The sequence below is a fragment of the Staurois parvus genome, unplaced genomic scaffold (assembly GCF_062004578.1).
Source record: "Staurois parvus isolate SC_StPar_1 unplaced genomic scaffold, SC_StPar_1.0 ptg000147l, whole genome shotgun sequence".
Classification (NCBI taxonomy): domain Eukaryota; kingdom Metazoa; phylum Chordata; class Amphibia; order Anura; family Ranidae; genus Staurois; species Staurois parvus.
This window is the reverse complement of record NW_028317943.1, coordinates 24,111,019-24,399,376: the sequence shown is the minus strand read 5'-3', so window position 1 is coordinate 24,399,376 and position 288,358 is coordinate 24,111,019. Positions and strand designations below refer to the sequence as shown.

Sequence of the window (288,358 nt, the reverse complement as noted above, 5' to 3'; positions counted from 1 at the left end):
TGTGTTTAGCTTTGTGTTAAAATGTATTCTGTTGTTTGTAGGTGGTCAATCATTTTTCAGCAGAAAAGATTCAATCAGGACAAATTACACCTCGCTGTACAATGAACTGAAAAAAGTGGTGTCAACAGGAAAACATGCTATTGGTGGGACAGCACCTCACTTGGAAGAACTGCTCTCCCATCTGTCAGAGCAGTTGTGCTTTTTTATTCAGGCTCGCATGGAAATTGCAGATTTCTATGAAAAAATGTACTCTCTGAGCAATCAGAAATTCATTAATGCTGAGGAGTTGGTCAATATTTTGGAAGTCATTTTAAAGAAGTACAGTTCCAGGTAAGGTCCATAGTTATCCTACTTGTCCACCCAAAAAAACATTGGGGGGGATTTTCTAAGATTATGGCAGCCAGAATCTGGAGCAGCTTTGAATATAAACCAATCACCTTGTAACTCTAGCTTATTCAGTTAAGTTTTGAAAATGAAAGGTAGAAGCTGATTGGTTGCCATGCACAGCTGCTCCAGATTCTCTCTGCTTCAGTCTTCGTAAAGTCTCATTGGCTTTCTGATAAATGTTAAAGTGCAAATGTGTGAACCAGTTCAAAAGACAGCTCCTATTTTATCGTACACAAGAAAATCCCCCATTTGCCAAAAAGGACAAAACCAGGAAGATAGAACTTCATATGTGCCACAGCAAAATCACCCATTGTATAAAATCATTTTTTTATTTCCACAAAATATAATAACACTTTTTTATAAAACCATAGGCGTCGGTGTATAATCAATGTGCGGAGTCAGGCTTCTGGTCCCAATGGGTTTTAATTTTTGATGTATATCTGTAATATATGGAGATATGGTTCCTACTGAGAAATAATTGTGTAGGCAGAGTTACTCCATATAACTTCGCTTATTTTGGAAAATGTTTATACAGCAAGCTCCTGGGAATGAAGAGGAAGTTCTTTATAAGCTACAGGTCACAACCTGCAAGCTTTCACAGGGCTAAGAACTTGCTCCCCACCCCAATGCAACAGTGCTGGGTGCCTGAGGGGCCAATAGCCAACATTGCCAAGTAGGAGAAAAAATACTTTTACATCTGGAAGTATCGCAAATTTGTCTTGCATCTTGGTGGCTAAATTGAGGACTGAGTTACGTGTTGCATAATATCTGTGCAACTCTACTATATTTTCAGTAAATAATCTAAAATTTAAGTGCACGTAAGCACAAAAAAACCCTCTTACCCCCCCCCCCCCCCCCCCAAAAAAAAAAAAAGTATAAAAGATTGTGTGAAATTAGCAACTGTCAAGACCTAAACTAAGATACCTAAAACTATAAAATTGCATGTGGGGACCATTTAACCACCTCCTGCCCAGCACTGTGATCCCACATCATGTCCTCCCATTTGCTCACTTCATGCGCACCCTAGGAGGGACGTAGTTGCGCAATCTATGACCCAGCAGAACACAGATCATTGTACGGGGCTGCTGTGCGCTGCCCTGGTACCTTTGTGATTGCTGTAACCAATGGCTTTCATTCATAGCCATTGTGTGTAATATTGTCATCTCTGTGATTGGTCACAGTGACCACATGGTACAGGAGCCAATCACCGTAGTAAGAAACGGTTTCATGAATGAACGGTGTTAGAGATTATTATAGTGATCATCACTGTACATCATAGTATTAAAAAAACAAAAGAAAAAAAAAAAAAAACCTGATCACCTCCCCAGAGTAGTACAGTGTCACTATGGTGACACTGTGCTGCTGTGGTCACAGTATTTAAAAAAGTTAACAGTAAAAGTTTAAAAAATAACCTTTTTTGCATACTGTCAACATTCAGTGTCCCTGATCACCATACCATTCATTTGGTGATGCTGTATTGCACTAGTGACAGTTTGTTTTGAAAAAAAAAAAGAATAATTGTGAAACAAAAACTAATTTTATTTAATTTCTTCATTTTCCAAACAATTACAACTTTGAAAAACTCACCATGCCTCTTATTAAATACCTTGGACTGTCTCCTTTTCAAAAAGGGGGGTCATTTGGGGGATATTTGTACTGTCTTGGCAATTTAAGGGCCTCAAGAAATGAGATTTGAGACACTGATTTGGGTTATTTTTACCAAAGAAATGTAGCAGGATACATTTTGGCCTAAATGTATGTGGAAAGATTATTTATTTGCCAGATTTGATAACAAAAACTAAGGAAAACTTTTTTTTCCTCATTTTTATATAGCAAAAAAAAAAAAAAACCCCCACTGATGAATAAATTCCACCAAAAGAAAGCTCTGTCTGTCTCACAGAATTATAAAAAAAAAAAGTAAAGGGGTAAACGTGTCTGGTAATGAAATGGTTCAAAACCCGCTCAATTTACAGCTTACTGTAAGCCTGGAATTATTCCTCTTGTTCTGGAATGAGTGGCGTAACAAAATGTCTTTCAAAATCAGTGTTTATGTACACACACGCATTCTAGGTACATGTTCATTTATGTTAGTGTGAGGGGGCAGGGTCGTTTAATTTGTAAATTTTTTAATCATTTGTGATGGCAATAAACTGAAGAAACTGCAAGTTTGTATTAACCCTTTGACTGTGATGTACAAGACATGTCCTTGGTGGTCAAAAGGGTTAAAAGAGAAGTCTAGCCAAAGATGTTTGGGCTGTACTTCTATTGATCACAGGCAGGGGCATATCTCCTGGAAGCAAATAATGCATTCGCTTTGCATAGCATTTTACAGGGGGGTGGCGCTGCCCCCCAGGCAGAAGGGACACGTGGGTTTGAGCAGCAGGGTCGCCATCCGGGAGGGGGGGGGGGGCAGTGCACGTTGCAGTGGTGCCCTGAGTTGAGCCAGCAAAAGCCGAGGGTGTAGAGAGGCACGACCCTGGAGATGATGAGGAACAAGCCCAGCCACATGCTCTTGTCTTCGGCCTCTGAGTATTCATAAACCACCCGGATCTTGGCCATGGCGCCTGGACTGTGCAGAGCGGACTTCACAGCAGCATGGCAGGTGGCACAGGGCTGACACAACGCTGAAGGAGAGGAGCCGGGGGGGGGGGGTAAGTCAGCCATGGACTTTGTCATCGCTTGCACACTGTGAGGAAATTGGTGTGTGCTACACAACACTGCCCCCATACAGCGCGAGGGTGGGACTGTCCTCCCACCAATGGGAGCGCACACCGCTCACCCTCCATGAATAGTGTACTCCCAGCAACCATAGACAGGTGAACGCTGAGACCAACTTGTTGCTGATAGCGAGAGAACACTTCTATTTCTAGAGAGCCCCTGTCACCAATACAGAGTGGAGTTTAGTATCTTATATGGGGAGATGGAGCACCAAACATATGTGTGGAATGCTGGGTATTCCGCTATGTGTCTCCCTAGCAGTGCCTCACTCTCAGCCACTTAATACCACCCTGAGAAGCTCTCAGCCGCTGGTACTGAGAAAAGTTGTACTACTCAGCCACCCACTTCTGCCTTCTCCACCAATCACAGAACTGGTATTACTACAATTGCACAATGCATTACGGTCAGTGAATGATCCCTGGAATGCTCTCATTCCATGGCTGCACCTCCATTCACAGCAAGGAATGTACTATAGCTTAGTGGACAAGAAGGAACTGCATGTTCTCCTCCTGTTTCACTGACATCCACCCCCCCCCCCCCCCAGTCACACTGTCTATCTTAATTTGGGGGAGGGCACCTGATTGTAGTCTTGCCTAGGGCAGAACAAATCCAAAATACACTAGTTGCGATTCTGTTTGTCAGCTGGATTCAACCATTTCAGGCTTGGGGAAGATCCTGACTTGGGATCCACCTAAATTCCTGGAATAGCAGATAGCAGCTGGCTCAGCCTCTTGGTGAACAGCTGAAAGCCAGAGCCAGCATCTTCTGTCCCCCTCCACAGCCCAGTGCTCCAGTGACAGCTGGAGGGGCAGAACAGAGAGCTGGTGATTGACAGTCACACTCTCTGCTCAGAGCAGAGGGGCAGAACTGAGCAATCAGCAGTGTTTGATTGCTCAGTTCTCAGGGTAAAGCCGCCAGGGAACAGCCATAGCTGGGACTGGCGCTGCAGCGACCTAGGTGAGTATGATTGTTTGTGTCTTTTTCTATATTTCTACACTTCTCTTTTACAGCTTTAGAAGAAAAATATGCAACTGTTCATTAACATTTGTACATAAGTATTTTTAACACCTTGTTTCCTGCAGTAGTTGCTTACTACTTTTTACTTATATAATTACCTTTTAATATGACATTTTAGCCAGGAGTGCCCAAACTGTAGCATGCAACTGTATTTAAGAGTAGTGATGAGCTAAGGTTCAGCCTGAACCCACTTCAGCCCAGGTCTGTGGTAAACTGACATGTGATAGCAAGCTGCTGGCTCTGCAGCTGCACATAACAAGGGGGGCGGGGATGCTGGTGACATCATTGACCTAATATGGCCCATGTGACCATATTGGGCCACAAATGTCCCCAGCATCCCCACTCCTTTTGTTATGTCTGCCTGCAGGGAAGGGGATTAACCAGCCACCACTGAATGGGCCAGTGATCTGCTATCATGTTATAGGATATCCTGGGTTTGGGCTGAACTGGGTTCAACCCCAACCTTAGGTCATCACTCATCTGCAATGCTAGCTGACCTCTTTCTTACAGAAGCAGTTTCCTTTAAAGACTCCATAAATAATTTCTCTGAGCAGACTTTGTAATAGTGGTAGTAATTGTAGTTGGGAATTTTTGTGGTGGGGTGTTGCCAAGAAAATTACAAATCTGCATGTGATTCAGTTTAGCAGTGACCATTCAGAAACCCTGAATTATCAATCTGAGCTGGAATTCATTTTTTTTTTTGCTACATTTTGTTTTGGGGTGGCGGTCTGTCAATTCAAGGTCAGTAATTGGATTCTCAGACTGTGAAATGATGTTCCATATTAGTCCTTTCTTTAGTGGTCTACGTACAGCAATTGGGTTGTCAGGTTTTTTTTTTTTTTTTTTTTGTTTTTGCTTCTGTTCCTTATTAACTATAGTTTTTACCATATGGTACCATTTTGGATTCCTTTTTTTTTTCCTCTGTACTAGGTACACATTCTCACAGTATGTTATTACTAGCCTTTTTGTTTTTTCTTTTTCCAGCTCTATAGTCTCATATTTTTTTTCCCTATATTCTGTAGAGTGATTGCTTTGTGTTTTTCTGGCTGATTGTATGTATATTCTAATAGGAGTATTCATGCAGCCTCCTAAGCCAAAGGGCTTTTTCTCCAAGTTAAATATAGAGGTAAAAAATTAAAGCCTAAGTGGTTTTTTTTTTTTTTATTTTTAGTTAGATTTTTTTTTAACCACTTTTTTAACCAGAGGATTTACCCCTCTTCCTGACCAAGCCATTTTTTGCATTACGGCGCTGCTTTACTTTTACTGACAATTGCACAGTCATGAAACTCTGCACCTAAATGAAATTTATGTCCTTTTTCTTTCCCCATGAATAGCTTTCTTTCAATGGTATTTGATCGCCTTTGCATTTTTTAATTTTTTTGCACTATAAACAAAAAAAACCCAACAATTTTGAGAAAAAAAAATATTTTTGATTTTTTGCTATTAACCACTTGCCTACTGGGCACTTATACCCCCTTCCTGCCCAGTCCAATTTTCAGCTTTCAACACTGTTGCAATTTGAATGACAATTGCGTGGTCATGCAACACTGTACCCATATGAAATTATAATTTTATTTCACATAAATAGAGCTTTCTTTTGGAAAGCTCTATTTGGTGGATTTGCTGTGCAGAACCATACAAAGCAGTGTGCTGGAGCTGACTGGAGAACTGTATTGTTTACAAACGGTTCTCTGCCCCCTGTCGGTATAACTCAGCGATCACTGGGTGCCAGCAAGTAATCACTGGCTGGGACCTGGTGATTGACAGCCGAGGCCACGAATGGCAGCGTAGGTAGGGCACTCCCCTACCTGGAAATGCAAAAACACACGTGTGTGTGTGTGTGTGTGTGAGAGATTTTGCACAGCCCTATAGCAGTATTTCTGCTATGGGGCAGTGGTAAAGCGGTTACATGATGCAAGGGACAGTGCTTACATTCAATGAAATGTCTCTCTTGCAGGAGGTTGCTGTCTTAATCTAAATATTTTGTTTCCCCAAACCTTCCCCCATATCCCCACAGCAGTAATCTTCCAGTACCATGGGGATTTTTACAGCTGCTGGGCTTGTCAAAAATACCTGCTAAAATTGTGGACTGTTCCCACCCCTTCTGCCACCTTTCTCCATTTACAGAAGCTGTAATATAGCTTCCATCAATAAAAGTGTTGTATGAATGGGGGATGGGCAGATTAATTCCATTCATGGTGCACTTTTCATTGATAGAAACTTTAATACTTAAATAATGCTTTGAATATTGGAAGAGGAGGAGTAGTGCTGAAAGGCCAAGCACAGCTGAAACTCTGGAGGAGCACTACTAACAGATCAAGTGGCTGTATTATCCCCTGCAGTACTGGAAGATTTTTTTTTTGGGGGGGGGGGCGGGGAGTCAGAAGAATAAGCAGCCACCAGCACAAGGGACACTTCTCATTCACTGTGAGTACTGTCCCTCGTGCTGGAAATAAATTAATAGACTTGGGCTCTGAGGTAAAAAAATATGAGCACATTTTTTTACATGATACTGTACATTTTAATGATGTTGCTGTATTGTGTGAAAAATAAACATGGCCTGAAAGATGAGTTCCCTTTTCATAACGTGTTACACCCATATTCAGGGTCTAACATGGTATGTTATGAATAGACCGGTCTCCCGCTTTGATAGCTAGTGGGGGGGATCTTCTCCTCACGCTAGCTGTCAAAATTTTAAAAAAAATGCAGTCGTGCGGTGCTCTGCCTGCCCATCCTCGTCACTCATTCACAGTCCTCTGTGAATGAGAAACTACAAGTCCCGACAGCCTTAATGGCTGTTGGCTTGTAGTTCTTAATGAAGTACGACGAAGCTGTGGAGCACCATGGTAGTTCATTGATTCTTTATGTCAATATATCTGCTTGCCTGTACCAGCAGATATACTGTCATGTCTGCAGGAGACCTGCATAACTCCAGCGATCTACTGATCACTGGTGCAATGGTTTACAAGCTCCTGCAACATGAAATAAGGCACTTTTTTTTTTCTTTTTTTCTTTTTTTTTTCTACCTGCAAAAAACATGTGCATTTGTTATTTTTTAGCAAAAGGTGATCTTATCCTTGAAGCTCAATCTGGTAATTATCGATTTGATGTTTATACCTTTATAGTAATATGTCTTTGTGTCTGATCTGCGTGGGGCTGTATTTACATATTGCTATGCTCTGTTTTGTAGGTTTCATCATCCTCTCCTGTCTCCTCTGGAAAGTGGATTCCAGCTTGAAGTTGATGTTCTTGCACACCTTTTAAAAGCACAAAGCTTGATATTTGAGTGGAAGTTTCTTTTGTCTCTTGTAAACTTGCACAATGCCCATACTAAGCTACAGACATGGGGTCAAATATTTGAAAAGCAAAAAGAAACCAAGAAACATTTATTTGGAGGACAGTCGCAAAAAGCAGTGCAACCTCCACATCTTTTCCTGTGGCTCATGAAGTTTAAAAATAATCTACTCGCCAAGTTTACGCTTTACTTCCATGAAGCTTTAAGCCGACAGACCTCAGAAATGAAAACCTTGACTGCTAAAACTAATCCAGACTACTTTGGAAAAATCTCCAGCTTCATAAGAAAATATGATGCGGTCAATGTGTCCTTAATTTTTGACAATAGGGGTTCAGAAAGCTTTCAAGGTCATGGCTACCACCATCCAGATTCTTATAGAGAAGCCCCCAAAGGTGTGGACCAATATCCTGCAGTGGTATCATTGCCCTCTGACAGACCTGTTATGCACTGGCCCAATGTTATTATGATAATGACTGACAAAAGTGCAGATCTTAACACTTTAGAGAAAGTTGTATACTTTTACGATGACAAAGTTCAAAGTACCTATTTTCTGACACGCCCTGAGCCACAATTTACCCTTGTTGTGATTTTTGAATCCAAAAAGTCAGAGAGAGACTCCCACTTTATTTCTTTTCTCAATGAACTTTCCCATTCCCTCAAAAGTTCCAGAGTATTTGCGAGTTTAAAGCCAGGCTCAAAAGGTTAAATGGATAGGTAAAATGATGTGGCATAGCTAGATAAATAATATAAATGAATAAGTGCTGCACAGCATAGCTAGATAAATGATTTGTTGTCTTTCAGACATCTTTATAGCTTTAAAGGGCAAAACCAATCCTAACTGAAATTTAACCCTTCCAAATGTCCTATCCTGAAAAACTCTGAAGTTAATATCTCCCAGGAGGCGTTCCTGCCTAATTTCTCCCAGCCAAACCCACTACATCATCTCTGCTGAGTTGACTATGACATACAATACATTGAGAATCTAATAGCAGCAGTGTGACATCTTGGAATCCTGCTCATGTTTGCTCAAGATGGAAATATCGATTGTCGGTGGAATTATTCTTAACCACAGAGTTACTCTGCCATTTGCCAAAATGTTATCTAGTTTAGTGTAGGTATTAAAAGAAATCCGTAATGAAAGAAAAATGGGTTTACTTATTGATTTTTTTTTTTTAATTCTGAAAATACTATTTGCCTGACTTTCTCTCTGGTTTCTGTACTTTCAAAGTCACAAGCCCAGAACAAACATGCAGTCACTAAAGTGAAAACTCCAAAAATGCATGTGTGTTGTAAGCAAGTGACTTTGTATGGAAACCAGCATTTTCAGAAGGATATTGGAAATGGCAGCCCTCTATTTTCCTCATGACATGATCCCTCTGAAAGACTTTCTAAATGGCAGCGTACACCTTTTAGTAATGCGAGATTTGTGTCCCTTGGTACCGTTCCTTCCACCAAGATAAAAGTACACTGTACTGCAAGTGGCTTCATTAAAGCCTAGGTGTAGTCCAAAATAAACACAAATCGGCACAAAGGACATGACTTACTGTTAAAGTGCTGCTGACTCCTGGTTTGCTTGAAATCTAAATAGAGACCCCCCCAATAATCTTCTGGTGCAGCAGGGGTTAATAGAGCTTAGGGAGCTCATAAATCTGACTTCCTGACTATGCCTGCCCTTTCCTACCCAGCTCCTCCATTTATAGAAGCCTATACTACAGTTTCTATGAATGAAACATGATCTATGAATAGAGGGCGCGCCCTCCATTCCATAACAAATCAACCACTATAATGACATCGTAACATTTTAGGCCTAATTGCCTTGCTTTTGGGACAAAAACACCCTGTTCAGTGTTCTGTTGTGTGTTGAATGGTTGTAGATCTGGTTTGATGACCACACTGGTGTATGGTCATTGTGTTTATTCCTTCTTTTGCTGCATATATGGTCTTTAAAATATCTTGTTTGAAGAACTTATTAATGATATTGCTAAATCAGACTTATGGGAAAGACATACTTTTTGTTTTTATAGCCAGCTTTACTAGACTGCTATAAGGATGGCAGTTACCTACAGGCATTATTTCTCTCCAGCTGCCAATGTCTGATGTAAACATTGGACACGTAGCTGCACCACCCTAGAGTAAGGCATAAGCCCATAAAGAATGCCTTCAGCATTCCTAAAATATTAATCCTCCGTATTGGGGCAAAGAAGCTTAAACCGTACTGCTGCTGTTACATCAGCTTGGCCATGGGTAAATCGTTTTAGCATCTAACTTGCCTTTCCAAAGTTCTTTTGTCTAATTTTGTCTATATAGTTTCCATCAGATGCTTTTCAGTATATTCTTGAAAAGTTAAAAACATGTTTACAATGCTTAGTTGTAAGATGAATTGTTTTATGGTTGATTGCACCTTATCAGGCAACGTTAGCACATGGATGAGGGAGGTTAAGGCTCCATGCTCATTGGGTGTTTTAATAATGCTGGTAGTGTTAGCTGTGTAAAGTCATGTTAAAAACGTGTGTGTTTTTTTTGTAGCGGTTTTGCATTAGCGACTATCCACACTTTTCCGCATTTGGGTTTTGTAGCATTTTTACAGACAAAAAAATAATTTTGCTCAAATGCCCCAAAATGCCGTTTTGCCACGTTTACCAGCGTTAGAGCGTTTTTACAGCTAAAAAACTCCTCTAGAAACCCACTAGTTCTGGGGGGGGGGGGGGGGGGGTTTCCAGCCAAAATACGCCCCTACCAAAAATTGCTGATTAAAGCCTATATCTGCATGGACACATAGGATAACATGCTGGGGAACTTACTGGCTGTAGGAGCCAAAACCAGCAACTGTAAAAATGTCCAGTGTGCATAAGGACTTGTCAATTTGTTTTAGTCACAAGTGAAACAACATCTTTCAATGTTGTTGGGAAGTCACAATTACTTGTTGCAGTGATTAACCAAAATTGTATGACATCCTGCCTAAAGCAACTTGTCACAGATACAGGATTTCATGATCCATATCATTCTGTATGTCAGCATCATTGCTCATTGGGGTACTGTAATTTAACATGGCCACTCTTGGGGTAATAATGTCTTGTAATATAATTGACACCGCAGTTTATATACTTTGTGATACCAGTGATGGAATATGCTATTTTTATGTTCCTCTTATTAAAGATTCTTAAACCCTTTGGGATTCCACAGTACTAAACGTAATGCAATAATGTTGTAGCTGCTATTCCAGTTTTTGGAAAACTCTTGGAGACCATAAATTAGTGCAGTTGTTTTCCATGATTGGAACACCTCAGTACAGATTGGGTTGTGGCCTTATTTGTTTTTTTTTTTTTTTTAAATATGGGAGTTTTTCAACAGATACGCATATATTTTTACATGGTAGATTATGACTGCAGTTATATCAATGCAATTCAGACACTGAAAAGAACTGTGTTTTTTTTTTTTTTCTATTTTATAAGTAGAGTTTGAAAGTTCCTGCTGAAAAAGGATTGTTGCAATATGTTGGACGTATTTGTTATGGTAGGACGGGTCCGTTTCACTGCACTAATGACTGGGTGTTTAAGTTATGCTGCTGAATTAAAATCAAATTGCAACTGTGTTCTCATTGCCTTATTTTACATATAATACTCTTCTTATTATTGGTAGTAATGAATTTTACCTTCTCTATCTGGAATCTGTTAGTGTTCCCTGTTATAGAAAAATGCCATATTTTACAATCTGCATGTGCAAAGTGGATTTCCTTTTTTAAATAGTAGAGTAGATGTGATATACAAAAGGTATAACTTTGAAAGGTTCTATATAAACAGATTTATTGGATATAACAAAACTGGAAAATGTGAGAATAAAAAAGCAAATCCAAAAATGCTACTTTATTAAACATTGTTGACTCTACTTAAGGGAAACTGCTAAATAGATGTAATACATTTTTCAACTGCTTAACCTGCTGAAAGATTTGTATTTCTATCCATCCAGTTCAGAGCTTTACACTGCTCTGCCACACAGTACAGCCCTGTCTGGCAGGAAAGAGACTTGATTTGTGGCTGTCACAGTTAAGTTATACTTACTGGGCTTTTCTGTGAGCCTGAGCTCTGTATACAGGGATTGTAAGAGGCTGATGCCAAGTGCAATTTAGGTATTTACACTTCTTGCATTAAAACACACATTTATTGGTATATTAATGAGTACAGAGCTGCTGCAATTTTGTGTTATATCTGACAGGAATTCACCTTTTAAGGAACAGAAACTATTCTGTATGTTGTCTTAAAGAGATGTTATTTATGGTATAGAAGGCAAAAGAATAAATAAATCATTGGATGCTTTATAGCATGAATACATCATAAACAAGTCTTTCACTACAACTTCAATAGCGATCTGATCCTAAACTAACTAACTGGCTGACCTGATTGGGTACCCCCCCCCCTCCAGTTTCCAAGAATCATGCATTCTTACACTTTGCGATGAGGTGGCCTAAATAGCCTTAACAGCTATATGCTTGTTAAAATTACCGGTACTCTAAATTGAGGTTTGCACTTCAATTTTTTTAACATTAAAATGTATCTGTATCAAACACATTTTCTGGAAGTGTATCATAATTTTTCAAATGTAAATTTTTGGGGGGCTTCATGAAAACAGTATGTTAAGTGTTTTTAAAGGATTTTTTTCCCCTAAAGAAGGTTTATTAATCATTCTGAAATGTTCCTTTTATCCTGCTAGTGATGTTAAAATAAATACTTTCAAACCAAGGAGCAAAGATTGGGTTAAAATGATAGGTCGTGTTTTATGTTGTGCACAGAAGAACCGTTCAGACCTGAATATCTGTGTTTCATCCGTTCACTGGCTGACTGCAGTTCAGCAGAGGATCTTTCTCCAATGTCTGGATATACACTGCTCAAAAAAAATTAAAGGAACACTTTTTAATCAGAGTATAGCATCAAGTCCAGTAAACTAGGGATATTGATCTGATCAGTTAGGTAGCAGAGGGGGTTGTAAATCAGTTTCGGCTGCTTTGGTGTTCATGAAATAAACAGCAGGTGCACTAGATGGGCAACAATGAGCTGACCTCCAAAACAGGAATGGTTTTACAGGTGGAGGCTACTGACGCTTTTTTTTCCCTACTCAACTTTTCTGACTGTTTTTCACTAGTTTTGCATTGGCTAGGGCAGGGGTGTCAAATTGGCGGCCCTTCAGCTGTTGTGAAACTACAAGTCCCCTAATGCCTCTACCTTTGGGAGTCATGCTTGTAACTGTTAATCTTGCAATGCCTCAGGGGACCTGTATTTTGACAACAGCTGGAGGGCTGCCAGTTTGACACCCGTGGGCTAGGGTCAGTGTCACTACTGGTAGCATGAGGCAATACCTGGACCCTACAGAGGTTGCACAGGTAGTCCAACTCCAGGATGGCACTTCAATATGTGCCATTGCCAGAAGGGGTTTGCTGGTTTTCCCAGCACAGTCTTGAGAGCATGGAGGAGATTCCAGGAGCCAGGCAGTTACTCTAGGAGAACTGGACAGGGCCATATAAGGTCCTTAACCCATCAGCAGGACCGGTATCTGCTCCTTTGTGCAGAAAGGAACAGGATGAGCACTGCCAGTGCCCTACAAAATGACCTCCAGCAGGCCACTGATGTGAATGTTTTTGACTAAACAATCAGAAACAGACTTCCTGAGGGCCTGACATCCTCTAGTGGGCCCTGTGCTCACTGCCTGGCAGCATAGAGCTCGATTGGCATTGCCATTGCCATTGAACACCAGAATTGATAGGTCCCCCACTGGTGCCCTGTGCTTTTCACAGATGCGAGCAGGTTCACCCTGAGCATGTCACAGAGGTGAAAGGGTCTGGAGAAGCCGTGGAGAATGTTATGCTGCCTGTAACATCATTCAGCATGACCATTTTGGTGGTGGGTCAGTGATGGTCTGGGGAGACATATCCATGAAGGAATGAAGAGAGCTCTACAGGCTAGACAATGACACCCTGACTGCAATTAGGTATCGGGATGAATCCTTGGACCCATTGTCAGACCCTACGCTGGTGCATTGGGTCCTGGGTTCCTCCTGGTGTGCGATAATGCCCAGCCTCGTGGTGAGAGTATGCAGGCAGCTCCTGGAGGAGGAAGGAATTGATACCAGTGAATGGCCCTCAGGCTCGCCTGACCTAAAACCTATAGAACACCTCTGGGATATCATGTTTTGGATCATCCGAAGCTGCCAGGTTGCACCTCAGACTGTCCAGGAGCTCAGTAATGCCCTGGTTCAGATCTGGGAGGAAATACCCCAGGACAGCATTGTCTCAGTAGGAGCATTCCCTGATGTTGTAAGGCATGCATACAAGCACGTGGAGGCCATACAAACTGCTAAGTACCATTTTCAGTTGCTGCAATGAAATTTCAGTAAAATGGACTAGCCTGCTGCATCATTTTTTCACTTTGATTAACCTACAAGAGGACTGAATTCAGCCATCCTGAAAATCATTTTCATTTCCATCAAACAATGGTGGCATTCTTGTGTTCCTAACACATTACCCAGTCCATATCAGTATAGATATCCGGCATGATATTTTCTCCATTGAGATCTGATGTGTTTTTAAAGTGTTCCTTTAATTTTTTTGAGCAGTGTAGTTTGTGCTGTGAAAGCTTGCCTTGCAGCCATTGCTTCTTTCAGAAAGCCTGGCTCTGTCATTCCAGATACTCCCTGTAAAGGTGACCTAGTGAGCCAGCTTCTATTGTGAATAAAATATAGGCTTGAAGGGTTTAGCAAATCATTGCAGTTTGTTTTTATGTAGATTTTACATTTTGTCAATGTTGCTGAACAAATCTTGTAAGACTTGTATACATTGTTAGAATTACAAAGACGATCTCAGCCCGACTTTCCTTAGCCAGACGCTTCCAGGACACGGCACCACATATGTAGCTGATGATACTACAGTCTATTACGAAACACACAGCAGCTGCATTAATATGTAGCGTAATTAGTTCATTTGGGCCTGCTTAGTCCAAACAAACTAGAGTGATGTGAAACCAAGATTTATACTTTAGGGACCAGTTTTTGCCAAAGAATCCAGGCCATTTGAACAAGGGCTAGGAAACCGCATTTCCAATGCTTACCCCAAACCAATGTGGCAATGCAAGTAAAGGAGGGTGACTACATTCAGACTTATGGTGGGACTATGTAGAACTAACCAGTACTTGGATGACAACAGCAAAGATTTACAAAAAAAAAAAAAGAATTTGGAGGAGGCTAAGAGCAATAGAAGGTACTTTTTTTAATTAAGAAAACATACTTGAATATATTTTTTTTTTAAATAAAACTAGTTTAGCCTAGGTTTACACATACTGTATGCGGGTGTGGGAACGCTTAAATTACACACATTCCCGCAGCCAAAACGATTAGTAGACACACGGGGTGGCATTGATTCTTAATGGCACTCTCACCCATCAGATAATGCAGTGCATTTTCAGGCGCATGAAACTGCACGGCTGCCCTGTGGGTGCGTTTTGGGAAAAGGGTCGGAGACTTTTTCACAGCATTTATTGCAGGTACAGCAGGCCATTCCAATGAATGGTTTGCTGTGTTTCACAAATGCACCCACATAAAACTCAGAGATGTGAACCTAGCCTACATCTCATCCTCCCATGAGCTGACAGGGAGGAGAACTGTATTGTTTGCATACAGTTACTGTCCCCATTGGAGATCTTTGGCCATCACTGGGATCCTGTGGTTGACAGCCGCGAATGGCGGCACGGGTAGGGCGTGCACACGCCTCGCATGCGCCCCCTACCCGGAAATGCGAAATCGTGTGTGTGTGTGTGTATATATATATATATATATATATGTATATATGTGTGTGTGTGTGTGTGATTTTAAGCAGCCGTGCTGCCCTGTAGCAGTATATCTGCTATAGGGCGGTCAGGAGGCAGTTAATTTACCTGCAAGGAAACACGTGCAGTCATCATTGCTTTGTACAAAAATGGATTCACAGGCAAGGATATTGCTGCTACTAAGATTGCACGTATATCAACCATTTATCAGGTCATCAAGAACTTCAAGGAGAGTGGTTTAATTGTTGTGAAAAAGGCTTCAGGGCACCCAAGAAAGTCCAGCAAGCACCAGGACGGTCTCCTAAAATTGATTCAGCTGCAGGATTAGGCACCACCAGTGCAGAGCTTGTTCAGGAATGGCCGCAGGCAGGTGTGAGTGTATCTGCACGCACAGTGAGGTGAAGACTTTTGGGGAATGGCCTGGTGTCAAGAAGTGCAGCAAAAAGCCACTTTTCTCTGGGAAAAACATCAGGGACAGAGTGATATTCTGCAAAAAGTACAGGGATTGGACTGCTGAGGACTGAGGTAAAGTAATTTTCTCTGATAAATCCCCTTTCCAGTTGTTTATGGCATCCTGAAAAAACCTTGTCTGAAGAAGAAAAGGTGAGTCCCACCATCAGTCCTGTGTCATGCCAACAGTAAAGCATCTTAAGACCATTCATGTGTGGGGGTGCTTCTCAGTGGGGAGTGGGCTCACTCACAATTCTGCCTAAGAACACAGCTATGAATAAAGAATGGTACAAAAACATCCTCCAAGAGCAACTTCTCCCAACTATCTAAGAACATTTTGGTGACGAGCAATGCCTTTTCCAGCATGATGGAGCATCTTGCCATAAGGCAAAGGTGACAACTAAGTGGCTTGGGGAACAAAACATCAAAATTTTGAGTCCATGGCCAGGAAACTCCCCAGACCTTAATCCCATTGAGAACTAATGGTCAGTGCTCAAAAGGTGGGTGAACAAAATAAACCCCAAGTTCTAACAAACTCCAAGCATTGATTATGCAAGAATAGGCTGCCATCAGTCAAGATGTGGCCCAGAAGTTGATGGACAGAATGCCAGGGAGAATTGCAGAGGTCTTGAAAAAGAAGGGTCAGCACTGCAAATATTGACTATTGCATAAACCTAATCTGATTGTTAATAAAAGCCTTTGAAACTTTTGAAATGTTTATAATTATACTTCAGTATACCATAGTAACATCTGACAAAAACATCTAAAAACACTGAAGCAGCAGACTTTGTGAAAATGAATGCGTCGTTCTCAAAACTTTCGGCCATGACTGTAGTTATTTCGTGCTGCATGATTTTCAAAATTGATGGGCTGCCCTTCCTGCAGAACGCAGCCTGCACAAGTGTGAATTGGGCCTTAATACAGGTGAGATTGTCACTTAAATACATTTCTACAAGGCTGTTTCTGTAACTCTTGGTTTTGCTTTAGACCTCATGTACACTGGATGTTTTTCTATCTTTCCTAGACGCCTTTCCTCCTGGGAAGGGTGTTCTCGCAGAAAAACCATGATGCCTGTAAATGCGTTTAGACGCGTCAAGAGCTGGGGCATTATTTCACTTAATCGGCCAGAAAAATAATTTATCATTTATTTATGCATCAAGCATTTTTTCCTGCCAAAATGCCACTGCTCTTAGATGTGCTGTAATGTTTTTTTTTTTTTCTACTACTAAGTGCCCCTGCCTCAACTCTTTTCGCTGCCTATGTGTGCATAGACACATAGGCTAACATGCAGGGATGTTTAGCTGCAGAAAAAAAAATGCCTGACACAGCTTTAAAAATGTCCAGTGTGCACTAGGCCTTACAGCTGTTGTGCCCTGGCTATTATTGTGGGGGTTTTTTTAAATAGAAAATCATGAATATCATTTTTAGCTACCATGTGGAAGTATTTTTAGGCAAAGAAAAACAACAGTGTCCAGATTTGTGGTGTATCTGTGCCCCAATTCAGACCTCTAGATCATTGGCTGACCTGGTTGTAAATGAGCTGAAGAGCCTTTAAATATACATACATTTTTCAATTCTCTAGGGTGTGTAGTGTCAAAAAGTCATGTGTCTGGAATCCAACACGATGATTTTCAGTTTGCACCTGTTTGTTTTTTTTTGGAATCCCTTACGCCATTGTAACGTCCATGTAACCACTGTGAATGCTCCTGTTCACCTATGGAGCTTGATGTATTCTTTAGAGTTCAGACTTTTTAAACACACTTTGCTTATCTACAGGTTAAATATATAATCAAAATATAATTTAATAGCAGTTGTGTTGTACTTTAAAGTGACACTGAACTCTTTAAAAAAAATCCCCCAAATTCCATTTTTTTTGCTGCTGATCTGATTTTCTGTTAGAGGGAGTCTATGTGCGTTCTCCATGGTTCCACTGTATGTAGGAACATAGCCACCCTCTATTGCTTGGAGATGGACTATGGACTAGGAGATTTGTAGTGTGTTGTACTGCTCGCTCCAAACAAATGAAAGTGAGGGGTGCAAAGGAGAGCTCATGAAGGATGTTACAAAGATACAAGAAAAACACTGTAAGAAACAATATCTTGAAAAATAGATTACAGGGCCATTAAGCAGTGAACATGTATGGTCTTTTTGGAGAATAAGGATATCATTTAAGCTAGGTTCAAACATGTGCAGTTTGCATTTGATCCATTTCTGCAGTGCACTTTGCATTGCAGTTTTGCACATAATTTTTTTTTTTAATTTTCTTGTTGCTAGACAGATTTAAAATGCAAAACACATAAAAAATGTGGCAAAAACACAAAAAAAACCCCGCACTACATGCTTTTCTACAGTGTTTCCATTGAAGTCTATAAAACCAAAAACGCAACTTTTTGCGTTCAAAGAAGTCCCTGACCCTTTCCAAAAAATGTATCGGGTGAAAAAGCGGAGATGTGAACGTATCCCATTGGAAATCATGTTAAATGGACTGTAGTGCGTTTCTGCAAAACGCTGTGGAAAACACTTAGGTGTGAACCTAGGGTGTCACTTGAAGCTGTGCTTTGAACAGTCAGCAGGTGGCAGTAGAGTAGTACAATGAATTTGACAAGTACACCTTTATACAATTAATGTTTCTCTGTAAGTTATAGGGATGAAAGCTTCTATTTCTGTCTGTGATTTTACAGCTCCCTTCTTGAGTATATTTTGGTATTTCATTTTAGTTCCACTGTTTATCTTTGAAACGGTTATATGATCATTGCAATGTTCCAGATGCGTTGTGTTAAAATATATTTTATCCCTTGTTAATATTTACCATCCAGGACACTGCAACATGGCATGTTCAGTGTAGCATAATACTATAGACCTGACATACAACAGAAATCTGTGGAGCTTTTTTCTTAGATACCTCAGCACTCTTTCTGCTCACATTTTCATGTAGAATATTTTTAACGCAAAAATTCCTTCTGTGACTTTTACTTTTATTTTGTTTCCAGGAAAATGTAAATTAAAAATAGATTTATGAGTAGTCACTACTGTGAGAGGAGTGAAAAGTGCTTTATGTATATGAAAATGGAGCAAGTTGAGGAAGTACTTCAAAAATACCAACAGCTGAGAAGACATTTGGATGGAGCCAGGGACAGCATATTCCTGGAAATTAGGGCCTAGTTCATGCAGGCTTTAATGAACACCAACCTGAATATAGTTATGTATTGCAAGCTCCCAGCACCTTTTATGATCAGAAACTAGGGTTTGCCACAGATAACCATCTACCTGGTAGGGGCCCCAGTGTTTTACTTTGCCCAGAAGCCCATAATGCTATTAAGGTGGCAATGTCCTGGCACCTTTATTGAGTTGCTAGCTTTCTTCTGCCACTCTATGTCGCCGAGCTCTGTGCCACGCAGGCCTGTCGCATTAATTTTATAAAGATGGCAGCCATGTTTACACCTGCGGACCCCAGGAGTTGTCACTCTGCCTCTGGTAGAAGCCTTTCTTGTAAGAAACATAGGAACTACCACTGTGGACCTCCTTGTAGTTTTCCCATTATATTGACCATCTATATAGCATCAGTGCCTTCTTATAGACACCCGGTGGTCCCATATACCAATGGACTGCCCCCAAATTTTTACCATGGTCCCAAGGATGTAGTGTAAATGCGTCTAGATGGGTTTAGATGCATCAAGCATTTGGGGGGGGGTTGGGTTCTGTCTCTAAATGCTTTGGTGTGCATGGGGCCTTTAAAGGATAAATTCACCTTTGGAAAAAATAATAATAAATGCACATTTTTGTGCAGTTAAAAAATTGTGCATTTATAATTTTTTTTTGTTAGGAGCCTCTAAAGCAGGGGTGTCAAACTGGTGGCCCTCCAGCTGTTGCAAAACTACAAGTCCTATCATGCCTCTGCCTTTGGGAGTCATGCTTGTAACTGTCAGTCTTGCAATGCCTCATGGGACTTGTAGTTTTGCAACAGCTGGAGGGCTATCATTTTGACACCCGTGGGCTAGGGTCATTGTCACTGCTGGTAGCATGAGGCAATACCTGGACCCTACAGAGGTTGCACAGGCAGAAAAAAAATGCTCCGCTCTCGACGATGGCTCCCGCTGTCTGACAGCTATGCCACGGTGACAGTTCTTAAATACTATAATGACATCACAAGGGTCGGGGGTTAGCCCCGCCTCGCCCCCTGTGATGTCATCACATGCTCTGATTGGCCAAAGCATTGCACCTGTGGTCAGATGCATTGCTTTGGCCAATCACAATGCGATGTCAAGGCGCATTGCACTGTGAGCACAGCAGGCTAAAAGCCCGCCAAATGCCCTTAACGTTCATGTGTTCACCGGCCAACATAAAGCCCAACACTAGTGGACAGTTAGGCCAGAGAGTCAGCAGGACAGACAGGCAACTACCATTGTAGAACAGTATGCTATGACAATCTTAGACCATTGGCACTGGAAAAAGTGTGTTAATTTGAAAATTTCCCCTTAATTTCTTTTCCAGTGACAAATCGAAATGTTGGATTTTCCCTGCCTTGCAGTCCCAGGACACACAGATAGGGTGATTCTCCTCAGTGAGGACAGAGACAGCAATAAAAACTTCACAGAGGGTCCCATCCTTTCTGTATGTATCCAAAAGGAAAACTGTCTTTAGATACACTTTAAAATGTACAGTTATGATTACCTGTCTAAAATTCATTCACAACTTGTTTGATATCATAAAACAGTTCCAACATACATACAAACTGACTGCTATTGGCAAAACAAATCTCTCTCTCCTTCATGTGTTTTTTTTTATAATTACCCTGCAGCTGTTTCTGGTGATGGAGCACAAGTGCTTCCTCTTAGTGATGTCATGTATTGAAAGTCATTGCTCAACATATCAAGTACATCCTGTGCTCTGCTAGCTGGATAAGTAGGGATAATCCTATATATTATACATCTATATGTAAGACTTATTATTTATCTGAACTTTGGCAAAATTCTCCGAAGCTCAGTAATACTACACATAGCAGTAAACACCACCAGAGATAATAACCAATGCTAAGTAGTACAAGAGAGCAGCTGGGTAGTGATTTCCGAGGATACTTATTAATATTGACAAATATTTTATACTCGGGACCATTTAAACCCCATACATACTGTATCCAAGCCATCCAAATTTGTCTGAATCTATGCTTGCCTTTGCACCTACAGTATTTTGCCAGAACACCTAGTGGTTTATGCAGTGTGGAAGTACTGCATAAGTGATATGTACAACACAGACATGCTGAAGGTAGAGATCTGCAAGAAATGTGGGGCAATGTAATTAATAATGGTTGTCATTTGTCATCTTAAGTATAGGTGTCTCCCAAGCAGGGACAATAAGCCACTTGATCCAGTTCCAGAAAAGAAAATGAAAAGAAATGAGGGATTTAGGAACAACACTCGGCGAGTTGAATTAACTTGGAGGACTTGAGTAAAGCCTGGTCAAGCATAGCAAAATGCTTGTTTAATAAACTGTAAGTAGTTTAGAATTCACTTATAAGATTCTGGGTCTTGGCCATATAGCTCATACAAACCCAACTTACAGTGAGAGATGTTTCAGAGTTTGTGGGCAGTGTGGCGGTGTCCTCCACATATGCTGATCCAGCCCAAAACGTACAGTGTTCTGGTCTACAACCTTTGGTTTATGGCATGCCTTTTTTCATTTGATCACTCCTAGGAAGCCACTATAGCCCTCCTTCATGCCAAACTCAAGGCATCTTCTCATTCCAACGGAAATTGGCCATGTATGTTCTTTTGGCCACCAAGCAAATGATAGCCAAGGCCTGGAGGAAATCTTCTGTCCACTTCCAAGCCATCAAGGACTGCATAAATCTGATGCTGGTTAATGAAAAATTGGCTAGCGTACTTAATGACTCTCTACCACAATTTTTTTAAATCTGGGAGCTGTGGATTACCTATGCTCTACCTCTTTTAAATACCTCTAGCTTGACTTTTCTTTAGCCTGTTGTACCAACCTGGACACTTGTCTGTGGGGATCATACCTGGTATTCCACCTTCCTTCCCCCCCTTCCCTCATTTTATTTTTGAGGTGTGTCCAGAATATAATGAGAATGAAGTTCCAGAAGGGCTCTGTAAATGGAGAAGCTGGCCAAGGTCACTTGGGGTGGGCTGCCAGGTATATGTTAGAACACTGATCAGTTGCATTCCAGCCCTGGCAAGACATTCTTTTTGTGACACCCTGTTCAAGTGCCACGTATTAAGAACAATGCAAACGAGTTTGGAACAGCGGTACATGTTAACATTTTGTGTGAAATTGGGTAAAAGTACATCAGAATCTTTGGAAATGGTGAGGAAAGCTTATGAGAAGCTATGCTAACATCTGCACATGTGTACTAATGGCAAAAGGAAGAATGGGAAGGTGTTGAAGATGAACAATAGTCAGGACTCTCCTGTTTGTCAAAAACGGAACAGAATTTGGATGCAGTAAGGTCTGTTCTCAACTGTGACCAATGGCTCACTATCAGAATGGGAGAAAATGGGATATACCAAGGTACTTGCTCATGAAATTGTGACTGAAGATCTGAACATAAGAAAAATGTGTGCAAAACTTGTTCTAAGGAACTTGTCACTTGATCAGAAGGAACACCGTCAACTTGTTTGCCAAGACCTTTTGGCTCGTTTGGGAAGAGAGCTTGATATTTTGAGTTGGGTGATTACGGGGGATGAATCCTGGGTGTTTGAGTACGGTCCTGAGATGAAGAAACAAAGTTCAGAATGGCACACACCCATGTCACCTAGCCACAAGAAAGCTTGAATGAGCAAATCAAAAGTCAGATCAATGGTCATTGTTTTTGTTTTTTTTATTCAAGTGGAATTATCCATAAGGAATTTGTACTTACTTGTCAAACTGTGAATCAAAGATAATACCTGGAAGTTCTTGGTCGCTTAAGGCAAAGTCTTTCGTGTGTGTCCTAAGATACTCTCAACTTGGATCTTTCATCATGACAATGCACCAAGTCACAGTGCTTTGGCTGTCAGAGAGTTTTTGGCTGAAAAACACATCACGGTGCTTCCCCATCCACCTTACAGCCTCGACTTGGCTTCTTGCAACTTTTTCATATTGCCAAAGATGGAAGAAGGGTTTGAAAGGACACCATTTGGGTAGTGTGAATAATGTCTAAAGAGCCACTATTTGAAGATTTCGAGGGATGCTATGAAGAATAGGAAAATTACAGGGAGAGTTGTGTACACTCACAAGGTGCATACTTTGAAGAAGACAATGTTCAGTTGCAATATTTTTCAATAAAATAATTTTTAAAATAACGTTCTCATTACTTCCTGGACACACCTTGTACACATTGGGCACTTCACATTTTATTATTGGGTCCACACTGTTTGTGCCTAGCAGCTTGTTACATCATTTATTGAAAAGGTTTAATTTTCAGGAGTGAGATCCATACTACTGAAAGATTTTTCTGGTTTAAAGCATATTGATCTGATTAATACAATTTCAGTGTATTGAGGAATATAGCATCAAGTCAATTAAACTTCTGGGATATTGATCTGGTCAGTTAAGTAGCAGAGGGGGTTGTTAACCAGATTCAGCTGATTTGGTGTTCTTAAAAATAACAACAGGTGAACTATATGGGCAACAGTGAGACAATCCCCAAAACAGGAATGGTTTTACAGGTGGAGGCCACTGACATTTTGTTTCCCTGCTCATCTTTTCTGACTGTTTTTCACTAATTTTTTATTTGGCTAGGGTCAGTGTCACTACTGGTAGCATGAGGCAATACCTGGACCCTACAGAGGTTACACAGGCAGTCCAACTCCTCCAGGATGACACAGCAATACGTGCCATTGCCAGAAGGCTTGCTGTGTCTCTCAGCACAGTCTCAAGAGCATGGAGGAGATTTTAGGACATAGGCAGTTACTCTAGGAGAGCTGGACAGGGCTGTAGAAGGTCGTTAACCCATCAGCAGGACTGGTATATGCTCCTTTGTGCAAGAAGAAACAGGATGAGCACTGCCAGAGCCCTACAAAATGACCTCCAGCTGGCCACTGGTGTAAATGTCACTGACCAAACAATCAGAAACAGACTTCATGAGGATGGCCTGAGGTCCCGACGTCCTCTAGTGGGCCCTGTTCTCACTGTCCAGCACCATAGAGCTCGATTGGCATTTGCCATTAAACACCAGCGTTGGCAGGTCCGCCACTGGCGCCCTGTGCTTTTCACAGGTGACAGCAAGTTCACCCTAAGCACATGTCACAGATATGAAAAGGGTCTGGAGAAGCCGTGGAGAATGTTATGCTGCCTGTAACATCGTCCAGCATGACTGTTTTGGTGGTGGGTCAGTGATGGTCTAGAGAGGCATATCCATGGAGGGATGCACAGACCTCTACAGGCTAGACAATTGCACCCTTACTGCCAATAGGTATCGGGATGAAATCCTTGGACCCATTGTCAGACCCTATGCTGGTGCAGTGGGTCCTGGGTTCCTCCTGGTGCACAACAATGCCTGGCCTCAAGTGGTGAGAGTATGCAGGCAGTTCCTGGAGGATGAAGGAATTGATACTATTGAATGGCCCCCACGCTCGCCTGACCTAAATCCAATAGAACACCGCTGGGATATTATGTTTCAGTCCATCCAAGCCGCCAGGTTGCACCTCAGACTGTCCAGGAGCTCAGTGATGTCATGATCCAGATCTGGGAGGAAATACCCCAGGACACCATCCATCTTTTCATTAGGAGCATGCCCTAGTTGTCAAACATGCATATAAGCATATGGGGGCCATACAAACTACTGAGTACCATTTTGTTCCTAACACATAACCCAGCCCATATCAGTATAGATATTCAGCATAAGATTTTTCCCCATTGAGATCTGATGTGTTTTCAAAGTGTTCCTTTCATTTTTTGAGCACTGTACTTATGGACCATTTACACTGTTCAGTTTTTTGCACTGTCCAGTTTGAACGTACACCAGCATGCTAAAATGCATGGTTCTCCATAATCTATTCCCATATCAGCATTGCTGTGTAGTGCATTTTAAAACTGCATTTTCCTTTTTTGCCTTGGAGGCCCATAAAATTCAATGGTAGCACATGAAAAAGCATCTCCTAGATTGTAAGCTCTAACGAGCAGGGCCCCCTGTTTCCTCTTGTACCAAATTTTATTGTAATTGTAATGTCTACCTTCATTTTGTAGAGCGCATCGCAACTGTTGGCGCTATAAAATCCTGTATAATAATAATATATCGTGTTGGAAACAGGTCTTAAAAAGCCTTGATCAATGGCTGTTAATCTTATATACTCAAAATTCCTAAATCAAAAATGCATTGACAAAAAAATCAGTGCAAAAATAAACACACATAACAGCGTACCTACTTAATGCTACAAAGAAACGCACCTCTACTTGCATTCATAGATCTAAATGAACCTAAATGCCCAAGTACTTACAGTTGTGTTCAAAATAATAGCAGTATGTTGAAAAAAGTGAATAAAGCTCAAAATCCTTCTAATAGCTTTTATCTCCATACACACAAATGCATTGGGAACACTACACATTCTATTCCAAATCAAAACATGAAGAAAAATATATCAAATGTGTGATGTTCCTCTAAAAAAATTGAAGAAAAGTGAATATTAGACTGTTTAAAAAAATAGCAGTGTTTGTATTCTTCTTTACAAACTTAAATATTCACTATATAAACTGAAAAATATTTGAAAATTTTGCTTTCCTTTGAATCACTTAATTAATATTTAGTTGTATAAGCACTGTTTCTGAGAACTGCTGTACATCTGTGTTGCATGGAGTCAACCAACTTCTGGCACCTGTGAACAGGTATTCCAGCCCAGGATGATTGGACTACATTCCACAGTTCTTCTCTATTTCTTGGTTTTGCCTCAGAAACTGCATTTTTGATGTCACCCCACAAGTTTACTATTGGATTAAGTTCCGGGGATTGGGCTGGCCACTCCATAACGTCAATCTTGTTGGTCTGGAACAAAGATGTTGCATGTTTACTGGTGTGTTTGGGGTCGTTGTCTTGTTGGAACACCCATTTCAAGGGCATTTCCTCTTCAGCATAAGGCAGCATGACCTCTTCAAGTATTCTGATGTATTCAAACTGATCCATGATCCCTGGTATGTGATAAATAGGCCCAGCACCGTAGTATGAGAAACATCCCCATATCATGATGCTTGCGCAACCATGCTTCACTGTCTTCACAGTGTACTGTGGCTTGAATTCAGTGTTTGGGGGTTGTCTGACAAACTGGCTTCAGCCACTTTTTTTTTGCATTACCCATCTAGTACGTAGCTTTGATGCTATATGTTTGAGCACTACATTTTGTTTATTTTATATAATGTTTTAAAAACATATTACCCTTTTTAATATATCAAGAGATAGCAAGCAGCTTTGCATATATAACTTTATACCACTGTTTTTTTCTTTCTTATTTTAAAAGCTGCGATCACAGGCCTAAGCCAGGCTACACATTTCTCTTTTTAAATTCAGCATATAAGACAAGCAGTGTGGACAACAAAGGCATCTGCTCCACATACCCATTGGATTGTTTGTCTTCAGCGCTAGGCGTCATAGTTGATTTTATACTGCAACACACTTATGTCATTCCTGGAGTTTACAAACTGTGTGAAGAAAGACATCTCTGTGTATATTTTGCTAAAATCTCCCATCCCCATCCCTTGTAATTCCAGAAAGCCACTTGTGGAAAACAGAATACAAATCAACAGAGTTCTTGATGCCTTCTTTGTTCTCAGTCCTGATCTTATGATTAAAGTAGAACAATGGCCTCCCATTAGAAAACAATGTGCTGCAGCTCTTATTTATTTCAGGTACTTGAATAGCACCATCAATTTACACAGTGCTTTACATATATAGTGTACATTCACATCATTCCCTAACCCTCAAGGGGCGTACAATCTAAGGTCCCTAAATTACATTCATACATACACATACTAGGGCCAATTTAGACAGGATCCAATTAACCTACCAGCATGTCTTCGGAGTGTGGGAGAAAACCGAAGTACCCGGAGGAAACCCACGCAGACACAGGGAGAACATGCAAACTCCAGACAGGTGGTGCCGTGGTTGGGATTCAAACCGACAACCCTAGTTCTGCCAGGCAGAAGTGCTAACCATTTAGCCACTGTGCTGCCCACATCTTAATTATAAGTTCTTTTTTTTTTTTGCATTATCCTGCAAATTCTCACAAATATCTACTGATCCTGCAAGTGAAATCCACCTAACGCAGCTTCCAGTCATGACAATGATGCTGCCCTGCTCCTAAATTCAGAGCACAGTTGCCAATCGTATGTAGACTCTGCCTGCTTGCCCTACTGTCAGTCACCACTCTGCTCCTCCAGTGCTCACTGAAGTGCTGGGCTGTGGAGGGAGCGGGAGCGGCTGGTTCAGGTTCTCAGCAGCATGCTAAGAGGTTGAGCCATCTGCCGTTAAGGCATCTGGGCAGATCCCAACATTACTACCTACTCCTGTGCCAACAATAAAGAAGTTTATACAGATGTTGAAAGTTTTTTGTTTCATTGAATTTCAGAGGATTGGGGACACTCGGAGAGCAAGATCACCCATTTTTTGGATTCCTTGCCTGCTTCATGCATCTGTTACCTGTAGTGAGCGCTGCACCTGTTCTCATTATTGTCGGGATCCCTGCAGAGCCTGCAGTGGCCTCTAGCCTGCTGTCAGCTAAATCTGGGTCACAGGAGTGCAGAACTAAGTGTGCTCCTGTGATCCACAGGAGAAGTATGCCCACAAGAGTTTTGGCCATACTTCTCCTTTAAAAAAAGAACTATCATTATTTTTTAATAACTTATCTTTCCAGGGGACCAAGTGAACATAGCACTTGGTCCTGTACTGATCTGTGGCCCCATTGTCTCCTAAACACAGAGCCATACTCCCCCTCTAAGCTGAGTAACCTGTCACAATTATGAATGATTGATCCATGCTGCTTGTTTATTCCTAATAGTAAAAGATCAATCAGAGCTGAAGCTCTGTGTAAAGTATCTGCCGTGTGTATAAGCAGCTGCAGCTACATTACACAGAGCCGCAGGGTGGGCTTTCACTATTCTGAATAAACAAGCATAGGCTTTCTGTGTCTATCAGGACTGCTTTTACACATACACAGCCCACCTGATGGATCACAGAGTGCTGCAATGCTGTATAGTCTCACTTTTTAGTGATGTCGGAGCGGTTACAAGTATAAACAGCCTGACCACTCACAAAATTGAAATGTCTCACAATGTTGTGTCATCCAACAGCTGGGCTGTGGATGTGTAAAGGCAGCCGACAGCCACACAGAGCCACAGGTGGTGTGATTTTTTTTTTTTTTTTTTTAATGGTCATCAGAGAGCCACCTACTGTTAGAGGCCAGAGCTGTCAATTACAAATCGGTCTCATTTCTAGCAGCGTTGTGAGACAGAGGGGAAAAAAACCTGTCCAACCACCTTGTTTGGAAACTCAAGGATGGAACAGAACAACAAAAACAATAAAATAAAATAAAAAGTGTAATGATAGATCTTCTTTAAGTCACCTATCCCTTATGGGAGGGATCCGACCACTTTCTACAGGTGAAACTCACAATTATGACAAATCACGGCTTGAACTATCTTGCTTTGCATGTAATGAGTCTATCTCATATATTAGTTTCACCTTTTAAGTTGCATTACTGAAATAAATGAACTTTTGCACGATATTATAATTTTTCGAGTTTCACCTGTATATCAAGGGAAAGAAGAGGTAAGCTAAGCGATGTCTGTGTGAGAGGAGTGAACGAGACAGGACAGTAACTACATATACGTGTTCTTCATTGGGGGTATGAGCATAGCATCAGGGGTCACAATTGTGACCCTGTGTTTAGCACCAGGGGGCTCGTGGCTCCCTGTTGTCATCTTATATGCTGCATTTTTCTCCCACAAATCCCAGAGACAGAATATATGTCCGACCTGCCTTGTGTCTTCCAGGGCCCCAGCCGAACTCTGTCTCCCCAGACACCAGTCCGCACCCCTCTCCAACTTGTTGGCTGAGTCATGTGTGATGAATTTCCTGAAAGGAGTAGACTCCTAGTGGAAGGTGGTGAGCAGTCTGGGACAGGGAAGTGTGGTGGCAGTGTGCTTGCAATGACCAATGACGAGGGGGGGGGGACAGTGAACTGCTTCTCTGTCACACAAAACAGAGGGAGCCAGGAGCAGCACGCCTCCTGAGAGTCATAACACGACTGCTGAAACTTAGGTAAAAGACATTGCTCTGCTCAGGTCACTCACCTAATGTGGATTTTCTGTATCTCTCCACTTTTGGTTGTTCGCTCATGTGGGAATTACATTACATTATTACATTACATTGAGTTTATATAGCGCCAAAGGGTTTGCTCAGCGCTGTACAATAGAGGGGGGGACAATACATGAAACATTACAGCAGCTACGAACAGCACACGAGGGGTAAGAGGGCCCTACTCTTTCGAGCTTACAATCTGGGAGGGAGGGGGTAGTGGTACGGGAGGAAGTGGCTGTGGGGGATGGAGTGGTAGGAGGAATGAAGGAGAGCAGCAGTTAGGTGAGGGTGGGGTAGGCTTCCCTGAAGAGGTGGGTTTTCAGGGAGCGCCTGAAGGTGAGGAGGGAAGGTGACAGTCTGATGGATTGGGGTAGTGAGTTCCAGAGGATGGGGGAGGACCTGGAGAAGTCTTGCAGACGTGCGTGTGAGGAGGAGACCAGGGAGCAAGATAGAAGGAGGTCCTGTGAAGAGCGAAGGGTACGGGTAGGGTGGTACTTGGGAATCAGGTCGGTGAGGTAGTTAGCGGCAGTGTTGTGAATGGCTTTGTAGGTCAGAGTGAGTAGTTTGAATTTGATGCGTTGGGCGATAGGGAGCCAGTGGAGGGAGAGGCAGAGGGGGGTGGCAGAGGTGGAGCGGCTGGTGAGGTGGATGAGTCTGGCAGCTGAGTTCAGGATGGTCTGAAGCGGGGAGAGTTTGCACTGGGGTAGGCCGGTGAGGAGGGAGTTGCAGTAGTCAAGGCGTGAGATAATCAGGGAGTGCACAAGTAGTTTAGCGGTGTCTGGGGTAAGGAAGGTGCGTATTTTGGCGATATTGCGGAGGTGGAGCCTGCATGTGTTTGTCAGTGATTTGACATGAGGTTGGAAGGAGAGGTTAGAGTCCAGAATGACCCCAAGGACTTTGGCTTGCGGGGCGGGATTGATGGTGGTGATGTTAGTAGTGATGGATAGGATGGGGGGGGGGCGCGGGCAGGAGGGAAGACGAGAAGCTCGGTTTTGGAGAGGTTGAGTTTGAGGAAATGGAGCGACATCCAGTCAGAGATGTCGTTTAGGAGGTGAGTGATGCGGGCGGAGAAAGTGGAGGTGAGGTGAGGGGTGGAGAGGTAAATTTGAGTGTCATCAGCATAGAGATGGTAGTTGAAGCCGTGGGAGTGTATGAGTTTGCCAAGGGAGGAGGTGTAGATGGAGAAGAGAAGGGGTCCAAGGACAGAGCCCTGGGGGACCCCAACAGAGAGGGGGAGGGAAGGGGAGGTGGCACCATTGTAGGAAACGCTGAAGGAGCGTCGGGATAGGTAAGAGGAGAACCAGGAGAGAGCGGTGTCTCTGACGCCAAGGGAGAATAGTTTATTAAGGAGGAGGGGGTGGTCAACTGTGTTGAAGGCCGCGGAGAGGTCCAGGAGGAGGAGGACAGAGTAGTCGCCTTTGGCTTTGGCGGTAAGTAGGTCGTTGGTGATTTTGAGGAGGGCGGTTTCGGTGGAGTGTAGGGGACGGAAGCCGGACTGTAGTGGATCAAGGAGGTTGTTGTCAGTTAGGTGGGCGCTTAGGCGGTTGTAGACTAAGCGCTCCAGGAGTTTGGAAGTGAGTGGCAGCAGGGAGATGGGTCTGAGGTTGTTTGGGTCAGAGGGGTCCAGGGAGGGCTTTTTGAGCATGGGGGTGATGTGCGCATGCTTTAGGGGGGAGGGGAATACGCCGGTAGAGAGGGAGAGATTGAAGATGTGGGTGAGGGAGCAGATGAGGGAAGAGGGGGGTGACTGGAGGAGTCGAGAGGGGATAGGGTCTAGGGGGCAGGTAGTGAGGCGGGCTTCAGAGAAGACCCTGGTGACTTCATCAGTGGTAGTGGGAATACTGAGTGACAGCTTGGAACAGACACACTGGCCCCCACAGCACCTAGGGAGGCCTGCCAATACTTAACCATAACACCTCAAGGGCTCCAGGGGTCCCAGATTTTATTTTGTCAATTTGAGCAACATGGGGGGTCATGTTATTACCAGGATTGTGGGGTCGGGAACATGTCATTACCAGGATGGTGGGAGGAGGATTGAGCATGTCATTACCAGGATGGGGGGGGGTGGCATGTCATTACCAGGATGATGGGGGGAGGGGGGCATGTCATTAATAGGATGGTGGGAGGAGGATTGAACATGTCATTACCAGGATGGGGGGGGGGGGCATGTCATTACCAGGATGGTAAAAGAAAATTTTAATTACCCTCTCAATATGTCAATAAAACTCTGAAAGAACTCATTCGCTACTTTGAGTATCCTGGCATGTGGTAGGATTATCTTGGCGTGCGGTGGAAGTGGCAGGTGGTAGTGGGGGGCCCTAATTCAACTTTTGCATCGGAGCCCACAAGTTTCAGCTACGCCTCTGATTGCGGAAAGCAGATAGACCTTAGGCCTGTTATCTGGTAAAGGAGACCGCATGTAGTTGGGGTAATGACCTTTCTACAGCATTGTGAGCACCATAGCACCTGCCCTACGGCACCCGACAAATGGGAACAAGTTGTGTAAGACTAAAAGCCATGTTTTAATCAATTCTGCCATATACCAATTAGGTCTAATTTGCTGTTGAACCTGTAAAACATCTAAATGTTCACTTAAAGATATAAAAAAGGAAATGTCTTGTTGATGTGATCAGTAAAGACAAACAACATATGAAGTGTAGCTCGACTGGATAACAACCCTTCAGCACCCAGGTCTAGTGTATGATGCTGCAGTTAGAAATTCTGGGCTAGTTGTAAGGTCTCTATGACACTTAAAGGCATTGAGAACTGGCTAAACAAGCTGGATGTCAAGGGGCCCACCTACAGCCTTGAGATTATAGTGGCGTATATTTCACATGCATAAGAACCTCTGTACTGGCCAATACACCATGCTGATGCTTTCACTTATGGAACAAAGGAAAAATAATCTGGATCAAGCTGAATCCGCAGTGCCTAGAGCAGCAGTGTAAGGGGGCAGAATCAAGCCTCATTATGTACAAGTTGTGATCAGAGTTTATTGTTAGGGTTTACATACACTACGCTTTACTCAAATAATAGCACTACACAAAGGATGAACCTTATAATCATTACAACGTGCCAAAGACTGCATGATGTCTAATGCAACCATGAGCATTATTATGCTCTCACATACAGTGTATTATCCCTATCTGGTTGTTCATGGAAGGTGTCTAGTTAGAAATTGATTAGGATCAGCAATTTCTTAAAATGATTTATATTTATGACATTTGCATCAAGTAGATGGGTTGCTGATGTATGGAAAGAGCCCATTAAATCTGACAAGTCCTTGGGCAGAATTCCATGCTATGATAGATATTGCAAGTACAGCCTATCTTAGATGTAACTACAAAAATAAATGTAGCACTGCCCCCTTAGGGATTGCTGATGAATTTGGGTCCCCCTATAGTCCTGCACAGCCAGTCAGTTAGCATTTTCCACACAAGCTTTCATTCTTAGACAGAAATCAGGCCTTGAGCATTAGTTTTGTTATTTTATTGAGGGGGTTAAACTTGGATGGGTTAAGGAGTGTATAGGATGCCCAAGGGAACCGTATTCTGAGGACAACTTCCTGACCTATTTACAGCTTCTTCTCTCTGACATAGTCTTTGTTGGAGTGCTAGCCAGCAGCTCCAGTTGTACTACCCCAGACCCTAGATGAACTTCTCTTCAGCCAGCAATCTTTCTTCCTGAGCAGGAGATCTGGCTCCTGTTCCTTTAAATGGGTAAGAGTCACTAGTAGAGGGCTAATCTGGTTTCCCACCAGAGTGCTCCTTCCCCTATCCGCCCAGCGAGTGCAGGTGTACTCATGCAGATCCTTTCCTGTACCACTTAGGAATGGCTTCTGCTATCGGGCTGCTCCTTTTCTGCCATACAGGTGGCCCTCTCTCAGGGGGTCAGTGAGTCCCACATTTTCCTTCTTTCCAGCTCCAGGCTCGCAGGTACACCCCATCCCACTACGCCTCCTTCACATCTTCCTGCTTCTCACTCCTCTCTCACCACCGCTCTCCTGCTACTGAGCAGGCGCCAACAATTTTTAAGGGAGTCCACCCCCCTTACCAAGCCTCCTGTTGTGGATTGGCTGAAGTCCCTCAAAGTGCAGATCCACCCACTGTTTCAAAGGCCCGCCCTCCAAAAGCTTCAGAGCAGGGGAAAATTCCAGAGAGGCTGGCCTGCAGAGTCTCCCAATCCTGATCAGAATTTGACCCCTCTGGCTATCTCACTTGAGCTGCTAACCAGCTCCTGACTAACCATTGGGATCTAGCTCGCCCTAGCTAAACTAGGAGGGTTCTACATAAATATGGTTGATCCGTTTATAAAACATCTCTGGTAGTGATACATTTATTCCATTGGCAATATTTATGAGGTTTGGTAAGTGATTACTTTTTAATTGACATTTCAAGTGTTTTTTATCAGAAGGATAACTTATCAGGTCCTTAATCCATGCTAGAGAAATATACTCCAGAATACCTTCTCTCAGTTCAGTGTTTTTTCAGTCCTTTTTTTCTTATACACACTGATGGAAAGTGATCACTTAAGCCCCTGAAACATGTTGAGTTAAGTTTTTGCTCCCATGACAAAAACTGAACTTACCTGTCAACCATACAACTGGCACTCGTTTCACTCAGTTTAAAACTACACTTGCAAACCTGCTGACCTATTCAGGCTTGAGTCTTGGAAACTTTGTAATTGACAGTCAGATGTTTGCTAAATATGGCAGTCATGTGATTAGAATTCTATCCATAAAAGTGCTTTTCATATTTGTAAATAGTGGTATCTTTGTTAATATGCCTGGTGATATTTATTGGACCTTTCAGGACTTGACGTTTAATTCACAAAACCGGATGACCAGTGGTAGTTTGAGAAGTACACTGCTGACAGAGTTTGAACTGCACCTTGATTGGTGGCCAAAAAAAACGACTTAAATATTATACAGAGTATTGGTGCTATGAAACCATCCTTAATAGCAGAGTTATACAAGGAAGCTTCCAAGGACCAGTCCAGAACATGCTCTTTGTGATGACTCATGGTGACGTATAGCGGAGCACGCGTTGAGCCTTCATGTTGATCGTTCATCTGAGTCATCATGTAAAGTATATTTGTGAACTTTTAGTTTGAATATATGGATATAGTTGCCTTATATGTCTATTTTTACCTTTTGTATAATAAAATAATGTATTTAACCGATTCCTGACCACCCTATAGCAGAAATACTGCTACAGGGCGGCATGGGTGCACAAAATTATCTATATATATGGGATTTTGCATTTCAAGGTAGGGGGCCCTGTGCCATTCACAGCCGTGGCTGTCAATCACCGGGTCCCGGACGGTGATTACTCGCTGCTGCACGGTGATTACCAAGGAGCTCCGACAGGGAGGAGAACTGTTTTGTTTACTAACAGTTCTCCTCCCTGTCTCACGAGCAGGATGGCACAGCACAGCCATCCAAAGCAGTGTGCTTACAGTGAAGAACACAGACACCGCCCCATAGTAAAACACATCCATCACACAGTTAACCCTTTGATCACCCCTCATGTTAACCCCTTCCTGCCCAGTGCCATTACTTCTTTTTAGCACTGATCACTCTACTGGTGTCACTGGGGATGTCAGTGACACCAAATCAGTTCCCCGTGTCAGAATGTCCGGGTCACTGTCATTAACAGTAAAAAAAAAAAAGAAAAAAAAAAGTACCGTAGCTCTGTAATGGGAAAAAATGGCCTGGTCAGGAAGGGGGGTAAATCCTCAGAAGGGCAAGTGGTTAATTATATATAGTTATGTGGTAGAAGAATTTTCTTTTAAGATGTCCTAAAACAAGGGTGGGCAACCTAAAGAGGTGGAGATCTACCTGAACAACATGAGAGAAGTCAAAGATCACCGGGTACAGTGTAGCCTCCTCACACCTGATTTAAAGTGTTACTAAACCTCGCACCCTGCATTCACATATTCAGTCATCCACAGTGCACACAACATGGAAATGCAATTATTTTAGTAAATATAAACTACTAAATACCTTTTCTCATCAGCAGTTAGAGCAGTCTTGTGACTTCTATCTGTGTCCAGCCCAGCACTAGCTAAAGCTGGTAGGAGTTTTCTTTCTGCTCTAGGAGGACACAAAACCCTTGACCTCCTTCTGGACAGTGCTGATTGGTCCTTTGCTGATCCCATGCACTCTCCCAAGACAAAAAAAAATATCTCTAGCAATACACACAAAACTGAGCATGTGTAAAATGCCTACTGCTCAGTCTATCTTATCAGAAGATAAGAGGTGGTTGCTTGAAAAAGGAACAGAGAAGACAGGATCAAATGGCCTTTTTACACAATGCAGTGGATTAACCCCTTCCACAGTGAGTAGAACAAGCATGCAATACTGCATCTACAGGCTGATTTTACTGTTGTGGGTTTAGTAACACTTTAAACCACTAATTGCTGTACTACTGTGTCACAATCACTTGCATTGCACACCAATCATGGGGTTAAATCAGGTGGTGAGGAGGCAACATATTGCCTCCTCACCACTTGTCAATCACACTTGGATCACTTTTCAGAGGAGTAGCAGTGCCTGCTGCACGTGAATGAGCTCTTAGTTGCATTCGGCAGCAACACCCTTAGGGCTCGTTCACACGTAAACCTGCAGTTGAGTCATGGTTTTACCACACCCTGTTGCTTTTGGTGGGTGCTACCGCCTGCCAATCAAGACCCATTCAAACAAATGGGGCCACTATGCAAGCACCCCACATCTGCATTCTTCTGTGGGATCCAAGGGGTTAAAGCAGGTGTTGAACAGGTGACATAATGCTGCCTGCTTTAACCCCTTGTTTGCTGTACAAGGTTGCAGGGCAATTGCACAGCAGGCTTATTCACTTGAATGGGCCATGGTTGGCAGGTGCTACACACACCAACCATGACAGGGTGTATACCTCCTGCTGCAGCTGTGACATGTGTACACCCCTGGCCACTGCAGCTGGGGTGGAGGGGACAGGGGTTGTGGTTGGGGCAGACATCTTAACTATGGGGTTCTACCACCCCCCAAACTGCAAATGTAAATGAACTCTTACTATTCTGAGCCCTCTAGAAGGCTGCATTCACACTGATGTGCTGAGGTTTTCCTTATTGTAGATGTGTCAACAAAAATGTTAGCATGTGCCAGAGATTTCTGTAGGTCTTTAGCTGACACTCTGGGATTCTTCTTTACCTCATGCAGCATTCTGCGCTGTGCTCTTGCAGTCATTTTTACAGAACGACCACGCCTAGGGAGAGTAGCAACAGTGCTAAACTTTCTCCATTTGTAGACAGTCTGTCTTACCATGGACACATGAACATCAAGGCTTTTGGAGATACTTTTGTAACCCTTTCCAGCTTCATGCAAGTCAACAATTCTTGATCGTAGGTCTTCTGAGAGCTCTTTTCTGCGAGGCATGGTTCACATCAGACAGTGCTTCTTGAAACCAGTAAACCCAAAACAGGTTTGTGTTTTTTAAGGGTAGGACAGCTGTCAGCAACACATCCAATATCATCACACTGATTGGAGTCAAGGTTGGCTCACTCCTGGCTCCAATTAGCTCTGGGAGAAGTCATTAAGCTAGGGCCTCACATACTTTTTCCTCCCTGCACTGTGAATGTTTACATGTTATGTGCAATTAAACCATGGCAACATCTAATGTTTGTGTAGTATTATGTTCAGCAGACTGTGTTCTTCTATTGTTGTGACTTAGATGACATTCAGAGCACATTTTATGCCCAATTCATGCAAAACTCCACGTAATCCCAAGGGGTTCACATACTTTTTCTTGCAACTGTACATGTGTGGCTTTTAAGACTAAATATGTTTCTGTGTTGAACACTCATGAGGTTACATAGTGAGCCATAGGACACTCAGTATTTACATATTTCTCTGGTGACAGATAAACAGGATCTCCAGGAACAAATTCCAATCCAGACACAATCTAGAAATACTAATTCAGAGAACTGTTACTCCAAATGATGATCATAAATCCAAAGACCAGTCAAGTTCCCAAAACAACATGAAGGAGGTTTCCCAGGATATTACTGTTCTGTTTTTATTCTTATAACGTTGGAGGATCCATGACAGACTCTCTATACAAACAGTTCCACATGTACAACTCCTGTCTTCGCAAATGACAGTCTCCAGGACAGACCCATGGCCTCCAACCCCTCAATTTATACACCTCTACATCTCAACGCTACATTCTTTTCTACTCTCCTCTTCTACACTCTTCTTATCTCCATATACCATACCAAATTACAGTACCTGTGTATTAAGAGAAATATGGGAGCCACATTTGCTAACCACTTTCTAAAAAAAATGTGTTTCCTAGCTGTCTTTAGCTCCAGCACACACACATTTTTTCAACCTTATATGCTATGTAACTTTTTTCATTTTGAATAAAGAAGTGTTTTAACCCCTGTCAGTTTTTTGCCATCTGTGTCCCAGTTGGGAGATTTCTTTTCCCATGCCTCCTGTCCCATAGCCAAAACAGGAATCAGGAAGAAATCCCTCCAAAGTGAGGGAATCCCTGGTTGTCACCAGGGTCACTAGTACTTGTGTCCCCATTGGATGATTTCCCTTCTATTCTTGTTTTTGTAACAACTCAAAATTTAGGATTTACTTTCACTTTCAGTAATAACAGTAAACAGGACAAATAGAAGGAGTAAATCTCCCTAAGAGGGGCCCAGACAGCATCAGAAACCTGACAGGTAATGTAGTCCCTTCTCCACTCTATCGAACACAAAAAAAAATGTTGTCCTTAGTTATACTTTAACTTTACAATGGAGGCCAGCACTAGAGATCCCAATAATGTCATGGCCGCCAGTGACAGTGGCTCTATAGCCAGGATAATAATAATAGGGAATATGGGACAGCCCTACTGCATACCTCATAAGACACTGAACAGTTGAGAATGGTGCCATGCATATCCTACCATAGCAGAGGGAGTAGAGTATAAGAGTATAAAATTGAATCACTGAAGCCCTATATTTGTAGTTTAAAGGGTAGATAATCCTAAAAGGGGGCGTTGAAAAAGTAAATGGAAACCCAGGGTTTGCATGGATGCAGTAAGTGAATAAGTCAGACATTTTCAACAGTGAACAATTGTTGGTCCATGTTCAATAAGGTCATTGGATGTAACTGTTAGGGGTTGGAAACCATGTCCAGGCCTTTGGGAATCATAGTTATGTGTGCCTGAAGGGAGGAAGCAGGCTCTCGTTTTAAAGATATAGAGGAGATGGGTCATATGTGCATCTTCTTTCTAGCTAGAGTATGCTGTCTTAGCTCACTAAGCCTTCCTCATCTTCCTCCTTCCAGGCACAGAGCGGCTTTTATTCCCCAGCAGCTGTAATGAGTCCTCTTCTTTCTCTTCTTGTAAAGATAATCCCACAAGAGCCCCAAAAACTAGCATGGATGTGTTGGCTGAATACATTAGACAAGGAGCAGCAAGTGGCTGTAATGCCGCTGCAGCAGAGATTGTGTGAGAGAGGCAGAAAAGAAGTGAGGTTGGTGTTCAGAGGCACCTTATAGAGGACTGGAGGGATCAGTTATCCTATTCCACCAGCGCCACCCCATGAGTACAGGCCACTGCTATCCCCACTCCAGATAGCTCAATAGTTGTCATTTGGGTATCACGTGCATAAGGAGACATATGATTTTGTACCAGAAAGCTCAGTGGGGGATACACCTCAATTATTGCAGCCAGGAGCAAATTGTCTGCATTCCTTGTACTTCATTTTCCACCTCTCCCCCTTTCCATAACATTCTATGTCTGCATTGTTTATAACAGATATATGCCTCAAGTGATAGGGAGGGAAGTCTAACAAGGAGTTGGAGAAGCTTACCCTTATGGCACATCAAGCAAAGAAGAGGGTCAACATGTGGCCATGTTGAGTGGGGCCAAGTGTAGGCTTGAACTTTGCCATAAGTTTACTAACCCCACCCCACCATCTCGAGCAGCATCCTTGACCAGGCAGATTTCGCTTCCATAGCTGCTGGAGTGCAAGAAAAAAACGGTCTGTCATGTCCATGCTCAGCATTTTATTGTCAGCTTGGAAAAGTAGCTGGAATGTACAGCTGCTACATTCCAGCTGGTGGAGTTTGCCACCTTTCAAGAGTTTATGGTCCATGTTGCACCACAGTGGCACATACCTAGCCACCATTTTTTTGCCCAAAAGCCCATCCCTGCCCTTCACCAGTATGTGGAAGGTAATGTGCCATAGGCATTACAGTCCACTAGGTAAATTTGCTGGTAGCTGTGAAGATTTCAGGATGGAGCACACCACTGGTGCTGTCCTACATCTTGGTAATGGTGACAGAACAGACACCTTTACTTCTCATCCTCATGAGACCCACCTGGTGACTCCTCAGAGCCAAGCAATTCAAATCTATACAACACCCCAAACAAAACCCTGCAATACTTCTTTCCAGCTGGTATGCCTAGGTAACATGAGCCACATTTGCAGAGCTGAACATGCGCTGAAAGCAACAGAGGGTATAACCCCTGCAATCATCACAGCCAAAGCGTACACCCTGGCTGCTGCAGCTAAATGGGACAGTAGTTGGAGGGCAGTAAAAGCATGTCTCAACAGCAGGGATTTAAAGGTGCCAAAATTAATACATGTGAACTGGATCTCTGCTGCAAAATTTGAAATGTTTGCTGCAGGGTAAATCATGCTCTTTTGTTTCCCAATTTGCAGCCTACTTTAGTACTCTGGCACTCAAAAATATTTGTGGCTATTGTCATTCAATAATACTGAAATAAAATACTCTAATATTTATTTCAAGAAATAAAACTGCGTCACTTCTTCCTTTTACATTGCAGCTTAATCAAACTGCATACATACTATCCAGCAAATGTGCAATATTTGTTTGGTCTCTAAAATAATTCATTCTACACCTTTAAGTGTGGCCTAATAAAACTGCTTAAATACTGCTCACCAGCTGTAAAATATGTATAATTTTTATATCATGCTAAAACCAGGCCTTGTCTCTTCTTAAATTGTGGCTCAATAAAGCTACTTACAGACAGTGCATTGGGTGTGCACAATTCTTTTGGGTATTGTTTGTGAAATAATACACTCTTCTTTATTTCTTGATTAAAAAAAAAAACCTCATCTCTCCTTTTCAAATATCTTCCTAATAATCTGCTTACATACAGAGCATTTTTGTGAAATATTACACTTTAATTTTTATTTCATTATAAAACCTGCCTAGTAAACATGTTCGCATAGTGTACATAAAGTCTGTACCATATTTCTTGCTGTTGTCTCTGAAATACTACCTTCTAATTTGTATTTCCTGACAAAAACTTTGTTTCTCCCTCTTAAAGCGATGCATAGTCAAACTATTTACATACTGTGCAGCAAGTCTGCACAGTATATCTGGCTGCTGTCCCTGAAAAAAACCTGCCTGGTCTCTCACCCATAAACTGAGGCCTACTAAAGCGGTTTACATAGCGTGCATCAAGTCTTTACTATACAGAATTTCTGTCTGATTTCCTTTAAATAATGTACTATAGGGCCTTTTGCACACTGCAGCTTTAAAAGGCCCAGTACAGCATTTGTTTTACTGAGGTAGAACAAGCGCCACATATTCCTCAGTAAAAAAATTAGGAAAATCTCTATTTTTGGTCAGTAATTTATGCCGTATTCACACATTTGTGTGAGTACAGTTGTTCTAAACAACAAATATTAATATTTTGCATATTCATTCATTTTATCCCAGGAAATATGTCATCCAAGATCAAAAGTTCTCCAGCCACCATTTCCCCAGAGCACATGCACTGCAGCTCCACCATGTCCCATGCCAAAGATGTTCCACAGTCAGACCTCATAGCTGCAGTGCAGAAACACCCAGTTTTGTGGGATAATTCACATGCCCACTATTTGGACAGATATCGCAAAAAGAAGGCATGGGAGGAGATCAACAAGAGTCTGACACAGAACTGGGAAATCTGAAGCTGGAAGCATAAGCATCGCCAAGGTAAGTACTAAGACCTACTGACGTGAATTTTTTCTATAGCTTAGCACACAGAGCTGACATTTCACATTCACATAGGAACACAGTGCAAGAAACTCACATTGCATACGCAATTCCCATACCGCAATCTAAACACACTGGGTATGCGATCTGCAGCAGGTGTGTCAGGGTCTGTTCACACTAGAATACATGTTTCTGGCACAATATTCAAATCTCACAGCTCTTGCGATCTTCAGTGGCTGTCAGTGAAATGTTAGCAACCTCCCAAAGGCAGATCACAAATGCAGTGCGTTTGCTTGCTCTCGTCCATACTGGATCTCATACTACTAAAGTAACATGCAATCCCATTGCAGTGTAGTGTATGCACTACTTTTGCGATTTCAGCTTATTCAAAATGAATGGCGGAAATCGTACTGCACTGAACTGCATGTGAATCACACAGCGTTCCTGTGTGATTGACATACACTTCCTAGTGTGAATGGAACCTCAATGTGTCTAATGAATGTTGCTGCAGTACCATGAGATCCAGTACAGCACATTTTTGAAAAGTAGTGCATGCCCTACTTGTGATCCAGTGCCATTTCAACTCATGCAAAGTAATGGTCTGTAAATCACACACCACTGAGTTGCACAGGAATGCCAACTTTGTTCTTCTTGGATTCAGGTGTAAACTGCCCATATGCAACCAACACACATATAGCTGCTGTTTGCTATGTAGTGTTTTCAGTGTCTCAGAGAGGCATAGTTCAAGTGTTCTAGAAAATTCTGACTGCCCCCCTTATGTAAATTTTTTTTTATTCCAGCTTTTATTTATTTTTAGTGGATGATTTGGTAATCCCATGGAAATCACTACGAAACTGCTATAGGCAGGATATTAACGATGACCAAGCAGTTCAAAGTAGTGCTGCAGCACGTCATGGTCGCGGCAAACAGCATCCTTATGCAAGTGAACTTGCCATTTTGAAACAGGTTGTGAAGTCCAGACTGTAAGTAAATAAAATTATTTCATCTGAAATTGCTCATGTTTTTGGGTACATTCAATGTGAATGTAGTGGAATTGTGTATGTTTGCATCAGAGCACCCATGGTGCCCTCCTGATAGAGATGAGCTCACACTTCCTGATCTTAGTTTAAAATGTTGTGTAGTGATAAAATGGTGGAAATGTACTCTTAGGGTATTATGTCATATTTTTTCAGAACTTCAAGCAACTGGAGGGAAGAGGAGGAGGATGATTATGATGATGATGATGAGGAGGCTTCTGGAAGTGAGGCAGTGCCTTCTGTGGACAATTCAGAACCATCCTAACCACCACAGTCTCCTATGCAGGAGTGTATAGGTATTTTTATTTTCTTGTGCTCTCTCCTTGTTATGTTTCCCTATCTACCCTCATCTTTTTTTTTATCCCACTAGGATACTGCAGCAGAAGAGCAAAGACCAATATCACTCAGAGAACATGAGGAGACACCTAGAAGTCTATAAGCACAGCAGGGATGCCGTTGCCTACAGCAGCCACAACTACCATTCTCTGTGGAATCTGAATTATTTGAATTTGTGAGGGAGATGAAAGCCAGACAGTCAAGTGCTAGTGCTGATGCTTTCCAAAATAGTAATTGGTAGCATTCTGCTGCAGTATCCTGCCCATGACTGAAGATCTTCCTGACCAGCTGGCATTGCAGGTCACCGATTATATTTATTCATAGTTGGTGGCTTGCAGAACAGCTGACAGGAGACATTTCTCCTTCATGGATGCCATTGATTGCAGACCCGCCCAGCCCCAGCTCAGCTTATCCTTCACCTACTTTCCATGGCTGCTCAACCTACCCCCAACGTACCCAGCAACCTACCCACAACTCTCCATCATATCCTACTACTGCTCTCCACCATCCAGTGCCAACCTCACATACCAGGGATCATGGATCAGTTTGAATACATCAGAATACTTGAAGAGGTCATGCGGCCTTATGCTGAAGAGGAAATGCCCTTGAAATGGGTGTTCCAACAAGACAACGACCCCAAACACACCAGTAAACGTGCAACATCTTGGCTCCTGCCCAACAAGATTGACGTTATGGAGTGGCCAGCCCAATCCCCGGATCTTAATCCAATAGAAAACTTTTGGCAGGACATCAAAAATGCAGTTTCTGAGGAAAAATTAAGAAATAGAGAAGAACTGTGGAATGTAGTCCAATCATCCTGGGCTGGAATACCTGTTCACAGGTGCCAGAAGGTGGTTGACTCCATGCAACACAGATGTACAGCAGTTCTCAGAAACAGTGCTTATACAACTAAATATTAATGAAGTGATTCAAAGAAAAGCAAAATCTTCAAACATTTTTCAGTTTATATAGTGAATGTTTGAGTTTGTAAAGAATAATACAAAACACTGCTATTTTTTTGAACAGTCTAATATTCACTTTTCTTCAATTTTTTTTTAGAGGAACAACACAATGTTGATATATTTTTCTTCATGTTTTGATGTTTTGAATGTGTAGTGTTGCCAATGCATTTGTGTGTATGGAAATAAAAGCTATTAGAAGGATTTTGAGCTTTATTCACTTTTTTCAACACACTGCTATTATTTTGAACACAACTGTATATGTAAATGCATATAATGAACATATATCTGGGTGACATAAAAAGTGAATATGCGACAATACCTAAAATAATCACAATGAGGCGCACTGGTGACATGTATATATACGCACAACAGTCGCATTGAGGCGCTATAATGCAATAAATATAGTGACTACTGTAAAGGATTTCCGGCAAGAAGAATCGCGATCGGGAGCGCGCATGCGCATAGGAATTCCCACAGACTTGCCGGTTGCGCGATCGCGCACATGCACGGTGAAGACTGGCGCCAGACGGCCCATTTAAGGAGTGCCTCTGCTCAGGTTCAGTGCTGACTGGTCTTCAGCTCCCCCCGTGTCCTGCTTGTTCCTGTACGATTCCTCCATTACCAACCCAGCTTGTTCCTGACCCAACTATGATTTCTCTCCTGCTACCGGTTCCTGACCTCGGCTCTGCTCCTGACTTTGGCTTTTCCTTCTGATTCTGTACCGTGCTGCCCGACTGTTGATGACCCTGGCTATCCTATGACCCTGCTCCAGTCTCTTGTCCTTGCTACCTACCTTGCTCTGCTGCACGTCTGACAATCCACAGAACCTGCTCTGTCTGTTATTACGGTGCCTAAATCAGAGGATCATCTGCCTTCCAAGGTGATCACCTGCAAGAGCTGCAAACAACAACCACTGGCGCTTTTGTCCCCCTGGTCCCTAGACTCCCTCTGTTCCAACCTCAGCAGGGTCAGGGCTAGTGACAAGTAAGGCCGACCTCATCAATTCAGTCTCCCATCAGGTAAGTGACAAATACAGTGTGGCACTGCAAAACCAGTGCAATAGTGATAACAAATAGGTGACTGTATTGGGATGAGTACACAAAAAGCAATATATGATAAAGTCCAATAATGAATGAATCTGTAAGAAATTAGTGACTTCCGGTGATAAGTGAATCCTTGAGAATGACTCCTTTATATGCAGTCACCAGAAGCACATATAAAATGCGCATGTACAGCAAAATGGCACACTCCTCCACAAGCAGGCCAGGCTATGTTCCCATCAAACACAAAACCATAGAAGAAAGTAATGTATGCAGGATACTTTGGATCTAAAGGTTTGTAAGCACTTTTTTTCATTTCTCAAGTCGGTGCTTCATTGTGGATGGTAGTTAGATGGCCATATTGTGTTCATTCCGTTATGTGAACCAAATCTAAAAATATCATGAAATGTCTGTACAACTGAACACTGTTCTGCTATAGTAGTATCATGTCTTATATGGGTCATATATAAAAAGACATGATCATTGAATCACCCTGTAGTACTGCCAGCAGTTGCTGCTCAGGCTTGCCTTTGCCTTTTCTTTTATCTCACCACAAAAGCTCAGGAATGAATTTTCTCTGGGACTGTCACTCTGCATTGTTACAGAACATATGGCAGGCTGCACTCATTCTATATGACATAGGAAATATTTAATTCTTGGACTGTATTATAATTAATGTAGGACTTATAATGGATGTGACAGGGAATGGTGTCTGATGACACAATGGTGGAAATTGATCATGCAGCAGGTAATATGCTGGTTTTGATTTTTTTTCAAGATGATTTAATCTACGAGGGGTTTTCAAGTCAAACCGGGACTTTTAATTTTACAGGTATAAAAAGAGATGCTAGAGTTGTGGTACTACATACAGTAGTAAGTGGCAAGTGTGTCCTATTACTAACAAGTGGCACAAATGTTGCAGGCAAGTCCAGAGACCGTTAATAAAGATGGCAGACAACAGTGTTAGTGCGTGCATGGAACAGTGTGTGGTGATGAAGTTTCCTGTGAACAAAGGCAAAAACCTGCGAATATCTAAAGAAGACTTCAAGCACAGTACGGTGATGACCCGTTCAGCCACAGTAAGACATTTGAATGGTTTAATCGTTTCAAAGACGGCCATACATCTGTCAACGATGATCCCGGCCGTGGTGGTTCCCAGCCCACAGCAGTCATTCCTGTGAATATTCAGGGGATGGAACACCTGATCTGGTACAATCGATGCTTAACCTGCATAAATTGCACAAGAGACAAATCTTTCCGTGGGAACGATGAACACAATTATTCATGAACATTTGCATTCTTGAAAAGCTAGTGCATGCTGTGTCCCAAGACAGCTTTCCACTTTTGACCAGCACAGAAAAGTTGAAGTCTGCACTGCGCTGAAGGAGTGTTTTGACAGGGAAGGGAAGGCCAGGATTTTCTGGAAAAATTTCCAAACATTTGCATCTGCAGGTAAAGTGATGGCAAGTGTTTTCTGGGACAAATGTAGTGCTATTCATGTGGATTTTCTACATCAAGGTGCCACTATACACAGTGAATATTACTGTTGTGTTCTGAAGGATGTGCCCATGTGTCTGCAGAACAAACGGCCTGGTTTGATCACTAAGGGCGTCTTGTTTCTCCAGGACAACAAACAAGCTCATACTGCTCACCGCACTACATGCACATTACAGCAACTCGGCTGGGAAGTGTTGCCACATCCCCCTTACAGCCTGGACCTCCCCCCCAGTTGATTTCCATCTGTTTGGACCACTAAAAGAGCTCCTCGAGGAGGTCAGCACTGATGGCGAAGTGAAGCAAGCTGTCCTAGGGTGGTTCAGGCGTACTGACAAATCTTTCTATGCCGATGCTTTTCAGGCTTAAACGTTGGGATAAGTGTATATATGGAGCAGGGAGTATGTTGAAAAATAAATGCAGTTTCTACTCCTTGAACAGTGTTTTTTTATTATTTAAACTCAAAAGTCCCAGTTTGACTTGAACATCCCTCGTACAATTATGGCAGAGGGGGTTGGATTTGCCATTAGGCATGGTAAGCAAGTTCATATTAGCCAAGTTAGGATCAGTAAAACAAAGAACAGTTTTGTAAGAGTGCTGCTGGAATTTTACTTTCAAATGGATGTCGGGTGGGACAGCACATGTTGACCGGTTCATCAGTCCAGAATTTGCACTGTGTATGACCCACCTAATCTAGATGTTTTGTTTCATGTCAGTGACTCATAGTACTGGAGCTGCTGGAAAGCATGCAAATGGTATTTTTGGAAAAGATGCAAGTAATGGCAGTGCCAATACTGAAAACCTAACATGGGATACCCCTTGCTGAAATTAAATCTTTTATATTCTATTCAATCTGATGGCTGGAACAACTGTGCTCCTGAAAGGGGAAGCACCTCAAATAGCATTACCATTAGATAATTATCTTTTGAGTTTTTGGCCAAAATATACTACAAAATCTTTTGGTTATGTTTAGTAAAAATGACAATGTTCATAGATGACTATTTTAAGAGATGCGTGAATATCTCAAAATTATTATCCGCTTGCTACAATGGAAACAACTGATTTCTTTCTGGTATGTTATAAATACTGGTGGTGATTGACAGTTCTACCATGGCTGATGAAGAATCCAGTCCTCACATAATCTCTTCTTCATCATTCCACCTCAGACACCGAACAGTATGAATGAGTGCCACATCACCTTTTATCTGACAGCTGCTCTGAATCTGTCTGCACAGCCAACATATGTAAACTATATGCAAACAAGGATCCTCTAGTTATACATTTTTATATAGGATTAAAGGCTTTTGTGAAGGTTGTTCACACTTTCTCTAATACTTTCTTTTTTTCATCTGTCAGTTGCCTTTTCTTGTTATAAAAATATGCGTTCCTGCTGGGGCCAAAAGCATCCATCTAGGTATGCATCACGAACCACATAAAGCTAGTCATTCTATTAAAAGCTTGTGAGTCATTAGAAGTTTGTGTACAGGCCTATTTTTATTTCTAGATAATCTTGTGCACACAATGTAAAGTTTAAAATACAGGAACTTTATGAATTATGTAGTGGCTGCATCAATAATAAAATAAGAAGGTGAGATTCAAGACATTACACAGCAAAGTGACTATATCCATGGGTCATTTATTATTCCTCTAAATTTACCAGGCTGTCTCCTCATGCAAGGGAATTCATTCTTGAAATCTCTACATAGTCTATTCATTTTATGATTAGTAAACAAATATATAAAACAATTCCATATTCTGTTCGACTGTCCTTGATTTAGACATGCCTGCACTGGGTCTAAAATCAAAGGGATGGTGCAGGGATAATTTGAACATGAATATATAGCTATTTGCAGACACAATAAAGTGGCTGCACAGCAACACTTTTTAGACAAGGGCACACTCACTTTAATTGTATTTTATATTCAGTTAGTCCACTGACATTCACTACTAAATATCAAGAAGAGAGGCTAATCTCTCTAGCCTAGAGAACACGAAGAAATCTCAATTTCAGATTAGGCGTCATTGAAAAGAACATCTATCCGCATTCTCAAGTTGGACCACGAGCCAGGAGGACTCCTGGTATATATAAATAGGCACAATAAACCCCCCCGTAAAAAAAAAACCAAAAAAAAAAACCGGGAGCCGAGGATCCACATAAACAAAATCCTAGTATAACAGTAAAATTAGCAGATAGGGATCAAAACTTACAAACATATCGCCTACCCCCCCCCCCAACTCTTGAAAAAGCGAGGTAACGGTGGACGTGAGGTCAATGATGGCTTCGGGCAGGCCACGCAGGCGAAGATTACCCCGATGGGACCTATTCTCAAAATCTTCCAGATGCAAGAGAGCCGCATCAAGCTGCAAGAGAGCCGCATCAAGCTCTCCTCTCAGATCTGAAAGGTCCTGTTCATGATTTTCAATCACCGTAGCCTGCATGGAGGGCTGTGGGTGGTCTGCGGCCCGCAAGGGGGCTTGTGGGTGGTCTGCGGCCCGCAAGGAGAGATGTGGGTGGTCTGAGGCACACAAGGGGGGCTGTGGGAGGTCTTCAGGAACTTCAGGCAGGCTCTCAAGGTCCGAGAGGGTGTCCGGGCTGCCCCAGGGTAGTGGTGGGGAAGCAGCCAAAAATGAGGCTGGGGCTTCTGCTTGCGATTAGGCCGCATCTCAGGACCGGCTCAGCATGCGGGCACTGGAGGCTCGGGTGCCGCGGACTTCTTCCCCATAGGTAGCGGGGGGGGGGGGTCTGCAAAGATAGAAGGTAAGCGTGGGGGACAGAACGAGCTCCCCAGGAGGCAGGGTAGGGGCGGATGTGCCCGGCAGTGGAGGAGCGGGATCAACAAGCAGCCATCACCGTGCGCTGCTCACGAGCACCCCCGAGAAATAGGATTTTCAACACGATAATGATCTGAAGCACATTAGAAAATCCACCAAGGAATAGCTCAGAAAGAAGAAAAAAGGATTATGAACTGGGCTAGTCAAAGCTCTGATTTGATTTCCATTGAAATTATAATTTTGAAGAAGATTCTGAAACAGGCAGATCATGCTAGGAAACCTATATCTAACATCTTGCAATTAAAGGAATTTTGCATGGAAAATTAGTTAAAAATTTCAATGGGTTGATGTCTGAGACTTGTATTTCTGCTAAAAGGGGCAATACTAGCTTTTGATGCCAAGGATGTACCTACTTTTTTCACAGTTCACCATTACATTTATTGACATTTTTGCTCAATAAATTATTCAAAAGGGAAATTCTTCTTGTGTTCTTATTTAAGTATGCACTGTTCGAATAAAGATCAATTTTTTCAATGAATGCATAGCCTTCTCTGGTTGGACAAGATGGAGATCTTCAGGTCATCACCCTTCCTCTCCACATTGCTATTCAGAGAAAACCTTCTATGGTTTTTCAGTGAACTAGACAAGCAGTACTGAGCGAGCAACTGTGATTACTATGCAAAATTGCTGTCATACAATGGACTTGAAAGTCTACAGCTATGACTGTAGTATCTGCAACCACTGCAGTGAATTGCAGCTTACACAGGGATAGCTCAGATATGAGATATGCATACTTACATTGGTCCAAGTTGAATTCATGTGATAAAATGTATACCTAAACTTCAGCTTTAACAGTGAAAATCGGCAAAATTAGAGCAATGTAACTATGCAAAAAGAATCATACATAAATTTAAGTTTTAAATGCTCCTGTGTAGCTTACACCACAGTGAACCATTTGTTCTATCAGCAACTGATCACAAATGTTAAGCAGAACTAAATCCAAAACATACTTGCACATTATGGCAAACATACTTCTTAGTTTGCTCTCCTCCAGTGATGCATGATTCCTGCTCCTCGTGTTGCACCATTGCTGCACTTGCTATCTTCTCCTGGTTATCTATCCGTATCCGACGACTGGTGGTATTTTTTGGGTCATTGTCATGCTGGAAGACCCATCCATGACCCATTCTTCAGTGTTCTGGCTGAGGAAAAAAGGTTCTCATCCAAGATTTTACAATACATGGCCCCGTCCATTGGCCCCTCAATGCGGCAAAATCCTGTACCTTTAGCAGAGAAAAAGCCCCAAAGTATAATGTTTCTAACTCCGTGCTTGACTGTAGGGATGGTGTTCTTAGGGTCATAGTCAGCATTTTTCTTCCTCCAAACATGGTGTGTTGAGATAATGCCAAAGAGCTCAATTTTGATCTCATCTGACCACAGCACTCTCTCCCAATCTTTCTCTGAATCATGTAGATGTTCATTGTCAACCTTCAGAGCAGGAGGACCTTGCGGGTGCTGCAGGATTTCAATCCATGCGTATTGTGTTACCAATGGTTTGTTTGGTGACTGTGGTGCCAACTGCCTTGAGATCCTTCACAAGCTCCTCCCGTGTAGTTCTGGGCTAATCCCTCACTTTTCTCATGATCATCCTTACCCCATAAGGCGAAATCTTGCCTAGAGCTCCAGACCAGGGGCGATTGATGGTTATTTTGTATTTCTTCCATTTGTAAATAATCACTCTAACAGTTTTCTCCTTCTCACCAAGCATCTTGCTGATGGTCTTGAAGCCCATTCCAGCCTTGTGCAGGTCTACAATCTTGTCCCTGACATCCTTTGACAGCTCTTTTGTCATTTTTCCATATTGGCAATGTTTGAATGGAAGAAAAATTCTGTGGAAAGGTGTCTTTTAAACACAACGAGTTGTCATTAGGAGCACCATCTTAAATTGACAGGACTAATCTGTGTACCACATGAACACATAGCCAGTCCGTGGGAGCCAGAATTATTTTTGGTTGGTAGGGGATCATATACTTATTTTACTCACTGAACTGCAACAAAATTTATAACATTTGTATCTCATGCTTTTTTCTGGATTTTTGGTTGATATTCTGTCTCTACCATTTAAAATACACCTATAATAAAAATTCTATACCCCACATTTCTTAGTAAGTGGGCAAACGTACAAAATCTGCAGGGGATCAAATAATTATTTTCCCCACTGTATGCAGAAATGCAAGATCAACTGCTAATACATGCTGGCTGTGTAGCTTTCTCCATAGGAGCCAATTATTACATCTGTTTTGCGATCATATGTTGCAACTAGCAATTTTATTAACATGAATGAGCTAATAAAGAAATCCTGTGCAACTCGAACCTAATGAGGTGATTGCTTGGAAGTAGCTGGATTTCTTGAAAGAAAGGAGATTAAAAATCCATTTCATTCTATAGTTGCTGTAATTTTCTAGAACAGTCAAAAAAACATATTGCAATATGACAACTTGGAGGAGTTCTATACACTGTTGGTGGACAGAATGCCACCAGAAAATGAATATCTTAATCGTACAGTACAGAACACAGGATGAGTATTTATAGACGCTGGGTTATAGGCTCGTACCTTCAGGTGATTGGACACTGACAAAGATTTTGAGGACATGCCTACTAGGCACCTCCCCAAGAACCCTATCCTACTCCATGAGTCTTCAATGGTTTTTGCTTGTGTCCTTATGTGATGGGCCAATTGTCAATTACGGAGCAATCACTGTTCGCTTAACTAGAGTATTATTTTATCTTCACTTTCTTCTATCAACTCTCCACTGTCTTTTAACCAACTCTCAGACATGGTGAGGCATGACAATAATTGGTTGGGGGGTCAGTTTTGCAGGTAGTGATTGGCCCTCAGTTTCCTGGTTGCTAGGGGTAACAACTGCTTGCCAATATCATTGTGAGAGCTGCTGCACCGCCTCCTGCATGGCAGTCAGCTGTGCTTACAAGCTGGGCCCCACCAACAGGTGTTCTCTTGCTAGTCCTTACACCTTTTGTTCCTATACTATATTTGTTTAGCTGGTATTTGCACCTAGCTGGCCTGCACCAGTTAATAGAGTATCTCCTGCATTGTACTGGGTAACCTGTCTCTAAAATAATGCTTCCAGCAGCAAAATAGTTTTCTTCAGCACAACAAAGTCAGCTGTCTTCAGTGCTTATAAAACAAGACAGTGTCTCACAGACTCCCAGCGTTTACACACAGAAGGGGTTTTCATAGTTCAAAGAAGTCCAGTCACTCAAACAATGTCTCCAGACAGAGTGTCATTCTCAAACTCCCACAAGTTTCCTGAATACACTATAGAAGTACAACACTCTACTACCCCTTAAATGGACCATAATACAAATAAGGGGGAGATACAATGCCTGTCCAGGATCCATTTCTGATACCCTGTACAAGAACAAAATCAGGTATGCGTCTGAGGGCCAAAGGCTAGTATTTTTTTCTTTTCACCTAGAAAGGAGTATTGTTGGACTTTTGAAAAAAAATAATCAGAAATGATTAATAGGTGTGTAATAAGAAGCCGAATACTCTTTCATAACTAATCCAACAGAGTAGCAATGTTTGGATAAGTGAAAGTATAATTCTACCTCCTAGTCCTCCATGGGATTTTTTTCAGGTACAGATATTTGGTATCATTGCAAAATCCAAATTATTATATAGTAGAGGAATGCATGATGTATTATGTAACTTTATTTGACTCATGATTTTAGAGCTATCAGTTACTACTGTTTTTCTGTCTCAGCAGTAGCAGACATCTATTTTTTTATTGTCCTGTAATTATAAATAGCTTACATGAAGATTTATAAAACAAAAAAATCTATCTGCATAGAATGGATTACACAACTTGAAAAATGTACCACTTTACCCCCATTCTCCTGGACAAACTGTACAGTGAAAATGAAATGCCCTATACATGCTCTGCTCAATGTGTAACTCCACTTCTGTTGGGGAACCCCCCCAAAAAAAACTATCATGATTACCAATTCTAAAACTTGGAGGTCCTGGGCATTTAACAAACCAAATTTTAGAAGACATGACCACAGTTGTCTTGTCATCAGAGTAGCACTCTGCCTAGTAACATCTCCTTGCCAGTGGGACACAGTTTCCCTCTGAATGCAGCTTATTTCCTGATGTATAGGATGATAAAGAAACATCACAGCTGGTGCTGGGCTACATTAAGTCTGACTCTATGAACAGCTGACGCAGGCTTTGTTCCAACATGAGTCATACGCATTTATACAGTGAACATTATGTCTTTTTATGGAATATGCTTTTAGTGTGCAACTTTATCTCCTATAACCCCCGCACATGCCATGATTTCACATTCATTCTGCCAATCAGTAGCATATCACACCTACACTTCCACTCATGCCAGATGTATGACCTCAATATCAAAAGGAAGCCTTAACTCTCTTTCTGCCGCTCTGAGATACAATTTATAGATGGCAGCTATATAAAAACTATCATAAAATGTATGTATGTATGTATGTATGGTCAGCAATTTGTAAAGAAGTTGACACATCATCATAACCTGAGAATATAATTGCTTTATTAAGTTGAAACTAAAATGGTTAATTAAAGAACACCATTCAAAACTTTAAACTTGTATTTTAATGGAACACTCTAACTAGATACCAAAACCTAAAGATGATTTCTCTGGGATCAAGAACTGTTAACATCTTGGAAATTTTGATGGCATTACCCAGGCTTTCTAGCCTTTCCTGTTCACTCATGGGGACACCTGGGTTGCTGATGATCAGAAAACACCTTTGTTGCTGGAACTATTTGGTAACTATGTCAGAGTTCCCCCTTTTACACTAGGTTTAGTATTTACATAGAAAAAACAAAACTGCATACCATGATGACAAAAAGTGTATAAAAAGCAGCAGATCTGTGCAGAATGCCAGACCCATCTTATAAGTTCTGATCCCAAATCAGTCATCTTTGGTCTAAAATGAATTACAAAAAAAACGCTTTCTTTTAAACATTCCACAATCGCCTTTAGAGCACATAGGAAAAAATGAACACATGTTCCAAATTCACAATACAAGACAGCTGTTAAAAAAAAAAAAAAAAAAATCAGACAATGATTGACAGGACTGTATTCTTTATTATAAAGAAAACCTATGGAGGAACAAACCTGGATGGATGTTGAAGCCTGTAAATGGCACATGCCAAAATGTATAGTACTGTACATAAAAGTGCATAATCACAACAGTTTTAACAGTAAAGTCTTTTTTTTTTTTTAATGAGAGTCACACATTTATTTTTCAGTATATTTCACCTTTTTTGAGAATGAGTCTGAATGCTATGGAAATGTAATATGTGGAGTAAAAAGTTGAAGGTCCTCTAAATGTTTAAAGGCACTTTCACATGTACATACTACAGATGTACACTGACACAATTTAAATAACAGTCAACAAAAAATAAAATGCTAGCTGTAATAAACAGACAATACAGACAGCTGGCTGTGCAGGAGATATGCCAGTAGTGGGAATAACTCCATAAAGGCCCCGCTGACCATGTGACTGGCCTGTTATACACAACCACCTACAGTACTGGAAATACCTAGAACCATCAAACTACACATGTAACTGGCAGTACACTCAGATGCATTGCTCCTAATATACTCTTGTAATACACTAAATCTATTGAGAAATATACACACTTCCAACTGTTTAAAGACATGTATTTAACTCATAATGTCACAATGACTGAAAAAAGAACAGTACCAGGCTAATCCTGTGTTTGAACAACAGTAGTGAGTTCCAGTTTGTTCCTGTGAGTTGCTAGTGTCATCTATATTCATGTGAGGACACAGCTGTATCTAGAGCAGCCAAGCTCCTGGGCTCAGCTTCAGTTACAGGCTGCAGTGAAGAGGTATAGCACTTGTACACAATGACGGCCCTCCGCATAGTGGACACATAGTGCCAGTGGGTCTATTTTTATTGGTAACAGTAGTGTACTAGTACAGGAATGTTAATGCTCTGCATTAAAAAGACATTCTAAAAGGTGTTAATTTTACCTGCCCCCACCTTTAAAAGATGGAAGCACTGCTCACATCTTAAAATAATTCTCCCAGATCAAGTTCTAAAAAGGCTTCATTCTCGAGATTGAAAATACCTAGAACGATTTAGCGGTTTATAGAGATAGTATGCAAGTGCAATCCCGGATGAATAGCTAGGAAAGTTTGCTGCCTCTACCACACTTATCTGGGCCAATGTCTTAGAATAGAATTGTAGAGCACTAAAATCATAATTCTATCATGAGTGCATTAACCTGAAACAGACCGAAAAAAAAATTATATAAAAAAAGCCTCAAGTGATGAGGTGACTGTAATTTCTAGAATATACAAGTCATATATACAACTAAAATGATTAAAAAAAGAAAATATATATAATTAAGGAATATGATAGTACCTGCATTTGTTGACATTTTAGACCTAAGCTACACTACCATGTTACCTAGATTGTGCAGTTTGTACATTTGGATAGAAAAGTAATATCTGCTACTATGTTTTCTCATGTAAATCAGGAAAAACATAACCCATACAATATTAGTAGATTAACAGGCAGATAATAATAATAAAAAAACAAACATTGCATCGCTATGAGATGCAAGTAAACTGTTAAATAAATGTATTACATCTGGGTCACCCAACCACCTTCTCTAATGGAACGGATATTAATACTGTGCTAATTTTATATATAAACATATCCAAATATATCTGCTGTGGTTATTGCTCAGCACTCAGCTAGTCCGTGAAGTGGTTAAGGACTTCCCGCTTTGGCAAGTGGCAAACTGGATCATGTGTGCAGGGGGAAGGGAAACGGGGAACGTAACCTCCTCAGGCACCATTCTGTATTTATACAACGTAATAGTGTTATTTCACAACTCTGAGTGCACAACTGCACAGCTTAATGCCCCCCCAAGCAGTAAGAAATACAAGATTACGAGAGAAAAAAAAAAACAAAAAAAAAAAAACACTGTTTTTCTATATTCTAACAGCTCCACTACAGCTGACTACTAGCCACTCTTTAGCTTAATGGCACCTGCAGACACATGCCTATAGCTAATGAGTAATCCAGCCAAGCACAGAAATATTTCTGTACAGCAGTACATTGTTCATCACATCTGCAGAATGCGTGTGCAAAATGTTTCTTCTGTATATATATCCATCTCTATGCATAGAGATTCCACATATACCTAGAATAAGAACCACATGCAGTGCATACTGTACACATTAACAGGTTAGGCTCACTGTTATAAGGAAGATATACAGCTACAAAAACATCAACAGTGGTTATATAAGTCCTGGACTCTGTCTGGAGGGGTACTTGCTTGGGATCCACCACAGGATTCTTTATTAAGCAGGCAGTAAGGCTGCAAAGGAATGTCATTTAATAGCTCTATCACATTACTGCTATCAGGTATTCTAAGCTGCTCTACAAACCAAGTAAGCCTCTGTGTTCATAAATTCTTAACACATGAAGCGCAAAAAAAAAAAATACATATTATATATATATATACCCACACTCTATGCACTTTAGATGGAAAATCTCTAAGTGGGAAGCAATTTGTGATCTGTTGCAAACTATAAAATTTGTGCAGCATGAATTCAAGTAGTATCTATGTGTTTCTACTGTTGTAAACACATATCATCGTCCAGTTAAAAAAAAAAAAAAAAAAAAGTCTCAGAATAGTCACAGGTGGTATGTTCCTGTAAAACCATGGCATCTCCAGTTACTTGTTATATCTTGGCAGGGTAACATCACATTGTGCAAGACTTATCTGCTGCCCCTTGTGAAGGTTGTGATGCTGCTCCTAGGCCAGGATTAGTTTTTGGTAGGACAGCAGGTTTTGGTCTTAGAGCTGGTGGTTTCAGTTGCACTCCCATTCTAGGAGTCACCATAGGCTTAAATGTACTCATTGTTTCACTAGAAGTGCTAGTACTACGTCGGATTTGGGGCTCTGTGTTCTTCATCATGACATTATGGTGAGGACTTAATGATTCTGTTGATGTTGAAGAGGTGGGAGAGTTCTTAATCTGCTCCAGTGTATCTAGCACCACATCTGGGGCATGCTTGGCAGTACTTTGTCGCTCAAGCTCACGCAGCTCATTCAGGGCTGTGTTCATGGTCTCCTCTATATCCTGCTTGGGAGGCAAAAACAACAAGGTCAGTCTTTTTATGGCTTGTATCACACTAATCACTAAGAATAAAAGGACTTAGCAGCCAATGTGTGTTTGTTCAGGACACAGAATGAACCATAATGATGACAGCACAGTACTGACCCACAGGTTTTCTCACTCACAATATACTACCCACGTGCTCTCATAAATCAAAGAGGTCACTGACCAAATGGACATACCCATATTTGGCAAATTACATCACCCAGGTGAACTCACCCCTTTGTTATCTTTAGAGTGGGGACCTGGAAATGTTATTCAGGGTGAGGGAAGCGACAGATTGGATGTCATTTCCGGATCCCGCCACTAAAACAAACAAATGGCTCAATAGTGACAGAAGCGGCAGGATCAGACGTGTCTTGGTGGGCATCAGTATGAGTATGCAGTAATTAACGCTTTTTTCTTTTTTATTGAATTGTCTTCTTCTGAGATACTGTAAATCAGAGGTGCTCAATATTTAGAAGAGCAAGCAGCACAATGATGTGGTTCTAGTTTCCAAATTTTTTATTTTGAATAGCATAATGAACATTTTCTTCTTGCAGCCGTGGAGCTGCTGGTGGGATGGAGAGGAGGAGAAGCTGGCTTTCAGCAGCTGCAGGAGGAAAATGGAGAGGGATCGGTTCCTGTATATTCCACCCCCACTACCCCTCCTGTCCAAGTGTAAAACAAAATGTGACAGGGAGGAAAGCACAGGAACCCAACGCTACAGCAGTGGTTGCGTGGGTGGTAAAAACACGTCTCAACTATGGGGTTTTATGCCCCCCCAACTGCAAATGTAAACAAGCCCTTACTGTCCTGAGCCCCCTATGAAGCTGCTTTCACAGCGATGCGCTTTGGTTTACTGGTACTGTGGGTGCCGCGCAGTGCACCTGCAGCTTTCCTGCAGGTTAGCTGCACTATGCCATAGACATCTATTATATCTTGCAAGTGTGGAGCACTTTCTGAAAGCGCACTAAAACTCCTGCATTCAGTTTGAGGTGAAAGGCCAGATGTGGCCCGTGGACCACAGGTTGAGCACCCCTGCTGTAAATCCTGCATGAGTTATTTTAACGCAAAGTCCATACAGTATTTATCTCTTACTGAATTGACCTCTGTGTCCTTTATCCCAGGAGACTTATGGTAGGGTAGGATATCAAACACCACAAAATACACAATATATATAAATTTCTGTTTAATGTCAAAAAGGGAGTTTCCACCAACCCGACAAAAAGAGTACAAATATGTGAATCTTCTTGGCTATAGGAGACACAAAGTGTTTTTAACTTACATTACACTGGTATTTTAACCAATTGGATCCAGAGTATGTTTAAAAAAAAAAAGTGCCATATAAAAAGAGCAAATCAGTGGTTCCTGCAGGTTCCAGCAGCATTTCACGTTGGAGCCACTGGTAGTCAATGACAGTTGTTATTAGCAGTAAAAAGCTGAACTGATAAGCACCGGATTGCTCAGAATAAACAGTAAGATATAGTGTGTGGAAGGGAGACATCACCGAAATGCACAAGTGTTTGGTAGTCTGTGTAATGGTCGTGTGTACTGGGCACACACAAAGCGGTGTGTAGTGTGGCAATTTTGTCATGTCACAAGTCTCCTATGCCGTCTTGTCATAAGAAGGCACAGCACAGTGAACTCTCCCCCCCCCGCTCTATCCTTCAGTTTATACAATACACAACTGTTAACTGATGCCAAAGCCTTCTTATCACACCAGGACAGCTACAGGCCCTGTCAAGCCTATTAGTCCAATCCCATTCCAGCCTCTAAAAACCCTAATAAAACTGTCACCCTCGCAAGCTTGAACAATTCAGAGACCTAACAGACCTTGGGTCATAAATGCCTTACTGGAATACCCACTTCTGATAGATGGCTTATCAGCCAAGATTCTAAAACTTCAGCATGTTTCATAACTTCTGAAATTCTGACAGTATAGCCAGAATAAAGTCATATTCACCTTCAGCAGTTATTGGGTAGCATTTTGAACCAAAACATCCCTATGCTATGAGGTACCAGAGTGGATTAGGTCTCCGCACCCCTCCTATGAGAAATGGATATCTGAGACCTGCTAGATCTACAGTCAGGTCCATAAATATTGGGACATCTACACAATTCTAACATTTTTGTCTCTATACACCACCACAATGGATTTGAAATGAAACAAACAAGATGTGCTTTAACTGCAGACTGTCAGCTTTAATTTGAAGGTATTTACATCCAAATCAGGTGAACGGTGTAGGAATTACAATAGTTTGCATATGTGCCTCCCACTTGTTAAGGGACCAAAAGTAATGGGACAATTGGCTTCTCAGCTGTTCCATGGCCAGGTGTGTGTTATTCCCTCATTATCTCAATTACAATGAGCAGATAAAAGGTCCAGAGTTAATTTCAAGTGTGCTATTTGCATTTGGAATCTGTTGCTGTCAACTCTCAAGATGAGATCCAAAGAGCTGTCACTATCAGTGAAGCAAGCCATCATTAGGCTGAAAAAACAAAACAAACCCATTAGAGAGATAGCAAAAACATTAAGTGTGGCCAAAACAACTGTTTGGAACATTCTTAAAAAGAAGGAATGCACCAGTGAGCTCAGCAACACCAAAAGACCTGGAAGACCACGGAAAACAACTGTGGTGGATGACCGAAGAATTCTTTCCCTGGTGAAGAAAACACCCTTCACAACAGTTGGCCAGATCAAGAACACTCTCCAGGAGGTAGGTGTATGTGTGTCAAAGTCAACAATCAAAAGAAGACTTCACCAGAGTGAATACAGAGGGTTCACCACAAGATGTAAACCATTGGTGAGCCTCAAAAACAGGAAGGCCAGATTAGAGTTTGCCAAACGACATCTAAAAAAGCCTTCACAGTTCTGGAACATCCTATGGACAGATGAGACCGAGATCAACTTATACCAGAGTGATGGGAAGAGAAGAGTATGGAGAAGGAAAGGAACTGCTCCTGATCCTAAGCATACCACCTCATCAGTGAAGCATTATGGTGGTAGTGTCATGGTGTGGGCATGTATGGCTGCCAATGGAACTGGTTCTCTTGTATTTATTGATGATGTGACTGCTGACAAAAGCAGCAGGATTAATTCTGAAGTGTTTCGGGCAATATTATCTGCTCATATTCAGCCAAATGCTTCAGAACTCATTGGACGCCGCTTCACAGTGCAGATGGACAATGACCCAAAGCATACTGCAAAAGCAACCAAAGAGTTTTTTAAGGGAAGGAAGTGGAATGTTATGCAATGGCCAAGTCAATCACCTGACCTGAATCCGATTGAGCATGCATTTCACTTGCTGAAGACAAAACTGAAGGGAAAATGCCCCAAGAACAAGCAGGAACTGAAGACAGTTGCAGTAGAGGCCTGGCAGAGCATCACCAGGGATGAAACCCAGCGTCTGGTGATGTCTATGCGTTCCAGACTTCAGGCTGTAATTGACTGCAAAGAATTTGCAACCAAGTATTAAAAAGTGAAAGTTTGATTTATGATTATTATTCTGTCCCATTACTTTTGGTCCCTTAACAAGTGGGAGACACATATGCAAACTGTTGTAATTCCTACACTGTTCACCTGATTTGTATGTAAATACCCTCAAATTAAAGCTGACAGTCTGCAGTTAAAGCACATCTTGTTTGTTTCATTTCAAATCCATTGTGGTGGTGTATAGAGCCAAAAATGTTAGAATTGTGTCGATGTCCCAATATTTATGGACCTGACTGTATATCCATTTTGAAGCTAATTTCATGCAGGACAATAATCTGCATGGTAGCAGACTGTAAACTGTAGGCATTCAAAAATATTAATACTTCTAAGAAACTGTATTTGAGACAGCACCCACCCCTTAAACTGGATGATTGGTTAGATGGTCTCTGTCAACACCCCTTTGATACCACAAAAAACAGGCAGGACCTGTGGGGTAATCTCTCGTTTTACCATCAACTACGGAACATATGTCAAGTTATGAGAGCCAATAACACCTTGCTTATTGATTGAACTCTGCTAAAACCAAGGATTGTGCACGTATTCTTCCTTTCCAAGGTCTTTTTAATTCTCTGTTGCTTTATGGTTTCTTTATTTCTTTGTAACATTTTGTCTGGAAATATTTTATTTGCACCATTTTGAGCTTTTAATTATTAAACTCTATTAGTTACTCTAGTGTTAAAACTGTCCCTAAGACTTCTAATGCAAACTAAAGAATCCCTGTCTCTTGAAGAGTGCTTTTAGATTACAAATCTCTGAACATACCTGTCTGTGGTGACAGTGTGTGTTACAGACGTTTATTCTAAAATAATAGTTGTTATTGCTAAGATAAATAAGTTTCCGCCCTCTCAGTCAAAAGGTGGTGGTGGTAGCTTAAAGAGTTAATTGCTTAGCAAGTTAACCCAGAGACAATTGCTCTCAGGCTGCAGCACTTAGATTTTGGTCCGGTGAGCTGGAAAATCTTTGTGCAGGATGAATCAGAGAGTGATATTGTTATGCAAGTGACAGCACAGTGTAAGATTGGCTGGTCGTTTGTCACGAGTTTGTGAGAAGGGGTTGGGCACTACGTTCGTCTACAATACAGTTCTGCTGTAACCCACTGTGAGAGGGCATTCTTTTAATTGCAGAAAAAACATGCAAGGTCTCTTCTGCAATAAACTACGCCTACCTGCCTGATCACAGCGACCCACGGAATGTAAGCGGAGCTGCGCAAGTGTAGCTCAGCTTTCTGTATCTGTCCAATCTTGTGTGCCGCAATGACTAGCTCTTCCGCATGCACAGGAGTAATATCATCCTGCACCAGCCAATGGAAAACTTGAAAACCAGCACACAGAAGATGCCGACAATAGAGGGACAGTTGAAAAAGGGAATGACTCTGCCTTTAGTGCTGCTTTAAGGAAATCCCATTTCTACTAGGTGTTATCTAGAGGTGGATGGTGGAACTACAGTTAATAAAACAGCAAGTGCTTTCAATACTGGGTTGCCAGTATTGAATACCGGGTCACCATGGTAACCAGACGACTGGGACTTGTCCAGCCTGATATAATGCATACAGCTAAGCAGCCAGCATTATTCAATGTACACATGGGAAGGGGAGTGCACAACAAATAAGATTGTGATTGGAATGCATGCAATGACTGGAGGAAGCACTGCAAAAGTTTATGTATTCTGAATGGATCAATCAAAATAAAAGGTTAATGAAAAGAGTCTACTAAAAAAAGGTTAATGCACTTTGAAGTGAAAGTGTACAGTAACAGTTAACAGCTGAAGCGGGATAAAACAGGTTAAGGCATAGCAAGGTACTGCAGCTTGGAATATCGCTTGTGCGCCAGGTTTGCTGGATGCTACTTTGTGGTGTGTGCTTCTTTTTCCCGTTTCTTATTGGATCCTGGATGCAATAAATTCTAATTCTCTTAAAGCAGCTAAAACTGACAGCAGCTAAACATAGGTAAACACTGCTGACAGTGTGAATGGCACCACTGAATAATCATTACCCGCTTAGCACATACAGAACTTTTTCAGAGTGCACTGCAAACTGGTCATACATTGTGATATGCTCAGTATTCCTTAGGTGACACTGTTGAACTGTAACATTTTAAACAAGTCAAAAGATTGAAGATTGTAGCAGTTATTAAAAAATGGTTCCTCACATTTAACCAGTCTGTAGTATTCTCAGTGCCCCATTAAAACTTCCAATTAGTATTCCCAACAATCGCATTGGTATTCAATATCACAGCAATATTTTGACACTGACAACATCTGCTTTAATTTCCTCTACATACCTGAGCAATACTCTCTGGGTCAAGAGGCTTGTGGTCATTAAAGTTGGTGTACTGGCCAGATGATGTAGACCTTCGTATTGGAGGGCTGTTTATCTTTTTCAGGGAATCATGTCTGCTGATATTGGTAAGACTTCCATGACCTGGTTTCCGTCTACGTTCTGGACTGTCAGTATTGAGGTTACGATTCTGTAGGAGGGCACGTGGGCTACAATGACTCAAAATGTTGGAAGATCCAATTTCCATTGAAGTGTTGTTAAGGGGCTGTGGTGGGTGAACTGGACAGTGAATATCACTAGTCCCGCCTGAACGCCGAGAGGGAGGAGGTGGATCGATTCTCCGTCTTGGTCTTCGATAAAATTATTAAAAAAATATGGTTTTAAACAAATGTTTGTTGAAAAAGCATTTTCTCTCAGATTTTTTATTTGCAATGAAAATTTGCCATTTATCAGTCCTTAAAAGCAGAAGATATGTAATCACTGCTAAAAGCTGAATTTTACACAATAGTTGAGGAACAGGGTTTTGACTAAGACAGGATTCAGTAAATTGTATATAGTTCTACAACAGGGGTAAGTATGCAAAATATGATTTCCGCCAAAAATGAGCAATTACTAGAGTTATTCTTAAAATGATAACTTAGTAGCATTATACCTTAAAAGTAAGTAATTTGTCTAGCTGATCTCAGAATGTGGACACATGCCTGTATAGATGATTTTTACAGAACTATTTAGAGTGGGGGCTCTTACCTTCCTGAATATAAATCAGGATATCTGTCAGTTGGTGAATTGATGTCCTTGGATGATGATTTGTCTTCTGTTACTGGCCCACTACTAGCTTCACTATCTGCCTTTTGGCTTAAGGAATCAGAAAATGTATCATCCCTAAACATTAAGAAAAATAACATTAGTCAGGCAGAAATCTTTTAGACAAATAGTGTAGCACAATACTATATCACAATAGATTGAAATCTGTGTAACATTTGTCATTTTCAGATTGCTTCATAAGACTTACATGTCTTGTACCACAATGTACTGGTGGGGCACTAGGCCGTCAATTCCATTGTGTCTTCCTTCCCACCAGTCGTCAGAAGCACGGTGATATAAAAGAAGTGATGCACCCTTTTTAAAGGACAGTTCCCGTGCAGATCTTCCAATATAATCAAATTTTGCTATGGCTTCAATTGGCTCACACTCTGCAAACAAAGTTACAAAAAGGGTTTGCATAAAAAATATCTGAGAAAAAAAACAAAATCTGGTAGATACAAACAATTTAGTGGTGTGTCAAAATAATATTTTAAAGTCCATCCTCCAATGATATGTTCAATTTTGGGAAGATGCCAGCAGAAAGCTGCCTCCCCTGATGTAGAGCTGATTTACAAAATATGAAGAAGTGGGACAATTACTTATTACATGGTTTTGTCTGTTAAAGGAGTCAATTAATCTGTTTGTTATGGGTAACAGTTTCAGCATCATTCCAGCTTTTGTAAATCAGACAACGATGTAGAGAAGCAGAGCTGGAGAACTTAGGCTGAAATTTAGCAGAAGTTTTTTTTTTTAAATAAACTGGAACGGTACTTAAAATGAATGCGAAGCGTCTCTTGTGCTGGTGGCTGCTATGTTGGTGAAAACATTAGTCCTCTGCTCTTCTGGATAGTGTCGACTATGCCCGCCCTTTCTGTGCCCCTGCTCTATCATAAAAGTTGTATTTCCTGTACTCGCTTTTGGCATTGAAAAAGCTCTACAATTAGAGGACGACCTTTCATTCATCTGCTTGTCCTCCAATTGAAGAGTGCCTTTCATTGGGGAAAACAATAGTGTAGCTGTTATGAACGGAGCAGGGAGCACATAAAGGGGTGGCCACCGTCAGGACTTTTGAGGAGTGCCTGTGACAGGTCCAGCTGCTTGTATTAACCTCTGCAGTACCAGAAGATCACAGCTGCTGGATAATTGGGGGAGAAGAGGAATGAAGATTTTAATTAACATAGCAACCACCAGCATGAGAAACACTTCCCGTAAGTACTGCCAGATTTTAAAAAAATTTAGATTTCACCATTATGCTTTAATGGGACATATTACGGCTGGAGTTTGAGAAACAGAAGTTTATTCTGCGGCTCAAGCCACAAGTACCCAAACCTTTATCTATACTTCAAGTATACCACATTGATCCTATTACATAAAGAAAGTTCACCAAATATTGTTTTGGGAGTCGCATGTGGACTATCACACAGTTTTATCCAAAAAAAAAGTGCTTTGACATGCCGAAGCTTACAAATAAGACATAGTAAATGTTTTTTCTTGATGTCTGTGGAAAACTCAAACTATGGGACTTTTCTTATTTGCTCTCTTTTGGTCTGTTAAGGATACCATTGAACATGGTTTGTTATTACTACTTTGAGAAGTACAAACCATACTTGTTGACCATAGCAGAAAATATTGTGAGCTGCTAATTTTCTGTAGTGAGCCCACTGCGCCCAAAACAGCTCTCCCCAGGTCACGTCTTCGAGCTACAGAGGACAACCCCTCCATATTATGGAGAGGGAGAAATGTTCTGTAGGCCAAGCACAGGTCCTTTACAAGGGTGACAATGCTGCTCCATCCTAGATAATAGTATAGCGAGTTATTCACCAGGTGAAAATAAAGGTTTAAAAGTAAAAGCGTGAAAAAAAAACACAAAACACATTCAGCCATCACATACGACTGGTATGATGCAATATTATACACAGCCCTGGACAATGAAAATGTCAGTTTATGTGTATTGCTGATGTCTGTGCAAGTTTACCGGGATTTGTACAACTATCTTCATTTGTGCATGTTTTCTTACATGCGAAGTATAAAATGGCCAGATGTAAAAGGTTGACTTTAAAATTACCAGGAACAACTAAATCTGCACTGTGAGCACCCATCCATGTTAAATAACAATCCCTAGTATCTAGAGGAAACATTTGGGCAGGAGCCCAAGCTTATGACATCATCTATGCTGCCTGTATACAACGTGATTGAGATTTGAGCTAAACAAAATAAAATAGTAAAAAACAAAAAAAACAAAACAAAATAACATTGCTGCAATAGCCACCTTTTATCCAAAGCTGACCCCCCCCCCTCCCCCCCTTCCCCAGTACTTTTTTTTTAATGTGCAGGTATCTATGTGTATGTTTTCGTGTGCATGTTAAAATTCATGAGAGGGCATCAGAGAGGGTGGATGCTGGGGAACGTCTTATTTTTTGGCAGACTTCCGCTTTAAATAAACAAACATATGGCAGCATGAATCTAACAAGCAACAGTGATTTGTGTCTAAGTGTCTCAGACTGCTTTACAAACACTATAATCTTGCTTCATATGTCATAGATTAGCTTGCAGCTTCCTTGACATCCCTTACCAGTTTAAGTATTTGAACTGAATGTGACCCTAACCTTCATGAACCATTCTCTAGCCCCAGGGTACAGTTCCTTGTTCAGTATTGTTACTGGTTCAGGTATTTTCTCTATCTGTATGTAAAACTAGAACACCTACATTCTGCAGTAATCTAATACAGAAAAAAACAACTGTGAAATATTGTAGAGACTTGAAAGGAAACATATCCAAAACAATTAAATTAACATGTTAGTATATATGTTTAGAAATGTTTTATTATTTGTATAACATTTTACAACTAAACATGGAATACAGGATATAGCCATGAAGCGTAACATACACATGATCCTAGTTTCCCTAATGTAAGCCTAGAATTACTGCAATGCTTGCTGCCAACCTTTGGCTACCTGAAACTCCAGATGTCTCTACAATTATAGAAGGGGGATGGTGTGTGCATGTATGTGTGTGCAATTTGTATTAAGGACTATTCACAATACAGGCTTTTCAGGCTATTCACAACATAGCAGTAAATCAGACACCAGAAAAACTGGAGATATAACCTCAAGTTCACCCTCTGCTAGCTGCAAGGGGTAAAAACAAGTGTACATATATAATATTCACCTTCATTTCAACCAAAATTATTCCTGCAGCATAGGATACGTAAGCTATATGTGCATTGAATGTATTTTATGCTTTTTATTTGCCTGTAAAATCCTCCCTTGTGTAGACATCCAAATAACCTGAGACTGTTGCTGGGTGCTTTCATACTTGATGTGATATCAGCACCTCCAGGAGACTCAGAGCTATCATTCAAGTGACACTCTATAGCGGGGGTCTGCAACCAGTAGACAGGTGACTGGTAGATCATGGTCTGGGCTTGCTGACCCACCATCCCAGAGTATCAAACAGAATGCAATGTAGAGGGACTACTTGTAAAGTTTGAGCAGTAGTAGAGAGCAAGAGACGCATAAACCGATGCCTCCTCTGTAGTGCTGGCTCCTGTCCCACGTGGAGTGTACCAACTGTACTCCACCTCTTATCCCGGCTAGCGGTCCCCACAGTGGTGCCAGCAGTAGGAAAGAAGAGATCTTCAGGTCAGCGTGAAGCAATACACTGGGAATAATAGTATAGGGCTGCTTTCAGGGTGATGTGCTGTGATTTACCAACACCACGGGTGCAGTGCAGTGTACCCTGCAGCTTTCCTGGGTTTGCTGTGCTTAGCCATAGACTTCTATTATATCCAGCAGGTGTGGTGTACTTTCTGAAAGCACACCACAACTCCTGCTCCTGAATGCTGGAGTTTTGGTAAGCTTTCAGAAAGTGCACCACACCTGCTGGATATAATAGATATCTATGGTTAAACTAACCCAGGAAAGTCACAGATGCACTGTGCTGCACACATGGTGCAGATAAAGCGCAGCAGATCAATGTGAAAGCAGCCTTATAGGGGGCTCAAAACAGTCAGGGTTCATTTACATTTGCAGTTTGGTAAAACCCCATAGTTAAGACATGTTTTTACCACCCCTGCCCCAACCACACCCCAAAAAAGAGGTGTCAGGATGGAGCCTTGGCGTGCCCCTACAGAGAGGCAGAGGAAATGAGGAAGTTGTAGTTGGGAAAAAACAGGGAAGCAATACTCTCCATATGAGTTTAATATTTGAATCTAACACAGACTCACTGACCTTGTTCAGGCCCCGCATTCTTTTGATAGGAGGCTTTGATATTAACCACTTGCTAACTGTGCTATAGCCAAATGACAGCTACAGCGCGGTTATCCAGTTTTGGGAGGGCGCCATAAGACGTCCTCCCAGAACGTGCCCTCCCACGCGTCCCCAGCGGCACGCACTCGGCGATCTCCATGATCACTGTGTCCTACGGACACAGCTGATCATGTGATGAGGTAAAAGGCCAATCACAGTGGCCTTTTACCACGTGATCAGCTGTGTCCAATGACACAGCAGATCACCGAATAAATACAGTTGCCGGTTACCGGCTGCAATTTGCTCACGCTGTCACAGTGTGAGGAAAGTACTGCCGATAATCGGCAACTGTCACAGAGCAGATAGGCACTGATTATCAGTGCCCAGCAGTGATACCCACCAGTTCCCAACAGTGCCTCCCAGCAATTGCGCCGATCAGTGCTGCCTATCAGTGCCCATCATTGCTGCATATCAGTACAGCATTATCAGTGCCTCCTCATCAATGCCCACCAGTGCCACTTCATCAGTGCTGCCTATCTGTGCCACCTCATCAGTGCTGCCTATCTGTGCCACCTCATCAGTGCTGCCTATCTGTGCCACCTCATCAGTGCTGCCTGTGTCACCTCATCACTGCTGCCTATCAGTGCCCGTCAGTGCTGCGTATCAATGCAGCCTCATCAACGCACATCAGTGAAGGAGAAAAATGACCTGTTTGCAAAACATTTGAAAAAAAAAGAGAAAGTGTTTGTTTCTACTATAAAATTTTGCACTTTTCTGTTTATAGTGCAAAAAAATAAAACACCCAGTGGCGATTAATTACCACCAAAAGAAAGCTCTATTTGTGTTAAAAAAAAATTATAAACATTTCATATGGGTACAATGTTGCATGACCGCGCAACTGTCATTCAAGGTGTGAGAGTGCTGAAATCTGAAAATTGACCTGGGCACGAAGGAAGTAAAAGTGCTCGGTAGGCAAGTGGTTAAAAAGAATATTTTGAAACTACAAAACATCCTACTGCATGAGCTAAATTACAATAATGGTGCTGAAAGCTGGTGCTGGGGCTCAGGCGATGTCTAAAGTTGGTCAAACAAATTACAATTAGACAAGTTGAGAATTCAAATCAACCTAAGCATAGTGAATTTTCAGTAATAACAGACATGTCAAACATAACTGCTACTTATTAAATAACTGCATATCCAAGCACAACGCTTTTATGTTGCACTTTCCTTTTTATGAGTGGGTAGTGAGGTTGAGAAATCAAGGCGATAACAAACAGTGCTGCTTTGTTTACAGACTAAATAGCATTGTCCTCTGCAACAGTGAGCACATTCTGAAAATAGCAGACTTCAAAAGGCTCACATCCATGTTCCATTTCTCCAGATGGTATCCTGTCAAACTCCTGTCTCCAATTTATGTGCAACAGTCTGTGCAGGGTGATTATATAAGATTGATATAGCCATCACAATGTACAGCCCATGATTAGTCCATAGGGCACAGTAAATGTCTCAACACAAGCCATTAAATTCCACCCAATCCAATCACTTATGTGTGAAATTCTGACAACCATTATATGTTGGTCTATATCATATTGTGCACACTTTTTGGATTTGCTGGACATGCCACAGTGCCAATGAACAGAAGCAAGGCAGATCAAAGTGCACACTGCATGTCTAATAATTACAGGATTTCCACTCAAAAATAAATAGTACACCATCCACATACCAGTTTCATACTCTACTCCTCTTGTAGGGTCATCTGTTTATTATATAGTACAGCTCACAGTAGCATATATATATATATTTGAGATGTCAACATCCCTATTGCAATAACACAAGCAGAATGTAGGTTCATTTTGGGCCAGTAAATCTAATGCAAGGCACTGAGTAAATCCACACAAATGGGAAAACCATACAAACTCCATGCAAATAGGGTCCCAGTGGGAATTGAACCTGAGATGTCAGTGCTGCCAGGTACCAGCACTGGCCACTGAGCACTTTGGATGAATGTATTGGACATCTCTGAGTCAACAGAAATGAGTAGCTGTGCTGCATTAACAGTGAAGCTGTTGTCCATAGCAACAAACCAGATTCTAACTAGAATATTTAACCACTATTTTATCCACTAATATTTTATCCCCTTGATGACCATGGCATTTTTTGCTATTCAGCACTGCGCCACTTTAACGGGCAATTGCTCGGTCAGGCAACATTGTACCCAAATTATATTTATATCATTTTTTAACACAAATAGAGCTTTCTTTTGGTGGTATTTAATGACCACTGGGGTGTTAATGCTATTTAAATGAAAAAATACCAAAAACAAAATTTGGGGGGGGGGGGGGGACACACTTTGCAAAATTCTGTAACAGAAACTAAAAAAACAAACAAATAATCTTTCTTCATACATTAAGGCCAAAATGATGTAGTCTGCGACATTTATTTGGTAAAAATAACCCAAAATCAGTGTATATTATTTAGTTTGTGTGAAAGTTACAGCGTCTACATACTATGGATATATATTTGAAAACTGATCAGTCCTGATGTACGGACACCCTATCTCATTTCTTGAGGGACTAAAATGCCAGGACAGTACAAAATATCCCCAAATGACCCCTTTTTGGAGAGTAGACTGTCCAAGGTATTAAGCATGCTGAGTTTGTCACAAAAAAAAAAAAAAAAAAAGACAATAAAATACATAAATATATATATATATATATATATATATATATATATATATATATATATATACACACACACATACATACATACATACATGTATATATATATGCACACACACATACACACACACTTATTTTTTTTAAAGATACTGTCACTAGTGCAGTACAGAGTCATCATATGACTGTCATGTCAGTAATCTAGAACACTGACTCGTGCTAGAATGTAAAAAAAAAAAAAGTTTTAATCATTTTTGTTTTTTATACATAGTGACACTGTACTACTCTGGGGGGTGATCAGGGATTTTTTTTTTTTTACACTGTGATTGCTTGTTACAGTGATGATCACTGTAACGGCAATCATTTGAACTGTCATGAATGGCTTTCATTTACGACTCACTGTTTACTATTGTGATGCTGTGATTTGCCTGCAGCTATCACTTAGTACAGGGTGCTGTAATTGGCTCAGTTATCATGTGATTCATGACAGTTTTGTTACGTTATTATGTGATCGCTATGATTGGTCATAGTTATCACATGATAACCCGGCCGCTCACAGCAGCTGGGTACTGAGCACTGTGATTGAGATCATGCCACTGCGCGCCCCAGGGGGTGTGCCAGTGTGCATGAACCTTGGAACGTACATGTTGTGGTGCCTGGGAAAGCTGCCCTCCAGCAGTAAATTTACTGTTGGTGGTTGACAAGTGGTTAAGGCACATGCTAGAAAATGAAAACAAATGAAAACAAACATATGAATCTGTGTACCTATAGCCCAAACATTTTTTTTTAGTTTTAAATAAAGTAGGGAAGGTTTAAAACCCCTACCAAGATTTTTTTTTTTTTTGCCATCTGTGTACCACTAGGGAAATTTCGATCCAAGCGAATCAGGAAGTTATAGTAAATCTCCCAATATGAGGGGGACTTTCCTCTTTGATAGTTGTCCTTGAAACAGGTATCCCCAATGGAAGATTTCCATTTACCTCTTGGTCTGCATTTCCCCTCCTTTTTGGTTACATGGTGCATGCAAATAGAGGGGACACAGCCAGCAATAAAAAAAATAAAAAATACAGAGACTCTAACCTTTCCCCACTCCAAATCTTTGGAAAAATAAAGTTTTCTAGCGGTACACTTTATTCCTTTGGCTGCCATAAACTAGGTACATACTACATCCAAGGCAGCACAGCTCTGTAAAATGACTCCTGGCTGCTCTAAAGCCAGTTTTTCTTTGTAAATGTAATATTTGTTTGAAGGAATATTGAGTAATGAAGCCAGCACAAATTAAAGTAAAAGCTGCATGTCAATATGCAAGACTGAGATTAAATCAGTTTATCCATTTTAATTGTAAGGGGTAATAAATCTCAGCAAATACCATCTGATTGGGAGATGTATGGTGCTACCAATCAATGATGTTATTTTCTGACATGCTTGTGCAGCAGAATGAGACCAATCAATAGTAGCAAACACATAATTTGCTGACTCATGGAACCCACAAAACAAAAAGGAAAATAAAATATAGGACAGTTTAGTGTTCACAGGAAAGACCTTAAGACAGAATATATTTGTAGGGTGTAATCTACGTAAGGCAATAAGCATACACACTTAACAGTAGAAATAAAGGCTAATATAATTTAGGTTAAAACCTTTTTTTTTTTTTTTTAAATCAACTTCAGTGCAGATCTGTAAACTGTGATCTTCCCTGTGCTTAAAGGCAGTGATGAATTTACATGGACAGGCACTTACACTGAGTTTGCAAACCTTAGGCAGCTTAGGTATGAGAAGGGGCATACATGGTACAGTGTTTTCAGTTGATGATTGGCTGTCAGGTAACAGTGATCACTTTTACAGCACGTGGAAGCCCCCCCCCCCCCCCCACTCTTCTGGTGAGCGTGGGACCAGAGCAAGCATTCAGGACAGCTGCCCACAGAGGAGGAGACGGACGAAGATCCAATCCATAATCTCCTGTGTGACAAATGAGGACCAGCCAGGGCCGTAGATAAGGGGGTACCACCAGTCCTCCTGTAAGGGGCCCAGGCAGTTGGATGAACCAGATGTGGGTGGGTGGGGGGGGGGTAATCAGCACAGCAGGGGGGTGGCGTCTTCTCCTTTCTCTCCTGCTGGCTTTCAGCTGCTGCAAAGAAAGCCATACAGGGGATCGGTTCCAGTAATTACCACCTGCACATCTATCACCCTCCCTGTGCACCATACATTTCCCATTGCTGCCCAGGCCTCCCTGTATGCTCCCAACCTATGCATTGGCTTCCTTCTGCTCCTTCCCACTTGCAGCACACAATAGGATCCTTTGGGATGGAGAGTGGTGGAAGGGTCTGATATGTCACATTAAGCAGCCCCTTCCTTACCTGAATGAACACAATCAGTGATCAGTAGCAAAATCACCGTGTTATTCATAACTGAAGCATAGTAAACTTTTTTTTTTTTTCAGTTTGCTTGTATGGGGCCCTGTGGTTTCTAACAGCAGCCCTGATGATAGAAGCAAAGAGGATTTTGTCGCTTTTCAGTTTCAGAACTGTTATTTCATGGTTATTCTAGTCAGGGAAGCAGCTAATCAAACATGATCTGTGTTTGATCAGCTGTCTTGGAGGGCAGGGGAGACATTGGGGGTCTAATAGTCCTCTGATGTCTCCATAAAGAGTACCTGTCACTGCTGAAAACTATCACAAGGGGGTATTTTCATTTCCTTGTGAGAACAAGCAATAAAGTTAATGAAAAAAAAAAAAATACATAAAAAAAATTAAAAGACACCCCCTTCCCCCCTGTGCAGGTACACTACATTGCCAAAAGTATTGGGATGCCTGCCTTTACAAGCGCATGAACTTTAATGGCATCCCAGTCTTAGTCCGCAGGGTTCAATATTGAGTTGGCCCACCCTTTGCAGCTATAACAGCCTTCTGGGAAAACTGTCCACAAGGTTTAGAAGTGTGTCTATGAGAATGTTTGACCATTCTTCCAGAAGCGCATTTGTGAGGTCAGGCACGGATGTCGGATGAGAAGGCCTGGCTCACAGTTTCCGCTCTAATTCATCCCAAAGGTGTTCTATTGGGTTGAGGTCAGGACTCTGTGCAGGCCAGTCAAGTTCCTCCACCCCAAATTCGCTCATCCATGTCTTTATGGATCTTGCTTTGTGCACTAGTGCGCAGTCATGTTGGAAAAGGAAGTGGCCATCCCTAAACTGTTCCCAAAAATGTGGAAGCTTGACGTTTTCCAAAATGTCTTGGTATGCTGGCGCCTTAAAGAGTTCCCTTTACTGGAACTAAGGAGCCAAGCCCAACCTCTTAAAGACAACCTCAACCATAATCCCCCTTCTACCAAACTTTACAATTGGCATAATACAGTCAGGCAAGTACAGTTTTCTTGGCAACTGCCAACCCCAGACACGTCCATCAGATTGCCAGACAGAGAAGCGTGATTGGTCACTCCAGAGAACACATCTCTCCACTGCTCTAGAATCTAGTGGTGGTGTGCTTTACACCACTGCATCCAAGGCTTTGCATTGCACTCGGTGATGTAAGGCTTGGATGCAGCTGCTTGGCCATGGAAACCCATTCCATGAAGTTCTCTACGCTCTGTTGTTGTGCCAATCTGAAGGCCACATGGAGTTTAGAGGTCTTTAGCTACGGACTCTGCAGACAGTTGGTGACTACTGCACACTGTGCGCTTCAGCCTGCACTGACCCCGCTCTGTCATTTTACATGGTCTACCACTTCATGGCTGAGTTGTTCCCAGAGGCTGCTAATTTGTTATAATACCACTAACAGTTGACCGTGGAATATTTAGTAGCAAGAAAATTTTACGGATGGACTTTTGCACAGGTGCCAACCTATCACGGTACCACGCTTGAATTCAATGAGCTCCTGAGAACTGCGCATTCTTTCATAAATGTTTGTAGAAGCAGTCTGCATGCCTAGGTGATTGATTTTTTTTTTATATCTGTGGCCATGATTTGGAGGGGTGTCCCAATACTTTTGGCAATAAAGTATAGGTTTGGCACAACTATGTAAATGGTGATTGTGATAAAATGGACAATTTTAGGTAACAAAGTTTGTCGCGGTTTCAAATGCATGTGCAATAGTAAATCTTGACATGTTTGGTATCCATTTACGCGACGCAACATCATCTTTCTAATTTCACAAGAAATTGGTTATTACATTGTGCTTGTGTGCACTAATGTTCATTTATATGTATTTTTCCTGAAAATTTGCGTTTAATAAATGGCTGCACAAATATTGTGCGACATAAAAATTAGAAAAGCCACCATTTTATTCTTCAGGGTCTTTGCTTTCAGGAACCATATAATGTTTGATCTCAAGAGTTTAGAACATTTATTTTAGGAAGAACTATTTCAAACTGGTTACTTTGCACTTTACTAATTGCCTTACTAAATATGCTGCAAAGGATTACAAATACAGCAAGTTTATGTGATGACAAAAGCCCTTTGAGAAGTGTAGGCAGTAATGTTACTCAGTATTGTTAGTATGTTATATAGCCCACCTGCATGTATAACAGAGGTAAATTAAATATATTTCAGTAGATTAACCACAATGAAAGACATAACTAAACAGGAATACAAATTCAAAAATAGAAATGAAGTGCATTTAAAATAATTGTGTTAAATTGAGCATTTACTTTCAGACTTGTATTTCTGAACAATAAATGCACGTCACTATTCTTGTATTCTGAACACTCAAATTGACAATCATGCACACAAGGTTGGCATATTTTGGGGTTGTATGCAGTGACATCATGACAAACCATAGACAAATAGTGATTCCTTCTCTGTTGGGATGGAATGTACCTGAACACGTGAACAAGCTTGAAAATGTGGAATGCAGTGTAGGCAGTCTTTGCATATCAACTATATTTCCCTGTGTGTTCATATTTGCAGATCAACACTGTGATGACCACCTACAATGAGGAACAGAAGTATTTGAACACCCTGCGATTTTGCAAGTTCTCCCACTTAGAAATCATGGAGGGGTCTGAAATTCACATTGTAGGTGCATTCCCACTCAGAGACAGAATTAAAAAAAAAATTCAGGAAATCACATTGTATGATTTTTAAAGAATTTATTTATCTTGCACTGCTAAACATAAGTATTTGAACACCTAAGAAACAGCAAGAATACTGGCTCTCAAAGACCTGTTATTGTGCCTTTAAAAGGTCCACCTCTACTCCACTCATTAATCTAACTTAGTAGCACCTGCCTGAGCTCTTTAACCACTTGACCTCCAGAGGATTTACCCCCCTTAATGACCAGGCCTCTTTTTGCTACTCGGCGCTGCACTAATTCAACTGATAATTGCGCGGTCATGCAATGCTGCACCCAAACAAAATTTATGTCCTTTTTTTCACACAAATAGAGCTTTCTTTCGGTGGTATTTGATCACCTGTGCGCTTTTTATTTTTCACGCTATAAACAAAAAAAGGCCAAAAATTTTGAAGAAAAACAATATTTTTTACTTTCAGCTATAAAAAATATATAGTAAACTCAAAGTTGGTTATAAATTTAGGCCAAAATGTATTCTGCTACATGTTTTTGGTAAAAAAAATCCCAATAAGTGTATATTGATTGCTTTTTGTGAAAGTTATAGCGTCTACAAACTATGGTATAGATACTGCAATTTACGCCATTTTTTTGCTATACAGCGCTGCGCTAGTTTAACAGACAATTGCGCGGTCATGCAATACGGTACATAAATGAAATTTACATCCTTTTTTTCCCCCACAAATTGAGCTTTCTTTCGGTGGTATTTGATCGCCTGTGCGGTTATTTTTTGCGCTATAAAAAAAAGGCTGACAATTTTGAGGGAAAAAAAAAACTATATTTTGGACTTTTTGCTATAAAACATGTCCAGTAAAAAATGTAAATCAAATTTAGCCATACATTTCTGCCAAAATGTACTCTGCGACATGTCTTTGCTAAAAAAAAAAACAAACCCAATACGTGTAAATTAATTGGTTTACGTGAAAGTTATAGCGTTTACAAATGGCGGGAAAGATACTGGGATTTTTTGTTTTTTTTATACTAATAATGGCGGCGATCAGCGACTTATAGCGGCGATCAGGGACTTATGGCAGTGATCAGCAACTTATGGCGGGACTGCGGCGGACATTCTGACACTGGGGGGGTACTGACTTGGGGTCACTGACATCCCAAGTGACACCAATACAGTGATCAGTGCAAAAAAAAAACACTGACACTGTACTAATGGCACTGGGGAGGAAGGGGTTAAGTTTATTTTTCAGGGAAGGGTTATCTGTGTGAGGGGGAGTGTTTTACTAGGGGGCGGGGGTGTGTACTGCAGGGGACACGGCTGATCGGGAGAGTGAAACTCCTCTGTCCCGATCACCGTGTCCTGGAGCTGTCAGGGAAGTGACAGAAAGCACAGCTACTGCAGCTGTGCTCTCTGTCACTGATTGCCGCCGATCGTCGGGAGATAGCCGGTAAGGACCAGCTGTGAGCCGGCAACTGACATCCGCGGCTGTGATTGGCGGGACAGGTAGGGCGGCGGCGCGCCTCGCGCGCGCCCCCTACCTGTTTACAAAACACACGTTTTAAAACGTGGTTTTGCCTGCCCGTGGCGCCCTGCCGCCGTATTTCTATAGTGGCAGGGCAGCAAGTGGTTAAAGACACCTGTCCACCCCACAGTCAGTCATGGGCAAGACCAAAGAGCTGTCAAAAGACACCAAAGACAAAATTGTGGGGCTACGGGGCAATTTCCAAGCAGCTTGGTGAAAATAGATCAACTGTTGGAGCAATTGTTAGAAAATGGAAGAGGCTAAAGACGACTGTCAGTCTCCCTCGGACTGAGGCTCCATGCAAGATATCACCTCGTGGGGTATCACTGATAAGAAAGGTGAGGAATCAGCCCAGAACTACAAGGGAGGAGCTGGTCAATGACATGAAGAGAGCTGGGACCACAGTTTCAAAGGTCACTGTCGGTAGAACACTACGCCGTCATGGTTTCAAATCATGCATTGCACGGAAGGTTCCCCTGCTCAAGTCATCACATGTCCAGGCCCATCTGAAGTTTGCCAATGACCATCTGGATGATCCAGAGGAGGCATGGGAGAAAGTCATGTGGTCAGATGAGACCAAAGAAGAACTTTTTGGTCTAAACTTCACTCGTTGTGTTTGGAGGAAAAACAAGGATGAGTTGCATCCCAAGAACACCATCCCCACTGTGAAGCATGGGGGTAGTAACATCATGCTTTGGGGGTGCTTTTCTGCAAAGGGGACAGGACGACTGCACTGTATTAAGGAGAGGATGAATAGGGCCATTTATTGTGAGATTTTGAGCAACAACCTCCTTCCCTCAGTCAGAGCATTGAAGATGGGTCGTGGCTGGGTCTTCCAACATGACAACGACCCGAAGCACACAGCCAGGATAACCAAGGAGTGGCTCCGTAAGAAGCATATCAAGGTTCTGGAGTGGCCTAGCCAGTCTCCAGACCTAAATCCAATAGAACATCTTTGGAGGGAGCTGAAACTCCGTGTTGCTCAGCGACAGCCCCGAAACTTGACAGATCTAGAGGGGATCTGTGTGGAGGAGTGGGCCAAAATCCCTGTTGCAGTGTGTGCAAACCTGGTCAAGAACTACCGGAAACGTTTGACCTCTGTAATTGCAAACAAAGCATTTCGTACCAAATATTAACACTGATTTTCTCAGGTGTTCAAATACTTATGTTCAGCAGTGCAAGACAAATAAATTCTTTAAAAAAAATTCAGGAAATCACATTGTATGATTTTTAAATTCTGTCTCTCAGAGTAGGAATGCACCTACAATGTGAATTTCAGACCCCTCCATGATTTCTAAGTGGAAGAACTTGCAAAATCGCAGGGTGTTCAAATACTTCTGTTCCTCACTGTATCTATTTGCAGACTGCTTATAGTGAAGTGAATGCAAACACGAGTTAATCACATGAAAACACGCTTGTGAACATTTAACGCCAAAGTTCCCCTTTTCTATTTGTAATGTACTTGATCTCAGTGTTTTCCTCATATTTAAAATGTTATATTTAACCACCCATAATTTGCCAATTTCATGCTCAGATAATTTGCTTGCTCCATATAGACATTCATGCTTTTTAAAACTGAAGGACTTTACAGCAAATTCTATATACATAGGACCCTGTGTGAATAAAAATGGTTGCTGGATTACCAATCCAACTCTCTTCTTAATTTACAGTGCAGCAAAAAGCTGAACCCTAGGGGAATGTCAAAACTGCCCTGCAGTGGGGCTCCCATGCACTGCAAGGGTTAAAAGCTTAGTTTAGGTCTAGGCTAGGCTACCAGCAGTTTTACCTACCTTAATCCTTTGCTCCTCCATCAGTTGACACTTCTGCATTTCCCTCCAATGCTCCAGAATGCAAGCAAGCCCCCAGTGTCCACCCTTACAAGGCAGGACTGCTGGTCCAGCCCTCTATACGGGGATGTTAGAGTCACTGCAACCAAATGAGCATCGAAAAGGCTCGGGTGCTGACTGCACAGAGGAGGAACCTACTACTAAACTTATTCACGATTAACAGTAATTATTTGCTAGAAATGGTACACATGCAGCCACATGTACAAGTGATTGATCTTTCTATTTGGAGCATTGTGCTATTATCAGCAATTCATTGTTGCTACGTGATATACTCCATTATTTCCTAAGGCAATTATTGCTTTAGCAATAACCGCTCATGTGTGCCAAGCCCAAGAAGCATCCGTTTATGTATTGTTCTGGGTTGAAAAACGCTGCTTTTTATTTTAAGCGCAAGCAAATTCTTTTTTTGTTTTTTTCCCCTTTATTTTCACCAGCAATCCTTCCAGTATTACACTTCCTGGCAAAGGGTGACAACACTCACAGTACCATATCTATAGAGGAGCAGATTAGTTGCACCAGGATAGGACTATAGAGTTTACAGTTTATGGAGTTCAGAGAGATCGCTTGGAACAATGCTATCTATAAGAGGAGAGAGCATCAGAGGCACAAATAAGTTATCAGCCCATAAGATTTCTAGCAAGATCAACAGGCTTCTTTTTTGCACCTATAGAATAGGTATGACAGAACACTTATAATAGAACATATCACAAAGCAAGAGAGGGCAAATAAGAGAAATGTATAAGAATTAACATACACTTTAAAGGGTTCGTTCACCTTTACCAAAAAACTGCCTATGCAGATAAGGAGCATCTGTAGATATAAACAAACTATGCCCTAGCAATGGAGGTAAATGGCCTTCACCTATAGCAAGGGCATTATTCACTTTTGTCAGAACTACACAGTTTTTGTTTTTTTTCATCTACAGACACCCCTTACTTGCATAGTCAATTTTTTGGTTTAAGGTGAACTAACCCTTTAAGCTCCATACTTTAACATACAAGAAATATGGAGCATGGCATCTGGTTGCAACAGACTGGTATTCTTCATTGGTCCTAAAAGCAGTCCCATTGGCTGTTTTATTCCAACCCCCATTTTTTCAGTAGTTCTGATCCTCTATGACTTAGAAAATTATAACCACCAGAGCTTTTGGCAGCTCACTCCGTAAATCCTTACTGTAGAAAGCTGCAGTTAAAGCACATTCACTGCCTTTTTGTTTATCTAAGGATTTGCCATTTGTGAACAGTCCTGTTATTAACCACCTGTCCATCAGGACTTACCCCCCTTCCTGACTAGGCCATTTTTTGCTGTACGCACTGCGTTACTTTAACTGACAATTGCATGGTCATGCAACAATGTACATAGATTAAATGTATGTCCTTTTTTTCCTCCCAAGTAGAGCTTTCTTTGGGTGGTATTTGATCTCTTCTGCTTTTTTATTTTTTGCTCTATAAACAAAAAAAAGACCGACAATTTTGAAAAATAAAACAATATTTTAAAAGTTTTCCTATAAAACCTATCCAGTGAAAAATTTAAAAAATCTAATTTTTTCATAAATTTAGGCTAAAATGTATTCTGTTAAGTCTTTGCTAAAAGATGTGGAAATTAATTGGTTTACATGAAAGTTCTAGCGTTTACAAATGGCGGTATATATACCGGAAGTTTTATTTTTTATTATACTAGTTAGTAATGGCGGCAATCAGTGACTTATAGTGGGATTGCAGCGGGCATTCTGACACTGGGTAGGAACTAACTGCCACTGACTGATATCCCAATGACACCAAAACAGTGATAAATGCTAATAAGTACTGACACTGTACTAATGACACTGGGCAAGAAGCGGTTAACATCTGGGGCAATCGAAGGGTTAACTGTGCGCGGTTTTACATTATGTGCTGTGTGTGTTTTACTACGGAAACATGCTGCTTTGTATTTCTCTGCTGTGCAGCATGTCCTTGCTAGCAGGAGAGAGACCTGTGTTGTTTATCCCGATTATCGCCCCGTGGGAAATCTCCGGCCGGGACCCAGTGATTGACATCCCTAGCCACCAATGGCGGCATGCGTGCCCACTACCTGGAAATGCAAATCACATGTATATATACACACACATGATTTTGCGCAGCCCAGCCTCCCTGTAGCAGTAGTTCTACTATAGGGTGGCAGGAAAGCAGTTAAAGCTTACTACTTGCTCACTAACATATGGGAACTTCCATTGCAGAAGTGGCAAATAGGTCCTTTTTCACATCTTTATATATAGGCATGACTATTAGCTTGGCTGTCATGGTAAGCCTCTGGCTTCAATATTCAGTCACTAACGCAGAACAAGTATACAGATCAGAAGTTTAGACTTCTTTGACTGCATATTTGTTTTGGGCAATTGACTCAAAAAAGTGTTTAAGCCAAACAATCACCAGGACAGCCAGGCAACTAGCATTTCAAAAGGAGGTAATCAATGGCAGCATACACATTTTCCCCACGACAGGTTTCCTTTAAGCATTTTTCCTAAATAAGGATCACAATAAAACAAACATACGGCTTATAACTTTGATGGAATATAAATCAAGATGGAAATGCTGGCATTGATAATTTACTGATGTCAGCATGGATAAATAGCAGTCATTGCTGACCTCCTGAAAAGGCTAGGTGCCTGCTTGTCTATGGCTTCAATACTTTGAGTCACTGACCTGGGGAAAGCATGCAGGCAGTGAAGTCATGCAATGTAATAATCTGTCTCCAAGCATTGATACCATTACGTTCTGTATTGTCTGTTAGTGAGAGAATGCAAGATAAATGGAAAATAAGGACAATTCAAAATTTGAATTATGGGGATGCAAGAATATAAAACCATACCATCTTCACTTGTGTGGGCTTCAGTGCCACCATCATGATCCACTTCATCTAATGTGCCATGTTCACTATATGGGCTGTCACTAGTAATGCAAAGAGATAAAACAGACAAAATACTATTATATGTGATAATATTATTATGCTAGGTCCATTACTACACACAAATTACTATCTCCTAAGGTCACCCTTAAAACCCAATTCTATGAAACTTAAAAAATTATCCCTTTCAGTGGCGCTGAACCCACACTGTTCGGGTTAATTGCTTGTTTAGCTCTAGACTTTTTACAGTAGATTTACAGTGAAGGAAATAAGTATTTGATCCTCTGCTGATTTTGAATGTTTGCCCACTAACAAAGAAATGATCAGTCTAAACATCGAATGGTAGGTGTATTGTAACACTGAGAGACAGAATAGCAACAAAAAATTAAAAAGAAATGAATGTCTAACAAATTATGCACTTATTTGCATGTTCATGAGGGAAATAAGTATTTGATCCCCTTCACAAAACATGACTTAGTACTTGGTGGCAAATCCCTTGTTGGCAATCACAGAGGTCAGACGTTTCCTGTAGTTGGCCACCAGGTTTGCACACATCTCAGGAGGGATTTTGGCCCACTCCTCTTGGCAGATCCTCTCCAAGTCATTAAGGTTTGGTAGCTGACATTTGGCAACTCGAACTTTCAGCTCCCTCTACAGTATTTCAATCGGATTAAGGTCTGGAGCCTGGCTAGGCCACTCCAGGACCTTAATGTGCTTCTTCTTGAACCACTCCTTTGTTGTGTTGGCTGTGTGTTTTGGGTCATTGCCATGCTGGAACACCCATCCACGACCCATTTTCAAAGCCCTGGCTGAGAGAAGAAGGTTCTCCACCAAGATTTGACAGTGCATTGCCCCGTCCATCTTACCTTTGATGCAGTGCAGTTGTCCTGTCCCCTTAGCACCCCCAAAGCAGAATGTTTCCACCACCATGTTTAACAGTTGGGATGGTGTCCTTGGTGTCATACGCAGCATTCCTCCTCCTCCAAACACGGCGAGTTGAGTTTCTTGCCAAAGTGCTCGATTTTGGTCTCATCTGACCACAACACTTTTGAACGAGTCCTCCTCTGCATCATTGAGATGTTCAGTGGCAAACTTCAGACGGCCGGGACATGTGCTTTCTTGAGCAGAGGGACCTTGCGGGCACTGCAGGATTTCAATCCATGTCGGCGTAGTGTGTTACCAATTGTTTTCTTGGCGACTGTGGTCCCAGCTGCCTGGGGATCATTAACAAGATCCTCATGTGTAGTTCTGGGATGATTCCTCACTGTTCTCATGATCATTGATACTCCACGAGGTGAGATCTTGCATGGTGCACCAGACCTAGGGAGACTGACAGTTGTTTTGTGTTTCTTCTATTTGCGAATAATTGCATCAACTGTTGTCACCTTCTCACCAAGCTGTTTGGTGATAGTTTGGTAGCCCAGTACAGCCTTGTGTAGGTCTACAATCTTGTCCCTGACATCCTTGGACAGCTCTTTGGTCTTTGCCATGGTGGAGAGTTTGGAATCTGATTGTTTTATTGCTCCTGTGGACAGGTGTCTTTTATACAATAAAATGAGATTAGCAGCACTCCCTTTTAAGAGACTGCTTCTAATCTCAGCTTGTTACCTGTATGAAAGACACCTGGTAGCCAGAAATCCTGCTGAATGATAGGGGACAAATACTTATTTCCCTCATGAACATGCAAATCAGTGCATAATTTGTTAGACATGCATTTCTGTTACTATACACCTACCATTCTATTTTTAGATTTATCATTTCTTTGTGAGTGGGAAAACATTCAAAATCAGCAGGGGATCAAATACTTATTTCCTTCACTGTAGCTACCCAATCCTCTGAACTGCTGAACCGGTTCCTGCAGTGTCTTCTCCCTTACGCTTCAGCTCTCTAAAGTCCTGACATCATAGCACTGCATTGGACACAATGACGTTGAGGGACAATCTGCTGCTAAAGTGTGGGGAAGCACTATCTGCTGGGGGGTGGAGGATCCGGTAAGTTAAAGTGCTTCTCTTCTCCTCTCGACTAAACAAGCAGTTAATCCCTGCAGTGTGGGCGCAGCCCCACTGCATAGGATCATTTCCAAATTTTCCAAGGTTGGTCTTTAAAGATAGTATAATTTGCCACAATGCATGGGAGATATCACTATGTTATGATACTATATTTCTGCCTGAATAATTGTAAAGGGAATCTGTCAGTTTAGCTCAGTTTAAAATCACAACTGAAACAAGGCCTATCTGAACACAAATGGACTGCATCAAGTATTTTAAGCAACTATATATAAAATAATGATGTTGGAGTATTAAAGGGTCAAGTAAAAAAAGGATCACATGCCATATGTAATCATTGCTAGAATATAACATATCATCATGACCCTAACATTCTTGTTAACCCAATTACATCAATTGAGCTGCTATGGTGCATGAATCCATCAATGCATGTACTAGGGAAACCATCTCCAGTACTTTACAGGCTGCATCTACCAACAGTGCTAGATAAGCAAAGAAAGACAATGAGAAAAGAGAGAGCAAGAAAAAGGAGGGGGGCAAAGGAGTGAAACATTTTTTTGCTGGCTATTAAAATGAATTAAGCCTAAACCTAAAATGTTGCTCACTTCATTTAAAAAAGGGACAAAACAAAAAAGATCCTACTTTATTATTTCACCGTGCTTCCTCATGATATCGCTTTTTCATACAGGTGAATATATTCAACTATAAATAATGAATCGGTAAACCACAACTGCTAGCATGTGTGACCATTAATAAGACAGAGGGGTCAATTCATTAAAGGTTACTACATGCGATATGAAGTTGACGTGACCTATTTTTTGGAAATATTACATGAGATAATAAGAGTCAATTCATCAAGGTAAAATATTGAATGTGAGGTATACTTCACATCTGTGAACATGGGGGTCAATTCATTAAGAGTTACCATAGATAATGACTGAAAAAATGCAGCAAAATAACGCATGTGGTAAATTTATTTCAAATGTGCAATTCACTAAGAATTTTGCGGTAAATAACTTGTGGTAAAATATCTGTATTGCAGAGATTACAGCACATTTTAATGCAGTAATTTACAGTAACTGGTTAAGGAAGCCAGCCATGGCATCCTTAACAACGGATGACTCATCAGCTGTCAACGAATGTCCCACTGACAGCTGAATGTAAACAAAACAACACAGCAATTACAAATCATGAAAAAAAACACAAAAAAAAACAGTGTGGGCCCCGCCCCCATCCATACCAGGCCCTTAGGGTCTGGTATAGATTTTAAGGAAGACCCCACACCAAAAAAAAAAAAGAAAAAGAAAAAAAAAAGAAAACTGCCGTTTTTAATTTTGGCATGGGGTTCCCCTTAATATCCATACCAGACCCCTAGGGGGTCTGCTGCATCTGAAAAAATTTCACATGTGATACTGCCAGCAAACCCCTGGTGATAAATATTGCATCTTTTTTTACTTTCTTTTCTGTTTCTGAACTGGAATTAACAGCTTATTGCATGATTTTTTTGCAGTATTTATCAACACATTTTTAATTTTGCATTAAATACCTCAGAATCGTTTATTTTTTGTGAATTGGATATTTTGTTACCACATGTGATATTTATGCAAATGAGTTACGTGACAGTGTTATCGCATGCGAAAAACTTTAGTGAATTGACCCCATAGTGAGGTAAATATTGCAAAAAAAAATGAGATAATTCATTAAAGTCAATTCACTAAAAAAAAAACCCCACAAATTTGTTTTTTATCACATGGTGTTTGCTGGTGGTATTTTAGAAATGTACAAAATAATAATAAAAGAACTCTGTATTAGTTAGGAAGTGAAAAGTATACAATGTATCAACACCAAAAATAATGCAAAATTAGAGGACTAAATATTTAAGAGCATTAGTTTAATAACACGTTTTTTAGTTAATTGACTACTTTTGAGATAAATACAGCACAAGTTATTTTAACTTAAAACTTGCAAAATTTATCTCTTAGTGAATTGAATTCGCTCACTCCTCTGTATGGCCAATTTTGGCACAGGAAACAGATTCAAGTACCTGACCACTGCCTTATTTGGACAATTATGTCACCAGCATCCCCTTCCCTTTGAACACTTCCAGCTCTTTGTGGATGGAGTCTCCTTGCTGGCATCAGAATGGGGCCAAGGAAAAATAATTAACTGCCATGATGCTGGAAGCTACCAGCTTCATAGCAACCAGCGAGCCCTGTGCAGGAAGCTTTTCTATTCACGACAGCTTCCCAGCACAAAATGCCTCACTCTGAGCACTGGTACCTCTCTGTACATCCACTCAGATTTGGCCTTATTGATCATCTGTGGACTGGCGGCAAAATCTGTCACAGACATAATGACAGATTCTAAAAGTGCCAGTAATAAGAACTACCTGAATTTGGCACACCTGTCAGAAAGCTTTGTGAAATTGTCACAAAGCTTTCCTGGCCATTTATAAGGGGCCATACTGCCACAGTTGTATCGGCTTTACTGAATTTCTCCTACATGCATAAACAATTTACATAAGAAATGATGCAGTCTGGATTGCCCATGGTAACCTTTCAAGAAGCTGCAGTTAGTTATACTTTGGAGTAAACCTAGATGCATCCTAGACAAAAGTCACCCTTTACAGGTTTTATTTATACTGTATAGATTTACAAGGCATCATGTCAAATACAACGTAAATGTATATTAAATTACAGGATCTATTAAGTTTGGCAAATGAATAAAGAAATGAATAAATTGGGGAAAATCCAACTATGCAGAAAACAGAAAAGGTTACATATTATGCTGCAAAAAAAAATTTCTTGACCTACCAGTAGTCATCTCCAGCCATGCATTTCTCATAAACTGGACCCTCCAGCTCTTTAGCATCTGGGAAAATGCTTTCATGATGAATGATGATTGTTTTAATTATTTCATTCACGTGAGCCTGGCAGGACACTTGGTCTTGTATGTCAGGAACAGGCATTAATGTGGGGCCAAAACAAATGGCCAGGTTATATGGGTCCATCATATTCTCATCACTATACTGAGAGAGGCTGTAAAGAGAACGAAAAAAAAAAAAGAAGAAGCAATTTAAAGAGGCAGGCTCATTTTCAAAGCACCAGCAAATTCTGCCTAACTGCACGAGGATACAATGAAATTAAAAAGACAGGAATAGACACAAATATAAACATGAACAGAACATGAGGAAAAAGTTAGCCAGAAGAATTAGATGGTCTGTACAGACACCCATTGCATTAGCCTATCTTTGTAGACCAACAGCTGGGAACTGTTAAAATCCAACAGCTTATGCTCCTTTATGGTTTTGTAAAGGTAATTGGACACAAAGCAAAATACAAATGTATGAAAGCTTTTACAGAATCTGTTACTCTCAGTATTCCAAGCCACATATCAAGTTTCAGGAGTCCTGCAAATAGTAGGCGTCTCATTAGCCAGGAAAATGTCCTGATCCTTCTCACACAGGTTTTCAACATTGAGGCCGATTAGATTTGAAGCAGAAGTTTTTTTAAGTCAAAAATAGTGCATAAGCTTGCAAATTATAAATCTAGTGGCATCTCCAGAAGGTCTTCCAGCTGTTCAAGTTTGCAGGACCTGGGTTTTTTTAGGACCTCTTGGCTTTAGCTTCTCTGGCTGAAGGGATCAGAGGTTGTAGGCCATCTACATCTTCCACTCAGTAAGTAATTCTAGGAAAGGTTTACCTTTGGGAGCATGTTACATGTGTCCACTTGCCCACTCCTGCAGCCTATCACCAATCCCACCCCCCCACCCCCATTGTGACATTGGGCCGGGGATCTTCTTCCTGCACCTGTTTTGTGGCTCCACCCACACAGCTACATCATTCATACACAGACATTTGTGAATGAACGAACGAACAAGTACCGACAGCCTGTTAGGCAAAGATAGTACGCACCATGTCAATTAGTGTGTCCACATTAGAAAGCATTTGGCCTGAAGCTGCAGCTTGTACCTCATAAAATGCAAAGAAATGAAAATACTCTGAAGCCTCAAATATAAAATCAGGGTACTCAATACTTTCCTTGATAATATCCTCAAGGAAAGCAGGTTCTGTTTCTGAATCCTGAACAGGACCTGGGAGAGCAGAGTACAGGTGGTGTTTCTGGCCTCTGGAAACGGAAGGTTCTAGAAGTGCCAAGATTTTTCTAAAGAATCCAGATATAGTGACAGATATATCCGCTTTAGTCATACAGGCCGCATTTTGCATGCCTGAGAGAGTGCCAGAGTCACATAATGCAAGTGCTTTAATAAGACACTGCTTCAGGAAAAAAGAATGACTCCCATCACTCCACGAGGTGGTTAGACCTGCATGTTGGCCGTCTGCAGAATGCATATGATTTGGCCCTTTTGTTCCACCTCTCTTGCATCTTGGATACGCCATTGCTAAGTGAGGAGATCCTTAACGGGGTACTCACTAACAATTGGGCGCAATAGAGACATGGAAGCAGGGGCGGACTGACAACTCATGGGGCCCCCGGGCAATAGGGGATGATGGGGCCCCTGTGTCCTTGCCCAAACTCAAAAAAGCCTATGAAAAAAGGTACCAGGGGCATCTCATGGGGCCCCCTACTGACCCCGGGCCCTCGGGCAGTGCCCGAGTTTCCAAATGGTCAGTCCGCCCCTGCATGGAAGCTATACGCGACAGCCATCTTGCTAAGGTCTCTGCATTTTGGTTTCATGAGCAGTTTTCCTATTTTTCCCCCTACTCCTTTGCAAACAATGGAATTTGTAGTTGTAACTTTTAACGAACTTCAAAAGAGCCTCTTATCTTAATTAAAACACAAATAGACGCCAGTGTCCAGCGCTATAAACAGCCAATTAGCCTTGGCAGGATGTCTGTTTCCAGGAACCATGAAAAACACTTTTCTCTGCCCTATCGTAAAACAATAACTCAGTCAAGCATGTCACACATGACCTGTAAAGTCATTAGAGCTCTAGGAATGCAGAGCGTGCCATAAAACGTCTATTCCACATGTAACAATTCCACATACAGATCACAGAATTCAATAGGAACAGGGCACATTAATATTAGGTATATATTTGAATAGGGAATATCATACAGAACAAATCAAGGTCATACAAGACTATGTTAGCACATAGGAAAGGGGAGAAAGCAGTCTCTTCCCTCCTGGGTGACAAAGGTACACTGTGTTTGGTATCCCTGGGTTCGAAATATAATTCTGAATATTAATCTGCCAGTTGCTAGAATACCACTTGCACGTATTGGAAGTTGTAATATTAGTATAAAACTATAGTCCGGACCTGATCATAAATTTGTTGACCTCCTTGCACCCATCACTTAAACTGGATTATTGATCAGTTGGTCTCTGTCCACATCCCCTTGATATCATAGAAAAGGGGATGACAAGGCTTGTTAAGATTGAGCTCTTGTTTAACATCAATCAAGGAACATCTTAACGGACTTGAGAACCAAGGCAACGTTTTTGCTCGGACAACTAGACTCTGCTAAAACCAGGACTTTGCAAGTATTCTTAACGCCTTTCCTTTATTTCTCTGTTGCTTTATTGTTCTCTTTATGTTTTTGTAACATCCCTTAATGTAAATATTTAAATTGCACCATTTTAAACATTTTAATAATAAACCCTATTTTGAAAAGTGTTGAAACTGTCTCTAAAGCTTTTAATGCAAACTAAAGAATCCGTGTCTCTTGAAAAGTGTTACTGTAAATAATAATCCTCTGAATATACCTGTCTGTGGTGACAGTGTGTGTTACAGGCGTTTATTGTTCACATTTGTTCTTGCTAACATTGTGAAGGGCTGACAGTCCCAAAACTATCAGGTGGCAGTTTGGAGTTTAAAGGGTTAATTGTGTAATTAACCCAGTGACAATCGCTCTCAGGCTGCTGGCACAGACTGTGGTCCTGCAAGCTGAAAAATCTTTGTGCAGGGTGCAGCTGAGAGTGGCATTGTTATGTAACAGCGCGGTGTGAAATTGGCTGGTCCTTTGTCACGAGTTTGTGAGAAGGGCAGGGGTCGGGCACCGCGTTTGTCACACTCACGGTTACAAGGTGTGGATTAGATGGGGTTGTGTGTCCAGATATAGGAGCAGCTATAACCTAGGCGATAACCATGTTCCTGTGGCTGTATCTCAGTAGATGGCAGCAGAAGTGCAGTAATGCACAATTAAGAGTATGTGCAATTTCGTCAGAAAAGGTGTTCAGGAAAGTGCTAATCAGAAGGCATGAAGCAGCTACCTCATCCTCCTGTGATTGACAGGGGGAGAAAAACTGGCAGGTTTAAATTGCTTGCGCTGAGAACGTTTGAGACAAAATGTCAGGGGTTACCAAAATAAAGTGAACACTACCCTAATCCTCTGCCTATAGAACTGCAAAATGTGCTAAACACTGTGGGCTATATTATTAAAAGCCAGAAACCACTGTGAATACACAGGGAAATCCCGTCTTACCTTACCCACGATGCTGGACCTATTAGAGGTTCAGACTTTGACCATCGCAGTGGGCATACCCTCTTTAGTCTGTAGACATTGACTACAGCCCTGACCCTTTATAGCACCCTCTGGCTACCTATACACATTGCAGTATGTGCCGAGGTGAATGCCTATTGCAGGATCCAGTGCCCAAAGCAAATATAAAAGGCCAACCCCACACAGTGGGTCCAGTGCCCCAAAGTTCACTCTCAGAATAACCAATCCAGAAAACTTCAAATTATCTCGGAGGAGTAAGCTGTTAGATCTTGATAGAAAGTTCAGATTAAAAAAAATGAATTTTAATAAATAATTCTCCAGAGGAGAGCAGGTTCCTCATCTAAGGACACTAGCAAAAATGGGGTCTGCTGCAGTGTATGAGATTATATGGTATATTCTGGGCGGCCCAAGCAAGTTTTTATCAGTGTCCAATCAACTAAAAGGTAGCTGCATATAAAACATGTTCTTTGAATACAACTACTGTGTCCTGTACTGTTCAGTTAGGGCTGCTTTCAAACTGATAAGTTTTTCTTCCACGTTTGTGCTAAAAAAAAAAAAAAAAAAATAATAATAAAAGCAGAAAAAAAAAAAAATGCGTGACCATGTATTCCAATGGATCTCCTCACACTGATCCATTGCAGATCAGGTGCGTTTTTAAAAATCCTGCTGGTAGCAATTTTAGTACAGGTTTGCTGCAGTAATAAAAACTGCACCAAAAATAAAAACCTCTTCAGTGAAATTCATGGAAAATGTGGCAAAAACTCATCCGCAGTGTGTTTTTTGAGCCACATGTTTTAAAAAAAAACACACTGCAAACGTGGATTTCTGACATGTATCAGTGTGAAAGTAGCCCAAGATAATGTTTCATCACACATCTATTTTCTATAACATGGCTTGGTTATCTCAAAATTTGACACTTTTTTGTCAAGACATGGAACACTACTTACTGGTTAAGGAATGCAAAGAGATATCTCATGACTATCAGCACAGTCCTGGGTAATGTCAATAGGATTTTTCTGATGTGGATGGCCCTCTCACAGAGATTCTCCACTCCTGTGAATAGAACACACACATATATATAATATATATACAGAACTTAATTCCTATTTTCTTGTAACCAGATGTATACTATAAATGTCACTTTTCTTGAAATATCCATGCATATCCAAGAAGTTGTCACCATGGTCCATGGTTTCCTTATTTTTTTTTTAATGAAAAACATTTTTGAGATCAGTTATCTTTAGGGTGGAAAGCAGAACTTTAAAGTGATGTGTGCAGATTTTCTCCTTTCTTCTGTAAAGCCACAAACTTAAAGAGGAAGTGAATTCTGAAAGTTGTACCCAGAAAAGGGCAGGCAAAGAGCCCAGTCCCCAATATTGTCTGTGGTCTCCCTGCAGCTAATCTTTTCCATGATTAGTACCTCGTTCACGGTGTCTCTGCATGTGGGAGGCCAGCTTAGTATAGGCAAGCCTTTGCTTCCTCATACCAGATTTGACTTGTATCTTAGTGCAGATTTCTGGGAAAATCAGTGAGCCAATCACACAAGTAGCAAATGCCATTTCTAGGGGCATTCCACACACCAATGGTGTACGGAACGCCCTCACATGGCATTGAATTTGTTACTAAATTACTCCAAGTTACTAAATTACTCCAATCAAATGTAGATCGAATTTTTTATTTTTTTTATTAAATGGATATTTAATCAAATTTGTAGAAAATTAAATTAGATATGGCTTGTCTATCAAATTATATGCTTTTTTAAATTTGCTATATTTCTGTGAAAGTGGAGTTATCCTTTAAATACTTTGAGCAAAAGAGGCAAACTTTAAAGTGAGAAAGTTAATTTTATACAGGGTACAGTTACATAGTTGGTGAAGTTGAATAAAGACATCACTCCATCCAGTTCAACCTGTGTAGGTGTGTGTGCGCATTTATGTCTCTAGCACTTCCCAAATCCCTGATACTAATCGCGCTAAGAGTTTTTGAAATTGTTAATACTTCCCAGTGACACCATTGATTGTGGAAGGGAGTTCCACATCTTTACTGTTCTAACAGTAAAGCACCCATTACACAGGTTAAGGTTAAACCATTTCTTGTACAACTTCATTCAGCAGCCACATGTCCTCTTGAGCAACCTGTGACTGAACAGTTTTCTCCATATGCTAGAATCGCCAAATACATTTTTCAAATTAATCTCTAGTGCTAACAAGCGAAAAAGAAACTTCCTGGCCAAATGTATAAATTGCAAGCATGTTCATGAAAATTGCATATTCTTAACCTGCTTCTGTTCAGTAAGAAAAAAGGCATTCCAGTACATGTACCATTTAGTAAATGCTAGTGGGAGGTTCTTCCTACTATAACAACATGATCAGTCCCGGTATTGTATTAAAGTATTTGTGAAGCAACTCCAACAAAGGCACAGCATAGTATATGAAATTCCCTACAACTCTAGTAACATTAAAAAAAAAAAATGTTTTTATTTTTTGGTCCATTGTTTTATGACCTACCCAAAATATTCCATCATAGGAAATGTGTCTTTTTATGAACTTCTAAATATAATATTTTGTAGTTCGAGAATAGATGAGTAGCTTGAAATACACTGTGATGCAGGCAGTTTTCAGAAGGTTAAAGTGGTTGCAAATGCTGAAGGTTTTTTACCTTCATGCATTCTATGCATGAAGGTAAAAAAAACCTTGTGTGTGCAGAAGCACCCCAGCCCCCCCAATACTTACCTGAGCCCAGTAAGCAGCCCATCACGATCCAGCAATGTGCACGGCATTCTCAGCTCTCCGACGACTCTCCCTCGTCATTGGCTGAGACAATGGCTCCCAGTTGATATTAAAGTTGCCTTTAATATCACTTTCATTTCTGACAAGGTAAATACATGCAGTTAAATCCTAACAGCACCTGAATCTTATGCTGTTTGGAACTGAACCCAAACATTTAAATGTGAAATGTCAGCTTGCATCTGTAGTTTTCTAGCATGGGATACAAAATTAAAGTGATTGTAAGGCGCTTTTTTTTCTAAATAAAAAGGGTATACTTACCTGTTCTGTGCAAAGGTATTGCACAGAGTGGTCTCTTACCTCCTCTTCTGGAGTTCCCTGCTGGCGCTGTCTGCTCGTCTTCTTGTTTGGGCGCCCCCCTGAGCCAGGCTTTGTGACACACAATGCAGCTCGGCCACAGCCCCCATTCCCTCCTTGCAGGATTCGACTGACAAAATGCTTTAACTTTAGGACCATTTTAAAGGCATAATCTGACTGGTTGGTATAGACAACAAATTCTCTTCCCCTGCTCAAGTTTTGACAAGTTCTCTTTGTTGCATTTGAAAAGTGTAACCTGCTGCTGTTAGGGTCTACTCTGCATAATAACATCTGCGGTACCAAACGGCAGAAGGATGAGGGCCCTTCCATGTTTCTAAATGGGGTTTAATTCAAACAGGATTAACATTTTTTCTTGGAAATCACATTTAATACATAAGGGCCATTATCTACTATACTTGGATTCACTTCAAGAATTTTGTTTTGACCATTTTGACCTGTCTACATCCTGCAGTGAAACCCAGTGGCTAAGCCTACACAGAGATATTGGTAACAAGACCGCTTTCTCTGTCCAAAAGGAAATGTGTGAACCTTTAATAAAATTACCACTGCTGAATCAGAAAGCAGGCATAGCATAGGGAGTCAAGGGACAACTTAAAATATAGCTTGTACTGGACAGAAATTAATTGTGATGTGGTTTTCTGTGAATATGAAAACACTTAGGAAATACGTTTTTCAGTTACTTAATCCTTCATTAGGGGCAGATGGCAAGTTGATGCAGTGTTGGGCTTGCCAGCAGCAAGACAGCTTATATGTGCTCTAAGATTTCACTTCTCTGCAACTTTCATTACCATTTTTTCTTCATTTATTGCTGCAGTGCATGTACAAACATACTCTAAAATTCCTGAGTGTTGCTGATGGTAGTAAACTTGTGTGACACTGCATAAAAAAATGGTGTCATTTCAAGCCTTAAGACCTGCAAAAGAAATTCTATATGCTGGTATTCATACAATAGGGATTTTCCTGACTTGCGGCTTTTACATGTTTTTGCTGAAATAGATATTCTATGGTGATGTCTTGTGTCAACGTTTTACATAAAAGGATACTAGTTTTATATCACAAATAAAAGTTGGATATAACAACAAAAGAATATGAGTACTTTCGATTACAAAACATACCTCCCTTTATCAGACTCTTACTGTTGCCAAGTCAAGCTCATTGTTTACTAGCTCAGTGCTCTCTGCTTCCATTACAATTCAACAAGCACCAGGCTTAGGACAATGTCTAGTCATTAAAAACGATGGCCTGAGTTCCAAGCCCCCATCTTCAACCCAAGTTAACATATTTGTTAGGCATACTGCCATTTGTCTCAGTAGTCAGATCTTGGTCTCAGCTTGACAAAATGTGCTAGATTGTAATAGGAGGAAGAAATGGAGAGCAAGTGGAGACAAAACTAATGTACATCAGTGGTAAGTCCTATTTCTGCTTGATGGAAGAATATTTTAAATAATTGTTTTTTAGATAAACATTTGTATTCTTTAACCTCTTGCCGACCGCGCATAGCCGAATGACGGCTTCACCGCGGCTGGCCAGTTCTGGGTGGACGTCATATGACGTCCACCCAGAACGCGCTCTCCTGCGCGCCCCAGGGGGCGCGCACCCGGCGATCTCCGTGATCGCTGTGTCCTACGGACACAGCTGATCACGTGATGTGGTAAAAGGCCAATCACAGCGGCCTTTTACCACCTGATCAGCGGTGTCCAATGACACGCTGATCAGAGGGAAATGCAAGTGCCGGTTCTCGGCTGCACTTTCCTCACGCTGTCAGATCGTGAGGAAAGTACTGCCGAGAACCGGCAGTTGTCAGAGCGGGGATCGGCACTGATGATCAGTGCCCTGATGATCGGTGCCCAGCAGTGCCACCCGCAAGTTCCGCCCAGCAGTGCGCCCACTAGCTCCGCCCACCCGTGCCCAGCAGTGCACCCACCTGTGCCCAGCAGTGCACCCACCTGTGCCACTCTGCAGTGCCACCTACCTGTGCCCAGAAGTGCCACCTACATGTGCCCAGCAGTGCCACCCACCTGTGCCCACCAGTGCCACCCACCTGTGCCCACCCACCAGTGCTGCCCACCAGTGCCACCCACCAGTGCAGCCCAGCAGTGCCACCCACCAGTGCCACCAGTCAGTGCCCAGGGGTTGTGCCAGTCAGTGCCGCCAGTCAGTGCCCAGCAGTGATGCCAGTCAGTGCCGTCTATCAGTACCCATCATCAGTGTCACCTATCAGTGCTGCATATTAGTGCCGCCTATCCATGACACCTCATTAGTACTGCCTATCAGTGCCCATCAGTGCCGCCTATCTGTGCCCATCAGTGCTGCCTCATCAATGCACATCAGTGAAGGAGAAATAATGCCTGTTTGAAAAATTTTATAATAGAAACAAAGAAACTTTTTTTTTTTCAAATATTTTGCACTTTTTTATTTATAGCGCAAAAAGTAAAGCGCCCAGCGGGGAGTAAATACCACCAAAAGAAAGCTCTATTTGTGAGGAAAAAATGATCAAAATTTCATATGGGTACAATGTTGCATGACTGCGCAATTGTCAATCAAAGTGCGGCAGCGCTGAAAGCTGAAAATTGGCCAGGTAAGGAAGGGGGTATAAGTGCCTGGTAGGCAAGTGGTTAAACACTAGTTCTGTAACCTACGGGAATCACTCTGCTGAAGCCAGAGTAGGACAACACCAGTTATGATACTTTCACAATTAGTATTAAGGGGTAACTGTACTTTTAAAGCATGTTAGTTCCTTAGATACATCCAGGGATACTCTACCAAAATTTTGAATATAGCATTATCTATCTTACTGACCACCCATGTAAGGTGTTTCTTCTTGCACTGACCACCAACATAAGGGGTTTGTGCTCTCACAGACAACCAATGTAAGGTGTTTCAACTCTCACTGATCTGCATTGTAAGCAGTTCTTTTTTTCACTGACCACCAATGTGAGGAGTTTTAACGCTCAATGAGTTACACTATCACTGAACAGTACATTTTCCTTGTTGGTCCTTATAGATCCCTATGAGTTGGATATGAATAAAAGTGTCAGGGCGAGGCTGTGTGACGACTGGAAGTGATGAGACCAGAACCAGAAGTGATGCGGGAGCATCAGTGACTGGGAATCTGGAGGTGGTGAGAGCATGGTCTCAGTTCACATCAGTGTAAATACTAAGTACAACATCTTTGGGCTTTTTTACTTACTGTATGTGTATTCTGTAAGTGGCTGTCTATTTTAGCAAAAAAGGAGTGTTTTTTTTTTATACTGCACCATTGGGGCTTTCCTTGCTTCGTCTTACATGATCGCTACACCTGAGTGCGGAGTAATTAGGAGAAGGGGGTATTCCTCTGTGCTACCCTAAGTGCCTCCATATTAGGAATTTGGAGATTGGAGGAGAGGAAGCAGATCGATATTAAATTGATTCTTTATCCCACCGAGAGATATCCAATGAGCGTTTTTTGCCAACCATGAGAGTGGGGGCCAACACCATTTGGTGAGTGTATACTCTAAAGGGGGGACACTGGTTTCTTCTTACTCACAGTGATTTATTTGGAAGAAATTGAAGAATCATCTGGTGGATAAGAACTGTCTTTGGACTCTATTTTTCAGTTATGTTGCTTTTTATGCTTACATTTTATCCACTTATAATCTTGCACTACTGAATCACTTTGAGTGTTCATTTATGTAGCACATTTTCCTTGTCTAGGTTTATTTTCTGAATTATGGTCATAAATATTATGGATAATTTTGCCATAGAGAATGGGGAGATCCCTGATTGCCTTTACTTGTTCCTGGCAATGGGATGGTGACAGGTGTCTCCCTGCACTGTAAAGTATGGAGATGTTGAAAGTAAAAAAGGTAATGTTTACACTGGCCTGGAATGACAACTTTGAAAACACAAGGAAAAATAGGCAGAGGAAAAAATGTAATGTTTACAAAGTTGTATGTCTCTGTATATATTATGAGTTACTATATTATTAAAACTACAGTTAAAGTGGTTCTAAAGGCAGAAGGTTTTTTATCTTAATGCATCCTATGCATTAAGGTAAAAAACCTGTGTGCAGCTCCACCAGCCCTCCTTATACTTACCTGAACACGATCTCGATCCAGCGCTGTGACCCAGAGCAGCTCTCTGCTTTTTCTCCTCACTGGACATAGAAGCAGCAGGGGAGCCATTGGCTCCTGCTGCTGTCAATCAAAGCCAGTGAGCAGAGAGTGGGGGACAGGGCTGAGCTATGCCTTTTTTAAATTTTACCCAAACATTTGTCATATCTTGAACCTTCGGAAAAAATGTCATCATATTCTGCAGAATACAACCTTTGCTACTACAACCTCAATGTATATGATACTCTTTATATGATTTACATTCTTTCTGCGTGTGATGGGGGCATCTAAAACCCCAAGAGCTGCTAGTTTTAAATCCTTTAATACAGGAGCGGCAGGTAAAAAAAAGCTGCAAGGGCAGACACTGTTAGCTCATCTGGAGAAACATCTAGTACAATGTAATGGTTAACTAAAATGTCAAGGACAAAGCAGTTTATCAATATGTACCCATGCTGTGCTACGGCTAAAATAGTTTTTCTTTTCTGTTACATTAAGTGCAAAACTGATCTTCATTTGTTCTCCTTTGTATTTTAATGAGGATTAGAAAACAATGTAAAGGGAAATTATAATATAAAAGCATGCACTCTCTCTTTAAATGGTAACCCTATTCATACTTGTCTCTTCCATTAATTAACAGTTGGTGTCAGCATTCCATAAATACATTTTGCCAGCAGCCTGTTCACATTCCCCCTGTAATTCTATACAACCTGGTTAATGGCCAAGCATTCCTCATTAATTGTGCTCAAAAACACAGGCACAATCTTAGTGCTCTAATATAAATGAGCAGGTTAGAAAGCACACTCGCTGAAAAGTGACATTGTGTCCAGGCCAGACTAATTGAATTCCACAACAGCTTTCTCATCACTTAAGTAGTGCACCTTGAACATGTGCCCTTTTGTTTGTATTTGTTGCTGAGCTGGTCCATGCTAAACTTAGATCAGCACTTCCTCAGGATTTCCACTCTACAACACAGTGTGTGTTTAGTCAACCCTGTGACTCATGGGCCACTAACAGTATGCCATGCAATGAACGGATCAGATTACTCAGTAGATTCAATGATGTGTAAGATGTAATAGTGTACTGTACTATTAGATGAAACCTTTGCAGAGACACCTCTTTCTGAAAAAGCTAGTTGCTTTGCTGTCATGGTGATTCAATGGCTTCAATACTTTCAGAGTCCCTGTCTTGAAGCAGCCAGAAGCAAAACTGCTGTATACCAGTGACTCAAAATGACGAAGCCAGAGGATCAAAATGACAACCAGTATGTTCAAAAATAACACCCCCCCCCCATCTTATTCACACTATACCAAAGGTATAGGATGCAAGTGCTAATCTAGCCTAAAAAAAAACACTTGTCTAGTTGTCCTGCATATCCATTGGCTTTCAAACTTTATGATTCACTGACCTACAACAAGTGAGATCAGTTCTGACTTTGAACCCGACTTTCCTGAGAAAGGCAGGTAACAAGCATTTCAGTAGATTATCAGCAAAAAGCATTTCTCAGTACAGGATTACTTGAACACCCATTTTGGGGCAACACATGAAGACTGCTCTTGCTGACTTGCTGCAGTTTGTAATATACCCTGTGAGAAGCTTACAGTGTGCAGTTAAATTTTCAGCACAAAAGAGAAGCCTGTACAACTGTGCAATTCTGAAGGTAATACTGAAGTTCAGGTTTAACCACTTGTTGTTCAGTGTACATATATACTGTATAAGTCCTGAACGGAAAGTTCTCATACCAGGATCATGGCTGCAGCTGCACCATTTTTAAGTACTGGCTTTCATGTAAAAGTGACCCAGGTGGCTTTAAAGCAGTCTAATCACATTTACAGAGCTGCGGAGCCTACTCCTCCCTCCTCCCACTGGTGTTCCCAGGCCCTCACATTCCACTAGGGAGCCCAGGACCACTGTAAGAAGTGCAATCAGCTGCCCACAGAAGAGATGGAGAAACATCCAATTCTACCATATCCTTTGTGACAAATGAAGTTGGAGGCAAAAAAGATAGTCACTTCTGGTTTCACAGCTTTCTTTTCCTGGCTGGTACAGCCAGTGCAGCAGCTGCTCAAACAGATCTGTGATCAGCTGCCTTGGGGAGTATGGGAGGCATCAGAGGTCTACTAGATCCTAAATGTCTCCATAATGAGTACCTGTCACTGCCCAAAGCCATCACAAGTGGTCTTGTTCACCTCTTGTAACAGCAATAATGCTAAACGGAAAAAAAAGTGAAAAAAAAAAAAATATTAAAGCACCCCCATCCCCCCACGCAAATGCAATCACACTCACGTCTGGCATGCATATGCAAATAGTGACTGCACTAGACTGACTTTTGTCTTTTTTCAACCAGGCTAACTATGGAATTGTGAGGTATTGCTGCAAACATTGGAGTGTGAGCAATAATTCTAGTGTCATAGCTCATGTTTAACTCTAAACTGATAACCTGTAAAAGTTTTAAAGCACAATTTTACGTACCATAGTTTGTGGCCATTTTACAGGCATGCACAATTTTAAATCTTGGCATATGTGGTATACAGTTACAAGATGAAAACATTGTTTTATATTTTGTTTATGTGCACTAAAATTAATGTGTATTTTTGCCTGAAATTTTGCGTTTGATAAATGGCTGTGTAAATATGGTGCATCATAAAAAAAATTGTAACAGCCACCATTTTATTCTCCAGATCCTTTGCTTTCAGAAAATATAATGTTCTGGGGTTCCAAGTAATTGTCTAGCAAAAAGAAAAAAAAATGCAGATTTTAACATGTATATGAAAAATGTCAAACTTACCCTGGACAACAAGTGGTTAATTCTCTTTCTAGCAACATATACATACATTTCCCTTCTTTTCCCCCTTGACTTCATTAGGCCTTCAGGAGCAAAGAGAAATACTTGGACTTTCTGGTTATAGGGAAATATCTGACTCACTCCCCTTCCTGCCATGTGACAGTGCTGGTGTCTGGTGACTGCCTGCTCAGTCACTCAATTTTGCCATTTTGGGAAGGGAGAATTCTCAGTTCTGTACAAACTGAAAGTCTATTACATAGAACTTCATCTTCTTGCTCCCAATGGCTGAACTGAGCAGAAAGTGAGCAAATAGATGGCGAGTATATGCTGCTAGGGATGGGGGGGGGGGGGGGGAAGTAAAGTGAACCTGTTGCATTGCCCTGCATGGGGAAAATGCACATTTGCTTTACACCTAAAAGTGAAATCCTGGAATGAGGCAAACTTTACCCTTGGAGTGGGGCCCCCTGCACAAGTTAAATGCTTGCTTACTTTAGGGGTGCATTGATAAGGTGTTCTTAAGCTCCAGGAGGTCCCTCTGTGTCATCATCTGCCCTGCCAGGCAGTGTTATAATTCTTGCATGGTATGTGAGGAGGCAAGCATTTGAATGCAGCTGCTTACAGAAGACACTACGGGGAAGTGGTCTCAGATTGAGGAAGTTTGCTGGACCCAGAAATAAAAAAAAAAGGTACTGCACCTCATCCCTGCACCCCTAGACTAAACAAATATTTAACCCTTGCAGCGGGGCCCCCTGCAAATTTTCTCTCACTTCCAGAACACAGCTTAATTTTTCCTCAGAACAAAGATGTCACAGCTGCTCCCCCCCCCCCCCAGTCAGGGTGACCCCCCCCCCCGCTGTCTCTCGTCCTGCCGCAGCTCGGCTTCAAAGAGGACGAGAGGCGCGGCCCCTCTCACCTCTGCCACTATCTTGTCCCCATCCAGTGAGGCCGGAGGAGGCTGGATAGCGAGGTTCACACCTCTCTGCGGAGAGGTGTGAGCCTCCTGCAGAGATGAGAGGGATCACGGCGACAGGCTGACACAGTACGATCCCTGTCATCAGCAGCGTGGGCACGGGAAGATCCTACGCTTGCGGATGTCCCTGGACAAAGGTCATGCTCACGAGAAGCGCGGCCCGTGTCCAGGGGGCGTGCCTCATTGCTGGGCGACTAGGCACGCCGCCCCGGCCCGCCCCCAGTTGCCAGGACGACCGGAGAGCATCCTGCATCAGCTTAAGAGGCTGATGCTGGGCTCTCCGCTTGTCCATTCTGCTGTGCAGTCATGGAGGGAGCCCAGCTGCGGCGGGACCCTCGTGACCAGACTCTGCCTGTGACCCCCAAGTCTAGGGGGAGATCGCCCACACCTGCCTGAAACCCCAAGCTAAGGGGAGATTACCTGCTACCTGCTGGAGACCCCCAAGCCTAGGGGGAGATTGCCTGCCAGTCTGCCGGAGACCCCCAGCCCAGGGGCAGATTGCCTGCAAGCCTTGCTTGATACCCCAGCATAGGGGGGAGATTGTTTGCCTGCTGCCAGTCCAAAGGGGGGAGATCGCACAAGCCAGCTTTCCTGAGGCCCCAGCAAAGGGGGGAGATTGCCTGCCTGCTGCTTGAGACCCCAGTCTAAAGGGGGGAGACCACACAAGCCAGCCTGCCTGAGACCCCCAGCACAAAGGGAGAGACCCCTCGCCTGTCCCAGACCTCCAACAGGTACCTGTGTCTTACTTTCTTATCCCTGGGAGACCGGACACCCTGTCGGATCCGTGGGCATATGCTTTCCCGTTTTACCTGAACTGTCCCTGTGATGATCCCATAACCCCCCTGTTGGATTACAATCTGCTACAGAGACTTTTTCTTTGCTCTCGATACTGGACTACAGGTGTTTTAGCCCCTCCTTGCTGTCCCCCTACTGGCGAGATCACCCTCCCTGCCATTTCCCCATTAAGTGACTGTCATTTTGTTGTCTCAATAAAGCTTTGTGCGTTTACCATCTACTCTGTGTGTTCTGTCCTGCCTACCTTCTGTCACAAAAGATAAGTAAATATCAAACTGTAATTATACGAACATTTTATAAATCAGCCATTCTTTAGAACAAAAACAAGTAAATGTCAGATTGTAACTATATATCAAAACTTTCCAAATCAAAGTTGGGGTGTGACCAGTAGGCAGCCAATTTTCAGATGCTAGGACCTTAAAATATTACATTCACTCCTTCCATGATTATTTGCAATCAACCAGATCTTAGTGAATTGAATCTACTTGCATATACACAGATGTCTGCTTCTACTATGTAATGGTATAGGTTGGTGGCTGCATTTATTTATACAGCATACACAATAAATAAACAATATATACCCATTCTTAGCCACTTGCCCTCCTGAGGATTTACCCCCCTTCCTGACCAGGCCTTTTTTTTTGCTATTCGGCGCTGAACTATTTAAACTGGTAATTGAGCGGTCATGCAATGCTGTACCCAAACAAAATTATGCCCTTTTTTCCCACACAAATAGAGCTTTCTTTTGGTCGTGTTTGTTCACCTGTGCACTTTTTATTTTTCGCGCTATAAACAAAAAAACAATATTTAGAATAAATTATATTTTCTCAGTTTAGTCATAAAAAATATCCAAAAAACTCACATTTCGTAATAAAATTAGGCCAAAATGTAGTCTACTACATGTTTTTTGTAAAAAAAAAAAAAAAATCCCAATAAGCGTATATTGACTGCTTTGTGTGAAACTTATAGCATCTACAAACTATAATATAGATAATGGAATTTACACAGCTTTTACTTTCTGACTGCCTATCACATTTTTTGAGGTGCTAAAATACCAGGACAGTATAAATCCCCCAAATGACCCCTTTTCGAAAGGAGACACCCTAAGCTATCTGCTGAGAGGCATATTGAGTCCATGGAAGATTTAATTTTTTGCCACAAGTTTTTGGAAAACGACAAACATTCTTTTTTTTTTTAAACACAAAGTTGTCACTTAAATTATATATTGCTCACACAAGCCATGGGTATATGTGGAATTACACCCCAAAATACACTCTACTACTTCTACAGAGTATGGGGATACCACGTGTGAGACTTTTTGGGAGCCTAGCCACATACAGGAGCCTGAGATCCAATGACCACTTTGAAAGCCTCATTTCACTTCCTCACTACATATCAGTTTCGGAGGCCCTGAAATGCCAGGATAGCACCAAACCCACCCCCAAAAAGGCCCCGTTTTGGAACGTAGACACCCCAAGGAATTTAAAAAGAGGCATGGTGAGTATTTTGCAGATCTCATTTGTTCTCACAAGGTTTTGAAATATAAAAAAAAGAAAAAAATATGCTTTTGTTTTCATTTTCTAAAAACTTGCGGCAACAAACAAAATCTGCAAAATACTCACCATGCTTATCAAATTCCTTGGGGTGTCTACTTTCCAAAAAGGGGTCATTGCTATCCTGGCATTTCAGGGCCTCTGAAACTGTGATAGGTAGTCAGGAAGTGTAATAAGGAAATAAAGCCCTTTAAAAGCTTGAAGGTGCTTATTGGATTTTGTACTTGGCTAGACTGCCAAAACGTCTCTCACATGTGGTATCCCCATACTCAGGAGAAGTAGCAGACTTTATTTCGGGGAGTAATTCCACATAGACCCATGGCATGTGTGAGCAATAAATAATTTAAGTGACAATTTTGTGTTAAAAAACAACAACTTGTTTTTGTCATTTTCCAAAAACTTGTGGTAAAAAAAATATATTCTTCCATTGACTCAACATGCCTCTCAAATAGTTTGGGGTGTCTACTTTCCAAAAAGGGGTCATTTTGGGGTGTGGGGGCATTTTAAGCCCAGCATTAGAAGTTTATGTCACACATCATTTACTCCTTCTAACCACCTGAAGGCCAAGCCTTTTCTGTCACTTTTTGTTCACATGAAAAAAAAAAAATAAATCAGTATTTTTTGTTTTGAAATTACTTTGAACCCCCATACATTATATATTTTTTAAAGAAGACACCTTAGTGAATAAAATGGTGGTTGCTGCAATTTTTTATGTCACACAGTACACAGGGATTTTTCAAACGCAAATTTTTTGAACAAAATACACTTTTTTTTACTTCTAACTTCATAATATAAAAGATGATGGTATGCCGGGTAAAAAGATACCAAACATGACATGTTTTAAAACTGTGCATGCCCCATGCAATGGCGACAAACTGCATACATTTTAATATCCATAGGCAACGTTTTAAAAGCCTTTATTAGCTACCATTTTAGATTTACAGAGGAGGTCTAGTGCAAGAATTACTGCACTTCTAGCACTAGAATTACTGATCTGTTTGTGGCGATACCTCTCATGCATGGTGCAACCACTGTTAACATATTGGCACAGGGTCAACGCTTGCGTACGCAGGTGCGTGCTGTTGGCGAAGGTACATTTTTTTTTTTTTTTTAGTATTATTTTTACACTGTCCCTTTCATTTTTTTTTTCTTCTTTTTTTGGATCACATTTAATACTAAATCACAGGGAATGCAAATATCCCATATAACTTCAATGGGCATTGTCATATATTCTTTTTTGAGAAATCTGGGGTCCATCAGACTCTAGATATCTCCTCTGCCCTTACATTAACTAATCTCATCAAGATCGGTATGATCAGATGCTTTCCCAATTTACAAATGGCGCTGTTTAAATCCTGCAAAACTGAAGTGATGAAATGCTCGTAGCTTCCGATTTCTTAGACTATAGAGATGATTGGCACCATTCCGGTCTCCAATCAGCTCTATGGTCAGCTGGCAGAAACACTGGCTGCATTCTGAGGTTCCCCTGATGGCACAGGACTGCATGAGAAGGCCGTGTAAGATAGCGGGGGAGGAGGGGCATCTTCTCCAGCTGCTTGCAAAAGCAATCCTGCAGCTAATTAGCCACTAGGATTTCTTTTAATGAAAGTTCAATCGCCGGCTGAAAAAACGATACCAGGATGATGCCTGCAGCTGCAGGCATCATCCTGGTATAACCACTCAAAGTCCAGTGATGTACCAGTAACATTGCTGGTCCTTGTTGGGTGTATAAGCTATGTTCTTGCCTGTGGGCTGAATGAAAAAAAAGAGAAGAAATCTGTCAGAAAAAGTGTTTGGTATGCCAACCATTAGAATATACCACCCTGCATCCACCCACTTCTAATGGTGGGCACACATGAAAAGTACCAAAAAAATATTACAAAATATACAGTCATGGCCGAAATTGTTGGCACCCTTGATATTTTTCCTGAAAATCAAGTATTTCACACAAAAAAGGTATTGCATTAACACATGTTTTGCTATACACATGTTTATTCCCTTTGTATGTATTGGAACAAATATAAAACAGAGGCAGAAAAGCAAATATGACATAATGTCACACAAAACCCCAAAAATGGGCTGGACAAAAGTATTGGCACCCTTAACTTAATATTTGGTTGCACACCCTTTGGAAAACATAACTGAAATCAGTCGCTTCCTATAACCATCAATAAGCTTCTGACACCTCTCACCCGGAATTTTGGACCACTCTTCCTTTGCAAACAGCTCCAGGTCTCTCTTATTGGAAGGACACCTTTTCCCAACAGCAATTTTAAGATCTCTCCACAGGTGTTCAATGGGATTTAGATCTGGGCTCATTGCTGGCCACTTCAGAACTCTCCAGCGCTTCTTTGCCATCCATTTCTGAGTGCTTTTTGACGTATGTTTGGGGTCATTGTCCTGCTGGAAGACCCAGGATCTTGGACGCAAACCCAGCTTTCTGACACTGGGCCCTACAGTGCGACCCAAAATCCTTTGGTAATCCTCAGATTTCATGATGCCTTGCACACAGTCAAGGCACCCAGTGCCAGAGGCAGCAAAACAACCCCAAAACATCATTGAACCTCCACCATATTTTACCGTAGGTACTGTGTTTTGTTCTTTGTAGGCCTCATTCCGTTTTCGGTAAACAGTAGAATGATGTGCTTTACCGAAAAGCTCTATCTTGGTCTCATCTGTCCACAAGACGTTTTCCCAGAAGGCTTTTGGCTTACTCAAGTACATTTTGGCAAACTGTAGTCTTGCTTTTTTATGTCTCTGTGTCAGCAGTGGGGTCCTCCTGGGTCTCCTGCCATAGCGTTTCATTTCATTTAAATGTCGACGGATAGTTCGCGCTGACACTGATGCTCCCTGAGCCTGCAGGACAGCTTGAATGTCTTTGGAACATGTTTGGGGCTGCTTATCCACCATCCGGACTATTCTGCGTTGCAATCTTTCATCAATTTTCCTCATCCGTCCATGACCAGGGAGATTAGCTACAGTGCCATGGGTTGCAAACTTCTTGATAATGTTGCGCACTGTGGACAAAGGCAAATCTAGTTCTCTGGAGATGGACTTGTAACCTTGAGATTGTTGATATTTTGCCACAATTTTGGTTCTCAGGTCCTCAGACAGTTCTCGTCTCCTCTTTCTGTTGTCCATGCTTAGTGTGGCACAGACAGACACACAATGCAAAGGTTAAGTGAACGTCTCTCCTTTTTATCTGCTTTCAGGTGTGATTTCTATATTGCCCACACCTGTTACTTGCCCCAGGTGAGTTTACAGGAGCATCACATGCTTGTAACATTCTTATTTATCCGCAGTTGTGAAAGGGTGCCAATACTTTTGTCCAGCCCATTTTTGGAGGTTTGTGTGACATTATGTCGAATTTGCTTTCTTTCCTCCCTTTTTTTGTTTTGTCCCAATACACACAAAGGGAATAAACATGTGTATAGCAAAACATGTGTTAATGCAATACGTTTCGTGAGAAATACATGATTTCCTGGAGAAATATCAAGGGTGCCAACAATTTCGGCCATGACTGTATATGCCGAAGCAGAGGGGCCATCCACCCAATGGCCACCCCAGACCCCCATGCTTCGGCATATATGCTCTTTTTTTTTTTTTTAACTGCGGATGAAAAATCTCATCCAATAGCACTGCCCACACTGACTTGTGTATATTCTGAGAACAAGTTCCTGTTGCTGTCAGAATAACCATAAACAGGTTGGTGCTGCAGCTGAATGGTATTCCTGCAAAGAAAACAGCAATGGTTAACAATAAAACATTAAAATTGTAACACTAGAACAGTAACAACGACCAAAAGATAAAAAAAAAAAAAAAAAAAAAACTATTATTATCAAATTATGGCACCCATGGGTCGGCGGGGGGCAAACCCCCCCCCCGCCCCCCAAACCGCGAACACCGAGGGAGCATGAATCACGTATATCTACGTGATTTTGTACACCCATGCCGCTCTGTAGCAGTATTTCTGCTATAGGACAGCGCAGAAGCTGTTAAACATGAAACCCAGTGAGTTGAATATGAAAATATGTCCTAAACGTCAAATACGGAGCAACATTATCTTCAGCTTCTGCTAACAGGGATATTGTTTAAAAGATAAATGAAAGCCACATGCAGGGGAGGACTGACAACTCATGGGGCCCCTGGGCAATAGGGGATCACGGGGCCCCTGTGTATTTGCCCACACTCAAAGCACACCCAAAAAAGCCTATAAAAAGGTACCAGGGACATTTCATGGGGCCCCCTACTGACCCTGGGCCCTCGGGCAGTGCCCGTGTGCTCTAATGGTCAGTCTGCCCCTGGCCACGTGCTTAATAAAACCTCATATTTATTTTTATATATATATATATATATATATATATATATATATATATATATATATATATATATATATAACACATACACACGGTAGGGAAGAAAGAAAATTTTTTTTAATCCTTTCCTCTGGCTTCCGTTTTACAGGGGGTGACCGTCATCCTTCTGCTGAAAAGATTATCCCACAGAATGGTGAGCATTCCAAATCTCATGAGAAGATGCTGCAGTAAGATTTGGGGTACTCTATATTCCCCAAATCTTGCCAGAATGAGGACATCATCCTCGTCCAAGCACCATGGGTGGTCGTCGGGGAAAAGGTAAAAATTCTAATTTTTAACCCCTTACAGGGTTTTTATCACAAAGCTGCTTTCAATTGTGTAATAGGTGTAGGAAGGGGTGCGGGGAGGAGAGTACTTAAAAAGTGGGTCTTGAATTTTAGACCTTAAACCTTGCTTTCACGTGTAACGTATGAACAAATGCATGCATAGGACAGCAATATTAACTAAAAAAAAATAAGTAAGCTTTGTCTTTATACTTAGTAGTGCTGCACAGTAACGAAGCTTGCCTCTCAAAGCAAATCTGTCTGACTGAAAACAGATGAGTATGTGGCTGATAGACATCATCTCTGTTGTCAATAAATAGATCTGCTGTATATAGAATTTATAAATATATTTAGGAAACAAAACCATGCAAATGTGGAGAGTAGAGAGTGCTGAGAAAAAAAAAAACACAACAATGGAAACGTCACAAAGAATTACTTTGAAGTAAACGATACAATAAGTACCTATAATGCCTGCCCATTGAAAATGCACCAGTTTCCTTTTAAATGATAGGTTTACAAGGCCGATTACCTTTCCTTAACCTGGTTTTAGTTTGTTATATGTGATTTCTCAGAGATCACAGAGATGTGCACACTCTGCCTGTGCTTGCAAAGCCCTAGAGTTGATGCTGCCTGTCTGAACCTGACCTCCACATGAAAGAAAACACAATAACTGAAGTGTATAAAAGCCACGATTATGCCTGCAGGAATGTTTTCCTGCTGTGTTGGACACAAAGAGTTATACATAATCTTGGTGAAAAAAGGGAGCGGTCCCAGCTGCAAGTATGACTAAACTCTCTGAGAGTGGCGCAGATGTGGGACAAACTGCCTTGAAGACATCTATAGCTGTTTTCCTCTTCCAGGAAAAAGGGGATAGAATAGAGCATTGGGAAGAGGAGGAAAACGGGTGGAGGGCTCAGTAAGGTGAAGAAGGAAATGGAGTTTTTTTTTTTTTGTAGAACAAAGGAGGGGGTATAGAGAACAAAGCGTGACTTACGGATGCATGATATCAAATCGTTAAATCTTTCCTTAGGAAAGAGTGGATTTTCTAAGCCTCGAAAATACAGCTTGAGGACGCCAGCTACAGAGTTGATGTCGTGATTATTTTGGTCATCTGTCAAAGGGTCCTCACCTAGAATAATGTGCAAAAATTACCAAATTACAGAGTGAAAGCAGCAATGTCAAAAATACTACATCACTTCTTGAATAATTATATCTTTTTGTGCCAATTCAACAGTATAAATAGCCAGAGCAAAAATACATATCTTTAGCTAGCAAACATAGAATTAAAGTTAACAATAGTATAGCATGCATGCAAATTATATAGTTGCATCAAAACAAGAAAGACCTCCGTGAAGGTAACTAGAAGCCACTGCTACCACATAGAAATGTTTAGCTTCAAGAATGCTCCCTAGTAAGCCACATGTAACATACTGGACCCAGGAGATTGTGCCTTTTCATGGCAAGATAATTATGTCAACAGCATGGCTACTCGAGGACTGGCAGGAATGCTCATTATAATTGAAAGCTCAGAAATAAATTGCTAGTTGCCATGCAAATGTCACTCAAGAAGTTGATAGAAAGAATATTTTAAAGCAAATACAGAGGTGGTGCACTGTCATGAGGGATAGCTGGAAGCTATTCCTGGCCTCCTCCTGAAAATGTTTGTTGTCTGGCTGTCATTTTCTGAACCACCAACTCAAATAAAAGTAGTTATTTCTGGAATTTGACTATACTGCCCACATTTGTTCTAGGTCAGTGACTGAGAAGGCTTTGCAGACAAAGGATCAGCATGACAACTAGCATTTCCAGAAGGCTAGCAATCCCGGTCAAGGTATTTCTCTAATCACAGGATTCCTTTAAGGTGCCCATACATGGGCAAATTGGGCAGATAACGGAAGCAAAATTGGTCAATTTATAGTAGAACTAAAAGAAAGGAAGAAAAAAAAAAAAAAAGATCAGAAATTTAAATATACTTCAGACTATGCACTTTCAAAAACAAAGTCTAAAATCTAATTGGTACAATAAATAGCCTTGATATAATATTGGACTTACTAAAGATAGAATTAATGTCTTACCTCTCTCAAATGCATTTTTAATATCATTAACTTCAACCTGGGAACCAGAGACTCGAAATATACCTTGGTGCTGAAGCCCTGATGGAGAAAAAGAAGAAACATACCAATACAGAAGCACTGGATTTCTGACTGAATACTTTACAAGATCAGCCTGAGTCAGGAAATGTGCAAAATGATACTTTACCATACAAGTTAATAAATCGAATGCAGCTTTCCACAATGAGAGGAATGATTTGTCCAGATTCCTAGAGTGATACAATGCAGAATGATTACTCTGTGCTATTATTTTTAAATTGAAATGTTGAAAGATGAAAAACCCTTTTACTGCGCAATACTAAATTGTGTAAAGAAATTATCCAAGAAAAGCATAGATATTATTATATATCCCCACTAAGCACCTTTTAGGTTCTTCCCTTATCTCCCTTTCTGTCCCTGTACTCTTTCAAAGCTCACTTGTGTCTTTTATTTTCAGTTTCTTTGAAGATTGCGGATATGATCTGATGGCCTCCTGGACCGGAATCAAATTTCCCTGACTATTTCTCTGCCCGGCTGGCGATCCTACTTTCTCTACCCTGAAATTTCAACAATAATTTTTGCGGACTTCAACATCCCTGCTAATGTTAACATTCCAAATACTACTTCTAATCTTCCCAGCCTAATCTTCTCTTTTGACCTAGAACAATGGACACACACTTACTCCCTCTGATGGCAAGTGCTGACATTTTATTCTCCCACCTTTGCACTCCATGCAACCCCTCTAACAATCCTTTACCTTTCTCTGATCACTATCGTATTAATGTCACATTCTCCCAGTCTTCACATCCTATTCCTCCAACGGAAAAAACCCCATAGAAACCCTCGCCACTTTAACCCTTCTCTATTCTGCAACAAGCTACCTCTAAGACTACTGTAACCTTCTTGGTCTATCCTACACTTTCTAACTCACAACATCAATCTTTCCCTTTCAACTGGTATCCTCCCCAACCCTCTAAACCACATGTGTCAGACGCAAGGCACTTGACCCAAATCCGGCCATTTCAAGTAGCCACTGCACCTCTCCTGCAGCTTTGGCAGAACGCCTCCTACAGATCATGCACCTCTCTGTGCAGTTGCAGCACCCCCTCTTGTCTGTTCCTCCCGTCTCAGCAGTTGGCAGCAGAGAGAACAACAAAACTCCTACAGATCCTGCTCCTCTCTGTGCTGCAGCAGAACCTCTCCATCTCCACCTCCCCTGGTCTCAGCAGACTCAGACAGCTGACTCCAGCCCTCCTCCAAACCCTGCACTTTCTGCTTCCTGGCTCCGCCCCCAGCTTTTTTCCTGCAGCACAAGGTAAGTGGGGTGCACTGTGAAGTAAGGGAGGGTGGGGGACTCTTGATTTCAGATAAAACCGCCCTTTTGAAGGCAGCCATAATGCTGATGTGGCCTGCAATTGAACGGAGTCTGACACACCTGCTCTAAAACATGCATTGGTCACCCCGTAATTAAAAAAGCCCTCGGTGGACCTCATCAATATTAACAACATAAACGCATCTCCGTGCTCCTGTTTACCTTCAAACTCCTAGAACGCCTAGTCTACAACCACCTGAGATACCACCTCACAGATAATCTTCTTGACCCCTTTTAGTCTAGATCTTGCTCCAAAACGCACCACAGAAACTGCTCTCCTAAAACTCACTAAAGATTAACTGCTAAAATCAATGGTAACTATTCCTGCTCTTGAACCTGCCTTTGATATGGTTGACCACCCACTGCTCCTCAAAAAACTAAATTTCCTTGGCCTCCATGGCTCTGCACTTTGCTGGTTTTTCTCTTACCTATTCTCACTGCACCTTCAGTGTTGCCTACAACTCTACCTTCTCCTGTCCTCTTCCTGTTTTCATAGGGGTCCCCCAATATTCTGTAATCAGGCCTCTACTTTATGCTGTCAATACTTTCTCCCTGGATCAGCTGACAATTTCCAATACTATTTCTATGCTGAAAACACCCAAATTTATCTTTCTACCTGTCTGTTTACCCAATCATTCACCTTACACATCACTAATTTACGAACGGCCATAAAATTATGGTATCTCACCACTTCCTAGAACCAATTCTTTCCAAAATCAAGCTCATAATTTCACTCCCCAGTTATCTCTCTCCTTGACTATTGAAACGGTCTTGTTGTTGGTCTAGCTTTACATAGGCTATCCCTCCTTCAGGCTATTATAAATGCTGCTACCAAACTCATCCACATTACCAACCATTTAGTGTCTGCTATCCCTCTCTGCCAACCCCTCAATTTGCTTCCGTTCACCCAGCAAATAAAAATGTAAAATACTAACAACCTACAAAGCCATCCACAATTGTGACCTGAGCTACATCACCAACCTTTTCTCAAAATAATCAAACAGTTCTCATCTTTCCTCCAAATACCTCTTGTCCCATGCTTGCCTCCACAACATTTCCTATCCTCAGGAACTCCTTACCACAATCTGTCCAACTATCTCCTACTCTGTCGACCTTTAGGTGATCCCTGAAAACCCATTTTATTTTTAGGAAGGCCTATCCTGTCTCTAACAAATTGTACTTTAAATTTCTCCATCAGCTCATCCCTAATAGTTACTACCTTTTGTATCAGTTGCACCTCCTTTCTAAATTGTAAGGTCTAATGGGCCCCCTGAACCCTCTTGCATCGAATTGTATTGCAACTGTCTGCCTCTGTTTTCTAAATTACTATATACATATTGCATAGTATAATATAAAGACTGTCTGTGGTATGTAAACAGACCAAATCCTTATTTATTTAAATAGTTTTATATTTTCTGAAATTATAATGGGGTTATTTTAGCCATTTAGACAGTGTTTGGTGGAGAGCTTGCTTAAGTATTATCTGTACACAATTACACACATTTAACAAGTTCTGTTCCTTAAATAAAACACAAACAAAACAAAACAAAGCTCAAGCATATGATAGATCAATATTAGAATGTAGAAAGGTCATCACAATTTAGTTAGATGCTGCTGGCATGCTTATTGTAGAAATTCATCAAGGGTATATTTGCACAAGACCAAAGTAGACAAGTTTCCATTTACTCTAAACAAGAAAAGACAGCAAAAAGCACTGGCATAGTGTAGACACCTTCTTCAATCTTGAAATAAATATATATATATATATATATATATATATATATATATATATATATATAATTTATTTTGCACTCGCAAATTTAAATCTTCTTTGGATAGACTGGCACACTGTTTTGTTGCACATGGCCACTGGCATCAGATTGAGCTGAGTGGTAACAGCTTTTGGGATGCAGCCATCTCGTCAGGGTCTCTGTCTTCCTTGCTCTGTGTCAGTCCCTTCCTACACCAGCTTTCTGTTACTAGAAAGTGTTTGAAGGAAGCTTTCCCCTTTGACAGCCTGGTAACAGAGCACACTTGATGGACTTTTAAAGCAATCATATTGTTCTTGGTGGCAAATGTGTGCATCATCAATGTCCATCCCATGCTGGATTTGAAAATGATCTGTACTGCAAGCCCTCAATATATACATATTTCTTGTACTAGATTATATGCAAACAATGTGCTTGCTTTATAAGTCAAACATGGTCTGTTACTAGGCTGAAAAAGAGGAACGCTTTCCTGAAACATGTTCTAGTAATGGAACCCCGGATACTGTATGCTGGTGTAGGCAGGGACTGTTGATGGGCACCAGCTACCACTGCTACCACTGATGTAGTGTCAATGACAATCCTGCCCATGCTCCAGGGGGCCTGTACGGCCTCCCTGTCATATACGGTTTTACACCTGGACAGGAGGGGTGGCATATACAGGAACTGATCCCCTCTATTCTGCTTCTGCAACTGAGGAAACCCTACTTCTCCTCCTCTCCCTCCGGCCGGCATTCAGCGGCTGCAGGAGAAAAAGGAATTTGAACACAGTGAGCAATCGGTATGGTGTTTCCCATGCTTTGGTTTGTGAATGCATGGAAAGCTCTAAGCAGAGCTATTCCTGTTCACTTATTCTGTGCAGCTGTCCTCAAACTCCTTTTTAGGTCTCAAAAGTGAAACATCACAGGTCTGTTTAGCCCCCCAATTTCACCAAAGCCCCGCAACAGGGCTGCTAAATTCCTTTTTTAAAAATAACAAAAATAAAATTGTAAAACTGACACTGTCCACTTTTAAGGTAGGCCAAGTTTATTTATTTTCTTTATTTTTCCTTACCTTTTAATTAGGCCTTGCTAATTAACTTATATGCTAGTGCACTCTGCTGCCTTTTCTTGTTTTGTGCAAAGCTGCAAGGCTGACCAGGTTTGGACCTCTTTTATGGATGGACTTTTCAGGTGCTTACAGACTTGCATGGTGCTGACAACTGGTGATCTACTGATGAAATTGTTACTGCTATGGTGTCTAGTCCCATTTGTATCCAATTGTGTTCACTAGAGCATTTTGCTGATACACTGTTAAAGCAGGCCTTCATACTAAAAACACATTTTCCTCCTCTCCAGCCCTCTCCCCCTCAACTACATGAGAATCCAAACCCCCCCCCCCATTTTTTTGGGCTTACCTCCCTTCCCCTTACTTTATTCTCCCCAGGCAGGAAAACGAGCTGTACTTCCACTGCCTGTTGGTATATGAACATCACATATTCCAGAAGACATCAGCTTCCATTTATGAAGATGGGGTACCTGGCAGCGTGTCATTGAGAGGAGGTTGCCTGAACCCAGAAGAAAAGAGATCCCTCCCCCAATGATGTCACGGAGGAGGATGATGGCATGGTACCTGAGTGGGGGCAGTGGAGAAGTAGATTGCAGCAAAACAATGCTGCATCCACTGAGTGGGTAAGAATGTGCATTGAGGGCAATCCAAGCTGCCCCACGAAAGCAGGTTGTAAAAATACATGTTGGGGGGGGGGGGGATTAGGCTGTGAGGGAGTGGTGATGTTGGAGCACCTTTTTAAGATTTTTCTGTTCAGGATAGAGACACGGAATAGGGGAGTCTTTTTTTCTAAGTTTTTTCCAATGCTGAATAAAGTAGATTTGCATGTGGAAATTCCTCCTCCTACTACAGCTGAGGCTAGATAAGTTAGGCAAAGTGAGTGATTGAAAAGGGTCATGGTTCAACAACACCAAGTTTACAGTTGAGTAGCACATTGCATAATGACTAATGTAACAATAAGTATATATTTGTACTCATTAACAGGAAACTATTATTTGTAAGCTGATATATCAATAGAAAAGCTGACCTAGTTTTGGGATGACAGTAATAGAATGTTATGGTCTCGATGGATACTTTGATTGGACATCTATATCAGAATTGTACATCTCATGGTTATTATATGACTGAAGTTAGCATACAAAATGATTTAATAATTTGTGCCACAAGAATTGGTAAAATCCACAAGTAGGATTTATCCAGTGATGGGACATTCCAAACATGGTTTTAGATGCAAAGCTTTAATAAGACTATCGTAATATACACTAAAAATTATTTTTAGGTCTAAATCCATGTTAAAAGGTTAGTTTACCCTTACAAAAAAAACTGCCTAGTCAGTTAAGGGCTGTTTGTAGATAAAAATAAATTGTTGCTAAGTGAGGCCTAGTCGTTGCTGCCCACATCCACCATCACAGGAGTGAGCCTTTTCTCTGATTCACATGTTCTTTCTCTCCCTGGGTGCAGTAACTCCAAGTTCAGGGTTTGTAAGCTCACTCATGTGATAGAGGCAATGAGCAGTAATGACTAAGCCTCACTTAGCAACATCCTAGCTACATCCTGGGAATATTGCAGTCAGGTTTTGGGAGCTATGTTAATGGCGTACACCTATAGCAAGGGCATTATTCAACTTTAGTCACAGCTGCGCAGTTTGTTTTCATCTACAGATGCCCATTATCTGCATAGGCAGTTTCATAAAGGTGAATGGACCCTTTAAAGAAAGCCCAATATAAAGGGTAATCTGTATGCATCCATCACTTTGATTCTTGACTTCAGGATGACTTAAAACATAACATTTTGTAGCTGACTTCTACCCACTGCAATAGCAGATTTTGGGTAATTCCTGGAGTTCAGCCTTAAAGTGGTTATAAAGCCAAGACATTTTTTACCCTAATGTATTCCCTTTATCAAGGTTAAAAAAGGTCCCACTACTTGTATTGCCCCTTCACCTCCCTAAATACTTTCCTATCCTTATCTAAGAGAGTCCTATCTTGATGCTTGTCTGCAGCTGCAATGGTCTGTGTTCCTCTACTCATAGGACACAGAGACAGCAGTGTAAGCCATTGATAGCTGCTGCTGCTGTCAAACAATCCTGTGAGGAGGGAGTGGGAGACAAGCCTTATGTGTGGCTATGGATGCACACAGTTTGGTTCAGGAGCACGCCCGCACGTCTGCCCTCATAGCAAGCAGTTTCCTATGGAGGAAGACACAGAAATGGGTGGGGAATAAGTAGAAAGCACAGACGGGAAACCACAGAACTGTCAGTCTATGGCTCTCTGTTCTGAGCGAAGGGGAGAACTGAGCAAGTGGTGTTTGATCGCTAAGTTCTCACTTCGGAGCCGGCAGGGAGCAGATGCAGCATCAGATCAATGCTGCATCCACCTATGTGAGTATAAATGTTTGTTTTTTGTCCATACCTCGCTTTAAAGGTTAAAAGGCATGGACAAAAAGGTAGAGGTTTTCAGTAAACAGCTAGGATGTTATACACTGGCATCTTAGATTAAAAAGCACCTACACTTCTTCCTTCTAGCCTTTATTCGAAAGGCTGCGGTAATCTATTAGACAATAATTAACATGGATTGGCATTTTGTAATTCCTCCAAAAGCTATCTACTCACCCAGGATAGACCAGCAATTAAAAACATGACCAAGTCTTCCACTTAGTAAGAAAAGGCACTAAAACTTGGGTAAAAGATCCAGAAACTAAACAGAACATCTGGTGTACCAAATAAAAGGAATACATTTAAATTCAAGCGGCTATTTTGAGAACAACAGAGGGTTATCCAATATGTATTTTGTATATCTAGCAATACAAATGCATATCACAAATGTGATTTAGAATTTTCTCTCATGTGCAAACATTCCCTTGATCAGATGACACCTGCAAAGCAAGATGTGAATAAATATGATGGCTACTGCCAGTAGTACAATACCTGATGTCTTGTGTGTGAATTCCTTCTTCCCCGACTAGAAGCATTATTAGAAATACAGGACAGAAAAAGAAGTAGAGAATAACTGTAGTGAAGGTACAAGATGGAATTTTGGAGTTTTACTAATTTCATAGTATAGCATTCCTTAAGAAACAGAGAAAGTGGAGCAACAGCCTTGATCAGTGCATTGCATCACATCAATTGGACAAATGTCTAGCTTACATCAATTTTACTACAGTGAACTCGGTAGCAGCAGTCAATGTTCTCTACAAAGTCAGTAAATAGGCACAGATGACTGTGCACTGACTGCATGAAAATATATTTATTACAGAATCTTCTGGTATTTTGAACTTAAAAAGTCCTTTACTCCTGATTTTATAAAGAAATACTTGTTATGGCGTATAGACTTTAAAGTGCCTATTCATAAAAGATTTCTTTTTTTATTTTCAAGCGCTTCTGTTTCTCAGCTGGAAGCACACTCTGTGCACACTTGGCAGGTTCTGTATGTATTACAATTTAATATGCAAACTGCATATTTACAGTGGGTAAAGAAAAGAATCATCCCCATTTAAAATCACATTGTGTTGCTTTGCAACTTATAACATCCAAGTGAAAGATATAACACCAACATGTCAGAAAAAAATAAATAGAAATCAAAAACAGAATCACTGAGTGATTCAACAAAATACTGACACAAGGGGGTGATCCTTTTTTCCAACTCAGTGATTCTGTTTTTGAATTTTTTAAAATACATTTCGGACATGTTGGTGTTATATCTTTCACTTGGATGTTATAAGTTGCACTGAGTAAAACAAAAACGGTCTTCATTTCAGGCTGCACAGCAAAAAATGATTTTAAAGGGAGTGATTATTTTCTGAACCCACTGTATATCTATGAACTGTCTGACAGCACTTGGGAATATGTTTATGGATATTTGGGAGGGTGAGACAACCTAATGGATTGGAAGGAAACATGTACCGAGAAAAGCAAGGGGATGTATTTGCTAACCTCAGCAACTCTAAAAGTACTAAAAATACCATAACAGATGATGGACACCCCCAAGTTTAATTACCTCCCTCCTACAGGGGGCCCCCAACATGGTCTACAGCAGGTAAATAATGGAATACCTGGCCAGCACTAGAGCACCAAGCTGTAAGCAATATAGTAGGCTGCCAGAGGAGACAAGTACACATTTGAGATAGCCATAGATGGATCGCCAGTTCAGCAGGGACCAGCTGAATTTCCATTCATTTATGGTCATTCCCATTCAACAGAAATTAATTCAATAAATTGACAGGAATGTTGGAAAACTTGTAACTAGACCAGCCCCTGGAGCGTTGATCAGTGTAATCCAATAGTAAAAGGAGTCCCCACGGTCAGAATACAATAGCACAGTAGGGAGGATTCCCCCATCTGCCTCACTTGTGTGGATGGGAGAATCTGCCCCCCCCCCCCAAAAAAAATCAGCCTGCTGGCTTATCTAAAAAAGAAAAAAAAAATTAACTTTGGGAGGGTATAATCATCATCCTACCTAGTTAAGGGGGCAAGGGAGGAGGCTGAGGTGTTTTTAATACAATACTGCACTCGTCCTTTACACACAGAGCAATGCTTGACAGGGTTTTAAATATTTATGTAAATGAATAAAGACACTATTGAAATAGCTATGATAATTTATGCATTACATTTCTTTAGAGGTTTTGAAGGAACAGACATTGTTTATTTGGTGGCACTTGACCTGAGAATATGGACTACACAGATGTAGTTCAATGAAACCAGTGTCATGGCTGTGTTTTCCCTGAAAATGAATAACAGGAAGACTCTTGAGGAAATGTTTCCTGCACTAAACATTAACTATAGCAGAGTTCACTGCAGAAATGTCACTGTCCACACCACACAAGAATAATGCGTACATCACCGAGGAAGGGGTTACACTTCCAACTCTCTCTGTAGGCTCAGGAAGGATATTGATCAGAAGGGAAACAACAGCCCACCACATTGTAGAATGTAATGACGTTCCTCAGCTGCGCTGAGGTCCTGTCATTACATAGGAAGCAAAAAGTGCAGCATTACAAGTGCCAATACCTGGATGAACGTCTCCAGATCCCCATAAAACAACTTAGTAATATACTGAGATCGGGGTCTGGGTTTCCTTTGTTTCTGGGGCTTAGGGGGTACATTTGGAGGCCTGAGAAAGGGAACATCAATATTAAGTGACAATATAATTTTATTAAGAATATTTAATAGATTATACATGTTGGACAACAAAGGAACAGCTTCAAGTATACTGCACTGAATCGTACTTCAAGAAGGCAAAACATGTGTGGTGAACAAACCATCATGTTTCATAAATGCATAAAAGCATTAAGATATTCTTTGTGTCTCACCCAACAAAATTAAAGGTGATAAGTTTTTTTTGTGCAGTCTGTGTTAAACAAATTATGGTAAATGGTAAAAATATTGGGAATCATGAAAGCCAATGTGATTCAGGGATTTGTGATTTACATTCTGCTATATCCCCAGTCAATAATGATTAATTTCACAAATTTGATTTATGTACATTAAACAATGAATGCACACCTTCCATCAACTTTCACACCTTAAACCCAGCCCTTAAAGAAAACCTTGCCCAGATAATGCATACTAAAGAATTAACATATTCGGAACAAGCATTTAAAACACTGTACAGCAAACCCTTGTTCATCTCTGTTTCTATAAGCATTGTGGAGAAATGACTTTTCAAATTTTTAACATATGCACTGTGTTTGCCTAGAACAGCAGATCTTGGCAGGCTGACAAACTTCTAATGTAAACATCTAGCAATTGTTTGAAGCCTAAAAACAGAAACTTGACTTTGCAGTATTTGTTGTGACCTTTCATAAAAAAAATAACTTCACACTAAGGCCCTTTACACGCAACTGATTTGTTGTGGCTGCCAGATTCCTGCAGGAAGAATCTGTGGATTCTTGCTGCTGGATTGACCTGGTTATGCAATCCGCTGAGCCCATTTAAACTAATGGCAGGCTGAAAGCAGACTCTGTCATCTGTCCTGAACCGCTTCAGATAGCTAAACCCAGTCATTCTTCAGATTCTTGCTGCAGGAACCAAGTGGTTGCAACAAATCAGCTGTGTGAAAGGGGCCTAAAGATTCATATGCACATGGGCATATTAAAATACTTCTAGCTATGCTGGAGGCAGAAGAATCAATCAGTAAAATGCTTGTTTTGGCAAATGATGCACATTTACAGGTGTATGGTGTTTAAAGGAGTAAGTGCATAAACTTATTCTACTGGCCAGAATAGTCATTTATTCTTGCTTCTGGAATGAATTGAGTAAATTATGCCATTAAGCTGCCCTCTGAATGCAGGTTTGGGGCATTTATTAAAGCCCCTGAACATTGCTCTAAAACACAAATCCAAACTCATTGTGGATGGACACACTGGCTGAAATGGAGCCGTGTTTAAGGGCATAATTAAATAAATCTGCCTTTAAAAGCGACATTTTTTCTGCCTGTGTGTATGAGTTCTAAAAGCAGCTAGAGAGGCCAGGGATGTTTTGTTTTAAAGCTCTTGTACTGCAGGTAAAGATTTGCAAACACTTTATTGTTCATATTATTAGCATGGGTGCAGTATAGGGCACATCCAATGTATTCCTAAAAAAGGATCAGCATAGTGCCCAATAAAACACTGCTTCTTCCATCCTAAAGATATTTCAGGTTCAAAATTACCCTTTCTTAAGCCAGAGCTATAATTAGCAGTCTTAGCCCTGGTTCACACCAATGTAGTTTGCATTTTTCCACATTTTGCAGTGCTTTTTGCATTTTTCACACACATTGTTTTACGCTTTTTTTAATGTGTTTTGCTTTTTCCCAATGAACCAAAAAAGCACTGTTTTGCATTTTAAAAAGTCCCTGACCCTTTCCAAAATTGCAGCAGCTCAAAAAAGTATAGATGTGAACGTGTCCCATAGGAAAACATGTTAAATGGACTGTTATGCACCTCTGCAAAAAGCACTAAAAATGCTTTGGTTTGAACCAGCGGTTATGGACACTTTTTAATCAAAGTATAGCATCAAGTCCATTAAACTCCTGGGATATTGAACTGGTCAGTTAAGTAGTAGAGGGGGTTGTTAATCAGTTTCAGCTGCTTTGGGGTTAATGAAATGAACCCCAATTAATGAAAGTGGAAGCTCCACTTATTTGCCTCCACCCCCCTCCACTGCCACATTTAGCACCTTTTGGGGGGGTGGGGGAATCGGGTACCTGGTATTGACAGATACCCGCTCCCACTTCCGGCTCAGTTTGCCACTGCTTCCGCAGTCTCCTGGCAACTTTCACAGGTCCCAGGAGATTGCAGGAGGCGCATGCGCAGTGGGCAACAGGCTGCAAAGCCGCAAGCTGTCACAGCCTGGTACCAACAGTAGAGATGCCGGCACAGTGGAGGACATAAGGAGAGAAGGGAATGCGTGGATGAGTACATTGCTGGACCCCGGGGCAGGTAAGTGTGTTTATTAAAAAAGTCAGCAGCTACAGTTTTTGTAAAAATGCAAAAACGGCTAGAACTCCACTTTAACAACAGGTGCACTAGATGGGCAATAACGATACGACCCCCAAACAGGAATGGTTTTACAGGTGGAGGCCACTTACATTTTTTTCCCCTACGCATCTTTTCTGACTGTTTTCACTAGTTTTGCATCTGGCTAGAGTCAGTGTCACTACTGGTAGCATGAGGTGATACCTGGACCCTACAGAGGTTGCACAAGCAATCCAACTCCTCCAGGATGGCACATCAATACATGCCATTGCCAGGTGGTTTGCGGTGTCTCCTGGCACAGTCTCAAGAGCATGGAGGAGATTCTAGGCGACAGACAGGCAGTTACTCTAAGAGAACTAGGTAGGGCCATAGAAGTTCCTTAACCCATCAGCAGGACCGGTATCTGCTCCTTTGAGCAAGGAGGAACAGGATGAGCACTACCAGAGCCCTACAAAAATGACCTCAAGCAGGCCACTGGTGTGAATGTTTCTAACCAAACAATCAGAAACAGACTTTATAAGGGTGGCCTGAGGGCCCAACGTCCTCTAGTGGGCCCTGTGCTCACTACCCGGCACCATAGAGCTCGATTGGCATTTGCCATTGAACACCAGAATTGGCAGGTCCACCACTGGCACCCTGTGCTTTTCACAGATGAGTGCAGGTTCACACGTGACAGACGTGAAAGGGTCTGGAGAAGCCATGGAGAACATTATGCTGCCTTTAGCATCATTCAGCATGCCTGTTTTGGTGGTGGGTCAGTGATGGTCTGGGGAGGCATATCCATGGAGGGACGCACAAACCTCTAAAGTTTAGACCAGTGGTCTCCAAACTGTGGCCCTTTGCTTGATTTTACCTGGCCCTTGGGCCATTATTCCCCCCACTGTCAGCAAAAGTGGGGCATAGTACCTGCCACTAACACCAACCATTTGTCCCACCGACATCAACAATTGGGGCACTCTCCTCCCAGGGACACCAGCGATGGGGCGCTCTTCCTCCCACTGACACCAGCGATGGGGCGCTCTTCCTCCCACTGACACCAACGATGGGGCGCTCTTCCTCCCACTGACACCAACGATGGGGCACTCTTCCTCCCACTGACACCAACGATGGGGCACTCTTCCTCCCACTGACACCAACGATGGGGCACTCTTCCTCCCACTGACACCAACGATGGGGCACTCTTCCTCCCACTGACACCAACGATGGGGCACTCTTCCTCCCACTGACACCAACGATGGGGCACTCTTCCTCCCACTGACACCAACGATGGGGCACTCTTCCTCCCACTGACACCAACGATGGGGCACTCTTCCTCCCACTGACACCAACAATGGGGCACTCTTCCTCCCACTGACACCAACGATGGGGCACTCTTCCTCCCACTGACACCAACGATGGGGCACTCTTCCTCCCACTGACACCAACGATGGGGCACTCTTCCTCCCACTGACACCAACGATGGGGCACTCTTCCTCCCACTGACACCAACGATGGGGCACTCTTCCTCCCACTGACACCAACGATGGGGCACTCTTCCTCCCACTGACACCAACGATGGGGCACTCTTCCTCCCACTGACACCAACGATGGGGCACTCTTCCTCCCACTGACACCAACGATGGGGCACTCTTCCTCCCACTGACACCAACGATGGGGCACTCTTCCTCCCACTGACACCAACGATGGGGCACTCTTCCTCCCACTGACACCAACGATGGGGCACTCTTCCTCCCACTGACACCAACGATGGGGCACTATTCCTCCCACTGACACCAACGATGGGGCACTATTCCTCCCACTGACACCAACGATGGGGCACTATTCCTCCCACTGACACCAACGGTGGGGCACTATTCCTCCCACTGACACCAATGGTGGGGCACTATTTCTCCCACGGACACCAATGATGGGGCACTATTCCTACTATTGACACCAAATATGGGACACTGTTTAACTCCCACTGACAAAAATACATTTTCTACTCCTGTTGGTCACAGTCCAGAAAGTAAACTGGCCCTTCATCTAGAAAGTTTGGAGACCCCTGGGATAGACAATGGCACCCTGACTGCCATTAGGTATCGGGATGAAATCCTTGGACCCACTGTCAGACCCTGCGCTGGTGCAGTGGGTCCTGGGTTCCTCCTGGTTCATGACAATGCCCGGCCTCATGTGATGAGAGTATGCAGGCAGTTCCTGAAGGATGAAGGAATTGATACCACTGAATAGCCGCCATGCTCTTCTGACCTAAATCCAATAGAACACCTCTGGGATATCATGTTTCGGTCCATCTGACGCCACCAGATTGCACCTCAGACTGTCCAATAGCTCAGAGATGCCCTGGTCCAGATCTGGGAGGAAATACCCCAGGACACCATAAGTCATCTGATTAGGATCATGCCCCAACGTTGTCAGGCAAGCATACAAGCATGTGGGGGTCATACAAACTACCGAGTAGCATTCTGAGTTGCTGTAATGAAATTTCAGCAAAATGGACTAGCCTGCTGCATACGTTTTTTACTTTGATTGTCAGGGTGTCTTTGAATTCAGTCCTCTGTAGGCTGATATTTTCATTTCCATCAAATGTTCCTAACACATTCCTAGTCCACATCAGTATAGATATCCAATATGATATTTTTCCCCACTGAGATCTGATGTGGTTTCAAAGTGGTCCATGTCTTCACTGTGCAAAAACACAATCCTTGTCTCCCTAGCATTTCTAATATTAATAGTTATTTAACTTAACATATAAATTTCTTGATATACGCATTCTTTACTGGTTTATATGACGGCACAGGTGAAATTTGCCTTTAAGAAGAGATGAAGGATGAAGGTGTAATATATAAATGAGTGGAATGCCGTAGGAAGTTAAATTACAACTCTGGCTTTGGAATGGGTCATTTTGGACTAGAAATGTTGCTAGTATGCAGCAGCAATGTTGCTTTGGGCGCTACCAATGCAAGATTGTGTAGGTTTGATACAAATAAAAGATCATTTAAATCCCCGTGCCCATCATTTCTGGACTACAAATATGATTTAGTTATGCATATGTAAAACCAGCATTAGGCCTCTTGCACACAGGACGTTCGCCCATCTCTCCTAAATACATTTTCTCCTGGCAGCAGTGATTTGGCAGAAAAACTACTTGATAATTGTAGTTGTGTGAAAATGCGTCTAGATGCCTCAAGCATTTGGCTACTGAAACAGATTCACACAAGCATGTTGTTCTGCCAAAACATTGCTGCTCCTGAATGCACTGGCAATGGGGTTTTTTTATGCCTCTAAACGCATATGTGTGCATGGACACATAGGCTAAGATGCAGTGGGATTAAGAGACAGGAAAAAAAAACCCCACTAGTGTGCATGAGAGCTTAAATGGGCATTCTCAGACATCAATGCCTTACAAACTGTCGTACAATTAAAACAAAAGTAAACAAAAAATTATTAAGTGAATGTGAACCTATTATAACATCAAACCATGTTTACAAACATAACCATTAACAGAATTGCATCAGGCACATAGAGTAGCTCAATGTTTATTTAGTAAATATTAAGGACTGAGGTGCTCACAATCATCACATTCTAACACTGTATCTATAACCATGTATCCTAATTCTATAAAGTTGACTGTAGCTTCTGCCATCAACCAACATAGCAAAGAGCTTACCTTGTAGTCATGTATTCTGCTCGATGACCTGGAAAAAGAAAATCAAAGAATGCGTGTTTATAAATAGCTCAAATATATACTAGATTTTTAGCAAGTGGATGATATCCAGTTACATAAACAATCAATACTGCCATTTACATTGACATACTAAAGCTGGCCCATACAGCGCTAGTCTTTTTATTCAGCCAGCAGGCTTAATGAAAAAAGCTAAAATTCATCTGTAAAAACTAGCCGGTTCTTCTCTTCACTTTGTGGCTCCTGACATGGGGCCAAAAGGAAAGCACCACTGTGCACTGTGGGGGAGTAGACATACTCCCAGAGTGTGTTGGATGTTGAAGATTCTTTGACTGGCCTAGTTCTTCAAGAGTGAAGATCTGCACTGGGACAGGTAACTATACATTTTTTTTTCTTTGAAGGACTTTTTCAAGCTTTTTTTTTACCATCAAAATTGCTTTATACATTAAGCCCCAAGAGTTCCATCTACTGGCTGAAAATGTAAATATGAAAAATTTTTTTAGCCCCAAGCAAAATAAATAATTGCAAGAAATGTAACCAGAAATGAAATTTGGGTCACAGAACATATTGGTAGAGTACTGACCTTTCCCTTCTCCAAGTGTCCTCTGAAGCAGATCATGTTTAGCCTGTAGTTTTGTGATGAGGTTGCTACCTTCTAGAAGCTCCCTGAATTTCTGCATAGAAAAAAATATATGATTAGTTAATTAACCTGCAGTTTAACATGTTTTTTTAGTTGCAGCACACTTACAAATGCCCTGGAGTTCTTACCATGAAGTAAAACTGCTCGGTCTCTTGCTGGTTAGCTCTCCTTTTGGCAATGCTGGGCTTACTCAAGTATGTCTCAGACACTGTGGACTTTACAGACTCTGTAGAGCGGCTGTGCTGAAAGCATTCTGACACATCATAGTCCTCTATAGTTACCATGTCTTGTATGGTCTGAAGGGTAGCTTCTGTGGTTTTCTTTATCTACAAAATAGTTTGTTTTAAACTTATCTGAAACTTTCATTAGACTACTGTAACACTAAAAACCTTGATATGGAATGAACCAGACATGGCTCTTTAACACCAGAATGCTTGTACTGATGTGTGTTGGTGTTGCACTCCTGAAGCAACCCACTAACTTGAATGCCCAATGCAAGTCAACACAAACAATCCCCACTAAAAGCATTTTTTTTTTTTTTTAATGCCCATGCCTGGACTGTGGATGAGCCCTTACTAAAATGTGATGAAGTGTGCTACTGAAAATCCAGGGTATTATATAGGTAAGGCAGAGGATAGTGTTTTATAAACATTACATAGACTGTCTCTGTAAACCATATTTTTTTGTTTACAGTGCACTCACTTTGCTTTGCTGTAATGAAAACTGCTTTTGTAAGGCTTTATTATATACATTTGACCTTGTTTACAAGACATCAATAAATAATCTAATTTTTAAAACCTCCTGGGTATTCCGCATTTCTGTACCTAGCCGACAGTACTACCCAATTTCACAATGAAAACAGTTTTAACTGAGGCATGCTTTATCAATATGAGCATAATCACAATGTTTAGTGCCATTTAACCAATGTAAGCTATTTTAAGTAAAAGGAAGCACAGATGGCTGCCGTTATGTGCTTATGTCCACTGAAATCAGCTTCACACTGCTTCATTGTCGCTGCAATTCATTAGTGACAATGCATGTAAGAGGAAGCATTATGTGCCGTCGAGCATGTATCATACCATATACTCAATGGGATTCAGGACCGACCAGTGACAGAAACGTCATTAGATAGGACAGCAATTTTAAAGTGAATCTGTTAAGACAGAAACACTGGAGCTGCTAAAGCTAACCTGTTTTTAAGAGTGCAGGCTCCTGGGCTGTCAAACTTATCCATCCTTTACAACTTGGAGCATCAATGACCTGGAACAAACATGTGTCAAGACACCCAAAAAGAACATGCACTTCCCATATTTCTGCTTTGACAGGGTATAAATGCCTAGCAGATTCTTCACCAGTAAAAGCAATAGCTAAGACTAGATAAAATTTAGAACATGTATAGCAGAATAACCCAATACAAATATTTCCAGCATGATACAATTACCAGTACAGTTATGCAGATCCTTATTCATTGTGAACTGCTTGGTGTTTTGTTTTTTTTGTTTTTTGTTTTTTTTTTAACTTTTTGCCTTTTGTATTAAAAGTGCTTTTGTTTTTCTCCTAAATTGGCTTTTGTTGCAGAGAACCTGGCTTTAATGGTTCTTGGTTTGAGGTTTTCAGAAAAGTATCTATACATACCATGAGCATAACCTTAACTCCTAAATGACCCCAATATGTAACCCACCACCAACAGAACCCTAAAACATAAAAGGATAACTGTTTTTTTTTTTTTTTAAATACACTAGATCCTATAATATATCCATGAATTGTCAACAACTTTGCCAATATGGCCTATTTACCCCTCCGCTACTTAGACAGCTATGAACACCTGTGTGTTTATTCAGCTTGTCTGCAAACAAGGAATGGGTATAAGGAACACATCCACACTACAGCCAAAAACTAAAATAATACAAGTCCCTAATGAGGAAGACAGCAACAGATTGATTGACTGTCCAAATTGCTAGCAATCAGAACTAAAGTACAGTGTCCTAGTAGACCCAAATCTCTCCATATGCAGTTTGACAGCTTTCCTCACAGCAACTCCAAACACAGCTCCTCACACTATTGACTGCTCCGTGCCCCTCCCCCCCCCCTCCCTTTATATTGCGGGGTAGGCACATAACAAAGACCCCATTACTGGCCATTCTAATGCAGCTGACCAAAGTTTAAAGGTTCTCACAGAGCATTATCATTACAGTTAATGGCGAGTGAGCGAACTGCCACATTAGTTCGCTGGGACTGCAAACTGGTTTGAGGAGAACACAAGCAATGTCCAACCTGAGCCCGATGCTTATCTTTACATTGGAAATATTCCTTCTTACTGGCCAAATTCCCAGTAGATAAAGCAGAGATGAACTAACGTTATCCACTTTATGAGATCAGCCTTTGGGCAATATTTAGTAGATTTACATGGCAGGTTAAAAGACAACCTTCTGAAAGTCTGAAAAGTGATAAAGGAAATGTGAAAACTTTCTAAATGGCTACTTTCAGCCTTTAGGCAGCACATGGGTGTGTGCTTGAAATACAACAATGTCATTTCCTTCATATTGATACACATTACATTACCTCCTCATTTTCAATTTTCAGTGTTGCCAGTCGAGACTGAAGTTGTTGGTACCGGAGAAAGAGTTCTCCCTGTAAAGGCTGCTGAGCACTGACCTGGCAAACCTTTATTAAAAAATAAAATACGTATTTCAGTTAAATTCAAACTTCTTGTAAACTAACTAAAGCTAGAGAATAAGTCCTCATGCACACTGGATGTTTTTACAGTTGCTGTTTTTGGTGTTTTTTTTCTACAGCCAGTAAACTCCTCAGCATATTATCCTATGTGTCCATGCACACAGACTGTAATCAGCATTTTTTTGGCAGGGGCTAAAAAAAACACCAGAGCTAGTGGGTTTCTAGGAGTTTAACTGTAAAAATGCTCTAATGCTGAAAAACGTGTCAAAATGCGGTAAACCACGGCAAACCAGTGTTTTTGGACTATTTTTTAAAAAAAAAAATTAGTTTTTTTTGGGGAAAAAAACACGCTAAAAACCATGGCAAACTCCGCTAAACGCTACTGCAAAAATGCTAAAAAAAACTCACGTTTTTAACGTGACTTTACACAGCTAACGTTACAAATGTAATTAAAACAACCAGTGTGCACGGAGCCTAAAAGAAAGTACAGATAACTGTGATGGCTTATATCACTCATTGTACAATATCTTCCCCACATTCTGAATCACCAGATGGAGGATTTTAAGCTTGGAAGTTTGTCTCTAGCTTTTCTTGGCAGTTTTAAACACAGCTGTACATATCAGATATTTCACAATTCAAATGACGGTTTAATGCTTCTCAGACATATTTTGGTCAATGTAATTTTACATGCAAAGGCAAAATACTTGCAACATGGTTTTTTCAATGGTCACCAACACAGATCCTTATAATTACACATTTTAGCAAGAGAAACAATTCGATTTTGAGAAATGTTGAAATGTTTGGAACTTGAACAAATCTAGCTTTTAATGTTTATTTAAACTTGCAGGATCTGGACATTTTAAAGCTAAAGTTAGGGCAAACGCACCAATGGTGCAAGTCCTATGTAATGACGAAAAATGTGGTTCACCTTCAACTGTTGCATTTATTTTTAAAGAAATGGAGTAATGGAACCTCTCAGATAATCCGTCAGTGGGTGAACCAGATCATGCATTGTGCTTCTAAGCCAATTGCAATCATCTGTATGGAGGTACCAAACAGGAAATAGCCTCAACTTGAGGGGAATGGCAGGATCAAAATGATAATGTCTTTATTGTACATTTAAAAAAAAAAAAAAAAAGACTGCTTAATTTCTGGCAAAATCAAGTTATTTTCTATACTTGCTGAAAATGTTCTTCGCCTTAAACCTGAAAACTAATGCTACCACCACATCTAAAGACTGCTAAGCTGCAATATATTAAACCTTTTATTTGAGTTTAGTTACAAGGAATCTAAGCAGTTTAAAGACAATATTGCTCTTGTCTGTGATTCCACTCAAATTTCACCCACAAAAGAGCACCCATTCATGATCATATGTTTAGTTAGCTGCAAGGCTGTTGGATCAACTAATCTGAAGTTGAGCTTTATTTCAAACTTCAACCTCAATCTGAGTTTAGTATAAATATTATCACAGATCAGGGATAGTGACTTAAACAACCCTTCTTGCTTCTTTTATTTCTCCAGTGCCACAGATTACATTTTTGTTAGCTGGAGACCACAGTTTGCCCCCTGAGTATAATTTGTTCTATAGCATTAAAGTAGTTTAAAATAATCTGTATTGGATGCAAGTAAGCAAATCTGAAGGTGTAGTGGAAGAGGTCAAACCATGACTTTCCAGGTGACACAAAAAGCAGGTGGGTATTCAAACTACTGCCAGAAAATGCAGTCTACAATTTAGAGTGGTTGAACGCTTTTAAAATACAAACATTTGACATTTATGCATTATACTTAAATATATTTTGTATCTGTCCAAGTCTAAAATTGTCAGTTCAGTTCATCTGAAACAAGATTTTGATACTGTTAATAATGTTAGTTTGACATAAGCTTCATACTTACAACAACCTGTACAGAAAATAAAGTTGTCTACATGTTATTTACAATGCACATTATGCTTGAATTTCTACAATTCTGACCTCGTCGCCAAGGTGAGGCTGAAACTCAAATTTCATTGGTGGACAGAAAGCTGTGGGATACATTTCCATAAACCTTTGCTTATCATTCCTGGGTTCCAGGTTATCGACTGCATTCTCTATTATGTCTAAACCCTCATGTCGCGAAGTCTCAAGGTTATATTCAGCAGAGAGATAGGTTCTCAGAGCTCTGTTTAAGCTTGCATGGTATCCCAGATCACAGCACTGTAAACACATTAAATGTATGAATTAATAATATACATAGTTATTAAAATAATAAACATACATTTATTAACAAGATAAAAATAGTGAAAGCGTTGACAAATCATTTTAAAAAGGAAACTACCTTTTTTAACCGAAGATGTGCACATGAAACAATCTGCATGGTTTCGGATACTGAAGCACACTGAACACTACTACCTGTGCCCTACTATGTCTGGATGAGAAGCATCTCTTCCTAGACAGGACAAGGTACTTTTTTTTTAAAAATAATTAGCCCTAGTTGAGAAGCGCTTTTCCTACAGTTTTCTGCAGAGAAAGATCCCTGTACTCCGTTTAAGCCCAGTCGTTACTGCATTGGTGCAAAATGCTCTATAACTAAACAATCTTACGTGAAGACAAAAATTGCACAGTGATCCTTCTTTGCAGATTACTCATACAAAAACATTTTATTTATTTAACCTATGAGGTGTTGATTTTTATATTTAAATATCACCTTTTTAGAGAAGTGTATATTTTCAAGTATGTAGAGGTACACATGAAGTAAAGATGAGTACATTATGGAGCAAAAAAAAAGAAATAACATGCCAAATCTGTTCTACACGGTCCTGACACGGTCAGAGCACTTTACATATAATACAGGCCATGAATGTACCTATCAAAAACATAGCATGAGATGAGAACACAAATTTTAAAGCAATGGTGAAAATGCTATCAGCAGATGATTTATACAGCTAAAGAAATTCCAGTAAAGAACATGGAGAGAAGGACTCAATCAGCGGTAGGCATATACCATGTGACATGTCACTCAAGATCAAATAATGCTCTGAGAAGAGGGGTGAAGACTGGTCCCATGTCTCCCAGACAGACTCAAAAAAGGGTATGGTGTCTCCATTAAGGGCAGTGAGGTACTCCATTCTCCTGACCAGCTATGACTTTCACCAAATCAGAAGTGAATGTGCTTCCATAGAAAACCTAGCAGAGGTATAGTTATCCTGGCAACTGTTAAGATATTAGCAGTACATTTTTTGTCATTTTTGCAACAGCCTAAAAAAGGTAGGCCCGAAAGCAAATAAATGGCCTCAAATGGAAGAGTAACATTTAAATGTTGCTGCAAGAGTGTCAAAACTGCATTCCAAAAAGGGTGAATATGTGTACAAAGCAAACAAATGTGAAAAACGGAGTCAATGCCTTGACCACAGCAGACATCAGAAACATTTGAGTTTTGGGTGTGCAGAACTTCAAGTGTCTTCTACCAAAACATCATAATTTTAAAAAGGTATGCACCGTCATGATTTGGAGGCATAGCCCCAAATTTTCTCCCATAAATATCACCTTTTTAATCCCAAAAAGCCTGCTAGAAGCTTAAACACCCTAAGAGAAGGAAAAGGTATCCAGTTGAAAGTGAAATGTTGCTCTGTTAATAAAGCTGGTTGACATGAAGAGGCAATTATAATTGGGACCCCTGTTTCTTATAATGCAGTCAAGCACAGAAAGCAACAGACTCCCAGATGCCATGCAGATGTCATGCCTTCACAAATCCATCAAGACACTGCTTAAAAGTAAAGTCAATAACACACATACTCCAAACAGTTTTTTGTACTCGGGCACACATCCCAGGGGAAAAAGAAAAAAAAAAAAAAACCTTACAATAAAAGTGTTACTAACTCCAAACTTCTAATTATGGTTCCCTTATAGCTAAGGGCTACTGTCTAGAGACTAGGCAAACCTAAAAAAGTATTTATCTACGATTATTATTTAACATCTATAAAATGATGTAGAAGATAAGTGGCAGCTTCACTTTTTGTGCAACCAAAATGACATAAGGAGACATGATTTTTTTCTAGTGTGATAGCAAACCTTTCAGTTCCATTGCAGATCCTCTATTTACATTAACAGTTAAAATTCTTAGGGGAAACACCTTGTCCTACAAACTATGACAAACACGAACTAAGCCAACTATGCCAAGGAGTTACAAGGCGTCAAAACAATTTATTCGGGGAGAAAAAAAAAAAAAAAAAAAAAATCATACACTGAGGACAGTGTAGAACAGATTTGGCACATTATTTCAATTTTCATTTCATACACACAGTAGTGTTATTTCTCATTCTCAGGAATGCCAGCTGTTAGAAACATTTCATTTAAAGCAGCCAAGTTGGATGATGAACTGTGAACACATTGAAAAGTGTATGTTTCCAAAAATAAATCTACTTTGTCTAGGGAGAAACAGTTTTTCTTCATAAGTAATGCAGGCTGTAAACCAGGCATCACTGCATCATGCAGTGAAGCTAAGAGACAAGCCCCATCTATGTTATTTTAGACGTTTCCAATCATCATATCAAACTGTAATTTAATAAGTCTATGAGCATTGCTGATATAGACTAAAAATGAGAAACTATTCATGTACCATTGCTCTGCAACACAAAGGATTTTTTGCGGAGTTGGGGCTGCTTGGAAGCTTAGAATTATGGGCTTCCAGGGACAGAATAAACAACTCCAAACAGGGTGACATGCTTGAGAATGTACAAATTGTACTTATGGCCAAAAAGGAGCAGTCAGGCTACAGAAACATTCTAATAAAGTGAAAATGTACTTAAAGTGGTTGTAAAGGCTCAATGTTTTTTACCTGCATGCATTCTATGCATAAAAGTAGAAAACCTGTGTGCAGCAGTGCCCCCAAGCCCCTCAATACTTATCTGAGCCTCGTCACGATCCAGCAATTTCTATGTCACACAGTATTTGCTCAATCATTTTTCAAAACAAAAAACTACAGTTTATTTAATTTTACTGCACACAAACACAATAGAATACACAATTTTTTGTCAAAGATAAAAGATTAAGTTACCCAGAGTAAAAAGATACCAAACATTTCAAAGTTTAAAATTGCGCTCGCCAGTGGAATGGTGATAAACTATGGTACATTAAATTATTCAAAGACGATATAAAAGTTTTTACAGGCTACCACTTTAGATTTACACAGGAGATCTGATGCTAGAAATATTGCTCTTGCTTTGGCATTTGTGGTGATACCTCACATGTGTGGTGCAATCGATGATTACATATGTGCGTGGGACCAACATGTGTGGTTTGCCTTTGCGTGCAAACATGGGGGATGGGAACGCTTTACAATTTTATTTATTTTTACACTGTACCTTTACATTTTTTTTTTTTAACTGCTTCTGTGCCGACCTATAGCAGAAATACTGCTACAGGGCAGCACGGGTGCGCAAAATCATGTATATATACACACATGTGATTTTGCAGTCCCGGGTAGGGGGCGCACGCACCCTACCCACGCTGCCATTTGCAGCCTCCACTGTCAATCACCGGGTCCCAGCTGGTGATTCCCCGCCGGCACCAGGCGATCTCCAACGGGGGAGAGACCTGTATGTAAACAATACAGATCTCTCCCGTCAGCTCCTGCACAATGCATAGCAGAGCCATACAAAGCAGTGTGCTTACAGTGTAAAGCACACACAACCCACATAGTAAAACAGCACACAATTAACCCTTTGATCACCCCACATGTTAACCCCTTCCTGCTCAGTGCCATTAGTACAGTGTCAATGCTTTTTATTAGCACTGATCACTGTATTGGTGTCATTGGGGATGTCAGTGACACCAAGTCATTTCCCCCCCGTGGCAGAATGCCCGCTATAAGTCGCTGATCAATGCCATACTAGAAAAAAAAAATTCCAGTATTTATACCGCCATTTGAAAACACTATAGATTTCACGTAAACCAATTTTTTTTTTGCACGTATTGGGATTTTTTTTTTTTTTTAGCAAAGAAACTGATTCCGGAAGTGACAGAATCCTTGTGACTTCCAATTTCTGATGTCATAAAATGGGAGGAACAAGAGCAGTTCTCACTGCGTTCGGGGAAGCGGATGCCACTGGTGGCACTTTTACTGGGCTCCCAGATTGCTCAGAAAAGAGCTGTAAAGACGGCGACTAGAGGAGGCTGGAGACCCCCTTCTGTCTCCTGTAATCCAGTGGCTTCTTAGCTGCTAGGGTTACTTTTAAATTCAAGGGAATCACTAGCCCTAAAAAAAATTATATCGTCCCTCCAATCCAGTGACGTACCAGTAAGTCGCTTGTCGTGGTTAAAAGAGCAGTATGGGGGAAAAAAAAAACAAACATACATACTCACCTGAGAAGACGCAGCATTGGTCTCATCTGTCCCCAATGCCTCTAAGACAGAGAACTGAGCGATTAAAGACCACTGATCACTCAGTTCTTGGTCTTCAGTGCAAAGAGAGCCAGTGACCGCCAGTCACTGTCTCTTTGCTCTGCCCCTCCAGTGCTCACTGGAGTGCTGGGCTGTGGAGGGGGCGGCTCGCTGAGAGGCTGAGCCAGATGCCAGTCAGGAATCTGGGTAAATCCCCAACATTAAAGTCAGGATGTTTCCAGAGTCTGGTCTGGCTGAGTGATGTCAGCTGGCCTAGTGCTGAAAATGGGTCACTTGCCATGCGCCTTTGAACTTGCAAAATTGAGTAGTCATTTCCCTAGAACAGCCCTCTCTTCTTCAGGGAGTGCTTAATTTTTGTGGCAAATCCTCAACTCTCTGTTCATCTTCCTACATAAACTTTTATGTAGCTGCTGGGTGAGGAGCAAAGTGGGAATACAATTGTGTGTGACTTAAGTGACAGCTTTGAGTCTGGCATCACATCCAATATGGTGGTGTCCTGCAGAAGTCTTCATACTTTCCCCGCTACCCAAGGGAGGCTTTTACTGATCAAAAAAAAAACCTGTATATAATGTTAAATGCATCTACACTTCTCAGTCATAATTTTATGACCACCCACTTAATATCGAGTAGGTTCCCCATTTGCCCTGACCCATCAAGGCATAGAAGCCACTAGACCTCTGAAGGCATTCTTCAGTATCTGGCACCAAGCTGTCAGTAGCAGATCCTTCAAGTTCCATAAATTGTGAGAGAAGGCCTCCATGGATTGAACTTGGTTTCCCAGCACATCAAACAGATGCTAGATGGATTGAAATCTGGAGAATTTGTAGGCCAAGTCAACACCTCAAACTTGTTGTTTTATTCCGCAAACCATTCTTGAACCATTTTTGCAGTGTGGCCAGGCACGTTATCCTGCTGAAAGAGGCCACTGCAACCAGGGAACACAATTTCCATGAAGGAGTCTACTTGGTCAGCAATAATGTTTAAGTGGGCAGTATATGTCAAAGAACATCCACATGAATGGCAGGACCCAAGGTTTCCCAGCAAAACATATTGTCCAAAGCATCACACTTTGTCAGCTTGTCTTCTTTGCATACTGCATCCTGGTACCATCTTTTCTCTAGGTAAGTGATGTACACACACCCAGCCAACCAACCACATGATGTAAAAGAAAACATGATTCATCAGACCAGACCACCTTCTTCCACTTTGTTGTCCAGTTCTGATGCTTACATGGCCATTGCAGGCACTTTTGGCTGCGGACATTGGTCAGCATGGGTACCTTGACAGGTCTGTGGCTACACAGCCCCACATACAACAAACTGCAATGCTCATTTATTCTGCTTTCAACACATCATCTTCATGGACAACATGGTTATTTGCAGCCTAATATACCACACTGCCTTACAGATGCCATTGTAATGAGATAATCAATGTTATTCATTTAACCTGTCAGTTGTCATAAAATTATGGCTGATCGGTGTACATTTATATTGCTAAAACAAGTCTGGTAACAGGGTCTCTAAGTGTCTAGAGCAAAGACAACATTACTCCACAGTTTAGAAAACTAAAATATTAAAGCAAACAAAATACTTACATCAATTAAATCAGAAAGGTCATGAATGTAATATTTGAAAACTGAAGCATTTGTTGCCTCTAGTGTTAATAAGTATTCGTTCCGAGCTTTTATGGACTTTAACTTGTTCTCTGAGTATTTGGCTTGACGCTGTAGAGACAAGAAATCAATGAATAAAAAAAACAAACATTCATAAAGTCCCTTAGCCTTCCCTTAATGCAATACTACAACATATAGTTACACCTTTTATATTGTGATATATTTAGTACAAAACTAACAGTTATCACAGTCAGTGGAATTTACTCTCTGACAATCCTATTAGACAGAGGTCTCTATCAAAAGGTGCCATATCAGCCAAATCCAAGGCATTTACAATTTGCATTACCAAAAAAAGGTAACTTTTCCTGTAAACAGAAGCTTGACCATGCCCTTAACTCCAGAGTTAGTGGAGACAGGATTGGCTGTGAGCTTGCAAGATGGTAGGAAGTAGGACCTGACTCAAGATCTGCATATATTACCAGATACCTATTTTTCTGCCTTTGGTCATTTTAAACAGTTTATGCATATGCTCTGTATGAACTGCCCAGGTTTGTGACAGGTTTATTTTTCATTGTCATTACACTCTGTTCTGGTTTTTCAAAAGAAAGAACAAACAAGTATGAAAACATTATTTATATAAAGTAATATTATACATGAGCTAAAATTTATCCGCAACACAGCATAGCAAAAGGCAATTACTTGAAAGTTCTGATTCTAGAAGTTAAAAGCAGGAGGTAGTGAACTCTGGATGCAGCCAAGCAATTGAGCGAGAACAGACAATGTTATTAGGCATCATGTATATCCAATACGTGAAAGCCTTTTTCTTCCTTTATCATTTGCTGGGCAAAGTCCCATAGACACCTAGTTTCTTTTTAAGCACTTTCATGCATGACACCCACTGTGGTTGACTAGCTTTTAAATTAATTTGTCACTATCAAAAAAGCCATATTTTCTATATTTTTATTTGGAATAATAAAAATAATAATAAAAAAAAAAAACTATAACTAGTTATAGTCTACAAGCCTCCTAATTGCATGATAAGGTCTCTATTGATGATGTAGGTATATTGAGTCTACATGTGTGGATCCTCAAAGCTGAAGATCAATCCAATATTCTGAATACATTAATATTTGACAAAGGACATGCTGACCTTCTCCTTCATCTTCTCAATTTTCTTGACTGAGCTCCTTCTTTGGTGTTTCTCCTCCAGGCGTAAATTGAAGACTTGGTCAGCAGACCTTCCAATTTGTTTCTCCTCTTGCTTTTCAGCTTCCTTTAGCTTACATTCAGCACTAATGCTTTCTGCATGGTACATGTGGTATGTTTTCATGACCTACAAACATTACAATTAAAAATTATGTACAACACAACAATATTTCATCATGTGATGCTAAAACAATGCCTATATTGGAATTCGAACGAGTGTCCATATTTCCTAAAATTTCCAAGGGCTCATTCAAACAGACCTAAAACTGGCTCTTGGTAATTTTTGCCTATGCTTGCCAAGCAGACCCTTGCACCAAGCTGGTCACAGTGTACTTGTCTGAATGGATGGATACAAACAAAAAAGACTACAAAAAATGATCGACATTTAATTTTATCATTTTCTTTAGCACATTTCTGAAAACTGACAAACTAGTCTGGTGACCAGAAATTTTACCAAAAATTTCTGTTGAGAATTTAAAAAAACAAAAACATATTTAGACTATAACAACAAAACAAAATGCTGCACGTACTTGCAGCACCTTCAGTGCTATCACTGCCTGAACTCCAAGCAGTTCTGATCAGGAAAGGTTCTAAACCCTTCTGGTAGTGTCAGAGCTTGCTTGCACCCTCATGTCTCATCACATTCTTTCTGGAGAGTCAGGATGCACAAAAAAAGCAATGCATCAGGAGGTGGGAAGAAGCAGGCAAACTTGGACACTACCAGCAAGTATAAGATTGTGTCCTGGTCTGATTTGCTGGTATTAAAGCACAGGAATGGCAGTGAAAGCTGCTGTTGTAGTTTTCTTTCATGATTATTTTTGTTAGAAAATGTTACTATAAAATCTTTCTGTGATGTTAAAGCACAAAATTGTGATTAAGCAAACACAGGAGTTTTCATTAGTGTAATTTTATAGATACTGAAATTTAATTAGTCAAATGTCTCAGTCAGCTATTGATTTTGTCACAACGTGATCATTAGATTAACAGGTCTTAAATAAGATGACATTTGACATCCGGGTGTAAAATCAGTGCTGAATGATGCTTAGTGGTCTCATGAATCAACTTGGAGTACAGCTCTTAATGAATTAAAATCAAAGCACTGGACCTATGGCTTTGTAATGGCTACAGCAGCTGGGTGAAGTTGATATTACATTTTAAAACATTTAGAGGTATTATTGATCGAAGCAACCAAATAGACTAACCAGTCAGTTAACACAGAAGGTAAGTAGACATTTAAATCTGTTTCTATGGGCAATTAATACAATTCAGCCACCTCCTGACTCCCCCGTCTCCTCCCGCCGAGCCATTGGCTCCCGAGTCAGACACAGTACAGCTTGGCCCTGCCGCTTGCTCTTTCCTCACAGACTGGGATTAACCCAATGGCTCCCACTGCTGCCTCCATATCCAGTGGGGAGAGAGAGCCTCTGCTCTGAGGCACAGTGCTGGATTGAAATGGAGTTCAGTAAATATGAGGTGGGGGGCTGGGGGGGATCCGGTGCACAGAAGGTTTTTACCTTAATATCAAGAATGCATTAGGTTAAAAATAAGGGATGCACTGAAATTTTGGCAGCTGAAACATAATCGGGACTATTTTTGTTGAAAGGAAAAAGTGAGCCTATACAGGTGCAGATAATGAGAGACCCAGCCCCAATGAGGGGCAGACTGACTATTTGGCCGTGGGGGTTTGGGAGGGGGTCTGTGTGTACTGCAGATTTGGGGGGGGGGCGGAGAAAGGCAGGAGAAGATGAAAGAAGTGTATACAGTGAGGGAGAAGTGTATACAGACAGGCTCCCTCACTTTCCACTGTTAAATGTCATTGCCGGTTTTAAATGCAATTGCTGGCTTTTTTTCTTCACTATATAACTGAGAAAGAGCTATCATTTGTCCCACCGCTAACGTAAACAGAGGGGCAGAGTCACCCAGTGACATTATCCAGTGACCCCCCCCCCCATCCCTTTGTTTACTTTAGCGGTGGGCCAAATGACAGCTACTTCTCAGAGCTATAAAAGTGAAGAAGAAAAAGCCGGCAATTGCAACTAAAAGCCGGCACTGACATTCAGCGATGGTAAGTGAGGGAGCCTGTCTGAATACACTGCTCCCTCACTTTACACACTGCTCCTCTCCTGCCCCCTCCTTGCACACACTGCCACCCCCCCACCTCCTTCCCTTACAATGAGGACCTGTTACTTATATGATATCACATAGGGGACTATTGGTCTCCTATTTGATAGCAATAAAATAAGTTAAAACATATAAATAAAAGCATACATTAAAAGTAAAATTAAAAAAAAAAATTAAGCCTCCCCACATACGCAGACATTTCACTTTCAGTTTTTGGCCAAATGAATCCTGAACTTTCGGTTTTGGTACCAGAATTTTCATTTCGGTGCACCACTAGTAAAAAATCTTCTACCTTTACAGGCATGTTAAATAGTGTGCATTCACCGTGTTGAAGCACACCTTTGTGTTGGTAAATGTGTTACATTTACCAGCTAATAATTATAAGATCAAAAAGAATCTATATGAGTGCAGGCCATACTATCTTACATTCTAATGTTCTTTAGGGCTGACAATTTGATTAATGGCATATGTCTTCTACAACAACCTATCACCCAGGGCCTTTTTCTTTATATAGTTCAAGCACTGACAGGTGGTGGATACACACTGTAGTTCTTAGGTTATAAAGTCATCACGACTGTAGTAAAAAACTAACCCAATTTCTGCACAAAACCATCCCTACAATGAGACTTCAATGACAGAGATTTCACAAACAAGGGAAATCAGGACTTGCCGCATAGACAATACGTGGAATTTCCTTCCTACTGGGAGTAAAATAGAGGGCACCACACCAGAGAAAAAAAAAAAAAAAAAAAGTAGAAAAGAACAGACCCAATAATAGGGAAGAAAAATATACAGTAATGAGATAAATATATTACCAGGAAAATAGAGCTGGCTTCTACATATTTCATTGCTAGATGGAGATTATGCAAGTAACATGGCTATAAATAAACGCTTTTGTTTAAACTCCACAACTTAAAAGGGCAACAAAAAGGTTCACCAAGAAAAGAATCAAAGAAAGAAAAGAGTATTTCTTGTGCATACCATTTAATCAGCTTACACCAATCATTTTCTTAATGCAGGGGGGGGGGGGGGGGAATATATTTTTGATTGCTATTGAAAGCAAGCTACCCTAGGGGTGAAAAAATGTCATTTTCTGTGGCTCTAAACATACTTCAACTAATTTAACAGATCTTTTCAAGATGAAATGCAAAGCACCATCACTTACTAAAATGTCATCTTGTCATTCAAGACTGCTGTAATTAATGATAACATTTATTAAAAAAAACAAGGAGATATTAATAGTACATGTTTTTGTAGCTCATGAAATTACTTCCCAATGAAAGAGATGACATTGCATTAGCACACAACATAAGGGATGTCATGTAAACCCTTCATCTCATTTATCGACACCCCAAAACTTTAGTGTTACTAAACCCACAACAGTAAAATCAGTCTGTATATGCAGTAAAGCATGCTTGTTAGGCCTCATGCAGACTGGGCGTTTTTACAGCTGCTGATTTTGGCTTCTGACGTTTTTTTCTACAACCAATAAACGCACACATAGGCTTTTATCAGCATTTTTTTGGCATGGGCATTTTCTGGCTAGAAAACGCCCCAGAACTGGTGGGTTTCAAGAGATTTTTTTAGCTGTAAAAATACTATAACGCTAGTAAACATGGTAAAATGGGCAAAGTGGTGTTTTCGAGCAAAAATGTTTAAAAAAAATTTTTTTTGTGCGAAGACGGGTAACGCGGATAAACACTGCTAAACGCTAATGCAAAAATGCCAAATAAAAAAGTGTTTTTAACTTTATGTTATACAGAGAAGGCTACTGGCTTTTTTAAAACACTCAGTGTGCATGAGGGCTTATACTCATTGTGTTACCTAAAGGGTTATTTATTATTTATTTCAGGTACTTATATAGTGCTGTCAATTTTATGCAGCGCTTTACATATATATTGTACATTCACATCAGTCCCTAACCCTCAATCTAAGGGCCCTAACTCACATTCATACATACTAGGGCCAATTTAGACAGGATCCAATTCACCTACCAACATGTCCTTGGAGGGTGAGAGGAAACCAGAGTACCCGGAGGAAACCCACACAGGCACAGGGAGAACATGCAAACTCCAGGCAGGTGGTGCTGTGGTTGGGATTTGAACCAACGACCCTAGTACTGCCAGGCAGAAGTGCTAACCATTTAGCCACTGTGCTGCCCAAAATCCTTTACATCGTTAAAAAGGCTGTTTGAGCCTGTCCTTTCTGATCCTTCCTCATCCTTCCCTTCTACTGTCCCCAATCAATCTGCTGATAATACAGAGCTCTAGGAGTCACTCTGCATATACTCAGGCTAGTGTGTTTTTTTTTTTTCTTTGGGAGAGTGCATGTGATCAGCACAGGGCCAATCAGCACTGTCCAGAGGGTCAGGGGTCATGCAGCCTCATATGACAGGTCAGAACAGAATGAAAACAATAAGCTTTAACCAGTGTTCAGCTGGACACTGATAGAAGTCACAAGACTGCTATATACGGTTGATGAGAAAAAGGTATTTAGCAATTTATATTTCCATGTTGTGTGTACTGTTGTAGACCAGATATAATGAATTCCTAGATTGTAATCTCCAAGGAGCAGGGCCCTCCTTTCCCTCTTGTATTCAACTGTATTGTTGCTGTATTGTCTCCCGTTATATTGTAAAGCGCTGAGCAAACTATTGGCGCTATATAAATCCTGTATAATAATAATGCAGGGTCATGGGTTTAGTAACACTTTAATGCACATATTAACACTAACGGAAACATGTTTTGAATATCAAATGTACAGTTGTGTTAAAAAATAATAGCAGTCCAACATCACTAACCAGATCAATCACTGCTTTTGGTATAAATTATATTTCTACATGGCAAATAATTTACTAGTAAGTTTAGTAGAGTAATAGAAAACCAACAGAGTTCAATTAAATTAGTGAGGTAATTCAGTCTGTAAAAATACAGGTCTCAAACAGGTGGTCCTTATTTAAGGACCAAGGCATCAAATGTTGTACATGCTTGTGTATAGTGCATTTCTCTCTGAAAATCTGAGAGAAATGGGTCATTCCAGACATTGTTCAGAAGAACAGCGTACTTTGATTAAAAAGTTAACTGTAGAGGGTAAAACATAAAGAAGTGCAGAAACTGATAATCTGCTCAGCTAAAATAATCTCAAATGCTGTAAAATGGCAACCAAAACCAGAAAGACATGGAAGAAAATGTAAAACTACCATTCGAATGAAACAAAGAATAGCCAAAATGGCAAAGACTCAGCCAATGATCAGCTCCACGGTGATCAAAGAAGGTCTAAAGTTACCTGTGAGTACTGTTACAATTAGAAGACTTCTGTGTGAAGCCAAGCTATCTGCAAGAAGCCCCCGCAAAGTCCCACTGTTGAAAACAAGGACATGTGCTGAAGAGGTTACAATTTGCCAAAGAGCACATTGATTGGCTTAAAGAGAAATGGCGCAACATTTTGTGGACTGATGAAAGCAAGATTGTTCTTTTTGGGTCTAGGGGTCGCTGACAGATGACCCCCAAACACAGAATTCAAGCCAGAGTACAACTAAATATCCTCAAGTATTTTTCAGTTTATACAGTAAATGTTTGAGTTTGTAAAGAAAAAAAAATAGCAGTGTCTGCATTTAACAGCCTAATATATCCTTTTCTTCACTTTCTGTAAAGTAATAACAAATCTGAAACATTTTTAATGTTTTGATTTGGAATAGACTGCTGTGTTCCCAATGCATTTTCATGTATGGAAATAAAAGCTACTATATGGATTTTGAGCTTTACTGACTCTTTTTAAACACACTCCTATTATTTTTAACACAAATAAATACTATTTTCAGGGTTTCCTGAAAAAACGAACCCCCCCCCCCCCCCCACAAAAAAAAAAAAAAAAAAAAAAAAAAAAAAAAAAAAAAAACACAAAAAAAATATAGTTCAGCTTGATGTAAAACAAATCTATATACAATATTAAAAATAAAAAAGCAAGCTGTTCTAGATAGTTTGTAATCACATGCATATTTGGGGCAGACATATTTGCTTGTTAGGTATAAAGGTTCTACTGCTTGCGTTAGAATGCCTTACAACAGCTAACCTTTATTTTGTCTGTTCTCACAAAGCTGGCCAACTCATGGAAAACAATGTACTCCCCATACTTCCACCTTGTAAACCTGCAAACAACACTCTTCCTGCCCTACAGTAGCAATGTATCTATAGAGAAGCAGAACTATTCCATTATGCTACTTCCTTCATATGGTCTACAACCATGCTCTCCTCTCTTCATTTCTATTATTTAGAGCAAGGGTAGACAACCTTAAAAGAGGTGGAGATCTACCTGAACAACATGAAAGAAATCAAAGATCACCGGGCAGTGTCGCTCCCTCACACCTGATTTAATTGCCGTACTACTATGTCACAATCGCATGCACTGCACAGCAATCATGGGTTTAAAGGATAAATTCTCCTTTGGGAACATGTTACACCCATTTTTAGGGTGGAACATGTAATGTTCCCATAGCAGCACATGCTGCCCTCCCTCTGACAGATAGTACGGGGAGAAGACTCTCCGTACTATCTGTCAAATTTGAAAACAGTGCAACCGTGCGGGGCTCCGCCCACACAGCCACATCATTCATTCACGGACTTCCATGAATGAATGAACTGCAGGTCCTGACAGCCTTAGCAACTGTGGGCTTTGTAGTTTTCAAAGAACTATCACAGCACTATGGAGCACTGTGGTAGTTCATTGAAGCTTCCTGTCAGTATATCTCCTTGCTCACACATCCCGTACGGCAAGCAGATATTCTGACAGGTCTGCAGGAGACCTGCATAGCATCAGCAATCTACTGATCGCTGTTGCAATGCTTTCCAGGCTCCTGCAAAAAGAATGTGCATTTATTATTTTGGTCTAAAAGGGGAACTTATCCTTTAAATCAAGTGGTGAGGAGGCAACATAAAGGTGTACACATGCCGCAGCAAGAATTAAACCCCGTTTGTTTTGGTGAGTGCTACTGCCAGTCATGACCCATTTAAGTAGATAGGGGCCACTGTGCAAGAGCCCCGCAACTGCATGCTTCTGTGGGGTCTAAAGGATTAAAGCAGGTGGAGAGAAAGCAATTTAGTGCTGCCTGTTTAATCCCTTGTTTGCTGTACTACACAAGGATGCAGGGCACTTGCAGAGTGACCTCATTCACTTGAATGGGTCATGCTTGGAAGGTGATAAACCCACCAACCATGACAGGGCATATAACTCCTGCTGTGGCATGTGTACACCCCTGGCCACTGTAGCTAAAGGGGGTGCGGGCGGTAAAGACACATCTTAACTATGGGGTTTTACCAACCCTCAAACTGCAAATGTAAATGAACTCTTACTGTTGTGAGCTCCCTATAAGGCTGCTTTCACATGGGTGCAGTGCAGTGCATCTGAGACTTTCCTGGGCTAGCTGCATTTTGCCATAGACTTCTATTATATCCTGCAGGTGCAGAGCACTTTCTGAAAACTCACCAGAACTCCAGCATTCAGGAGTTTTGGTGTGCTTTCAGAAAGCGCACCAAACCTGGAAGATATAATTGAAGTCTATGGCTAAGCGCAGCAAACCCACAGGAAAGCTGCCGGTGCACTACACTGCAACTGAAGTGTGGGTAAACCAAAGCGCATCAGTGTGAAAGCAGCCTTATACTATTATTCCCATTGTATTGCTTTACACTGACCTGAAGATCTCGTCTTTCCTGCTGCTGGCACCACTCTGGAGACCGCTCACCAGGATAAGAGGTGGAGTGCAGTTGGTATCACTCCGCATGGGACAGGAGTCAGCACTACAGAGGAGACATTGGCTTATGCTCCCTACTACAGCTCCAGCTTTACAAGTACTCCCTCTGCATTGCACTTGGTTTGATGCTCTGAGATGGCAGGTTAGCAAGCCCAGACCACGATCTACCAAGCACCTGATTGCAAATCTACAGGTTGCTGATCCCCGATTTAGGGGAATTTTTAGTTTATAGATCATAGCCTGACAGAAAGATAACATTAACAGTGTTTGAGATTTAAGTTAAAAGAAAGGTTTAGGGATTTTTTTTATTCTTTATTATACTTGCCTAGGTGGATGCAGCATCGATCTGATGCTGTATCTTTCCCCCTCCAGTTCTAAAGGGTGAAAACTGAGTGATCAGACACTGCTGATCAATCAGTTCTCTCCCTCCAATCTGAGCAGAGAGCTGGGACTGTCAGTCTCCAAATCTCAGCTCTGCCACCCAGAGCCCACCTGAGGGGGTGGGAGCAGCTGTCTCTTGGCTCTCAGAGACTCGTTGAGAGGCTGAGACAGGTACCAGTCCAGGCACCTGGGTGGATTCTGACCATATGGTCGGGGTCTTTCCCCAGCCTGGACCGGCTGAGTGATGTAAGCCGAAAGGGGACTTTAGCCCGCTGTCAGCTGAAAACGGGTCACAGGAGTGCAGAATGAACTGCACCCCTGTGATCCAAAGGTTTAGTACAGCCAAATGAGCTTTGGCTGTATTTCTTTAATTTCTCAGAAAGTTTCAAGGTCACTGCTTTTTTGGCAAGATCGCAGAGGTCATTTTCTGTACTTGATGAAAATCGCTTTAGCCTGAAAAAGGGAAAGGGGATGCTGCCACCACATCTCAGGACTATGCAGACAGCGATATATTACATTTTTGTTTGTGGGCTTAGATATACTGTAAACAACCCTTTATATTGCAAATTCATTATCCAATGTTTGGTCCTCATGCACACAGGACATTAAAAAAACCTCTCTCAGAAGCCCTCCTCCTGGCAGCAGCGTTTTTGCAGAAAAAAAAAAAAAACGCCTGATGCGTGTGAAAGGATCGAACGCTTTTAAAAGAGTTTAGGCACATTTACAAGCATCAAGCGCTTGGATATTAATTCATTTAACTGGCCAACATAGTAATTAAGCTAGTAATTAAGCTACTGAAATTAATTAACGCTCAATCACTAAACACACCTATCGTTAACATGCATTAAGCAGTTTTTGTGCTGAAATGCAACTGCTTCTGGATACACTGGCCCTGGGGTTTTTTTCCTGCCTATAAACGGTCCTTCCACTAAAAGCTCCTAAAAGTCTATGTGTGCATGGACAAAGAGTATAACACTGAGGGCCGTTTATAAACAGTACAAAAAAAAAAAAAAAAAAAGAAGCCTGACACCCATATAAGAGGCTGCAAAAATGTCCTGTGTGCATGAGGCCTTACAGAAACTGCTGACAAATATGATCAGTTCACTAGTCCATAATCAGTGAACAAAAATTGGTCCAGTCTGCCCCATGAGAGCTATTCTGGCAAAGGGAACCCAAGATGTTAAAATTACAGCTCATGTCAAAGAGATATCAGTCCTTACTGGTACAATCAAGTCATTACTTTCTGTATATGTCAGAGGACACTGAAAGTGGTTAGAGATGGAGAGAGCAGGGTTTTCCTGCAGACTTGACAAAAAGTCAAATTTTGCATAACAATGCTATTTAATCTGCTTAGCTTGCACTTTTAAACAGGAGTATTGTTGAAACAGCTAATAAAAGTTGTTTATGAAGGTACCACTGTATTAACAAATATTTGTTTCCCCACCTTTCCTTTATTATTGAAATTATTTGTCATTAGACTGTATAGGATTCTGCACTATAGTATTTTAATTGTTTTAAATAATGCTTGATGTTTTTGCAAATTTAGTTACATCCCTGTCGACAAACAATGCAGAGCTAAACCTGGCCCAAAACACGTGAAGGGGCACCAATACCCTTTGGTTGACTTTTAGAGCAGGCATGCTCAACTCATGGCTTGCGGAGCCATCTGATGTGGCACCTGACATCAAACAAATGGCAACTCACACAGTGTCATGTGAGTGCACTGTGTCATTCTATCATTCTATCTTTGCTTAAAAAAGATGTTTATTGCACTATTAGGGCATGTCCTTCCCTGGTCTATTGTTCTTTGTTTAGCTTGTCCACAGACCTTTGCTTTAACAATTCAAAGGGATGGCTGCAAAGACCCTGATATAGTGAAGATTGCAACACTGGTTCAGAGCTTTTTTGGCTGGCTACACCAGAGAGCGAGAGTGGGATTAATGCAGGTCATAGATGGGTCGTTTATCGGCCGAATTTCCGTTCGCACGAAAAATCGGCCGATATTCACGCCGTTAGTGGGGCCAGCCCATCGGCCGGTTTTCGCGGATCTTCACATTTATTTTTATCGGTCATGCTGGACATTGGTGGCAGCTTTGGCAACGGTGCCGATTGATTTTTCGTTTATAGGCTGAAAATTCGGCCAATAAACGGCCCGTCTATGTCCTGCCTTACGGTGATCTGGTTAATATGAAAAAAAAAAAAAAGAAAAAAAAAAAAAAAAAAAAAGTGGGTTTATGTGTGATTAGACAGTGGGTAAACATCCAATAGGGATTGGTCCCATAAAAATTATTATCCTGATTGTTTAAAATTTCATTATGCTATTCAAATTGAAAATGTGCAATTCCTAACCACTTCATTTCATCGTGGCCCATAACTGCTTACCAAATCATTTAAGTGGCCTGCACGCTTCAAAAGGTTGAGGATCTTTGTTTTAGAGTAACCCTGCTCTCAATTACAGGAATGATAGATAAAACAATGCACTGGATAATTACTTCCAAAATATCCTTAGTTATAAAAAGACAGGCTAAGACTTTGGTACCTTGTAGGTGCAGTGCATTAACAATCATTTCTGAGCTGGGTGCAGTGGCAAAACATCAAGCTCATATGCTTGGGGCACTTTCCCAGCAGAAGGGTAGAATGGTGAAATCAAAATAATTAGAAGGTTTGGGTGGCACAACCATTGCATGGACTGTTTGGGTTATCTCAAAGAGATCGTGGTTAGCAAAACGTATGTTTATTGCCATTTTGGCACATTCATGGACTGAAAGTTGTGGGTGCAAGTACTTAAAGACATCTACAGGGCACTTATACCCCTTTCCTGCCCAGGCCAATATCCAGCTTTCAGCGCTATTGCACTTTGAATGACAATTGCGCGGTCATGCAACACTGTACCCATATGAAATGGTTATTTTTTTGTGACAAATAGAGCTTTATTTTGGTGGTATTTAATCACCTCTGGATTTTTTTTTTCCTTAAACCAAAGACCACTGAAAATTTTGAAAAAAAAAAACAAAACGTCTTCTTCGTTTTTGTTATACAATTTTGTAAATAAGTGATTTTCTCCTTCACGGATGTGCGCTAATGAGGCTGCACTGATAGGCTGCACTGATGGGCATTGACAGGCATCACTAATGGGCACTGAAAGGCAGCACTCAAATAGGGCACTGTTAGGTGGCACTGACTGGCACTGTTCGGCGGCAATGATAGGCAGCACTGATGCACACTGATAGGCGGAACTGGGTGGCACTGATAGGTAGCACTGACTGGCATTGATAGGTGGCACTGACTGGCACTGATGGGTGACACTGAAAGGCAGCTCAGATGGGCACTGATATGTGGCATTGATGTGGCACTGATGGGCACTGGCAGGTGGCATGGATGAGCATTGAGAGCTGGCACTGATGGACACTGACAGGTGGCGCTGCTAGGGCTACACAGATCATCAGGGCGCACTGATCATCAGTGCTCTAATGAACTGTGTACATGTCCCCTCCGAGGAATGCAGATTACCCACTCTCCTCTCCTCACAAGCTGTCAGCGTGACAGCTCGTGGGGAGAGAAATGCCGATAACCGGCATTTCCCTGTTTACATGTGGTCAGCTGTGATTGGACACAGCTGATCACACGACCGAGCCGACATCTTCGCCTCTGTGGATCGTGATCTGCTGTGTCCAAGGGACACAGCGCACCACCGATCGCCGCGCTGAGCGCTCCCGGAGCCGTGCATGCGCGGTTAGAATGGGAGGACGTCATATGACATCTTCCCAGAACGAGAGAACCGCCTTGCGTCCGTCATTTTACTATATGGCGGGCGGGAGGCGGTTAAATGCCCTATTCTGAGGTCTGTGGTGTCTGAAAGATGCTGGAAGCCATATGCTAAGGGAAAGGACACACATGATATTTTTTGTTAGTCTCCAACAACTGTAACACCAGGATCTCACAAACAAAAGTGTTTGTTTTTTTTACAGAGGCCTATTTTTTTATGCAGTGAAGTTGAAAGCTGTCCTTTAATGTCAGGTGTATTCCCTTTTTGAAAGGCTTTAAAATGTATGTATTCACTTAGATGTCACATTCCATAATTTTAATCAAGCCCTGTCCTCTTTTTATCCACTTTGATCACTTCTGAGAATAAATAAAGATTGGAAAATGACTTTGTTGGAATGGTACCAAATGCCTCTTTTCTCTTCATGTGACAGTCAGTCTGCAGGCAGCACAAGGATTGAAAAGGAATGTGATTTACAAATGCAGGGACACCAGCTGGTGCACTGTCAGAAATAGCTGCACAAATACATGGATTAAAAATATTAGCATGGCTTTATATGCTGCCGTCTAGCATACATTTCCATCATAAGTAACTAATGCATTAAATAAGGATATACTGAATCAATATTTTAAAATGACAAGAGGCAATCTGTTTGACAAACTCTTAGCATTGTGCATTCTTAGGAGACGAGAACTACCTAATAATAATGACCGAAAACAAATAAAAGGTGAATCAGCAATATCAGTTTAGGGGTGGAAGTTGGTGTAAAGAGAGTTCATTGTATTTACCTGCATGTCACCAATTACAGCCTGTAATCTAAATGTCCTATGCCAGCTTCTTTCCCAGTTGGCCCACTGTATTTTTCCTAACGCTGCCTACAGATGGATCAAAATTCAAGCAGTTCAGCAGGGACCATCTCAATTCATCTATTGCTTTTCCCATTGACCTTCTGTGTAAATGTAAAGTGGTAATGGATAATATAAAGTATGTAGTTTGTCGGCATACCAAGGGCATATGCAATTTTAAAGCATGACATGTTTGGTATCTATTTACTTAGCACAACATCTTTTATACTGTACCAAACAATTGGGTATTATACTGTGTTTTTCTTCATTAAAATTCATTAACCCCTTGGCACCGGCACCTCCTAGCCCTTTAAGGGATTTGTGATGCCAGAAGGCGGGGGCAGGGTTTAGGGTAATGTGACTGCCATGATTGGCTGCCAAGGTGGTCACATGATCAGAAAGCTCCTGACCGCAAGTAGCGATTGGGACCTGTGAGGAACCGACAAATGTGCCATGAGTGTGCAAGGCGCGCGCTCTCGGCACATATCTTGTTTACATTGGGCACCTCGACCCAGCCGCCAAGAGGCTGCATATTTGTGTATGCTTGGCGCCAAGAAGTTAAAGTGTATTTAAAAAAGAAAAAATTTGAAAAACCACTGTGTAAATACCATGTGGCATAAAAAGTTGCAACAGCCACTATTTTATTCTCTAGGGCCTCCACGTTTAAAAAAAAAAATATATAATGTTTGGGGGTTTTAAGTACATTTCTAGCAAAAAAAAATACTAATTTTACGTCTGCAGAGGACCCAGGATGCCTATGAATCTGACAAGAGCAACAGTTTTTTTTTACACTTCCCAAACTAACATAAAAAATTATTTCAAATGGTAAATTTACTACAGCCTTTTTTTTCCCCCCAAAGAGGCTACCCAGGCTCCCCTGTGGTGCCTTGGCAGAATGCCTAAGAGATGCCCCAAAACTGTATATAAGCCTGTCTTTTAGTTACTCAAAGCCATAGGTTTTAATTGTGCACCACTACAACCTTCTAGCTGCCAGCATCCTAAACCTGCTCCTCGCCGTCAGCACTGGGAACACATTAACTGAGCGAGGGAGATAAAATGGAGAAAAACACTGGAATACTAACCAGCACAAGTGTGCAAAGGTATGTTTGCTTTGGCAGAATAAATCACCGTTAAAGTGTTACTAAAACCACAACAGTAAAATCAGTCTGTATATGCACTCACTGTGGAACCTAAGGGGTTAATCCTCTGCATTGTGTAAAAAGGCTGTTTGATCCTGTCTTCTCTGATCCTCCTTTTTTCAGTGCCCCCCTCTTATCTCCTAATAAGACATACTGTGTGGAGACACTCTCCATATGCTCAGTTTGGTGCATATTGCTAGAGAGGTTTTTTTTTTTTCTCTTGGGAGGGTGCATGTGATCAGCACAGGGCCAATCATCACTGTCCAGACAGGTCAGGGGTCTGCATCGTCCTAGAGCAGAAAGAAAACTCCTCCTAGAAGCTTTAACATGTGCTCTGCTGCACACTGATAGAAGTCATGAGACTGCTCTGTTGATGAGAAAAATTTTGCAGTTTATATTTACTAAAATAACTATTTCCATGTTGTGTACTGTGGGAGACCAGATATAGTAAATGCAGGGTCCTGGGTTTAGTAACACTAATGTTGGGTGTCCTACATGTGTGGATGTTGCTGCAATATGTAAAACTATTATTTTAGTTTTTTACATTTTAGAATGGGGAGCCTTGAGATTTTGCTGAATTTTAAAGGCTGCCTTGACTGAAAAAGGCTGAGAAACACTGAATTAAACCAAAAAAGAGCAAATAAAACGTTTATTGCTCAGGTTAAAACTGAATGAAGCCCAATATACAGATCTCTTGAGGCTCACTTCACAGCAGGCATTCACATTAGCAAGTATTTTCAAGAAAAATTGCATGGAAATGGGAGTGTGATTAAGCCCGAAAAGTTTCACATATGGTTCATTATAATGCCTAAAAACTGCAGTAAATAATTACAACCGAATAAACAGAAAGTTGAAAATACTTTTTATTGGGTGGATTTTTCCCAGGACGTGATGGAATTTTCTTAAAATTTGATTTTGGCTTGTCTGTGATGCTTTTGGAGAGGAGTGAGGAAGGATTTGAATTTCTGACAACACTTTTATTGTTGTCTGTGCTCTTCTGTTGTGGTGAGCGCACCCGCATTTCCTGTATGGATGTCACAGGAAGTAAGGGAAAATCTCCCTGATGTGATCACAGACAAAAAAAAAAAAGAAGAGACAGAAATATTACTCTTCCCTACTACAAAGAAACATGATTTTTCCTGGAGCTAGGCTTTAAGTACTAAACTACCAGCCCAGCAGCACATATTTAACTACATGCTCAGAGAATGGAGCAATTCTTACACCAGGACCAGCTGTTAACTTAATATCAACACGTCACAAAAAGAAGTTGGGCTAAGGAGCCCACAGAAGTGACTATGAGCCCACAGAAGTGACTAGTAGCCCACCAATAACCTCTGACGCACCAGCTCTTCTGGCAAAGGGCAGTCTAGCCATGTCCTATCCATATTCTGTACATAATTATTGTAGAAAATAATATTGTTAAAACTGTCCACAAATTACATTTGACGCATTTTTTGTTTTTGCAATCCATATAACTACACAAAAGACTTAAGGACTTGTGCTATTTTCCCTACAGTACAACAGATAAGGATGCTGAAACTGGCATGATAACACAATAGTATATTTATTATTTCAGGTACTTATATAGCGCCATAGCGCCACCAATTTACGCAGCACTTTACATATATATATTGTACATTCACATCAGTTCCTAACCCTCAAGGGTCGTACAATCTAAGGTCCCTAACTCACATTCATAGATACACATACTGGGGCAAATTTAGACAGGAGCCAATTAACCTACCAGCAGGTCTTTGGAGTGTGGGAGGAAACCCACGCAGGCACAGGGAGAACATGTAAACTCCAAGCAGGTGGTGCCGTGGTTGGGATTTGAACCAACGACCCGAGTACTGCCAGGTGGAAGTGCTAACCATTTAGCCACTGTGCTGCCCACCTGTAATCACACACCAACAAATTCTCAACCATATGAGCCCAGCTTCGCTGTTATAGTGACCTTTACCGGGCTATTTCACAATCAATATATTCTCACAATTAAGAACTATTGAAAATCACTCATGTAGCCCTACCCTTATAATTCTAAGCCAGGGGTTATGCATCTAGGGAACAAAATGGGAACAGGCACCAGGTCATTGACCCACCCAATAGGCAGAATAGTTTATATTGACATTCTCAGTGTGGATTACTTGGAGAGTAGGAGTTTTTCTTCAGCTGTCTCCTGACCCAGTTAGAAGGGGGTGATGTTGCAATGCAGAAAATATAATAACACTGCAGATGTGGTGCTTACCGTGTACAGCTCATTAAGTACTTTCATTAGATCCTCATGAAGCTGAAAAGCAATTTCTTTGCTCTGTAATGAAATAAAAGAAAGCAGTGTAAATTGAATGCAAATACAGTTATCTCATCTTGCAGGCTTTTTAAAAAAAATTGTTGCTTAAACTAAACTATCAAAATGCAGATCATTTAACCTGTGCTGTGGTATAAAAATTTATATTAAAAGGTGCCTACATTTACTGAGCGGCTGAATTACACTCGTCTGAATTACAACCCTTATTAAAAAGCCATGCTATTGCATGGAAAATATGAGTAGATTCTTCGTAACATGATGACAACTGAAGATAAGTTAATGCTACAACAAAGCTATACAATTCCAAACACAAACAAAAAAATGGATTAAAAGGGTTAAAACAGGCAGAGCTGGAGCCAGCTGTCAGTCAGGCAGCTGGGTGGATCCTGTCATTATTTTTCGGATCCTTCCAGAGCCTGAAATGAAAGCCTGCTGTCAGATGATTCTGGGTAACAGGAGAGTAAACCTGTGCACACCTGTGACCCACAAGAGAAGTATGGCCACAAAAGCTTCAAAATCTCTGAAAGATTTTTGATGCTGTCTTTGCCTCCATTGGAGACATTTCTGTTCACCTCCTAGCTTACCTTTATGGCGTGATATGATTTTGAGGTCTTAATATTTGGTAAGTGTTCTGGGTGCTTGTGGTGGTGGGCTAGCAATCACACAGAGGAGTCTTCTAATTACTTGAGAGTGCACGGTTTTGGACTACTTTTTATGGGGAAACTGGGGGAATATATAGGGTGTAAAAACAGTAGGAGCAACCCAACAGTGGTTCTAAGCCTCCAAATTTTGGTAAAGCACCCAGTTTAAATAAATTCTAAAAGCAATAAAAAGGTACAGCAGAAAGGAAGCAAGTATAGTGCGTGTAAACCAGTGAAACATTTAAACACAAACAAATCGAAAATTCATTATGCACAAGTATTATTTACGAGGGACATTCAAGTCAAACTGGGACTTTTAATTTTACAGGTATAAAAAGGACTGCTAGCGTGGCAGTAATACATGCGGTAGTAAGTGACAAGTGTGTCCTATTACTGATATGCGGTGCACATGTCGCAGGACAGTCCAGAGATCATTAATCAAGATGGCAGACAACAGTGTTAGTGCGTGCATGGAACAACGTGTGGTGATGAAGTTTCTTGTTATGGAAGGCGTAAAACCCACGTATATCTACAGAATACTTCAAGCACAGTACAGTGAGAAGCTCAGCCACAGAAAGACATCTGAATGGTGTAAATGTCTCAAAGATGGCCGTACGTTTGTCAGTACCGATCCCAGGCGTGGTGGTTCACAGCCCACAGTAGTCATTCCTGTGAACATTCAGCGCATGGAACGCCTGATCCTGGATAATCGACGCATAACTTGTCATGAAATTGCACAAGAGACAAAAGTTCCTGTGGAGAATGGTGAACACAATGATGACGAGGTGAAACAAACTGTCCTAAGATGGCTTAGGTGTATTTAAAAATCTTTCTTCGACTAAGCCTTCCAGGCATTAAAACACTAGGAGAAGTGTATAAATGTAGCAGGGGAGTATGTAAAAAAAATGCAGTTTCAACTCCTTGAAATGTGTTCTTTTATTATATAAAAACACAAATGTCCCGGTTTGAGTTAAACGCCCCTCGTATAATTCAGGTTTATTTCAACATAATAAAATGGTTGCAATTGCGGGACCAAACAGATTGATTTACCCATATACACCGGAAAATGAAAACTAGAAAAAGTTATAGTTTAATATTGGTGACTAACTGCTATTACATTTTCACACACCACTGTAGACACATCCATTAGAAAACCTGACACCCCAAAACTCCTCTGCTGGGTGTAAAAGGATACAAATTTTGTTGGTAACCAAAAAATTCAGTCATACTGCAATACTATCAAACTATTAACTTAGTGGGAAAAACAGTCTCTTTCTTATTCTACTGACTCAGCAGACTGAATAGCTCAGGTGTGAATACAAAAGCAGGAAACTGTCCATTTTATACTTGCTGTTACAATTCTAAATTCTGAAACATTCTGAGCAACAATGAAGGACAAAAACAATAAAACAATGGAAAACTCAGTGGGGGGGATTACAAATTAGAAATAAACCCCTCTAGCTCTCATCTGTATAAAGTACAGGCCCTGTTCATCTTCAGATCTCAGTACAGATACAGTGGTAGAGATTTGGAGTTCTGCAAAGTAAATCCTGAAATAAAAAAAATCTTACAATATGCAAATGTATGCACATAATTTACAAAAGCTATCAAACGGCTTTGTTAATTTGGTACACCTAATGCAAATCATCTATACTGTAGGACATAAGCATATTTTATATATGCCCCCAAGCAAGCATGAAACTCAATTCGCTGATATTGTAAATGACATGCAAACGTGAGGCAAACCTTGACAATTAAAAAGACACAAAATCAAAGAGAATGGGACATAGTTTGAAACAATGAAAACGTATGCACACACTGTAAACTACTTTTTATTGCTAAAATGATTACCAAAAAAAAAAATCCCCCAGTCTTTTTTGCCTGAAATGCTGTGCTTGGGTGTATTTGTAGAATAGCTAGTGTGAAGTAAAGCAGTAAGGACCCATAATAAAATTCATTTGCAACATTTAAGATCCACATTCCAAGATGATCACATTTTGTTCATCACATCTACGGTGATGTATTCCTGTACACTGCACCCACACAGCTTAAGTAATACTTTGCAAGGGTTACCAATTTATTATCATAGCTGTGGAATCATATGCCTTTCAGGGTACTCAAAATGTTTACATTCCGTTATTTTTTGTGGAAGTATGAGACAATGCAAATTGCTTGCCTTTGACTAAACATTGTGTACACTGCAACATTAAGGCCCCACATGGCCATATAACACCAAGATCAGCGTATTTCTGCAGTGGGTATGGTCTAGTGTTTGATTTGTACAGGCTTCCTGTGTGATCACAATGACAAGGAGACACTGCTTGTGGCTGTCCACATACAACCATACAAAAAGTGAGTACACGTTGTTATGAAAAAAAATAAACCGCCCTGTATGCCGACAGTAAAAGCTCCACATGTCATTACATGTGAACCACTGTGGAGCATGTTATTTGTGTACAGGCTGAGCACACGTAACGGACTGCAAACACCTGGCAATACCAGCCACAGATATATGCTAATCTGAGTGGTGTAAGGGTCTAGACATCTAAGTGAATGAGGCCTTAGAGCTCATTCACACCAGACGTGAGGGGATATACTGGCCGCAATTTCCACTGCAGCCTCAAAGTATAGACAAGACAAAATGCCTTGTTTAAAAAATGCTGTCTGTTTACACCACACCATTGCAGTGCTGTACTCTATATATAAAAAAAAAAAAAAAAAAAAAAGTGCTGCACGCTGGTGTGAATGATCCCTTAAACTGTAACTAAACCCAAAATGTTAAAAACTTCAAGCATGCAACTCTTTATTGTAGGAGAGACTTGCTATGTATCTTCTGCAATAACACATTTATGTGCCTGCTCAGTCTGTGACAGCAGCCAGTGAGCGATTTAAGGTGATTGTAAAGGCTCAAGGTTTTTTACCTTCATGCATTCAGATGAGTGTATAGGAAATCCAAGAATAAAAAAAGAAAAAAAAGTACAGTATTATACTGTGCCTTACCAGTCCTTTGACGTGGTGATTGCATTGGTTTTCTTTTTTTCTCACTCTGTGGGTTTACTGCAGAGACCGAAGCGCTAGTTTTTGCCCCAATGCAAAGCACAGCATGTGAACACCCCCATCCTCTGCAACACTTAAGGGGGGGGGGGGGTGAAATATGCTAAAAACATGGCTCAATGGCGCATTTTTAATCTAAATGAAACGAGCCCTGAGTTTACATGCTCTTTAGAACAGTTAAAATGTAATTACAAAGGAAGGTACATTTTTTTGTACATGGATATTATGCATTTTTTTTTCAGTATGATTTATCGCTCTACGTTCACATTGGTAACACCTTAATCTAAAAAAGAAAAAGTGAAACGCACAGAGGCTTGGCAGTTAGCCAGAACACAGCTATCAGTAGCCTGTCCTGTAAAGGGCTGAAAGTTTAATTGCTGATTGCTTGTCACGTGTTTACTACTGCTTTGGTTAAAATGCATCTGTACTTCATTACAGGTGAAACTTCGCTTATGGACTGTTATAGGACACCATCGGTCTCTGAAGATCATTACTTAAAACTTTAAAGTACCTCTGCAGCGCCCCAAGAAGCCAAACTTACTCTGCAAGTTTGGACTACAGAACGTTGAGCACTGGAACACTCCATTGTATCCAACAATAAGATGTAGACATCTCTCAACTGGTTGCTGAGATACCAACATTGCAATGTGTGATGCAACGTCTCCTGGAAACCTGGAAGCCAATAATGAGTTATCCTGAAACCCAACAGAGGCAGACTAAAGTTTATATCATTTTGGGCAGGCACAGAATAGTGGTTTAAATCATAAGGTTAGTTTATGTACTATTATGAAATACAGGTTTCCTTGAAACTGGAGAAATAGCTGCTATACCTCTTTAGGGCTAACTCACATTGGAGTGATGTGTTAACATGCATTACATCACGTGTTAACAGATACTCTTTGGAGAAGATGCTTGTTCAATTTTTAACGAGATGGTGTGTATGAGCCTTAAGGGACCATTTACACACTTGCATTGTGGAAATGTTTATGCTACATGCATTGCTGTGCTGCAATACCATTCATTTTGAATAGCACCACAACCACTAAGGAAAAACACAGGTGTTGCAGCTAGCTGCAGCACACAATAGTGCATTGCAATGTGTTGTGTAAAAACATTTTGTCACATGGAAGATGTTTGATGGATTAGCAGCCCACCGATTCCAATGGCCAACTGCAACATACACTATATTGCCAAATATATTGGGATGCCTGCCTTTACATGCACATGAACTTTAATGGCATCCCAGTCTTAGTCTGTAGGGTTCAATATTGAGTTGGCCCACCCTTTGCAGCTATAACACCTTCAACTCCTCTGGGAAGGCCGTCCACAAGGTATAGGAGTGTGTCTATGGGAATGTTTGACCATTCTTCTAGAAGCGAATTTGTGAGGTCAGGCACTGATGTTGGATGAAAAGTCCTGGCTCACAGTCTCTGCACTAATTCATCCCAAAGGTGTTCTATCGGGTTGAGGTCAGGACTCTGTGCAGGCCAGTCAAGTTCCTTCACCCCAAACTCGCTCATCCATGTCTTTATGGACATTGCTTTGTACACCGGTGCGCAGTCATGTTGCAACAGGCAGGGGCCATCCCCAAACTGTTCCCACAAAGTTGGGAGCATCAAATTGTCCAAAATGTCTTGGTATGCTGATGCCTTGTAATGCCTATGAAATGTGCTAGCCTTGGTTTCCTCAGGGATTTTTTACAGTAAAGCATAGCTGCTCATATACCAGAAGCACGGGGAATGACATAACGTCATTCCCTAGGCTAAGTGAAATTTGCAGAGTCACAAGATATAGCTAGAATTAGGAGATAAGACTTGTTTATGCAGTTCTGTTACTTTACCTAGCCCCCCGGCTGGCAGGCTTATTGCCATAAGGTGCACCTACTCAGCCCACTTTTAGGCAATCTCTGAAAACCTCTCTCTTCTGGGAAGCCTATCCTGTCCTCAGCTAATAACAGAATCTTCTATTCCTCCTACCAGTCCATCCTCCACAGTTATTACCTTTTGTACCACCAGCCCCTCCCTCTTAGATTATAAGCTCCAAGGAGCAAGGCCCTCCTAACCCTCTTGTATTGAACTGTATTGTCTGCCTTTTATTTTGTAAAGCGCTGAGCAAACTGTTGGTGCTATATAAAACCTGTATTATAATAATAAAATTAAGGTTTAAAAATCTTTAACTTAGAGAAAAACGTAGATGGCAGTATATAGAGAAGAGTTTGATCATGTGTTTATTAGGCCTGCTAGATGGCATGATAGTGATAAGTGACTGGGTGTGACTGTTGCCCCAAAGAACCTTTCAGTGTTATCTGAAAGAAAGCATCTTGGAGCGGGTGAGGCACCACCCAATCTGGCATAGTGGCCAGAAGCACTAAGCAGGGGTATTTAGGAAAGGCCTGGAGACAATGCGATTGGAAGCCATCCCACATGTGAGGGGACACGCTGACGCTGGGATTTTCGCCGAAGCTGCATGGACTCATTGGTCGGTTGTGCTTCTCCACGATCTCCTGTGCACTGTGGTTCGATGGGGGTCTCTTCCTTCCCTTAGCTTTGGTAATGTATTAATTCTATGCTGTGATGCTGTCAAGCGTTGTGTATTTCATACTGTAATACTCACATTACTATTGATGTGTGTTATTATGCAGATTGTAAAAGGCATAAGAAATATCCTCCTGTGTGTTGTGTGATAAAAAAAAGTGGAGGTCTTGAAAGTGCGAGAACACTGCAGTTGGATTCTGTTATTCGTTGGGGTGCTGAGTGAATGCTGCATAATGTGCCAGGGCAGTTTCACACTTGGTAGTGTGTCCCTCAAGCTTAGAATCTATGGTGTGAGTGCTGGTTTTGATCGTACCTGTGCAGTTTGTGTGGCTTGCTCTTGGTTTTTGTATCCAGCCTTGCATTACACGACTTAAGAGTTCCCTTCACTGCAACTAAGGGGCCAAGCCCAACCCCTGAAAAACAATCCCACACCATAATCCCCCCCTCCACCAAACTTCACACTTGGCACAATGCAGTCAGGCAAGTACTGTTCTCACGGCAACCATCAAACGTGGAGATGTCCATCAGATTGCCAGACAGAGAAGAGTGATTCGTCACTCTTGACCTCGTTGACCATGGAATATTTAGTAGCAAGGAAATTTCACAGATGGACCTATTGTACAGGTGGCAACCTATCATGGTACAACGTTTAAATTCACTGAGCTCCTGAGAGTGACCCATTGTTTCACAAACGTTTGTAGAAGCAGTCTGTATGCCTAGGTGCCTAATTTTATACACCTGTGGCCATGAAGGGGATTGGAACACCTGAATCCAATGATTTGGAGGGGTGTCCCAATGCTTTTGGCAAGATAGTGTACGTTGGTGTGTGACACAATGCAAGTTAAAGCCCTGCACAAATGTAAATGGGACCTTAACGAAGAATTACAAGTAGCCCAATGAAAGACTACATATCCTAGTTACTAATAGCTATAATACTCTGGCAAAGTCCTAGTATGTGATTTAAAAAAAATACTGAAACCAAAAAACAACCTTCCCACCGACAGCCATTATATAGCTAATTGGCTTACAGATTTACTGCAGTTTTTCATGCAAGAACTAAATAGCTGGAAGTGTAAAAAATAAATATACATACATACAAAAAGGGCATTCTTTGTTAATATTTGGTCCAGTTAAAAGTCATATTTACTTCGATTTCCAGGAGAAAAGGTCAAAACAAGCCATGCACAAAACTGACAAGTGGGAATTAAACACGGCTAACTGCAACATTTTCCAAATTATTCAGAGTAAATTCACAATGAATAATTTAGGTTTAAGATAAAAAGGCCAAACACAACAAAAACAGTTAACCTCAAAATAGTTAATTCATTTTACATTATACTTTTCACTGCAAGAACTTATTTTGCAGTAATGTACATAAAGAAATGTGGGAATTTACAGCAGGGGCGTGCAACCTTTTGACTCTCTTAGACCACACATTGGAAGAAGAGGAATAGTCTTGGGCCACACATAAAATACACTAACAATAAGGATAGCTGATGAGCAGAAAAATTTGGGCGGATCACAAGTTAACGATCAATGATAGAGATAATGTACCTAAGTAATAAAAACTTTTTTTTGGTAATATTTTTTATTATAAAAGTAAAAGAGGGCAACATAAAACTGGTATGATATTTGTTTTCGATAAACATATTTATATCTGGTTCGATGGATGTACCAGCAATTCTCAATGAACTCTCAAGGTGCTGATCAGATATTTTGGTTCTAATAAAAAGGTGCAATTGCGAAGAGTGGGAAGATAAAACTTATCAAAGTCCAGTAAAGAGACCATATCAAATTTTTGTTCAACCACACGTGTTTGCTCAGAGTAAATGCATTTTGACAAAACATACCAAAAAAAAATAAAAAAATTCTACATTTTTAAGTAGGTTTATGATTTTGTGTTGTGCCGTATTCAAAGCTATCTTTGGCCGCGGGTTGGACACCCCTGACTTACAATATTCTTGATATTCTCTTAAATTGTAAGTATATTACATAGTGTTATTAAAAAAAAAGATGTGCCCATTTTTAAGCCCAAGAGTGTTTTTCTAATTATCTAAAATATAATTTAAATGAACTTCCTATTATGCCCTGCACATAAGAAATCAGGCTGAACGCTGGACTGAAAGCACTGTAAGTCACTCAGTTTCATTGTGTAGTAGATACAGTCATGGCCGAAATTGTTGGCACCCTTGATATTTTTCCTGAAAATCAAGTATTTCACACAAAAAAGGTATTGCATTAACACATGTTTATTCCCTTTGTATGTATTGGAACAAATATAAAACAGAGGCAGAAAAGCAAATATGACATAATGTCACACAAAACCCCAAAAATGGGCTGGACAAAAGTATTGGCACCCTTAACTTAATATTTGGTTGCACACCCTTTGGAAAACATAACTGAAATCAGTCGCTTCCTATAACCATCAATAAGCTTCTGACACCTCTCACCCGGAATTTTGGACCACTCTTCCTTTGCAAACAGCTCCAGGTCTCTCTTATTGGAAGGACACCTTTTCCCAACAGCAATTTTAAGATCTCTCCACAGGTGTTCAATGGGATTTAGATCTGGGCTCATTGCTGGCCACTTCAGAACTCTCCAGCGCTTCTTTGCCATCCATTTCTGAGTGCTTTTTGACGTATGTTTGGGGTCATTGTCCTGCTGGAAGACCCAGGATCTTGGACGCAAACCCAGCTTTCTGACACTGGGCCCTACAGTGCGACCCAAAATCCTTTGGTAATCCTCAGATTTCATGATGCCTTGCACACAGTCAAGGCACCCAGTGCCAGAGGCAGCAAAACAACCCCAAAACATCATTGAACCTCCACCATATTTTACCGTAGGTACTGTGTTTTGTTCTTTGTAGGCCTCATTCCGTTTTCGGTAAACAGTAGAATGATGTGCTTTACCGAAAAGCTCTATCTTGGTCTCATCTGTCCACAAGACGTTTTCCCAGAAGGCTTTTGGCTTACTCAAGTACATTTTGGCAAACTGTAGTCTTGCTTTTTTATGTCTCTGTGTCAGCAGTGGGGTCCTCCTGGGTCTCCTGCCATAGCGTTTCATTTCATTTAAATGTCGACGGATAGTTCGCGCTGACACTGATGCTCCCTGAGCCTGCAGGACAGCTTGAATGTCTTTGGAACATGTTTGGGGCTGCTTATCCACCATCCGGACTATTCTGCGTTGCAATCTTTCATCAATTTTCCTCATCCGTCCACGACCAGGGAGATTAGCTACAGTGCCATGGGTTGCAAACTTCTTGATAATGTTGCGCACTGTGGACAAAGGCAAATCTAGTTCTCTGGAGATGGACTTGTAACCTTGAGATTGTTGATATTTTGCCACAATTTTGGTTCTCAGGTCCTCAGACAGTTCTCGTCTCCTCTTTCTGTTGTCCATGCTTAGTGTGGCACAGACAGACACACAATGCAAAGGTTAAGTGAACGTCTCTCCTTTTTATCTGCTTTCAGGTGTGATTTCTATATTGCCCACACCTGTTACTTGCCCCAGGTGAGTTTACAGGAGCATCACATGCTTGTAACATTCTTATTTATCCGCAGTTGTGAAAGGGTGCCAATACTTTTGTCCAGCCCATTTTTGGAGGTTTGTGTGACATTATGTCGAATTTGCTTTCTTTCCTCCCTTTTTTTGTTTTGTCCCAATACACACAAAGGGAATAAACATGTGTATAGCAAAACATGTGTTAATGCAATACGTTTCGTGAGAAATACATGATTTCCTGGAGAAATATCAAGGGTGCCAACAATTTCGGCCATGACTGTATATCTTTCAGGCAATGTTAGCCAAGTTCAAACATTTCAGAGAACAGACACACAGAGGACTTCAGCAATTCAATGTAACCAGTCAGTCAAATGCAGGGTGTGAAAAATGCCAGCCATTATTGGGACAGAGGAAAACTCTGGGTTACTGCTGGTGGGGTGGGAGGAGCTGAAATGCCAGGGCTAGTTGGGTAAAGCCAGCATAGCTTATTACGCTTTGGGAAAACTCTGCCCTTAGTAAAGATGGCAGCCCAAGATTCAGATAGGAATAGGACACAGCACGTGTATGTGTGTACATGTTTGGGAGAAGGTCTGCCCTTAATAAGGATGGCAGCCCAAGATTCAGATAGGAATAGGACACAACATGTGTATGTGTGTACATGTTTGGGAGAAGGTCTGCCTTAATTAAGGATGTCAGCCCAAGATTCAGCTTTGAGCAGGAGAGAGCATGCATGTGCTCAGCTCTGCTGACAGACTGAGCAGGAAGGAAGATTGTGTCTGCAGGTGGGAGAGTCCAGAGTATCCTGGAGTACTTTAGTGGAGAGGAAGATGTAATTTCAAATCAAAGTGATAGAGTTTAAGATCTAAAACAGGATGATGGCTAAAACCTCTCAGGCTACTGCTGGTGGGGAGGTGGTCTCTGAATTGCTGAGAATATATTAGGTAAACCCGGCAGTTTGAGAGATTGTAGCAGCTAATGTGACTGTATTGACAGCCAGTGTTGCGCAAGAGACTGAGCCAAGTCCTGCCTGCCTGTGAGAAAGGTGAACTTAGTCTGTCTTGCACAACACCAGCTGTCAACACCATCACATTGGCTTCTATATGTTCTCACACGGGAAGTCCCAAAGGCCTGCTATGCAACACTTCTAAAGTGACAATTTTGCAATAGAATCGACCAGCTTAATATCTAGTTGGAGAGTAAAAAGAATAATTTTGGTTAACATGCAATAAGTGAAAAGTGACTTGCAGAGCTCAGTGGAAACTCAATATTCTACTCAAGCACAAATAAAAATGAAAAAAGGTCAGCAACTGGTCTTTTAGCTACAGCTAGATAAAGATGGGCTGGGCTCACCCACTAGCCAAATCCCAATGAAATTCAAGATTCTCTTTTCCTTGCACACAGGTTCTCACAGTTCCTGCTAAAAGCAGAGTGATGATTATGATGAGCAATTGAGAAAAAAAATTGATGATTGTTTGGGGTGGAATTCCACTTTAACATATACTGGTCACTCTAATACCCAAGTGTGTATGATATAAAAAAAAAAAGTTTAAAGTAAAAATGTTCAACTACATTTCCTGAGCTTGCTATGAATGACAGAATGGGAAACAAGAAGGCTACTTTCTAATTTTTGAAGGTTAATGGAAAACACAAATAAAAGACTGATTTTATTTTGAATAGCTAATATGTTTTAGTACAGATGAGCAAGATCTATTATGGTCTAAAGCTACTGCAAATACTTATTGTTATTTTCCATAGTGCACGTTGGATAAGTTACTCCAGTGAATCTGCAGCAAGAGCTTTGAAAAAGTCAGTGGTTTTATATGTCAAGAATAAACACAGCTGGTGATGGGAGATGAAAGACTAAGGATCGTGATGAAAGAGCACGGAATTATGACACTGAGGCAAACCTATGCAATGCACAGAATTTCCACTGTAAGCACTTCACTTGAACATCCTCCATTCATGGCCTAAACAGATCCTGTTTACACCATTTGAAGTTCCCAGCCAGTCAAACTCATCAGACTTGTACAAGCAGGCAGTGCCACTATTTATTGTACTTGACTTTGGGGCTATGGCCTTAGATAAGGCAATTAAAAAATGTATATAATGGTTTTGCAGAAATGTTGATATCTCATGCAGGTTTCACAGTAAAGGTATTTTATATACATGTTAGGTAGTGGTCTCATGTTCAGAAATGGCAAAAATGTGTAATGCCAGTTTCACACCATACAGGCTTCGTAACTCTTCTTACAGGCTTCATACATACCTCCTGTTAAACAGGGTGCTATAGTAAATGGATACATGTCAAATCCTCAAATGTCAAGTTAATGTAGAATCTTCACCTTACCTAATCATCAAATTATGGGTCTTCAAAAGTTAAATGTTTTGACCACATTTGTTTTGTACATCACATAGTAAAAAAGACCCCTCCTACCCCTCTGGAGGGGCAAAGCAGAAAGCCAGAACCAAAGAATGACAGTCACCGCTATCTGCTCATAGAGGAGGGGAGAACTGAGCAATCAGCGGTGTTTGGATCGCTCAGTTCCCAGTGCCAGGGGACAAATGCCACATTGGATCAATGCTGCATCCACCTAGATGAGCATAGAGGTTTATTTTTTTACTTCTCTTAATTCTAGGCTCAGGGGGTGTGGACATTTTTTGAAAAACTACTAGTTCACGGACTAAAATCGGGGTCCCAATGTACTTGTCCCTTATGACAATCAACTTCTCCTGATATAAAAAAAAAAAATTAACCAAAACCGTATTTAAATAAGGTCTTAATTGTTATAACACTACTGAATGAGATGGTTTTATCACTAGGGATGTTCAATGGATACATGTCCCGTTAAACCTTGAAATAGCTTTGCCAGGATGGAAAATACAAAAGGGTGATGCTTGTTATTAGGCAGAGGTGCTTTTAAAAATGAAAGGGGCTTTATGGTGACCTAAACTTTTAATAATTTTAACATTGCGCGGTTTATCTCCTCCTCATCTTCTTGCCTGTCTCTAGCACTGCACCCGGGGACTAGCAGGGAGGGGAGTGTTGGGTGCTCATCAGGGAAGGGGAATGTCGGTCTCTGAACATTCAGCAGAGGTGCATCTGCTGAGCGAATAAGTTACCCTTGCACATGGAAGCACTTGGGTGCTCAGTACAAGCGCATGCTGAGCAGAGAAATCAAGCTCTGGTGGTACTTCAGGGTCGGATGCCCCGCTGGGAGAAGACAATAGCTCTGCAGGAGGGATTCCTCTGTCAGCACTGTGTTGATGGGGGAATCCTGGAACTGTATTTCCTGCAATGAAAGGTTCAGGGAAAGAAATTCACACTGTCTATGGCCTGCCTTTTACACACAATGAGCATATCGGACGAATAATCGTCTGGGTTTTTTAGCCTGTTAGTCTCATATCAAAAGTGAAGAGGTTATTAAAAAGATACAAAAATTCTTGTACGACAGAAAGAAGATTCGGAATTGATGTATTGCATTTTCAGACGAAAACTGTACTGATCAAACAAAAAAACTGTACGATCTGGTATCGTATGAGAAAGGTATTCATGCTTGTCAAATAATTTTGGAGAAAAGCTGTGTAGGAACGATCAGCTTATCGTATGATCGCTTCAAAAGCAGTATTTTTCATACAATTTTCTGATGGTATGTACAAGGCATTAGCCACTGAGAATTAAAACCCAATTAACTTCACAGCTATTGGTCCACCTCAGCAGAGGGGCATGTCAGACTGATGCACCAAGGTCCCTACTCTCAGAGAGAATAGCAGATTTTAACTGACTAAATAAGACCCAAGACAGTAATGCTATCTGGAAGGGGTGAATAGATCACAAGAATGTCCAAAAAAACAAAAACACAGACAAAAACTACATATATAATAATTGTACAAATAACTGTGCTATTAAGCCCATTGCAAACAATTCTATACATCTCGTTTCTAGCTTTTCTTTTGTACTACAACCCCTGGCAAAATGTATGGAATCACCACTCTTGGAAAATGTTCATTCAATTGTTTAATTGTGTAGAAAAAAAAAAAAACACTAAATCACAGACATGCCTCAAAACTATTTTCATTTAATTTTCCAACCTTCTGGCTTCAAGAAATAAAGAAAAAAGAAAAAATACTGTAGTCAGTTGCAACTGTTTTTGCAGATCAAGCAGAGGAAAAAAAAAATAAGGAATCGCTCAATTCTGAGGAAAATTTTATGGAATCATGAAAAAAAACAAAAACCACCACAGTACACCACTAGTACTTTATTGCACCACCTCTGGCTTTTACAACAGCTTGAATTCTCTGAGGCATGGATTTAACTATCGACAAACAGTATTCTTCATCAACCCAGCTCCAACTTTCTCTTACCACAGTTGCCAGATCAGCTTTGCAGGTTGGAGCCTTGTCATGGACCATTTTCTTTACTTTCCACCATAGATTTGTAATTGGATTGAAGTCCGGTCTATTTTCAGGCCATGCCACTGACATTATATGTCTCTTTCTTGAAGGAACATTTTCACAGCTTTTGCCCTATGGCAACATGCATTGTCATCCTGAAAAATGATGTCATCACCACCAAACATCCTTCCAATTGATGGAATAGGAAAAGTGTCCAAAATCTCAATATAAACTTATGCATTTATTGAAGATTTAATGACGGTCATCTCCCCTGTACCATTACTTGAGATGCAACCTCAAATCATCAATGATTGTGGAAATTTGCATGTTTTCTTCAGGCAGTCGTCTTTATACATTTTTATTGGAACGGCACCAAACAAAAGTTCCAGCATCATCACCCTGCCCAATGCAGATTCGTGATTCATCACTGTATATCACTTTCACCCAATCATCCACAGTCCATGATTGGTTTTCTTTAGCCCACTGTAACCTTGTTTTTTTCCTGTTTGTGTGTTAATGTTGGTTATCGTTTGGCTTTTCTGTATGTTAATCCCATTTCTTTTCGGTAATGTCTTACAGTTTGGTCACAGACGTCGATTCCAGTTTCTGCCCATTTTTTCCTCCTTTGTTTTCTTGTGCATTTTTTGTGTTTAAGGGCATATTGAGTTACGTTTTCTATCTTGACTCTTTGCGGTTTCCTTGGTCTACCAAAACGCTTCCCTTTTACAACCTTCCCATCTGATTTGTACTTGGTCCAGATTTTAGACATAGCTGACTGGGAACAACCAACATCTTTTGCAACATTCCCTGATGATTTACCTTCTTGAAGAAGTTGTATAATCCACACCTTTATTTTAACTGACATCTCATGTGGGAGCCATGATTCATGTCAATCAGCTTGATGCAACAGCTCACCAAGGTGTGCAAACACTCTAACTGCAGACTAATTAGCAGATGTAATCTGATGCAGATGTTTCTTTTAGTACAGGCGAAGTACATGGTGATTCCATAATATTTTCCTCAGCTGCAATAGACTACAGTTTTTTTTTTTTTTTTTTTTAAAGTGTTTCTTAAAGCCAGAAGGTTGGAATGTTAAATGAAAATAGTTTTGAGTCATGTCTGTGACTGTTTTTTTTTCTACACAATTAAACAATTGAATGAACATTTTCCAAGAGTGGTGATTCCATACTTTTTGCCAGGGATTGTATCTGGTCCTGGCTACGATAAACATGGTTTTACTTATACCCAGTGCATCTACATCAAACCTGCACACTAGGCCTGACAATGTATACATATGCTCCACATACCTGTTAAATGTCATAATTACCCATAAGCCATAAAGTATTTCTGTGGTGCACTGCATGTAGGTAGTCAGTGGAGGTCACCAACTGTTAGTGGCATGCATCTTCTACATAAAATATAACCAAGTCACACCCAATCCCTATCCAGTGTCAATTCTGATCAAGGAAATCAGAAAACTCATCTAGAGGGATCCTCAAAGCCTTTTTATTGCCAATCTTGGTATTAGATGTATACTGCTTTTTCCATAGCTAAACCTTTTCAGGTTCTGTGTGCTTCCTGAAGTTTGCAATCTCCACTGATTATATGAATACACAAATGAAATAACTTCTGGCACTGAAAACATCAAATCAACAGGTTTGTAAACAGACACATGCCTTGTTCACAGTCATTGTCTGTAATTACAGTGCTAATGCTAACAGGCAGAATTTAAACAAAGCAGCACTTACACTGGACTGGAGCGGTTATTGACAACTCTCAATGTACAAGGCAAGAAGAGACAGAGGTAGGAGGTTATATATACAAATCTGCTTGGTATGGACATATTAAAAAAAAACAAAAAACGTTTTGGCCATGGTTCACATTGATCCATTTCTGGATGCATTTTGAACTGCAGCGATTCACATGACACAGGAAATAAAGTGATTTCCTAAGAAGGGTGTTCACATATGTGCAGTTTAGCTCAATGCAATTTGAAAAGGGTCCAGTGATTTTCTGGAGAGGTGCGATATGTTTTTGAGTTCTACAGAGTTGAATTGAAACCGCATTGGAAATGATTACGTGTTCAAATAGGATGCGATTCCAATGCATTTTTGAGAAATTTAGCCTATTCGACTCAACATGTTTGGGGGGAGAGAGGGGGAGAGAGGGGGAGAGGGAGAAGTAGAGATCCCAAAACACAGCTGTAACAAAATCGCATGAAAAACACATTGGCATTCAAGCAGAACCGCAGGTGAATCACACCGCAGCTGCTCACTGAAACGCAATTGAAAACTGGATGATTTTGCACAGCATAATGTCTGCTTGGAGTTCAACATTAAGGCTAGATTCAAACAGCCAAATACACAGATGAAACACATACTGTATTTATATTGCTGCTCATTCATTCTTTAGAATTACACAGCTCTGCCATACAGCACAGTGAGCCTGGAGACCTATCTTTTCATTACTGCACTTAAACAGCATTATTAAGTCTTTTCCTCTTCCCCAGTCTAAGCAGTGAAGGAGCAGAAGCAGACTGATAAGCTGATCTGTCATTCTGCTTTCTCTTCCTGTCAACATGTTCATAGTTGGCACATGAGCACTGTCGCACAATTGATTATTCCCTTGTGCGGTTTCCCCTTCTTCCAGACATTTCTCTGCTGTACAGAGGATTGCAAGAGGCTGATTCCAAGTCCAAATTCATTTATTTGCACAATATGTAATATCATTAGTATATACACACTTAAAGTGCATGTAAACTAAAAATACATTTCTCTTATTTGCTCCCTTATGACCTGTTAAAATTAAAATTTAAAGCATTTTCTTAGAACGATTTAACAAAAAAAAAAAAAAAAAAAAAGCTGTTCATTCAGCCAGAAATCTGATAATTTCCTGTGCTCTCCTTCTTTGGACAGTTGTCAGTCAGCATTGTTCTCAGCCATCTCTGTTTATTACAAAAAGACCTCCCCCTATGCTATAGAAAGGGAAGGTTCTGACAACACTCCCTTCCAATGCTGCTCCTCCTAGACACAGGACGATGGTCAGCCTAGGATAGGAAGTCTGAACTTAAAAATAAAGAAGAAAAAGTGTGAAGAAAAGAAAACAAATTCAGCCACCACATCAAAGAAAAGGTAGGCTGTGATACATTCAGTTTTTGTTCTTGGATATGCTTTAATGATTTTTAATGAACACATGCACACATTGGTATTGTTTTAGCTGCCTGGATTTGAGATATAAAATTACAGTTAAACCAATAACAGCTGTCAAAATAAACTTTAGTAGGTTGACTCTGTAGAAAGTAATCCTCCTTTGTCCACGTTCTTTGGAAGAGAAATATGAGCGCATATTAAGCAGAGAACAAACCTGTTTTCACTTCCTAATTAAAGGGCTAATACTCGATTTTCAAAGGTAGCAAATAACCAATCATTGTGATTAATGACCTGTTTGTTAAACAAAGACACAAAGACTCAGGAAAATGAAAAAAAGCCTACTTAGGCATGCTTGGCACAATTAGCCCCAAAGCACAGCATGGATATCAGGAATCCATTTTTGGGCACACTGCTGGTAATTTCCGCCACTCCATGAAACACTGGGCAAAGAAACTTAGGCATTCACAAGACAAGCTGGCCTTTTGGGAATAAGTGGAGCACAGTGTTCCAATCAACACAGCCTTTCACTTCACCAGTGGCAAGAGATGACAGATACAAACAAGATGCTGGAAGAAGGGAATGAATTCCAAGGAAGCTACATCCCTGGAAACCCTATAATTTGAGCCTGGAGGGTGCATTGCTACGCTCATCTGAATGCATGTCTACGCACGTGTGATGATGAAGAAAAACAAGCTAATTTACTTGAAAGGAGGTCACTTCAGCTTTAAATTAGAAACTGAAAATGAAGTTTAAGCAAATAAATATGAGGGGCACCATTTTCTAAAGCAGCTGTTCTAGTCAATTTTCATAAACATTGCACCAATATACTCTTTGATGTGGCATACAATAAAGGGATCGAACAGCAGAGCATTCCTATAGGAGTTTCACATTTTATTAATTAATAAAGAGTGAACTTTGTAAGCAGCACTGGGTGGTCATGACAGTTTATCATCAGACCTCCATGTTAGATGAACATTGAAGAGACTAAGTCCATGAGTGCAGAAAAGCTCAAGCCAAGCCTGTCCCTTCTGGCTAAAAGATGATGGGGGATGGGGAGTCTAAAGATTTCACCATCATTTATTTATGCAGGAAGCTTTTCAAAGACTACATATTAGAAATTCTTGCACGTACACTAATATATTTTCATTAAAACATTTGTATTAATTTAAATCTCTTGCATTTCAATGGTGGCTATTCACATATGAGTGCTCATACGCCCGAAGCACCAAAAACTACTCTTGAGGTAGATTTGGGTGTTTTTGGCCCCTCAGACTTGGAAATGCCTGAAAATGCTTAAATCAATCAAGCGGTTTTTATTAGCCTATAGGAACTGGTCTCCTCCCCCTAGTGCAGTTCAGGGCTAAAGCAAAAACACCTGCAGCTTGAATACACAGATAAAACTATTGAAAACATGCTTCTATGACTCACTCCTGTACAGCACTCTAATAAGCAATCCACTGCCAAAAGCTTTTCATAGACCAGTGAGCCTTAAACGTGTAGAAAGAACAAATCGAAAGGCAGCAGTGCCTGCTTTAAAGCTGAACTCCAGAAATCCTACCACTTTGGAAAATGTTCTGGATTATTAGGGGTTAAGTCCAACAAAGTACATGCTACCTCGTGGACTTCTCTCTAATTTACAACTGCCATTTTTTTTAGATCACTAGGAGCTATACTTCCTGCATGCCAACACCAGGCCTTCTGGTCTCAGCTCCAGGACCTGCAGAGTCACATGCAGCAACTGTGCCCAGCCCTTCCCTCCTTCTGCCCAATCATGGAGCAGTTTGTGTCATGTGAATTCACTCACAAATCACAGAGGCTCTTGAATGTGAAGCAGAGGGAAGGGGCGAGCGGAGATGCTGCGTGTGAGAAGGCAGCATCTCTCCTTTCAGAGCTCCAGGAGTGTAGCAATAGCTGTGCTCCTAGAGCTCCATAATCCTATCAGACATGAGATAGGTCCACCAGGTGGCATGAACCTTGTTGGACTCAACTCATAATATGCCAGCACATTTTATAGATTGGCTGAATTCCTAGAGTCCAGCTTTAAAAGGATAAGTTCACCTTTTAAGAAAAATAATAAATGCACATATTTTGTAGAAATAAAATGTGAATTTATGATTTTTTTTCTGCAGGAGCCTCAAAACATTGAACTCATGATCAGTGGATCATGGGTACTATGACAGGCTTCTGCAGACAAGCCCTGCAACTTTTAACCCATACCTGCATGTGGGCTGTCGAGTATCAAAGCTATAACGTTTTTGAGTGGACTACAAGGTCGCTCATAAGGGCCCTCTCAGTTCATTCAGAACTACAATCTGTCAACTGTGACACAGAAAACTATGAATGAATAACATGGCCGTGTGGTCTGTCCAATTCCAGGCTCTAAGATCGAGAGCTGACAGACCACAGTGACTGCTGATTGCTTAGCTCCTAAGCAGGGTATACATGGCTAAACCAATTTCCCCATTCACACATTCAATGTGAATGGGGAAATCCTTCCCGCCGTTTCATTGTATTCTGACAGTTGAACTCTCCCACTGTCAGAATACACCAAATCAGAGCAAAAATATACCAACAAACCTCTCCATGAAAAATCAATAGATCAACTTCTTATATAAGGGAACAGCCATACATGGATTGAAAATTGGACAGTTCCTGCTGAACTGGCTGGAATTTCAATCTATGTATGGCCAGCTTTAGTCTGCTGACAGCAGAGAACAGTGACTGTCAGCCTGGGTTCACACTGATGCGTTGCGGAATTCACACCGGTTTCTCTGCGATTTCCGCACCACAACATGATCGCACCCAGTTCATGGGAACCACTGTGGGTGTGTATGTTAAAGTTAACACCCTGGAACTGGTTCGCAAAACACAGTGCGATGTGCAGAATTGGATAGAATGGGTGTGAATACTCATGCGAACCCCATAAAAGGGTTCTGCACTATTTGGTGCAGATGCGGAGCATTCCGAGACATTCAAAATGTATGGTTCAAATTGCACTGCACAGAAATCGCATGTGATTTGCACAGGAATGCAGAGCGGTTCCTGTGAGAATCACATGCGATGTGCCGCACCGCATCAGTGTGAACCTGGGTTCAGTCATTGCACCCCACTCAGCTCATCTAGAACTGAAGTGACAGACTGGGGTGTGGGTGGTCATTAGGATCAGAAATTGTCCTGGCATCACTGGGAGTAAACAATGCACCCCATCGTCATCATCACTGGGAGGAATAGCGCCCTATCGTCGTCATCACTGGGAGGAATAGCGCCCCATCGTCGTCATCACTGGGAGGAATAGCGCCCCATCGTCGGCATCACTGGGAGGAATAGCGCCCCATCGTCGGCATCACTGGGAGGAATAGCGCCCCATCGTCGGCATCACTGGGAGGAATAGCGCCCCATCGTCGGCATCACTGGGAGGAATAGCGCCCCATCGTCGGCATCACTGGGAGGAATAGCGCCCCATCGTCGGCATCACTGGAAGGAATAGCGCCCCATCGTCGGCATCACTGGGAGGAATAGCGCCCCATCGTCGGCATCACTGGGAGGAATAGCGCCCCATTGTTGGGGTCAGTGGGAGGAATAGTGCCGTATCGTTGGTGTCAGTGGAAGGAAAAGTGTTCCATGATTGGTGTCAGTGGAAGGAAAAGTATTCCATGATTGGTGTCAATGGCAGGAATTGAGCCCCATCATTGATGTCAGTGGGAGGAAAAGTGCCTCATCGTTGGTGCCAATGAGAGGAATAGTGCATGGTTGTTTTTGTCGTCAGTAGCAGGAATTATGCCCATTGCTGGTATCAATAGGAGGAATAGTGTCTTGTATCAGTGGGAGGAAAATTGCCCCAGGGGCCAGATAAAAGCAAGCAAAGGGCCACATCCAGCCCCCAGGCCACAGTTTGGAGACCACTGCTTTAACCGAAAAGAAAGGCATAAAAATAAAGTTTGACCAAATTTCTCTTTAAATCTGAACTTTGGGTAAAATGAGAAGTTACCCTTAAAATGGGGTTCCTCCCACACTAACGGTTAAATGCTAATTTTTTTTCTGAAGCCTGAAAAGATAAAGATAAAGAGTGATAAAGACACAGGAAGCAGGAAACAAGCTAGGATAGTGTATGAACAGGGGTCACTGTCAGCCAAAACTGCATGTACCACTTTCTGCTATACTGGACAAAAGGTCAGCCAATGCCACTGATGTGCACAATTCTAACCAATCCGCTGTTTACCCTTCACAAAACAGACTTCATGACCATCCAGAAAAAGTTAATAGAAATATTAAATTCTAATTTGTTTGCTATATAAGCATATATAGAAGCATACAACAAACACAGAAATGAGCTGGTATATCTATGAATGACACGTACCTTTTTGAACATCCTAGTTGAATCCTCACTTATCTGCATAAAGCGCATTATAACATTGTTCAGGTAGATATCACTTAGCGTTGCATGATCTTTGCTTTCTCTTCTCACTTGGTTCAGCAGTAAATACCAGCAATTAACAGGGGATAGCAAATTCTGGTCTTTCCTGTAAAATAAACATACACTGTATGTCAGATAGAACCGCAAAGATATATATATATATATAAATAAAAGTTCTAATTACCACATTTTTCAATTCTCAACGAAAACATACCCTGGAATAATAATGGCTGTGTCTTCTATTTTCTACCTTCACAGGCTAAACTCAAGTTTTTATTTTTTTATTGGCCAATTGGTGGTCAAGGATCACAAAAATTAAGACTAAAACCATGCCAAGATTTCAATGGCTGCAATGGAGAGCACAATATACCCAATGGGTTGCCAAAGACCCTCATGCAGAGGATAGGTCAATCTTACTAGTGCCTACCAAAGACTGACTTTTACAGTGCCTACCAACATGGGGTTTAATAGCATTCCACTTTCAAAGTTCATTTTTGTAGCTATCCATCTATATATTCATAAGATCAAAATATTATGCAGCCTTCAAAATGATGTCACAGCACTAATGCCTACTATATAAAAAAAATAAAGAAATAATAAAATGCATAAAATAAAAATTCTGAAATGCATACAATGTTTGTTAAATATACCTTTGGCTGACTTCCCTGTATTACCAGTCCGAAAAGGATTATGAAACATTACCTTCCAAAAGCTTAAGGCTCCATACACACTAGAGTTTTTGTTTGTTTTTTAATCTAAAAATAAAAAAAAAAGCTGGAAGAAACGCTGGATAAAAAAAAAACGCTGGTAATAGCGTGTTTTAGTAGAGGAGCGTTGGCGATTTATTAGCATTTTTACAGTAAATGTAGAGGAAAAAAAATAGAAAAAAAGCAGTTAGGAGCACTTAGTGTTTTTTTCTGCTGGAAAAATGCTCCCCAAATTTGTTTCTCTGTTCCTAAAACAATGAAGCATTGACACATAGGATAGCACTATTTAGCTTCTAGGAGCAAAAAAAAAAAGTGCTGATAACTGCTTCTAGGAGCTTAAAAAATGCTAGTGTGCATGGAGCCAACAGCAGTTTTAAAAGGAAATATTTAAATTCAAATAGTAAATATGATACTGAACAGAGCAGCCCCAAACCGCCTTTTTTTGGGTCCCCCTCTGGCAATCTTGGCTTCTACTCTGCTGTCAGCCCCAATAGAAAATGGCTTGCTATGGGGCAGGCGTGATAGCTCGATCCCAAGCTGGGCTGTATGTCCATTGACAAGTACAGCGCAGCTCATCCCTGCTCTCTTGCTCTGCTCACAGGATATGATTGACAGCATGGACAGGACCTTCTGCTCTCAGCCAAACTTGTAAGAGTGGGGGGACCAGAGAGAACTGAACCTGGGCGCAGTGCTGGTTCAATACAGGACTTGGGTAAGTATATGGAGGGGGAGTGCACAGCAAGTGGCAAAACATTTTTTACCTTAACACAGGGACTGCATTAAGGTAGAAAAACTTTCTACCTTTAGAACCACTTTAAAATGACATGTTACATACATATATTTCTCCAAACAGCTTTATCCCAACACTCCTAGTACAAGGTTACTTTCCTTGCCTACTATAAATAATCACCCAATTTACCACTGATTATTTTAAGCACCCTGCCACAAATTAGGAACACATTAAAATTATTAAAAGATTAACTGAATATGCATTTAACAATGGGTCAAGTGAATGTTGCAAGCTACTGGCATCACAGTAAGTATTTTTCAGTAATGACACTTTCCAGGGTATGAAGGACTTTACTTCCAATCTTTACAGGCTGTGCTTCACTTATTAGTCACATTCTGAAAGCTAAGCTAACCATGTTCTGAAGCCTAGTGTGATATTTCCAGAAATGACATTTTTTTGAGTACAAGAAAAAGAAACAGATTTCATTGCAGACAGTTCTATCACTTGCTGATGGTGTGGAAAAAAAAAAGTCTGAGAATCTGCCATAAGATAAAAAACAGACCCGACTTGTAGCGGAAATGAGAAATGTTACACGCAGCTAACTGCCAGCTTCCTCGCTCCAATATTGCCAACATATTGCCTGTAATTTTTATGTCCATAAAACAGAAATACACATTGTACAGCAAGCCTTCTAACAATAGCTATGGCTGCAATGTGGCCATCGAATAAAACCAACATCACAATGGGTCATAACAGGTTTAACATGACTAACATTTAATGGCAACAATTCACTCCATAATCCTAGGAAAATCCTTCCACTGAGGGTAAGACGCAGGTCTTTTTTTTTATTAGGGCTTATTCAGAAATGTGGTCATCATTGCTGCCCCTCTGAAAAACAACCTACTACATTTGACAGGTGGTGCAGAGGTGATAGGTCACCATCCTCACCACCTGTTTTAACCTTGAAAATCCTGCACCACTGCATCACCCCATTTGTGTCAATGGGTCACGCTCTTTGTTGATGTGGGTCCAATTGCCTGGCCAGTTTTTATCCCCTTGACATGTACCAAAAAAAAGCTTCTGTCAAGTTTTTTTTTTGGCATCTGTGTCCTATTGGGGAGATTTCCCATCCTTTCCTCCTCTGCTTTTAACAGGAAGTCCCAAAGTCTACCAAAGTGATGGGAAATTTCCTCAGACAGTTGTCAGCAGTACAGGCGTCCCCCAAAGAAAGATGTTACGCCTATTTCTGTGCTGGTAACAACATTTTTTATTTTCCATTACTTCCTTATGCTGTCTCCTGGTGACAGTGGTCAACTGAGACAAATAAAAAGTGAATCTTTCCAGTGAAGTTTGATATATTGATATATTTTAAGTGGTATTTTTGGCTTGTTTTAATAAATCTTTGATGGCACTTCACTATTGGAGATCTAATTCTTTCATGCCGAGTCATATACAGCCCAGGAGGAGATATCAGTGCCATATGTCGTTGGTTCGAATCTCAGCCACGGCACCTCCTGCCTGGAGTTTGCATGTTCTCCCTGTGCCTGTGTGGGTTTCCTCTGGGTACTCTGGAGTGTGGGAGGAAACCTGAGTACCATGAGGAAACCTAAGACATGCTGGTAGGTGAATTATCTCCTGCCTAAATTGGCCCTAGTATGTGTATTTATGAATGTGAGTTAGGGACCATAGATTGTACGCTCCTTGAGGGTTAGGGACTGATGTGAATGTACAATATATATATATATATATATATATATATATATATATCTATATCTATATCTATATATCTATATCACTGCGTAAACTGACGGTGCTATACAAGTACCTGAAATAAATAATAAATAATATGCATTTCTGATTGCATATGCATTTCATATGATCCAGATGATCCAAAAATCAAGATCCTTGCATCTGCATGCTTCATCAGACCATCTATAGTTTATAATTTGACAATTCGGTAAGAGGCTCTGTGCGCAGGTGGTGCTATCACTAATCACCGGGTTTAATTTTGGATATTTAAGTACACTTGATTTCACGGATGTTCCAGGCTATAATTTTTCACTTCATGGATTCACTGCTATGAATATGGACATTTAAAACGGATGCATTGTCACTCCTAAGTGTTACTAAACCCAGGACCCTGCATTCAATATATCAGATCTCCCACAGTACACAGAACACGGAAATGCAATTATTTTAGCAAATATAAACTGCTAAATACCTTTTCTCATCAGCAGTTAGAGCAGTCTTGTGACTTCTATCAGTGTCCAGCAGAGCTCTGGTTTAAAGTTTGTAGGAGGAGATTTAATTGTCCCCTGCTTGTCCTATGAGGCTGCAGGATGCCTGACCCTCTGTCTGGACAGTGCTGATTGGCCCAGTGCTGATCACATGCACCCTTCCAAGAATGAAAGGGAAAAAAAACCTCTCTAGCAATACACACCAAACTGAGCATGTGCAGCTTGCCCCCAAGACTGTTCTATCACAAGGTGGATTGGGGACAGTAGAAGGAGAGGCTCAGAGAAGTCAAGATCAAACATCCTTTTTACACAATGCAGAGGATTAACCCCTTAGGTTCCACAGTGAGTATAACAGGCATGCTTTATTGCATATACAGACTGATTTTACTGTTGTGGGTTTAGTAACACTTTAATTAATAGGGTTAACAGCACAACAATTGGTTTTGTATATTTGGAATATATTGTATTTTGTGTTATGAGTGCTGCTGTGGACTTATGAAAGCACTGAGCGCAGCTTTGGGGATTATTTTTAATGAAATACTGTCATAAGACCAAACAGATCCCTGATATCTCTGATATGCTCCCATCTGCGTTCCTCATGACAGGACACTGACAGTGCACCTGAAGTGCTAAGTATTGGTGCGTTTACACTGTACAATGTAAACGCACCATGTTCTCTCCCTATGCCATTTTTGTACAAACATGGCATAGGAAGAGACCACATCACCTCTCTTCTGCAGTTTTTTCCAGAGGTGGTCTGGCAACCAACAGACTGCCAGTCACATCAATAGAGTGAGCATTCCTGGGGGTTGTACTGGACAGGGTCACTGAAATGACTGGGAGTGTTTACTCACAAGGAGAAGCTGAAGATGTCAATTTAAGGCCTCAAACACACTGGGCATTCAGCCCGTGCATCAATACCTGGCGTTTACGTGTGCCTGGAGGCATGGGTACAGTGTCCAGCCCTACATCCCTGCATGCATAAGGCCTTACACATGACTACCAGTCCATACAGCGTTTAGCTGTAGCGTTTGACAGGCTGAAGGTAGCAGGATTTCATGCACAGGAGCGAATTGCACAGTGTGCATGTAGTCTAAGGTTACAGACTTATGCAGGCCATAGACGGGTCGTTTATCGGCCAAATTTTCGTCCGCATGAAAAATTGGCCAATAAGCACGCTGTTAGTGGGGCCAGCCTGTCGGCCATTTTTCGCGGATCTCCTCATTTATTTTTATCAGCCATGCTGGAAAATCCGTGAAAAACGGCTGTTTTTCTTGGACATGGGTGGCAGCATCAGCAAAGGGGACAGCCGATTTTTCGTTTATCGGCTGAAAGTTCGGCCGATAAACGGCACGTCTATGGCCTGCCTTACTGCTTAATGAAACACTGTTCTTCTGCAAATGAATGTCCTGCACATCTTGGATATACCTGTAGGTGATACCCATTCTTATCTTGGTGTTCAACATAGACATTGTACAAATGTAGATACACACTTATACCAACAGGAGCCCAGTTCAATGGGCATTTATCAAGGCTTTTGATGACCCCAGATATCAGCAGAAGCTTCTGTCAGCAGGGTGATACTGCATATTGGTATAGACTTTCAAAAACATGACAACATAATCCTGAGAAAATCCTATGCTACAGAAATGTAGCAGTTGTCAAAAATATTTTACAATATACTAGTTCCAGGGCAGTGGAGTGCATTCCCCTCCACTGGAAGAGACACCAACAAAGTGGAACCATCATGCAGTCTACTCTCATTGATGTCAGCTGCATTTTACTTTCCTACCCTGGGGGATAGGTGGGCACAAAGCAGAACACACCTCATTAAGTGCACTGGTCAGCACAGTGGATAAATGGTTAGCACTTCTGCCTGGCAGTACTAGGGTTGTTGGTTCAAATCCCAATCACGGCACCACCTGCCTGGAATTTGAATGTTCTCCCTGTCCCTGCGTGGGTTTCCTCCAGGTACTCCAGTTTCCTCCCACACTCCAAAGACATGCTAGTAGGTTAATTGGATCCTGTCTAAATTGGCCCTAATATGTGTATGTATGAATGTGAGCTGGGGACTTTGGATCGTACACCCCTTGAGGGCAGGGACTGATGTGAATGTACAATGTATATATGTAAAGCGCTGTGTAAACTGATGGCGCTATATAAGTACCTGAAATAAATAAAGGGGTTTACACCATGTTGGATTCCCCTCTCTTCCTGCCTGAGCATGTATTAAGCCTAGGTTCACACTTGAGCATTTTTCGGTGCATTTTCTGGTTTGCAGAAATGCACTACAGTCCTTATAACATGGTTTTCTATGGATTCAGTTCACATCTGTGCATTTTGAGCCAGTACATTTTTTTGGAAAGGGTCAGGGACTGTTTCCCACAGCAGATTGCGTTTTGCGTGTATAAGACTTTAAGTGCACTGGGCAGCACAGTGGCTAAATGGTTAGCACTTTTGCCTGGCAGTACTAGGGTTGTTGGTTCGAATCCCAGCCACGGCACTACCTGCCTGGAGTTTGAATGTTCTCCCTGTACCTGTGTGGGTTTCCTCCAGGTACTCCAGTTTCCTCCCACACTCCAAAGACATGCTAGTAGGTTAATTAGATCCTGTCTAAATTGGCCCTAATATGTTAGAGACCTTAGATCGTACGCCCCTTGAGGGTTAGGGACTGACGTGAATGAATTGACGGCGCTATATAACCACCTGAAACAAAATTTTTTTTAAATAGTCAATCCGTACTTCATTATTCCAAAATGGATTAAATTCATCTTTTGCCTCAACATTCTACAAACTGTACCTCATAATGACAATGTGAAAGAAGTTAGTTTTGAAATCTTTGCAATTTATTAAAAAAAAAAAAAAAAAAAAACCCCATGTACATAAGTATTCACAGCCTTTGCTCAATACTTTGTTGAAGCACCTTTAGCACCAATTACAGCCTCAATTCGTTTTGAGTATGATGCTACAAGCTTGGCACACCTATTTTTGAGCAATTTCTCCCATTCTACTTTGCAGTGCCTCTTAAGCTCCATCAGGTTGGATGGGGAGCGTCGGTGCAGAGTTATTTTCAGATCTCTCCAGTGATGTTCAAATTGGGTTCAAGTCTGGACCACTTCAGGACATTCCCAGAGTTGGCCCGTAGCCACTCCTTTATTATGTGGGCTGTGTGCTTAGGGTTTTTGTCCTGTTGAAAGATGAACCGTCACCCCAGTCTAAGGTCCAGAGCGCTCTGGAACAGGTAATCAAGGATTTCTCTGTACATTGCTGCATTCCTCTTTCCTTCAACTAGACTCCCAGTTCCTGCCGCTGAAAAACATCCCCACAGCATGATGCTGCCACCACCATGCTTCACTGTAGGGATGGTATTGGCCAGGTGGTGAGCAGTGCCTGGTTTCCTCCAGACATGATGCTTTGCATTCAGGTCAAAGAGTTCAATCTTTGTTTCATCAGGCCAGAGTTTTGTTTCTCATGGTCTGAGTCCCTCAGCTGCCTTTTGGCCAACTCCAGGCAGGCTTCCATTTGCCTTTTACTGAGGAGTGGCTTCCGTCTGGCCACTCTACCATACAGGCCTGATTAGTGGAGTGCTGCAGAGATAGTTGTTCTTCTGGAAGGTTCTCCTCTCCACAGAGAAATGCTGGAGCTCTTTCAGAGTGACCATCGGGTGCTTGGTTACCTCCCTGGCTAAAGCCCTTCTCCCTCAATCGCTCATTTTGGCTGGGCGCTCCTCTCTAGGAAGATTCCTGGTGGTCCAAACTTCCTCCATTTATGGATGATGTGCTCATTGGGACCTCCAATGCTGCAGAAATTTTTCAGTACCCTTCCCCAGATCTGTGCCTTGATACAATCCTGTCTCAGAGGTCTGTGGACAATTCCTTGGACTTCATGGCTTGGTTTGTGCTCTGACATGCACTGGTAACTGTGGGACCTTGTATAGACAGGTTTATGCCTTTCCTAATCATGTCCAATTAACTGAATTTCCCACAGGTGGACTACAATCAAGTTGTGGAAACATCTCAAGGAAGATCAGTGGGAACAGGATGCACCAGAGCTCAATTTTGAGTGGCATGCCAAAGGCTGTGAATACTTATGCACATGGGTTTTTTTTCTTTTCTTTTTAATAAATTGCAAAGATTTCAAAACTAATTTCTTTCACGTTATCATTGTGCCACTGTTTGTAGAATGTTGAGGAAAAAATGAATTTAATCAATTTTGGAATAAGGCTGTAACATAACAAAATGTGGCAAAAGTTATGTGTTGAATACTTGCTGGATGCACTGTACATACATACATACATATACACACATACAAAACCAATAATATCTTTAAGAATATGAATAGAGCAAATGTTGACGACTCCATTCACAGAAATGAATCAGGTTATTCCAAGGGCTACATAGAAACTCAGCACTCAAGTTTCACCTTTCATCAGCTTACGACAGTGAAAGCAATGACAAATGATTGCTCTGATTGGTTGTTACAGGACCTGCACTTTTTATATTTCTCTTTGCTATAATAATTGAAGGCCTGTGGCTCTGCTTACACATCAACCACAAATCAATAGAGTTGAGACAAAAAAAAAAAAATGTGGTTTTCATATAGCAAACAGGACAAAGGACCTTGATTTGAAGAAATTTTTTTTGTAACCAAATCTACCTATGAAAGGAATACAGCACAGCAGTGTCATGAAAAGGTCTCCATCACATCTTTTCAGAAAAGTATTAGGCAGGAATCGGAACTATTCAAGCATGGCATTTCACTTCAGCTGTTTCTCCAAGGATGTACACTATTTACAAACGCAAGACATACTTCGGTCAACAGCTGGCCACTGACAACATGTTGACAAGCACAAAGCTTCAGCAATTCGAATAGGTAGTACAGATCGCATTATCCCTGCACCCTAGAGTCATTCAGAATAATATGTCGTCTCACGCATAACGATATCTGCTCGGATTTGGAAACCTGTACATATCAAACAGCTGTAAGATCGGTCTAATTTATGAATCAACAGGACCTTACACCATTATCAGAGCTGCAGCTTAACCACTTTCCTGCCGCCCTGTAGCAGAAATACTGATCACAGACCAGGGAGAGCCCTGTGTGTAAACAATACAAATCTCTTCCCTGTCAGCTCCTGCACATTGCTTTGTATTACTCTGCATAGCAGAGCAAAACAAAGCAATGTGCTGACACAGTGAAAGACACACACAGCACACAGTTAACCCTTTAATCGCCCCAGATGTTAACCCCTTCCTGCCCAGTGCCATTAGTACAGTGTCCGTGCTTTTTATTAGCACTGATCACTGCATTGGTGTCACTGGGGAGAGGTCAGTGACACCAAGTCAGTTCCCCCCCAGTGTCAGAATGCCCACCGCAGTTCCGCTAAAAGTCTCTGATTGCCACCATTACTAGTATAAAAGAAAAATAAATTCCAGTATATATACCACCATAACTTTCATGTAAACCAACTAATTTACACGCATTGGGGTTTTTTTTTTAGCAAAGACATTTAGCAGAATACATTTTATCCTAAATTTATGACGAAATTAGATTTAATTCTTTTAATGGAAATGTTCAATAGCAAAAAGTACAAAAATAGTTTCTTTTTCTCAAAATTGTTGGGTCTTTTTTTTTGTTTATAGCCCAAAAAATAAAAACCGCACAGACAATCAAATACCACCAAAAGAAAGCACCATTTGTGGGGGGGAAAAAAAAGGACAAATTTCTTTTGGGTGCAGTGTTGCATGACTGCGCAATTATCAGTTAAAGTAATGCAGCGCCGTAAAGCAAAAAAAGGCCTGGTCAGGAGGGCAAGTGGTTAAAGTATAACTAACGGCAGAACTTTATTTTTAGTTTTAGATAGAGGAGAGGGAATAGAACCCCTGTCACATTTTATTGCTGTCTGTGCCCCCAATAGGGAGATACACCCTATTTGTCCTGTTTACCATTATCAATGAAAGTGAAAGTAAAAGAAAATCCCAAAATTTGGGTTGTCCCCAGAAAAGTAAGAGGGGAAATCTTCCAATGGGGACACTAGTTCTGGTGACCTGTGAGGCCCCAAGGAATTAATTTTCAATTTGCAGGGATTTCCTCCCACTTCCTGTTTGTCTATGGGACAGGAAGTGAAGGGAAATCTCTGCAATGGGACATAGATGGCAAAATAAAAACAGGGAAGGGTTATAAGCCTTCCTTGCTTTATCCAAAATAAAAAAAAGTAACAGTCTTCGCCCTGGTTCACACTGTGGTGTGGGAAACACAGTGAATCCTGTGCGTTTCCCGCACCACATTGCAATCCCATGGCATCCATGCGATCTGGTGCGGGTGTCAATTTTAAATTAACACCCCAAAACAGATCGCAAAAAGCAGTGAGATTACCAGAATTGCGATGCGATGTGAATCAGGTGTGGGGAAAAAAAAAAAGGGTCCTGCGCCTTTTTTGGTGCGGATATGATGTGATTTGAGCCATACAAAATGTATGGCTTAAATCGCATCCCATTGACATCGCATGTGATCTGCACAGGACTGTGGTGCAGTTCCTGTGCAAATCACATGCGATGTGCTGCATCGTATTAGTGTGAACCAGGGCTTAAGCACAGAACATAATGGAGACATACCTTTATTCAAAACTAGCCTTAATCTAGTTAGATAACCTGCATCTGCAAACACTACATGTTCCTTAACAACATGCACAGCTGTTGTGTTTCTGTATTTCTTTTCTGTGACACTGGCTTAAATAATCAACCCCTTGTACACCACATACTAATTAGAATCAAAATGGGAACTGCAGCTTATGCTCTGTCATTTTCAAACAATGCCAAACCTTAGGCGCAGCTCACACTGAAGAAAATGCAAGATGAAATCTGTGCTATTACATAGTAGGTAACACCGTTACCTCCTGCAAATTACCCTAAATGGATGACACCATCATATCAACCGCAGCATTACTAACTGCCATTTCAATGGGCAGCAGAGGAGAAGTGACATTTTCCTCGTACTGTCCACACATTCTTTTTCCAACATAAGTAATAATAGTCAGCTTATAATTATTGTCAACAATTAGCATACTCTATATGCACATCAGTCCCTGCCCTCATAGCGCACACAGTCTAAGGTCCCAAGCTCACATTCATACATATACTAGGGACAATTTACAGTGGAGCCAATTAACCTACCAGCAAGTTTTTTTGGACTGTGGAAGGAAGCTGAAGTACCCAGAGGAAACACACGCAAGCAAAGGGAGAGCATGAAAACTCCATACAGATCGTGCATACTATACTAAGCCACTAAATATAAGGGGATAAGAGATGTCGCACAGCACTAGCTCAACAGGGGAACAGAAATGTAAACGGCCTTAGCCATGACTGAGGCTATTCACATTTCTTTTCACCTGTTGAGCTAGTGCTGTGCGACATCTCTCATCTCCTCATACTTCACTGCTTTCTGGATTAAGCAAAAGACAGCCTGCACCCTTATATTGCTGTGAGACACCGGACTTACCAGAGTACCTTAAGCAGCACAATAAGTGGTATAGGGTATTGCAAGATATATATATAATTATTTACACATTGTCACAATATTGTACGCCAGAAGAACCAAACAAAAATAATAAAGAAGAAGAGATCCTAGCGTAGAGAAGTAGGCTTACAAGCCCAAGTAAAGATCCACATAAGGAATTTCCCAGAAAAAGTTTTCTTATTTAGTCTTCATTGATAAGGCAGGTGGCAGTTTGCGGGTTCTACACACTTGTGCTTTTTTGATGCCTTTTAAATGAGCAGGGAATTGCAAAATGGACCTTCCCTTTTTTACTAAAAAAAGAAAAATTGCATGCAGCTCTGCATGCTGATATGAAATCATCCTACATTCATTAGCTAAACATATTCTGCTATGACTTACATTTACTGTTTTTCCACTTAGTTGAGGCACTGATTATGTAACCCTGACCTCACATCTGAAACCTGAGAAGTCACATGTTCCAGGGAGGCAGATCCAGAGTTCCAGGCAGCGTTCCAGGGAGACGGTTCCATCTACCCTTAGTGGAAATGGTCGCCAGGACAAGATTGGAGGTGATAGATAATAGGGCATGCAAAGAATAAAAAGCCTGCAATTATCTATAATTATCTCTTTGTAAACTGTCACTACTAAACAGAATTAATTTTTAAAGTGTGTGGGGGATTTGCTTTTTGATATACATTCATAGTTAAAAAAAAAAAAAAAGACTAAGGCAATATAAGATATTACACTCCAGACACCAATTTGCTCAGTAAGTAGCAGCCTTGATATGTCCACTCAATGCCCTTCAAGAAGAGCTATGCATATCGATGTTAATTTATGGCCAGTATAAAAAATTGAATCTGATAATCAGGGAGATCCTACTGCTACTTAGAAATGAAGGCAGAAGAGATACTTCTCTGGTCCAGCTGAATAACAGTATGCGTTATAAAACAGGAGTCTCTTTTATAGTAACACAGCACTTATAGACTGAAATGGGTTTCAATAAATCAGCAAATTGAGAACTAAAGTTAGCCGACTTAAAATTTCTTGTAAAGTAAAAGTATTTCTGCAGTTTTTTTGTCTTTATAGTGTAACAAAAGGCATACAGAGATTTTAGAATATTTATATGAAAGTACAGTAGAATTATCCAGTATTATGACACCCAGTGAACAGCATCCCCCTCTTTTGTCACCTATAGAATACCTCATATAATAAACTGGAGCAGTTATAATGTCTTATGCTTTGTAACAAAATCAGCATACAACTACTGAAGTATAATATTACAAGGAAGCATAATCAAAGAAAACACTACCCACAATGCATATGAGCTACTGTATAAAATACACCAATGTTTAAAGGGTACTGCCACATAATACAATGTGACATTTATGACTATAGCCCTTTTTTATTTTTAGCTACAGTTCATAGCACCAATCACATATAGCACTGCAAATACAAAAGCATGGTGTCTTTACTGCTATGAAGACAGGGTATCAAGACTAGTTCGATACCAGAAGCTGCATGTTCAAATACAGATGGAGGAAATAGAGAAAACACATAAAGAGCTCTTACTTGTACTGTTGATGATCCTTTGTGCTCCTGGTCTTAGCCATAAATCTCTCGGCAAGTTTTTCCAGATTACGAGAATACTCAGTCTCAATTTCTGCTTTCTTGCGGAAGAAGTCCTGTAGGTCCTGGAGAAGCTGAACTCTCATCTCTGTCTGTTGCTCCAAGCATTTCTGCTGTTCCACCAGCTGAGCCCTAATCTCTGCAAAGGGAAACAAACAAAAATGAAGTTTAAAAAAAATCAACTAAGATCAATCCACTGAAGAAATAAAAGGAGTGCTAGTAGTAGGAATAAAACAATATTAAAATGTTTTTAAAAAAAAAAAAGAAAAAAAAGAAAAAAGCTAAATGACCAATATTAAAGTGGTCATAAAGGAAAAAAATGTTTTTTTTACCTTAATGCATTTTCTGTATTTAAAAAAAACAAAAAACTTTCAATTACTGCTCTGCTCCAGTGCTGTACCCAACTGCAGGAGCTCTTCTACCTTCTCTCTCTTCTCACAGGAGATTTGGCAGCAGTGGGAGCCATTGGCTCCTGCTACTGTCAATCAAAGCCAATGAACAGGGAGCAGGGGCAGGGCTGAGCCAAGCTGTAGGCCAGCAAATGTGCCACCATAGGAAGTGGCTTCCTATGGTGGCAAATTGGAAAAGAGGAGGAGCCAAGAGCACCAACAGGGGACCCTAGCAAAGGTGGTTTGGGGCAGCTGTGTGCAAAACCACTGCATAGAAGTATGACATGTTTATAATAATTATAAAAAATTTAAACCATTACGATCACTTTAGGTTTATTGTATAGCAGAAGCATGATTACAATGTTTATACTGCTATGGAATGTTCATACTGCTACCATTTCAACCAGATGCTTTGATCCACTCTACAAAAGAAAAAAAAATGGCAACTGGACCTGAAACCAGCCAATCTTTGCCAAGTACCTCCCAGCTGTGATAAAGTAAGTACACTGCTTGTTTTAACAATTTTCAAACAATATCTTATAAAAGCCTCTCAACCTTTTCAACATAGAGGAACCCTTGAAACGATTTTCAGGTCTCAGGGAACCCTTGCTAAAACCAATTCATTGGTGGTCAGTGAGGAAAATGCCTCCTTTACAGCGGTAGTCAGAATGCCATACTTATAGACAAGTAAAATGATTACTGGTATCATGCAGTTTCCTTTGTCTAATCCAAAACCATAAGAGTCACAATGCAGTTATGTAGTCAGGAAAACATCATCACGACTAAAGCTGGATATAAGAAGACTTTTCTTCAAATTTTTTGTTTAAGAATGTTTGTACATTTATGGATTTCCTAATTGTTTTTCACACGGGTGTTCGGTTTTCATTCATAAACTGACATACAGGACACTCGTGTATTTCTATGGACTAACGCATGTAAACGGATGATAATCTGTTTACATCCGTTAATGTCCACATCAGTCAACATCCATTTGTTTTTTGAATGGAAGAAACCCCTATTTTTCTCCCGATAAAAAAACAGAATGGACAAAAAAAATGGATGTAAACTGCTGAAAAACTGATGTGAACTGATGAAAAACTGACGTGAACGCCCATGTGAAAGGAACCTTAGTGGGGTCAAATCAATGTTCGTTTTTGAGCACAAGGACAAGAAAATTTGAGGAGAAAAGATGGAAAATTTTTCTTCAACTTAAATGACCAACTATATCTATATGTGATTTTCATTCAGGAAATTATATTCATTATAACAAAAAACAAAAAAAAGACTGATAAACAGCAAAACAAATTTTGAAGAGGGTGCAGAGAGGTAAGGGCATTGTGTGCCAGGATGGGGAGGAAAATAGCCAAGTATAAATATAAAGGGTTGCATTCAGGGCATTTGTTAAAACTTGGACACTGAAAAAACAAACCAAGTAGTCCTGGTTGTTACATATGTGGAATATCGATCATGATGTTGAGCTGTCAATTCTTCTAGAAGTCGGGGGCAAGTAAATATACATGTGTACCATAAGGTGACAGTAGGTGCCCGAGTTGTTTTCCAGTGTCTCGGAATCATATTCCTAGCAGCAAATAAAAAGAAGTGATATAGACCCTTTTTGGATGTCTATACAGTGCCTGGGAGAATGTATGCATGTCCTTCATCATTTCATAGACCCAGATAATGTTGGTCCAAAAGTCAGGAATCAATGGCCAAGACTACCATGTGTTTGACATTCGTGGCGATACCTCACGTGTAGCGCGACCGCCGATTACATATGCGTGCGGGACTTCGTGCACGTTCGCATTTTAGCACGGGGGAAAAGGGGCCCTTTTAAAATGGTTTTCATTTTATTTATTTCTTTAACACTGTAACTAACTTTTTTTTTTATCAACTTTATTGCTATTACAAGGGATAAACAACAACCTATGTAATAGCATGGGCCGTGACAGGTCCACTCTCTCTCAGATTGGTCTGATTGGCTCTTTTCCTGGCAGGTAATAGCCAGATAAACAAAGAACTGAAACAGGAAGTGAAGAAATCCTCATCGTTTCCAGTTTCTGATGTCACACAGCGGGAGGAACATCATCAGTTCCTCTCGCTGTGCGTTGAGCTAGATGCCGCCTGTTGCACCCTTGCCAGGCTCTCCGATAGCATAGGAGAGCCCAGTAAAGGCAATGGCGTCGAGAGGGACCCGCTTCCTTCACCTGTAAAAGTAATCCAGTGGCTCGTTAGCTGCTCGGATTACTTTTACTTTGTAAGAAAATCGCTGGCCCAACAAAATTATACCTCAAAAATTGCTGTAGCTTCAGAGATAACTGAGAAATCACCCTTCCAATCCGAAGATGTTCATAAATGTACGGCACATGGGAAGTGGTTAACAGAAAATCCAGGGAGGGCTGACAACACTAAAGTCAGCCATACATGGATCAAAATTCAGCTGGTTCAACAGCAAATGGACAAATTTCGATCCATGTACAGGCAGGTTGGTTGGTTCTGTACATTCAGGTTGTTGGGCTTTTCCCGATCGATTAGTGCCGCCAGCAACAGTTGAAAACCATCATAGAGCGAGGCTTTAACTACTTGCCAACCGCAGATACCCGAATGACAGTTACACTGCAGCCGGCCAGTTCTGGGAGGGCGTCATATGACGTCCTCCCAGAATGTGCTCTCCTGCGCTCCCCTGGGGGCGCGCACCCGGCAAGCTCTGTGATCGCCGTGTCCTACAGACACAGCTGATCACGTGATGTGGTAAAAGACCAATCACAGCGGCCTTTTACCATGTGAACAGCCGTGTCCAATGACACGCTGATCACCGGGAAATGCAATTGCCAGTTCTTGGCTGCACTTTCCTCATGCTATCAGAGCGCGAGAAAAGTAATGCCGAGAACCGGCAGTTGTCAGAGCAGGGATCGGCACTGATCATCGGGGCACTGATGATCAGTGCCCTGACGATCGGTGCCCAGCAGTTCCACCCACCAGTTCCACCCACCTGTGCCCAGAAGTGCCACCCACCTGTGCCCAGAAGTGCCACCCACCTGTGCCCATCAATGCAGTGCTGCCAGTCAGTGCCACCAGTCCGTGCCCAGTGGTTGTGCCAGTCAGTGCCCAGTTGCGCCAGTCAATGCCCAGCAGTGATGCCAATCAATGCCACCTATCAGTGCTGCCTATCAGTACCACCTATCCGTGCCACCTCATTAGTGCTGCCTATCAGTGCCCATCAGTGCCACCTCATCAACGCACATCAGTGAAGGAGAAAAATTACCTGTTTGAAAAATTGTATAATAGAAAAAGAAAAAAAAATTTTTTTTCAAATTTTTTGCACTTTTTTGTTTATAGCACATAAAGTTAAAAATTAAAAAAAAATTATAAAAATTTCTTATGGGTACAATCTTGCATGACCGCGCAATTGTCAAAGTACGACAGCGCTGAAAGCTGAAAATTGGCCTGGTAAAGAAGGGGGTATAAGTGCCCGGTAGGCAAGTGGTTAACAAACATCTATACAATAATGGTTTAAATTGTTTGATGGAAAGTATCATTCAGTGTAGCGGATACTGCAGGCCTTTACATCTCTGTTAGTAATGGAGGCCTTCAGAAAATAAATACCATTAGTTAAAAAGAAGAACTAAAAGATTTGAACTTGAAGCTGGCAACCCAAATAGATGACCTTACTACACAGTGGTGCCAACTACTTATGACCTTGAGAATCTTATATTACAGCTCAGCACACTAGATCTTAAGCAAACAGCATCTGCACACAAGCAGACACCTATTAATAAACTAATAGAGCTCGTGTATTTTTTCATCTGGTCCGAGAAGGAGCAAGTCTCATTCATCTGAAATAAAGGTGGTATGAAATTACCACATCAGCTAGCAGTGGTGGCTTGGGAAAAAAAAAACAACATTCTTTCAAATTCTGCCTTCCACGACTTAACCTGCCAGTTGGCACAAGATACATGGCATGTGGTAGTTTTTACATACTGCTTGTATTCCTAAATAAGCAGTTCAACAGCAGCATGGATGCTCAGATGTCTATCTAGAACAAGTGTGTTCTAGAAAAGCTTCAGGCTCAGCAGATACTTCTCATAAGAATCACATGCTTCAATGTCTCTTGGCTGCTCCCAGATTAAACACAGGTTTAAAAAAAGAAAAGAATTAGAGCTCAAAATTTCTATTTATTAAGAACACGTTGAATTATTATCCCAGGTCCTAGTTTCTGAAAGCTCCATGTTCCCCATGGCATAGGCTTGTCAGAGCTGACGCTTAACCACTTGCAGACTGGGCACTTTTACCTGCTTCCTGCTCAGGCCAATTTTCACCTTAATGCCGTTGCATTTTGAATGAGAATTGCGCAGTCATGCAACACTGTACCCATATGAAATTTGTATTATTCTTTTCACACAAATAGAGCTTTCTTTTCGTGGTACTTAATCGCCACTGAGATTTTTATTTTTTGCACTGTAAACAAAAAACAGAACAAAAAAATCTCCAAAATGTTGCAAACATGTAAATTTTCTCCTTCACTAATGTGTGTTGATGAGGCTGCACTGATAGGCAGCACTGACGGGTGGCACTGATGGGTTCTACTCATAGGTGGCACTGCTATACACTGATGGGTGGCACGGCTGGGAACGTTTGGAGCTGCACTGATAATCAGTGACCTGATTATCAGTGACATGATTATCAGTGAAGATGTCCTCTGTGACACTTGCTGGTTATCAGCAGTACTTTACTATCACAGCGTCAGGAAAAGTGCAGCCGATAACCGACAACTGTATTTACTTTGTGATCAGCTGTGTCATTGGACACAGCTGAAGACGTGTTAAAAGGCCGCTGTGATTGGTCTTTTACCTTGTTATGCGATCAGCTGTGTTCATAGGACACAGAGATCACAGACAGTGCCGGGTGCGTGTGCGTTCTGGGAAGGCGTTATATGACACCCTCCCAGAACTGGATAACCGCACTGTAGCCGTCATTCAGCTATAGCGCGTTTATAAAGTGGTTAAAGTGTTACTAAATCCTCAACAATAAAATCAGTCTGTATATGCAGTTAAATATGCTTGATATACTGTGGAACCTAAGGGTTTAATCCTCTGCATTGTATAAAAAGGCTGTTTGATCCTGACTTCTCTGATCCTCCCCTTCTTCCTGTGTCACCTGATAAAACATATCATGTGGAGACACTCTGCACATGCTCAGTTTGGTGTGTATTGCTAAAGAGAGATTTTTTTTTCTTGGGAGAGTGCATGTGAACAGCACAGGGCCAATCAGCACTGTCCAGACAGAGGTCAGGGGTTCTGCATCCTCCTAGAGCAGAAAGAAAGTTCCTCCTACAAGCTTTAACTAGTGATCTGCTGAACACTGCTAGAAGTCACAAGACTGTTCTAACTGCTGATGAGAAAAGGTATTTGGCAGTTTAAATTTACTAATATAATTGTATTTCCATGTTCTGTGTACTGTCGGAGACCAGATAGAGTGAATGCAGGATCCTGGGTTTAGTAATACTTTAGCCGCTTTCAGACTGCCCTGTAGTAGAAGCACTGCTACAGGACGGCAGGGATGCACTCACAAAATCGCTATATATATATATATATATATATATATATATATATATATATATATATATATATATATATATATATATATATACACACACACACACATATATATATACATATAGACATATATATACACACACACACACACACACACATATATATATATATACATACACACACGTGATTTGCATTTCCGGGTAGGAGGTGCGCCTAGTTTTTAACCCCTTCCTGCCCAGTGTCATTAGTACAGTGACAATTCTTTTTATTAGCACTGATCACTGTATTAATGTCACTGGGGATGTTGGTGGCAGTTAGTTCCCCCCATGTCAATATGCCCGCCGCAGTCCCGCAATAGGTTGCTGATCGCCACCATTACTAGTAATAAATAAATAAATAAAAATTCCAGTATATGGATAGGATTGTAAATCTTGACCATTGGTACAATTTAAACCTCCATTAGTTTACACATCACAAACTAAAAGCAAATCTGGCCATAGACTGTTTGAATCTCAGTCGGTTCAGCCGAGATTGGAACCATGTATTAGCAGGATGAATGTACCCAAGTTTATCAATCAACTTGGGTACAACCAGCCTGTCAGATTTTAAATGCACTTATTGGAAGAGGCTATTACAGCTGCAAGCAGAAATCACTGTTTTCCTAGTGGGGACTGCCCCCCCCCAACCAGGAGAGCACAATAGCTCGACGGGAGGAATTCCCCATCAACCCTGGCTGTGTTGAACGGGAAATCAAGTGATTTTCTTTCCTGCAAACCGCAGTCGTGGGAAAGAAAAATCGCTCCATCTATGGCTGGCTCCATACTACAGGTGGCTTGGTACACCCAAACAACTACCTGAAGGGTTAAATTTGCTTTGTATTGTGACAAGTCAAAGCAAGCATGTTATGCAGCTTTCAAGCGGTGCTTGGTGGTACATGCCAAATACCCAGCACTGCCTACATGTCAGCCCCCTAACCCACTGGGAAAAAGATCTGAAAGCTATATGAAGAATGGCCTGAAAATCCTTCTGGTATTGGAAATACTTTTGCAATGATTGAGTATTGCAGATTTTTTTTTTTATATAGCAGGTAATTTCACAAGAACAATGGAGAGATATTACCCAAAACAGCACCAGTACAAAGAACAGAAAAGAAAAGGTGTCACTAAATCCTTGCCTTTACAGAGACATGAAAATTACTTTTGCCTTATGGGAGACAAAATAGACACACACTGTGAGCTTAATGAACAGCTCAGCAGGAAGCTAATGTTTCCCATTGTTCTCCAATATATCCAACATGTTATTTAATGTTCTTATACACAGCAGAATTTGCTGTTGGAAACACGTTGCCTGAATGGCTTTAACTACTAAACTGTTGTTTATCCCTTAATATTGACCCATCCAAAAGGAAGAGTTGACATGAGTACTGACTTTGAAAATGACAACTGAAAAAAAATAAATAAATAAAACTCATTTAGTTTCAGCAGAAACTATTCTCTGTATTATACCACTGCAACCACTCTGATAAAAAAACGTTCATGCTTCAGTTATTCCAATACAGTTTGAGATCGGACTTGTTGCGTTTGGGCAGTACACAAAGTTCTTATAAAGGCTCCATGCACACAGGCTAAAAAACAAACAAAAAAAAAAATGTTGCTCCTAGGAGAGTTTAAGGTTTTGCCTATAGAAGCAACAAATATTATCCTACGGGCCCATGCACATTAGGCCTCCTACGGGCCCATGCACATTAGGCCTCCTACGGGCCCATGCACATTAGGCCTCCTACGGGCCCATGCACATTAGGCCTCCTACGGGCCCATGCACATTAGGCCTCCTACGGGCCCATGCACATTAGGCCTCCTACGGGCCCATGCACATTAGGCCTCCTACGGGCCCATGCACATTAGGCCTCCTACGGGCCCATGCACATTAGGCATCCTACGGGCCCATGCACATTAGGCATCCTACGGGCCCATGCACATTAGGCATCCTACGGGCCCATGCACATTAGGCATCCTACGGGCCCATGCACATTAGGCATCCTACGGGCCCATGCACATTAGGCATCCTACGGGCCCATGCACATTAGGCAGTCTAGAGTCATTTTTTAAGCTCAGCGTTTAGAGGTAGGGGAAAAAAAAAAAAAAAGAAAACCACTAGTATAAAAAAATTCTCAAAATTATCTTTTTTTTTTTTTTTGCCAAGAGCTCTGTTTTTGTAAGCTAGTGTGCATGTAGCCTAAAGTGTTTTGGCTAGAGTAGACAAATGGTTGAAAATGTGTTTTGCTCGTTTTAGACCACAGCAAGCCATTCTAATGACTACTGAAAAATGTTTTAATATGTCACAGTAAAACATTATTCATGCTGGGCTATCAGCTACCCACCATGATTTGTCACTCAAATTTCGCAAGGACAACTGTATGGTTTACTGCCTGAACAGCAACAAAATTCCTTAGTACGTGGTACTTTCCAAAATGTAGTAAAAATAAATCAATAAGAAAGTTTTTTTTAGTCATCTGTGTTCCATTGGGCAAATTTCTAATCACTTCTTTTCCTTCACACATAAGTGAATAACTCTGCAAAGTGAGGGAATTCCCTTATGGACAGTTGTCACACCAGGAGTCCCCATTGAAGTACTTTCTCCCTATTCCTGCTCCAGGAACTCAAAACTGTAGTCTTTCAGTCCAAGTAACTGATCAGTAGGGCAAAGAGGCTGAATCTCCCAGCACAGATGCAGAGACAAGGGATCCACAGATACCGGTTTTTGATCGGGGAGTACCGATACATTCGGTCAAGTACTCACTGATACCAAGTACCAATACTTTGCGGTGCAATTTGTATCAATACAAAATGGACGCAAACTGCACCACAAAAAAATAGCATGCGATTTGAACTGGAATGTAATTTCTGAACAAAATCGCATGCAGTTTCCCCATTGCTCCAGTGTGAACCCAGGCTTGTCAGAGTTCATACAGGAGTGGTGCAGGAAACCTCCCTGCACTGTTTCCATGCTGTCACAGAAGGAAAAGCTGGAGATTTGAAATCCCCACGGCTTTCTCTCCTCCCAGTGCAGGGATAACAGCATGGGCTAGACAGTTTTTGATTGGTCAGCATTGCTGCAAGCAGAGAAGAGAAAGCCGTAGGGATTTCAAATTGCATGCTATTCTTTGCGGTGCAATTTGCATCCATACATTTTTTATTGACACAAATTGCACCACAAAGTATCAGTTTCAGGCATCAGGAGCATTTTCACGAGTAGAAGTACTCATGAAAATACACGGTATCGGCACGGATACCGGTATCGGTGCATCCCTAATAGAGACATGAAAGAAAAAAAAAAAAAAAACACTTTGAGGAAGTATTGCCAGCTCTTCTCCATTCTATATAGGAAAATAAAGTTTTGGCTTCAGGTAAATTAGGACAATAACTGCATTGCTCTTACATAGATTCAATTTTTCAAGTGCTACAATATGAAAAGGCTTTATTGCTATCGGAAGCAGACATTTATTTAGAACACATTATACATGGAGCCCAAAGTCTAAAAACCAATAAGTTAAAGTTCTACCCCATAATACACACAAATGGTTATCCTGCCATCGTGAAAGAAAAATTCTTCACAATCTTTTTTTGAATGTAAACAGACATGTAATTCTAGGTTGTGCTATGACTGCATCACATGGGAATACTACGACAGCCGGCACACCAGAAGCAGCAAGAAAATTCCAACAAACACAAAGGGATCAGTAAAACTTGCCAAGTTTAGAATAAGTTCAGTAATGACTTTGGCTAAAAGGCCTATGTTAACAAAATGACGAAAGTCAATGAAAAGCTGGGCCAAGCCATAACCGAATCACTGTACATACTGCTAAGTTGTTCTGTTAAATGAGTCACAGTCAAAGCTTCTAATTATTTTCCTTTTAAACTACAGAAAAGAATGAAGACTAGCAGAAAACCAAGGAGGTAAATCTTTCAAACCATTATGTGCTTACAAATAATTCACTGAGCCAAGACAGCATTATAAAGAGTGAGGCCGTATTAATGAATATGTGAACCGACAAGGCCAAAGAAAAATAAAAAGCTGACTTGTTACTTTAAACCCACTCAAATTAAATGAATGTCCACAATCCTGTATACCACAGTGGTCTCTGTGCCTAAATAATGCCTAGTGGCAGTAGACAAGCTTCGCAAGTATGTAGGGATGCTCTCCTCTACTCTTGTATCCTTGCTCACTAAGTGAAAGCATACCACAAATTACATGGTTATCAGGGGTTACATTACATGCATAATTAAACACAGTTGTGAAAATATCTTTGAGGAATTCTAAAATTTAGAATATTCCCACTATTTTTACAAGTTTATTAAAGATGTTATTCAGCCCCTGCCTCCCGACTTTCAATAAAAAGGACACTTATCTATCCAGGGATCCAGCATTGTCCTCACTCAGAGCGGTTCTTTTCTGGTCTCCAGATCACCAACACCACCATGCTAACTGTGGGGAGCCTGCTGTGACTCTTTGCGGCTTCACAGCCATCTCCCTGCACCCTGTTAATGGTCCTGCAGCCTCTTCGGAGCCCCCCCAAAAAAAGAAAGGTAGGAGGAGGCAGACAAGTGGAACCTCCCTTTAGGGGTAACATTCCACAAAAATGATATGGTTCTTGTTAAAGGAGTATGACGCATTGCAACCTCAAAACACACACACACACACACACACACACACACACAAAAAAATACAAAAAACAAAAAAAAACAGAAATTAGCCATGCTTTGATTGTACACATTTTCAGAATGCCTGTATCTATGAGAACAAGAAAGTCATGACTCCTCAGTCAAGACAGACAGTCAATAGGCATGCAGTCCTTACATGTGAAAGTGTGTGCATGCAACATATTGTCAATGCAAATTTGAATTTTTAATAAATTATGTAAAGCTGTTCCCTCCAGTTTACTGGCAAAAAAAAAAAATCTGTAGAAAGAAAATCAAAAATGTTTCAACAGAGCTTGAATTTCTAATTGAAATTGTGACCATCACCCTAAAGCAGAAACAACAACTCAAAGCTATCCCAAAATATCAGAGAATTAGAATATATTTTATACAAAATAAACCCAATCTTCAACAGTACAATGCTAACCGAGCAGTGCAATCATGTGACCACAGATTATGCCAGCCTCTCCTACTTTAAAGTGATTTTAAAGGTTACAATTTAAAAAAAATGTGATACTTACCTGCTCTGTGCAATGGTTTTGCACAGAGCAGTCTAGATTCTCTTCTTTTTGGCTCCATACCAGCAGTCCTGGCTTCTTCCCCCTGTCAAGTACCGCCAACAGCAAGCCTCTTGCTAGGGTGGCACTCAAGCAGGCTCGCTCCTGTGAATAGACTTTCTCCATTCACACACAGAGCGCGTCTCACCTCCTCCCCCAAAAAAAAGCTGTATTTGTACCATGCTGCAGAAGCTTATACAAGGGGGGGGGGAGGAATATACACAATACATTTGCCTGTGGGTTAACTTAAATGTCAGCAAAAGATCCAGCAATAGTGGAAGTTAAACTTGTGAGTCATTAATCTCGGTTCGCTTTTTGGTACCAGACATTGCGGGGCACTTGGCAGGAATCAGAAATGCATTATGACCACTTCTCTATACCCATCTAAACAGGGGCCTTAAGCTGGCTATGTACTAGTATACATATGTGCAAAAATTCTTTGAACATTCAGTGAATAGATGAATGACATTTGAAAGCACTTGCAAATTGTGTTTGCCTTTAAATTTTTTTTTTAAATGAATTGTTATTTCCCGAACGAAAATCAAATACACTGTTAGAAATTCACTTGTAAAAAATTTGCTCTCCTGCTCCTTTGAATTTTCTCTTCCATGCGGTTGAAAATTAACCGCACTAATGATTAGAAAATCGAACTGTGAAGGACAGCAGAAATATTCTTTTATTTTTGTGTTGTTCTGTTTGTGGCCAAACAGTCAGCTTGTCTGCTTTGTCTACAATTTGGAGTTCCTGTGCTCCGCAGGGGGTGGGGGGTGGAGAGTGGGATTGATCTCAGCAGGGAGCGCAGACAGCATGGTCTTTGGTGGCTGTAAAAAGGCCAGACCAGACCAGTTCTGACCAGGAGTTTGGGGCTTGGTCAATTGAAAGGGCCATATTTTTTCCTTATGAATGGGAGAGCTTGGGTCAGGATCTCAGTCACTCCTAGCTGAGCCCTAATTAGGAGATGCATTGAGCTGTGCTGTGCGCACTGCTGGGACTTGTGTTCCTATGTTGCCTGTGTAGTCTTGAAGCTGCGGCCAAGACACACAGCCCTCTTAAGACCCGTGACCTGTTGGCCCCTTGCCCATAGGAAAAGCGCTGTGTGAGGTCTGAGCTGAGGCCAGACCCCACAGCCAAGACCCCGCTGAGTCCCTGTAAGCCTGTCCGCTGCCGTCTCTGAAAGCTGATCGCTGTGAGGATCCCTGTCCCCTGGCTGCTGTTGTCCCTGAAAAGCTGATCGCTGTGAGGGTCCCTGTCCCCTGGCTGCTGTTGTCCCTGGAAAGCTGATCGCTGTGAGGGTCCCTGTCCCCTGGCTGCTGTTGTCCCTGGAAAGCTAATCGCTGTGAGGGTCCCTGTCCCCTGGCTGCTGTTGTCCCTGGAAAGCTGAACGCTGTGAGGGTCCCTGTCCGCTGGCTGCTGTTGTCCCTGAAAAGCTGACCACTGTGAGGGCTGCCCTATTGTGTGCCCGGATTATTATCGCCTGGACTGCCCCATTGAATGCCCGGATTATTACTTGCTTGAACTGCCCTATTGTGTGCCCCGGATTATTATAGCTATCTGGACTGCCCCACTGAGTGCTCGGACTATCGCTACCTGAACCACCCTACCGTGGGCCGGATTATCGCTGTTTGGACTCCTCCCTCTTCTCCCCCCCTTTTTGGGTAGTCGGACGCTACCCTTGTTACCCTGATTAAGTGCCTCACATATTTCAATAAAACTTTGTATGTTTAAAAGCTGGCAGCTATGCTGTTAGACACCCACACAAAATTTCTGCAGGCATGGCGTCCCTGGCTTGATATAGCTCAACCATCAAGATTCGACTAGTCCCTTTTGTCGATATAAAATTTACTAACCAGTTCATTTTACTTTTTTTTTTTTTCCTGCTGCGGTCCCCCTGGAGCCCTTTTCTTTGTCTTGTCTCCTTTCTCTTTGTTGCTCTCTTTGCTTTTGTTTAGTCTGTTTTTACACTATTTGTGCTGATTGTGATTTTTGCTTTGAGTGCAGTACCAGCAGTACTATATTCATATGCCGAGAGCCCTGCATGTGGAGTATCTATCCGCATTCAGAGAGACTCCATCTGCCATCTTCCCCGCCTTCTGTATGCGGATATACTGACAATTTTTCCTAAGAGTTTATTATGTCATTGGTCTCTAAATGTCTACCATTTTTGCGACTTATTGTTATATATATATATATATATATATATATATATATATATATATATATATATCTGGCACCTGTGTACGCAGTTTATTCTCATGTCTTTGTATCAGTACATATTCTGTATCACTCATCAAATACCTTGTACAGTTGCAAGAAAAAGTATGTGAGCCCCTTGGGATTACGTGGAGTTTTGCATGAATTGGGCATAAAATGTGCTCTGAACGTCATCTAAGTCACAACAATAGAAGAACACAGTCTGCTGAACATAATACTACACAAACATTAGATGTTGCCATGGTTTAATTGCACATAACATGTAAACATTCACAGTGCAGGGAGGAAAAAGTATGTGAACCTTTGGACTTAATAACTGGTTGACCCTCCTTTGGCAGCAATAACCTCAACCAAACGTTTCCTGTAGTTGCAGATCAGACCTGCACAACGATCTGGAGTAATTTTGGACCACTCCTCTTCACAAAACTGTTTCAGTGTAGCAATATTCTTGGGATGTCTGGTGTGAATCGCTCTCTTAGGGTCATGCCAGAGCATTTCAATTGGGTTGAGGTCAGGACTCTAACTGGGCCACTCCAGAAGGCGTATTCTGTACTGTTGCAGCCATTGTTTTGTTGAATTACTTGTATGCTTTGGGTCATTGTCCTGTTGCATCACCCATCCTCTGCGGAGCTTCAGTTGGCGGACAGATGGTCGTACGTTTTCCTGCAAAATGTCTTGATAAACTTTGGAATTCATTTTCCCATCAATGACAACAATCTGTCCAGGCCCTGAGGCAGCAAAGCAGCCCCAAACCATGATGCTCCCTCTGCCATGTTTTACAGTGGGGATGAGGTTTTGATGTTGGTGTGCTGTGCCTTTTTTTCTCCACACATGGTGTTGTGTGTTCTTCCCAAACAACTCAATCTTGGTTTCATCTGTCCACAGTATATTTTGCCAGTAGTGCTGTGAAACATCCAGGTGCTCTTTTGCAAACTTCAAACGTGCTGCAATATTCTTTTTGGACAGCAATGGCTTCCTCCGTGGTGTCCTCCCATGTACTCCATTCTTGTTTAATGTTTTCCTTATTGTAGATGTGTCAACAAAAATGTTGGCATGTGCCAAAGATTTCTGTAGGACTTTAGCTGACACTCTGGGATTCTTCTTTACCTCATGCAGCATTCTGCGCTGTGCTCTTGCAGTCATTTTTACAGGACAACCACGCCTAGGGAGAGTAGCAACAGTGCTAAACTTTCTCCATTTGTAAACAGTCTGTCTTACCGTGGACACATGAACATCAAGGCTTTTGGAGATACTTTTGTAACCCTTTCCAGCTTCATGCAAGTCAACAATTCTTGATCGTAGGTCTTCTGAGAGCTCTTTTCTGCGAGGCATGGTTCACATGAGACAGTGCTTCTTGAAAGTAGTAAACCCAAAACAGGTGTGTGTTTTTTAAGGGCAGGACCGCTGTCAGCAACACATCCAATATCATCACACTGATTGGAGTCAAGGTTGGCTCACTCCTGGCTCCAATTAGCTCTGGGAGAAGTCATTAAGCTAGGGCCTCACATACTTTTTCCTCCCTGCACTGTGAATGTTTACATGTTATGTGCAATTAAACCATGGCAACATCTAATGTTTGTGTAGTATTATGTTCAGCAGACTGTGTTCTTCTATTGTTGTGACTTAGATGACGTTCAGAGCACGTTTTTTGCCCAATTCATGCAAAACTCCACGGAATCCCAAGGGGTTCACATACTTTTTCTTGCAACTGTATGTTTTATTCCTGTCGGTCAATGCATCTGTTTTCGACTGATTCTCTGCTGTTACCTATTCTATACTAAAATTCCTTAAAGTACTAACAAAAATGTAGAACTCTCCATGATGGGACTTTAAAGGTAACCTACTACAACTGTGTCAAGTAAGTCCATCTTTACTTGTACAGAACAATAAATATGTCTAAAACCCCCAAAAAAACTTGTATGTTTATCATCCTCCGTGTACGTTCTGTCCCGCCTACGCTTCCGTCACACCAACATTCTTGAAATGTAAAATTTCAAACAAAATTCCACTAGTGTATAGCCAGCATTGAGGAGACGTCTGTATTTGGGCTCCCAGATCAAGCCACAGCTGTCACAAGTCTTACTGTTGATGCTTGGTTCTTCATTTGGTGCTCATTGCTACAAGATATTCAGCAGTATACACCATTCCTTGTTGTTATAAATATTCTGGGGGTTGAGCTAGGAACATAAGCATTGAGAAATTCTAATAAATATGAAGAGAAAGGGAGATTCTAAGAAATATGAAGAGAAGAGAAAGGAAGATTCAAACCACAGGCATTCAACCAGAAATGAAAAATCTATATTGCATGAACATTCCTTTCAATATTGCTGTTGTGGGGAGAAATTTCTGCATCTGCAGTTCTTGGTTGGCTAGACCTCTATCATGATTATTTGACCCCAACTCTTTATTGGTCCCCAAGGCTGCACCTCATGTTAAAGGTCTTTCAGGAAGCAGGCCGGCTCTCAACTTTCTAAAATAAAACGTTTAGATCTGCGCAAGACAGAGTCATGGGGGTGTCGGGAGATCTTTCATTTTCACATAGTGATGAGTTTACTTTAAAATAAACTCATCCCAATCTGGGCAATTAAATTTGAGCATTTAGATTTTTTTTTATAAATATTGGTTACCTTCAATAAAAACCACAAGAAAATAATGACTAGATCCAGAGACACAGACAGCTGAAGGTAAAAACGAAGAGCTAGAGGAGAAACAGCAGTACACTGATCTTCCCAATGAAAGGCTGTGCGGGGGGAGTAGGACAAGTCTGATCATTGGAGGAGAGTAGACTGGGTTCCCTGCAGAGCTAGAGAACTGACCATGCTGTGCATGCCTGTGTAGCGTGGTCAGTTTTTAAAAGGAAAGCAGAGGGACTGGCCAAAACACCAGGGATTTCACACAAAGGAGGCAATACAAAAAGAACAGGATACTTTTTCATACAAGTACATGGCACAGCATACATATATCAGTAATATTAAAACACCGGGTTTATATATTCTTTAACCACTTCATAAACTCATAAAAAGGCACCCGCATTTACAGCCTGCGCTCCCTGGGAGTGCGCGGCACCACGAACACCGATCGCTGTACGGGACCTATGTGTGAGGTCCCGATCATGTGATCCATCGATTGGCTAATCAGTGATCACATGAATAGTAAGCAAGATGTCATTTCCTGACATCATTGCTTACTACTAGTGAAATCTGTGAATATATTCACAACAGCCATGTTCCATGTGACAAGCTGTGACCAATCACAGCTCTCACAGTATTTCTCAATGGCTGCAAGAATGCAGTCAGAGAGAAGGAGAAATGATTGCTTTTACAGCCTTTATGGGTATAAAAGCAAAAAACTAATTTGGGGGTTTTTTTTTGTTTACTAAAAAGATAACTGAATACATTTTGGCCAAGATTTATGAAGAAAGATAATTTATTTGCAAAATTTTATAAGAAACTTTTTTTCAAAATTTTTGGACTTTCAATTATATAGCAAAAAAAGAAAAAATCCCAGTGGTGAATACCACCAAAATAAAGTTTCATCGGTCTAAAAAAAAAAATCATATGGATACAGTGTTGCATGACCGCGCAATTGTCATTCAAAATGTGATGGCTATGAAAGCTGAAAATTGGCCTGGACAGGAAGAGTGTAAACGTGTCTGGACTTGAAGTGGTTAATATGACATCTAGCCTGAATGACCAATAGCAAGAGAGGTAGGAAAGGGAAGTCCTGGCCAAGCCAACCTTTTAAAGAAAAAGGGTGAGATCTGCATATTATATTAGCATCTACTACTGCTTTGACCAAAAAAAAAAAAATTTCTGAAGGTAACCCCTGCTTATGCCTTTAAATCATAGGTCGGGTTTGAATTGGCCACGATTGTGACATGTTTACGCTAAACTTCATGAAAATTAAATTTCCAGAAAAAGTAGTGATACTTTTGAAGAATCTGAACCAGCTGTATGTCATCAGCGCTTTAACAGAGATATTTTTACAAGAAATGTTCTACCCGCACACATTTTCTCTCCACCCTGCATGGGATTAGGGTCAGACTGGGCAGGTTGTGTAATAGTAACAAACACAGCAGCTCTGAGATCACGTACATTCAGATGAAAGTAACCTTTGCCAAAAATTGTACTTGTGCAAACTAACCCTGAAATGTACTACCTTCTGACAGACAATTTCCAGTGCTGTACATCTGTACAAATGTTTGGTTTAAACTCAGTAAAACAAAAGGCAGTGTACATTGGAATTCATAGTAATACCCCTGGAATGAAATAAAGTGAGGATACAGTAGATTATATAGACGAGTGCATTTAAAAGCAGAAATTAAACCGCAGGATTGAACATCCATGTTCTATGGCTTCTAATTCAAAGCGGAATCAAAAGTCTGACACAAAAAAGCTCTAGGAAATGGGGTTTTGGGGAAAAGATGTATGATAATTTTCTCTAAAATGCCTTACTTGGCTCATAGCATTTGTTCCTGTTTTTGTACACTGCACAGTCACATCATCAATGGCCATCTCGTAGGGGAGGATCAGACAAACAGTGACAGGATCATGGACTTGGGTGCCATAAATAAAGCCTCATGCACATTAGGCCTAAAAAATAAAATATAAGCCGCTTTTACAGACCTGTAAAATGCACCTGTTAGGCTGTCAATGTACAGGCCTATTACAGGCATATGAGAAGATACGACCGTTCCTAACCCCGGAAACCACTAAGCAACTCATTCACTCCCTTATTATTTCACGACTTGACTACTGTAACTCCCTCCTCATCGGCTTACCTCACCGCAGGCTATCCCCGCTTCAGTCCATCTTGAATGCTGCGGCCAGACTCATCCATCTCACAAACCGCTCCGTATCCGCCACCCCCCTCTGCCAATCTCTCCACTGGTGTCCGATTGCCCAACTGATAAAATTCAAAATGCAAACACTGGACGTACAAAGCTGTTTATAATACTACCCCAAACTACATCACCGATCTGGTATCCAAATACCACCCAAAACGTACTCTCCGTTCCTCAAAAGACCTCCTACTCGCTAGTTCCCTGGTCGTCTCCTCCCATGCCCGCCTCCAGGACTTCCCCCATCCTCTGGAACTCCCTACCCCAATCCATCAGACTATCACCTACTCTCCTCACCTTTAGGCGCACCCTGAAAACCTACCTCTTCAGGGAAGCCTACCCCGCCCTCAGCTAATTACTGAACTCCTTCACTCTTCCTACCACTCCATCCCCCACAGTTCTTTCCTCCTGTACCACTATCCCCTCCCTCCTAGATTGTAAGCTCCAAGAGGCAGGGCCCTCGAACCTCTCGTGTATTGTATTGTTACTGTACTGTATTGTATTGTTACTGTCTCATGTACTGTCTCCCATTGTAATGTAAAGCGCTGAGCAAACTATTGGTGCTATATAAATCCTGTATTATAATAATAATGAGAAGAGTTTAGAGACTAACAAAAAAAAATCCCCGCCACAATCAGGAGAGGAGCTTTTGGTCAGGGAAAAGAAAAAAAAAAAAAAAAAGAAAAAAAAAACAAACCACTGGATGCACCCAAATGCTTATAAATGCGTATAAACACTAGACACATTTAGCATTTGAAAGTTCATTCATTCAAATGGCCAGAATAAATGAGTATTCTTGCCGATGGAATCCATAAAACCTTGACATGCCTAAATGCATGTGCAAAACGGATTGTTAGGTTCTTTTTTAAGCATCTTTACCAGGAGAAAAAGGCATTCAGGGGAGCTGAGCAAACACTCAGTGTACATGAGGTCTAAAAGTTATAAGGCAAGCAGTTAAGGACACTTTTGAACAGTCTATGTCAAAGGGTTTGTAATTCTGGCCACTCAATTTCTCATTCTACCTTTGTTACAGTAAAAAGGCAGGCACACTTCCAGACTGTGTACAGTAGCCCAGACTAAAGCGGCTGTGAAGGCTCAAGGTTATTTACCTTCATGCATACTATGCAAAGAGATAAAAAAAAACCAAACAAACAAAAAAAAAAAAAACCTGTGTGCAGCACCCCCCCCCCCCAAAAAACTTCCCTTAGCCCCATCTTGATCCAGCGATGTGCACAGGCGCCTCGGCCCTCCTGGTTCTCTCTGGCTAAGACAGCTGAAGGAGCCATTGACTCTCGTTACTGTCAATCACAGCCAGTGAGCCAATCAGGAGAGAGCAGTATGGACTCCACACACCTACCCCCCCATTTATACTTGGCTGGGTGGATGCAGCATCAGATAGATGTTGCATCTGTTTCCCGCCGGCTCTAAGTTTGAGAAATCAAGTTCTCGCAGCCACTTTGAGCAGAGTGGGGTGACTGTCAGACACCGCTGTCTGCTCCGCCCCCCCCAGCACTCCCTGGAGCACTAGGCTGTGGAGGAGGAGGATGCGGCTGGCACAGGCTTTCAGCAGCTTAGTGAGAGGCTGAGCACTGGCTCTGGGGTGGATCCCGACTTTGAGGAGAGTTTAGAGGCAGAGACATAAAAAAAAAGGACCAGATGCCCCTAGGAGCAGCTGTAAAAACATCCAGTGTGCATGAGGCCTAACTCACCTGGTCTAAGTGCAGCATAGAATCAATGGAATCTGGAGTCAGGTGGATTCTGATAATTATGTGTAAAACATTGAATTCTTAAATTAGTAGTAAATTCAGCTTGTTGACTTGTACCTACAGGTAAGCTTATAATCCTTTAGATTGTAAGCTCCACAAACCAGGCCCGCATATTCCTTCTGTACTGAAATATATTGTAATTGTACTGTCTCCCTTATATTGTAAAGCGCTGTGTTGGCGCTATATAAATCCTGTATAATAATAATACTCATCTGTAGGTACAAGGTCTCCTAAATGTGCACTGTTTAGGAGATGTTCACTGTATCTGCAGCTGGTGTATGTAGTCTCTTCAGAGCGCCGTGCCTCGGCCATGGTTCCCGTGTGCATGCAAGGGAGTGATGTCATCGCGGCTCAGCCATTTAAATGCCTGGAGCCCATGAACCCGAAAAAAGAAGACTGGGTGACGATGAAAGCTCTGACAGTGTGGCACTGGAGGGCTTCATTTTACGTAAGTCTTTCATAATGTGCTAGTACGTGATGCATATTAACACATTATGACATTAACCTGCAGAGACCAGATTTTTTTTTCTTGGAAGGCTTTACTACCGCTTTAATTTAAAGAATACACAGATCCATTATTTCTCTATTACACTCACTGCAGGACTCCACTGGATCTTTAAGATCTTAACCTATGGGACATCTCTATGTAGTGGCAAAATAAAGGGTGTGCCCAACCAAAGAAAACTATAAAAAGACGATCATACTGCCATTTGCAAAACCTTGAAGTCAAAGCTTGCATCAGAAGAGGTAATAATATCAATCTTGCACAACTTGGTGAAAACATGAACTGATGACCAAACAGCCTGCATTATAAAATTAGAGAAACAGTGGCATTATAATACAAGACTCAGGACATACACAAATACTCTAGGAGAGTGATCAATGGCAAAAAAAGAAGACTTCCAATCCTTACTGGCATAGGCCTGAACCAGTGTCTGACAAAGCAGTCTGCCCCATCCAGAAGACCAGAAGAGAAAGCAGTCTGCCCCATCTTGGTGTCTTTCATAACCAAAAAGAGAGAGTCAAGTCTTATGCATAAAAGCAGTAGCATTCAGACAGACCACAATAGCCCTGATTACATTCAGAATATCAAAGGCTACTTCTTTAGGATGAGAAGGACTGGGACAAAGGGACAGTAGCACAATGTCCTCATTTAAGTGAAAGGATGACACCACTTTCAGCAAGAACAACAGTCAAGGACAAAGGCCAACGATACCCTTTGCAGCACCAAAAAGTGAGCTGATTGTTGCAGACAGGGGTTTTAGCCACCAGCAAGGGCTGCCTCTGGGCTGTCTTTTTGTTTGGTGGTTTTAGTGGCATCTGCAGAAGTAGGAGACTAGATACAGTCAATATTTTAAAAATAGAACTGTGCCCTTTAATGAAAAGAAAAGAAGAGGGAATAAAAAAAAAAAAAAAAAGTGTAGGTTTTAGATATACTTTACATTAAAAGAGACTACTGTAGTGGGGGACAAATTCATGCATCATTCAGGAGAAAGCAAGTCCAATCTAAACAGGTACCCATGGAAGAAAATGGTATGCATGATTTCACCAAGCTTCAGTACCTTGTGTGTACAGAATCACTGTGCAACGTTAGATAAAAAGCAGATGCTGCTTCAGGTACCAATGATGATACTACCTGAACAAGCATGGGCAACTATGTAACTTCCCATGGTTCTAGAGGGAGTCTGTCTGTTTGACATCTTTGTAACAAGGCTACAAGACAAACACTACACTTACATCATTTTTACATTCGCAAACAGACAAATGTTTGTGATCTATGCGATGTTTGCATTAACTGGAAGTAGTTTCCAGTTAAAGCAGCATGTACAAAACACAGAAGGAACTTCTATCCACTCGTAAAATTGGAAGATTATGATATGTACACTACAGGAAGCTCACATCCAGTAGGATAGTGTATGGCATATAACGTCTGCATCTGGTAGTTTTACAGCTGGAAGGACACGTGGCAAGCACTGTAATACTATACTTCCCTAAAGCAGAATAAACAGACTAAAAACAACTGTATGCTCTTAGATCTGCTCTACTTGATTTAATAAGACAGAAAAAGTACATACACAAACATAAAAAAGAAGGTGCCATAAAATACAAATCCCCTTAAAAATAACATCTTTTGGGGAAGGGGTGTTTGAGATACCAGGTTAGTACACAGGAAGTTAGGAAGACATTGACAATCTGACAAGATCAACTACATATAAGGACTAGTACACTGCAATATAATAAATTAATATTTAACAGATCAAAGGAAGTAAAAAGTTTTTTGTTAGGGTGTACATATACCTTACGACCAAAAACAGGGATTTTATTCATTAGGAATTGTATTTTTAGGAAAATGCTTTCTAAGACTCTTACAGACCAAGATTTCTTATATAGATAATCAGCACCATTCAAGCAACCAAGAAAAACAAAAAAACAAAAAAAAAAAAAATGGCAACACAAAAGTTTCCCCCAAAGACAGCATTCTGCACTGCTAAGATCATAATAATAAATGTCCTTTATTAAAGGATAACAAGAGATGGATCACAAGGAGCATATATCCCATGCGCCAATAAAAACATTTACACAAAACCCCATATTAGAAACCAAACACTAGTCCACAATTGAGCTGTGTAATCAGCTGCTCGGAGAACTCAACGAGGGTCCCTGGCTGAACTGACCTGGGTCAGAGTGTATTCAAGTAAATGTAAACTTCAGCCATAGAATGGTACAAATAACAGAACAAATGGTTTATTAAATCAATAAAAAGTAATATCTATGTTAATTTTAGCTACCCTCAACATAAGTAATGGCCTGTAGAAGCCACGAGCTGGTGCCTCCTGCTAAGTAGTTGTAAAATCAGGGGGCTGGTGGTGAGCAGTTCCACTCATACTGTGGCTTCAGCCACTTTGTTGTTTTGTGAGCTAAAAGTTTGGGATTTTTTTTTTTTTATCATTATAGCACTTCTCAGGTGGAGATGATGCAAGCAGATCCTGTCACTAAGCAGTGAGGGAAAGGGCATAGCAACACATCGATTTCATTAGAACAGAAAAAGGCAAAGTCTACTAAAATCTTGAAATGTTCCAATTCCAAAAAAGTTGGGATACTGTGCAAAATCTACATAAAAACAGAATGCATTGGTTCTCAAATCTCATAAACCCCCATTTTATTCACAATAGAAAACATATCAAATGTTTAAACTGAGAAAATGTACCACTTTAAGAAAAAAATAGGAATTTTAAAAATTGATGGCAGCAACACGTCTCAAAAAAGTTGGGACAGGGTAACAAAAAGCTGGAAAGGTAAGTGGTATTAATAAGAAAGAGCTAGAACATTTTGCATCTAATTATGTTAGCTGGCAACAGGTCAGTAACATGATTGGGTATGAAAAGAGAATCAGAGAGTTAGAATGTCTCAGAAGTAAAGATGGGCAGAGGATCTGCATCTAAAAATTGTTGAACAATTTCAGAATAATGATTCTCAATGTAAAATTGCAAAGACTTTAACTATACAGTATCTTCATCTGTAGTACACAATCTCAAAAGATTCAGATAATCTGGAGAAATCTCTGGAAAGGACAAGGCCGAAACACAAGATTGGATGCCTGTGATCTTCGGGCCCTCAGATGGCAATGCATTAAAAACAGACATGATTTTGTGACTGACATCACTGCATGGGCTCCGGAATACTTCCAAAAATCACTGTCTAAACAGTTTGCTGTGCAATCCAAAAATGCTAGCCAAAGCTCCATCATGCGAAAAAGAAGCCATATCTGAACATGATCCAGAAACACCACCGTCTTCTCTGGGCCAAAGCTCATTTAAAATGGTCTGTTGCAAAGTAGAAAACTGTTCTGTGGTCAGACAAATCGAAATGCGTGCTGCATCCTCCAGACTAAAGAAGAGAGGGACTTTCCAGGTTATCAGAACTCAATTCAAAAGCCTGCATCTCTGACGGTATGGGGTGCATTAGTGTGCATGGAATGGGCAGCTTGCATCTGGAAAGGCACCACCAATTTTCAAAGATACATCCAGGTTTTAGAGCAGCATATGCTCCCATCCAGATGACATCTTTTTCAGGGAAAGCCTTGCATATTTCAGCAGGACAATGCTACACCACATACTGCATGACAACAGCATACCTTCGTAGTAGAAGAATCCGGGTACTTAACTAGCCTGCCTACAGTCCAGAGCTTTCACCAAATGAAAATATTTGGGGCACCTTGGGATAAAAAAAACACCACAAGAGGAATCAGTACTGTTGAGCATTTAGAATCCTATTTCAGGCAAGAATGGGACAACATTCCTCTCCAAAAACTCCAGCAACTGGTCTCCTCAGTTCCCGACATTTACAGAGGGGATGTTACCCCGGTTCCAACTTTTTTGAGATGTGTTGCTGCCATCAATTTCAAATTTACCTTTTTTTTTTTCTCAAAGTGGAACATTTTCTCATTTTAAAAACATTTGATATGTTTTCCATTTTCTATTGTGAATAAAATATGGGTTTATGAGATTTGCAAATCATTGTATTCTGTTTTCATGTAGATTTTACACAGCGTCCCAACTTTTTTGGAATTGGGGAGATTATATATCTCCTAGATGGTATTTTATTTCACAACAAAATTTGAAATGACCTTTCAAGGAATCTGCATTTGCAGCATACTTTTACATTTTGTTGATCAGACAGATCAAATTTAAAACAAAGTATGCCTGTAACCTGCAACAACCAGCCTATAGTTTTTAGTTATAAAACAATAAAATTACAGCAGCACAAACCATTTCAGTCACTGAAATTATATCCACCACATTTTAGATACCTATATTCATTAGTCAGTGATGATGTGCAAAGCATAATAACCCATAGCAATCAGATAACTGTAGTACGATGAGTGAAAAATGGTTTCTGAATGGCCTCTATATGTGGAAATTATACATCATTGTTCTCTGTCCTATCTAATAGCATAATTATAGTGTATGTTTAATCAACTGTTTCAATTCACTAAAACCTAAAATTCAAGCAGACATAAGATTAAAAGATGACTCAACCTTTACTACTCTTCTAAACTATATTTTTCTTTTTACGCACAGTCATGGGTAAATATGATGGGAAAGTCGTACCTAACAGCAATTTATAACACTTGTTTAATGAAAAGTACCGACCAGCTAAGTATAATACGTGCCTGCTACAAAACTGCCAGATGTGAAATGAACCAGGCAGTGAAAAACGATCACATTTACCTCTTCCACTATATCATTATTTACAGATGACACTTCAAAAGAACACCAAGACGTACTTTAGCTTTGTGCAGGAAATGCATGACCATGTGGTGACTAGTCACAATGGCAGAGGAACTGAATCCCACAGCAGGTCACATTCCAGAGCCTTCAGAATATCATACCATAGGTGTGTACATTCAAAGGGATAATTCCTCAATGACATGCTTGCCATAAAACAAAATACCTTATGCTACACTATATTACCAAAAAAAAAAGATAAAATCAGCAAAACCCGGTAGAGATGTCACATAACATTCACTCTAAAACAGAGTTATGGGTTACCTTTCCCACAAAATGAAAAATTCCTGCTGTGGAATTGCTGTTGTGGGTTACATTCTATGTGTAAATGACAATATCAGAAACGGCAGACACACTTCTTGCAATGTAATATCAAAAGTGTAATATCAAAATGTAGACATGGGAGCAATTCTGGAGATGTAGAGAAATGAAAGGTTCGGTGCTCTTGGTAGAGGATTCTCATGTCCCTCGAGTGCAGGCGTGCCTTCTGTTTCTGAACGGTTACCACTTTCATTTACATTAAAGGCCACCTCTTATAAGGAAGCCATGAAAAAGACTTCATCTTCACCAACCATGACTAAAGAATAATTCATCTGAAACATGATGTGATGAACTCTGACAGCAGCATTATGAACAGTTTTATGTGCCACTACCAGCTCTAATCCCTTGATAAGAAACTGCTAAATGCCTCCAATATTCTAAGCTTCATTTCCTATCAGATAACCTAATTGCTGGATTACACAGAAGCAAGGAATCAACCCTATCCAAGAAGAACAACTTTTACATACTGGCAGAGACTTGAAGTCATCAAGACTATAACAGCCTGTGTCTAATTCATTCAAGACAGGCTGAGACATAGAGGCCAAATCGGCAAATATGACCAAGTAACTGAATAGAAAACAGATTCTTTGAGAACAGCTGTTGTCTTGTCACAGACATCCTTATCAGACATAACACAGACATTATCTATGTTTCCAGAGACTGTCGCCTCAAAAAGGATCCAAGACTGAAGCGTCACAGATCTGTCACACATTTATCTGCCAAGTAGCAAGCGGATATTATTAGATTATTACACCTAAAAAGTCTTAAACCTACACACACACACACACAAACAGAAAAAAAAATTGTACCAAAAAAAAAAAAGATCGTACCACGATTGTACGATAATATGATCGTTAGTACACAGCTTTCCTCCAAAATCATTCGAAGGAACAAGCACAAACATTTTTCTTGTACGAAACCAGATTGTACGATTTTCTTTTAAATAAGAAGTTAACCTTTTGTGACAGTTACACCCACATTCAGGGTGTACCATGTAACAAATGGATCGGTCTGCGCACCTCCGATCCACGTTGTGACAGCTAATGGGGGATCTTCTCCCTCCCGCTAGCTGTTACAATCTCACCTACCAGGCCGCATCACTCGTTCACAGTAGCCTGCGAAACTGAACACTACAAGTTCCAACAGCCTTTGCGGCTGTCGGCTTGTAGTGCTCAATGAACTACCACGGTGCTGTTAAGCGCCGTGGTAGTTCATTGAGTCTTCCTGTCAGTAAGTAAATATCTGCTTTCCCGTACGAGGTGTATGGGCACACAAGATACACCGACAGGTCTGCAGGAGAACTACATGGCACCAGCGATCTGCTGATCGCTGGTGCAATGCTTTACAGGCTCCAGAAACAAAAAATAATAAAATTCACATTTTTTTACCTGCAAATTAAAATGCATTTATTCCTTTTTGTTAAAAGGTGAATTTATCCTTTAAATTAGTACAATTTTCATTGGAAAATATAGTACAAATACAATACATCACTTCTGAATTTTTTTATCTGTCTTACAAGAATTTGCAAAACTTTATTAACCTCTTCACTTTCGATATGAGACTAGCATGCAAAAAAACCCCCAAAAAACAGATATTCTCATTGTGTGTATGGGGCTTTAGCAGGCCAAGATAACCATGATGGAAGATCAACGCAGTGATATGCAGTCATGTACAGTAAAAGATCCAAGTCCACAAATTAACGGAGATTTTGAACAAGATAGACTTACATGCAGGCATAATTTACACTGGCCTTTCTTAACCAGGGTTCCTCCAGAGGTTGCTAGGGGTTTCTTGAACTATAAGCAATTTCTGCCACTCAGATAAGTAACCACTGACTCCAACAATCTGTATGAGGGACATTCTTCCCACTGACCACAAATGTAAGGAGTATTCTTCCCACTGACCATTACTGCCAATGTACTGGGAGCTGTAGATATATTTATATTTGGCATGGGTTCCCTGAGACCAGAAAGTTATTATTTTTTTTTTTTAAGGGATCCTCTGTGTTAAGAAGTTTGAGAGAGGCTGATCTAGACTTTTTAAATAGTCACAGTCAGATTAACAGCAAAGCAAATTTAAGGATGCATCATATTATAACCAACTGCCATCTACTTTAGAACACTCTAAATCCCAAAGATGCCACAGATTCCACAGCTATACTTGCCAATATTTAATACTGCACAATATGCAAACATGCATTGTATTCTGAATTTTTACTACTGAAGGCTTAGGCAGACAAAGAAAAACATGTTCATTATATAAAATCATATATGGAGGGTGGACAGTTCATTTATTTGAATCCCATATTACAGAGTTTGAGGAATAGGATTCCTTTATGGCAGCTGGCTCAGCTGAACAGATGCACTATGTGAGGGCCCTTTATACGCAGCATGCTGCTAAGACGTAGCATGGTACAGATATATGTAACAGAGGGTTTACATCTCTATTCAATGTGGACAAATAAAAGGGCAAGAGAATACCTTAATCTGAGATGTGAAACTGAACTGCTCACTCTGAGCTTCATAGTCCTTCTGGCTTATTTGTTGCTGTCTGAAAATGGCAAAGATCACAATCTAGTTTCTAACAAAGACAAGGATGATATTATTCATGTCACACTTGTCCTGACTATTCACTGTCACCTCTTCAATGGTCCTCAGTAGGTATGCATGCTTGATCAGGTGTTTGATCTGCCATGTTTTGGTGGAATTCCATCCTGCACATGCTCAATCTGTGGACGGGAAAGACATGCTGTCTTTGCAAGGCTATGGTTTTTTTTGTTTTGTTTTTTTAAGTATAATCTGCTAAAATGGCCAAACACAACCATGACTGAAGCTTATCCTACAAGAGAGAGACCAGAACAGCATCATTGCCTTGATAGCCAAGAGTGATAAAATTGACGCCCTTAAAGTTTCTAAACTCAGGACCCTGCATTCACTATATCTGGTCTCCCACAGTACAAAACATGGAAATGCAATTATTGTAATAGATGTAAACTTGCCAAATACCTTTTCTCATCAGCAATATATAGCAGTCTTGTGACTTATCAGTGCTGGTTAATCTTGTAGGATTTTTCATTCTCTGACTGTCCTATACTGCTGCATAACCCCTGACCCTCTGTCTGGACAGTGCCGATAGGTCCTGTGCTTATCACATTCAAAAAAAAAAAAAAAAAAAACAATAAAAAAAAAAAAAAAAAAAACACCTCACTAGCATTACACACCAAACTGAGCATGTGCAGAGTCCCTATTAGGGCTCTGTATTACCAGCAGATGGATTGGAGACATTAAAAAGAAGGAGGGGATCAGAGAAGACAGGTTCAAACAGCCTTTTTATACAATGCAGAGCATTAGCCCCTTAGGTTCCACAGTGAGTATAACCAGCATGCTTTACTGCATATACAGACTGATTTTACTAGGGATGCACCGAAATTTTGGTGGCCAAAACATTTCGGCCGAAAATAGCCCTATTGGCATTTGGCCAATCAGGTCCTGAAAATAGCTGCTACCAGCTGCCCATGCTGACTGCTGCATGGTTCCGCTCTCCTCTGTTCTTACTGGGGAGATGTGGGCCACGCAATGAGGATGCCTTGGCGCATGCCCAGTGGTAGTGGACTGAGGTGCATTAGAGAAGTCTCTTTCGCAGGCTATGGGAAAAATGGCTTCTAGGGACCTCCCCCAGCCAGCCCCCATCTCCTTATAGCTCTGACAGCAAAAAGAAAATGGCCACTGCGTCAGACAATAACGCCGTAAAAGTAGCCACCAGCCAAAAACCTCCATTAAAATGGCCGAGGCAGTTACAATATCATGGCAGCTGGTCATCAGAGCTGTATGGCAGCATGGCCCATGCCCCACAAGTCCAGGTAGGCTGGCAATCAATAGCACACACAGCAGGACAAATCTCCCCAGCCCCAGGGGAGTCCCAGATTGCACCACAGGAGGAGAGGACAGGCAGGCTGGGAGGGAGCCCGCACTACTAGGGTCTTGCAAATAATAAGGTACCCGGCCTAAGCCCACGCCTTCACTGTGGCTGGCAACTCCCAGCTATATCTCCCAGGACACTGCTGCATTGGGGGGGGGGGGGGGGAATGTGTAGCAAGACCACCCCAGGGAGAACCCACACCCCACACTGCATCCTGGGGAGAAGGGGCCACTACTTACCGATCCAGTGGTGTAGCTCCCGTGACAGATCTTCCCCTCCACCGAAATGGGGGGCTGTCAACTAGGGGTACACTGTGACACAGACTACAGCTATACAAATGTACATATTTTTAATAACCATCCATTTTGGTTTTCGGCCAAGTGCATCCTGAATTATCAGTTTCGGTACTAGAATTTTCATTTTGGTGCACCAGTAAATTTTACAGTTGTGGGTTCAGTAACAATTTAATAGCACTATTCTCAGAATAGATTTCTCAATAATTCTCAGAATGGTGGGCATTATGGAGTGTGACTTTGATTAAACTTTACACTCTCTGGCATTAAAGTCGCATCAAAGTAGTGCAGGAACATTTTCAAAGTTGCTGCCATTTTAGGTCACAAAGCCCAGAATGGGTGCCATTGGAAACAATTGACTTCAACTTGTCATGCGAATTTATGTGTCCAAAGTTGCATAGCAAGTCGCACAAGTATGAAAGGAGCTTGACAGTCATACCGCAAAATCATGATCACAAATCTGTTTGAGGCAATGTAAAATCCATGTACTCCCTTGGTAAGTGGTTCATCTTCCCTAAAGTTCACCAACTTTAACCCCATCCCCCTATTATTTTACCTTGTTCCAGTACTGAAAAGAAGTTAATATTATGGTCTATTACATTACCACCAAGCTTATAAAATTCTTGCAGGGGCAATTGCTGTCAGCTCAGTTCCTATTGACGCAAGTACGGTCTCCAAAACTACTCCCAGGAGTATTTTTTGCAAAGTGTATGGGCAGTCTTTTGGGAATGAAGGCAGCAGCGGTGTTGAGAAATAAAAATGAAATCATGCATTGAGAGGTGGAGGATAGGTGAGGTTCTGTACTATAGCAGGCAGGTCTGAGAATGCTGGTTGGGATTTCAGTGCAAAAGGAGGCACTGTGCTGTCAATTCAAACACAAATGCTAGAAGCAGAACACGATTCTGTCAGATTAACAAGTATTTTTTTTTTATTGCAGAGTTTGTAAAGGGATGAAACATCAGGAAATGTGCAAGTATTAGAGAGATAAACTGAATATTTTTTTATTTTGCCCTGGCATACCCCAACATACCCTGTACACTTCAACCATTTACAAAATCAAGCTGAATATATACATGCAGTTTTTTTTTTCCACCAAGTGGGTTGATGCGGGAAAAAAAAATAGAAGATTGACAGATCCCTACAATAACACAAACAATACGTGATGCAGGGATCTCCCCTGCTCACTATTTTATTCTTACTGCCCCCCGTCAGAATACACAGAATCAGCACTTGTAGCCACTGGCGGCAAGCACTGATTGAACGCTGGTTTACCACCATGACCATTCGACAGTTTGTTGAACAGACAGCAGTACACGTGGCCAAAAAGTCAGCCAGCTTCTACTGAACTGTTCAAGTCAAAGAGCGATGCATTACATTCTATTCATAATCCAAAATAAATTAAAGGACTGGACTTTTGTATCTTCAGAACATGCGTGTGTTTACATGTTTATCACTTGAAGATAAAGAGAATTTGTGCTTGTCAGTTCAATTGCTTGGAAGCAGTTTGTCTCAGTGCACTGTGCAAGTTATATGCACATCAGCAGACTGAACATCGGAGTCTGGACTGGAGACAATTTCCTGTCTACATATAAAGTTCATCCCTCAATCTAACTGCCGCGGGGCTGACAAGCCACTGAAAATCTCATTACAGCAGCAGTGAGGCAACCAGGGCTATTACATAAAAAAACAGTGGCAAGTGAGATGAAAAACAAAAAAAAGGTGAATAATGCAGAAAGAAGAGAAAACCAAATCCACATTTGCACTTCTACATAAATCCTAGTTCACACACATCAAGTACATGGCACCAAGATATGAATGTGAGGATCACACATGGCTTCTGCTAATTAGCCAGATTCACACACTTTACTATAGCTTAATTAGAAAGAAACACAAAAGGGGCTTATGTCTAAAGTGTGCTGGGAAGAGATTCTCTTGTTGGTTTGCCAGAATTCTTTTCTATTTTCAACTTTGCAGAAATTGCATGAAAGCCGATAGGCTGGCATGGGAAGCCCACCAAAAAAACAAAAAAAAAACAAAAAAAAAAACAAACAAAAAAACCACATTTATTTTATTTCAGGTACTTGTATAGCGCCGTCAATTTACAAAGCGCTTTACACACACACACACATATAGTACATTCACATCAGTCCCTAACCCTCAAGGGGTGTACAATCTAAGGTCCCTAACTCACATTCATACACATATTAGGGCCAATTTAGACAGGATCCAATTAACCTACCAGCATGTCTTTGGAGAGGGGGAGGAAACCAGAGTACCGGGAGGAAACCCACGCAGGCACAGGCAGAACATGCAAACTCCAGGCAGGTGGTGCCATGGTTGGGATTTGAACCAACGACCCTAGTACTGCCAGGTGGAAGTGCTAACCATTTAGCCACTGTGCTGCCCAACACATCTATTACTTGATTTTCTTTACAATAAGAAATACATTGCTGGAGTAAAGAAACAGTAGCTGAAATTTTAAAATAATTCTCCCCTATAGGACCCCTCATTACATATTCCCAAATATAGCAAATGCCCTCAGATGCAGAAAGGCTTGAGAAAATTTGGTATTAAAAGGGTTTTTCCCATATCTGTAGGGAGGGCAGAAAAATTCTAACAGACTGACATAAGAAGCAGATAGAGAGAGCCTTGTGTATATGGCCTTTGTTCTTACAGAAATCCTTTGAAGCAGTAAGAGGTTGGACAAGGATGACAACATACGCTATCCCTGCATATTTGCTAGGTGATCTGCTAGGTTTAGTCAGTGAATTAGTGTTTCTGAAAGAAGGCAGTAAGACTGCATTATTGCCTAAACATTTGAAACCAGTGGTCACCAAACTGCAGCCCAGGGGCCAGATGTGGCCCTTTGCTTGCTTTTATCTGGCCTTTGGGATACTATTCCTCCCACCACTTCCTTGTGACACCAACAATAGGACATAAATCCTGCCAGTGACACCAATGATGGGGCAGCGTTCCTTTACCTGTCACCAACAATAGGGCATGATTCCTTCCCATGGTACCAACAACAGGGCACTGTTACCCCCAAAGTCTGAAGAACAGTAAGCTGGCCCTCTGCTGCCATCACAAAAAGTTTAAAACAAGGGTCTCCAAACTTTCTACACATTCACGAGGAACATGGTACTACTACGGCGGCATGTACTGTACACGTAGCAATTGCTATGTATTAAACTTCAAAACACATATGTATAGCATGTGTATTTAGGAGAAGCATGTAACTTAAAACCATTGTAGAAAAGAGAAATAGCAGCACTCCAAAAAAAAAAAAAACTCCATTTCATTTTTTACATTGGATTTTCATACGGCTGCGGACTGAGCTGGCACACATGTATATTGTGTGGTTCTGGAAATCTACAGGCTTGCCTTGGAGCCAGGGGCGAACTGACAACTCATGGGGCCCCTATGTCCTTGCCCAAACTCAAAAAAGCCTATGAAAAAAGGTACCAAGGGCATCTCATGGGGCCCCCTACTGACCCCGGGCATTGCCCGAGTTTCCAAATGGTCAGTCCGCCCCTGCTTGGAGCAGTGTGTACCCTACACATCTGTCAGTTTTTATTGCTGTCTGTGTCCCCATTAAGGAGATTAACCCTCTATATTTGTCCTGTTTACCATTACCATTGAAAGTGAAAGTAAAAAGAAAAAAAACCCCACTAATTTTGGTTGTCCTCAGAAAAGCAATAGAGGGGAAAGCTTTCAATGGGGACACTAGTTCTAGTGACCTGGGGGTCCCCAAGGAATTCTAATTTGCAAGGATTTCCCCTCACTTCCTGTTTGGCTATGGAACAGGAAGTGAAGGGAAATCTCTGCAATTGGGCAATCTGACAGGGGTTATAATCCTCCCTTTCTCTATCCAAAATGGGGGAAAAAAAAAAAAAAAGGTTTTGCCTATAGTTCTACTTTAAAACCATGTCTGTTTAGCATTATTCCCCTATATTAAGCCCCCAAAAGTCAAATTTACTCATACTGCTCTTCAGGCAAACCATTTTTAATTCTGTAGGATTCATGTCCCACAGCATTGAAAGTGCTTTGCCTGAAGAGCAGTAGGAGTACCAGAGGGAATGGTTTCACAATTTTCTGAGACAAACACCTCATCAATACTATTTGGAATACTGTGCAAGTTAACTGGTCATGGAAGCAAATTGACATCTAAAAGCAGGAAAAAAATGTTATCACATGAGGCAAACATAATGAACAATTTGCATCCCACTTGTTCCCAGCACAGGTCTAAGCATTTCCTGAGATGAGCACAACTCTCCGTATGTTGACTCTGCATAATTTATAGTGCACACCATATGTTGTCTCCCCTCAGGCCTGGTTCACATTTCAGCACTGCCATTTAATATAAATATATAAAAGACAGACATTTGCTAAACCACAATTGCAACTTAACCACATAACCAATTTCTTTTCAGAACTTGCCCTCCAGATTTTTGTTAATGTAAAAAGAGAATTATCACAGATGCCGGCAATAAGTTTGATATTAAGACGAGAAGTGTCAAGGAGAGCTGGTAGAAAAGAAACTATCCATAAGCAATAATTCAGCTGTAGCTCTTGGCATGAACACACAAAATAACTTGTCTACTGTGGCACAATGGCTTGAAAGATTTGTAGCCATTTTAATTTCAGAGTTTTGCTGAAGTCAAACAAGGATAAAGTTTGACCCTGAATCATTTCAATGAGTTATTGCACTATGCCAGTTAGAAACAAACGAAAAAACATTCTGAAGAGGTATAATGTGTAGGGACCTTAAAAGAGCCTGCACATATCTGCAGAGGCTTTCAGGGCCCCACCAGGACACCCTGATGTGTGTGTGTCAGGTATGTTTGTATAGCGCCATCAATTCACGCGGCACTTTACATTTATATATTGTACATTCACATCAGTCCTTAACCCTGAAGGGACATACAAGCCAAGGTCCCTGAATTACATTCATACGTGCACATACTAGGGCTGATTTAGACAGGAGCCAATTCGCCTACCAGCATGTCTTTGGAGTGTGGGAGGGTTTCCTCTGGGTACTCCGATTTCCAAGCAGGCACAGAGAGAACATGCAAACTTCAGGCAGGTGGTGCCGTGGTTGGGATTCAAACCAACGACCCAAGTACATATGGGTGTGGAAATTTTTGATACCCAGATAAAAAAAAAAAAAATGAACCAAAAAACTGTATTTAACTCTGAGGTGATTTTAGCAATGTCTGGGGCTTTTATAAACAAAAAGGGGCTTTATGGCGACTTAGGCTCCATGCGTTTTAATAATGCTGGTAACGTTAGCTGTGTGAAGTCACGTTAAAAAACGTGAGTTTTTCAGTGGTTTTTAGTGTTTTTGTATTAACGTTTTGTGGTGTTTTTTGGCATTTGCAGTTTTTAGAGGTTTTTTTTTTTTTTGGTCCAAAAAAAAAAAAAATTCAAAAATGCTGGTTTGCCACGATCTTCAGATTTAAAGCATTTCTACAGCTAAAAAACTCCTCTAGAAACCCACTAGTTCTGGGGGGTTTTTCCAGCCAAAAAACGTTGATTACAGTCTATGTGTGCATGGACACATAAGATAACATGCTGGGGAGTTTACTGACTGTAGAAAAAATGTCAAAAGCCAAAAACAGCAGCTGTAAAAACATCCAGTGTGCATGAGGACTAATGCAGGCCATAGATGGGTCGTTTATCAGCCGAATTGTCGTCTGCATGAAAAATCAGCCGATATTCACGCCGTTAGTGGGGCAATACCGTCAGCCGTTTTTCGCAGCTCTTCTCTTTTTTCTTTATCGGTCATGCTGGAAAATCCACGAAAAATGGCCGTTTTTCATGGACATTGGTGGCAGCATCGCTGCCAGCAACGACTGATTTTTTGTTTATCAGACAAAAATTCGGCCGATAAACGACCCGTCTATGGCCAGCCTTAAACGTGTAATAATTTTAACATTGCGGTGTTTATCTCCTTATCTCCTCCCTGCCGCTCTGCAGCACCACACCTGGGGAATAGCAGAGAGGAGAGAAACCTTGCAGTGTAATGAGCACCTATTGGGTGCTTGTCAAGGAAGGGAAGTGTCGGGCTTATCCTTTATCCCTTTCGAAGCCAGAGCCGTTATTGCTTTTTTTTTGGCACCAGTTTAAAAAATCATTATAGGCATGAAGATCACATAAAACCCCCAAACATTATATATGAAAGCAGAGACCCTACACAATAAAATAGTGGTAGTTCCAATTTTTTTATGCCGCATGATATTACTGCAAAATATCAGTAAAAAATACTAGCAAGTTTATTTTAAGGGCACAAAAAAAAAAAAAAAAAAGCGATAACTTACCCAATTTTTTTGTAAAATATAAAAGATGAGGTTGCACAGAGTAAATAGATATGCAACATATCAAACCTTAAATATGCGTGTGCTTGTGAAATGGCAACAAACTTTAGTAACCTATATTTTCTATAGGCGACACTTTTAAAGCCCCTTATAGGTCATCAGTATAGTGTTATGGAGGAGGGCTCGTACTAAATTATTGCTCTCATCCGTGATATATGTAACATGTGAAGCGGTGATATGTAACATATGAATCTCAATCAACGTTTTCATGCGTAGGTTCCCCCAGCATGTACTTTTACGTTTGTACGTGCGTATATGTGGGGGTGCGGTACATGCGCTTGGGTGTAACTTTCATTTTTTAGAATTAAAAAAAAAAACAAAACTTTTTTTTTTCTTCATCACATAGGGGATGATGATTTTTGGTGACATGTTCTCTTTATCTAAAAGACCTTTAAATGTAATGGGGGGGGAGGCTGATATGCATTTACAAGGCAGCAAAAGTACCTATTTACCAGTCAGAAATAGTCCTTGGGGTGCACGGACCACTGGTTGCCAACCTGTGATCTAGAAGACACTCTTGATCACTAGATTATACTTTGTTAGGCATATGTGTAATGGGTTAATAATAATGGGGTCTCGTAGTTTCTTAGCTACACTTTGTGATTCGTATAAAAGCTCAGTATCTGTTGATAGGGTGGGGGGGGGGGGGGGGGGGGGAGGCTGGCACTGTATGGAAGCAATCAGTGACTTGCCCGCAGCAGGGCTAAAGGATGGAAAAAAAACTACCTGCCCAGCGCCCGGAACTACATGTCCCAGGCGGCGGGCGATAAATTAACATCCCTGATAGATTTTATATACTTGGATGAAAGTAGGGGGAATTCACTTTATCCTGGAACTCAAAGAACACAGGACAGCAGAATCAAGGAACTAAGAAAGCATTGCTCTCGATTACATGATAAAACACATCAGTATCAAATTACTAATGTAAAATGAGGTCTTTTGTTTACAAAATAGCCATTTTTAACTGTGTATGTTTTAGAATATTTTAAAAAAAGGAGCAGTTTCAAAATTATTGCTCAATTTTGTCGTAACAGCATACCAATGAAGTTTCCTGGCACTCTGCATTGAGAAGAGCGTTTGACTTTATTATGTATAAAATCCAGTATTTGTCATTTACCTCCTCTGTTAAGGTTAAAGGGTTAGTTCACCTTTGGAACATATTACATGTTTCACCCGTTTTTATGGTGGACCATGTAACATGTTCCCCATAGCCACAGCCGTGTCCGCCCCTACAGATAGTATAGGGCAGGGGTAGGCAACCTGTGGCTCTCCAGCTGTTGCAGGACTACAAGTTCCATCATGCCTCTGCAAGTCATGTAACTGTCAATTTTGCAATGTCTCATGAGAAATGTAGTTCCACAACAGCTGGAGAGCTGCAGGTTGCCTATCCCTGGTACAGGGGAACTTCTCTTCGTACTATCTGAAGCAGTGTTCTGTGAATGAGTGCCTACAAGTCCTGACAGCCTTAGCAGCCGTGGGCGTGTAGTTTTCAATGAACTACCACGGAGCACCCTGGTAGTTCAATGAAGCTTCCTGTCAGTATGTCTGGCTGCTTGTAACACCTGCAAGGCAAGCAGATATTCTGACAGGTCTGCAGGAGGCCTGCATGGCACCAGCGATCTGCTGATCGCTGTCTACAAGTGTTATCCAAATAAGAAACTTTCTCTGCTCCATTTTTATATGCAATGCATCAACTGCTAAAACACTAAATTGACTGTCCTTTTCCTCACGTTCTTGTTCTTACATAAAAAGGGACACCTTGTTCCTTGCAAATGTTTAACCTGGTTACACAAGGGCCGAAAATTGTCAGTGCAGCAGGAACTAGCTGACTTTTCTATGACTGGCTTCTGGCAAATGGGCATGCCGGAAAGCAGCATCCGACAGGAGGAGGGAGTCCCGCCTGTCAGAAAAAAAAAAGACATAAAGGGGGAGGTCACTGCACTAACAATTGCTTGTGTTAGTATGGTAATCTCTCAGTTTTTTGTTCAGCCCACAGGGTTGAAACAAAAAAAAATAAAAAATTCTTGTGTATACTACACATTAGTCTGATATGCATTTACAAGGCAGCAAAAGTCCCTCTTTACCGGTCAGAAATAGTCCTTGGGGTACACGTACCACTGGTTGCCAACCTGTGATCTCTGTGACTCTTGATCACTACATTATATTTTGTTAGGCATATGTGCAATGGGTTAATAATAATGGGGTCTCGTAGTTTCTTAGCTACACTTTGTGATTCATATAAAAGCTCAAAAGCAGTATCTGTTGATAGGGTATGGAATACGAACATGTATTTTCTTTTTCCCTTTCTCCTTTGACCTCAGGAAGAGCTGTGCTTGTTTTCAGAGATCCAGGCTTTGTGCTGGCTGAACTATGCAAAGTCACTTGTCTAAAGAGATAAGCTGCCTGCTCTGCAACAAGCGCCAGCAGTTCCAATAACAGGATGGGAGAGAACTGATCAGATTTAGCTTTCTTCTGTCATGGGGCTCACAAAAATGAAATGTGATGAGATACAGTTGTGGCCAAAATTATTCAACCCCCAATGCTGTAAAGGGGTTTAGGGACTATAGTGTACATTTGGAATTGTATTCAGAATCAAATCCTACAAGGACGTTGTAACTACCCAAATGCAACTAAAATGACATCAATTGTTTATGTAATACAGTAGTAAATGGTTCTTATGTGGTTTCTTCATTGCCACAATTATTCAACCCCTTAAAGACTACCACTCTGAAGAACAGAGGTTCATACAGGTGCTTTCCATCAGGTATTGAAAACACCTGTGGATGTCACCGAGCAGCAATCAAGCATAATAAGCACCAATTAGGCAGCTTTAAAATGACTGTGATACTCAGCTCCTTCTAGACATTTACTGGTGTGGTTACAAACATGGTGAAGGCAAGAGAATGGTCCAGGAAGACAAGAGAAGAGGTGATTTCTCTTCACAGGAAGGGCAATGGCTATAAGAAGATTGCAAAGATGTTAAACATACCAAGAGACACCTTAGGAAGCATCATTCGCAAATTCAAGGCAAAGGGCACTGTTGAAACGCTACCTGGTCGTGGCAGAAAGAAGATGCTGACTTCGACTGCTGTGCGCTACCTGAAGCGTAGAGTGGAGAGAAGTCCCCGTGTGACTGCTGAGGAACTGAGAAAAGATTTGTCAGATGTGGGTACAGAAGTTTCAGCCCAGACAATAAGACGCACACTGCGTAATGAAGGCCTCCGTGCCAGAACTCCCAGGCGTACCCCCTTGCTGTCTCCAAAGAATAAGAAGAGTCGACTGCAGTATGCCAAAAGCCATGTGGACAAACCACAAAAGTTGTGGGATAGTGTTCTGTGGACTGATGAAACAAAATTAGAACTGTTTGGGCCCATGGATCAACGCTATGTTTGGAGGAGGAAGAACAAGGCCTATGATGAAAAGAACACCTTGCCTACTGTGAAGCATGGTGGAGGGTCAATCATGCTTTGGGGCTGTTTTGCTTCTGCAGGTACAGGGAAGCTTCAGCGTGTGCAAGGTACCATGAATTCTCTTCAGTACCAGGAGATATTGGATGGAAACGTGATGCAGTCCGTCACACACCTGAGGCTTGGGAGACGTTGGACCTTTCAACAGGACAATGATCCCAAGCATACCTCCAAGTCCACTAGAGCATGGTTGCAGAGGAAAGGCTGGAACATTTTGGAGTGGCCATCGCAGTCACCAGACTTAAATCCGATTGAGAACCTCTGGTGGGACTTAAAGAAAGCAGTTGCAGTGCGCAAGCCTAAGAATGTGACTGAACTGGAGGCCTTTGCCCATGAAGAATGGGCGAAGATACCCGTAGATCGCTGCAAGACACTTGTGTCAAGCTATGCTTCACGTTTAAAAGCTGTTATAACTGTAAAAGGATGCTGTACTAAGTACTAAGATTGAATGTCACTTGGGGGTTGAATAAAACTGATAATGCTGTGAGCACAGAAAAGACATTTGTGGTTATTTCATTATAACTGTTATGTTATATTTGTCTGACCTACAAGTGCCTCTTTAATGTAAATGTAAGCAAGATGACTGAATGATCAAAAGCAATGTCAAACTGGCCAAAACACTCAATTTCAGTGGGGGTTGAATAATTTTGGCCACAACTGTAAAAGAAAAAAAAACCATCAAGAGCATGAATGCAATGCGAAGGGTTAGCTCGTTCTGGACGTTGCCACACAACACTCTGCACCAGTGAAATTATAAACATACTCAATATCTGTAGCAAAGGAAGAGCCAAGCAAGCATTTCCCAAAGGCTTCACAGCAAATGTATTCTGGTCTGGTGTGTGACAGCTCCTGTATTCAGTTATTCGGTAAACATTGGACAGCTGTGTAAGGGCAGCCATGGACATTTAAAGGGCGGCATGCAACCACACGCGGTTTTTTCTTTTTAACAGATTCATCCATAAACACTCTCTCTGTCTGACAGTATAGATTTACACTGATGAGAGGGGAAGGGGAGTGTAAAGCGGACCATACAACAGATTCTTCCATCCACACTACGCAGCTCAGATGCAAAAATCTCCCCTGCCTGCTACTGTATTTTGACAGCCAGACCCACCTACTGTCAAAATCCCCTAACAGTGCCTGATTGAATGCAAGCCCCTGTTCAGAAGACCATTTTCCACCCACCTCCTTGATTTTTCAATCGAGGAATGTCAGGCAGGCGGCAAACAATAGGGTCATCCACTGAACAAATTTTGACTAGTTTCTGATCAAATGACCAAAATTAGCTCCATGCATGCTTAGCTTAACTGGACACAACCAGCTCATCTCTGGGGTGGGGGGGGTGCACATTAGTCAACAGCTGATGTTGGTCTTCTTCTGCTAATGCCCACAGCACAGAGGACTATTGCCTTGAACAGCCAATATCTCATATCTGTGACCACCTTATCAAAGAGCAATAACAACAATATAGACTAAAACCAGCCATAGATGAAGTGATTTTTTTCCCCTACAACCACAGGTTGCAGGAAAGAAAATTGCTTGATTCCCCATCAACACAGTCATTGCTGATGGGGGAATCCCTCCTGCGAGCCATTGCTTTCTCCCGGCAGAGGCAGCTGTGCCTGCCAAGAGAACACAGTGCTATAATAGCTGCTAGCAATAATCACATGTATAATACGACAGGCTGGTTGTACCAAAGTTGATCGATCAATCAGCCTATGCATGGTTCAAATCTTGGCCCATTCCTGCTGAACCAGCTGAGATTCAAATCATCTATGGCTGACTTTATTAACAAGGTCTAGGATCTATATAAATGAAAGACCGGTCTACCTGAATATCTAAAGTTGTTCATATTGGGGCAGTTATGTTAGGCATTCTACTTAGGTTTTCCTTTAAAATTAGTTATTAAATATTCATGTAATGTTTAGGAATAAAAAAATCTTCTTAGAAAGAACCTGTCGGGATGTGAATATTGAGGCTGCCATTGCCAGTCTTTTTTTGAAGATGCATGTTCCATCAATATCATCCTTCCTAAGATCTTGAACCAGCATATGCAGTCCCTATATTCCTACCCTGACACGTTTCTAGCGCTATAAAATTCTATTAGCTGTCTGATTTGACTCAAAGAAGCCCAACATTAATCAAAGAAAAGCTTAAAGTATAGCAACATCAAAAGGGAAAAATTTACTATTTTCCAGGTGTACACTGCCAGTTCAGACCTGAAAGACCCAAGCGCTCAAGTGCATCAACTGAGGTAAGATCAAAAATAAAAACTGCCAATAATAGGTCTCCTTATATCCAATTCCTGCTGATATGTAAACAGATTTCAGTAATTCAGATGTCCTTTATTCCTCCTTACTTTGTAAAGCTTGAAAGTGGATTTACTGGTTTTGAATCTGCCAGGAGGAAATTCAAACTTTATCAATTTCCACATATCAGCAGTCTCAATTTCATCTTCCACAATGCTAACTCTGTGTCCTGCTGGCATTGTTCCTTAGCTTACCAATCATTTACCAATATACTTCTAATGACTACAGTCTTATTCAGTATCCAGAGGGGTTCAAAGCCTTGTGGACATCTAAAATCAGCACTCTCAAAAACAAGGCTGCCTACAATAACAATAAAATAAACTTGTGCACACCATAAAAGCCGAATAGGGACAACAGGACTTTATCAACACATAACTCCAACCATTACTAGGCTGAAAAGTTCAGAGCCAACTCAAAAGTTCTTGCTCTTTGAAATATATATACACGGGGGGGCGTTGTTCTTTGTTTCTTTTTTGCATTTTTCTTGATGGTTGCTGTCACCTAGGTAATGGTTACTAGGCTCAGCAGTGGTGCTCAGAACAGCCATCCTAAGAATCTGATGCCCTCTCCTCCATCTCTGCAGTGCAGATCATTAGACGCTTGCAATTCCAATATCCTTTACCACATTTCACGTCATTGACTGATCTATTTTGGGACTGATCACATGCACAGTCTGTCCTCTATGTGTACTCTCATTCTCTCAAAACACTGGCACAATGTGGCAGCTTAGTTAAAAAAGGTGTCAGTCTGTCTCTTTACAGTTTTTATTCTTACAAATGTAAAATAAGCTGGGATACATTAAAAAAAAAAAAAAAACTAAATCTGTGCTTGGCCACCAAAAGACAGTGGGAGAAAGACATGGGTCTATGTCATACAAAAAAAAAAAAAAAAAAAAAAAAGATAATATCAGAGTTGACAATTAGGGGTTTATTTACTAAAGCTGGAGAGTCCAAAATCAGACTCCCTTCTGCATAGAAACCAATCAGCTTCTAACCTCAGCTTGTTCAATGAAGCTTTGGCAATGAAACCTGGAAGCTGATTGGTTTCTATGCAGAAGGGAGTCTGATTTTGGACTCTCCAGCTTTAGTAAATAAACCCCTTAGAGTCTTTATCCACTTCAATACCGGCCACTTTCACCCCTTCCTGTTCAGGCCAATTTTCAGGTTTCAGCGCTATCACACTTTAAATGACAATTGCACGGTCATGCAAATTGTTATTTTGTTCACACAAATAGAGCTTACTTTTGATGGTAATTGATCACCGCTGGGGTTTTTATTTTTTGCTAAATAAAACAAAAAAAGACTGAAAATTAAAAAAAAAAAAAAAAATGTTTCTTCGTTTCTGTTATAAAAATTTGCAAATAATTGTTCTTCATAAAATTTAGGCCAAGATGTATTCTGCTACATTTCTTTGGTGAAAATAATCCAAATCAGTATTTATTATTTAGTCTGTAGGAAACTATAGAGTTCACAAACCATGGTATATATCTGAAAATTGATCAGTTCTGAAGTACTGACAGCCAATCTAATTTCTTTATGCCCAAAAATGTCAGAACAGTAAAGATATCTCCCAAATGACTCCTTTTTGCAAAGCAGTCTAACGTATTTCATAAGAGGCATACTTTTATTATTTTTTAATTTATTAAATTTTCTTTTTTTAAAGATTTTCTTTTTATATTACACAATTTTTTACACAAATTTGATTGATTATAGCAAAGAATTTCTTTGCTATAAGCAAGCATTTAACTGAAAGAAATCGATTAATTCAGTTTTTTTTTTTGTGATTGGCCATGGCTAATCACATGACACAGATGGGCTGTGAATAGCCCAGCCTGTGCATGTGATCGCTGTGACCATTCACACTTGTATACAATGGATGGCATGAAAGAAAGCCATCCTTTACTCACAAATGTCATGTGACCTGCTGTGATTGGTCACAGCAGGTCACATGGTATTTGCAACGGGGCCGGTGCACAGATCTGTCATTGGCCGTATCCGAGGTATACAGCCAGTGACAGATCTTGCAAAAGCACGGTCCTGCGGGCACACGCAAGCCGCTATCCGGGAAGGACTTAATATGACGCCCTCCTGGATCAACGAGAGTCCTGCACGACCATTATTTTACTATTGGCCGGGTGGGAAGTGGTTAAAGGAGCCATTTTAGTGGCATCATCACACAAGAACCAGTTATTTGGTAATGTGAGCTGGGGATAGGCAGTCGGGATATACGCTTCCTGGGGTAAGCAGTCTTTCAGGCACAGATACCAAATCCAGTGACATTAGTGGCAAACAGTGAAGGTGTTTATTAGTGCCATTTACAAAACTATATACAAAGTGCTGTATAGTGTTTAAACAAAATAAACAGGGCAGGAAAATACAAAACCAAAAACCTATCCATGTCCTGGCTCTCACTACACAGTAATGCAGGTCTTCACTTCCTGACTGATCAAGCCTACCGCTTACTAGCCACAACATAAGACAGCTAGTTTCCACCAACCCTTCAGCTCTCCAGACAGGACCTGTCTGATCCCCAAGCTGAGAGCTCTGGCTACAGGTCCCAGGTGGATTTAATTGCCCACAGAGTAAGGTAAACCCTGCACTGGACCTCATATCAGAGATCCCTAAAAAGGTATAGGAAAGGAACCTGGGAGATATATAAACCCCAAACAGGACTTTCCCAGGGTTTCTTTGGGACGCTCTGCCACAGTAAGAAAAATAACTTTTAATGTATATGTCCTGGAGTCACCCAATGCCTTATGCCCGCTGACTCATATTTCTAAATATCCAGGAAATAGCTACGAGTGCTGTAAAATCATGCTTCCTGGAAATACACAGACAAAAGTGACTGCTAAGAAGGTCTTAAAACAAACGAAGAAAAAAAATCCTGAGCAGTAACCAACAACAACCTTTTCATAATTGTCTGACCAAACCTTAATATAGCTGTCACGGGTTACTGCAATTCATTTCTTGTTTAACCACTTGCCCTCCTGAGGATTTACCCCCCTTAATGACCAGGCCTCTTTTTGCTACTCGGCGCTGCACTAATTCAACTGATAATTGCGCGGTCATGCGCAATCAAAACAAAATTTACATCCTTTTTTTCACACAAATAGAGCTTTCTTTCGGTGGTACTTGATCACCTGTGCGCTTTTTATTTTTCACGCTATAAACAAAAAAAGACCAAAATCTTAAGAAAAATGATATTTTTTACTTTCAGCTATAAAAAATATATAGTAAACTCAAAGATAGTTATAAATTTAGGCCAAAATGTATTCTGATACATGTTTTTGGTAAAAAAAAATCCCAATAAGTGTATATTGATTGCTTTGTGTGAAAGTTATAGCGTCTACAAACTATGGTATAGATACTGCAATTTACGCAATTTTTTTGCTATACAGCGCTGCGCTAGTCTAACGGACAATTGCGCGGTCATGCAATACGGTACATAAATTAAATTTACCTCCTTTTTTTCCCACAAATTGAGCTTTCCTTCGGTGGTATTTGATCACCTGTGCGTTTTTTATTTTTTGCGCTATAAAAAAAAGGCTAACAATTTTGAGGAAAAAAAAAAAACAATATTTTGGACTTTTTGCTATAAAACATGATCTAAAAATCAAATTTAGTCATAAATTTCTGCCAAAATGTATTCTGCGACATGTCTTTGCTAAAAAAAAAAACCCCAATACGTGTAAATTAATTGGTTTACATGAAAGTTATAGCGTTTACAAAGGGCGGGAAAGATACTGAGATTTTTAATTTTTTTTATACCAATAATGGCGGCGATCAGCGACTTATGGCGGCAATCAGCGACTTATGGCGGGACTACGGGACTACAGCGGACATTCTGACACTGGGGGGGAACTGACTTGGGGTCACTGACATCCCCAGTGACACCAATACAGTGATCAGTGCAAAAAAAAAAAAAAACCACTGACACTGTACTAATGGCACTGGGGAGGAAGGGGTTAACTTTATTATTCAGTGAAAGGGTTAACTGTGTGAGGGGAGTGTTTTACTAGGGGGCGGGGGTGTGTACTGCACGGAGACACACTGATCCGGACAGAAACTCTTCTGTCCCGATCAGCGTGTCAGGAGCTGTCAGGCAACTGACAGAAAGCAGAGCTACTGCAGCTGTGCCCTCTGTCAGTGATTGCCGCTAATCGCCGGGACATAGCCGCTAATCGCCGGGACATAGCCGCTAACAACCGGCTGTGACCCAGCAACTGACATCGGCGGGACAGGCAGGGCGGGCGCGCGCCCCCCTACCTGTTTTGAAAACACCATTTTAAACCGTGGTTTTGCCCAGCCATGCCGCCCTGCCGCCGTATTTCTACAGTGGCTGGGCGGCATGTGGTTAATGAACAGGTTCTATATCTTAGACAGAAATGCCTTTAACGAGTTCCAGATCTTAAAAAAAAAAAAAGGAGAGCAAAAAAAACAAAAACAAACAAGGTTTGTGCCAAATGGGATCCACTTTATTCATGACAAAGCACAGGATAATAAAATATACAAACCAAACAAAATCCTATGAAGCCCATCTGTATAGCTAGACTATGCTAACTATGCTCGTTAATGAATACGATTATAAAAAAACTTTGCACTTCAAGGCATTTATGAAACAAACTTTACACTCAAACCTCTCCACTTTCATAAAACTACACCAATCTGGAATTTTTCTCTCTTTTTTTAAAAACGTTTATACTTTAACTAGACACACATTTTTCTCAACAATAAGCTATTAGAAGTAACCTGAGATGCTGAGTTGGTTTAACAGGATACCAATGTAAAACGTAAAATAACCTAAATTAGAGACCTAGGAAGGACCTCCGAATGAAGGAAAGCCACAACAATTAATTTTGAAGCTAACCTTAGGTGTTATGTGATCAAAGAGATTAAAAGACACTTGACTAAAATAGGTTATTAAAGTCTCAGATGATACAGAAAATGCTCGTCAATGGCCAAACTAGTAACTTGCAAGGTGAATGGTAAAAATGAATTTGTACAATTATGTGAGGTACAGGTTTTAAAGGTTTTTAGTTATAACAAGTACCTATATAGCACTGTCAATTTACACAGTGCTCTACATATATATTGTACATTCACACCAAGGAGTGTACAATCTAAGGTCCCTAACTCACATTCATACATACACATACTAGGACCAATTTAGACAGGATCCAATTAACCTACCAACATGTCTTTGAAGTGTGGGCACAAGGAGAACATGCAAACTGCAGGCAGGTGATTCCATGGCTGGGATTCGAACCAACAACTATAGTGCTGTCAGGTGGAATTGCTAACCATTTAGCCACTGTGCTGAGCAGGTATAATCCAAAGTGGAGCTTTGGCTGGGATTTGAGGTGTTCGCATGGTCAGGCAGGCCAGGTCAGTACCAAATCTTGATGGCAAGGTACAAAGTTAGAAGACGAAAGCATGGTTATATACAGACTGGCAAAGTGAGGTAGAATCATCAGGCAAAGAGTAATCGAGGAATCAGGCAAAAGGTCAAAGTCCAGAAGTACATTAGCGCACCCAGGGAAACAGATCCAACAAACGAACACAGTCCATAGGAAGTCCTGCAATTTAAGAGGATCTGAATGTGGATTGATTGCAGCTGTGAGACAGGTGGGACTAGAGTACTAGGAGCAGAGGTACTATGCAAAGTGTATATGGCAAGAATCAGATTTCCGTGGCAATGCGAACAGAGCCGTAGCCCCAAAGGCAGAAGGACCCAAGTTTAACCCCAGCACATGACAAATTTACAATGTATCTTGCACTACAGCTTTAAACTTTGGGAAGGTCTACTAAACAAGCCAATGTCAATTTTTAAGTCAATGTGCAGCTGGTTCACTACCTGCATGCCAACCAACAAAATGTACAAATCATGGAGTCTGTTCTGGGATTAAAATAGAACTCTGGGCTTACAACTAAATACTAATACAATATGTGATGTAAACAGTTTTACTGGCCAAGGGATCAGCAATTTTATTCAATCTAGATCATAGTTAGCACATGACTGTCACAAAGCACTGCCAGAGAGGTCATATGCCTCCCAGTTCACCTTTCTCCCTTACCCCCAGCTTGTTATCTGAACAATGAATTGCCATCACTGCAATTCAATAAAGAAGGAAGTGACCCAAGAATCTGTAAACCTGAAACAGAAGAGTAATATGCCTATTCAGTGTGACAGACGTGTATGAACAACAAGAGCCTTTTGGAAAGTAAAATTAAAGTAGAACTAAAGCCAAAACTTTTTTTTCTACATTATAACTTGTGAGTTTTTTTGCCAGCTGTGTACAACTGGGGAGATTTACCGTTCCTTCCTGTCCCATAGCCAAAACAGGAAGCAAAAAAAATATCCTTGAAAATTAAGGGAATCCCTTGCCCCACCCCAGAGTCACCAAAACTAGTGTCCCCATTGGAAAATTTCCCCTCTATTACTTTTCTGAGGACAACCCAAAATTTGGGATTTTCTTTTACTTTCACTTTTGATGATAATGGTAAACAAGACAAATAGAGGGTGAATCTCCCTAACAGGGGCACAGACAATAAAAATCTAATAGGTATTCTAATCTATGTCCACCCTGTCCAAAACTATTAAAAAATTAAATAAAACAAAGTTTTGCCTTACGTTTTACAGTGTGATTCAAAAAGATGGTGCAAAAGTAAAGCTGATTTATTCATAAAAGAATTAATCAAAGACATTAACTGTCCAAATTTTTACCTCTGCACTACAAAACGTTTGATATGAACCCCGTTGGTGACACAACAGATGTTGAGAAGGTATTCCAGTTCTGCCCAGACTTGTGCCAGCATGTCTTTGGATAATTATTCCCATGCTTATGTGATGTGTCATCTCAGGTCTATGCCACAGATGAAAGAAGATCTTCCCAAGTTAGTCTTTCAGCAGGCTGGTGCTCTCATTACCACTTTTGCCAATACCTGAATGATCTCCTACCAGATCGTTAAATCGGCCCTGCAGGGAAAAACAATTCACCAATGTTGCTTTGGCCTCTGATCGCCTGACCTGACATCGTGAAACCTAACACCTTGTGATTTTGCTGTGCGGGTAGACCAAGGACTTGGCCTATGGTCCCCCATGCCAGAGGGCCTAAACGACCTGAGACAAGGCATCACAGAAACAGTGGAGTCAATACCCGAGGACATGCTGGCACAGTTCTGGACAGAATCGAAATACCGTGTTAACATCTGTCGTGTCACCAACGAGACCCATATTGAACATTTGTAGTGCAGAGGTAAAACCTGGACAGTTATTGTGTCTTTTCAGGTTTATACAGTTGTGTTAGTTTCATTCTGTTAATAAATCAGCTTTACTTTTGCACCATGTTTTTTGAATCACACTGCACCTTAACATGTATTTCAAATGTGCCATGTATCAGTACAACAAATATTAAGCCATTTGTCTTGTGTTCTCTCAAGTTTTACCACATCTATGATGTTTAACCTCCCCAGCGGTATTACCGAGTGTAGCTCGGGGTAAAGTTTCAGTACCACAAGCGGTAACCCCGAGCTACACTCGGGAATACCTTTCAGTATTCAGTACCACAAGCGGTAACCCCGAGCTACACTCGGGAATACTCGGGGATCCCTTCTGCACTTACCTTGTCCTGCGCTCCCGCGATGTCCCTCCTGCAGTGTCCCCTGCAATGTCCTCCGGCCGATGCCGGCATCCGTCTTCCGGGTTCCATCCCCTGCAACGTCGGGACGTACGGGGGATGGAACTGACGGGAAATTTGAAAATGACAAAAAGGGACATTCACTAAAATCACATAGTAAAACATTAGTGTATCAAACCATTTCACATACATTTTGTCCCGAGTGCTTTGTCCTGTGCCCTGCCTGCATTTTTACGGTTCTTTCTGCCTGGACACTGAGAAATGTCCATTGCGTCCAAAAAGCGTCCCTTTAGGTCAAAAGTGGTTTTAGACCAGCTAGAGAACAGCGATAGTAAATTAGAACGACTTGCAGAATTGAGTAATTATTCGTGGGGAAATTTGTCATCAGACACTGAAAACGATTTTGCGACTTTGCTGAGTGATGTGCGAACTTGGCGCTATATTTCAATTTCAGTGTTTTTGGTTTGATTAGATTATGGAATTAAAATTATTATTACATTATTTTTTATGATTATTTATTAAATTATAATTTATGATTTCGTGTTTCAAGTTTTATCCTACCCGGGATGTATATTAGACTCTTGTTCGGACAGATTTCAGTGAGTTATTCCTAAAAATTACAGGCCTACAATAAAAAAAAATACTTATTTCCATGCAAAAAAGGTACCGCTTTGAGCCCAGAAATATGGACATAATCAGACCGCTAGGGAGGTTAAAGAGCTAACATTAAACAGATCATTTCTATAGGCTCTCTGTTCTTAACATTATAGCGCTGAAGCAGAATAAAGTCGAAAGACAGGTGCCTGCAAAAACAATTTTTTTAAAAATGGTCTTATTTTTACACAATAATGAATTTTATTCATATGTTTTAGTTTGCTTTAGGTGCATGCAACCATTCTAAACAATCCAATTAATCCTCCGGCTTGTTGGTAGCAAGAGGCAAGCAGAAATCAAGCATTCCCCGAGTAATGGGTATAGGATGCATCTTCAAGAGGGATTCTGAGGTCACATACAACATGATGTGTATTCAAGGCTGAATTAGTGCCATCAAAGGACTTTTTCATTTCATGCACCTAGGTTGAATGTTCTGAGCTGTCATTAATAGTTATGAACATGTCCTTTTGTAGTCATCTTTCAGGCTCTTGTTCTAGTCTGTCTCCTGATGTAAGGGCCAGCAGGAGATTTTCTTACAGCAGATGTTTAGGAGTTCTGTGAAAAGTGCACAGTAACAATTAATAATCGTTATTGAAGCATAGCTCCTTCCTTTACTAGGCATGCTTTCCACTATTTGTTTACATAAAAGGAGAAAACATCCATCTTGTTGTATTTTCCTGGCCCAGTACAAAGCATTTGGCTTGTCAGATCTACAGGTTGTCAAAAGGCAAGTTTACTTTTTCACAAACGCTGAAAAGGTGAACAAACTCCAAATATCCTGGCACACCCTCTGGACACAACTGCACATACCTGCCGTGATGCACCTTGCTGCCAATGTAGCTGTTTGTACAATGCAATACACAGCCCCAGAGTGAGTATCCATCATATTGCTCTTCATGGCAAGTGATCATTGATCATTTACACGACTGCGCTGACCAATAAGAAGCACATGTATGGATTCTTCTGGTAAGGTGTTCCAGAAGAATCACTTTTCATTGTTCAGCACAGTCATGTTGCAATGACCAATAAATGCTTACTACTGCAAGCAATATCATAGGTACTCACTTCGCAGTTGTTTACTGCGGTAACTGGACCACTACACCAGCAGCACAGGGCATGCTATGTGGTTCAAAGGGGTGCCCAGAATATTTGGAGTTGGTTCAACTTTTTATGTTTGTGAAAAGGTAGAATGTTAAAGTGTAAATTTCCTCTTATGGAAGTGAGAGGCCATGCCACTCTGAAAATGCAGGAGAAAGCGGCGCAGGGTTTGCACATATCCAAAGTGCAGGGCTCCAGAATGTCAGTTCTGATTAGAGAAAAATGTTTTTTCAGCTTTCCCCTAGTTTTGGAATTCCAAAATCTGGGACTGGAGCTTGGAGGCTCCAAAAGTGCTTTGGAAGGGAAGAAGTCTCCAAGCCAGTGTCCAGGTCTTGCCAGTAACCAGTACGGACAACAGTTCAGAGCTCCAGCCGAGAGATAGGAGGTCTCTGCATAGGGGTCAGGAGGACCCGAATCCTTCTCCAGTAGTCAGAGATGTTGCACAGGGCAGCCAGAGCTTGTATGTCTACAGGTGCATTTGGTGACAGAGCAGCAAGAAGCTGAAAAAGAGCCAAGGTACAGAGTTGGTACTCCTGACCATCTAACACAGCACTTCAGTGCTCCAATACAAAGTCAAAAGGCCTAAGCAGCAGAACTGCTAGAAAGCCACAAGACTGAAGTGATTTATGTTCGTGTTGGTAGTGGAAACCCTTGCATGGGAAACTGTTTTCTGTTTGAACTTTTCTGTTTTAATAAAAATGAGCCAGCAAGCCCTTAAACAGCATTTCTGGAGTGGTCTGAACTCACTGGAAAGTACTACCACTGAGCAAAGACCCCCGCAACATCACACACCCTTTTGCTAAGAAAAAAAAAAAACCAGAATAAAGCTTTGCACACTGATGTGAAATCATCTTACTTTCACTAGTGAAACATTTTTTGCTTTTACTTACAGTAACTGTTTTTACACTTTCTGGTTGAGTGAGGCACGGATAATATAACAATGGCCTCAAAGCTGCATCCTGGGAAGTTTTTGTCACATGTTACAAAAGGCAGATTAAGTGTTCCAGGAAGTGAAAGGAGATAGATTCATCTGCCCTTAGTAAAAATGGCCACCGTGAGAAATATTAGGAAGAAAAGGATAAGGTATGCAAAGAATAAAAAGCCAGCAATTATCTATAAGTATTAGATGACCACTACTAAACACTTCTAAGGTGCCTTTGTTGTCATTTTTATAAGGGTGAAGCTCCTCTTTTACATACGAGAACATCAATGCTTACCACTAAGAACACTGGATGTTTAAAGGAGACCGAAGACAGGTGGTGTTCAACTGGAGGTCTGCAAATCATGCTAAAACAGCTTTTTCCTTCATTCACAGAGGGTTATGGAAAACAAAGCCAAGAATGAAACAAGTTTCCCCTTTAAAAGGCGAACCATAATGTCATCAGCCAATAAACATTTTTAGTTATTTAACCAGGGCTCGACAAATAGCAGGTACCAGGTCACCATGGAAACCAGAAATCGCAGCCTGGCGCCTGGGCATCAGTCAGCCCACTCACACCGGCAACTCCCACTGCGCTACACCATGGACATGCAGCTCCAGGCACAGGGCAAGCAATCCTCTCTCCCTACTGCTGGTCTCCATACTTTCCCTGGAAGCAGGCTGGGCTCCGATGTCCAGCAGAACCAGACCCAGTGTGTATACAGAGGGGGCGGGGGGGGGGGGGGGGGTGGGGGGGGATGTATGAAGGTGGAACCTGGATATATTTGGGGGGGCTTGACAAATCCCAGGCCGCCATGGTGACCAGAAACCATGTCCCGGCACCTGGGCTTCCACCAGCCCACTCACTGCCAGCACCAGGCACAAGCAACTCCCACTGCCCGACACCCCAGATATGCAACATACCTGCAGCAGAGTCAAAGTTTCTCTCTTCCTCTTCACACACTGGCACCCCCATGCACCCTCTGCCCCCTCCCCCAGCAGACCCAACCCTGCCGTGCAGAAAGGCTCCCCCACACTCCTCTCCCTTGACACCAGCCAATCCTGTACATACAGTGGCCCACCCCTCCTCCTCTCCGCCCAGTCCCCACACGTGGCTCTGGAGGCAAGCAGAGTCCAGCCCACACAGCATGTCTCTCACACACACACACAGCATGTCACACACACACACAGCATGTCACACACACACACACACACACACACACACACGCTGACTCCTAGATTCAAGGCAAGTTTGTTAAGCCCTGGTTTTGACAATCAACTAAAAGTAATTTTAAAATTTTCACTTTTTGTCATACTTGCTGTTCTATATTTCTGCAATTTTATTTACTGTTCAACTTGGAGATTTTTCCTCTGGTGTCTACCAAAAAAAGGTGCATCACAGCAATGCATGTTATGGCAATGCAAGTGTGTGACAGGGCCCTTAGGCCCCTTTCACATGATGGGTCTAATCAGCTCCACATCAGTTTTTCGGACAGTCCAATCAACCCTATGGACTGGGTGTAAAATGGACTTGTTACGGTTTACACATGCCTACCTTTGATCCAAACCTGTCCGCTAAAAAAAAAACAAAAAAAAAAAAACAACACAACACAACAACAACCCACACACAGAAGAGGATCTGCTACCCTCAGTTTAGGTGGACTGCTCTGCATAAATTGAGCGGACACAGATCTGTAATTTTCCTGCTCCTATCCGCAGGAGATCAGCGGACAGATCCACTGCTAATCAAAACAGTCTGCCCCGTGTGAAAGCGGCCTCTGTGTTACACTAAACTAGGTATAATGATGTAAAAATCAAGTAGGTCCGGTTGCTAAAATTTTCTTCCAGCCGAGATCCTTACATATGGGGTGCCAATCAGCGTACCTCTTAGTTCAGTTGCTCCCATCAGAGTACCCCATTATATCAGGTGTTCCCATCAGTGTACCCCCTTAAATTAAGTGTCCCCATAAGAATGCCCACTTACATCAGGTGTTACCATACAAGTGGTTCCCCCATCAGTGTGCCATCACCACATGTCCCCATCAGGGTGCCCCCTTACATCAGGAGTTCCCACTTACATCAGAGTCTCACGATAGATCAGTAGATTCCATTAGAGAGGGGCGAGAGCTGAAAGGAGAAGCATGCTGCAGGGGGCTGGGCACACATGTGAAATCATTGGTTACTATGATGCCGGAAATCCTAACAACCAATGACTGGACTGAGCTTTCAGCAGGTCCAGATCTGGATCGCGGTCCGTCATTTAGTGAAGGATGCACTAAACCCTAACCATGAATTTCTCTTACCTGCTCCCTTTTATATAACATTGGAAGCAATATATAATCATTTAGTAAACGTAAAAAAAAACCTGTTCATCTGGTCATGAATTCACCTGTCCTATATCCTGCACACACATCTAGTAGGAGAGCCCCAGTCATGTGACCTACCAAAAGTCACATGACTGCTTCTCATCGAATAGCAGAGAGAATTTCGTAAAACTTCACCGACGACACACTGAACGGTATTTTTTTTTAAATAGTGCTGGCAACAGGAGCATTGATTCAAATTGGTTATACTGTGGGATGCCTTTATTGCAAATCTGCAGATAAATGAACTGTGGCTTTGTAATTTTCTTAAGAGTGTATCTAAACCTTAACAAAAAAAACAAAAAAAAAAAAAGTTATATTTTGCAGCATGCATGGACAAATCTCTCCTGCCAGATATTATATTCTGACAGCTGGCACCCACGGCTGTCAGAACACCCAAAGAGTGGCTGCATCTGACTGGATGCAACTGCTGCTCGGCTGACAATTTCCTGCTAATCTAAGAATGGAAATCCAATTAGATTTCCATATCAAAGAAAGTTCAAGCCATAGGTAGCACTGTTGGCACCCTCTCCTCTAACATTCTCTGAATATGGCCAACCTAGGAGCAGGTAGAAGATAGGGCTTAGGAAGCCACATACGGTTTGCTAAATCATGCAATTCCTAAAATTACAATGACATGGTGCAGTTACTGGATTTGATGAACAGTACTACTCATGAAGATGGACCCTTTCCCAAGGATTCTTGGTTCAAGCCAAACAGAGCTGCCATTAGCAACTTCTTCAGTGATTTGTATCTAAAGCTTTGATAAGGTATAAGGAATAAATCATGTGAATGGAGATTTTTGCGAAAATAGTACAAAAGAAAAGAAAAACAGCTGTAACTAGCCAAGCTGCCAGCATGACGTGTGTTATGTAAGGTTCTTATCATTACAATGGTAGCTAAAAGCAAACTATTCACTGCACCTTTTCAAGTATTTTAAACAGACAGGAATAAATGATGGTCCAGAAACCATCTGTTAGCATTGGATTGTCCTGTAAAAGAATACACAGAACCATCAAAATTGTGAAGGAGAGAAAAAAAACCCACCACAAGCCCTGCTGAGTCTTTCATACAACAATAGAAAGTTCATGAAAATGGAGACATTCAGGCCTGAGTGAGCAGAGGTCTTGACAGGCTTGACCTCACCATAAAACAATGGACCTGTAATACACAGGCATGGCTCTTAGAACAAATCATAGACAATAGGAATGGAAGGCTTTTGTTTGTGATGAATGCCACTGATGGTTTGGAGTCCCCTGGTGATTTGGAAGAACCAATTCAGCACCTGTACTGAGGCTTCTTCTAGTGTTGCTAGGGCCAAGGTTCCTCCTCCTTAGCATGCTGCTATATTGGCTGTGTGTGATAAGCCACATCACACATCTAACAATGTACTCTGGTCTAGAATAGATTTTTATTGCAGAGTCACTATTTTCGAAGCACAAATAAACAGGGCTTTCTGCAGCACAATATAGGTGACAGTTTACCATATAAATGGTAGAATTTCTGTCAGGATAGCAGAAAAGCTGCTAATACTGCTATCAGAGCCATGCATGCATGTTCAAAACTGTAATCGCTTATACAGGAGGCCAGCGCATCCCATCTGCTGGACCCCACAGCAAAATTAACCTAATCCCAATAATAGCAGGTGCCTGGGAATATTAGTGATGAGCATTTTTATGTCACCCTCTCCAAATGTCAAAAGAGATCAACTCAATAATCAAACCATTTGAGCAGAATTCATTACAGTAGGAGACCGAGTTATTTCTAGAATAAACGGATAAGGCTGAAAGCAGCTTTTACTAGAGTGGATAGATTTTTGAATTTATAAAAAGGACACCAAAAATATAAAACTATCAACATAAAATATAGCTTCCAAGAATAAAATGTTTTTCAAAACCTAAAGCTGGACATACGTGAATCAAATTTCAAACAATTCACACACCAGCTGTCAAAATACAATAGCCCGCAGCAGCAGATTCATCCATCCATGCTGTTCGTGTGAGAAGCTGTTAGATTTCTTTAGTTAAGCCTGCAGGCTAAAAAAGAAATTTATACATTTATGGATAGCTTTACTTTACCAAAAACATTTTTTTCTTGTATAATGTGGGGAAGGTTACCCCCTCACCGCCTGATGCCTTTCAACTGGACAGAAAGTGAGGGCCAATGTTCCTAATGGGAACACTGCTACTGATAAACCCCTAAAACAGGTTCTAATCCATTACCACTGCATTTAAAAAAGATGAATGGCAGGAGCTGGGCTTAAAGCCATCCTCACTGTGATTTTACAATCCTAAAATTGTTTAAACTTGGGTAAAAGAAGACGATACACTCAAAATATGTGGTATTTGGTGGAACTGTAATAAATCCCAATAGAATTACATCAATGTCCATAATCCTAGCCATTTTAATATTTACTGCTGTTCTTATAAAATATATTTCCGGCTGCCGATCACAAATGGAAAACTAAACTGCTTACAAATTAAAATTCCAAAGCATCACATCCTGTATGTACATACATTTATATATTAAGGAAATACACTCTTCTAGACAATGCTACATAGAGTAACAAACAGGAACAAACAGTATTGAAGATATGGGCAGCACAGTGGCTAAAGGGTAAGCACTTCCGCCTGGCAGTACTCAGGTCGTCGGTTCGAATCCCAACCACGGCACCACCTGCCTGGAGTTTGCATGTTCTCCCTGTGCCTGCGTGGGTTTCCTCCGGGTACTCTGGTTTCCTCCCACACTCCAAAAACATGCTGGTAGGTTAATTGGCTCCGGTCTAAATTGTCCCTAGTATGTGTATGTATGAATGTGAGTTAGGGGCCTTAGATTGTAAGCCCCTTGAGGGTTAGGGACTGATGTGAATGTACAATATATATGTAAAGTGCTGCGTAAATTGACGGCACTATACAAGTACCTGTAATAAATAAGATAAGGATGAGTAGGTAATAATTTAACAAGTCAGCTTGCTAGTTATAGCTGCAGAAATAGTATTTCAGTTGGCAAGGAACTTGTTATACAAATCAGTAATAGCCGATTGTCTTATTCTAATGACTCATTTTTTTTTTTTTTTACAGCCAAGATGCAGATTGCTATAGATGTACAGGAAGTCAAATTAACATCTAGAACAATTCTTGGCCACTTTAATAGAGTCATTTGTTTTTACCATGGAATCCAACAAACAAACGTCTATCAAACACTGAAAGGAGAAGCAACAAACAGAATAAAAATAAACAGAACTTTAAAATGGAAACATTTTTGAAAGAATATGTCACAAGAAAAAAACTGCACGGAAAATATGCAAGCCCTAGAGCTCAGCCCGTAGCGTATTCTAAAGTTTGACATATATACTGTATATACATTTTTTTGTTTTTTTTTTGTTAGGCCTACAGGAATAGATTCCTCCATCCATGCTATACAATGCAGATGGACTTTTTTTTTCGGGTGATTATTGTATTTTGACAGCCAGTCCCACCGCCTGGCAAAATGCCCAAATTGCAGTTGCATATGACTGGATGCAGCCTCTGCTCAGCTGACAATTTTTACAATTGAAGGTTGTCGGGCGGGAAGGTGGAGACAGCCATCAACAGACTGAGATTTGGCGAGCTCGTCAGAAAGCAGATGAACTTTGCTGTGCTGATCACGTGCACTCTCCCATGAAAAAAAACAACAACCTCTCTAGCAATACACACCAAACTGAGCATGTGCACATTGTCTCCACAAGATAAGTCTTATCAGGAGAGGAGGGTGACACAGGAAGAAGAGGATCAGAGAAGACAGGATCAAACAGCATTTTTACACAATTCAGCGGATTACCTCCTTAGGTTCCACAGTGAGTATATCAAGGATGCTTTACTGCATATAACATACTGATTTTACTGTTGTGGGTTTAGTAACACTTAAAGAGTAGGGCTGATTGCTTCTCTACCATTCCAGAGAATCCTTGTATCAGTGAATCCAGTGTTTCCTCTGGCTGAGGTCAAGAGGCGGTCAGCTGAAGTCACGGTTTACACCCCGGCCAACCAGAATAAGCCTTGTAATTACTGATAAAAATACCAGGCATCTCCTGAATGGCAGAGAAGCACTCAGCTCAACTCTTTTTAATGCTGGCAGCAGACGGGACGTTCTCTGTGCTGCTGCCAAAACACAGTGCATGCTTACTGTATGCAGCCAATAATACAATACAGACAGAGGCTGCATCGTTTATTAAAGGGAATGGTTTGCTTGGCCCAAACTAACTATTTCAAACTAAACTAGAACTTGGAATCCTATTTTTTTTAACAGGATTGTTTATTAAATCTTATCACAGCGTACATGTAAATCATAACAGAATTGCACAATAATAGGTTGATGAGCTAAAGCCACAAAACACATGTAGAGAAGGAGAAAAATATGTCACCAGCACAGAACAAAGTCAAGCACGAGGTCTCCAGTGTCTCACCACCTAGGTCCTTACAGTAGATGTCATCCAGAGACCATGCCTACTGCACCATTTCAGTTAGTCAGAGGTTAGAATAGAAAACACGGGAGGGGGAGGGGACAGAATAAGGATACACTCCAGGGGTCAAATGGGGGGATTGGAATTCTATTTAATCGGCCACAGCACATCCTTGCACTCTACCATGCTGTAATCATCTTCAGAAACACTGAAAACAGCACTAGAACCTTGATTGGTTCCGAGTACAGACCCTCTTCAGGGAAGCACAAAAAGGCAGGAAATGTCACGATATCCAAAAAAAAAAAAAAAAATTAAATTTGCCTTTAACTTTGCATCAGCTAAATGTTTAATGTGATTTTCATTTACAGACCATTCACAGCTAGACACACTTGTATACAAAGGCTGGCATGAAAGGAAGCCATCCATTGTATACAACGGTCATGTGACCTGCTGTGATTGGTCACAGCAGGTCACATGGTACTGGAAACGGGGCTGGTACACAGATCTGTCATCGGCCGTGTGCAAGGTACACAGCCGGTGACAGATCGTGCCGCAGAGCAGCCCTGCAGGCAGGCACACTGCGCTTGCCTGAAAGGACGCCATGTGGCGTCCACCCAGAGGGACGAGCTACTCGCCCGGCTGCCATCTGGCTATAGGCTGGGTAACAACTGGTTAAGAAAAATTTGACTTTGCAACCGCTAAGTCACCCAGGTACATGATTGGTTTACTTTAAAAAGACCTATTCACAATTGTTCATTTTTATCAAGCAAAACTCTTTTACAATACATGTAAAGCAGCTAAATAGGCAAGAATTTGCCTTCTGCTTGATATCTAGCGCAACTTAAAATGGAACTGCACGGCATTTATGCAACAAACAAAAAATGCTATACAATTCGTTTTTAATATTAAAAAAACCTACTCCATCCATGTCTCCATGCATTATTTAGATGAAAAATGATTTTGAAAATCTGGCAGTGGCAGATGATTCATGTAGCATTTACTTCCTAGAATCAGTCTTCCCTTAGCTCAGAACCCTCTCTCCCCTCCTCCTGAAGACTCCTGGGATGTTCGACATCATTTTCCTAACTAATGTAATGCTAGCAGCATAAGGATTAGAAATAGTCCATGTTGATTGAGAAAGTGAAGTTCTGCTTTAAGTTCAGCTGTCACAAACTAGAAGCAGGCAGGCTATATTGCATTAGAGACATGCATTATCTCTCCTACAATAAAATACACCTACCTGCCTGCTCGCAGAGTGCTCCAGCATGTAAACTAAGCAGCACATGCGTAGCTCAGCTTACATCACTGCCACGGTCCCTGTGTGCCAGCATAACTGACACCTGCACATGCGCAGGAGTGACGTCATCCTGCACCAGCCAATGAAAACAGCTGAAGACCGGCAACCTGAAGAAGATGCCGGCACGGGTGAGGGATAAGGACCTATGAAGGCTAGGTAAATTTAGTTCCACTTTAAACTTTGTAAAAACTAAACTATGTGCACATATGCGCCTTTTACCATGCGCCTAAAAAAGGCACACAAAACAGCGCAAGTACAGCCTAAAGCGCAAATGAAGTCTTGCACCTTTTTGTCTCTTTATAATTCTGTATGCTACAATCTCATTCCATAACTTGCAAACGATTTTGCCAAGTAATGCCTTTACTGTGCCAGGTTTTATTTTTCATAGCTCTTCAATTCAGTAGAATACCTGGACCCACAGCTGTCCAGCAGGGAGTTTGGAAGGGATTTTCCATTTATCACTTCCTGCTTCTGCAAACAGAGCACAACACGTTGTTCAAGACAATAAAGCAAAAGAGGTATTGGATAACGATTACGCTTGCAGATAAAAAAAAAAATGGTTTTGTTTGAAAGTAACTGGTATTTTTTTTTTAGTAAACATATATTCTATCATTAAAGGGTAACTCCACTTTCGTGGGGGGGGGGAAAAAAAAATACAGTGCATACAATTGTGACTCGTGTCATATTGTAATTGAATATTAAAATTACCTTTCCTTTTCAATCTGCAGCACTGTAATTTTCTGTAAAATGCAGTGCAATATGGCTACCTGGAGGTGTTCTGTACACAGATGTTGTAAAGAAAGCCCCCTGAAAATGTCATTTCCTGCTTATGTGATTGGCTCACTGATTTACCCAGAAGTCTGAACTAAGATACAAGTCAGATTTTTAGCATCCTCTGCAACAAAAGTCATTTTTGGTGAGATACTTCCAAAGGGAAATCACGTCTAAAGGGATGCAGACCCTGCCACTCTCCTCAGTACAGCCCTACAGGTGAAGCAGCTGACTGACAATTATAAAACTACTCCCATGCAGATTCACTCTATACATAACACAGACAAAGGGCTATTTCTTCAGAACAAAAAGGTTGGAATCTGCAACAAAAAGTTTGTTTAAAAAAAAAAAATCCCTGCCATGAACATAGATCACTCAGAGAGGAGTGTTTTTTTTTCTCAACAAAAGTGGAGTTACTCTTTAATAATCAAGTAATTTTTGCTACAAATTCCAAGGAAGAAAAAAATGCAGTGGAGTTAAAAATATATAAATATTTTATTTTGAAAATGAAAAGCACTAGAGGCCAAAAAGGTGAATATTGAACAATCAGCACCGACACTCCTTCCTCTCTCATTCCTGTCCACCATTTCAAGGATATCTGCACCAGAGGTGTAGATGCACCCGATTGACAGGTAATCGCTCCCACTTCCGCTTTGATTGCCCAGGCTAGGGGTGTCAAACCAGTGGCCCTCCAGCTGTTGTGAAACTGCAAGTCCCATCATGCCTCTGCCTTTGGGAGTCATGCTGGTAACTGTCAGCCTTACAATGCTTCATGGGACTTGTAGTTTGGCAACAACTGGAGGGCCATCAGTTTGATACCCCTGGCCTAGATGATCAAAAGCTGAAGTTCTCTTCCTCCCCTCCCTCCTCGCAGTCTTCTGGGACACAGGACCCAGAAAACTGTTAGACCAGCCATATGTGCAGTGCTGCTCACGCATGCGCAGTGAGCACCTGGCTGGTGAAGCTGCAAGCATTCACAGCTGGGTGCCCATAGTTAAGATGCCAACGCTGGCAACAGAGGACAGCCAATGAACCTGGCTGGGGTGAGCACACCGCTGAATCGTTGGACAGGCGAGTCGCCGTTTTTTTTTTCTCAAAAAGTTAGCAGCTACAGTTTTCCTAGCTGCTGACATATTTTTCACAGGAGACTGGAGCTCCGCTTCAAATGTCTGATTTCTGTGCTTCATATACTTACAGTTGCTTCCTGGTACTGCTTGGTATGAAGAGCAGGTGACCCTCCAGCACTAACAAGAGAGGGCAGGGAGAGAGACTGCTTGGCCCTGTGTTTTGTTGCAAGCACAGATATCTCGCCAAAATATTCCCCAAAACTGGTTTAAATTTTAAAACATCTAATAGAACCTGATATATCACCACATGGGAGCAAACTGTATTGTATTCCTCCCCACTGCTCCAGATACCATGCATTTTAAGCAACAACTTCAGCAATTGAATTAAAAATAAATAACAAGAGCAGTCTATTTCCATCATTTTGTGCACAGGATCCCAGGTACTACTTACTCATTTTTTCATGCAGCCCAAATCATTTTGCTCTCTTTCAAGAGGGTATCATTCCTGCTAAAAATACAAAATTATCACCACCAATACAGAGAAGAGGGTCAATTTGAATGGCATTTTCATTTTTGAAGGCTTCTTCCTGGGACTGTATGTACCAGGTAAAGGGAAAGCAGGTACTGCGTTGGATATAAGATCCGCGCATTGTCCACCACACGCTATATTTTTGGTTCTAAATAAAGTTTTAGGCCTTTACATTTGTAGATCATTTTTCTCCATCAAATACTGAAAGCAGGAGCTGTTAAATGCATACATTCAGAGACAGTGCCAGGCACAGAGGAAGATTCAGATCGCAATTACAGAGCCAGGCACCTATACAGGATATATCTAGCTGTCTGGCAATTTAGTAAATGATCTGTAGGTTTTGTCTGTACTTGTACCCTTGTGCCTGGAGTCCTGGAATAAGCAACTGCATAAAGCTGGCAAGCATTGGCTTCAAAATTTACTAGGGATAGTTCTTCACGTAAAAGAAAAATACATTTCGACAGAAACATGCAGGCCGCCATTGCTGAATTTTTACTCTACATGCACTAGCTACCTGGCTGTTATTCTGGCTGCAAAACGTACAGAAACCCAGAGCAATTTAGCAGATCAGAACTTCACACTTTACTTGGACTTTCATTATGTGAGTACATAGGGCCAGGGACTGCAGCCAGAAAACATCCTGAAACTTGCATTTTCAGAAGGTTTGCAGTGGCAAAACTTAGAAACTGATTTTTGTTGAGCCAGGTGGTGCCAACACGGCCACCCCGGGCTCTTGTATTTTTGCAGAATTGGCGGGAATCTGCCAAAATTCCAGATTTTGATGGCAGACTTCATAACCACATGCCTTTTGCAAACCTTCAGTGGCTGCAGCACCTCAAAGTAAGGTTCATCTCTTTGGATGAACCAACACTCGCTGTTAATGCTTTTTTTACAACCGTTTTGGATATTAAAAAGTCACAAAATTTTGATACCTATAAAACATGTTTAAATAAAGAAACCGAACAGCTCCCTGATTTTATACAAATAAGTAGGTCAAGAACTTCAGACAGCCTGAGTCACAGACAGATATTTTTATATCAAACCTAATTACTTTGCCTTTAAAAATAGACTAAAAAGCTGAGTGTAGCAGCCAGCATCATTTTCGCAGCTCGCAGAGAGAGGAATGCTATGCAACTCTGTAGGACGTGTCATCTTGGCAATGTAATGTCTCATTATCACTTCACTGCAAGGGCAACAAAACCTTCACAAACAGACAGCAATGCTTAAAAATAATAATCAAGCATTTCTCCCACGTTCCACTGCTCAGCAGACTGTGGATTGCCTGGGATAAACAAAGTTCAGTTGTTTATCATCGTTATTCTACCACAGCATCAAAGTGATAAAGTGTGGGGTGCTGGACCACTTTGCGTGGCGATAGGAGTTTAATGAATAATTGCAGTCATCAGCATGTTATGCAAAGTTACACTGGTCCGGCCTGAACCATCGTAAATATGTATATACCTGGCTGATGCTGCTGACAGCTGGAAATCACTGGTAGACACCTCTACTTCAGTGATCTCCACTTGCTTTCAGGCCTTGTGGCTGAGCGGCTTGCTCTCCTGCAATGTAAACTCATAGTCGATCGCTCAGCACAGGAGCCTTTTGGAGAATGCTTTGCATTTTTTATGGATGCAAAGCATTCTCTGATTAGACGAGACAGGGAAGTGGGTGGCGTTACCACACTCTCCAGCTTGTCCAATCAGAGAACGCTTTGCATTTATTCACAGAATGCAAAGCATTTTCTGAACGTTGCCCGTGCATTTGTGGCCAACCGCCTTTATGCACAATGCCATCCGCTCAGCATGGGACCCGGAAGCAAGTTAAGATAACTGAAGTAGCCTTGTCTACTACAACGGTTTCCAGCTTCTAGAGGGATCCCACAGGTATGGGATATACATAGTTACATTGATCCAAGCTGAACCAACGTAACTATGTATACCATGACAATGCTTGGAACTATTCTATTCTCATGTTTTCTCTATTACAAGGGAAAGGTGGCTTTCCACAGAACAAGTGGCATAAAGTAATTCACAATTCAAACACAAGTGTTCATGGAGGAAAAAAAAAATGGCAAAAACATGCTAAAAGTAGGGGGACCAATTGCTAAAATACCAAATAAACGTTTACTGGTTGTCCTTTGGTTCTTGCTTACATGTTCTCCTAGCGAATTCCATTTTTGTCAAACTTTATTCAGCAAAATGATTGTAAGCTCTAATGAGCAGGGCCCTCTGTTTCCTCTTGTACCAAATTGTATTGTAACTGTAATGTCTACCTTCATTTTGTAAAGCGCTGCACAAACTGTTAGTGCTATATAAATCCTGTATAATAATAATAAATAATAAATAAAATCCTGTATAATAATAATAAATGGACAACTTAAGTAGTTTTTGTGTAGTATTAGGCCATGTTCACAGGATTGCATTGGTTACACGCACTGCCATGCAGTTTTTAAAATGCACCCCAATGCACTATGGCAGCGCACCTGCACTGCAGCACAATGTAATACAGCGACCCTCTACTATGTGCTGCCTTCTCAGAGAAGCATTCAATTTGGTTTTAGCTGCACTGGGGTGCATTAGCAGACCATTCAAAATTAATGCACTGTGCTAGCACCCTTGTGCCTTTATTATTAAATGACTCAATAGCTAAGAGAATGTTAAAACCAGACTGGTTGCTATAGGAATTTATTATTCTCAACATGAAGAGACCACTTTCATGAAGACATAACAATAAATATGGATAAACACTGCAATGAGAATAGTGCAGTATTATGAACTGTATCTTATCACTTATCCAATATCTAGTAAAATCAAACTGGGACCAAAACAACATATGCACCATCAAAAGAAGAAAAAAAAAAAAAACAGCTTATATATTCACTGATACAGTTAGCAAGCAATAAAAGAAACGCCTGGAGCCAGCCATTACATATCTCCGAGTACGCATCCATCATGCTGAAAATAAAAATAAATTAAACTCGTATGGTTTACATCCATGATTAATGGAGCCCAGAAAAATAGAAATACAGATACAGGTAGAGAAACAACACCAATCTTTATTGTTAGTGATTTATTGAAAAAACAAAAAAAACACATCTAGCAAATACAATGTAATGTTTTAGGGCAAATTGCAAATATCTAAAACCCAGAAATATATTTTTTGTACACTGAACAGAGCTTTGCTGCAGTGTTACACCTTGAAAGGTAGTATCAGTTGCAAACCCTACAAGTGAATTATTTATGAACTAAGCAATATATCTCTTTAGTAGAAAAGGGCACTGCAGCAGTACAAATGTTTTGCATTATTGCATCAAAGCAGACTGATCACATAGAATTAGAGTAGTATTCATCGGGGTGCTTGGTCACTTATTGCAGGTTAGATCTGCAAATGTTTCCTTTCATTTGTGTATTAACGTCAGCCAGCATTTGAATAGATTACACGTGAAAAGAGTGAGCAATGCAAGTATCAAAACACAAAAATGTAGAAAACAGCACTCAGCTTTTAAAACCAACAAGATACACAGACTGTCTTGGATAAAAGATATAGAGAGGCCAGCAATAACAAACAGTATTGGTAACTGATCACATTATATATATAATGTACATAAATACATCTTGTTAAAACTATTGTGTGTGTTAAGTCCATGTTGCTATTATGTACCTTTTGTTTATTTTATCACTAGGCCCATGCCAATACTTTTCAAGCAATGTAAAAGAGAAAGGGAGTTTGCCAATATCCTGGCATGTGGCTTTAAACATTATACCCATGTTGGCATTGCAGTTCAAAATCAATTAGCATGAAAGCGCCCTGCAAAGTACTTACCTGATCAAGTGCAATGGTATATATCTAAATTGCAGGTCCAGAATTGTGATCGCACGAAGAGTAGATTGTCAATTGCCATGCTGCCAGCTACTTACCCCACGTACCACCATTCAGACCTCATATTGGAGTGGCAATTGGCAATGCAGAACCAAGAAAAGTCCTCAGCTCCTCCTCAATTCTGACCTGCCATCTGACACAGCTTGGGAAGACCTGGAGGGACTTCAATCAATTTTCCTTCACTGCATCAGACGTCTGGTGAATGACTTTCTGCAGAGGGCGATTTTATCATGGGGGGGTGGGGAGAGGGGGAATGCTACCTATCCCTGACTTCTGCACTGTGTGTTATATACTACTGACAAGTGCAATATGTGTTATATACTACTGACCTCGGAGCTATATACCGCTGACCCTTGAACTCTTCAAAACATCCTTACTTTTCAATATGGCCTTGCAGGATATGTTCAAAAAAGTATTCCTTTATGTTTGGTCAGTCTCTTCAAGTCACAAGCCTAGATTATCCAGTCCACCAATGTCAATAAAGAAAATCTCTATAGACACATATAGTGAGTATGTGCCTCTAGAACATCCATCATACAAACCTACATTTTAAAACAAAAAGAAAGAAGAAAAAAGTGCTGCGCTAACAAGATAAATATTCAACTCAATATGTAGAAGGTGTAATAAATAAATGACGCCCTTAAAAAAGAAGAAAGAAAACAGAAATAGTGTATATGACACTATAATAACTGGTGTAAAAGAGGTCCACATAAAAAAAAACAACCCACTGTCTCGGGGTATCTAACATATTGGACCAATAAAATACAGGGAGTGATATAAATATAGTGAAATTCATTAACATGAATAAAGTACAATGTAAGAGTCCATATAAGGTGAATAGCAAAAAACTATGACTCTTCTCCTTCAATGTGCACGTGTGATATCCACCACCATCAGGCATACACGCTCACCTCACCAACTGACACACATCACATAGGTCAAAAACATCAATACTCCAAGGAACGCCTTTTCCTCGATGTATCCTGGCCACTGGGAGCTCCACATCACCGGCATCAGTACAGCAGGTATCATATAGGTAAACAAGAAAGAGGGTCGCCTCATAGTGCAGTAAAGTAATTTTTTTAAAAAACATAAAAAGAGAAAAGAAATGCACTCACAAGGGAAAAGGGCTACAAACGCCCTCAAATAGCATGGTTTTTAGTAAACAAAGATGGCAGCAATCGTAGCCTTAACCGGAAATGACGTCACCACGCTTCCGATTATTTTTTATGTTCTCCTGCACTGTACAAATACATTTTGTGTTAAACTTGAAGATAAATGAAGAAAAGAAAAAAAATGCAGACAGTAAAAATGTTGGTGTCCCCTAACATTAAGTCAGTGTAGGTGGACTATCTATATACAACTGCATATCCTAGAGACCTCAAAAGGAACCCTGGTTGAAAAAAAGACTACTTTAGACACTGTCCAGGAAGAACACTGAACACTTCAAGAGCCTGAGTGTGTACAGTAAAATGTGTTACTGCAACATGCAAGCCGTAGTGCCAATTATCTTGCATGGCACTCCAAAGCACTTGCACTGTGACACAACAAAGTGCATTTTTTATTAACAGGTGACAGAATATATATAACATTTGTGTGAATTTTTTTTTCGTGGTTGCAAACCTAAAATTGTGTTAATAAGGCTAAAATGATGCCAAGTTCAATGCACATAATTCACAAACTATGAAAATGGATTTGCAATTATTTTACATTGTTTAGGCTACAGCCATGACAGGTTGGTGGCGGCTCGTCTCTCATAGGTGGTAAAAACAGCTGCACGAGTTATTTGCACCAAAGCTAGTCGGCATTTTCTGAAACTTGCTCAACTCTGATAACATGCAAGCAGGGGCGGACTGACCATTCGAGCACTCAGGCACTGCCCGAGGTCAGTAGGGGGCCCCATGAAATGCCCCGGTACCTTTTTTTAGGCTTTTTTGGGTGTGTGGGCAAGGACAGAGGGGGCCCCATGAGTTGTTAGTCCACCCCTGCATGCAAGAAGATAACATGCACACCGCATTAGCCCAAGAAATAGTCAGCCACCAAACTATCCAATGTGCTCATTATTTACTAGTAAACATGCCTGGGATGTTTCCTATCTTATTCTGCGGACTGCTTAAGACAGCACTGCCGCTAATCAATGACCAACAAAAGCTTTTATGGCTGGCCAGCAAGTCAGGAGAAAGCTCTGAACAGGCAAGGCATTGGTAATCCTATATGCATATCAATTCTACCAAAGCAAGCACTAATGCTCAGGAGAGATGATCCCACTCTTCATTTCCTTTATTTCATTAAACCATATAATGTGCTTTGTCACAGCAGTATAACATGGCCATTGGCTGGGATTATGTCCTTGTGGTGCTTGAAATTAATGAACAATATTTTGTGGAAATCGGGTTCAGGATTACCCATCCAGAGCTTTGTTACTAGTTAATTTATATTGAGTATAAGCACCAGCTAAGATAAGGTTTCTGAGGTGGATACTTTTCATTTTATCCTATTCATTCATCAGTTTTTCTTGTACAGTATATGAAATTGTCTATCTGTCCTGAATGATGGATTGCCAATATTGCTGTGTCCTTTATACTCTGATATCCAAAGCAAGTATTACCACCCATATTCTTCTCTAGCTTCCAGTATTTTATCATACACATTTGACATAAAAAGGATACATAAAATACAATTTAGCAGATAACAAAACAAAATACAAATGGTAGCTGCTCTGTCCAACCTTTGTCAGGTGTAGCCATTCACAAGTATGGTCAGATCAGAAATGCAGTATTAAACCCCAAACCAAAAATGTATTATTATCATTGTACAATCATTGTGTGGTGGCTGCACACAATGGCTCCACACCACTTTGGAGGAATGAGCACAGGACGGACAGCAGCACGGTTAGTCTGGGGGGAGGGGGTGGAGTGCTAAATGTATGAGCAGACTTGAGTAAACAAACAAACTCCAGCTGTTATCAATTACAGCACTTTTTTTCCTTTTAGGATAAAGTTTTTACATAAATAAATGCTGATCATTTTAATCACCCCTGCAAGTAGTAATCGGATTGTCTCATCCAAAACTGATACATTCCATGGAGAGACTGAACTTCTGAAAAACAGCAGACATGCTGGCTGAATCACCAGATGAAAATAGAAGAAAGCAGGCCTAAAAAAGGAAACTAATACAACCGTCACATCTAAGAATTGGTAAGCTGAAATATAATAACGGTTTGCATTTGGGTTTAAAGTGTTACTAAACCCAGAACCCTGCATTCACTATAACTGGTCTCCCACAGTACATTCAACATTGAAATGCAATTATTTTAGTAAATATAAACTGCTAAATACCTTTTCTCATCATAGCAGTCTATATAGTGACTTCTAGCAATGTCCAAACGAGCACTGGTTAAAGCTTGTAGGAGGAGTTTTCATTCTCTTCTGACTGTCCTATGAGGCTGCACCCCTCAACTCTGTCTGTACGGTGCCAATTGGCCCTGTACTGATCACATGCACCCTCCCAAAGGAAGAAAAAAAAAAAAAAAAAAAACTCTAGCAATATACACTAAATTGAGCATGTGCAGAATGACTCCTAGAGCTCCGTACTATCAGCAGCAGATGGATTGGGGATTGTAGAATAAGGGGAAGAGAGGATCAAACAGCCTTTTTACACAATGCAGAGTATTAACTCCTCAGGTTCCACAGTGAATATAACAAGCATGCTCTACTGCAAACAGACTGATTTTACTGTTGTGGGTTTAGTAACACTTTAATACTGCTTTAATATGTAATTCCTCACTGTCACCAAGAGTATATCAATAGCTAAGACCAGCTTTACACAAGGCAATTTTCATCTAGACTTGCTGAACTCAAATCTAATTGGCCATCAAAACTGTCCTGGTTTGGGCATTACTTATTACCACAACATTTGAAATATTCAGATTTTTTTATCTGGCTGTGAATGAATCTACATTTCTTTAGCATATGATAACACTTTGAAATGCTTAGGCATGCCTTAATATGGCTCCTGTATCTCTCCTATCTTACTAATCTCCATAACAAGTGCAGTAAATAAGTATTGTATTCAGGTTTAATGCACTGTAAAATCCAACATGTACACCATCAACCAACTATCAGTTTGTATACTTCATTTGTTTTCATTAATGTATATAGCCAATGACACTGGATACATAGTGACTACGCTGTGGATGAATCTCAAGAAAACGGGGTAGTGTATGCCATTGTGTCAAAAACGTATCAGCAGCACAATTGGATACATAGTTACTACCCTGTGGAAGAATCTCAAGGAAAGGAGTATGTCAGACATTCCTTCCTATTTTCACACTGAAACTAGTCTTCTATATCGCTGTAGCTATGAGGGAGTATGTTGCTCTCACTATGTCACAGCTTGTGGCACTGCAAAAAACATAATCGCTGTCACACAATGGGCTCAATTCACTAAGCTATAATGATTGTTATTTGCCATAACGACCAAGAATTTCAGTAGTGAGAACCAATGAGAGTTGAAACTAACAGTCGCATTGCTGAAAATAATGACTGCTTTGACAAAAAACTGTGTTACAGCGTAGTGAATTAATCATTTCTTCTTTTGAAATATAGACATAAACAAATAGATAATGGGCTCTCACAAGATAAACATCATCCCGTTCCTCATAGCCTCCTAAAAGATATTAGAGAAAAAAAAAAATCACTGCATTTCTGATAATTTGTTACTCCCCTTGGTCAAACATCCTTTTAATAAAGTGTTGTAATAACACTTCTCTGGATCTGTACATTAAACATTTATACAGAATATGTCGTGCAAATTGGTTGAATTCCCAGCAGATCTCCTGGGTCACTCACTCTAGAATGGTAAACTGTGCACCATGTTGGTAAAGTGGAGGATGGGGTTTGGGGGTATTATCCTCCTAGGGATATAGGCTTCATTTATGCTGAAATGACATAGAAGACAGCAATGGACATGACATCTATGTCAGCATGTGCCCCTCACTGTCATCTGACACAATCTGCCATATTCTGACAATTTTAAAAATGATGATGATAATATATGGCACTTTACCACTTTGGCCATTGATTAATTAGGTCATTTTTTTGGGGTCAGATCTGAGATGATCTTACGATATGGGCAGGTTCAAAGTCCCAGCTGAGAAGAAAACAAGAAAAAAAAAAAAAAAAACCCTTGTATTTTTTTACCCACAAGCTAAACTATCACCAGGACTATCATAGGTGTTCTAGCCATGCTTTTCCCCACCTCTCCCCTTCATAGACTAGACAAGAAAGCTTATGTGAGTTGAAAGTTCACACTTCTAGCCCAAAGTAGACCAGAAACATTGTGCGATGGCCTTGTTTGACTGCATGCTCCTTCCATGGCAAAGCTTAGCAAATATTTTATCATTAACGCCTGCTTAATTCACAAACTACTTTTATTATTAGGGGTTCTCAGGGGCGTTTTTACTGCGAGGCAAACAAGGCATTTGCCTAGGGCTGCATTTTCAGGGGGGCGGCGCCGCTCCCGCAGAAGTGACACAGAACGTGGCAGTGCACACAGGAGCCGTTATCTGCAGGGTATACACAGTCAGGTCAGAGGCGATAGAGAGGAGGAGCTGAGTGGCCGGACGAGGAAGGAGCCTCCACTGATCAGAGTGATCTGAGTGCTGGGACTGGGAGCGTCCGGTGCTCAGCTCTGCTCATTGCCTGTGTGTGCAGGGACATTGCTACATCACTGACCTAATATCCAAGTACCGCCCAGCACGCACACTCCGCTCCTTACAAGACCTCCTTCTCTCTAGTTCCCTGGTCTCCTCCTCCCATGCCCGCCTCCAGGATTTCTCCAGGGTGTCACCCATCCTCTGGAACTCCCTGCCCCAACCCATCAGATTATCACCTACTCTCCTCTCCTTTAGGCGCACCCTGAAAACCCATCTCTTCAGGGAAGCCTACCCCACCCCCTGCTAACCTGCCAACCTCCTCCACTCTTCCTACCACTCCATCCCCCACAGCTATCTCCTCCTGTACCACTATCCCCTCCCTCCTAGATTGTAAGCTCCAAAGAGCAGGGCCCTCGATCCCCTCATGTTTTGCATTGTATTGGTATTGTTCTGTCACATGTTCTGTCCCCCTTTGTAATGTACAGCGCTGAGTGAACTATTGGCGCTTTATAAATACTGTATAATAATAATAATTGCTATGGGGTGGGCGGACCGAAGCAGGATCCATCAGCAGGGGCATATGAGCCGACACCACACCAGCGACACTGATCCGCAGCTCTGTCCCCGGCTGGCTCCCAGCAGAGCGCACCGAAGCCGCCTCCCTCTCCTCCGCTGTCAATATGTACACGGGAGGAGGGGGGAGGAGGAGAGACACCGCTGTGCATGTCTGTGCTGATCTGAGGTCTGTACCAAGTTTCTTATATTGGTCCTGGGCAGAGGAGGGGGACAGAGTGACTAGGAAGGGGGGGTCGAGGGGGTGTTAAAAAATGAGTGATTGGTGGGGTTAAGAGGATATGTGCTGGGGAGGGGGGGCACCCTGGGAGGAGAGTGGATCTATGCTAGAAGATGGTTTTGGATTTGAAATCCAACCTGACACAAGAGCACAAATCTTCTCCCCTCCCAAAGCGCCCCCCCCCCCTGCACTATCCAACCACCCCGCCTCCCTACTAGCACAAGTGGAAGGGGGGGGGGGTCTATAATGATGGAGAAGGGTCTGTACTTAGTGGGAGGGGGGTCTATATTTAGTAGGGAATGAGGTCTGTACTCAGGGAGGAGGGGGGGGTCTGTACTGAGGGGGGACTATACTTGGTGAAGAGCACGGGCGTATTTACCACAAGGCGGCATTTTTCAGGGGGAGGTACCACTGGGGCAGGGAATTGGGGGGGGGGGGTTTGGCAGCGGTCAATTTTTGTGTTGTCTAGGGCAGCACAAAACCTAAATACACCACTGGGGGTGCTATCTATATACTTGACTGTTAAAAACAATTTAGCATCTAAATACCCATCTACTGCTTAATCAGAGACTAATGGAAATTCAATTCTTAGGCAAGCCATAGATGATTTGATTTTCTTCCCTTTCCTGCAACTACAATTTGCAGGAAAGACATATCGATGAATTTTCACTGACTGTGTTGATGGGGGTATCCCTCCCATGGTACTATTGTGTTCTGCCAGCAGAACTCAATGATTACTGCTAGCAACTATATCCATGGCAGGAATAACATGTAAAAAATCTGAAAAGCTGCTTGCACCCAAGTTTGGTACAACTAGCCTGCCCATAGATGAATCGAATCTCATCCAGTCACTGCTGAACCAGCCAAGATTCAATCCATCTATCACCAGCTTTAGTCAGCACAACAACTGGTTTGCCAATCACAGAGCTACTGTCATTATACAGCATACAGGAACGGAGTGAAATTGTTATTTCATTTTTTGCCTTGCATCTTGTATTTGATGCAGACCCTACTAATCAGGCTACCGGGCACCAATGTTGCCAACCTCCTGCAGCATTCTTTACTGACAAAAGATAGAAAATTTACTGGCGGAAAACATTTTTTTTTTTACTGACAACCTGACAAATGAAATGAAAAACTAAGAATCAATATTTAAAACTTTATAAAACACAATATGGAAACACTGGCAATACCCATAACAAGTAATTCGACTGATTTACACTTAACACAGCATGACAAATCAGGTCCTGATAATCACAGTTTTTTTTCAAACTGTCTGCAAATTTACTGACGGCTGTAAACCCAGCCAGGCACCTTTTTCTCACAATGACATTATTGTTATTTGGGATTGAGGGGTGGTAAGACTGAATCATACACCGCTGACACACCCTAAGCACTACATTAGCATCTGTCTTCTGGACTTTAAACTTCACTACAACTTACCCATGTGGTGGATTGATAATGCAACCCCAATACAAACTTCTTGCAGGCCTTTCTTGGCTTTGTCCCCTGCCCTTGACAATAAAAACCATCCAATGGTAGAAGCTACCATCCATGTAGTCAAACAAGCACTTAAATTCTACTACTCTATCTCTGCACTCATCGTTACCTAAGCGTATACTCAGAGATTCTAACTTCTCAACTGGGACTGAGAATTTTAGTTTCAAATGCTTCCATTTAGTCTATAAATGGATGGTAAAGGACTCTCACCCAAGAAGAAATTGGAACTCTGCTGGATCCTGTTATTGACTATTGGTGAGCTCTTCAGCTGCACCATTTTTTTAAAATCTGTACCATAAATGTATTATCGGTTATATGCTGAAAAACTTTTTTAAAAAAAAGCGTTACTAAACCCACAACAGTAAAGTTTGTCTGTATATGCAGTAAAGCATGCTTATTATTCGCACTGTGGAAACTAAGGGATTAATCCTCTGCATTGTGAAAAACAGCTGTTTGATTCTGACTTCTCTGAGCCTCCACTTCTTCCAGAGTCCCCCTCTTATCCCATGATAAGACATACCGTGTGGAGGCACTCTGCACATGCTCAGTTTGGTGTGTATTACTAGAGAGGTGATCTACAGTCTTGACCTTCTGGTAATATGTGTGTACATGTATGCCTGCTTTCACATGTCTTAGTCATAAGAGAACATGCAGACAATGTTTACAGCTCATGAATACATGCACGCTCAGCTCATTACAGAAACCAGGGCACAAGTATTAAAAAGTATATCTAAACCCAAACACTTGTACCAAAGATGTTGTTCCTCCAATGTCAAAAAGTGTCACTTTTTTTTTTTTATTTGTCTTGCTTTAAATCAAACCATATCATAAGGGTGTAACCACAGACACTAGCTTTCCTAGGGTGACAACACATACTACAGCATTGTCCACATTTCCGGTGTACCTCTGAGTTGTATTAGAAGTAGTGGTGCCAACACACAGTGAGCTGGCACATTCTGCCGCAGTTACCGCAATAAAATTGTGATGTTGATCTCCTGCCGGAGAGTGCACGCATCCACGGGAAGTTCAAACAAAGACTCTACAGGATATGCACAGCATACGGAGAGAAAACATGAACAAAGGGAAATCTGATTTTTTTTTTTTTCATAAAAAAAGATAATGCAACGTTATGCTTAAGGTACTATACAAAAACTACACATTCTGTTGTGGAAATTCTGTCGTACTTTAAAAAGGCAAAAAAAACCCAAAACATATATGTGTATCTGTGACCCTGTGCCTGTGATCCAGGGCAGCCAACTGAGATAGATTTGATCAGGTTTGTGACAGATTTACCAATCAAAAAGAAGAAAGATTTTCATTCAAACAAAAAAACGCACAATTAAGAAGCAGTCAGAGCAGGTTTTATTCTGTCACATTACAACTTCAGAGCAGCAAAGGAAGAAATGTATGCATCAAGCTGTCTAAATAATAAAATCTGTCTCAATGCTCCTGTTTAGCACTGCCTTGCTGTACTACAAAACTGATGAATGTTAAAAAAAAAATATTAAAGGGTTACTAAACCTAGGAGCCTGCATTCACTATATTCGGTCTCCCACAGTACACCGAAAATGTAAATGCAATTATTTTAGTAACTTTAAACTGGCAAATACCTTTTCTCATCAGCAGTTAGAGCAGTCTTGTGACTTCTATCAGTGTTCAGCTGAGCACTGGTTAAAACTTGTAGGCGTTTTCATTCTGCTGTAGAAGGATGCAGAACCTCTGACCCTCTGTCTGGACAGTGGTGATTGGCCCTGTGCCGATCACATGCAACATCCCAAGAAAAAGAAACCTCTAGCAATACACACCAAACTGAGCATGTGCAGAGTGACTCAAAACCTCTTTTCTATCAGGAAATATTTAGGGGACAATGGACGAAGGGGATGATCAGAGAAGAGATAATCAAATATTTTTACACATTGTGGAGCATTAACCCCTTAGTTTCCATAGGGAGAACAAGCATGCTCTACTACATATACTGACTGATTTTACTGTTGTGGGTTTAGTAACACTTTAATGGTCACAATTGCGATCTACAAGAAAAAAATATATACATATATATACACGCCACCAAGGAAAACACAATAACGTTCAAAGTCTAATTACAGTTAGGCTCCATGGGCACTAGGCTTTCAAAAAACGCCAGTTTCCTTGGCAGAAAAAAAATGCACATATAGAGTGTTTTTTGCACATGTTGAGGCGTGTTTAGTCATTTTTTTTGCCACAAAACTCCAATTAAAAACAAAAACCAGGAGGGTTTTTTTCCCCCCTGCCTCTAAACATGGAGCTTAAAATATGCCTCTAAATGTCCACGGACACATAGGATTATTATGTTGCTTCTAGGGGAAAAACACCTGCAGAAACAGTGTTACTAAACCCACAACAGTAAAATCAGTCTGTATAGGAAGGAATGTCTGACATACTCCTTTCCTTGAGATTCTTCCACAGGGTAGTAACTATGTATCCAATTGTGCTGCTGATACGTTTTTGACACAATGGCATACACTACCCCGTTCTCTTGAGATTCATCCACAGCGTAGTCACTATGTATCCAGTGTTATTGGCTATATACATTAATGAAAACAAATGAAGTATACAAACTGATAGTTGGTTGATGGTGTACATGTTGGATTTTACAGTGCATTAAACCTGAATACAATACTTATTTACTGCACTTGTTATGGAGATTAGTAAGATAGGAGAGATACAGGAGCCATATTAAGGCATGCCTAAGCATTTCAAAGCGTTATCATATGCTAAAGAAATGTAGATTCATTCACAGCCAGATAAAAAAAATCTGAATATTTCAAATGTTGTGGTAATAAGTAATGCCCAAACCAGGACAGTTTTGATGGCCAATTAGATTTGAGTTCAGCAAATCTAGATGAAAATTGCCTTGTGTACAGCTGGTCTTAGCTATTGGTATACTCTTGGTGACAGTGAGGAATTACATATTAAAGTGTTACTAAACCCACAACAGTAAAATCAGTCTGTATATGCAGTAAAGCATGCTTGTTATACTCACTGAGGAACCTAAATGGTTAATTCTCCGCATTGTGTAAAGAGACTGTTTGATCCTTTCTTCTCTGCCCCTCCTCTTGTTGAAATGACCACCTGATACAGACTGAATCCTGAATCATATACACATGCTCAGTTTGGTGTGTATTGCTAGAGAGGCTTTTTTTTTTTCTTTCTTTGGAGAGTGCATGTAATCAACACAGGGCAAATCAGCACAGTCAAGACAGAGGGTCAGGGGGTTTCACATCCTCCTAGAGCAGAAAGAAAACTCTTCCTACAAGCTTTAACCAGTGCTCTGCTGAAGTCACAAGACTGCTAGAACTGCTGAGAAAAGTTATTTAGCAGTTTATATTTACTATAATTGCATTTCAATGTACTGTGGGACACCAGGTGTAGTGAATGCAGGGTCCTGGGGGTTTAGTAACACTTTAAGTTCAGTGTGCATGGAGCCTTAAATTCATAGAAAACAAGCCAGCTGATACTTTTCCCCAATACACAAATTTTACTAGACATTATCTGCTACTGTGCAATACTCAAACCACTGAAAAATATCAAGCGGCTTAGGAAGACTTGTACCATCTCATAATCTCCTCATACAGTTCTCTAGAGGAACAGTATTCCTGTAAATTACAGAACAAAAACACATTAACCACTAAAATTTCACTCTTCTTCCATAGATGTACACAACACACTAATGCCTTCAGCATTTCTGCTTAAGACATGTTAAACACTTTCTATCACTGGATAGGTCAGTCTACAAATATACATGGAACACATGCGTCTTCAAAAAACACTTTTCACCTCATTGACACAGCCACACATATACTATATGCACAGAAATAATAAAGCTGAATTTGAGACTGATAAAATATAAAAAAAACAAACGAATGCACGTGAGGACAACATTGATCCCTGCACTGTACATAGAGGAGGCAGGCAAGCGACTGCACCCGCGAGCACCTTAGAGAGGAGGTATTGCAGGACCAGTCACATGGATAGAGGAAGCCTGGAGTTTGGAGTAAATCCTTAACTTATTCAAACATTTAACATTTTGCAGTGTAGGGCCATTGTAAGAGTATTTTTGGTGCGCTTGTAGCTGAGATTTATAACAAAAAAAAAAAAAACAAACATATTAATATGCAACTTGTGTACCTGTATTTGACTTGATTTCAGCCAGAGAGGTAATACTCTGGGGCACACAGATGTCCTGTATGTAACTGTGCAGTCAAAGAATATGCTGACAGGAGGGAAGAGCAGAGCGATATGACCTTATGGGGTTTATTTACTAAAGCTGGAGAGTCCAAAATCAGACTCCCTTCTGCATAGAAACCAATCAGCTTCCAGGTTTCATTGCCAAAGCTTCATTGAACAAGCTGAGGTTAGAAGCTGATTGGTTTCTATGCAGAAGGGAGTCTGATTTTGGACTCTCCAGCTTTAGTAAATAAACCCCTATGAGTCTGCTTCCTCACTGCCCAATCACAGGCTGGGACAGGAAAAAGACCTAGCTGTGTTAGAGAAAACTTAGGTTACCACGTTGCCTAGGCCATGGTCAGGGCTGAGTAAATCACAGGACAGGTTGGAGAGGGGAAAACATTTTTTGGCAGCCAAGACAGCTTTCATATATGCATTATAAATATGAACTTAGCCGTTTACCTGGAGTTAAGCTTTAAATTGTAATAGTGGAAACGGTTTCTTGTATAATGAAGACCAAATTTTAAAATAAGTCTGTGGTTCTTGTCAAGGATAAGACTGCTTTACTATTTAGAAAAAGGAAACATACCTTACTAGCTGTAAAAGTAATAACTATATTTTACTGGGTGTGATACTAAAACAACCCAGCAATAATTTGGTGGCATGCAGGATGCAGTTAAATCAGTCAGACTCAAATATGCTGTCTTCACTACCTGAATTGGTAGTATACTTCTAACTAATTTGCTGCAGGTAGCCTCCACTTCGGTTCCTCCTGTCAATCAGCGCCAGTGTTACTTGTGCCAAGTACAGAAGCAATAAAACATACTCATCTGAAGTTTCCAGATGTATAGACTGTAGCCAACCATCCTGTGATCCTCACTGTCCCCCACCCAACTCTCACATTCCTCAAGCAGGGCATAGGATATAGTATATGTAGGGCATATAGGAAGGTTATAGCATACACAGGAAGTTCAAATTGGGAAAAGGATACTGGGGAAAAAAAGAAAAAAAAAGGGAGGAGAGAACTACCCGGCGAGCGTCTGTTAAGGTTGTTATCTGGAGTTAAGGGCAATAATATGGTAGGCAAAAAAATAATGCCAATTAAAGCAATGCTAATGCCCAAAGGTTATCTGTTTGATATTCAAACAGGTGCATGGCATTGATTGGCATCAGCCTTCCCATAACTTAAAGGATAAGTTCACCTTTGGGAACATGTCATGCACCACCTGTTTATAGGCTGGAACATGTAACATGTTCCCAATGCTGCAGCCGCTGCCCGATTCCTCCCCCCCTCTACAGAAGTACAGGGAGATGTTCCCCATACTAGCTGTCATTTTTTTTTAAACAGTGTGGCCATGCAAACTCCGCCCACACGCCTGCTCTATGCATTCACAGTGTTCTGTGAATGAATGAACTATAAGTCCCAACAGCCTTAACGGTTGTCAGCTTGTAATTCTCAATGAAGTAGCACAGTGCTGCGAAGTGCCGTGGTAGTTCATTGAACCTTCCGGTCAGTATATCTGCTTGCAAGTACATCCCGTATGAGCATGCAGATATACTAACAGGTCTGCAGGAGACTTGCATGGCACCAGCCGCTAGTGCAATGCTTTAGTAGCTCCTCCAACAAGAAATAATAAATGCACATTTTTTTTTACCAGCAGAAAAAGGTGCATTTATTTTTGGTCAAAAGGTGAACTTATGCTTTAAACCAAAACAGTATTCTGCACAGCAATATAGACCATTTTCTTAGCAATTAAAAAACAGGACACATCAGCAGCCTAAGGCTGGAAAAGAACAGATGCAAGGTACCGATACATGGTGAATAAACATCCTCCAACTGGACACCCAATGGTAAGAGAACAGCTTTTGATCCTGTCCAGTGTTCATCAGCTCTACTCTCTCACTGTCTGGTTTCCTACACTTAGGAATAAGTAGAGTGCCTTGTAACAATCTGATCTACATTGTAAGCACTGGAGCAAACACTGCTCAGCCTGCTTGTTAGACTAGAAACCATTATGAGACAAAGCAAAATATCCACACTTAAGTTCTGAAAGAAAACAGGTCTTTGGATTCTCCAGTTGTACTAGCATTGTTCTGCAGGGTGAGGTTTCATATATAATTTTTACTTGTTTTTCAAAGAATTAAAGCTCCATGCACACTAACTTTTTTTTTTTTGAAGCTCAAAAAACATTAGAAAAAAACGCTGGTAATAGTGTTTCTTAGCACTGTTTTAGTAGCATTTTATTAGAATTTTTACAGTACATATAGGAGGGGGAAGAAAAAAAAAAAAAGCTAAAAAAAAAAAATAAAAAAAAAACTGTTAAAAAGGATAAGTTCACCTTTGGGAACATGTTACATGTTCCACCTGTTTTTAGGGGACTGTGAATGAATGAACTGCAAGTCCCGACAGCCTTAGCGGCTGTAGTTTTCAATGCTCAAAAAATGCTAGTAGCCTAAAGTAGTGAGCATGGACACATAGAATAACACTATTTAGCTTCTAGAAGCATAAAAAAAAAAAAAAAAAAAAAAAAAAAAAAAAACCACATGGTAACGCTTCTCTTTTCTTATTTGGCAGCAAAGCTCCATACATACATGTGAGAACACCACCTACATCCAGCAGAGTAAACAATGGACACATACTTGACTAAAACTACTGTGTCCTGTTAAGCCAAAGCACTCCATCATTAACTTGGAAGCAGGGTGTTCATCACATGCCATCTGCTAGACCAGGGGTCTTCAAACTTGCCTTTAGCTGGCCCTTAGAGTACTACTTCCACGGACAGTGGGAACGGGGTGCTATTCCTCCCGCTGACACCAAAGACAGGGAACTAATTCTCCCACTGAAACAAATTATGATACACTATTCCTCCACCTGGCACCAATGATGGATCTCTATTCCTCCCACTGACACCAATAATTACATTTTTTTACTTCCACTGACCATCAAGACTGTGGCATTGTTTACTCCCACCGATGACAGGCCATTTCTTACTCCTTCTGGCCACAGTCTGGCCCTCCCAATATTTGAAGGGCAGTAAACTGGCCCTTTGTTTCGAAAGTCTGGAAACCCCTGTGCTAGATCATAACATGACACAACTGAATTATGAATGGGTGTCGCATGAGCATCATTATCTCAAAATTAAATGTGCTTTTCCATAAAATCAATGGAAATGTTCATGAATTTTCAATCACACAGCATTGCCTGTGTTTTGGTCTACAGGGAGAGTTGCATAAGACAAACATGATGACAACAGACAGGTGAGAGTAAAAAAAAAAAAAAAAAAAAAAAAAAAAAAGATTGCACCTGATCTTCATGGGCAACAGTGCCACTTCCAACATTTATTATTATTATTATTACTACGAGTTTATATAGCGCCAAAGGGTTTGCTCAGCGCTGTACAATAAAGCGTAAATTAAATGTAAATACATTTACATCTGCTAATTAGACATTTGCGGTCATCCAAATTTAGAGAAAATATTTAAAACTGAATTCTAAGAATGTTTTTTTTTTTCTGCATAGCTTCATTGTTCCAGCTTGGAACAATGTAAGTTTAATGCAAAGCGAGTGACCCCGTGTTCACTATACACTATATAAACAAGCCATTAAGACACTGCAGTTGAGCATGCATTGTATTTTCTCTATGAATGCAAAGGGGGGAGGAAGTGACATCACAATGTCCATCTTATCCTGCCAGAGAACATCTTGTAACCACTGAGAAAAATACAAGGCATTCTGTGAATGGTCCCTACACCACATATACAACCCCCTGTGAACACTACACAGCTGGGCAGCTGCTTGGCATGGGACTTGGAAGATGCTAAGGATCACTGTAGCAGTGGAAGCTACAGCTATTCTCTGCTTCCAAAGGAATCAGCCTGGTATGAAATATGCACACTTAAAGTATAACTAAAGGCAAAACTTTCTATTTAGTTTTGGAGAGAGCGGAGAGGAATTAGAGCACCTGTCCAGTTTTTATTGCTGTCTAAGTCCCCGTTAGGAGATTCACCTTCTCTATTTGTCCTGTTTACCATTATCATTGAAAGTGAAAGAAAATCCCCAAATTTGGGTTGTCCCCAGAAAAAAATTAAAGGAGAATCTTCCAAAAGGGACACTAGTTCTGGTGGCCTGGGGGTCCCCAAGGAATTCCCTTGATTTGCAGGGATTTACTCTCACTTCCTGTTTTGCCTATGGGACAGGAAGTGACGGTAAATCTCCCCAATGGGACACGGGCAAAAAATAAACTGATAGGGGTTATAACCATCCTTTATTCAAAATGAAGAAAAAAAGTTTTGCCTATAGTTCTACTTTAATTTGTCTATACTGGACTAACAAAACCACGCAAAAAAAAAAAAAAATATGATATGGAACTCATCTTTCAAGAAAAAAAAATCAATGTAAACTCAGTACTAATTCACAAGTGAAAAATGTATAAAAACATACCAAAATATGCATTCCAAGCCAAAAAAAAAAAAAATGAATAAAGGAAAAAACACCTTAAATGCAACTATAATGAGCTACCCTAACTGACATATTGATCACCTTTCTTATGTATTTATTGGTCACATGATCTGCGATCATGTGACCAATAAATATAGCCAAGCAATTTTAGGTTATGGGAAGTATATAAAAAAAACACAAACACCGATATACTGCTACATCGTTAAAGAGACAGCCAACCGGCCTAATCTCTGATACGGATTGATTTTACTGATTCCATAGAAACACCACCTGCATTAGAATAAAAGACAACAATGCAACACGAATACTTAGATGGCAGCACACAGGCAGATCTCTCACCAAGAACAATGGAAGGCAGCAGATAGCCAACCTATATATGTTCAGACTCCATGCACCTGGTGCTTATAGAAACTTTTCTTTTTGGTGTGCCGGATATCTAGATCCAGCCCAAGTACAGTTTATGGTAGGGTGGTGTGTGGCATTTTTTTTTTTTCTTAATAGAAAAATGCAAGTAATGCCCAAATTATAGCAAAAATCACTGTCTGTATAAAAAAAAAAAAAAAATATTTCTCTGCTTGCACAACCTTAGTATCTGTATGGGGTTGGTGCTATACTTCCCAGTTTTTAGGGCATGTTCACACTAGCAGTTAGGCGCAGTAAAACCTCCTTGTTGAGTTGTGCTTCCCCCCCCCCCTTTACTGGCTACCCCCCTTAGCTGCAGAAGCAGTGGCTCAGGGTGTACACATGCCCTGGCCGTGTGCTTTGTGACCCTGGCAGGATTTATACCCCCTGTTGCTTTCAAGTGAATGGATGGCTCTGCAAGTGTCACACAAAGGTGTACAATGCATGTGATAGCAGCACGCTAGTGTGGGGTTCAGCAGATTAAAGTAGGGGGTGAGGTAGCGTACAACGCCTTCTTGCAAATGCTCTTTGAAAAATGATCCAAATGCAGATTGCTCTTCAGGGCTGACATCTAACCATACAATACCAGTGTCCATACCAAAATTACATTATTATATATATATATATATATATATATATATATATATATATATATATATATATATATACACACAGGATTTATATAGCGCCAACAGTTTGCGCAGCACTTTACAAAATTAAGGCAGACATTACAGTTACAATACAATTTGGTACAAGAGGAATCAGAGGGCCCTGCTCGTTAGAGCTTACAATCTAGGAGACATGAGCAGAATCAAGGATTCTGATTTACAGCTTTCTGATATACACCTGGAGATTAAAGAAGAAAGGCACCAGAAAGGTTTCCAGCTCAGCAAAGGCAGCATAAATGTACAAGAAAAGCAAACAGAGCAGTGCAGTCTTGCCTTATCTGTGGCAGGTTGACTGTGTGTGCTCTTCATACAGTGTGTGTTTGTGTGTTAAAATGAAATGTGGTGTAATGTTTACACTCACTTACGGATCAGGTAACCTGCTCAGAGTTCATCAGAACTTTCTAACTCACTATACATCTCTGTATAATACGACATATCATGTGATCAAATAACAGGGAGATACCTGGGTTAATAAGAGTTTCCCTAAATTCGCACACGGCCTCTGACCTGCCATTAAGCCCCAAGTTTACATATAATATACTGTGTGCATATACAGTGTAATTTATATATTTTACATACACACAGTACATCTGTACAATACATTTTTCCTAATTTTTTTTATCCTTTTAAAACCCCACAAGTACAGAAAAATACTTGATCAGCCAGAATGCATGCAGATATTTAACCCTGTTGTAGGCCAACAACACCTTTGTGGGTTCAGTGTTGCCAGCCTTATGCCCCTTTCACACAGACATTCAGTCTGGATCCTTCTGTCAGTTTATCAGATGGATCCAAACTGAACCACAATGTATGTCTATGATCCGTTGAAGCGGACGGATGTAGACTGAATAGAACTGAACTGATAAATTGAACTAAAAAACTGAACTGAACCGAAAACGAATGTGCAAACTGATGTAAACTGAATCTGTTTTTTTCTTTGAAAAAATGTGACTGAAAGGATGACATACATGTGAGGCCTTACCTACTGTTTTTTTGCTACACTATTCATCACTCCCACATTCAGTTCACTACAACATAAAGGCTAATTAGTATGTAGCCCAAGATAAAATAAAACAAAACAAAACAAAAAAACACACAACAATAAGGATGGCTTTTTGATATAACAGGAAATGTGCACAGGACATAGGACAGTTCTAAAGGTCTAACAAAATCATCTGGTTTTGTTTGCACTTAAAACACTTCCAATGGTATATTAACAGAATGGAAAATGTGTTAATACTTGGGATTGAATAATGTGAACCTGTCAGAATGTAATACCTTTCTAAGGGTCAAGGGCCACCTGGTGCATTACAGAGGTTTTTGAATAACAAAAGCAGGTAATGTGAACTACTGAAACTAAAACACGGCTGACAGGTTCATGTTAAGCGGCTATAAGCCATGTGTGATAATACGGGGGAGTTAAGCTGGCTATACACTGTAAGATTTCTCTTGTTCAGCTCTGTGGGTTGAACTAGAGATTTATTGACTCCCTGATGGATAGTTATCGACACTGTTAGCTTCTGTATTCTGACAGCTGGCACCATGGCTGTCAAAATACCCAAATACAGGCTGCAGGCACTGCTCAACAATTCACCCTGGCTCCTCTGATTTTAAAGGATAAGTTCACCATTGGGAACAGGTTACATGTTCCACCCGTTTTAATGGTGGAACATGTAACATGTTCCCAATGCTGCAGTCACTGCCCCCCCCCCCCCCCCTCATGACAGAAGTTCCTTGAACAAGCTGTCATTTTTTAAAAACAGCACAGCTGTGTGGGGTTCCTCCTACACGGCCACTTCATTCATCGTGTTCTGTGAATGAATTTCAATACATGTCCCGACACAGCCTTAGCGGCTGTTGGCTTGTAGTTTTCAGTGAACTACCACGGCACTGTGGAGCACCGTGGTAGTTCATGGATTCTTACTGTCAGTATATCTGCTTCAGACAGATCTGAAGGAGACCTGCATGGCATCAGTGATCTGCTGATCACCAGTGCAATGTTTTATAGGCTCCTGCAGCCAAAATTAATAAAAGCACATTTTTTTTACCTGCAAAAAGAATTAGCATTTCTTATTTTTGGTCAGAAAGCGAACTTATCTATTAAGATCCACGGAGGGCAGGTGGAAGGTTGCCAACAGGGCCACACACAGGTTGAATTTTAGTTGGATCATCAGGAATCGGCTAAAATTGGAGCCGTGTATGGTTAGCTTTAGCCTGGCATGCTCTGTTATTCAGACACACATAGGACAAAAAGCTGTATCCAAAGGGTCTAACTGCTCATAATGACAACCAAAGCCAACTCCCATTTACCAGATGTAGAAGTTATCAATAAAAGGTGCAAACACCAATCACCTGGTCTGTAAATGCATTGGCAGTAAGCTTGATTTGCATGGCTACACAAAACGCCAAAACTGTAGAGGTTTTGCTATAAGGCTAGAAGTTTAAAGCTGAAATCCATCCCTGCAGTGTCTCCTTCACAGTGGCGGTATACTGTCCTGAGCTGCTGTTTTCTATGCTGTGAAGGGTGACAGCAGCAACTGCTACTGAAGAAGGTACGCTACGCACTCACTCCTGCGCTTCCCGCCATTTCCACAAGTTTTCCACAAATGCCATTTCCACAAGTTTTCCGCCATTTTCCACAAATGCATTGTGTACTGTGAGTGAAGGAGGTACAGATAAACGACAGGATCTCCACCAACCATTCACAGAACACAATGCATTGTGGTAATGTAGTAACATCAGAAATTAGGATGGTAGAGAGGACAAAAGGCGGTGGGCTGCGCAATTCCTCCGTAGCAGAGGCTGCAGTTAACCTTCACAGTGCCACCAGAAGCAGCCACTTGCAGGTAAAGGGCTACATCCTACTACACTTGCCTTATGTATATGGTGCTGTAGCAGAAGTGATAATAATACTATACTTGAGATTAAAACTCATTGGAAAAGCTGGGGGTTATACAGATTGTGAAAACAGATCTCTAGTTACATCAAAACAAATTACATTCTAAGGAAATAAAAACAGTATCAACCAGTTTTCTGGTAGTGCCTAAACTTATTAAAAACTAACAACTAGAAGTTTTACTTTTTCAGAACTCGTCACACTTTGATGATGGCAAAAACCAAACAGCGAAAGTACAAAGCGCGGTTTTACAATCAGGGTCAAAGACAAACACTGACATCAATGGTTTAACACTTAACCTAGACACCTCTTAGACCACTTCAAACACATCTAAATGGAAGTGGAACCAACATCTGTCAGAGGAAAAAAAAACAAAACAAAAAAAAAAAAAACAGGTTTTGGCATTCTCATGTCAGTAGTTATAATAAAATGTGTTAATACCATCCTTTGATGGCAGAACATGATCCAAATACTTTGTCGCCAATATGTTATCTGCTTGTGGCCCTGTACTTCAGCTAACTTCATGCCAAACACAAAAATGATGCATATTAAAGTGGTTTTAAAGTCTAAAGGATTTTTACCTTAGTGCATTCCCTGCATTAAGGTTTGGTTCACACCAGAAATAGCACAGAACACACTGCACATTCCTGTGCGATTCACATGCCATGAAATGAGCTGAACCGCACCAAAGGTAGTACATGCACGGCTTTAAAAAATGCACTGCAACCAGATCACATGGTACTTCTGTACCATTTATTCCAGTGCAGGCAAATGCACTGCGTTTACAAATTGCATTTGAGGAGTCAACTTTCACACCCGCTGCAGATCGCACTCCCTGTGTGTTTCCAGAGCTGCACTGTATGTGCTGTAGGCTTCTCTCCCTCTTCTTGGTCTCACAGGCTTTGCAGATAGCAGCAGGAGCCACTGGCTTCTTCTACTGGCAGTCAAAACCAGTAAGCTGAGAGTGAGGGGCAGGGCCAATCCACACTGTGTGCGTCTATGGACACACAGCCCAGTTCAGGAGCAAGCCTGCACGTCTGCCCCCATAGCTTGCTATGAGGGCAGACACAGAAGAGGAGGAACCAAGATCACCGGCAGGGAACCAAGAGGAGGTGGTTCGGGGGTGGCTCTGTGCAATACCATTGCACAAAACAGGTAAGTATGAACCTGTTTATTATTTTAATTTTAAAAAATAGACTTTGAAATCACTTTAATATATGATCCTAAGTTGGTATTCTGTTTTTTTAATAATGTATTTGAGACACTGGAAAGGTAATAAAACTAACTGATAAGCGGTAGAAAGAAAAAGTGCCAGATTTTTACTGTTATTTTTCAACTGGCTGCTTAGAATGAAAAAGAAATCTAAAGTTGGCTAAACACAAACATTTTTTCAGACTGAATGAAAAAAAAACAAAAACACACCTTGCAGTGGCAGTAATTCTATTTCAGTTATCCTGAAATCGATCGATAAATCAACTTCAGTACAACTAGCCTACCCATAGATGAACTGAAATGCTGAACTGGACTAATTTAGATCTGTCTATGGCCGGCTTTACAGTGCTTCATTTACGCTACACAGCAAGAAAAGATACCCAAACAGCTGTGTCTGATTGGATGAGCTGCTTTTTGGCCAAAACATTTCTTCCTGGCTTCTTTGATTTTTAAATTGACGGATGTCCAGCTTTAAGCTCAGAATACACAATCAGAAAATGGTACGAAAGGAAAAAATACAGCTTTCGAAGAGATTGTATAATATTCTGATCGTTAGTCCACAGCTTTCATACGAAATTATTGAAGGGACAAGCACCGAAAATTTTTCTGGTATGATACCGGATCGTATGATTTTTGTTTAATCGGTACAGTTTTTGTCTGAAAATACAATACAAATACATTACATCACTTATGAATTTTCCTTTGGTCGTAAAAGAATTTTTGTAACATTAGTGACCTCTTCCCTTTTGAGAAAAAAAAAAAAGGGAGGACGATCCTTCATCCAGTATTCTCATCGTGTGTACGGGGCTTTAGTGGATGCTAAAAGCAACATCTTTTTCTTTCCATTACAACAACATTTTCCATTGTGTTCTGTATATAGGACAGTGACTGTGCTGGCTGAACACAGTGAACGCCTCTCCAGCATAACAAAGTACACTTGATTCAAACTTTGACCTTCTGCTAGTAGCCAGAAGCCATGAATATATGCATACAGGTACAGTGGCTAAAAGTATGGGGATTAAGTAAATGATTAATTCCCTTTCAGCAGAATAGCAACTACAAGGCTGGGGGTGTGAAATCTCATTGGATACATGAGGCTGATTCACTGAGGCCACTCCTAGAAAAAAACTATTAAAAAAAAAAAAATCAAGCCTTTCCCATAATCATAATGTAGCTGAACACAGCAAGTTTGAAAAGTCACCCCCTTCATTTTACATTACTGTTTTGTAAAGATAATGACTACATATAAAATTGTCAAATTATCTAATTGGTACTTGTATTAAAAGCAAAAAAAACGTCCTTTCCATTTGCAAGTAAATTTCCTCTGTGTATAATCTAGGCCTAACTCCACACAGAAGCAAAGAGCAGTCACAATGCTCAGGAAAACACCATCAATGGAACAATATTTAATGAGTAGCAAAAAAAACATGCAACGCTTTCACAAATGAATGGTGGTGCTTTAGCCAACCTGATGAGTCATTGGACTCAATGAAGTGAAATCTAAACATATGCATGGTGCCTGCCATGGTTATTCCCATGAAATCGCAGTGCACTAGTAACAGAGATGCAGAATCCAGGGCAGGCGAAGAAATAATGGCACCGATCTGCATACTCCAGTCATGTCAGCACTTGAAGGCACAACTAATCTGTGACACTACCTCACACTGACAGCCCATTGATGACTTTTCATCTCCCCTTTGTTCCTTTTTCATTTGACTTTGGAAAGTACAAAAACACCTGGATGAAGAGCCCTTTAACTCACTGCTAAGTAAATCTATAAATAGGTTGTAGAGACAAAAGCCGAGGGGTTATTTTTATAGGAATATCTGCAATGAACAGCTGCACCAGACCAACCTTACACAATGATTTACATTATGCAAAAAGCTTTGCAAAATATTAATATGCAGGCTTTATATAGTGCCAACAGTTTACACAGCACTTTAATAGGAGCTTAAATCATTGAAATGAACAAAATGGAACCATGATGGTTACAGCAGCCTGGACTATGAATAAAAACAATGCCTGCTTAATGTCCGTGGAAATCCAATCACTAAAATCTCAGGAGCTTTAGAAAAAAAAAAAAAAAAAAGTTATTTCAAATCTTAACCTTTCAATAAAAACACCTGGTGACTGAACCTCAGTGTTCAGGCACTTCCTGTTTAGGGTGACAACGCTCTATCCCTGTCACTCAACTGTGCTCCTGTGTGTCGGTGGGGGGGGGGGGGGTGCAGCTGTGCATAAGAACCAATCAGCTTACAGGTTTTATTACCAAAGGTTAACTGAACAAGCTGAAGTTAGAAGCGGCTACCATGCACAGCTGCAGCAAATTCTGCGCGCTCCGGTTTTAGTAAATCTAATCCTAATTGTGGGTTCACACTACAGCAGTGCTGAAATCCCATGTGATTCGCGCAGGAACTGCACCGCATTCCTGTACAAATCACATGCGATTTGTATGCGGTGCGATCAGAGCCATACATTTTGTACGGCTTTGTTCGCTCCACAAACATGCAGGACCCTTTTTTGGTCCGCACTAGAATTGGATCGCATAGGTATTCACACCTATGCGATCCGATTCTGCACATCGTACCGCATTTTGTGGACCTTTATCGGGGTGCTAACTAAACATACACACCCGCATCGGTTTGTATGAACGGGGTGCGATTGTGATGCGGTGCGGAATTCGCACTGAAAATACTGCAAAATCCGCACCACATCAGTGTGAACCAGGGCTGAATGACAGAGACTGACGATGGAAACTTAAGCTGGCCATATACTTGTAGATTTTAATTTTGTTTAGCCTGCAGGGTGAATGAAAGGAATCCAATATATTCCTCTATCAACACTAAAGGGCACGGTTTGAAAAAATCCCCCCTGCAGGCTATTCTATTCTGACAGCCTTCACCAGCAGCTGTCAGAATACCTGAACAGTGACTACATTGGACTGGATGAAGGTGCTGTTCTGCTGACAATTTTCCACCTGGCTTCTCTGACAAAAGTTGATTATTAACCACTTGCCGCACACATATGTGGCCTCTCTGCAGATGGGCTTTGACACTGAGCGGCTGCATATATGCATCTATATGTAAACAGTCTACTGAGAACTGTCATGGAAAGCTCCCGTTGCACACTTGTGATTGGAAGCTTTTGAGCATGTGACTGCCTGGACAGCCAAGCACATTGGTCACATGATCAGAATGCCCGCCTCCCGACATTTTGATCCACTTAAAGGGCTGAGAGGCATCAGCGGGAAGGGGTTAAATCGACATTTATCAAACTGAGTGGTGCTGACAAGGGGAACAACAGCTCAAATTCTAACCAGCTTGAGCCCTGTATGGCAACCTATAGTCTACTGTTGTCACCATCAGGGCTTATTCAAACCATGTTCATTGGGCAGGGTTACCCGAAGAAACCCCAAGGCATAGATGATGTCCTAGTGTTTCTGTTCACGCCAGTGTGTTGATGCAAAATAGAACAGGATGCATTTAACAGGGCGCATTGCTATGCCAAGCAGTACACCACATCTCAACATGCTGCCATGTATATAGTCACTTTGTGACATTTCAGTATAAAGTTAATAAGAAACAAAAGGTCAATAATGTGATGCATTGTAACAACACATTGCACCAGCCCTTCATAGCACATATTATACACAGCATAAAGAATGGGCCCTGGGAAATGCCATAGGATGCACGCATATAGACAGGAAAAGGCTGCAGGAGATCAACTGCACAGGGATGCAACAAAGGATGGAGAAAAAAAAAAAGAGCGGAAAAGGAGTATTTTATTATTGAAAAAACAATGGCAGTTGTTGGTGATAAACTGCCATTCATTCAGGGTTCACCAGAAATGACATCATTTCATCAAGCAGCCTGTAAGTGATCCCCCACTTTTAGCGGTGGGCACACACCCACCTACCCCATCACCCCCCATGCCGACTTACCTTTGACTTGGCCTTCGTACTCAGCGATGATCTCTTTGTCCTTCTTGAACCTGTTGGGGGTAGACATTTTTGGTTCGCACTTTTCCAATCCACAAAGGTGATGAGCGCTGTGATTGTACAGCCTTGACTCTCAGATCTGGCCAAGTTCCCCAGAAGAGATCCAGGGAGAAGGGGGGTCACTGGGAGGAAGTCTGCTGGAAGACTGGAAGGCTGGAGGTCAACAAAGAGGCCATGACTGGAGTCCACACCACAGGACTGGGGGCACCTGGAAGTACCAGCCAAGGGGGAGGGAAACAAAGCAATGGGGGGGGGGGGGGCTGAGCTATAGCTGACAATCACAGGGGAGATCACACATGGACTACATGAAATGTGACCCGAGGGGGGGAGGGGGGCACCTAATATTCAGGATCACAATGTGACAGGAAGAAAGTAAAGGTGGGTGCTGTCCTCAGCACAATGTCAGTCTATGGGAAGGGGGGGAAGGGACTTTCAGTGTACAATGAGCAGCTCCCCCTGATCACTGATGTAGAGCAGCCACTAGCATGGTCCACCCCGTCCAGTCAGAGCTCCTTACTCCTCTCCGACACAAAGACACGAGGAGTCCCGGGCGGGCTCAGCTCCCCCCGGGCGGTGACTGAACAGCCTCCACCTACCCCCCCGGACAAGGAATAGCGTCCAGCACGGCCCCGGCTCACTCGTTCTCTCTGTCTCTCCCCCGGCTCTGTCTTTCTTCCTCACCCCTCACTGGTCGCAGTACAGCAATGTGCAGCCGGAGCCAGCGAGGAGGGAGAGGGAGGAGCCACAGCCTGACACCACCGCCCACATAACCCCGGCACAGCCCGAGCCCGACAGCCGCTAATAGACAGCTCGTGCCGGCCAATCAGCACGCGAGGATGCTCGCTTCGCCCTGGTCGTGCAGCAATCAGAGGCGGGGGGCGGGCGGTTGTCATGGTGACTGTGACAAGTGGAGAGGCCCCGGTGGCTGGCTGTTCGCACACTGAGGTGATAGAGCGGTTTGTCTTCCACAGGCTGGACGAATGGTGTATTGCACCGATACAGCAGCAATGCCGAGCGCTGCTCCCGCTCTGGTGTCTGCGCCTCGCCGCCTCTCACATACTCTGCTGTGATTTATGAAGGGGGAGCTCTATGGAAGTGTTCTGGTATCGTGCCATGACCAGCTGCTGCCTTCCCCAGTCATTGGGTTGGGCGGAATTGTTCATGTTCTATTCCTGCACTGGCAGTGTCACCAAGGGGCCCCTGTGTGCAACAATCCTTTGGGGCCCCCATGTGAGGGTCCTTTCACTCGGGCATTTCATTTTTTTCCTCAGTTGTTTTTTTTTTTCAAAATTTGAGCTAAACTGATAAAGTATAATTATAAAGACTTCACTTTTTTCTTCCGTTTACATCCGTTTATATCAGTTTTTCGTCTCTCTGGGTTTTTTACGGAAGAAAAATAGGGTTTTCTTTAGTTCAAAAAAACAGATGCGGACTTTATCTACTTGCCCTCCAGAGGATTACCCCCCTTCCTGACCAGGCCATTTTTTGTGATACGGCGCTGCATTACTTTATGTGACAATTGCACGGTCATGCAACGCTGCATCCAAATGAAAGTTATGTCCTTTTTTTCCCCACAAATAGAGTTTTCTTTTGGTGGTATTTGATCAACTCTGCATTTTTAATTTTTTTGAGCTATAAACAAAAAAAGACAGATAATTTTGAAAAACAAATATTTTTGACTTTTTGCTATAAAACGTCCAGTAAAAACATCTAATTTCTTCATAAGTTTAGGACAAAATGTATTCTGCTACGTCTTTGCAAAAAAAGAGATCCCAATATGTGTAAATTAATTAGTTTACGTGAAATTTATAGCGTTTACAAATGGCGGTATACATTATATTGCCAAAAGTATTGGTCGGCCTGCCTTTACACGCACATGAACTTTAATGGCATCCCAGCCTTAGTCCGCAGGGTTCAATATTGAGTTGGCCCACCCTTTGCAACTATAACAGCTTCAACTCTTCTGGGAAGGCTGTCCACAAGGTTTAGGAGTGTCTATGGGAATGTTTGACCATTCTTCTAGAAGTGCGTTTGTGAGGTCAGGCACTGATGTCAGAGGAGAAGGCCTGGTTCACAGTCTCCACTCTAATTCATTCCAAATGTGTTCTATCGGGTTGAGGTCAGGACTCTGTGCAGGCCAGTAAAGTTCCTCCACCCCAAACTCGCTCATCCATGTCTATGGACCTTGCTTTGTGCACTGGTGTGCAATCATGTTGGGACAGGAAGGGGCCATCCCTAAACTGTTCCCACAAAGCTGGGAACATAAAATTATCCAAAATGTCTTGGTATGCTGACACCATAAGAGTTCCCTTCACTGGAACTAAGGGGCCAAGCCCAACCCCTGAAAAACAACCCCACACCATAATCCCCCTCCACCAAACTTTATACTTGGCACAATGCAGTCAGGCAAGTACTGTTCTCCTGGCAACCACCAAACCCAGACACATCCATCGGATTGCCAGACAGAGAAGCGTGTTTTGTCACTCCAGAGAACACGTCTCCACTGTTCTAGAGTCCAGTGGCGGCGTGCTTTACACCACTGCATCTGACTCTTTGCATTGCATAGGGTGTGTCAGGGACCACGGCTCCAGGGTCCGCGATCGCGGCTCCGTCCCTCGCGCATGCGCAGTGGCGGCGGCTCGCGCCGGGACACGGGCACTAGGTCCCGGCGAGCCGCAGATGACAGGACGCCGCGCATGCGCAGTAGGAGCCGCGGGCGCGCCTCAGGCGTCCAATGACAGCCGGGGGCGCGTCCTAGCCGGCCAATGACAGTGCAGGGCGCACTATTTAAAGATGCCCTGCACTGTCACAGATTGCCGCAAGGTCTTCTGTGATCCTGAGTTCCTGCACCTATCCTGTGACCCTGATTGTCCTGACTACTCTGCCTGCTCCTGCATTTTGACCCGGATTGTCCTGACTATTCTGCCTGCTCCTGCGTTTGACCCGGATTGCCCTGACCATTCTGCGGATTGACTTCCCTGCTGACCCTGCGTGTGACCCGACTACTCTCGCCTACCGATTCTGTACCCCGCTTACCCCCACGGGCCCACAATCCGTTACTACCCTGCTGGGGCCGCCATCCTCTTCATATCTGGCTCTCCCGGTACCTGTCCCCAAGGGTCTCCTCAGCCACTGGCGGGCCTGCTCGGAGGTCGTGACCTGGCCCGGGACTGTTTCAAGTCCATCCCCACCATCAGGGGCTCTGGTGAAAGCACAGCCCGGGCTTAGACCCCACGCTCTGAGTAGGTCTGTCAGTTGGCAGCCTGAGGCACCACCTGGCGGATCATAACAGTACCTTGCGGCCATGACAGAGCCAGGAAGTGGACCGGCGTCCCTAGAGGATATTTGTCAGCACCTGGCCACCTTGACCCAGGCTTTTCAGAACTTCCACAGTCGCTGCGCCCGACTGGAGGACCACATGGAGTCAATAGCCCCCCTGACTCCCCCTGCTCAGAGTCCTCCACCTGCAGGACCTCCCGCTAACCCGGTATCCGGAGCGGTTGCCACATCCCCAGCTCCTGAACCCCGCGTTCCTCTGCCGGAACGGTTCCGTGGTGATCGGAGCCGCTTCCGGGCCTTCCGGAACGCCTGCACCCTATACTTTGACTTACAACCCCGCACGTTCACCACTGAGACCGTCAAGGTGGGGTTTATAGTCTCCCTCCTTCAGGATGAGCCCCAGGATTGGCCTCACCGTCTGATGGAGAAGCACGACCCCCATCTTGAATCCGTGACCGAATTCTTTCGGGCCATGGCCGTCTTGTATGACGACCCTCAGCGAGCTGCTTCCGCTGAAGCGACTCTATACTCCCTGCGGCAGGGCCGCCGGACAGCCGAAGAATACGCGTCCGATTTTAGGCGCTGCATGGGCGACACCAGATGGAACGATGGGGCCTTATGCCACCAGTTCCGCATCGGGCTGTCTGAGCCTCTCAAGGACGAACTAGCGCGAGTAGGCCTACCTGACTCCCTGGAAAAACTGATTGAGTTGGCCATTCAAATCGACCGTAGACTAAGGGAACGTCGGCTGGAAAGGAGCGGTCAGGGTCAAAGGGTGGCATGGATTCCTTCCAGGGATACAGCTCCAACCCCAGGGAACCATCCGCGAAGCACGGAAACAGGGGACAACCCGGAACCCATGCAGCTGGGATTGGCCCGTTCTCACTTATCGGTCGAGGAACGTCAAAGGAGACTATCACAGAACCTATGTCTGTACTGCGGGGAAGCTGGTCATCAGGTGCGCTCCTGTCCTGCTAAAATGAGTAAGTCCACGCCCGTTTCTTTTTCTCTACCCGCAGGAAGGGATGATCTGTCGAGTTACCTGGCCATTCCTGTGTCTTTACAGCTCCCCGGAGGAACATTGTCGGTGACCGCAATCGTTGACTCAGGAGCCTGTAGTTGCTTCATCGATCTGACTTTTGCCCACCGGCAAAAAATCCCTCTCCAGACCAAAGAAAGGGGGTTCAATATCTTCTTGGCAGATGGGTCTCGTATAAAATCAGGGGTGGTGGACCAGGAGACACCACCCATTCTCACCACGATGGCAGACCATCACCAGGAGTTCCTCCGTTTGGATGCCATCGCATCCCCCCTTTTTCCAGTCATTCTGGGCCTCCCTTGGCTGAGGGCCCATAACCCCCAGATTGACTGGGAAAAGGGAACAGTTCAATTTTGCTCACCCTACTGTTTGAGTCACTGCCACGTCACAGGATCCGTAGTCCCCCGGTTCCTCCTGTGCTTGGATGGTGACACCGATCTTTCCCAGGTTATTCCCCCGGCCTACCATGACTTCTTAGACGTCTTTAGTAAGCGAGGAGCTGACGTTCTCCCTCCGCACCGTTCCTACGACTGCCCCATAGACCTCCTACCCGGATCTGAAATCTCTTTTGGCCGTATCTTTCCCTTGTCCGAAGCAGAATCAGGAGTACTGAGGGAATACATTGATGAGAACCTTCGGAAGGGATTTATTCGTCCATCCACATCCCCAGCCGGGGCCGGGTTATTCTTCGTAGAGAAGAAGGACAAGTCATTACGGCCCTGCATAGACTACCGTGACCTGAACAAAATAACGGTAAAGAATCGTTATCCTTTACCCCTAGTCCCCGAGCTCCTCCAGAGATTGAGATCGGCAACGATATTCACTAAGTTAGACCTGCGGGGGGCCTATAACCTTGTCCGTATCAGGGAGGGGGATGAGTGGAAGACGGCGTTCCGTACGAGATTCGGTCACTACGAGTACTTGGTGATGCCGTTCGGGCTCTGTAATGCACCGGCGACCTTTCAGCACTTTATCAATGATGTTTTTCGTGACCTTCTTGACATTTTTGTGGTGGTTTATTTGGACGACATCTTAATTTTTTCCCCTTCACTGGAGGTTCATCGGGGTCATGTGATACGGGTATTAGAACGGTTGCGTCAACACGGGCTATACGCAAAGGCAGAGAAATGCTGTTTCGAACAGCACGAAACCACATTCTTGGGACTGGTTCTCTCTTCCGCGGGGGTCGCGATGGATCCCCAGAAAGTCACGGCGATCTTAGATTGGCCAATACCCGCCGACAAAAAGGGGGTACAGCGTTTCATCGGTTTTTCCAATTTTTACAGGAAGTTTATTAGGAACTTCTCCGGTCTGGTCTCCCCGATCACGCAACTGACGAAACAAGGGTTCCGCTTTAAGTGGACTCCCGAAGCGCAGGCAGCCTTCGAAAAGCTCAAAGAATTGTTCACCTCTGCTCCCATTCTCTGCCATCCAGATGCTTCTCTCCCATATGTGTTGGAAGTGGACGCCTCCGAAAATGCTGTAGGGGCGGTTTTATCCCAAAGGAATGGTACCAAGGAACTTCTGCACCCTGTGGCGTTCTTCTCCAGGAAGTTGACTCCAGCGGAACGCAACTACGACATTGGAGATCGGGAGCTCCTGGCCATTAAAACTGCTCTTGAAGAATGGAGGTATTTACTGGAAGGAGCCACACACCCAATCCTAATATTCACAGATCACAAAAACCTCGAATATTTGAGAACGGCAAAACGACTGAGACCTCGCCAAGCGAGATGGGCGCTTTTCTTCTCTCGATTCTCATTCCATATAACGTACCGACCCGGTACTAAGAACACTAAGCCAGACGCTCTGTCCCGCATGTTTGAGGACCCCGACGACGCTGTGCCACCCGACACCATCTTACCTTCTGGGAGTTTCCTCGCTCTACAAACGGAACTTCGCTCTCGACTTCTTGATGCTTCTGTAGGACTACCAGTTCCGTCAGAATCACCCCTCCAGAGCCACGGTGGGCTAATTTGGAAGGAAGACCGGATCATGGTCCCAGAAGAAGTGCGAACCCTGGTCCTAGGGCACTGCCACGACCATCCTATGGCGGGCCACTTCGGGGTAACGAAGACGCTGGATCTGCTACGGCGCTCGTTCTGGTGGCCAGACATGATCAAGGACTGTGAGCAGTACGTCCGAACGTGTTCCACCTGTCAAAGGAACAAACCCTCCAGGAGCAGGGCATGGGGATTGTTACGTCCTTTACCCATACCCAAGCGGGCTTGGCAAATGATAGCCATGGATTTCGTGGTCGAACTTCCACCATCCCAGGGCTACACTGCAATAATGGTGATCGTTGACCGCTTCTCAAAGATGGCACATTTCGTGCCCCTGGAGAAGACCCCATCAGCACAGGAAACGGCACGGATCTTCATCAAGGAAGTGGTTAGGCTTCATGGTGTTCCCGAAGATATAGTATCAGATCGGGGGGTTCAATTCACCTCCAGGTTCTGGAACGCCTTGTGTAAATCGCTGGGAATCAAGCTGTCGCTTTCATCCGCCTACCACCCACAGACCAACGGCCAAACTGAAAGAACAAACCAGACGCTGGAACAGTACTTACGGTGCTACACATCCTACCTTCAGGACGACTGGCTGTCGTTGCTGCCTTCCGCGGAATTCGCGTACAACAACTCGAGTCACTCAGCCACGGGTCAATCCCCGTTCTTTTCCAATTATGGGTATCATCCCACATTCCTCCCTGATCTGATGCCTGAGAATCCGGTACCAGCTTCTCAAGACATCTTGAACTTCTTTTCTGTCAATAACAAGACAATTCAGGAAGCCATCGCTAAAGCCCAAGAGGACAGTAAGAGGGCATTCGACAGAAAGAGAAGAGGAGAATTACTGCTTCAACCAGGGGATCAGGTTTGGCTGGCAACGACCAACTTGAAGATGCTATGTCCTTCAAGGAAGCTGGGACCCAAGTTCATCGGCCCCTTTCCGGTAAAACGAGT

The 288,358-nt window shown here is 41.3% G+C and overlaps 2 protein-coding genes across 8 annotated transcripts in view; one reads left to right on the top strand and one right to left on the bottom strand.

Moving 5' to 3' along the window:
• Positions 1–11,009, top strand: part of KICS2 (KICSTOR subunit 2) — a 21,599-nt gene extending 10,590 nt beyond the window's left edge. Inside the window, exons 2-3 of the mRNA XM_089674142.1 lie at positions 42–330; positions 7,313–11,009. Coding sequence (XP_089530268.1) covers positions 42–330; positions 7,313–8,123 — 1,100 coding nt within the window. The 3' untranslated portion in view covers positions 8,124–11,009. The remainder of the gene's footprint in view (positions 1–41; positions 331–7,312) is intronic.
• A 42,147-nt stretch (positions 11,010–53,156) lies between these two features.
• SRGAP1 (SLIT-ROBO Rho GTPase activating protein 1) lies at positions 53,157–281,810 on the bottom strand. Of its 7 annotated transcripts, none has more exons than XM_089674139.1 (23): positions 281,021–281,810; positions 188,596–188,791; positions 175,802–175,964; positions 154,114–154,176; positions 137,818–138,000; positions 136,650–136,778; positions 130,649–130,870; positions 128,565–128,666; positions 126,131–126,328; positions 125,946–126,036; positions 125,348–125,375; positions 119,237–119,339; positions 110,216–110,276; positions 110,032–110,109; positions 108,951–109,085; positions 90,970–91,075; positions 86,373–86,597; positions 81,518–81,597; positions 81,352–81,432; positions 63,575–63,755; positions 63,310–63,444; positions 62,567–62,912; positions 53,157–56,779 (listed from the first exon to the last, which is right to left on the bottom strand). In XM_089674139.1, exons 1-23 carry the CDS (start codon positions 281,085–281,087, stop codon positions 56,396–56,398), a joined length of 3,357 nt encoding a protein of 1,118 aa, XP_089530265.1. In that variant the 5' UTR covers positions 281,088–281,810; the 3' UTR covers positions 53,157–56,395. The 7 variants fall into 7 exon arrangements, with proteins under 7 accessions (XP_089530265.1, XP_089530261.1, XP_089530262.1 ...); XM_089674135.1 differs by lacking the exon at positions 119,237–119,339 and adding an exon at positions 117,158–117,191 and having other exon boundaries at positions 281,021–281,806; XM_089674136.1 differs by lacking the exon at positions 119,237–119,339 and adding an exon at positions 117,158–117,191 and having other exon boundaries at positions 53,157–56,776; positions 281,021–281,806.
• Positions 281,811–288,358: the final 6,548 nt, after the last annotated feature.

Excerpts from the sequence above, each read along its gene's own strand:
- SRGAP1 (XM_089674139.1), bottom strand. The coding sequence starts at position 281,087 with ATGTCTACCCCCAACAGGTTCAAGAAGGACAAAGAGATCATCGCTGAG. Across the intron at positions 126,037-126,130 it reads CCGAGCAGTTTTACTTCATG|AAATTCAGGGAGCTTCTAGA; the intron begins GTAAGAACTCCA and ends TTTTCTATGCAG. Across the intron at positions 125,376-125,945 it reads GACACTTGGAGAAGGGAAAG|GTCATCGAGCAGAATACATG; the intron begins GTCAGTACTCTA and ends TTCTTTTTCCAG.